Genomic DNA, 288,358 nt, shown 5'->3' on the forward strand with positions numbered 1-288,358 from the left:
TCTTAGAAAAAGAATAGACCAATCCCAAAAGTAGTAAAAGGGAAAAAATACATCTCAGAAACAAAATTAATGAATAGAGAATTAAAAAATAACAAAAATAAACACCATAAAGTTGGCTTTAAAAATATAAACCATGTTGATAAATCCATAATCAAACTAAATGAAACAGAGAGAAAACCCAAATTAATAAAATTAGAGCTGAAAAGAGGGGTATTGTAACAAACACCACATAAGCCTGGAGGACTATTAGAATAGTTTTAAAAATCTATTTTCTGATAAGTTGAAAATCTAGGGAATAAGCAAATAAAATTTTGGATACACATTGTCTGCTGAAGATGAAACATAAAGATAAAAAACCGAAACATAAACTAAAAGCAATATGAATGAAAAATAATAAAAAATCCCCCAACACTGATGATCCCAGGACCAGATATATTCATATGAATATTGCAAGATTTTTAAATAATAAATGACACAAATATTTCCACAAATATTCTATGAAATAAAATGGAAAGAAGTAATTCTAAACTCATTCTCTGAGTCTGCTATATAAGTGATTCCCATAATGGAAAAGGATCCATCAAAAAAAAAAATTGCAGACTAGTATCTTTGATGAACATTGATACAAACATTCTTAACAAATCTGAGCAGACAAGTCTTGTCTTGTGCACATGACATTTTGATGTTCTCTCCACAGGTCTTGTGTGGATCTCTCCCTACTGCTTTGCTAGTTGCACTCCACATGGCCTCTCACCTGGATTGGCTCTTCTTGATTTCTGTAGCTTTCCTTGACAGACTGTCTACATAACTGGCATTTCTTAATCTTGAGGTGCTTCACTGTAGTTACAGCTTTCTCCTTATATGTCTATACTTGTCCTTTCATAGACAGCCCACAGAAACTCCTCCCTGCTAAACTTTGACTGGCCTCTCAGGCCTTCCTTTGCAATCTCAGTGGAGGATTCAATGACCAACTAAATACAACATCCTGCATTCCTGAATAATCAAAATCACATGGTTTATACCATGTTTTGCCACCACCTCTAGCAGTAACCAAGACTCCAGGTACCATGGGTGCAGCAGTCTCTAAGTACTCATAGTTTGAACATGGTGAAAAATCTTCCTAGGCCTTCCTGTGCCAACAGGATGCTCCATTGGTTTCGTCGCAAAGGAATTTTTTACTTTTACACCCTTGAGATTGAGATGGGTATGGCTTGCCAATTCCTGAGATGTCCGCAAACCATCCTTATTTTGGTTTCAAGGCAAAGTCTTTGGCATTTTTTTAATGGCTGTAATGTCTTCAACAATCATGTGTTTCTTAGTCCCAGTTTTACTCAGTTATCTATTCAAACTTTAAGTTTTTCAAATATTTCTTCTTGAATTTATTCTCATGATTATCAATAAACTTGGCTAAAAGTCATCGTCAATATCCATGCCACCAACACCACCTAAATAGTATGTTGCTTAGAAATATCCTTCATCAAAATATTTAGTTTGTCACCTTTAAGTTGAGCCTTATATAAAGTTTCAGGACATGGGCAAAATGTAGAAATGAATGGCTGCTTATCACTTTTATCCTCATTTAATGTTACAGAAATTTAACTAAATTATATATATATATATATATATATTTACCTATTCCAAAAATTTACTACATTTATACCTGGATTTAAGAAACTATGGAGAATAATATCAATATTTTTTTTCATCTTTTCATATGCTTGAATAGTACAAGGCTTGACTTTGAAGTGATTTTAGTAAATAGGGTTCAGTGGCATTGCTCAAAGTGGTGCTGATGCTGGGATCAGTAGAGGTCACACATTGAGTTAAACTATCAATATCTGGATATTTTCCCAACCCAGGGCTCTTAAGGGAGAGAGGTTCACAAAGTAATTCCTTGCTTAAAAGAAGCAAAAACTATCCCAATAGATTTGTAGATTCACAATAAAAAATGAAAAATCTAGGGAACTCGGCAAACAGCCCATAATGCTTCAACGGGTTACTTAATTGACACTCTTATGGAGTAAACATCAGAGAAATAATTTAGAAAGTTCATGGTCAAATTGTTCAGTGTACCAAAAGAAGATATAAGGAGTGAATTTAGAAAGAAAATACAGAAAGTGAAATGTCACTTTAATAAAGAGTTGGATATTCTGAAAAAGAACCAAACTGAAATCCCAGAAATAAAATAATCAATAAATGTAATTAAAAATCTGATGGATTGATTCCCACCTATTTTGTTTTTTGTGGTTTTTTTTGAGGATATTGTGAATGGGGTGTTTTTCCTCATTTCCATTTCAGAAGTTTTGTCGCTGATATACAGAAATGCCTTTGATTTATGCATGTTGATTTTATATCCTGCCACTTTGCTGAATTCATTTATTAGTTCTAGTAGTTTCTTTGTAGACCCTTTTGGGTCTTCTAGATATAGAATCATGTCCTCTGCAAATAGTGATAATTTAAGTTCTTCTTTTCCTATTTTTATGCCTTTAATTTCTTTTGTCTGCCTAATTGCTCTGGCCGCTGTTTCAAGAACTATATTGAATAGAAGTGGTGATAGAGGGCATCAACATAACAAAAGAGGTGAAAGATTTATACAATGAAAACTACAGAACCCTAAAGAGAGTAATAGAAGAAGATCTTAGAAGATGAAAAAATATACCCTGTTCATGGATAGGCAGAACTAACATCATCAAAATGGCGATATTACCAAAAGTTCTCTATAGGTTTAATGCATTGCCAATTAAAATCACAATGGCATTTCTTGTAGAAATAGATAAAGAAATCATGAAATTCATATGAAAAAATAAAAGACCCAGAATATCAAAAGCAACTCTAAGCAGGAAGTGTGAATCAGGCGGTAGAGTGATACTAGATTTCAAACTATACTACAGAGCAATAGTAAGAAAAACAGCATGGTACTGGTACCAAAACAGGCAAGTGGACCAATGGTACAGAATAGAGGACACAGAGACCAATCCACAAAATTTCAACTATCTTATGTTTTATAAAGGGGTTAAAAGCATGCAATGAAGAAAGGATAGCATCTTCAACAAATGGTGCTGGGAAAACTGGAAATCCATATGCAACAAAATGAAACCGAATCCCCTTCTCTTGCCATGCACAAAAGTTAACTCAAAATGGATCAAGGAGATTGATATCAAATCAGAGACTCTGTGCCTGGTAGAAGAAAAAGTTGGCTCCCATCTACGTTATTGTGGGGTCGGGCTCCAAATTCCTTAATACGTCACCCATAGCACAAGAGTTAATAACTAGAATCAACAAATGGGACTTACTTAAACTAAAAAGTTTTTTCTCAGCAAGAGAAACAATAAGAGAGGTAAATAGGGAGCCTACATCCTGGGAACAAATTTTTACTCCCCACACTTTATATAGAGCCCTAATATCCAGAGTATACAAAGAACTCAAAAAATTAGACAATAAGATAACAAATAACCCAATCAACAAATGGGCCAAGGACCTGAACAGACACTTCTCAGAGGAGGACATACAATCAATCAATAAGTACATGAAAAAATGCTCACCATCTCTAGCAGTCAGAGAAATGCAAATGAAAACCACCCTAAGATACCACCACACTCCAGTAAGATTGGCAGCCATTATGAAGTCAAACAACAACAAGTGCTGGTGAGGATGTGGGGAAAAGGGTACTCTTGTTCATTGCTAGTGAAACTGCAAATTGGTGTGGCCAATTTGGAAAGCAGTATGGAGATTCCTTGGAAAGCTGGGAATGGAACCACCATTTGACCCATGTATTCCCCTTTTTGGACTATTCCCTAAAGACCTTAAAAGAGCATACTATAGGGATACTGCTACAACGATGTTCATAGCAGCAGAATTCACAATAGCTAGACTGTGGAACCAACCTAGATGTCCTTCAATAGATGAATGGATAAAAAAATGTGGCATTTGTACACAATGGAGTATTACTGTGCACTAAAAAATGACAAAATCATGGAATTTGCAGGGAAATGGATGGCACTAGAGCAGATTATGCTAAGTGAAGCTACCCAATCCCTAAAAATAAATGCCAAATATCATCTTTGATATAAGGAGAACAACTAAGAACAGAATAGGGAGGAAGAGCATGAGAAGAAGATCACCATTAAAAGGGACTAGAGGGGGGAGGGAAAGAGAGAGAGAAGGGAAATTGCATGGAAATGGAAGGCGAACCTCATTGCTATACAAAATAACATATAAGAGGAAGTGAGGGGAAAGGGGAAAAAAAACAAGAGAGAGAAATGAATTACAGTAGATGGGGTAGAGAGAGAAGATGGGAGGGGAGGGGAGGGGAGGGGTGGGGGGATAGTAGAGGATATGAAAGGCAGCAGAATACAACAGACACTGGTATGGCAGTATGTAAAAAAGTGGATGTGTAACCGATGAGAATCTGTAATATGTATATGGGGTAAAAATGGGAGTTCATAATCTGCTTGAATCAAATGTATGAAATTTGATATGTCAAGAGCTTTGTAATGTTTTGAACAACTAATAATAAAATAAATTAATAAATAAATAAACAAATAAATAAATAATCCAATGGAAAAGATCACAAGTAAATTAGATCACAATGAAGACAGATTTTTCAGGTCTTGAAGACCATGTACATAATTTTGAAAATAAAATTGGCCATAATGAAAAGATGTTAAAAGTCTACCAACAAACTACTCAAGAAATCTGTGATAACACCAAGAGACCAGATAAGAAATATAAAATAGAGGAATTTATAATGTTTTCAATAAAATTTTAGAATATCTTTCAAATCAAAGGAATGATATAGGACCTCAAATGCAAGAGGTAAAAATCAATAGAACCTAAGCACATCAATGTCAAGATAGAGTATAATAAAATTACTTAATATGGAGAACAAATATAGAATTTTAAGAGTTGCAAGAGAAAAATGGCTGTTCATATGTACAGGTTTACTAATTTAGATTTCAACTGACTTCTCAACCCAGACCCTAAATTCTAGTAGGGCCTTGAATAATATATTTCAAGCATTGAAAGAAAATTGATGTCAAACAATATTACAATTCCCAGTAAAGTTAAGCTTGAGAGTTGAATATGAAATAATAACCTTCCATGATAAAATTAAGCTAAAATAATTCATAACCAGAATGCCTGAACTGCAAAACACATTCAATGAAGTATTGCATGGAGAAGGAATGAAAAAATAACATAAAAACCCACATAGGGATGACCTACACTAAAAAAAATATTCAATTAAGGAGAATTGACTCTGATCTAAAGATTAGAATTATACCAAAATTCACAAAATAAAGAGCATTTCTTTATAATAATATTGACTACAAATGGTCTAAACTTTTTAATTGAAAGAAAAATATTGTCAGATTGTATTGAAAAACAACTCCCAACAATATTCAGGCAAAGATATCCACAGACTGAATATAAAATAATGGGAAAAAATATATCATGCAGATTGTATCTGTAAAAAATTCAGAGGTAGCCATTCTTAAACAAAAACAATCAGAAAACACAACGGTCACTTCATATTACCTAAAGTAAACATACAACAACAAAAAATAATGATTGTTAATGTTTATGCCCCAAACAATGTTGCACCATTGTACATAAAGCAAACTCTTCTCAATATTAAGACTCTAATAGATCACAATACTTTAATACTAGGTGACTTTAACACATCTGTATCACCACTACACAGATCATTCTTACATAAACTAAGTAAAGAAGAATCTTCATACCTAAAAAAATATAATTATTAATGTGGACCTTATAGGCTTCTAAAGAATATATCATACATAAATGACTGAATTTACTTTCTGTTCAGCAGCACATGGAACATTTTTTTTAAATAGACCATAGTTTAGGTCCCCAAAAGAGTTACCAAATGTAAAAAATAGAGATAATACCTTTCAATCTGTCAGATAATGTTGGAATAAATCAATGACAAAATAAATTAAAAAATACCATAACACCTGGAGAATAAATAATACACTTTTGAATGATTAATGCATAGCAGAAGAAATCAGGGGAGAATTAAGAAAATTCTTAGAAATGAGAGTAGTGAAAAAAAAACATTATCAAAATCTCTGGGACAGTATGAAGGCTACTCTAAGAGGAAAGTTTAAGGCACTGAGTTAATACATCAAAAAAAGGTATCAAGTAATTAAAGGAACCATTATCCTGCAAGGCCCTAGTGGGGAAAAAACAACAATACAAGAATCAGTAGAAAACAGAAAATAATTAAAATCAGACCTAAAATCAATTAAATAGAGAGTTAGAAAATACAAAAGATTCACCAACGTGATGGTTTTTAATAGGACAAACAAATTTGAAAAACCCTTATTCAAAATAACCAAAAAAGAGATATAGAAAACCCAAGGCAAACATTATATTAAATGGATAAAAACTGAAAATATTTTGTCTAAAAACAGAAACAAAAAAGGAACGCCCACTTTTTCCACTACTATTCAACATAGTCTCTGATGCTCTAGCCAGAGCAATCAGGAAAGAGATGAAAATTAACAGATATAAAGAAGAGCCTAAAATATCTCTTTACTGATGACAGGATTCTATATTTAGAAGACCCCAAAAAATTCCACTAGAAGACTTCTAGAGGTGAAGAATGAATTCATCAAAATTGCAGAATATAACAAAATAGGTTAAGGACCCCTACAATAAAAGCTATAGAACACTAAAAAAGTAATTGAAGAAGATGAAAAGACACATTGTTGTATAGGCAGAATTAACATAATCAAAAGTCCATACTACAAAAGGTGTTATACAGATTCAATGCAATTGACATGAAAATACCAACAATATTCTTGACAGAAGTATAAAAGGCACTTGTAAAGTTCATTTGGTAAAATGAGAGCCCCAGAATAGCCAAAGCAATTCTGAACACAAGGAATTATGCTGGATTCAGTATAATATTAATCCTCAAATTTTACCATGCATCTTTAAGAAAAAAAAAACCAGCATAATCTTGACATGAAAACAAACATGGAAACCAATGGAATAGAAGAGAAGAAAAGGTACACCCACATAAATACAGTTATCTGATATTCGACAAAGGTGTCAAGGGCATACATTGGAGATAAGATAGCATTTTGAATAAATGATACTGCGAAAACTGGAAATTCATATTTAAAGGAATAAAATTTGACATCTATCTCTCACTTTACAAAAAACACAATTAAACTAAAAATGTATGAAAGACCTAGGAATTAGACCAGAAACTAACACTACTAGCAGAAAACATTGGTCCAATGTACCAGCATGATGGTACAGGAACCAACTTCAATAATAAGACTCCTAAGTGCAAGAAATAAAAATTTAAAATCAGTAAGTGGGATGATATCAACTTAAAAGCTTCTGAAAAGTAAATGAAACAATAGGATGAATAAAGAGCCTACAAAATAGGAAAATATTGTTGATACCTTCTCCTTAGATTGGGCATTAACATCTAGAATACACAAAGATAAGTATACTAAATATCCCAAAATAACTCACCCAATCAATAAATGAGCAAAACAACTAAATAGACATGTCTGAAAGGAGGAAATACAAATGGCCAACAAATATATCAAAAATATTCAACTTTGTTAGTAATCAGGGAAATACAAATAAAAACTACATTGATGTTTTTATCTCACTGGAATCAAACTGATAATTATCAAATAGGGATAAAGGGATGTAGCTCAAGTGGTAGCATGCTCGCCTAGCATGTGTGAGCCACTGGGTTCAATTTTCAGAACCACATAAAAATAAAGACATTGTGTCCAAATGTCTTTAAAACTAAAAAATAATTATTTTTTTAAAAAAGAATACAAATAATAATAAATCTTGCAATACTAAGGAGGTGGGTAAAAATATAAGCCCATAGACTTTTGGTGGGACTGCAAATTAGTGCAATCACTCTGGAAGTCAATATGGAAATTCCTCAAAAAAACTAAGAATGGAGGCACCATATATCCCAGATGTCTCACACTTTGGTATGTATCCAAAAGAGTTAATGTCAGCATACAACAGGGATGCAATCATGTCAATGTTTACATCAACATAATTCATAATAGACAAGCTATAGAACCAACATAGGTGTCCCTCAACAATTAATGGATAAAGAAAAGTTGGTATTTACACACAATGGAGTGTTAATCATCCATAAAAAAATAACATTAGGACAATTGCTAGTAAATGGATAGAACTGAAGACTATCATGCTAAATGAAATAAGGCAATCCCAGAAAGTCAAGGGTTGAATGTTTTTTTCTCATGTATGGAAACAATTCAAAATAAGGGATGGTGATGGGGAGAATAAGGGATGGTGATGGGGAGAAAGAAGAAGAAAAAACATGGGAAGGAGATTTCATTAATATAGAAGATAAATTAATAGAGTTGAGAAAGAGGACAGAGGGGGAGGATGAGTAATACAATAAGAGAAGAACAGTGTAATGAATCTGACCAAAATTGCTTATGTGCATAAATGAATACAGCTCAGTTAATCTGAACATAAAGCATATCCACAAAAGACTTACTTAAAAATTAAAAAAAGAACAACTGCAAGTCAATTGCAGAAATATCAGTAGAATAGAGGGAGGAAAGCACAGAGAAGAATGAAGGAAGAAAAAGGGAAAATTTGGAGGACTGAATTATAGCAAATAATATTTCATGGTTTTGTGATTATGTCAAAATGTAACATAGTGCTATATGTAACTAAAATGAATCAATAAAAAGAGAAAAAGGAAATAAACAAAATCTTAAGCATAAATGTAATCAAAGTATTAGATTACCTCCAAAAAGAAAAATACAGAACACAAAAAAAGGAATTAAAGTAGACACTCCAAAGATGGATGACCTCCCATGTTTACAGCTAGACATATAACCTTGTTAAAATTTCCATGTTACCAAATAAAGTTCTACATATTCAATTACAATTCTCATCAAAAATCAATAACTTTATTCACAGAACTAGAAAAAATCACTTCAGAAATGTATAGGAATGAACAACAAAATAAAAAAGAATAAACTATCAAAATCAATTATGAATTCCAAAAAGCAAAGCTTAAGGCTTCAAAATACCTACTCAGTTTGAAATTATACACTGAACTATAATAACAAAATAGCATGGCATCTGCCAAAGAAAGCAATTCACTTAAATTAATGGAAAAAAATAGAAGACAGAGACAATGTCACTCAGAGTCACCTGAACCTTAGCAAATACACCAAAAGCAAACATTGGAGAAAAGGCAGCCTTTTATAATAAAGGGTTCTGGGGAAAATGAATATGTACATGTAGAAAACTGAAGTCATATACCTATTTCTTACCCTGCATAGAAGCCAACTTAAAATGGATCAAAGACCTAGCAATGAGACCATAAACCATGTAATTGATAAAAGAAAACAGTGTAAAATATTCAATGTATAAATACAGGCAATGTCTTCCTCAGTAGGACTCCTAATACTCAGGAAGTAATATAAAGCACCAACAGATGAGATAATATCAAATTTTAAAACTTTTTGCAGCAAAAAATAATAGTGTGAAGAAACCTACAAAATGTGAGAAAAATCTTGCCTACTACCTTTGTGAGAGAAGATTAAAATCTAGAAGATACAAAGATCTCAAAAAACCTTAATGCCCAAAACAAAACAAAATTAATAAATGTACAAATGAATTAAACACATACATCTCAAAATAAATAGTGCAAAAAGCCAACAATTATAGGATAAAAATTCCATTTTATTTAGAATGGCACACATCAAGAATACAAATAACATGGGCTGAGGATATAGCTAAGTTGGTAGAGTGCTTGCCTTGCAAGCACAAGGCCCTGAGTTTGATACCTAGCACCAAAAAAAAAAAAAAAAAAAAAAGAGAAGAATACAAATAACACTAACTTCTGTCAAGTATATGAGTAAAATGGAACATGTTATTTGTTGGAATGTATATCAATAGAGGCACAATGTAAATCATATATGGGAGTAATGCACAAGCCTAGGAATGAAATGAAACCACTATATGATTCAGTTATACCACTCTTCAGAATTTATCCTAAAATATTAAGGACAGCTATAGATATTCATTCACATTCATATATAAAACCACCTATTTCACAATAGCTAAGTATTGGACCCAGACTAGGTGTACATTTACAGATGAATGGGTAAAGAAAATGTGAGATATATATATATATATATATATATATATATATATATATATATATATATATATATTTGTATTCAGCTATAAAGAAAACAAAATTGTCATTTGGAATAAAAATGGAAAAAATAAAAAACATACACTTAAACAAAGTAAATGAGACTCAGAAAGTCAAAGATAGTATACTTTTCTGCATATGTGGAAATTAGAGAAAATGTGATTTAGGGGGAAAAAGACCCCATTAAAATAAAGGGAAAATAGTTGGATATAGTAAGTGGATGAGGGGCAGAATAATTTCAAAATAAAGGGAAAAACTGTGAAATGAAAATGATCTAGCTATTTTATATGGATATTTAAGTATTCCAAAATAAAACCTATTATTCTGTATCATTATTGTTCACCAAAAAAGACATTTGAAAAGGTCATGTTATTTACTAAGGTGCTAAGAGCCACAGCCAAGTAATATGATGCATGGCATTTTTGGTTGAAAGGTGACACCAGCTAGCCATTGAGATGATATGATTATGTTAAGATTTGCATTCATATGGATATTGGACTCCTGCTGTTCACCTTGGCCTGCTATGGGACTACTGGAGAGTTCCCATTGGTTGGGGAAGTACAGTAGGAGGGAATTCCAGGGGAAGAACTTCTTCTGGGGTTCCTGGAGAACACCAGCTGGGTCAATCTGGATTGTTGGGGGGGGGCGTACGGGGCATTGGTGGCATTTTCAAATAATAAAGTTTGTTCCTGCTTGAGTGGCTCGTGATTTTTGTGTCTAGCCAGACTGTGGCACTAAGGTACTACATGCAACTGTTGAAATGAAATATCTTTGGTCTAAATCACATTTTAATGTATGTTTGCTAGCATTTTCAATCAGTTCTTCCAAATCATGTTTTACCAACTTTGTTAATGCCTAAATAATGGTATGGTCAAATCTCTTTCTCTCTTCATGTATAGGATATAAAAGAAGTAGCATAATATCATTAACAAATAATAAAACTTAATTACTTATAATGATGGCAATTAATTCCATGTCAAGATATATTACCAAGCATGTGCAATAAGATCATTTTATAAGGATAAATATATTAATTGTTGAAAATGCCCCTAGATCTTTCATCAATATGCACTTAAAATGAAACTTCAAATAGGTGAAGCCAAAAGATGATTGAATAGCAAAATAAATGAACAAATACACTATGTTATAGATATTTTATTATTTCCTCTAACTGATAAAGAATTTCAATAAAGAATTCCATAAAATCTCTAACACTTTGAAAATGGAATAACCCATTTTTGATTGAACTACATGAAAAATATCATATCGTGAATATGAAGATAAATCACAATATTAAGAAGGTCCATTCAACAGAAATATACTGTAATTACAAGCATGTATGCATTTAACAATAGCATATGGAGATGCATAAAGCAAAGCTGAAATAATAGATGGGAGAATAAAAACCTCAATTATAACCGTTGAACTTTAATAACTTTAATACCACACTCCTAATAATGTACAGATATTTCAAAATACAATGAGAAAGAATGTAAAAATTTTTCACAACACTAAAATCCAATGAGAGTTAATTGATATGAATATCAAAGAACATCAAAGCATGTATTCTAATATGGTGTTAAGATAGTTTATGTGTTAAGCCACAAAACAAGACCAAAAATATCTAAAGATATTAATATCATGTTAAACATTTCTTTTAATGTTCAGGAGTACTAATAGTCTTTGTTTTCCAAAGAAGATACATGTATGTGCTGTATCTTTTGAAAACAATATGACAGCTCCACAAAAAGTCCAAAATGAAGATGCTTTTTCATTCAGAAATCCTACTATTTATTCAAAAGAATTAAAATACGAATCTCCAACTGATATTAGTTCTCCTGTTTTCACTCAAATGCTAGCTATAACAGATAAAATGTGTAAATAGGATAAATATTCAACTTCTAAGGAATGGATAAAAAATAAGTGACATGTAAATCCAGTGGAACATTATTCAGCCTTAAAAATATGAATATTAGGTACAATATGTAAAGCATAAAATTTGAATACATACTCTGTGAAATAAGCAAGTCACAGAAGGAGAAATACTGTAACATCCTACTAATATCTAAAGTAGTCAAAATCTAAAGTCATAAAAATCTTAAAAGCAAAGACAACAAGTTTTATTGCCAGCATCTGGGGAATGGGTTAATGGGGAGGTGGGATGCATGATTTATGAAGTTTCAGTTTTACCAGAGGAATAAGTTCTCAAAATCTAGTATATAACATTGTGACTCTAAATAACACTACTGTACAAAAAAAATTAAATCTGTTAACTGATATATGGCTTCTTAACTGATTTTACCAAGTTAAAAAATTGGAAGTCATATATATTATGATTACAATTTCATAAAATGTAAAGAATTGATAAGTTCAAATTTAAAGGTAGAAAAAAAATATTGTTTACCATAAGATGAGAGTTGTGAAGAATAGATAGTGAATTGCTAATGGTTATGTGTTCTCCTCAGTGGAGATGAAAACATTTTGAAAATTGATAAATAAATGTCTCTGCATAAGTTACATTAAAATGTTGGTTCTTGAACTGCGGTGGCAGCTCAGTGGCAGTGCATTTGGTAATCATGGGTGAGGCTTGAGTTTGAGCCACATCACCATAAAAATGTTAATTTGTGCTTATTTATTTCACACCAATAAAGTATATTAAAATTAATAAAAATGCCATCGAATGAATAACTTTTGTGTTAAAAATCGTCATTCCTTGTAGAAATTAAACAGTAATTCATAAACATAGAGAAATTATTTATCTCTTAAATGTCTTTTATTTGCCATGCATAATAATAATTCAGGATTATAATCATATAATAATTTAATTTAAAATGGCAGATATTTATCCAAAAAAATTACAATATGTTATATGAAAGAAAAATTACAACATGAAAAATATTCACTATCATAAATGCTTACCCCTTTTTATCACTGTTTTCAAAGTTTACTTCTATGACATTTATCTTATATTTGTATGTTCTATGGGTATCCTACATTGAGAAATCCACTCAGGAAGATTTATAAAATGTTCTTGATAATTAAAAATACAAGAAGAGGGCTAAGGTTGTTGCTCAGTGGTAGAGTGCTTGCCTCACATGCATGAAGCCCTGGGTTCAGTTCCTAGAACCACATAAAAAAAAACAAATAAAAATAAAGATATTGTATCCATCTACAACTCAAATATATATATATATATATTCACAGAAGAAGAATTCAGTGATGGTCAAATAGACGTTTCCAGTACAACACCTTCTTCTACTCTGAAAGAAAAAAAAAGTAGTAGATGTATAGCTGAATTTTGAGGTAAGAACCATGAGAGAATTTTGGAACTTAACCATGGAGAGTTCAGAATTTTATAAGCCTCTAAGACCTTGGGCTGAAACACAAAAAGAGAAACAAAGCATCCTAGCAATTGTTACCCTGAATTTACAGTTAGAGCAAGAGGACTTTCGTATTCAAGAGAAAAAAAAAATACTGGAAGAATCCAGGAAAACTACATTTAACACAAATAATTCTGTCCTAGCTATTAGAAAATATCAAGCCATCATGGATTTGAAGCTCTGGTAAAGGAATAAACTAGTGTCTGAACAGTAGCTTGGCTTTGGATAATGAAGTCATATAGTATTCCTGAAAACTACCAGAACTCAAACTGATGTGCCTGGGTATCATTGTGAGAGTGGAAATATTGTCCAAATGTGATAATCTGAGTCAAAAACTTTTGAATATCCCCACCTCTGGGATTCCATAAATATTCCACCACACTTACCTGGAAATAAAGCTTCATGGACCCAATTTGGGCAAACAAAGCAATAATAACTTCATTGCCCAAAGATATTCACTCCTAGAATTTTAGGAAGGTGTTTCAGCACAAAGGAGATTAGAGTGCTACCCTCAGGAAATGAAAGACAATACTGGTTGTCCACTGGGAAAAGCAGAGCCAGAGACAAGTAGATGTGTGCTGATGGCAGGACAAATGGAAGGTGCCAATATTGTCCCCATTGACCACATTACACCCATCTGTGTTTGAGCAGCACTCCAATTTTATCATTGACAGCCTGTATCTCAAGTCCTGATGTTACAGATACAGGCACTTCCTCTGAGCATGGACTCTTCTTTCATTCAGAAAAAAACATCCAGTGGTGTGACTTGTGCTGCTACTGAAACTATGCTACCTACTTCTTAACTTATTTTGCTGCTGCCAGAGCCAGTTATGAGTAACACACAAAGAGGACAAAGATTTCTACCAAAATTTTTCCCCACAGTGCATGGGTTGATGCTACAGCTTGGTCTTACTTCATTTCATCTAAAACTACTGGGATAATCAGTGCCTGAGGCCCTTGACATCAGTAGAGCTTGCCTAAGCAGGAACTGCAGAAACATACATTGCCCAACTGTTATTGTCAGAGTGGACAAATATCAGTACCTCAAACTCACTGTTGTGTATGACATAGCTTCCTGAGTCATGACCCCCACCCTTGGTGTTGCTCAGAGAGATGGTGAATCTTTGATTTACTATGCCACATAGTATGCCAATAGTTATTCATTATGTTCAAAGAAGATGCAAGGAGTATATAATATGGTTACAAGCTAAAATCAAAGTCAATATTACATAGCAAACTAACACTTAAAGACATATATTAACAGAAAAGCCATTTACAATGAAGGCACTGTATAAAGTTGGTAGATATTTCACCCATTATATGCACAAATCTTAATATGGGAACAAAGGAAATAAGAAAAAATTAAGGTAACATAACACATATCTCACTCTCTACCAAAAAAATAAATCTTTCTAGCAACAAATTTTAAACAAAATGATATTGATTAATGTCCTGATAATTTAAATGACTGACTATAAGGGAGATCAAAGAGATTGAAGAAAGTATAGACAGCTGAAGAAAATTAGAAAACATGCATAATGTGAATGAGAAATTCAGCAGACAGAAATCGTGAAAAAATATCATACAGAAATCTTAGAAATGAACTCTGAACAAGTCAAAGGTAAAATACAGTTAAAACCTCAGCAATAGACTGTATCAACTGGAAAAAAAGAGTATGTCAACTAGTGGGCTGGATATGTGGCTCAGGGGTATAACAGTTGCCTCGCATGTGTGAGGCCCTGGGTTCAATTCTCAGCACTGCATACAAATAAACAAGTTAAATAAGGATTCATAGACAACTAAAATATATTTAAAAAAGAATATGTCAACTAGAAGACAGTTCTTTTGAAGTATCCCTATAAGACAAAAAAAAAAGAAATTAAAAATAAAAGAAAAATTTTAAATATTGGATAGAATTTTTAGAAATTTCAAAGTTTACTATCCTATTAAACAAACAAATATTTGCATTTTTGTGAGTACCCAGATGAGAGAAAGGATAAAAGTCATAAGAAAATCTATGAGACAATTGCTGAAAATTCCCCTGATCTTGGAAATATACATGCAAGAACAGGAAACTCACATGATCAAAAATAGACATTACCAGAAATAATCTTTATGATAGCAGGTTAAACTATCAAGAGTACAAAACAAAAAAAATAAATTCTAAAACCTATAATAGAAAATCACCAAGTCAAATTTAAAGGAACTCCATTTAGAATAAGAGTAGAATTCTTAGTAGGAATTTTACATTCCAGGAGCAAAGTGGATGACATATTCCAATTTTTAAAGGAAGATACCTCTCAACAAGAATATTAAATCCAGCAGATATATCCTTCAGAAATGAAGAAGATATAAAGAATTTTTAAGCTCACACAAAACCCTAGAGAATGCATAATCTTTGGGCCAAAAGATAATTAAATTATACTATAACTATAAATGAAAGAAAGGTAACTACCATCAAAAACATATGTGAAAATTCAAAATTCACCGGTAAACAGAAAAAGAGAAATAGAAAAAGAATCAAAACATTAGTAAACCATCAAACCATAAAGATGAATGAGAGAAAGTATAAAAATAAGTTATATTAAGAAGGAAAAAAATTTAATATAACATGAGTAGGTTCTTATATATCTATAATCCATTTAAATGCAAATGGACAAAATTCACCAATTAAGTTGTAAGGACTGGCCCAGTAGATACAAAAATAATACTCAATGATATGACATCTATATAAACTCAATTCATCAATAAATATACACATTGACCAAAAGTGAAAGGATGGAAAAAAGATATTTCATGTGAAGGAAAATGAAAAGCAATAGAAAGCAGCTATTCTTATGGACTAAGACCATAAAAAGAAATAAAAACCAAATCACTTTGTACAATCAAGTGATCATTTCAATAAGAAGATATAACAATTATAAATATAAAAGTTCCTAATGCTGAAGAACCCAATTTTATTAAAAAAACATTATTAGATTTAAAGGGAAAAAAGATCCAATAAAAATAGTGTCAGGTTTCAACACCATGTTTTCATCAAAGTTCAGATCATTCATATAGAAAGTCAACAAAAAAGCAATAATTACATGATATATAAAATATATTAACATAAAATTTCATCCAACAATAAAACAATACACAATCATTCCTCAAAATAACATTCTTTATAATATATCACATATTAGGGCACAAAATATTTTTAACAAATTAAAAAAAATACATTTGTATCATATATCTTTTCTCTGAACACAATGCAATAAAAATTAATAACAACAGAGGAAACTTCAGATAATTTACCAACACACTATGAAAGAAGTAATGGTTCAAAATTGACAAGAATGTTTGAAACCAATGAAAACTGAACAACATAAGAAAGCATTTGGAATACAGCAAAAACAGTACTAACAGAAAGTTGATAGTAACAAATAACTAGATGTAAAAATAGAAAGAGTAAATATTAAAACCTAAAATGTACCTCAAGAACCTAAAAAAGCAAGTGTGAACCAAAACCACAATTAAAAATTGAGATGAAATCAAAGATTAAAACAGGAATGATTGAAAAAAAAAGAGATTACAAAATGCAACAAAAGATCATGAAAAATAAACTGATTCTTTGAAAAGATTAAAACCTGACAAACCTTTGGTTAAACTAAGATAAAAGGAAAAAACTCAAATAAATAATATTAGGGATTAAAAAATAAGACATTTTAAGTATTACTACAGAAGTACAAAGGATCATTACAAATTATGATGTTTACTTAACTGCCAACAAATTGTGAAAACTGAAATAAATGGATAAGTTTCTAGATATATATAAACTTCCTAGGAGAACCATGAAGATATAGAAAAATAGAGAAATAATGATTAGTGAAAAAGAATTAATAATAAAGTCTTCTGACAAGAAAAGTCCAGGACCAGATGAACTAGACTCTAGATTCTATTCAACTTTTAAATAAGTAACATCATTTATTTTTAAACCATTCCAAAGAAGTGAAAGTCAGAAAACTCTTGCAAATTTATTCCACAAATCCAGCATTACACTAATACAAAAAGCGAACTGGAAAACGTCAAAGTAAAACTATAGTCCAATATTCTTGATGAACATAAATGGAAAAATCCTCAAAAACAAAATATTAGCATATCAAATTTGATGGCACATCAAAATAATCATTCACTATAATCAATTTGGATTAATCCAGGGATGCTGGGATGGCTCAACACATGCAAATCATGAATTATAGCATTACATCAACAGAATGGGAGGAAAAAAAAAACAAATGATCATCTCGATTGATGCAAAAAGGCTTTTGATAAAAACCAATATGTTTCATTATACATTATGGAATGTCTGATCAAATTAAGGTAAATTGCACATCAATAATAATATATATATGTATATATGTATGTGTCTGTGTATACACACACATACACCCACATACAAATATATACCATCATCGTACAGATGTAAGAAAAGCAGACTACATTTCATTTAAGATATAAAATTAGGAATAATGTGCACTCACCACTCTTATTCAATGTAGTAATAAAAATTTTCCCAGAGCAATTAGGCAAAGAAGAAAGTAAATTATTTATAAATAAGAAGGTATAAATTAAAATTATTTCTGTTTGCAGATGATATGCTACTATATGTAGGAAAACAATGACTCCACCAAAAGCTTGTTAGAACTGATAAATAAACTGATAATGTTACAGAATACAAAATTGACATAAAAAAACAGTGGTTTTTCTATACAACAATAATATATTTACTGAGAGATAAAATGAAGAAAACAATTCCTTTCACAATGGCCACTAAAATAAAATACATAGAGAGAAATTTAACCAAAGAAATGAAAGACATCTACAATGAAAATTACAAAACATTCATGATAGAAATGGCATATCACAGAAAAAAAAGGAAAAAATCTCCCATGGTTTTAAAGATTTAAAAATTCTTCAAAGTTTGTGAATCCCCTCCTCTCACCATGCACAAAAGTTAACTCAAAGTGGATCAAGGAGCTAGATATCAAATCAGAGACTCTGCGTCTGATAGAAGAAAAGGTCGGCTCCAATCTACATATTGTGGGGTCGGGCTCCAAATTCCTTAATAGGACACCCATAGCACAAGAGCTAATAACAAGAATCAACAAATGGGACTTACTCAAACTGAAAAGTTTTTTCTCAGCAAGAGAAACAATAAGAGAGGTAAATAGGGAGCCTACATCAGGGGAACAAATTTTTACTCCCCACACTTCAGATAGAGCCCTAATATCCAGAGTATACAAAGAACTCAAAAAATTAGACAATAAGATAACAAATAACCCAATCAACAAATGGGCCAAGGACCTGAACAGACACTTCTCAGAGGAGGACATACAATCAATCAACAAGTACATGAAAAAATGCTCACCATCTCTAGCAGTCAGAGAAATGCAAATCAAAACCACTCTAAGACACCATCTCACTCCAGTAAGATTGGCAGCCATTATGAAGTCAAACAACAACAAGTGCTGACGAGGATGTGGGGAAAAGGGTACTCTTGTACATTGCTGGTGGGACTGCAAACTGGTGCGGCCAATTTGGAAAGCAGTATGGAGATTCCTTGGAAAGCTGGAAATGGAACCACCATTTGACCCAGTTATTGCCCTTCTTAGACTATTCCCTGAAGACCTTAAAAGAGCGTACTACAGGGATACTGCCACATCGATGTTCATAGAAGCACAATTCACAATAGCTAGACTGTGGAACCAACCCAGATGCCCTTCAATAGATGAATGGATAAAAAAAAATGTGGCATTTATACACCATGGAGTATTACTGTGCACTAAAAAATGACAAAATCATGGAATTTGCAGGGAAATGGATGGCACTAGAGCAGATTATGCTTAGGGAAGCTAGCCAATCCCTAAAAAACAAATACCAAATGTCTTCTTTGATATAATGAGAGCAACTAAGAACAGAGCAGGGAGGAAGAGCAGGAAGAAAAGATTAACATTAAATAGAGTCATGAGGTGGGAGGGAAAGGGAGAGAAAAGGGAAATTTCATGGAAATGAAGGGAGACCCTCATTGCTATACAAAATTACATATAAGAGGTTGTGAGGGGAATGGGAAAATGAACAAGGAGAGAAATGAATTACAGTAGATGGGGTAGAGAGAGAAGATGGGAGGGGAGGGGAGGGGGGATAGTACCTCTACTAGGAAAGGTAGCAGAATACAACAGTCACTAATAGGGAAGTACGTAAAAATGTGGATGTGTAACCAATGTGATTCTGCAATCTGTATTTGGGGTAAAATTGGGAGTTCATAACCCACTTGAATCTAATGTATGAAATATGATATGTCAAGAGCTTTGTAATGTTTTGAACAACCAATAAAAAAAAGAAAAAAAATCTTCAAAGTTTGAATAATCATATATGTAAAATGTTCCTGCTTACATATCAATTTAGAGCCAATGCAATCCCCATCTAAATAGCAACACTATTCTTCACAGAACTAGAAAAATGTACACCTAATATTTATGTGAATTCAAAGGAGACCTCGAAAAACCAAATAATCACAACAGAAAGAACAAAGTTGAATGCATCAGAATATCTGATTTCAATAAATACTGAAGATGCATAGTGACCAACACAGCATGCTAATGACATTGATGAATATACAAAAGTGAATGAAACAGAATGGAAATCACAGAAATAAGTTAAATCATCTAAAGTCAGATAATTTTTTATAAAAGTGTCAAAAAACTCTGGAGAAAAGAAATCCTTTTCAGTAAATTGTGCTATGAAAACTGGATATCCATCTGTGGAAGACTGAAAGTTGACCGCTTTCACTCATATTGTATAAACATATAAATTCAAGAAGTATCAAAAACCTAAATATAATACCAAAAATATAAAACTCCTAGAAAAAAGTTTTCTAATTTAGTGGTAAATGTTAAAATATATTTTTATAGCCAATGAATTTTTGAATATCACTACAAATCACAGGGAACAAGTAAATCTGACAAATAGGATAGTATCAAACTAATATTCTTCAACACAGCAAAGGAAATTTAAAAAATGAAGGCACAGCCTGCAGAGTACAAGAAAATATTTACCAAATATTTACCAAAGAATCACTATCCATATTATATGAAAATATTACAAATTCTAACAACAAAAAACAAGTTTTTCAAGTAAAAATGAGTGAATGGCCTGACCTTTCTCAGAAGAAGATATATAACTTGCCAACAAATATATTTTTGAAATGCTCAGTATAATTAGCCATCATGAAAATGCAAATCAAAACTACAATGAGTTATATCACACTGTATGTAGAATGGCTAATATTAAAAATAATATTAATGAGAAATGTTGGTAAAAGGTGAAAAATTTGTACTATAAACTGTTGGTGGCAATTTGAATCAGTACAGTCACTATGGAGAATGATATGGAAGTTCCTGTAAAAATAAATTAAAATAAAAATAGATATTTTATATGATCTGGTTTTACTACTTCTTGGTATATATCCAAAGGAACTGACAGGATTTCTTTCTTCCTTGTGGCTGAATTATGTTGTATCATGTACATATACTCTCTATCCATTCATCCCATGATGAGCACCTAGTGATCTCCATAGCTTTGATATACTGACCCTGTCATTTACAGCAAAGTGAATGGGATTAGAGGACATTATGTTAAGTGTACTAAATGTTAACCATAAACATATGCTCCAAGTGTTCTTTATCTTTTGTGGAAGCTAAAACTAAAAATGTAGAATAATAACTTTAAAATTAGAAAAGATGAATTTGATTAGTACAAAGTATATGCATGTATTGAAATACCACATTGAATCACATTAATGCTTAAAATTAATATATGTTAACAAAAAGAATATAAATCCAGAAAGACCATTTTCCTGTGTGCCACACTTAATATTCAAAAGTGAATTCAATTTCAATACAAATTTTAAGCATGATTAACAAATGTGATTCACTGCTGATCATTCAAATTATTGATTGATAAGGAACCTATTATGAAAAAAAATACATGTATAGAACATGGAAAAAGTTTATTTTCTAATCATTTTTATTTATTTTCTAATCCTCAAAAAGTAAAATAATATTTTTTTTTCAATATAAGACTGCCAACTGGGATTGGGGTTGTGGCTCAGTGGTAGCCTGCTTGACTTGCATGCTTGGGGCACTGGGTTGGATCCTCAGCACCACATAAATAAATAAAATGATAAAATAAGGTGTTGGTCCATCTACAACTAAAAAAAATTTTAAAAAAGATTGCCAACTATGAAATTACTGCAAATGAACTTAGAAAAAAAAATGCTTCATGCCAAATAAAAGTGGATCAAAACCCTAGGAATTAGATTGGAAACTGCACTTTCTCAAAGAAATTATTGGTCCAGCGTTCCAACATATTGCGATAGACACAGACTTCCTCAATGAAATACTGAAAACTCGAGAAATAATACCACTTATCAATAATTAGAATGACATTAAATTAGAAAGCATCCACATTTTAAATGAAAAAATATATATAATCTGAATAGAGAAAATACAGAATGGGAGATCTTAGTTACTTGCTTCTCAAGTGGGTGGATATGCAGAATATAGAAAGAATTAAAAAAACTTAGTGACAAAAAGTGACTCAATTAATAAATGGCAAAAGAACTAAAGGAATACTGCTCAAAATAAGAAAGACAAATGGCCAATGAATTAATGAAAAAATGTGTTCAACACTTTTAGCAATCAGGAAATGCTAAACAAAACTACACTGAGTTTTTATATTACTCCAGTCAGAATGACAATGAACAAGAGTAAAAACAATAATAAATGCCAGTGAGGATGTGGAAAAATATACACTAATACACTGTTAGTGAAACTGCAAATTAGTTCAATCATGCTGGAAAGCAGTGTGGAGATTCCTCAGAAATATAGGAATAGAACCACCATTTGGTCCAGCTATCTACTCTTCAATATATATCCTAAAGATCTAAAATCAGCATACTAGAGGGATACAGCCACATCTAAGTTTATAGCAGCACAGTTCATAATAGCCAAGTTATAGAATTGGTCAAAATGCCCAAAAGCAGATGAATGGATTAAGAATGTACACAACGGAGTTTACAAAGAAGAATGAGATTTTAGCATTTGCTTATAAATGGACAAAATAGGAAAACATCATGCTAAGTGAGACAAGCCAAGCTCAGAAGGACAATTATCAAATGTTTTCTCTCCTATGTGGAAGCTAGATCAAAATAAGGGGGAAAGAAAGGATCCCATGAAAATAGAAGAGATATCAGTGGAGTAAATGGACAGAATTTTCTATTAGGGATGGGAATATGGAAGAATTATGGAATGAAACTGAATGAAAAATAAGATAATTTTTTTTAAAACAAACCTTCATGATGTCACTTATATTTGGAATCTAAGATAGTTAATCTCATAGAAAAAGAGCATTTACAGACAGGTCCATGGGCACTTGCTTGTAATCTCAGTAACTCAGAAGTCAGGATAGCAATTTTGAGGTCAGTCTCAGCATCTCTGCAAGACCTTCAGCAATTCAATGAAACCCTGTTTGAAAATAAAATAAACAAATAAATAAAAAGGCTTGAAATGGGGCTCAGAGGTAAAGCACTCATGGGTTCGATTCTCAGTACCAAAGGAAAAGAAAAAAAAGAAAGAAGGAAAGAAAGAAACAAAGAAATAACATTTAATAGGGGTTACCAGACACTGAGAAGAGAAAGGTAGAAAGGGGAGCAGAAGAGATTGGTCAAAGAATGCAATAGTACTATTAGAAGGCATATGTTCTGGTACACAGTCCACTATTCAGTACCTATCACTAATAGTAAGGTAGTATGTCTTTCAAAATAGGCAGAACAGTAGAATTTGAATGTTTCACTAGAAAGAGATTTTAAAAAAAAATTTTGAAATGATGGATATGAAATTAGCTTGGTTTGATTATTACATATTTTATTTATGTATTGAATCATTACTTTTTATATCATAAATTTGCACAATTGTGCCAATTAAAGGAAAGTAATATAAAATAAAAATAAAACCTAAAATTTTCAAACTACCAATCATCTCTCTAGATCATGGTTTTTCAATGTTATAAAATTTTCAGAAACTGAATATATAATTTTCAGAATGTGATATACTCAAGCAACTCATCTCTTTTTCTCTAAATTTAAATTTTACTATGTATGTATGGGTTAAAATATCAAACAGTACTCAATTAATATTCAAAATAATTACATTTTATTAAAAAATACAACAAATTGATTACCAGTTTTTCACATTATTATTAATAAAAATCAGTAGCATAGTCACTCTCAAAGTGAATAAATTTTAGAATAAATTAGTACAGAATAAGAACAGCAGAGGAGGTAGAGAGGGATGTTGGGAGGGGAGGGGAGGGGAGGGGGGATAGTAGGGGATAGGAAAGGTAGCAGAATACAACAGTCACTAATATGCCATTATGTAAAAATGTGAGTATGTAACAGAAGTGAGTCTGTATTATGTATTTGGGGAGTTCAAAACCCAATTGAGTCGAATGTATGAAAGATGATATGTCTTGAGCTCTGTAATGTTTTGAACAACCAATAAAAAAAAAAAAGAAGCAATCATTAAAAAAAAAAGAATAAAATCTAGAATTATTTAAATCATTTAAATTATCTTTAATATTTTTTAGTTTTCCTTCTATACATAAGTATTTTGTCTTCCATAAAAGTAATTCAAATATTGCTAAATAAATCAGAATGACAAATCAATCATGTTAAAAGCTATACATGGGGGCTGGGGTTGTGGCTCAGTGGTAGAGTGCTTGCCCAGCACATAGGCACTGGGTTTGATCCTCAGCACCACATATAAATAAATAAAATAAAAGTCTATTGACAACTAAAAAAAATATTTCATTATTTTAGCTACACATGCAGCTTAAATTTAAGAACATATTTTTCATCTCAGTAAATTATCATACCAAACATTTTGATCAAAACCAGGTTATTGGACATAAAGTTTTGAAACTAAAATTTGATTCAGTGCATACTGATTTCTTATTTTCAGTTTGAATTGATTATTTACTCCAAATTTATTTTACATTATAAATTTGATATTTTTTGTTCATTCTTAACCATCAATTTTTATGCCAGGCATGATAATGCATGCCTGTAATCTCTCTTACTCAGAGACTGGTGCAAGAGGAGTACAAGTTGGAGTCTAGCCTCAGTCACTTATCAAGAACCTGGCACAAAATAAAAGGTAACACAAGAACTTCAGTTATGTCTTAGTGATAAAACACCCTGGGTTTAATCCCTATGAGCAAAAAAAAAATTGATAATGTTCTGTTTGTAATAATGAGTCATTTACAACTAACTATAAGGTCTAGGTATGTAAAATGTTTTGATATATTTAACTATCTCAGTTAAACAAACTTTGAGATTATATGTTTTATTCTAATTTAATTTATTAAAAGTGTGTTATCTTTCTATGGCCATAATACCACAGATATTATTAAAATTAAATTATTATGCATATATTAAAATAGAAACAGAAAGAATAAGAGAGAGATAGAAATTTTGCAATTAAATTGTGTAGAACAGAATATTCTTAGAGAGGACAATAGCACTAAAATTGCAAGACAAATATAAAGAATTTGTCCTAAAGATTCTTCCCAATATGATAAAATTAATCACAAGATATTATTTTACTTCCCTAAAGAAAAGTCAAATAAGACAGAATGAAGACTATGTGTTTAGAGTTTATTCAATACAACTATACTGGAATTAACTGTGAAACGGTTAAAAATATCACCAATGCTTCAGTTTAGACATCTAAATTTTCTATTTGAACCTATTGGGATACTATCATCCTTATGACTTTTTGGGTAATAGTAAGTGAAAGGTGAGTCAGTGGATTTTAGAAGACAAGGAGTTTTGACAAACTCATTATATTCTCAAATGTTAAGTACTTTTAATTGTCTTCTTTTGTTAGAGGAACAAATTGGTAAAATATGTTGAAATGTCCAGTAGATACAAAGAGTAGACCAAAGTATGAAAAACAGTAGCTTATTATTTAACAGATGTCAAACAGTTAATATGTACAGAGATTTTAAGAACAAGTAATTCATGAAAAGTATAATCTTAGGTGCAGTGTTTTCTGGCAGAACAAGTGAACTTAAATTACCGGACTTTTGCAGGGATTTCAGCAATACTTTTTGTATGAAAAATTCATTAACTTTGCAGATTAATTTAACGAACTTTTGCTTGTTTCATGTATTTCTATGCATGTGAAATGTGGTATTATAATGAAAGAAAGAAGCTTTCACTCTATGTGGAAATAAATCTTTAACAATAAAACTATCATCTTATTAACATTTGGTAATGTTATTAACCATTTTACAGATATGTTAGAAGGTCTGTTTGTTTTCCTGTGATTTTTGTTTTTTGTTTGTTATTATTCTTTTTTTGTTTTGTTTTGTTTAGGATTTCATCTTGCATTACTGTGACTGGAAGAATAAGATGATGTCTTCTGCAAAGTGAATGAAATATTTATCCTGCTTCTTCATACCACGTTTTATTTTAGCTTTTGTATCAAAGATATTTCAGGTATGGGCCTCAAAATTAGAAAAGAATATCTGGGTTTTTTTTAGTTGTAGATAGACACAATATCTTTATTTATTTTTATATGGTGCTGAGGATTAACCCCAGTTCCTCACTGGGGCAACGCAAGCACTCTACTACTGAGATACAGTGCCAGCCCACAAAGAATATCTTAAGAATATCCTTTCCTCATTTGCAGAAAACTGATAATCTATCTAAGAGAAATCATACTAAGAAAGTCCTTTCTATTATGCCTCTTCTCTATACCAGGTATAATAAAAAGGACTGTCATGTTGATATATATTTATTCTCTCTCTCTCTCTCTCTCTCTCTTTATATATATATATATATATATATATATATACACAAATATATATATATTCAAATATATATATATTTCTTAAACTATTACATAATTTTTACTAATCTCTTAATTAGGTTACCAATTATTAGTATACATGTTGATTTACAGATTACACAAATATTTGTGAATAACAAATATTAGAAGGGTCTGTTTTGTGAGTTGACATGCCAAGAAAAGTATGCAGAATTTTTAAATTGAAATTATATATATAATTCAATTTAGAAATATATATACATATATATAACAACATGTTTCTATTGGGGAAAATGGAATTCTTAAACTTTCAGACATCCATTCTATAATTTAAGCATATTTGCTTTTTGTTTTGTTAATTTTTTCAATTACTGATTTTCTTTGAAAATAATTTTCTGTCATCCTAGATCACAATCATTACTGACTCTCAACAATAGTACTCAAACCAAACTACTATAAAATATATCTTTCTAAGTGGGCAACCAAGAGTAAAAGGAAAATGGTGAATTCCAAAGTCCTTATTACAAACACTTTTTATTCTCAAAATATATATATTCTCAAATATATATATATATATATATATATATATATATATATATTTCTCAAAATATTACATAATTTTTACTAATTATGTGTATGTAGTATGTAGTCCAAATAGCAGCCTATGTGGAAGTCTAATATATTAAAGAGGGTCTCTGTTTATCTCAGGAAAAACAGGAAGATTTTCTGAAAATGAAGAGAAGTATATTAGTAAGATTTTGTAGCTGTGACCAAAATATCTGATAAGAACAACTTAACAGAGGAAATATTATTTTGATTACACAGATTCAGAGATTCAGTTCATGGTTGGAAGACTACATTGATCTGGGTCTGAAGGGCATGGCAGAGGAAATTTGCTCAGCTCATGGCAGCTAGGAAAGAGAAAAAGAGAAGAAGAGATAGAGAGGAGCCATGGACAAGACATAGTTCAAGGCTCCATCCTGGGTTAATTAGTTCCTCTAGTCAATTCCCATCTGCCTGTCTACAGTTATCATTAAGTAGTCCATTATAAATCAATCGAATATACTAATCTACTCATGTGGTTTCAACTCTTATAATATAATTTCTCCTTCTCTGAACATTCCTAATGTGGATAGTATATTTGCAACACATGAGATGTTTGGGAAACACTTGCTGTTTAAACTGTACAAGAAATTACATTTTTTACAAAATTAATTTAAAAATGGCACCAAAGTTTGTATTACTTTTAGATAAGGAAAGTAAGTTTCAAAATCCCATGTTTATGGTCTACATATTTAGCATTAATAGTAAAAGTGTGGCAAAAATACAGCTATCAAAATTATGCATTTGAAAGTTATGGTTAGTATAAATTAAATATCTGTTGCTTCATTCTTTTCCATTGAATGGAATAGTTTGTGTTCAATTATATTTCATTTGGGAGTAAAAAGAAATATTTTAAAGTAGAGTAGAAATAAATATCATACATTTTCAATTTGGAAATTAATTTTCTTTAAATTTGAAGCACTCTAAGGCCACATATACTGGACTGAGATTTTCACAGTATTGAAAAAAATGCATGGAAAAATGTGATTAATTCAATTAGGTAGAGCCACAACTCCATCTCAGTGAGCATGTTATATGATTTGTCTAACACTTTGGAGATTCCAAATAATAGAACAGATTTCTAGATATCCACTGTATATAAAGCATTCCTTAATGATTTGAGTAGCACTATGAGCTTTATAAGGTTTTGTGGAATTATAGTCTTCTGGGAATGATGTAAACAAATTATAGACAAATTTAAGCAAACTATTTCATGAAAATGATGTGGAAAAGGGAAAAAAATCTTCTTTGGGAACATTTGAGAAGAGATGAATTCATTGTAGGCCAAGGAGAAAATCTTCTGAGAAGCTTTATGAAACATGTACATTTAGTTATTTCTTTTTCACTAGTATTATGCATTTCATGTATAATTTTTTATTTATTTCTTACATTTGAATACAAAAGAGAAATATACCTTTAAAATTTATTACATAAAGAAAGTGAAGTTGAAACATTGGATATGGAAGGAAAAGTGGCCTATAAAATGTGAACAAATTCTCCATTCTCACCCAATTAAAGTATATCTAATTCCTAGATAACTAATTCTCAGTTTGTTTTTGAAAAGATATTTGAAACTGATATGATTAACAACCTATAGATTATTTTTTTAAAGAGAGAGAGAGAGAGAATTTTTTAATATTTATTTTTTAGTTTTCGGTGGACACAACATCTTTATGTGGTGCTGAGGATTGAACCCCGGCCGCATGCATGCCAGGCGAGCGCTACCATTTTAGCCACATCCACAGCCCCCTATAGACTAAATTTAACTACAACTTCTCTACATTTCTTGAATCCTGTTTCCTATTACACTTTCCCCATAAATGAACCACTTCATCATCAAAGCCTGTTTGCTTAGTCCTTAGGAGAAAAATGCCCCAAAGTTTAAACACACTCAGAAAGAAAGGTCAGAAAACGAAGCTTTAATAGATTCAACATAAAAGAAGAAATAGTTTCCTCTTCCTCCCCCATAAAAATGCTGATAACTATAATATTATGGAGAACATAGCATAGTTTTAAGATCTGAATGACTTTGAAAAAATTATTCTAATTAGTTATACATGACAGTAAATGCATTTTGACACATCATACATAATTGGAATATAACTTCTCATTCTGGTTGGACATGATGTAGAATAACACCAATCATATAAACAATATACACATAGGGTAATAATGTCCCAACAATTCTACTATTCTTTCTATCTTTATACCACCTCCCCTCACTCCCCTCTGCCTAAACTGAAGAACTTAAAAAAACTTCTATTTTTCCTTAGCTTCCCCCTTATTGTGAATTAGCATACACATATCACAGAAAAGGTTTGGCCTTTGGTTTGGGGAATTGGCTTATTTCACTTAGAATGTTATTCTCCAGCTCCATTCATTTAGCAGAGAATGCCATAATTTCATACTTTTTTTAAAAAATATTTATTTTTTAATTTATTTTTTTAAGAGAGAGAGAGAGAGAGAGAGAGAGAGAGAGAATTTTTAATATTTATTTTTCAGTTCTCGGCGGACACAACATCTTTGTTGGTATGTGGTGCTGAGGATCGAACCCGGGTCGCACGCATGCCAGGCGAGCGCGCTACCGCTTGAGCCACATTCCCAGCCCAATTTCATACTTTTAAAAATTTTTTATCTGGGGGCTGGGGATGTGGCTCAAGCGGTAGCGCGCTCGCCTGGCATGCGTGCTGCCCAGGTTCGATCCTCAGCACCACATACAAACAAAGATCTTGTGTCCGCCGAAAACTAAAAAATAAATATTAAAATTCTCTCTCTCACTCTCTCTTTTAAAAAAAATTATCTGTGTTAATTAGTTATACAGGATAGTAGAATGCATTTATGCACTTTGATATATCATACATAGATGGGATACAATTTCTCATTTTTCTGAGTGTACATGTTCAGAATCATATTGGTCATGTAGTCACATACAGTAATAATGATAATAAGTAATACTATCTTTCCTGTCCCCATATCCTCTCCTTCCCCTCCATCACCTCCTTCTACCTAACCTAAGGTAATACTATTCTTCCCTAGTGCCCCATGCTTTATTATAAATAAACATCTGCATATTAAAGAAAACATTTGGCCATTGGTTTTGTGAGATTGGCTTATTTTTCTTAGCATGATATTCTCCAACTCCAATCATTTATTGGCAAATGTCATAATTTCACTCTTCTTTAAAAAAGGAGTAATATTCCATTGAGTATATATACCATATTTTCTTTATCCATTCATCAGTTGAGGGATACCTAGGTTGGTTCCATAGTCTAGCTATTGTGAATTGAGCTGCTTTAAACATTGATGTGGCTGTGTCACTGTAGTCTGCTGATTTTAGTTTCTTTGGGTATAAACCAAGGACTGGGATACCTAGGTCAAATGGTGGTTCCATTCCAAGTTTTCTGAGGGATCTGCATACTGCTTTCCATAGTGGTTGCACCAATTTGCAGTCCCACCAGCAATATACATGTGTAACTTTTTCATCACATCCTCACCAACATTTATTGTTGCCTATATTCCTGATGATTCCCATTCTAAAAGGAGATAAAATCTTAGAGTAGCTTTGATTTGCATTTCTCTAATTGCTAGAGATGTTGAACACTTTTTCATATATTTGTTGATCAATTGTATTTCTTCTGCTGTGAAGTGTCTGTTCATTCCTTAGCCCATTTATTGTTTTTATTTTTTTATTTTTTTTGTGTTGATTTTTTTGAATTATCTATATATCCTACAGATTAATGCTTATCAGATGGGCATGTGATAAAGATTTTCTCCCAATCAGTAGCTTCTCCCCCCATGTTATTCATTGTTTCCTTTACTGAGAGGAAGCTTTTTAATTTGAATCCATCACATTTATTGATACTTGATTTTACTTCTTGTGCTTTAGGAGTCTTGTTAAGGAAGTCAGATCCTAGGCCGATGTGGTGCAGATGTTGGCCTATTTTGTTCTTCTATTAGGCACAGGGTCTCTGTTACAGTGCCTAAGTCTTTGATCCACTGTGAGTTTATTTTTGTGCAGGATGAGAGAACTTTAATTTAATTTTGCTACATATGGATTTCCAGTTTTGCCAGCACCATTTGTTGAATAGGGTATCTTTTCTCCAGTGAGTATTTGTGGCACCCTTGTCTAGTATGGAATAACCATGTTTATGTGGGTTTTTATCTGTGTCCTCTATTCTGTACTATTGGTCTACAACTCTCTTTTGGCGCCAATACCATGCCATTTTGTTACTATAGCTCTGTAGTGTAGTTTAAGGTCTGGTATTGTGATGTCTCCTGCTTCACTTTTCTTGCTAAGGATTACTTTAGCTATTCTAGGTCTCTTATTATTCCAAATAAATTTCATGATTTCTTTTTCTATTTCTATAAAGAATGTCATTGGGATTTATTAGGAATTTTGTTAAATCTGTATAATACTTTTTGTAGTATGGCTACTTTGACAATATTAATTCTGTCTATCCTGGAGCATGGGAGATCTTTCCATCTTCTGAGGTTTTTTTTTTTCAATTTCTTTCTTTAGTGTTCTGTAGTTTTCATTGTAGAGGCCTTTCACCCCTTTGTTAGATTGATTCCCAGGTAATTTATTTTTTAAGGCTATTGTTAATGGAGTAGTTTTTTTCTATTTTTTTTTCTTTCAGTGGATTCATCACTGATGTATAAGAATGCATTTGATTTATGGGTGTTGATTATGTATCCTGCTACATTGCTGAATTCATTTATTAGTTCTAGAAGTTTTCTGGTGGAAATTTTTGGATCTTCTAGATATAGAATCCTGTCATCAGCAAATAGTGATAATTTGAGTAATTATTTACCTATTTGTATCCTTTTAATTTCTTTCTTTTATCTAATTGTGGCTAGAATGAAGTTCAATAGAAGTGATGAAAGAGGACATGCTTGTCTTGTTCCAATTTTTACCTGGAATTATTTCACTTTTTCTCCATTTAGAATATTGCTGGCCTTGTGTTTAGTATATATAGCTTTTACAATGTTGAGGTATCTTCCTACTATCCCTAGTTTTTCTAGAGTTTTGAACATGAAGGTGTGCTGTATTTTGTCAAATGTTTTTTCTGCATCTATTGAGATAATCATATGATTCTTGTTTTTAAGTCTACTAATATGATTTACTATGTTTATTGATTTCTGTATATTGAACCAACCCTACATCCCTGGAATGAATTGCACTTGATTGTGGTGCACTATCTTTTTAATATGTATTTGTACACGAGAATCTTTGCATTTATATTCATCAGGGATATTTGTCTGAAATTTTCTTTACTTGATGTGTCTTTGTCTGGTTTTGTTATCAGGTTGATATTAGCCTGATAGAATTAGTTTGGAAGGTTTCCCTTCTTTTTTATCTCATGAAATATTTTGAGGAGTATTGTGTTCATTCTTATTTGCAAGTCTTGTAGAACTTGACTGAGAATCTATCTGGTCCTAGGCTTTTTCTAGTTTGTAGGCTTAAGATGGCATTTTCTATTTTATTACTTGAAATTGATCTATTTAAATCATGTATGACCTCCTCATTCAGTTTTCATAGATCATGTCTCTAGAAATTTGTCAATATCTTTCATAATTTATATTTTATTAGAGTACAAATTTTCAAAAGAGTTTTTCATTATCTTCTGTGTTTCAGACGTGCCTGTTGTTATATTTCCTTCTTCATCTTGTATTTTAATAATTTGTTTTTTCTCTCCTTTTTTCTTTCCTACAATGACCAGTGGTTTATCTATTTTATTTGTTTTTTCAAATAACCAACTTTTTGTTTTGTCAATTTGCTCAATTGTTTCTTTTGTTTTGATTTCATTGATTTCAGCTCTAATTTTAATGATTTTAAGGCTAAATAATATTCCACTCTCTCTATATATCACATTTTCTTTATCAGTTCACCTGTTGAAGGGCACATAGTTAGTTCCATAATTTAGCTATAGTGAATTGAGCTGCTGATTTTAAGTTTGGGGGTATAAAACATTGGGATATCTGAGTCAAATGGTGGTTCCATTCCAAGTTTTCTGAGGGATCTCCATACTGCTTTCCAGAGTGGTTGCACCAATTTGCAGTCTCACCAGCAATGTATTAGTGTACCTTTTCCCCCACATCCTCTCCAAAATTTATTTTTACTTGTATTCTTGATAATTGCTGTTCACACTGGAGTGAGATGAAATTTTAGAGTAGTTTTGATTTGTATTTGTCTACTTGCTAGAGACGATGAATGCTTTTTCATATATTTGTTGATTGATTGTATTTCTTTTATATTTCTTCTGTGAAGTGTCTGCTCAGTTCCTTAGTCTATTTATGTATTTTTTTTTGGTCTTAAGTTTTATGAGTTATTTTTATATCCTGGAAACTAATGCTCTATTTGAGATGCACGCAATAAAGACTTTCTCCTTCTGTCGGTTCCTCTCTTCACTTTATTGATTGCTTTCTTTGCTTAAAAGAAGCTTTTTAGTTTGAATCCATCCTATTTATTAATGCTTGATTTTATTTTGTGCTTTAGGAGTGTTTTAAAGAAGTCACTTCCTAATCCAACATGGTGAGGATTTGGGCCTACTTTTTCTTCTGTTAGGCTCAAGGTCTAGTGCCTAAGTGCATGATCCATTTTGAGTTGAGTTTTGTGAAGAGTGAGAAATAGGAGTTTAACTTCGTTTTATTACATATGGATTTCCAGTTTTCCCAGAAGCATTGTTGAATAGGCTATCTTTTCTCCAATATGTTTTTTTACACCTTTGTCTAGTATAAGATAACTATTTATGTGGGTGTGTCTCTGTGTCTTCTATTCTGTCCCATTGGCCTACATGTCTGTTTTTGTGCCAATACCATGCCATTTCATTTTATTAATAGACTATAATATCTTTCAATCAGTACAAAGTATATCTTAAAATTTTACCATAATTTAAATGGAAGTAAGAAATGTTACATTCTAGTCAATTACATTATAACCTTTCTACTTTTGATAATGACTATTCAACAGAAAAAAAATTATCAACATAGATTTTTAAAAGTAAGAGAACCAAAGAGACATATTTCTATATTTTATATACATTATCAAATACCCTAAAAGAGTATCCCTATAATAAAGTGGACTCACATTCTTGCATTTAATAAAATATTTTAAGGAGGCATCTTTTTTATTCATTCTATGCACACCATTCTTTTGATCAAAGTTGTTCTTTCATGTAATTTGCACATAAAAATATGCATATATTACCAATACTAGTTGTATCACCAATTTATGTCATCTAGAGTAAATAAATCAGCATTCTGGTTTTCCAGGCAATGTCATGTGAATTTCAGATACATTATTTTTCAGTAAAAATAGAAAAGCTGAAAATTAAACCTCAGACTCTTAGGAGGCAATATATTCCAATGGTTGAGAGAACTTAACTTATTTCATATGGGCAAGATATTTTAATGTTTTACTATTGAATCCTAAGAGCCTACAAATTTTAGGTTTCAGGAAATACACTTTAAGTGATGAATCAATCACTTAATAAGTGAAAACCATGGGAATAAATTTCCTCTTAATATATTATAGTCTTGTGAGACCTTGGGAAAATTAATTGCCTTGCTTAGACTCCATTTCTTCAACTGAAAAAAATTCTGCACAGTCTTTAATGAGATGCTTTGTGTAACTTATAAAATTGTGAGAGCATATAGTAATTACATTTAAAATTCTAGTTAATGCCTTTACTGGTAAAAGTAGCAGTAGTTGTGGTAATGTTAGTAGTGGCATTATAAGCAACGAACTATAGAGCTGCTGCCATTCCCAAAGGCCCAATTTAGTAACTAATCATAGTGTTAACAAAACTCTTTTAATCCAGTAGTTTTACCATGACCCACATCCACATAATTACTATTTAGCCTGTATAAATGATACTACTAATGGCATTGGGAACTATATCACCTTTGTGAGCAAAAGTTACAATCATTTAATTATTCTTGAATCCAATTGAGAAGTGTGTTCTGACTATTTTCTCAGTTCCTAGGTAGGAATTCTCTCAAACTTACTGTAGAATAAATCTAACATTTTTCATTCTCTAATTTCATCAATGTTCAATGTAGAATACTTATCCATTAGAAATGTGAAGTACTTGTGAAATCATACAGGAAATATGCTTGACAGCATTGCTGTGACTTAGGAAACTTGCCACAAATATCAATTGCTAGTTGTTTTGAGGTATGATAGAATATGAAATAGGTTTAATGAGATACAAAGGAAGCATAAGGAAATAAAATTTTAATTTACAATTTCTGCATACTTTTCTTGGCATGTCAACGCATCAAAACAGTCTCTTCTAAGGTCTGTTATTCTCAAATATTTGTGTAATCTGTAAATATACATGTGTACTATTAATTGGTAATATAATTAAGAGATTAGTAAAAATTATATAATATCGAGAAACCTATATTTTAGGTAACTCCCAAACACTATATATTTATCATACAATCAAGATCAAATTATCCTAAGGATCCTGAGATTGACCAGACCACCATAAACCATCTTGAGATCAGTCTTGTGATCTCATTCCTATGTATCTTCCCATAACTATCCCTCAGCATTTTTTTTTTGGGGGGGAAGAGCAGTGAACCCTCAGAATATTTCTCATTCCTTTGAGCGTGTCCACATTCTCCCCTTGAATATTTAACTTTTTTTCCTAAAACAAAAAAATAAATAAATAAAAGAAAAAGTAAAAGAAATAAAGATAAAAAAAGAAGCTTTGGCTGGAGTTATAACTCAGTGGTAGAGGGCTTGAATGGCATGTGTGAGGCACTGGGTTTGATTCTCAGAACCACATATATATAAATAAAATAAAAGTCCATTGACAACTAAAACATATTTTTAAAACTTCTATGCCTATGAATAACATATTGAAATTGTTTTCTTTTATGTAAGGCAAGAATGCTGCTAGTCCTAAGTTGTGTTCCCTCTTCTCTCTGGCCAAACTTTGGACCTTCCTAAACTATTAAATAGTTTTCCCACTTTACAAACTAAGAGCTACAGTAAGTCATTAATTTGCTCAACATCTTAGAGTAAATAAGTGGAATAATCCAGATGAAAATACATGCATATCTAACATCGTTTCACAATTTTTTTTTTCCTTTTATACTAACTTCACCTACAAAGAGCACAGATACTACTTACTTCAAATTGAGGTGTTAGTTGCTTGGTGAATTTCCTCAGTAAAAAAAAAAAAAAAAACTGCAAAAATACTTCCAAAGCAATATTAGTAATTTACCCTACTGTAAAAATACATAATGATGTAGTTTCTCCACATGCTTTGAAATATTATATATTTTCAATTTTTTCAATGTTTTTTTTTGTTTCAATTTTGTTTATTTCCACTCTGACTTTAATTATTTCTTGTCTTCTGTTATATTTGCTGTTGTTTTGCTCTTCCTTTTCTATGGTTTTGAGATGTACTGTGAGTTCATTTATTTGTTGTTTTTTCTTTTCTTTTTTTGAGGAAGGAATTCCAGGAAATGAATTTCCCTCTTAAAACTGCTTTCATTGTGTCCCATAGATTCTGGTATGTTGTGTCTGTATTGTCGTTTATCTCTAAGAATTTTTTGATTTCCTCCTTTATGTCTTCTGTAACCCATTGATCATTCAGTAACATATTGTTTATTTTCCATGTGATACAGGATTTTTCCTTCCTTCTTTTATCATTGATTTCCATTTTCATTCCATTATGATAAGATATGGTGCATGGTATTATCTCCACACCTTTATATTTACTAAGAGTTGCCCTTTGGCATAATATATGACCTATCTTTGAGTAAGATCCATGTGCTGCTGAGAAGAACGTGTATCCACTTGATGATGGTTGATATATTCTATATATGTTGGTTAGGTCTAGGTTATTGATTGTGTTATTGAGTTGTCTAGTTTCTTTATTCAGTTTTTGCCTGGAGGATCTGTCTAATGGCGAGAGCAGTGTGTTGAAGTCACCCATAATTATTGTGTTGTGGTCTATTTGACTCTTGAACTTGAGGAGAGTTTGTTTTATGAACGTTGCCACACCATTGTTTGGTGCATACAAATTGATAATTGTTATGTCTTCTTGGTGGATGGTTCCTTCTAACAGTATATGGTGTCCTTCTTTATCTCTTTTGATTAACTTAGGTTTGAAGTTCATTTTATTCAACATGAGTATAGCCACTCCTGCTTGCTTCCCAGGGCCATGTGAGTGATAAGATTTTTCCCAACCTTTCACCTTCAGCCTGTGTATGTCTTTTCCTATTATATGAGTCTCCTAAGGCAGCATATTATTAGATTCATTTTTTGATCCAGGTTACTAGCTTATGTCTCTTGATTGGTGAGTTTAGGCCATTAACATTTAATGTTACAATTGAAATATGATTTGTACTTCCAGTCATGTTTATTTATTTATTTATTTTAGTTTGGCTAGTTTTTACTTTTTGGTTATTTTCCTCCCCCTTTACTGAGATACTGCCCGTTGTTAGTTTTGGGCACTATTTTTCAATTTCTCTTCTTGTAGTATTTTGCTCAAAATGCTTTGTAGTGCTGTTTTTCTGGCTGCAAATTCTTTTAGCTTTTGTTTATCATGAAAGATTTTAATTTCATTGTCAAATCTGAAGCTTAATTTTGCTGGATACAGTATTCTTGGTTGGTTTTCCTCATTTCCATTTCAGAAGATTTGTCGCTGATATACAGGAATGCCTTTGATTTATGCGTGTTGATTTTATACCCTGCCACTTTGCTGAATTCATTTATTAGCTCTAGTAGTTTCTTTGTAGACCCTTTTGGGTCTTCTAGGTATAGGATCATATCATCAGCAAATAGTGATAATTTAAGTTCTTCTTTTCCTATCTTAATGCCTTTAATTTCTTTTGTTTGTCTAATTGCTCTTGCCAGTAATTTCGAGAACTATATTGAATACAAGTGGTGAGAGAGGGCATCCCTGTCTTGTTCCAGATTTTAGAGGGAATGCCTTCAGTTTTTCTAGATTTAGAATGATGCTAGCCTGAGGCTTAGCATAGATAGCTTTTACAATGTTGAGGTAAGTTCCTGTTATCCCTAGTTTTTCTAGTGTTTTGAACATAAAGGGATGATGTACTTTGTCGAATGCTTTCTCTGCATCTATCCAGATGATCATATGGTTCTTACCTTTAAGTCTATTGATGTGGTGAATAACGTTTATTGATTTCCGTATATTGAACCAGTCTTGCATCCCAGGGATGAATCCTACTTGTTCATGGTGCACGGTCTTTTTGATACATTTTTGTATCTGATTTGCTAGAATTTTATTGAGGATTTTTACATCTAAATTCATTAGAGATATTGGTCTGTAGTTTTCTTTCTTTGAGGTGTCTTTATCTGGTTTGAGAATCAGGGTGATATTGGCCTCATAGAATGAATTTGGAAGTTCGCCCTCTCTTTCTATCCCCTGAAATAGATTGTAGAATATTGACATTAGTTCTTCTTTAAAGTTCTTGTAAAACTCTGCTGTATATCCATCCAGTCCTGGGCTTTTCTCAGTTGGTAATCTTTTGATGGCTTCTTCTATTTCCTCACTTGATATTGGTCTGTTTAGGTTGTTTATATCATCCTGACTCAATCTGGGTAGCTCATATGTCTTAAGAAATTTATCAATGTCTTCACTGTCTTCGTTTTTATTAGAGTATAGGGTTTAAAAATAATTTCTAATTATCTTCTGTATTTCTGAATTGTCTGTTGTGATGTTGCCTGTTTCATTCTGTAAGCTAGTAATTTGGGTTCTCTCTGTTCTTCTCTTTGTTAGCGTGGCTAAGGGTCTGTTGATCTTATTTATTTTTTCAAAGAACCAGCTTTTAGTTTTGTCAATTTTTTCAATTGTTTCTATTGTTTCAATTTCATTGATTTCAGTTCTAATTTTAATTATTTCTTGCCTTCTACTGTATTCTCTGCTGATTTGTTTTTCTTTTTCTAAGGCTTCAAGGTGTAGTGTGAGGTCATTTATTTGTTGGCTTTTCCTTCTTTTAAGGAATGAACTCCAGGAAATGAATTTTCCTCTTAATACTGCTTTCATAGTGTCCCAGAGATTTTGATATGTTGTGTCTGAGTTTTCATTTACCTCTGAGAATCTTTTAATTTCCTCTTTGATGTCTTCTGTAACCCTTTGTTCATTCAGTAGCATATTGTTTAATCTCCATGTGATGTAGAATTTTTTCTTTCTCATTTTATTATTGATTTCCAATTTCATTCCATTATGATCAGATAAAATGCATGGTAGTATCTCTACTCCTTTGTAATTGCTAAGATTTGCCTTGTGACATAATATATGGTCTATTTTTGAGAAGAATCCATGTGCTGCTGAGAAGAAAGTGTATCCACTTGATGTTGGGTGGTATATTCTGTATATATCAATTAAGTCTATGTTATTACTTGTATTATTGAGCTATATGGTTTCTTTATTCAACTTTTGTTTGGAAGATCTGTCCAGTGGTGAGAGAGGTATGTTAAAATCTCCCATGATTATTGTGTTGTGGTCTATTTGACTCTTGAACTTGATAAAAGTTTGTATGATGAACATAGCTGCACCATTTTGGGGGGCATATATATTAATGATCATCAAGTTTTATTGGTGTATGGTTCCCTTGAGCAGTATATAATTTCCTTGTTTATCCCTTTTGATTAACTTTGGCTTGAAGACTACTTTATTTGATAGAAGGATGCACACCCCTGCTTGCGTCCAGGGTCCATATGAGTGGTATGATTTTTTCCCAACCTTTCACCTTCAGTCTGTGTATGTCTTTTCCTATCAGATGAGTCTCCTGTAGGCAGCATATTGTTGGATCTTTTTTTTTAATCCATTCTACTAGCCTATGTCTTTTGATTGGTGCATTTAATCCATTAACATTTAGGGTTACTATTGAGATATGGTTTGTATTTCCAGGCATTTTTGATTATTTATGTTACTTAACATGATTTTTTTCCTCTATGATTAGTTTTTCCTTTACTGTACTACCTTCTCACTGTTGGTTTTCATTGTTATTTTTCATTTTCTCTTCCTGTAATGTTTTGCCAAGGATGTTTTAAAGAGCTGGTTTTCTAGCTGCAAATTCTTTTGACTTTTGTTTATTATGGAAGATTTTTATTTCATCTTCAATCTGAAGCTTAATTTCACTGAATACATGATTCTTGGTTGGAACCCTTTTTCTTTCAGCATTTGAAATATGCTGTTCCAGGATCTTCTAGCTTTCGGATTCTGTATTGAAAGATCAGCAGTTATCCTGATTGGTTTACCCCTAAATGTAATCTTATTCCTCTCTCTTGTGGCTTTTAAGATTCTCTCCTTATTCTGTATGTTGGGCATCTTCATTATTATGTGTCTTGGTGTGGGTCTCTTATGATTTTGTACATTCAATGTCCTGTAGGCTTCTAGTATTTGGATTTCTTTTTCATTCTTTAAGTCTGGGAAGTTTTCTAGCATTATTTCATTGAATAGATTGTGCATTCCCTTGGTTTGGACTTCTATACCCTCTTTTATCCCAATAACTCTTAAGTTTGGTTTCTTTATTTTATCCCATAATTCTTGGATGTTCTGCTCATGATTTCTTAACATTCTCGCTGAGCTGTCTATGTTCTTTTCAAGTTGAAAAACTTTGTCTTCATTGTCTGAAGTTCTATTTTCTAAGTGTTCTACTCTGCTGGTAATACTCTCATTTGAGTTTTTAATTTGGTTTAATGTTTCCTGCATTTCCAGGATTTCTGTTTGTTTGTTTTTTATATACTCTATCTCCCTATAGAGTTGATCTTTTATTCATTGGATTTCTTTATGTAATTCATTGTCAAAGTGATCTTTCATTGTCTGAATTTGCTATATAATGTCTTCCTTGAGACTCCAGATCATCTGAAGCATGTATATCCTGAACTCTTTGTCTATATATCCTGAACTCTAATATCTGCAGATATTACCTCATCTAAAGTTGAATTGACTTATATTGTTTGTGGTCCTTCCTTTCCTTGTCTTTTAATACTGCTCATGATTTTTTCTAGTTTTGTGAAATGGTTGTGTTAATGGTTTTCCCCTTATATATTTGTATTGTTATTGTATAGCTCCAAAATTCCTCTTTTGCAGAGAAAGACAATGTTAATAGTTCCCAGTATCAACAGTATATCATCTAAGCACAAGTTTTCACTATTAATACATTTATAGTTAGATTCTAAGTCTATAGATATTGGTTTTAATTATTATTTAAGAATATAGTCATTAGTTTCATAAAAGGCATACCATATCTGGTGGCATATAGAAAACAATTTCAGATGAAGGATGTTATACTTAGAGGGAAAGGAGTGAGGGTATGAGGTTAAACTAACTTAGCACCTTTGGAGAACTCTAACCAATAGACTGGTAATTTATGGAAGAATGTATAGACTCAACCTCCTATCTGTATTTAGATAGTTACCCTATGTATAGATAGCAAAAGTTAGGAGATTGAAAGTGGGATAGAGGGAATATGAATGAAGAAAAGAAAAAAATAACAAGGAAGAAAATAGAAATAAGAGATAAGGAAAAGGAAAGTAAGATAGAAATAAAGAAAAAAATGGGGGGAAGTTGGGGTATATGCAATTCCTCTATATTATATTACTTTGGTAATTCAGTTGTTCATGCAAGTTCTTGGTTTCACATATGTTGAAGTTGTGGAAGAGAGAGAAGAAAAGAGAGAAAGAGAAAAAAAAAAGTCTCTCAGAGCACTGTTTTCCTTGCTTCCAGTAGGTGGCGTTGTCTATTCCTAGCTTGAGCCTCTGTGTTCAGGGTGGTGGGTATAGCCAGTGTGAAAGGACATGAGCTTCCACCTGTATCTTCCCTACTCTAGTCTCTGAGGTAGAAAATAGGTGCCTGTACAGTTGTTGTTTTGCGTTGATAGCTACAACCTTCAAAAGCTTGTGGGAAATATTTTGAGTTATCACAGCTAAGGATTGGGGAGTTGGAAACGGGGTACCTGGATCAGCTGCAGAACCGTGCTGGTAGCCACACCCCTTTTGATGGGTTTTAAGGGTTGATGGGCTTCCTCTGGACTAGCAGGCAGGGCAGGGCAGGGCTTCCTCCTCCGGTGTGGGCATGGCGCCAGGCTTCCTCCTCCCGTCTGACATGCAATCTTTTGTATCAAATTTTTTAAATATGATGATTTTCTAGTTCATTCATGTTGTTTTTTGTGTCAGTATTTTATCCTAATTCAATGCTGAGTAATATTTTTGTATTTACACCATAACTTCTTTATTCATTCACCTATTGATAAATAAATTTTGTACACTTGTAGTCATGTGCTAATATGAATAAATCTTCTATAAGCATTTTTCTACACATCTGTGTCAGCATATGTGTTCTGTGTAGTAAATATCTGGGAGTAGAACTGCTAGGCACTATACATGGATACTTAACTTTATAACAAATAAACAAATTTTGGAAATATTTGAGTTGTTGTTGTATTTTATCTATTATGTATTCCCAAATACTCACATGTGAGACAATGCAAGAAGATTTAGGATTGAGTTGATTGGGTTATGAGAGCCTTATCCCAATAATTGAATTAATCCTTTTATAGGTATTAACTGAGTGCTAACTGAAGGCATGTAGGCTGTAGCTGGAGAAGGTGGGTCACTGGTTATGTGCCTTTGGGGTCTATAGTTTGTCTTTTTTTTTCTACTAGAGCTCTATCTCCCACTCTACTTCCTGGCATGATGTTTCCAGCTGCTTTACTCCACCACACTCTTCTGCCCTGAGGCCTGAGAAATGGAGTCCACTTTCATTATTAACTGAGTCCTTGGAAACTGTGAGCTCCCAAATAAACTTTTCTTTCTCTAAAATTGTTCACTTCAGGTCTTTTGGTCACACCAGAAAAAAAAATGACTAAAACAGTCATATTTAAGATTCTCACTATCAAGGTATAAAGATTCCAGTTTTCTAATTAGTCCATTCACATCTTTAATGGCATTTTGGTATTGGGTATTATGAGTTTTTTTTAATTTGTAGATTTGTATTCACTTCCCTGATAACAAATGGCAATGAAGAAATATTCAAGTTTATCAGCAATCTTACTTCTTGGAAGCATACATTGAAATTATTTACCTAGTTTTACTTCATTATATATGAACTATTTCTTCACCTCATCATGCCTTTCAAAAAACATATTATGCATATACAAGCTATGGAACTAACCTAGATGGCTCTCAAGAAAAGAACAAATAAAGAAAATGTGGTGTGTATATGTATATATGTGTGTGTATATATGTGCATATATATATGTGTATGCATACATGTATATATGTGTGTATACACATATACATACATATGTATACACACATATATACATGTATGCATACACATGTATATACATACATATATAAGTGTATATATACATATATATGTATGTGTATAGGTAGATAGATAGATAGATAGATAGATAGATAGATAGATACACATACAAAGAAACACACACGCATACACAATGGAACAATAGAGTATTAGTCATTAGTCAGTGACTTTACAGCATTTGCCAGAAAATGAATGGAATTAGAGACTGTTATTCTAAGTGAAATAAATCAGTTTCCTAAAATCAAAGGTTGAATGTTTTCTTTGATACATAAGCTAATCCAAATCAAGTGTGGGGGTACGTGAAAGAGAGAGAAAGGGGGGAAAAAAAGAGAGGGAATGATATAAAAATACAGAAAATATTAGCAGAATAGATGAAGGAGATTGGGGGTAGGAAGGAGGGATGAGAGAAGGGAAGAACAATAGAATGAATCTGACTGAAATTTTATATGTACATTTATGAATGTAACACGGTAAATACCAATATCATATATATCCACAAAACAAAAATGAAAGAAAAAACTATAAATAAATTGCAGAAAGACAAGTAAAGCAGAAGAAGCAGCAAGGGTAAGGAGGAAGGAGGAAGGGGAATTGCTGTGGACTGAATTAGAACAAATTATAATTCATGCTTTTGTGATTATGTCAAAATGTATTCTAATTTTATATATAACTGAAAATAATCGATTAAAGAATTGTGACTCATCAGACATGTTATTTAAAAATATTTATCCCATTGAGTGGCTTATGTTTTTATTCTCTTGAGAGTGTCTCCTGAAAAGTAGAAATTTCTAATTTTATTGACGTCTAAATTTTATTCGCTTCTAATACATTTTAGTCCTCATAAGAACTCTTGGCCTAGCAAAAGATCACATAGACTTTTACTATATTTTCTTCGGAATTATTTTAAATGTTATTTTATATGTAAAATAAATTTTATTGTGTTTATTTGAGACTTAAAACACAATGTTATGGGGTACATGAAGGGGTAGTTTTTAATACAATGAATCGTGTTAATATATGCATCAGTTTCCACACTTCTTTGTTTATACAAGATCAAATAAAATCTATTTATGTAACAAAATTTTTTCAGTAATACAATTTTATTAACTATAGTCCTTAGGTTGCACATTCTGAACTTGTTCACCCTTCACCCTTCTATTTTGTATTGTTTCAAATAAACCTCATTTCCCTCCCCTTTCTTGCCACCCCTAAAAACCAATATTTTATTCTGTAACTCTGTACCTACATTTCTCTCTTTTTGTTCTCTTAGATTTTGATTATAAGTAAATAAAATATTTTTCTTTAGTGACTGTCTTATTTTACTTAGCATAATGTTATCCAGGTCCATCTGTAAAGTAGCAAATGTCAGAATCTCATTATTCTTAAGGTTCTGCACTGGAATGAAAATAATCAATAAAATGTAAAAACAACTTATGAATTAAGAAAATATTTGCAAAATATATATATAGGAAAAGCCTGGTTCGTGATGGCACACACCTGTAATCCCAGTGGAAGATGAAGCAGGAGAATTGTAGATTCAAAGTCAGCCTCAGCAAAAGTGAGACCTTGTCTCTAAATAAAATACAAAATAGGACTGGATATGTTGCTCAGTGGTCAAGTGCCCCTTATTTCAATCCCCAATATTAAAAAAAATTATATATATATGTATATATACAAACATACATACATACATATATATGATAATGAGTTGATTATAGAAAATTTATTTTAAAATTTATATTAGTAGCAGAAAAATAAACAAATTAAATAATAGATACAACTGTTTATCATTGTCTGAGCAGACATTACTCCAAATAAGACATAAATACAGGTGACAATCTATGAAAAAGTGTCCAACATGTTTAATCATCAAGGAAATGGAAAAAAAAATAAGCCACTCTGAGATTTTAGTTCTGACGCTTATCATTTATATTCTGCTACTGAAATTGCAAATAGCTTGCTATTGTTTTCTTAAGACCATGAGATGTATCATTAGGCATTTATTAGTAAATTTTTTATGTGTGCATTTATAACTATACACTTTCCTATTAAAATTGCCCTTACCCTGTCCCAGATATTTTGGTATACTGTATTTCTATTCTGTTTTGATTATAACAAAATTTCTAATGTTTATATTAGTGCATCATATTTATCCATAATAGTGAGGTTAATTTTTACATAATCCTATGTGCATGGAATATAATTTGGTCCACTTCATTTCCCAGTACTTCCTCTTTTAATTTCCATATCTCTACCAGTTCCCCTTCCTCTATAACATGGCTCTTCCTTTTATTCATTTATCATTTATTTAATTAGTTTTATAAAATTTGCATACAGATGAAATTCACTGCACTTTATTAATGTATATACACAGCATAATCTGTAGAATTTTAGATTCTTCATTTTCTATCCTTCATTTCTTTGCCATTGTACAATACTCTACTCCACTGTTTTTCCTCTGTTATCATGGAATACCTCCACAATTGTTTTCCTTGTTTTACTCCAACTTCTTTATATGAGAGAAAACATTTGACCCTTGAATTTCAGAGACTGACATTCTTTACTTAGTGTGATATTCTCCAATTCCATCTATTGTTCAGCAAAACCATGATTTCATTTCTCTTGATGACTTGGTGAAACTCATTATGAAACTCATACAACATTTTATTTATTCATTCATCTGCTGATGGAATCCTAGGATGGTTCCCTAACTTGACTACTGGGAATTACACTGCTCTTATAATTAATATGCATTTTTCTTATAGTATACTGATTTTGTTCTTTGGGATAAATACCTAGGAGTGGAAGAGTTGTATCATATCATATTTCCAAACCTAGTCTTTTGTGAAATCTCTGTACTGCTTTGCAAAGAGATTGCTATTTGTAGTCTGACCAACAAATTATGACTGTACATTTTAATCCACATTCTTGCCATTATTTGTGTTCTTGATGATTTCTATTTTAACTTAACATTGCAATGAGATGAAATGGAGATAAAATATTAATGCAGTTTTGATTTTCATTTCCCTGATTTCTTGGGATGTTGAATAATGTTTCATATATTTGTTGGCCATTCATAAATTTTTGAGAAATATATGTTTAAATTTTGTGCACATTTATTGAATGGATTTGATATTTTTGGAGGGGTTGATTTTTTTATATTTCTTCATATATGGTGGATATTAATTATCATCTGTAAGAGTCCTTGGAAAATATTTTCTCCCATTTTCTAAGCTTCCTCTTCACAATCAATTGTTTACTTTGCTGTTCAGAATGTCTTTTAAAATTTTATATTATCTAATACATTGATTTACACTATTATTTCTCAAGCTTTTTCCTTAAAAAAGCCAATGCCTATACCAGTATGATGGAGTATTGACCTTATGTTTTATTCTAGCAGTTACAAAGTTTTTGGTTAAATTTCCTCGTTTTTCATTCACAATGATTTGTATTTTGTGCAGGGTAAAGTATTAAAAATAGAAATATAGTCCTATTATTCTATATATGGGTATCCCATTTTCACAGCACCATTTATTAAAAAGATTATCTTTTCTGCAAAATATAATTATGACAACTTTGTCAACTGTCAGATGACTGTTATCTATGTGAGTTTGTTTCTGTGTATTCTATTCTATTCCTTTGATTTTGTGTCTATTCAATGCCAACACCATGCTGTTTTATTACTGTATATCTGTAGTGTAATTTAAGATTAAGCATTGTGATGCTTCCAGCATTGATCTTCTTGATCAATCTTTTAAATTATATATTGGGACATTCATATTTCAAAATGAATTTTAAGACTTTTTATACTTTTGTGAAGATTGCCATTGGGGTTTTGTTGTGGGTTGCATGGAATGTGTATAACAATTTTTTTAGTAAAGCCAGTTTGAAAATATTGATTTTGCCTATTCAAGAACATTGGAGTTCCTTCCATCTTCTAAAGTATTCTTTGATTCTTTTTTTCAATGATGAATAGTTTTCTTAGCAGAAATTCTTTATTTCTTTGGTTAGATTTATTTCTCTTTTTTTATTAAGAATTTGTGAATTGGGGAGTGGGGTTATGGCTCAGAGGTAGAGTGCTTGCCTAGCACATGTGAGGCACTGGGTTCGATCCTCAGCACCACATAAAAATGAAATAAAGATTTTTTTAAAAAAATTTGTGAATTGGATAGTTTTTCTGATTTCATTCTCAGAAGATTTATTTTTGAAATATAGGAATACTATTGATTTTGGTATATTAATCTTCTATCCTCATACTTTGATAAAATTGTTTATCAGCTCTATAAATCTTCTTGTGGAGCTTTTTATGTTCTCTATTTCTAGTATCATGTTACCCGCTAGCAGATCATTTGACTATACTTTTCCGATTTTTAATCTCTTTAATTTCCTTTTTTTTGCCTAATATTAAATATTAGTGGGTATAGTAGACATCCTTGTCTTTTTCTGATTCTGTAAGAAGTATTTTAAATTTTGCTCCATTCAGTATATTTTTGTAATTTTATTTGTGTATAGCCTTTATAATGTTGAAGTAAGTTCTTTCCTTCCTTAGTTTCTCCATTATTATTAACATAAATGGGTACTTGATTTTTCAAAAGCTTTTTCTATATCAATTTAGATGATCAACTGATTCTTATCTTTCATTTTATTTATGTGGTGAACTGTATTTATTAATTTGTGTATGTTAAACCAACTTTTTCATCCCTCGAAAAAATCCACACAGTAATGATGTACTGTCTTTCTAATGTGTTGATAAGTGTAGCTTGCTAATATTTTATTAAAGATTTAGCTTCTATGATAATCAAGGTTAATGTTCTCTACTTTCTTTGAAGTTCCTTTTTCTGGTTTTAGGGTTAGGATGATATTTGCTTCATAGAATCAATTTGGAAGTAATCCCTCATTATTCAACGGGACAATTTGAGGAGGATATTTTTTTTTACATGTCTGCAGGTACCCAGCTCAGAATCCAAAAGGTCATGAAGCTTTCTTTATTAGAAAGTTCTTAATTGTGGTGTTAACCCCATTGCTTGATATTAGTCTTGTTATATTATAGATGTAAGGTGTCCCCCCAAACTCATGTGTGAGACATCAGAAGAAAGTTTGAGGTGAAGTGATCAGATTATCAGAAAATGAATCTATTCAGTGCATTAACAGTGGTAACTGTGAGTAGATAGGGTGGGGCTGGAGGAGGTGGGACTATGCGGGGGTATGAAGTTGAGGTTTACATTTTTTCTGTGGTGAGAGGAGATACCTATTCCTCCCCTCTCCTCTGCTTCCTGGTGCCATGTTTCCCCTGCCACACCCTTCAGCCAGGATGTTCTGCCTCCCCTCCAGCCCAGAGCAATGAAGTCAGTCATAAATTGACTCAAACTTCTGAAGCTGTGAGCCCCTAAAAAAACTTTCTTCCTCTAAAATAGTTCTGCTCCAGTATTTTAGTCACAGCAATGGGAAAAGCTGACCAAAACAATTCTGTTTATTTATGTATTTTCATGGTCTAATTTGAATAGTTGATAGGAGGATTGAAATTTTTCATCTTCTAATTTTCCAAGACTTGAGATATAAATTTTCAGGGTAGTTTTTAATTATCTTGTGGTTTTCATAGTGTTTGTACTAAAATGTTTTTTTTCCTCTCTAGCTTTATTAATCTGGTCTATTCTCTCTTATTTTAGTTAGGAGTTTATCAATCTTGTTTATCTTTTAAAAGAATCTCTTTGTTGCATTGATTTTATTGCTTTTCTATTCTCAACTTCATTAATTTGGGCTCTGATCTTAATTATTTCCTGTCTTCTACTGATTTTGTAATTATTTTGGTATAAATTTTCTAAGGCTATACTATGTAACATTAGATTATTTATTTAAAAGCTTTATTTTTTATAAAGGTGATCAATGCTAAACTTAACTCTTAGAATTGCCTTTCTACTCTCCAAAAGATTTTGGTATGCTGTTTTTCTGTTCTTATTTGTATAATTTTCAAAAATTTTTTCAATTAACCTCACAGATTGTTTCTTTTGCTGAGAAGGAACATTTTAGTTTGAGACCTTCCCATTTATTGATTCTTGATTTTAATTCTTGTGCTATAGGATTTTTATTAAAAAGTTGGGAACTAGTTTCACATAAAGAAGATTAAAGACTACTTTTTCTTCTAATAGATGCAGAGTCTTTGGTTTAATTCCTAGGTCCTTGATCCACTTTGAGTTGAGTTTTGTGCATAGTGAGAGATAGGGGTTTAATTTTATTTTATTCCATATGAATTTTCAGTTTTCTTGGCAACCCTCACACATCAGATAGAGCACTAATCTCTAGGGTATATAAAGAACTCAAAAAGCTAAGCACCAAAAAAAAAATGAGTAACCCAATCAATAAATGGGCCAAGGCATGAACAGACACAATCAATCAACAAATATATGAAAAAAATATGTTCATCATCTCTAGCAATTAGAGAAATTCAAATCAAAACTACTCTAAGATATCATCTCACTCCAGTCAGAATGGCACCTATTATGAAGAGAAACAACAATAAGTCTTGGCAAGGATGTGGGGAAAAAGGCATACTCATACATTGGTGGTGGGACTGCAAATTGGTATAGCTATTATGAAAAGCAGTATTGAGATTCCTTGGAAAACTGGGAATGGAATCACCATTTGACCCAGCTATCCCTCTCCTTGGTCTATACCCAAAGGACTTTAAAACAGCATACTAGAAGGCCACAGCCACATCAATGTTTATAGCAGCACAATTCACAATAGCTAAACTGTGGAACCAAACTAGATGCCCTTAAGTAGATAAATGGATTTTTAAAATGTGGCATTTATACACAATGGAATATTACTCAGCAATAAAAGAGAATAAAATCATGACATTTTCAGGTAAATGGATAGAGTTATAGAAGATAATGTAAGTGAAGTTAGGCAATACCAAAAAACAAATGCTGAATGTTTTCTCTGATATAAGGTGACTGACTTATAGTGGGGTAGGGAGGTGGAGCATGAGAGGAATAGAGGAACTCTACATAGGGCAGAGCATGGAAGGGAAAGGGTGGGGGCAAGGGGTTAGCAATGATAGTGGAATGTAATGGACATCATTATCCAAAGTACATGTATGAAGACATGAATTGGTGTGAGCATACTTTATTTTCAACCAGAGATATGAAAAGTTGTGCCCTATATGTGTAATAAGAACTGTAATTCATTCCACTGTCATGTATTTAAAAAATAAAATTAATTAAAAATAATATTTAAAAATTCTCCCCTTATTTCTTCTATGATCCTTTCATCATTCAATAGTGTGCTATTTAATCAACAGTTGTTAAAATGATTCGCTTTTATCTTGTTATTGATTTCTAATTTCATTTCAGTATTATATGATAAAATGCCAACAATTATCTCTAGTTTTTATACTTTATAAAACTTGCATTCTATAATATTGTCTGCTTTATTTTTTTTTAATATTTATTTTTTTAGTTCTAGTTTGACACAATACCTTTATTTTATTTATTTATATTATGTGGTGCTGAAGATCGAAACCAGGGCCTCATAAGTTCTAGGTGAGTGCTCTGCTGCTGAGCCACAACTTCAGCCCCTAATATGGCTTACTTTAAAGTGTGCTTCCATGTGCTTCTGAGAAAAAAAGTGAATTCAATTGTTTATAGATAAAATTTTCTACAGAGTTCTCTTGGTTCCATAATTGTGTTTTTTTGTTCTGAAGAGTTTTAGTTCATGTCTGTTTGACCTATCTATTAGTGAGAGTGATGTTTGAAATCATTTAGTTTTATCATGTTGGAGGCTTTCTGATTCTTTATATTAAAGAAGAATTTATTTTATATACATTCTGCACCATTGATTACGGCATAAATATCACAATGTTTATATACTTTGTTGAATGATTCCCTTAACACTAATAAGTGGTCTTCTTTATATTTAATGATCCTCTCTTGACATCTGCTTTGTCAGATATGAGTAGCTATTCCTGTTTGTTTTGATCTCTATTTACATAGTATAATGTGTTCCATCTTTTTATCATCAGCCTCTGGTTACCTTTGCCAGTCAGCAGTCAGAAGGATTTCTTATAAACAGCATATGGTTGGGTCCAGTTTTTTTTAATTATTATTCTGCTAATCTATATATTTTGATTAAATAGTTTTGAATATTTAATTTCATTTATATTTAGTGCTATTATATAAAAATGATTTTTATTCTTTTTTCATTTTGATTTTTTTATAATGATTAATTCATAATTCATTCTCCTTTAATTGACTATTTAGTGAGATTCATGTATACATTAGCTCTGAAATTTTTTTGTATTGACTTTGTGTGAAAAAAATTCATTATATTTTATGCTGCTGGCTTAGTGGTTACATATTTCTTTAATTTATGCTTATTATAAAAAAAAGATTTATTTCATTTTAAAACTCCAAGTATAATTTTGCTGAACATAGTAATTTTGTTTAACACTCATTTTCTTTTAGAGTTTGAGCTAAATTATTCCAAGTCCTCCAGGTTTTCTAGGGTCTGAGTTAATAAATCAGTAGAAAGTGTATTTGACTCACCTCTAAATGTCCCCAGCCATTTTTCTCTTGTTATTGAAATTCTATTTTTTTTCTGTACATTAATTATTTCAATTATAATGAGTCTTGAAGATGATCTCTTTTGTTTTTCTTTTTAAAATTCATTTTGACATAAATAAAAATTATTGGATTATAATTTGCTCCAATTCAATCCCCAGTATTTTCTTTCTCTCCTCCCTCCCCCTCTATTCTATTAATTAACTGTGAAAAACCAGCCTCTACCTCAGAGCAAAGCCTGTCCAAGGACGGGACATGACATTTGTTCTTGGAAAGACCCACAGAGCACTCCTAGGCACATTCCCACCCTGCTAAGTTGTTTATCTACAAATAACAGGAGAGATCTGCTGCGCCTGGTGTTCCTGACTCAGTCAGGCTAGGTGGGGATCCATAGCAAACCCTAGCAGCTACCAATCAGCATAAGACAGGGAAATACCTGGGATGCCAGATGACCCTCCCAGTAGTTTATGGTGGTTGATAACATGTTGGGAAACCATGTAGTTCAGCATGTACACCCCTCATGGCTTAAAGCAATCAGTTCAAACGAATCCCCCTCTTGTAGTAACCAAACACCCCTCCCCAACTTGTTCCCGCTAGTGAATGTGCTAATCATGTTTTAGAGTTGTTTTATGATTTTCCCTGCAGTGTGTGATGATTTGCTATGATGTATGTGAAGTCTCTGCCTTCCCCCAAAGAGTGTATAAAACTGCTGCAAACACTGGGCTCGGGGCCTCTCAGCATCACCAGTTGCTGTGTGTGCACATGGAGGACCGAGGTAGCTCGCAGTAAACACTTCTTTGCTGCTTACATCGATCTTGATCTCTGGTGGTCTTTTTTTGAGGGGGGGGGTCCCGAATTCGAGCATAACAACTGCTATTCACTTTTAGATTTATTGTTTTTCTTTTTGGTTAATGTCTTGTGAATATAAATAATGGTAAGATTCACTGTAGTATGTATGCATGTACGTAAAAAATTTAGGTTTAATTCACTCCTCTGTTCTTCTCTTATCCTGCTTCTTCTCCCTATCCCCAATCCCCTTAATCTAGTACACCAGTATTTCTTTCTTTCTTTCTTTCTTTCTTTCTTTCTTTCTTTCTTTCTTTTTTTCTAGAAACACACGCTTCACTTTCATCCTTTTCTCTACCTTATTTTGTACTAGCTTTCATATGTCAGAAAATATTTGACTTTTGGCTTTCAGAGTCTGGCATATTTTACTTAGAATAATAATATCCAGTTCTATCCATTTATAATCAATTTGCATAATTTATCTTATTTATGGCTGAGTAATAACTTATTGTGTAACACATTTTTTATCCATTCATCTAGATTGGTTTCATATCTTGAATTTGGTAGATTGTGCAGCTATAAATATTGATGTGGTGCTATTCATATAGTATGCTCATTTTAGAACTTTTGGATATATAATGAGGAGTGGGATAGCTGGATAATATGGTGGTTCCATTTCTAGTTTTGGGGAAAATCTTCATAATGCTTTCCAGAGAGGATGCACTAATTTGCACTCCCACCAACAATGTATGAGGACACCTTTTTCCCCACATCTTCAGCAAATCTTAGTTATCTGTTTTCTTGATGTTTGCCATTCCGTCTAGAGTAAGATAAAATCTCAATGTAGTTTTTTGTTTGCATTTCCTTCAGTAATAGAGATATTGAACTATTTTTTCATGAATTTGTTGGCAATTTGTTTTTTTTTTCTGAGAAACGCATGTATAGTCCTCTTGACCATTTAGTAATTGAGATATTTGTTTTTATGGTGTTATTTTTTTTAGTTCCTTGAATATTCTGAAGATTAATGTCATATTTTAAGATCAGGTGGCAAAAATCTTTTCACATTCTATAGGCTCTCTCTTCATGATCTTGTTTCCCTTGATGTGTAGAGCTTTTTACTTCAACACTCTCTACTTTATTGATTTTTGGTTTTATGTCTTGTGGTTTGGAATCTTGTTAAGAAAGTTGTGTCACAGGTTGAAATATTGGACCTGTATTTTCCTTTACTAGTTGCGGAGTTTCTGGCCTAATTCCTAGATCTTTGATTCACTTTGAGTTGACTCTTTTTCATAATGACTGGTAGAGGCTAAGATTCATTTTTCTACATATAGGTTTTTAGTTTTCTCATCACTAACACAAATTGGTGTCAACATACTTTATATACAACCAGAGATATGAAAAATTGTGCTGTATTGTGTAATAAGAATTGTAATGCATTCTGCTCTTATTTTTTTAAATAAATAAGAATAATTAAATTTAATTATTTAATTAGGTTCTAATAGAGATAAAAGGGAAAATAACTTTATTGAATTGTGAAAAAATGCTACTTTTCTCTAACAAATATTCTTGGCACCTTTTTCTTATACTAAATAAGAGCATTAATGGGGGTTTATCTCTGTGTTTTCTATTCTATTCCTTTGTTCTTAATGTCAGTTTTGGTGCCAATACCATGGTATTTTGTTAGTAAACCCTATATTATATTTTGAGGTCTGGTATTGAGGTGTCTCCAGGATCACTCTTTTTGCTCATAATTGCTATGACCATTCTAGATCTCTTATATTACCAAATGGATTTTATAATTGCTTTCTCTAGTTCTTATTGGAAAAAGTATAACGGCAGCTGCACCCCAGAGAAAAACCCCAACATGGCACCTAATGACCTTCTCTTCCTACTTTCCCCCTCCTTTTTCTTTTCACTGGTGCGAAAAGTTCCCACTGGTTGAACTCTCCTGCCGGCGCCAATTTCAAATCTCGCTGGCCGGGAAGCTTAGCCCCAATAAGAAGTAATTCCTGGGCTCCAGAACTGATATTTGGAAGAACTTTCCAATAAACAGGTGGCCTGCCATTCATCTAAGCCCTGCCATCTCTCCTTAGACCTATATAAGCACATAGCCTTTTGCAATAAAATTGGAATTCTCCATGGCAAGTTGTCTTGTGTGGAGGATTCTTTCAGTTCTGTGATGAATGTCACTGGCAATTTGATGGGAATTGCATTGAATCTGTATAGTGATTTTATGATATGGCAATTTTAGTAATATTATTCTTGGTTAGCCAAGAACATTGAATGTCATTTCATCTTCTAAGATCCTCTTAACATTTTCTCTTCAGTGTTCTATAGTTTTTTATTGTAGAGGTACTTGACATCCATCATTAGATTAATTTCAAAGTATTATATTTTATTTTGAGGTTATTGTGAATGGAATAGTTTTCCTATTTTTTTCAGCAGCTTTGTTATTGGAGGATAGAAAGCCAATTGATTATTAACATTGATCTTGTATCCTGCTACTTTATTAGATTTATTTATCAGGTTTAGAATTCTTCTGGTTGAAATTTTTTGGTCTTCTAAATATTGGATCATGTGATGGCAAACAGAGCTAATTTGAGACCTTCTTTTCCTATTTGTACTTTTAAAATTTCCTTCTCTTGCCTTATTTCTCTGGCTAGACTTACAAGGAATATATTGAGTAGCAATGGTGTTGCTTGAGTTTTTAGAGGAAATTTTTTTTCACTCCCATTATTTTAAATTTTTTTTACATACATGCAATAGTGGAATGCATTACATTCATAATTATCCATTTACAGCACAATTTTTCATAACTCTGTATATAATTTTATGTGTTCAGTATGATGTGGACTTTGGGTTTGACATACATAGTCTACAATGCTGAGGCACATTCTTTATATCCCTAGTTTCTCCAGTGTTTTCAAAATGATTCTGTCTTACACTTTTTTATATGCTTTTTCTACATAAAAAATAAATAGGAGTAGCCTTTTTTCTCTTGCACAGGACTCCAGGAAGGAAAGGAGCAATCCAGGCACTCCAGTACTTCCTTTGGGAGTCTGCACAGAGAGTGGTGATCTGCATGTTTGTAGAGAGGGAAAACAAGAGCTCTGACCCAAACAGGAGGGCAGTTTGTGCCCCAAGCAGAGGAAAGAAAAAAACTCAAAGGACTGTTGCTTCTGATAATTACTAAATTTAAGTTAAGGCAGCACAAAGTTTCCTTAGTCTTATGAAGTCTAGAGATCTGTCCCCAAACTGCAGCCAAAATTTGCTGGTGGGACCCATTCAGGAGGAAAGCTGTCTAGATATTCAGCAGCATAGCAGTGTTAGCGCTGTTGACTGGTGACGAGTTCTTGCTTCCCCGATGTTGAAGAATAACACCAAAGAAGCACGCTGAGGCAAGGTCAGAGTAGAAATTAGAAGTTTATTAAAGGACACCAGAAAAGACTTCTCCCGGAGGAAGAAGGGGACCCAAGAGGTGGAATCCATGGAAGTGCGGTTGTTTCCCCTTTTTATAGTTTTGGTGATGGAATATAGGTTGGAAGGCCCAGGGGTGGGACACAGGTGGGCCTAATTATCACCTTTTGGGATGGGATTATCACTTCTCTGGGATGGGCTATTTCCAAATCTGTTGGGGCTGTTGGTTAACACTTCTTTGAGGTGGACTTTGGCCTAGGGCCTTTTCAGGACTTCATAAACATTCCATGAGTTGCCCTTTTTTCCTGAGTCATTCTCAGTATGGCCTCCATTTTAGATTTCACTCGGTATTAGACCCGATTTACCTAACTACACTGACTACCTAACTTTAAATCTGGCTTCAGCAGGAATGTACACAGAACATGGGATGAGCCAGTAGAAGGCTGTATCTAGAAAATACATGAGTCCCAGAAAGCTTAATGGGAAAGTGAGATCACAACTAATGGAAGGTAAGTCAAATAAGAAAGTTGGCTGGATCCAAAGCAGCAGATAGCCACAGCATGCAACATGACCAGAGACCACAATGGGCCAGTCTCTAGATACTGTTTGTTCAATGTCTCATCCATAATCAGCAGAGGGAAACAGCACCCACTGTATCCAACCTGGGCAGCTGAAGATAGAACCCAGGAAAAACAGCTGAGTCACTGTATTCTGTAGTATGGACAATACTGCAGTGAGCTGTGTCAGCCAGTGAATGATTCTGCATCACAGATCACACACAGAGAACTTATAATCACAGGCTTGATGCTTGCAGACAGCCATCAGAATTTACAATACCTTGAAAAGTATCCTGTATAGGAGGTGGGTACAAGATGACCCACAGTAATAATAACAATAGCCTAGAACACTATATCCTGATCCTCAGCACAAAATAGAAAAAAAAAAAAAAAAAAAACACCCTACACCTGGGAAATAATAAGCCCCAGGCCTGGAGTTGACAAATCAGTACTGGCAGGTGGGAAGTCCATAGCAACTAGGAAAATAGCTGCTGTGTCCCAAGACCTCTAGAGGGATCTAAAACCAAGGATTAAAGAACATCATCAATCTCTATACGGGGTAAAAATGGGAGTTCATAACCTACTTGAATCAAACTGTGAAATATGATATATTAAGAACTGTGTAATGTTTTGAACTACCAACAATAAAAAAAAAGAACATCATCAAAACACACCAAACACAAATGAAATTTAAACTGAGATTCAACAAGAACATTCTTCTCGGTACTTTTTATTATTCAAACCTGTAACCTCAACTTTGACCATATATCTTGATCAACAGCTTTTATAGTAACAGCCAACCTTGTATCTTTGAAGCCAGAATTAGACTGGCAGATAGGCAAGGGTAGACCCAGATTAAGAAGAAAAGTTAATTTCTTCAGAGCCCTTCCCCCACTCTTATCAAGATAATCTTCCCCTACTCAATCCTGCTGCTAAGGTAATAAGTCCTAGGAATTTCCTCTCCCTAAAGGGAACTTTTCAGTTGTTAATTAATGTGTCCCAGGCTTCTCCATCCAGCTCTTCCCCCCACCCTCCATCTGTTTGTCACCTTTTGGCCATCCCACAGCACATCTTCTGGGCCTAGTCACATAGTACTCAGGAAGGAGAAGGGGAAGAGAGCAGGAAAACAAAGGAAGCCTAGGACATATAAATAAAGAACACCTTGCTTTTTGGGATACCAGAATACCAGCTATGGACCCCTTCTCCCTCTTGTGAGAAGTCTATGTTACCCCTTTTTAAATAAACCCTGCTTTATATGCTTGTCTCAGCATGCTTCTCTAATGTTCAAACTCCAAAATGTGTGAGAGCAGAAATTATCACTGATAACTAATGGTATCACCGTCAACCCATTTGAATGTATTTTGTCTACTGGTTTAAAAGAATTAATTGGAAAAATATTCTGTCTTTGCTTTCTTAACTCTGGTTCATACATTCACCTCTTACTCCCTACTCTCCCTTACACTATATGCTACTACCTGAAATCCCCATCATTTTGCCTCCATTAACCTTAGCTGTGTATCATTTTTTCTAAATTTTCTTTCCTTTTTTCTCATTCTTTTATCTAACATTTCTCTTTTCTCCTCTACCACTTTCATAGAATGTTGTACCAATTTTTCCTCTATGTAATAATTAATTTTGACCTAATCCAGAACTTCACTGAAAGTTTGTGTACGGATCAGAAGAACTGCTGAGAACAATATTAACATTTTTCAATTTTCATATGATTGAACATCACATCTTGACTGTGAAGTAATTGGAGTAAATAGAGCTCAATGGCTTCTCTCAAAGCAGTACTAATACTTCTATTACCCAATGCCACACATTGAGTTAAACTATCAATACTTGGTCGGTTGTTCCAACTCAGGGTTTCTGAGAGAAAGAAGTACAGAAAATCATACCTTGCATAAAAGAAGAGGCAATAGCCCTTTAAATAGATGGGTAGACATACAAACAATATGAAAAAGGAAGGAAACAAACCACTTCAAACAGCCCATAACACTTCAATAACTGACTCCATTGACATCACAATGAAGGAAATTTCTGAGAAAGAATTTAGAAAATTCATAGTTATAATGTTTAGTGAGCTAAAAGAAGATGATAAAAATTAAAGAAAAATACAAGAAGCAAAAAAATACTTTATTAAAGATGTAGGGATCCTAAAAGGGAACAAAACAAAAATATGGAAAATGAAAGACTCAAAAAAACAAATTAAAATTTCAATGGCACAGTTGTGCACAACTATAATCCTTGCAGCTTGGGAGGCTGAGGCTGGAGGAACATGAATTTAAAGCCAGCCTAAGCAACTAAGCAAGGCCCTAAGCAACTCAGTGAGAACCTGTCTCTAAATAAAATACAAAAAAAGGCTGGGGATGTGGCTCAATGGTTAAGTACCCCTAAGTTCAATTATTTTTCTAAAATAAAAAAAAATTAATAGAAAATTTCACCAAAAGGTTTGAAGACAAAATATATAATCATGACATTTGCAGACTAAATGTGGAAGGATAGGAAAAGATACACAATGAAAATGGGAGCCAAAATAAGTAGAAGTAACTACTTTTATATCAGAAAAATATTGATTTTAAGCTAAAATTAATTTGAAGAAATGAAGAAGGTCACTTCATATTGCTCAAGGGACTCATGCAACAATAAGAAACAAATATATATTCAAAATTAAGAATCAAATAGACAACAATACAATAATATTTTCTATATATATTTTTTCTTTATAAAAAAACAACATATGTAAAGAAAATATGTTAAGGGACCATGACCAAACTCTTGAAGAAATTTGAGACAACACAAAGAAACTAAATTTACAAATCACTGGAGTAGGTTAAGATTCTGCAGTACAAACTAAGGGATTCAAAACCTTTTCATTGAAATAATATTAGAACATTTGTAAATATTAGGAATGAAATATAAATTCAAATAAAATATTCATAAATAACTTTAAATAGAATCAGAATACATATTCTCTGAGAAAAATAATAATGAAAATGCCTAATATACAGAATAAGATTTAAAATTTAAATGCTACAAGAAAAACACAGCATATCACATTTAGAGGTAAACCAATGTGAATTTCAACCAGTTCATCAGTCCAGACCCTAAAATTCTAGAGAACTTGAAATAATGTATACTAAACTCTGAAACAAAATGGATGCCAAACAAAATTACTCTACATAGCAAAATTGTTCTTCAGAATTTAGTATGAAATAAAACGTTTCATGCTAATCAGAAACTGAAAAAAATTAATAACAACAAAACCTACACTACAAAACATACTCAGTGAACATTTGATGAAGAAATGAAGAGAAAAACTGAAAACCAGCATAAGAATAAAGTGAGAATCAATCTGAATTCAACTTTATAAATAAATCAAAATGGTAGGAAATTTTAAAAAAGCTCTCTATAATAACATTGAGTATAAATGATCTAAACTTATAAATCAAAAGACACAGGTTGTCTGATTAAATTGCAAAACAGGACAAAACAATATGCTGTTTACAAGAGACTAGCTTTACAGACAAAGGCATTCACAGACTAAAGGTGGAAGGATAGAAAAATATATACCATGATAATGGTAGCCAAAATAAGTAGAAATAACTACTTTTATATCAGAAAAATATTGACTTCAAGCTAAAATTGATGTGAAGAGATGAAGAAGGTCACTTTATATTGCTTAAGGGAATTATCCAACAATAAGAAACAAAAAGTGTTTATATTAATAAACAACAATAAGAAACAAAAAGTGTGTATATTAATGCTCCAGGGGTTGGAGTTGTGGCTCAGTGGTAGTGTTCACCCAGAACTCATGAGGCACTGGGTTTGATGCTCAGCACCACATAAAAATAAATAAAACATTTTGTCCACCCACTTCAAAAAAAAAAAATGCTCCAAACCATGTAGCATCTACATGCATAGTACAAATCCTTTTCAAAATCAAGAATCAAATAGACAACAACACAATATTATTCGATGATTTTAACACATCTCTCTCACCACTAGGTAGATAAACCAGACAAAAACTAAGTAAAGATACTTCTGAACTACAAAAATATTATTAAACATATATTAAATATTATTAAATAATATATTAAACATCTATAGAATAATTTATCCATCAGTGTTTTAATTTACTTTCTTCTCAGCAGCACATGTAATATTTTTTAAACTAGACCATATGTTAAGTTAGAAACCAAACATTAACAAATGCAAAAAACTGCAGTTGATACCTTGAATTCTATCAGATCAAAATGGAAATAAACTAGAAATTAATGACAAGATTTTTAAAAAATCTGCATATTAAATAATACACTTAAGTGACTAATTGATTAAAAAAATAAATCAGGGGAGATATTTTAAAGAATCTTATCATAAAATGAGAACAGTGATATGATATATCAAGCCTGGGACAGTGTAAATATAGTTCAAAGAGAAAGTTTATAACAATGAGTTCACACATTTAAAAAAAAATGGAAAGATATCAAAGAATAATCTAAAATTATACCTCAATGTTCTAGGAAAAAGAGAGCAAACTAACACCAAAATCAGCAGAAGAGAGGGAGTAATTAAAATCATAACTGAAATCAATGAAGCTGATAATAAATAAAAAAGAATCAATGAAGTAAAGAGTGGGTATTTGATACAAAAAAAAACCCCACCAAAATTGATAAAATCTTAGCCAAGTTAACCAAAAGAAAGATGTGCTGAGGATCAAAACCAGGGTCTTACACATGCTAGGTGAGTGCTATACCACTGAGCTACAACCCCAGCCCAAGTACTCTTTTTAATGAAGAATTTTATTCATTTATTGTAATTAGTCATACATGACTATAGACTGCATTTTGACACATCATACATAAATGGAATACAATTTCTCATTCTTCTGGTTGTACATGATGTAGTGCTACACAGTCATGTAATCATATACACACATAGGGTAATAATTTCTGATTCATTCTACTATCTTTCCTATCCCCAAATCCCCTACCCTCCCTTCACTCCCCTCTGTCTAATCCAAAGTACTTCTATTCTTCCCTAGTAGCCCTCTCTAATTGTGAATTAGCATTCACACAAAAGAGAAAACATTCAGCCTTTGATTTTTTTGAATTGGCTTATTTAGCATAGCATAGCTTCATCCACTTACCTGCAAATGTCATAATTTCTTTCTTCTTTATGGCTGGGTAATACTTCAATGTGTATATATATACCACATTTTCTTTATCCATTTTTCTGTTCAAGGGCACCTAGTTTGGATCCATAGTTTAGCTAATGTGAATTGAGCTGCTATAAACATTGATGTGGCTGCATCACTGTAGTGTGCTGATTTTAAATATTTTGGCTGTAAACTGAGGAGTGGGATAGACTGGTCAAATGGTGGTTATATTCCAAGTTTACTGAGAAATCTCCATACTGCTTTCAAGAGTGGTTGCATCAATTTTCAGTGCCCCCAGTAATATATAAGTGAACGCTTTCCCCCACATCCTCACCAACATTTATTATTGCTTGTATTCTTGAAAATTACCATTCTGATTGAAGTGAGATAAAATCTTAGAATAGTTTTAATATTTGTTTCTCTAATTTCTAGATATGTTGAACATTTTTTTAAACATCAGAAATGTATCAGTTGCTCAAAACATTACATTGATCTTGACATATCATATATCATATATATGATTAAAATGGGGTATGAATTCTTATTATTCCCATGTGTACATATTGCAGGATCACATTGGTTATACAGCCACGTTTATACATACTGCCATACTAGTATCTATTGTATTCTGCTGCCTTTCCTATCCCCTTCCTATCCCCCCTCCCCTCCCCTCCCCTCCTCTCACCTCTCTCTACCCCATCAACCATAACTCATTTCTCTCTCTCTCTCTCTTTTCCCCCCTTCCCCTCACATCCTCTTATACATATTTTTGTATAACAATTATTTTTGTATAACAATTTGTTGATCAATCGTATTTCTTCTTCTGTGAAGTGCTTGTTCATTTCCTTAGCCCATTAATTGATTGCATTATTTGGGTTTCTTGGTGTTGAGTTGTTTGAGTTCTTTACATATCCTGGAGATTAATGCTTTATCTGAGGTGTATGTGGTAAAGTTTTTCTTCCATTTTGTAGGCTCTCTCTTCACATTATTGATTGTCTTGCTGAGAAAAAGCTTTTTAGTTTGATTCCTTCCCATTTATTGATTCTTGATTTTATTTCCTGCATTTTTAGGAGTCTTCTTAAGAAAGTCAGTTCCTAAGCTGACATAGTAAATATTTGGGCCTACTTTTTCTTCTATAAGGCACAGGTTCTCTGTGCTAGTGTCCACATCATTGATCAACTTTGAGTTGAGTTTTTTGCAGGGTGAGAGATAGAGGTTTAATTTCATTTTGCTGCATATGGATTTCCATTTTCCCAGCAACATTTGTTAAATTGTGTTTTGATTAAAACAATTTTTGTAAAATTAGTCTTTCATCTTATTGGAATAAAAGAGTACTTTATCTAAATTCAAGAATTTTAAAAACAATGTCAGAAATAGATATAAAAATGTTAGGGGTATGACATATTTTTTTTTTTACAGAAAGTTAAAAAATGGGATAGTATATAAGAAAAAAATTAAGTTTTTTCCTAAAATCCAAGATAAAATTAAAACAGAAGACATGAAAAAACTAAGGAAATAAACATGTCATAGCAGGTCTGAAAAAGTCAGAAAGGTTTTATAAAATAAAAATATTCATAAATTTTATAAGTGATTAAATAGGTTATAATTAACACATTAAATCCAAGTTTTTAAGAGGGATTTACTTTGGTGACAATTTAATATATTTGTATAATATGAAAATCTAATTCTATGTGTTTAAAATGACATGGGGTTCTTAAAACTCTAGTCTTATTTATTAAGATAATTTCTTGTGTATGTTTTTAATACATAAAAATAATTCTTCAAAATATAGAGGTTTTTAATACATGTCTAATTTAAAGTCTTTTAAATGACTGTCTCATAATTCTCTTTAAGTAAAGAAATTTATATTATTATGTTATATTTGACATAATAAATATGTGTAGCAAGAGATTGGTATACATATGATGATTAAATATGTTTATCCAAGCTTTGTATGAATGTGTATTTGTAAAACTGAAGCTGTATAGGTTTAATATAGGAAACTCAACAATCAGTACAAATCTAATATGTAAAGCTTAGGAGAATAATTTATCAAGCTGGTGACCTCCAAACTAAAATTATTGACACTGGTGATCTTTTCAGGCTTACATACACTGAGATATCATCTATCTCCAGTCAGAATGGCAACAATCAAGAATACTAATGACAATAACTATTGGCAAAGATGTGGGCAAAATGGTACACTCATATATTGCTGGTAGAGCTGTAATTCGTGAAAACAACATAGAGTTTTGTCAGAAAACTTGGAATAGAACCACCATTTGACATACTTATTCCACTCCTCAGTACATACCCAAAGGATATTAAAAAGTATAATACACCAACAAAACCAAATCAATGTTCATAACAGCACAATTCAAAATAGCTTAGCTATGGATCCAACCTACATGCCCTACAACAGATGAATGGAGAAAGAAAATGTGCCCTATATCCACAATGGAATACTATGCACTCATAAAAATGAATGAATTTATGACATTCTCCAGAAACTGGATGGATCCCAAAACTACTATGCTAAGTGAAATAAGCCAATCCCCCCCCACCAAAAAAAACACAAAGATTGAATGTTTCTGATATGTGCACACAACAAGGGGAGGGAGGGAAAATAGAAGTTCAGTAGATTAGATAAAGGGGAATGAAGAGAATGGTGGGGGACAGTAATAGAAAAAACAGTGAAATGATTCTGTTATGAATTTTCTATGTTCATATATGAAAACACCACAGTGAATTCCTACTTCATGTAGAAACCCAAGACTCAGCTCCTAATTAGAAAAAAGATGTGCCCAATATTTGCATAAATAAGTCAAATTATACTCTATTAAGTAAAAAGAAAAAAATAAATACAAATAAGAATAAAAATAAATAAAATAAACAGAAAAAATAAATGATTTAGGGGAGAATTTATTTATGTCAATTAATGTTTACTTACTAGTTAAAAATAAACTGCTATCATTAGTAAAACTTATGAAAAATTATATTATTCTTTACTCAAAGATAACATTAAATGTATATTTGAAAATATAATAAGAGCCTGATTTGTTTCAAGAATAATGAAAAGAACACTAAAAACAAAACAAAATAAACAAAAAAAAAAGACTTTTGTTATTTTTTTCACAAGAAGAGAAAAAATAAAAAACCAAAACAAAACACAGGAAAAAAAAACAAATAAACAAAATCATACCTTAGCCTAATGTTTGATTCTTGTTTGATATATGATTATATTTTGTTTACTGACACTTAAATAAGCTCAGAAAACAATATTTCAGAACTTTGTTTTCCTATTCTTCCATGAGAAAATACTATTTTAGAAGGGGCAGAGCTTAGTATTTAGCAATGGATGTGTGAGACTGGTTTCCACTGTGGACAGGTGGATCTCATCTCATCAGCAGGGGACTGAAGCTCTTTGAGTGAGCATCACCAAATGAAACTAGGCTATACCCCCTGAAACCCAATCCCTTGCCTCTTGTAGGTGGAACTTTCTCTAGTATCCTTCTCTTCAATAAAAAGGGTCTCAGGCATGCTCTCTCTTTCTTTCCAATGGACTTTAAGATAAAGAACCCTCTATGATTCCTGCAAGCAAAAGGTATTTCTGTTTGTTGCATGCTTCTTTTGCCATTTTCTTAAGTTATTGGTGTAACAGGCTCTTGTGAACTCAGCTCAGGTCACCACCCTGGCAATAGCCTTGTGCCCAACTCCATGTAAGGAAGGTTAAATATAGGCTAAAATTAAGCTAATTTAAAGTTTTGTTCTCTAGAAAAGTTTTTTTGGTATATAGATTACTGTGATCATAAAATAAATATATATGTATATATTATATTTATATTCATTATATATACATATATATAAAGTTATAATAAAAGACATTTAGATATTTTTTGGGTTTTAAAAACTAAAAATTTTAAAATATTTCTACATATCATTGAGTTAAATTTAATACTGTACTATTCTTATAAAACTTTATAACTGTTTCCTCTTAGTGTTTTTCAAAATTCCAGTTTCTAGCAAAATTACCAAAGTTAATTTAAGGCTATAATTCTTCACTTACAAGACATAAAATATATGATACTTATCCCAATTAAATATAAGGGCAACCATAAAATTGTAGATGTTAAAATTGAAACCTATTACTCCCACTTTGATACTTCTGGAACTGACCTTCCTGGTGTTGTCTCTAAGACAACTAAGTCTTAGAGGTCAAAACCAAGGGAAATACAAGGGCTAAGAAATAAATAGCTAATATTTTCTTCTCTGTTCTCCAAGGTCAGCCAGAAACACCCATCAATTCCAGTGAGTCACTCAAATCCTGCTCAGGGGTACCATGAGTTTACAACCAGTGTACATTCTGCTAAAAGAAGGACCATTAAGAGGAAAAGCCTCTAACACTTTCAAGGGAAACTGCCAGTAATTAGCAAAACTGACCCTTCCAAGAAAATGGCAGAGTGGGTAGAGGAGAAGACTGAAGGAGCCATGTGGCTTCTAACAATTTCCCAAAAGAAATCCCCAAGGAATCTTTGTTGAGGTTAAAAATAAAAATAAAAGAGATAAGTATTTGAGCAAACTAGAAATAAGTATTTGAGCAAACTAGAGGTCACTATCTTGGTTTTAATCACCCAGCAGAAAAGTATAACCTAACACCGCTAAAGATCTCTTAATACAGAAGCAACACTAATGAGTAAAGATATTTTATGAAATTGGATGGCAGTACATATTAACTCAAGGAAACACTTCTGAAATTACAGAACTGGATGTTATGTATATATTCCTGACAAATCTGCTAATGTTTCTAAATACTATATAACTTTCACTCACAAATCAATGACATATAGGACCCCATACTAAGCTTTAATAAGTCATCATCTCCATGTTTTTCAGAAACTGACTGATGAAAAAACATGATAATTGCGAAAAAATAATGCTTTTCTGTCTGTATTGTAGTTATCTTAGAAGAATTCCTGTCCTATTCCTGCCTTTATACACCCCTAGATTTAGATCCCTTGTTTATCCTAACATTTACCATGGACCTCTGGATTACCCCAATGCTAAAAACTCTTAACTTCTCATCTCTCACCTGACAGAAAAAAAAAGAAATTTACCTTCCCTCATCACCCTCTCTCAACAGGAAGCAGTCATAATGAATTCGTATCAAATTAACCTAAAACTATTAGGGCCCCAACTTCTTGAGGGGAAAAAATATTAGTTAGATAGTTAGACACAAACGGTTGGGTAGGTAAAGTACAATAAAGGGCTGTAAATTATAGGAAGGACATCAGACATATACATCAAAAAGAATCCACAAGTCACAGGAATGGAGATAATAGGAATTCTTATCAATATAGATAAATATAGGAAAATTGGGGGCTAATATGCCAGACCTTCTCCCAGCATGACTGATTGCCAGACCCCTGGGGAAACTTTTGCTTCAAGATATTATCTCTTGCCAATAATTCATCATGACCCACCCCTTGTGACTAAATGATCCCAAACCTCATGAGAACTCCATAGGGGACATGCCAAAACCATCCACTCCACCAACCAAAACCATGACCTAACAAGGATGAGTCTACAGATAAACATGCCTGCTCATTTGTTTCACAAACACACGTACATTGATTGCATGTACCCCCTCAACCAATCGCCACAGGACACATCGTCCACTAGCTGTTCCTGAGTCACCCTGCCAATCAACACCTGCCACATCCCCTAAGCAACCCTTCTTAAGCCGAAACTTGTATGCACACACACTCTTTCTTCTCTTTTCTCTCTCTGCTCTCTTCTTCTCTATTCTCTGCCCTCTTCCTCTTCTTTCTCTCCTCTCTCCACCCTTTCTCTCTCTCTTTCTGCCCTCCTCCTCTTCTCTCTCTGCTCTCTGCCTCTCCTTCAGGCAACCACCGAATAAATCTCTTGGTTGAATGTCCATCTCAGGTGAGTCACTTGCCTTTTATTGGTGCCCTGACTCAGATGGGGCTCCCCTGCTTTTAAACAGGACCCCCATCCCATTGGACATCACTACCTGAACGGAGACCAACCTGTGCCCATCTCGATCACCTACTTCACATCCACCATTGGCCTACAAATTGGTGAGTCCCCTTCTCCAGACTCCTAAACCCACCGAGGCACGGTAACTGGGAACTGGCCCTTGATCATCCGGCAGCCCCTGTGGTGTCTCGTGGGGAGGAATACACCCCACCCAGACCTTCACCATCGCAGTGGTCCTCTTGGAGTCTTCCCCTTCCAATAGACCTCTGCCAGCTTGAGAACTGACAAACACCCTCCCCTACTCCAGCGTGGGTCTTCTCTTTCCCCCTTTTGGTTGGAAACCCTGGCACCAGGTGACCCATAACTCCCAGGGCCCTCCAGGAGGGCACCTCACCAGAAGATTTTCAGTGGCAACCATATGCTTGCCTTGAGGTCTCATTCTGGTATTTGGCTCGAGTGGGACACCTCTCCAGTCAATGCATCATATCCTTCCTAGCCCCATGGGGGGTGCCTCCTCTCTACCCGCAGACTCCCCTCTCAAATGCCTCCTCAAAAATTTGGACACCCTTGAACCCCGGAGATCAATCCCAAGAAACTGAAAAAATTCTCTACTCAGGATTGGCCCAATTATCCCTTAGAGAACCAAAACCACTGGATCCCTTATGAGTCCTTAGATGCTGCCATTTTGCCTGATCTCTACAATTATTGTGTGGCATCAAAAAATGTTTAGAGATTTTATATACTCAGGCTTTCTTCTTCCTTTTCTCGAATGTGACTCTTTCTGTACCTATTGCAACCCAAAGCATGTCCTCTTGGCCTCCTCTCTTTCTGCCTCCTCAGCCACGGGTCTCACAAAACCCTCCCCCCACTCTCCTCTCTGTGCCAGTCCCCACCCCTCTGACTCCTCCTTTTTCAGGCCCTGCCCCCACATCTTCTTTCAGTCCTCCAGTCACCCTTTCCTGCACAGTCTTTCCAGCCACAACCTATTTCAATTATGGCTCCTTTGAGAGAGGTTGCTGTGGCAGTAGGAATCTTTAGGGTCCATGTGCCCTTCTCCATAGTGGACCTTTCACAGATTGAAAAATGCTTGGGTTCCTACACCACCAACTCTGCCATAATGGAGTTTCAGTACTTACTTCAAGCCTATAGTCTCACTTTTCATGACATTTACATGATCCTGGCCAATACCCTTCTCCCAAAGGAATGCAGGTGGGTCTGGGAACCAGCCCATAATTGTGCTGATGAGGTCCATCAAACCACCCTGACCCACCCTCTAGGCCCCAGGCAGTTTCTACTCAGGACCCTAATTGGGACTACAATACCACCACAGGATTATCTCTGAGGGACCAATTTTCCACCTGCTGTGCTTCATAGCAGAACAGACTGAGGAATCCTATAAATGCTGGCCTGACACTTATGGCAAGTGCCCTTATAATTCATGCAAGAAAGCTTCCTAGATGAGCCTTGCTATGAGAATCAAGCATACACCAAATTAACTATTTGAGACCCAAGGGACCCAAAATGGGCTTCTGGTGTTGATGCTTCTCCTCAGGGATTTCCAGCTACTTGCTCCCTTGGAGGACACCTATCCCTTACGTGAAGGCCTCACCAACAGCTGACAGAACTTCACCATCATGGATATGGAGCTACAAAATGGAAACATGACTGCGGGAACTTCACTAGCCTGTCACCCAGGGTTTCTAGGCCCATTCGCTTTCGTGCCTCCTCCTGACCGCTGGTCTTTCTCAGCCAGTCCCTCTCACTGGGCCTCCAGCCAGAAGCTAATGTGGTGTCTCCTCTTCCCTCTTCTTCTCCTTGCCTTCAGTATCTTTGGTGTTCTTAGGCTCATCATGTGGTGCACCTGGATTGTGGAGTTTGCCGAGGCCCTGCGACAGGACAGCTGGCTGACTCCCCCCATTTGCAGGGACAAGGATTGGATGGAGACTATCCAAGACCTATGGCTTCGAGGAACTTTCATCGATTTTGGCCCCAGGGAAATTCACATCTTCAGTGCCCTGGCCTTTACAGCTATGTTTCTCTTGTCCCTGCACCCTGACCATCCCTCCCTTCCTTCACATTCCTCATTTTGCTCTCCAGCAGGAAGTCGGCAGAGGATCTCATTGCCCTGCTCCCAACACAAAAACAAGAAGGGAGGAATGTTGGGTGTGTGGGAGACTCCCCATTCTCAGGAGAACATCATGGAATCCCTTACCCCTCCCCCTCCTCTCCAAAGGGCACCATGTCAAGAGCACTAAATTCATAGGTTTCCTCAACCAATCCCTACAAGACACAGTGTCCACTTGCTATTCCTGAGACACCCTGCCAATCAGCACCCACCACATTCCCTATGCAACCCTTCTTAAGCCGAAGCTTGTAAGCACAATCTTTCTTCTCTCTCTCTGCCCTCCTCCTCTCCTCTCTCTGCTCTCTGCCTGTGATCTCCAGAATTCCTGCAGCAGCATGTTCATGAAGGAGCACCACAAGTTGTCTCCCTACCTTAGTTATCTGTTCACAAGTTGAGAAACATAGGGCACTTTTCATATAGTAGCTTGTGTGTAAATTTAGATTGCCTTTCTGTTTTACAGGTGCGTCCATGAAATATCTGTCTTCAGTGTTTTTCTCTCTTTTCTTTTTTGTTACTCCCCTCTTCTGTGACCTGGTATTGCCACCCCAACTGACTTGGTGACTATATTCCCCAAAGCAAAAGGAGTATTAGCACCTGCTGGAATGGTTACTCAGTTACTCCCTTTACTCACAGAAATAGCTTCTCTGATGCCACCCAAGGCAAATTCACTGCTCCCCTAACTCTCCTGCAGTTGGCTCTCAACAAGTTCACCAGCACCATGAATCCTCAGCATAGAAGTGGGAGGTGGGGCTCCGTGGAAAGCCAGGCCAGCCCAAGAAAACTGGAGTGGGGGCCACGCTTGGTCCTATCTGAGATGCCAAATTTGTCTCCAAAAGCTCAGTCCTTGTCCCTAATGCCAATCTAATAACAAGGATATGGTTTTGAGAAAAGGAAAAATGAAGGTTTATTGCTTTTCTAGCAAAGGAGAAAAAAGGGAGATTACTATCCTAAAGGCTGAGATACTGTCCATCAGTAGGAATAAGAGCTTTCAAAGAGTGACTCAAAGGCTACATTCCATGTGTTCTCTGTCTGGAGTTGTAATTCACTTGTTAATTTGGGAGATATTTGGTTCTGAGATCTTCCGGTACTATCAATTCTATAGTGGGTGTGTACTCAGGGACAGATAACTGTCTAGGATAAGGAAAAAAGATAATCCTATTTCCCCTAAGATTAGAGAGGGGGAGAGTTTAGGAAGAAGCAGGGAGAGAGTAAGAGAAAGAAATTTGTCCATTTTTAAAAAATAAATTGCAGTGGTAGAGCAGCAAGTGTTATAGTCAAAGCATAAAGTGGACCACTGTTACACATGCCCAATTTATTTTTTTGGATCAACATCTTATACTTTATAATACATTTATATACAAATTCATGTTTATGTGTACAAAAGGCAATGAACCCACAAAGAATCTAAGAAACTGCATTATCAGCTACATTCAACAAAGTTACTACTGTTGTCGCTTCTCACAATTTTCTACATCCGGAAGGAAATGGTAAGCACCATCCTATGCGGACTTTATATTTAGAGTTGGAGATTGTGTGCGGGTAGGGACACATCTGAATTTCTGCAGAGCTGAACAGGGACTTCATCATGTTCCAGGAGAAGTTGGCCAGAAGAAAGTCATCCATTGCTGTCTGAGTTTTATTGATGGTGAAGAACCAGCTATCCAGGGTTTCAAAACTTGAACACTTGTTCTGTGTTTCTGTACTATTTAATGAACCTCCAGAGCAGATAGGTTTGGAGCAGAGGAGAGTCCTTCAATCTGGGTCTCTGTGTCAGATGAATTATTGCCCATGGAAAAGCTGGAGTGTTTCAGGATGCTGCCAAGGGGCAGATGAGCACTACTGTCTAAAAAGTTTAAGTCTGTCTGCATTTGTGTGTCAAATATCTCAAGGCCTAGGAAGTGAGAATTTGCCCTGCAACCATAGGGCTGGGCAGATGAGTCTGAAATTAAGAAGTGAGTATGAATCTCTATGTCCAGTGATTCCAAGACTGGCTCAGTGTTCCCAGTGCTAAATTCACTATGTTCAGTTTCAGTCTGGATATTTGAAGCTGGGAAGAATTCTTCAATATCAAAACCTATTTCAGGATTCTGGATTTGGCCAGATGGCATCTGAGTGTCAGGCCCACCATTTGCATCAGACAAAAACCACAATTATCCGATGTCTGATGAGGCAGATTACTTCAGAAGATGTTTTCTAAATCACTTAATAATTCTATGGCTTGGGTCTGATTATCTGTCATGTTCTGTGAAGGAAGCATACTATTCTGTGCATTGAAGCCCCAAATTGGAGCAGATTTCTCAATATGTTGATTTAAAGTCTTAGGATCATTCTGAGTTAACAAACTATGAGTAACTGTCTCTGCTACTAAGCTGCTGCTTATAAAATTGTCTGCAGGAACACTGTGAGATGAAAGTACACTCTCAAAAATGTCTCTGTACATTCTAGCTTTTCCCCTCTGTACTTGGCCTTCTGCAGGAGTTTGCATCCAACTGGTCTGGGTTTCTCTGGAGATACCACCAGGCTGATAACAAGGGTCCATAAACACATCACTCTGAGAAGCTATAGATAAAGTTACCACAGAAATGTTCAGAAGCATCTGGGTATAAATACTAATGAAAAGGGATTCTTGAGAACCAAGTGACAGATAAGTCTGAGAACAAAATGACATGGAGGAGTCAAGGCCAAACCACTGTGCAAGAAGGTATAAGGTTTTATGAGGCATAGGACAGATCCATCTGTATATTGATTGAAGAAATACCATTCTTTTGATATGTATTCACTTATAAAACATTATACAGATTTTAACAAAGTTCATTTCAATGCTGGTACTTACTGGCTCAACAACAGGATTTATAATTTTTAAAGAGGTATGCTCTCTTTAAGACAGCAAGCCTCTGACTCTTGGCAAAGGCTTAGGGTTCCTACTGTTAAGGGCTCCAAGTACCAAGGACCTGCGGTAGAGTCCTAATTCTAACCGAACTGCCACAGGCTCAGGCAAAGAGTCAGAGGTAGGCAAAAGAAAGGCACAGGAAGTTTAACCAGAGCCACTTTGGTCTTTGGTAGAACCATTTCTTAGGATATCTCAGAGGTGTTGTGACACTCTGCTATATGGCATTAAAGCTGCATGAACCTACAAAAGAGGTTATTAATTTTATATCTGAAGTTTATAGTTCTTGAGCATTTGATTGAGGGGTTAATTGGGTGCTCACTGGTTCAATGGTCTTAATAGATAACTTCTGGTTTTGTTGGTAGTTTCCATTTGCTTTTAATAAGTGGATCTCTATGTTCTGCAGGGATCTCATACCAAATGTGAGACTGTAATGTTGTTCTGCTGGGTAGGGACAGTGGCATGTGCACTGGAATGTCTTGCAACATTCTTCTGTTTGCCTTATCAAGTTTAACTTTGTACAATAGGCACTGCTGCACTCATTGCATTTATGCTGCTTCTCAGCATGCATTTTCAAAAAGTGCTCTTTTACGAGAGAAAACTGAGAAAATGATCTTCCGAGACCTCTAGGGTACCCTTCAATTGGACAACAATAGAATTTGGGTATGATTTTCCAATCTTGACCATGTACATATTGAGCACCATTTGTTGGGTAGGATCTTGCTGCAGCTATACAGGGATCACCAGAAAGCGGAATCAGCTCTCGCTTGCAGGCAGCACCTGGGCCTAGGGCTGATGAAATGCTGCTGTGAGGGTGCCCATAACAGGATCAGGGGTGGGGCAGTGGTTGTGGAGGCTCCCTGCAGAGCCTCCAGGACAACAGGAGTGCTCTGTGACAGAGCCATGGGTTCAGCTGCCGTGGCCTCCAAGGCTGCTGTGACTCCCTGCCTATGGATAATCTTTTATCCTTGGTTTAAAACACCAGAATTTCTGGATCTTTCTTGGCCTTCAACCCATTATTGAATTTCAGTAAATTTCCTCAGTCATTCTCACTGAGAAGTAGTATTCCTGCTGCTTCAACTCTGAATTGCAGAAAACTTGAAAATTCAGTCTTCCTCAATTCCATCTTTGCTCCCCCTCCACCATGCTGTATAGTTTTCATATTTATTGTGACCTTTATTAGTTTTGATGAGGGTAATGCTGCCCTTAAAGAATATGTTTGCAAGACCTCATTCCCGAAGACAGAATTGTTAACTCTTATTTAAATATTTGATATCAATCAACAATGAAGCCATGTGGTCCTGTGCTTTTCTTCAATAAGAGACATTTTATTCTTGATTCAATCAAGTTACTTCATATGAATCTACTTATGTTTTCTATTTCTTCATTATTCAGTCTTGACTAATGTGTATGTGTCTGGGAATTTTGTAATTTTGTCAAGGTTATCAAGTCTGTTGGCCTTATTTTGCATAATAATCTCATGATATTTATGTTTCTGTGATGTTAGTTATAATACCTTCCTTTTTATCTATGAATTCACTCAAGTCTTCTCTCCTTTCTTTTTTTTTTTTTCTGATAGATGTAACTATGGGTTTTTCCATTTTTAAATATATTTTTAAATAGGTATTTATTTTTCAGCTTGTATTGACCATTTTATTTATTTCTACTCTGATCATTAGTATTTATTTACTTCTAATAAAGTAGGGTTTATTTGTTCTTCTTCAATTCCATGAGATGCAGCAGAATTTAATAATTTGAGATCTTTCTGTTTTTTGATGTGGGCCTATATTGCTATAAATGACCCTCTTAATGTTGTTCTTGCCATATTTCATATAATTTTATATGTTGTTTCCAGAAACATTAAAAATTTCTTTCTTGATTTCTTCCTAGATCAATTTCTTGTTCATTGGTAAGTTGTTTAACTTCCATGTTTTCCAACTTTCTTTTCTTATTGATTTGTAGTTTTTAATGTGTGGTTATAAAATATACTCAATGTTATTTAAGTATTTAATTTTTTGAGAGTATTTATATGTCAGGCACAGGGGGACACTCTTGGATTCCCAGTAATTTGGGAACATGAGACAGAATGATTTCAAGTTCCAGTACAGGCCCAGAAACTTAGGTAGACTCTTCCTTAAAATAAAAATAAATAAATAGAAAGAACTGGGAATTTAGCTCAGTGATAAAGCATTTCTGCTTTTAATATCCACTAAAACAAGCAAATAAAAATCACAAACAAAAAATAATATAACAATGCTGTGATAAGACTTGTTTTGTTACCTGTTGTATGGTCTATTGTGGAGAATATACTATGTATGATTGGGAATAATGGGTATTCTGCATCTGTTGGATTGGACATTTCATATAAACTTCTATTAGGTCCATTTGATTCAGAACATATTTTAACTGTTATTTTTTTGTTGATGTTTTATTTCCTGGATGATCTCCATGGCTGAGAATGTGGACATAAAGACTCCCACTGCTGAGGGCCATTACCAAGTAGGAATGACGCATCGAAATTTCCTTGCCAAGCATACCCCATGCTGCTTAGAGGACATTCGATGGGACATTGCATGCATGCTTTAATAAGGTGACCTTGCTCAAGGACCAAGGCGGATCCGGGTTTAGAGCTGATCAGGTTTGAGGAAGTAACTGGCTCCTTGAGTTTAAGGCGTTGCCAGTTTAAGATAATGGGTTTTAGGGAAGTTGGAAATTGAAGATTATTGCTGGGATTAGGGTGTTCCTGCTGCTTGTTCCCATTGAGTTCTCATGAGATTAAAATGGGATTTGGAGATAGCCTCGTGGAGTAGGTGAATTGTGCGGAAGACAGCAGAACGGGATTGCCCCTGGACCTGTGTGGAGGCGGTGTGAGAGCGGGAATAAAGAATTGCTGTTTGAACCTACAAAGCTGTGGTGCCTCCTGATTCTGGTGCCAAGCCGAGACCTTGGCACCCACTAATATTTTATTGGAGTGTATCTCTCCTTTGTATTTTATAATATGATATATATATATATATATATATATATATATATACACTCTGATAATTGGTGAATGTATATTTGGAATTGTTCATTTCTGAATTGAATACCTTGCTGTTATGTAATGACTTAAGTTTTCTTCTTCTGCTTTGGTTTAATATTTATTTTATCTAACATAAATATGGCTTTTTTGGCTTATATTTTCATGGGATATCTCATTTATTACTGCATTGAAAGTCTATGTGTGCCATTAGAGTTAAAATGAGTTTCTTTTTTAATATTTAATCAGTACATTATAATTATGCAAAATAATAGGGTTTATTGTGACATGTTTACATACACACATAACATAATTTGCTCCAATTAATTCCTCAGTACTTCCCATATCACTTCTATCTTCCATGCCACCATTTACTTACCTCTATTCTTCTGGTCTTCCTTCTATTTATTTACATGTATAATTTTTTCATTGGTGTATTAAAATTAAACATGAAAAGTGGAATTCATTGTGGTACATTCATGCATGCATATAGTATAATTTGGTCAATTTATTTCCCCAGTTCTCCTTTCTTTTCATGCCTCCTAACTCTTTGATCTACTTGTCCCTTAATGATCTTCTTATATGTTTTTCAGTCCTCTTTTTATTTTCATTTTTTCCTCCAGTATCTGTATATGAGAGAAAACTTTCAGATCTTGAGTACGGCTGAGTAGAACTCCATTTCACTAGGCATGATATTCTCTAATTCCAACCATTGGCCTGAGAATGACATAATTTGATTCTTCTTTATGGCTGAGTAGAACTCAGTTTGTATATGTAACACATTTTCTTTCTCTGTTCACCAATTGATAGACAAAGTAGGCTAGTACCATATTTTGGTTATTGTAAATTGTGCTATTGTAAACATTGGAAGGCTAGAAGTTGAGCAGTAAAGAGACATTTTTTCAAAAGAATAAATGGAAATGGCCAAAAATATAGGAAAAAATGTTCAATGCTATCAATCAAGGAAACTCAAATAAAAACTACACAGAGATTTTTATCTTACCCAAGTTAAAATAGTGATTATTTAGAATATAAATAATAATGAATACTGGAGAGTATGCAAGAAGAAAGGGACACTTATACAAAGTTAGTGGGATTTCAAATTATTAAATCTTCACTTTGAATTCAATATGGAGAGTCTTCAAAAGACTTGAAAAGAAATTACTGTTTTATCCAGCTATTCCACTCCTGTGCATTTGTACTGAAGTTTGTATCTTGTAAGCAATAGTGTTAAACATTTTGATTTTAATCTATTCAAGGCAAATATCAATGAGGAAGGTTTTAGGACACATATGTTGAATTTTTTTTTCTAATTTGGTTGTACTTTCTTTCTTTCTCCAAATATAGTCTTCAATTATGGTTAAATTGTTTATTCAAGTAATATATTTGGATTACTTGTTTATTGCTTTTCATTGTTTATTATATATTTTTATTTTTGATCACTATGATTATAAACAAGCTCGTTAAGTATGATAGCAACTAATTTACAGTTCTACCATCAATGTATAAGTGAACCTTTTTCTCAACATCTCACTAAAGTTATTTGCAGTAGTTATTTGCATTCCATATTTTGTGAAATAACTATTTAGTTATTTTGCCTATTTATTGATTGTGTTATTATATTGGATTAAGTTGATTGAGTTCTATATACATATATATTATAGCTATTAATCTCCTGTCAGAGGAGTACCTGGCAAAGATTTTCTCCCATTCTATATGCTCTATCTTTACACACTTAATTGTTTTCTGTGGCATGTGAATATTTTAAATTTAAGATCATCACAGCTTTGGTTCATTTTTGTAATCCATGTATTTTCCTTTATTATTTCCATTATCATATAAAATTTTCCTAATGCATTTTTTGTTTTTTTTCATCACATTTATAATGGCTTCTTTTAATTTTTTTTTTCTTAATCTGACATCAGACTGCTCTCAGCATTTCGGTCTCTTGCTCTTCCTCCAATATATTGGGCAGACTTTCCTTTGTCTTGTGTGTTTTATAATTTTGGTTCTTATTAGGTATTCACAGAAATATATTGCAGAATATCTGGATACAATGGTCTTCCACTGAGATTTAATTTCTGTTGATTGTTTCAGTTTTATGTAATTTTTGCTTGTTCACTGTCTGGATTATTTTAATAAAATCTATTGTTCTCATCACTACATTAGCTTTGCAATACTATTCATCACAGGGTATGGTCTTGATTTGTGTATTCTTTGCAAAATGGGAAAGCTGGACTATAAGTCTAGGTGCCCATCAAAAGATTAATGGAAAAAGAAAATGTGGTAAATCTATGAAATGGATTATTCATTCATAAAGAAAAATAATATCCTGCCATTTTCAGCAAAATGTTTGCAGCTGAAAATTTGGGTAATTCTCAGCTTTTCCATTCTGAAAGGAATGAGAAAACCTGTTCAGAAGAGAATAAATGTTGTGACCAAATGGCAGTTTTATAATAAGGCTAGTTATTTTGACAGACTATATGAATTATTGTTCAAGGAAATTGAAGAATATAGAGGATTTCTTGCTACTTGATGTATGTTGCTCAGGACAGCTTCTTTTGTAGGTTCCTTTTACCATACATACCATTGCACTTTCAAGATGCTTCAGATGCAGATCTTTATGGCTCTGATGAGGTTTAGGCCAAATTGGCCTCCCATCCCTGGAGCACTGCCCCCACACAGCAAAGCCATGGGGTAAGAACCATTTCCAAACTGTAATTGGAGGATATTATTATGTCTCAATTTTCATGATAGGTGCCTATAGAAAAGATATTTAATATGACTACAGATATTTATTTTTTTAGTTGTAGATGGACACAATATCTTTGTTTTATTATCTTTTAATATGTCATGCTGAGGATTGAACCCAGTACTTTATACATGTGAGGCAAGAACTCTGCCAATGATCTACAATCCCAGGCCAACTACAAACATTTTTATACCTGATGGTCCCAATTATTTTAAATGGTGACGTAACACAATTCATCATTTAAGCATTATGATTTTAACTGATTTATTTATATCTATTATTAGGGTACCAAATCTACCCAGGCCTGCTAAAAGATGAAGTGCCTTATATGCCCTCTCTTTAGAGGGACCTGCCAAACTTTTATATTCCATTCACATGGTTTTCATGAGATCTCACTTTTTTGATGGTCTTATAAATCAGAATTTTGTATACTTTGTTCTTTTCATTGTTATTTGAATGGTAGAAATAATACTTGAATTAATTGATTAAAAACTTCCAGTGTTAATACCGTTACAACTTCTTCAATAGCACTTTAGATCAATTTCCCCAACTCACTTCACCTAACTTAAGTATTTATTTTATTTATTTTTAAAAGGTACTGAGGATCAAACCCAGTCCCTCACATGTGCTAGGCCACCACTCTACCACTATGCTATAACCCCAGACCAGGTTGCTGTCATTTGAAGGTACCATGTTATATGCACTGGGGCTGTGGCTTAGTGGAAGAGCACTTGCCCAGAATGTATGAGGCACTGGTTCAGTTCTCAGCAATGCATGTGAATAAAAAGTAAATAAATAAAGGTTCATAACCAACTAAATTTTTTTAAATACCATGTTATAAATAAATTTTCATGAGCTTCAATGCATCCTCAAAGCAAAAATTTAAAATAGGCAAATTGAAAATAATAAGCAAGTAATCAAACTCACTACTATTTACAAAGTGATTTACAAATCACTTATTTACAAAGGAAGACTGTAATAGAACAAAATAAAGAAATTAATTATAACAAAAATTAGAAAATGTGTTACATAATGATTTCGTAAAACCTTATATAAGGAGAGATTCAAAATGGCACAATGGTGCTATACAGCATTTCTCTTAGCTTGGCTACCCATAACTCAAAGAGTGAGAATACCATGTCACCCTGAGTCCTAGAATGAAAAGTCCTGAGACTCAAGGGCAGTCTGCCTTAGCTAAGCAACAAAATTTTTGACTATTTAGTCAGAAATTTTAAAAAAGGAGGAACCTCACCACCAGAATTTATTTATCTTTCACCATTCAGGAGCCATCTTGGTATTGCAGCATGCAAGAGCCCACAGAAACTGAAACCCTGATCTGTGAGTTTGCACCTAGGTCTGTGTGGGACTGTCAGAGCCTAGGAATCCAGTGAAAAGGCAAAAACTGGGAGCATTTCATCAAGTGGATCATAGGTTAAAGAGGCTGGATAAAGGTGAGCTTTCCCCAACTCCACAAGTCCTCAAGCACATGGAGATGTACTGGGTCCCCAACTCCCTCACCAGTTCAGCATACACCAATCCCCAGGTTCCATCAGGTCCAGTATCAACCAGACACCCAATGGGACTTTCAGCTCCCCAATACCCAGTCTACCAACCCTTTCCTAGCCCCCCAAATGGCCCATTACTCACAGGTATGCAACTGAGCTATAGTTCTCAGTTCCTGGTCTTGATCCACCCAATACCAAACAATTCATCTTGAAAGTTGTGCTCAACCCTCAGAACTGCCTGGGAGAGAAGTGCCTGACCAGAAATTTGAAAATACAGGGTAGGGGGATCAAATTTGAAGACTAAATCTGAGACCAGAAATTGTGGAGTCTGTAGGCAACATAAGGGACTAAGATCAGATTCATACATCTCAAGAGTAAAACACAAAAGAGAGTCCTGTGGTGCAGTCTTCCAAATTAGGCCAACAATTGCTATACCCACCTCCAGGAGTTCTACCTACAGTACTAAACCTCCCACACTAGAAACCCTCTCCATTCTGAGGGTGGAGCTACCATCAAACTCCAGGCAACTCCACCTACTAGCTGAGAAGGGAAGCTGCAATTGTTCAATTTTCCATCAAAATCCTGATATTTTCTCTCTCTCTGTCTCTCTCCCCTTCTCTCTCTCTCTCTCTCTCTCTCTCTCTCTCTCTCTCTCTCTCTCTCTCTCCTCTACCACTTTTGAAACCAAGTATATTTTATGCATGAGTTTATTGAGGACTGGAATGTCTGAATATTATATTACAGTTTTGTTATGTATTCTTTTATTTTTACTTTTTAAATTTTTATTTTTCCTTTTTTTTCTTATTTGATATATATTTTTCCTCTCACCTATCTGTTTCCCTGGTTACTCATTATCTCTTTACTCCTACTAACAGTCAGCCTCTCTTAATTCCTTTTTCACTCTTCTTATAACGATTTTCTTTTACTACTATCTTCTTTCCTATTCCTCATAAACATCACATCCTACACTACTTCTGTTCTCACTTTTTCAGTTCGAGTAAAATATAAATAAAATTGTAGTGAACATTTTATATGATATATATAAATATATATAATACATGATATATATATATATACACACACACACACGTAGATTTACCTCTGAACCATTCATAAGTATGCAACTAGAACTGTTAAAGCATAAATTCAGAATATTTAATCAAATGTACATACTCTTAAAATTCATTAATACAAAGACAAAAAATCCAGTAAAAATTTATATGAGATTTAAATAATTTAAAAGAAGAATTTTAGGAGTAATCACAAAGCTCATTAAAAGGTGCTCAACTTCACTAATCACTAGAAAAATGCAAATTAAAATCACAATGTGATATTATCATACACGCTTTACAATGGCAGAAATCAAAAGTTCTGACAATACTTAATTTTGGTTAGGATTTGGAGTTCATATATCTCTCACACTTTGCAGTTGGGAATATAAAATTACACAACCAATTTTGAAAAGAGTATTACAATTTCTTAAAAACTTAAACATATCCTCCTTTATGCATTTGCACTTGTAGTTGAACACTTATAAACACTCATAGATGAATTCGTTATCATTTTCGTTTCATGTAAAATGACTTGCTCTTTAGTCATATAGAGCCCAAGAATAAATAAATAAGTAAATAAATAAATAATAGAAATCAGAATCAATGCATATGGTAGCATATTTTTAGAAACTCATCAAAATATATACTTCAGATCTGTTTATTTCAGTATACATAAGTATATGTTAACATTACTTGCATTTAAGAAAATTTTTTAAAAAGTTTCCAAATAGGAAATATCAGAAATAGAGAAAAAAAGGTGAGGCTGGATAATTGTATCATTTTAAGACCATAGATAACCATAGACATTTTTTAAGTAGGAGAGAATCAGTCATATTTATGTCCTAGAAAATCACTTCATTAGCCATGTACAGGGTAAGCTAAAAAGATAAAAACTTCACACACATGAGTATACACATACACATACTTTTACACAAATTACAATATTAATAATAATAAATAAATTCACTAAAGTGGCAGAATACAAGAGTGAATATAGAAAAAACAATTGTTTTATTAACACTAATAGTTATCTAACCCCCCCCCCACCAAAAAAAAAAAAAAAGATTTTGGGCTTGGGCTGGGGATAAGTGGTAGAGTGCTCTCCTGGCATGCATGAGGCACTGGGTTTGATCCTCAGTACCACATAAAAATAAAATACTGGTATTGTGTTCAGGTACAACTAAAACAAAACTTTAAAAAAAGAATTAAAGAGGCAATACTTTTTAAAATAGAATAATCTTAAAATCCTATGTAATAAATTTAATTAAAGAAGTGAGAGATCTTTACCCTGAAAACTATAAAATAATGAATAAACAAACTGATGCAAATAAATGTAGTGATTTTCCATGCTTTTGTATAGAAATAATTAATATTGTTTAGAAGTATATTACCCATAGTCATACAGGTACACAAATGCAGATTCAGTGCAATCTCTGTCAAAAATTCCAATAGCATTTTTCACAGAAAAAGAAAAAAACTCTAAGATTTATAGTGAATTATAAAAAATCTAAATAGCCAAAAGAATTTAAAGTAAAACGAAATTGGGGGTTTTATTTTATTTGGTTTCAAACTACATTACACAGTTATAGAATTTGAAATAGTATATAATGGGCATAAAAACAGACACATAGAACAATGGAACAGAATGAGTCCAGAAATAAAGATAAATATACATAGTCAATTAGTTTTTGACAAGACATTCAAGAGGATACAGTGGAGCAAAGATAAGCTTTTAAATAAATTTGGTAAAATTGAATGTCCATATGCAAAGAATGAAATGATATTATTCATAGCAATCAAATCAACATGAATTAATGACCTAAAAGTGTGACCTGCAATGAAAAATACCCAAGAAAAAAATTTAAGGGGAAAACTCCTTCATATTATTCTTCAGAATAATTTGTTTTGATAACTCATCAAGAGCTCAGATGATAAAAAACTAAAATTGAAGTGTAAGATTAATTTTTTTTAATTCTTTTTATTTATTTTTTATGTGGTGCTGAGGATTGAACACTGTGCCTCACACATTCAAGGCAAGCACTCTACCACTGAACCATAACCCCAGCCCTAATCTTTTTTTGTAAGATTAAATTTAACTAAAAATTTTTCTTCATAGCAAAGGAGACAATCAACAGAATATAAAGTCATCATATGAATTGATATAAAGTATTTGTAAACCATATATGTATTAAGGGACTGCAATCTACTATATCATGGATATCAATATCAAAAATAATTACAATAATTTGATTAAAATGGTAAAATGATCTAAATAAATTTTCTCAATGAAAAAAGAAAATGCATAAGAAATGATGCTGAACATTATTAATCTTTAGGAAAATGTAAGTCAAAATCACAATGTGATATCACCATATACTTGTTATGATGACTGTTATCAAAAATACAATAGATAACAAATGCAATAAAGGAGCAGAAAAATATGAACTCTTTTACCTTTTTAGGGATTCAAGCTGCTACAACCATTGAAGAAAACACTATGGATGTCACCAAAAATTTAAGAATAAAAATACAAATGTATATCAAACATATAGAAAAATGTTCAACATTCTTAGCATTCAGGGTATTGCAAATTAAAACTAATCTGAGGGTTTTTGCCTTACCCCAGTTAGAATGACTAATAATAATAATAATAATAATATACATATTGGTAAGCAGGCGGGGACAAAGGAACAAATATTGCTGGGGCAACTACAAATTAACACACCACCGTGGAAATCATTATGGACACTCCTACAAAACAGTAGGAATATAATCATTATATAACTCAGCTATTCTACTCCCCAGTATCTATCCAAAAGAACTGCCATCAGAATAGCATATTGATTCATTCATTCAATGTATATAGTAATGCAATTTACAATAATCAAGATATTGAGCCAAACTAGTTATCTCTCAACATACAAATAGATAAAGATAATTCTGTATACATACACAATGGATCTTTACCCAGCCACATAGAAGAGAAATAAAATAATTTGCAGAAAAATGGAAGGGACTGGAGAACATCAGTCAAAGTGAAATAAGCCAGACTCAAAAAATCATGAGTCAAGTGGCTGGGGTTATAGCTCAGTGGTAGAGCACTTGCCTCACACATGTGAGGCACTGGGTTCAATCTTCAGCACCACTTAAAACAAATAAATAAAGATACTGTGTGCATCTTAAAAAGTCTTTTAAAAAAATCAAGAGTCAAATATTTTCCTCATATGTGAAAGTCATATGGAAAAAATGAATAAAAAATAAGATCTCCAGCTGAGGTTGTAGATCAGCAGTAGAAAGCTTGCCTACCAGGTGTGATGCACTGAGTTTAATTCTCAGCACCACATAAATAAATAGGTAGATAGATAAAATAAAGGTATTTTGTCCATCTACAATTTTTTTTAAAATAAGAACTCATGAAAATAAAAGGATATTAGTAGAGGAGAGGTAGGGGACCAAAGGGAACAGAGGAAGGGAGGAATATGGGGAGAATTGAATTATGATACATGCTTATATAAATATCCACAATGAATTCCCCAAAGATGGAATCAGAAATTCATAAAGATATCTGTGCTTACATAGCTAATAAAAATTTTCCTTAAATAATGATGAGGTTACACTTAATAAAGCATCACATGTTGAAAATAACCTAAGTTAAAAATGAATTTCATCTAGCTAATTATAATAGCTTAGTGACAGTGTACTAAAGAGTATTGGTGGTTTACCCCTATAAACACATGACCAACTGAGAGCTGGGGCTTAGTGCTACTAGGCAACATTGGGGATATTATCATACCACATATTGCTAATCCAGGAAAAAAAACATTCAAAGCTTAGCATCTATTGAGTATGCACCCATTTTGCACCATGCTAAATTCAATTAAATTACTAGAATTATTATAAGTTGCTGACCATCTATAAATTATTATTTACAATAACTAAGATTATTAGATGTAGTATGTATATATGTGTATGTGCATACATATATAAACACATATATAGATATATCTATAGCTATGTAAGTATATATATATCAGCATGTATCTATAGCTATGTAACTCTAGATATATAGATAGAGGTACATATTGATGCATATATGTGTGTTTATATATACTGTATCACATGTATGTGCAAAGAAATGTTTTCCAAATTTTTAAAAATAGAGTCTGCCATTTTCAACATGAACCTAGAGGATTTAATGGGTTCAGTGAAATATTTCATGAAAAGTAAGAAAAATACTGCACGACTTTATTTTTAAGTAAAATCTAAAATCAGGTTGAATTTAAAAAAATGTGTTGAACATTGGTTATCAAAAGTGTAGAGGAGGAGAGAAATTAGAGATGTAAACTAAAAGGTACAAATAGGCAGTTATATAGGATGAATAATTCTAGAATATTAATGTATAGCAGTACTAAAATTTATAATATTGGGTTGTATACTAAGCATTTGCTATATGGTTATATATTTATGTGCTCTTGACGTACCACCCCAAACAGTAACTCCAGAAGGTAATGAATATATTATTTACTTACTTGGAGTAATTTTTACACTATGTGTGTGTGTGTGTGTGTGATGTGTGTACATATAACTAAAACATGATGCTGTGTATGTATAGTGTGTTATGTTATTTATCCATATTTATATACTTTATAATTACATGGATTGATGTATTTAAATAAAAGGTATTTTTAAACAATAACAGTTATGAAAATAAATCAAAGTGCCAAAAGGGAGCCAGTGCAATAGATCATTAACAGGAGAGAGTAAGCAATTTATATTAGGATGAAGTAATGGACTGGATTTCCAAGTTATGTAGGAGGTAGAAATTCTTTAGAATTGTGTAATACTTTTAATGAGAGAAATGAGAGAAAATATCAAGAATTACTTCTATGCATCTTACTTGGTAGATTAGGAAAGTCTCAAATTATAACTGGTGAGAAAGGTTTTAGGTTTGTTTCATTTAGAGGGGTGTGCAATGAAGCATGACAGATAATGAGATACTTTATAATAGGATGATTTTGAGATATAGTCAATTATAGTAGATTTGCTTTGTTGGTTGTTTTGGAATATGAGTCCATTGTATCATCTGTTTGACAGATGATAAATCATTTGATATTTTGAACCACATCAATGACATTTTGAGTCATGGATATCATAAAGGCCAACAAATATAGTGAAAGAATAATCAACAGTGGAAACTTTGGGGACGACTTTTAGTAATGAGGAAATAGGATATGACATTGAAAATGGGGAACCATGGACAAGTACAACTAGCAAAAGGAATGAGAAAATGATCATGTCATAGAAGTCAAAGAAGAATATGGATGGGTTTCTAGATGGTATCTAAGAGAAATTCATAGTGGTTGTAGCAGCTTTCCAAGAAGAAATTAAATCAGCACTTCTACAGTGGAAAATTAAGTTAGAGAAATGGGGGGAAAGCAAGGAAGCAATTTACCAAGCTAGTAAAGAAAGGTAAAACAAAAAAAAATGGTTTTCAGAAAAGAAAATGAATTAATAAGAGCAACAACCAGCTTCTATATCTGATAGTGAGGGAGAGAAACTTCTTCATGAAGAGTAAAGGCACTTTCCCAACAAACATGAGAAAAACAGACACTGATCAACAAACTTGAGGAGATAATGAATTTAGAAAGGCTAAGCTGTTTGTAATGGAGGAATCTTGTAAATATCTGGCTTGAGAAAGAACTGGTAATCCCCACAATGGTTGTTTAAATCACCCTACCAAATGTGTTTGGAGCTAGGGGGCCACTGACAGCTTGATGTGAGTCATTGAGCAGATTTGGAGTACCTGGGGCTTACTGTTGTTTTTCAGACATCACTTTTTTTTTTTTTTTTTAGATTTATGTTGTCTCCTCCTCCTTCCTTTATTTCCAGTACTAAGTATACTTACATTTTAAATGTCAGAGTCCAAACAGCCACCTAGGCTATAGTTGTTACTCTTTCAATAGGTAATCAAACTTAGCCCCACCTTAAACACAGAAAAGAGATTAAGTCCCTTAGAAGACTCTGAAGAGTAGATAAGAACAAAGAGAGCTTTAGTTTGAACTTCACAGACTGATCTATGGGATGAAGATTGTGGCTAACGGGCAGGAATCTGGATCTAAGGAAGATCAGATAAAAAAGTCCTTCCCCACAAGCATAGCACATAGACAAGCTCCCTGTGAAGAAGAATAAAGAAAAAATGCAATTTAAGCCAGCTAATTCTACAGACAAAGCAGGTGAATAAGCAGCCAGTGTGCCCTGACAGACTGATAGTCTCATTCTCAGACACAATATCAAAGCCATTTTGAAACAATAGAGCAGTTCATACTCACCCATTTCAGAATGATAAGGGACAAACAGATAAGACTAGAGGGGGAAATAAGGTAAAGGGAATGATTCTACAAAATGGGTTCACTGTTCTGATCTTCATGTGCTTTCTTTGCCAAGAAGCAATTTACCTTGCAGTCCTAAGTGAACAGGATATGTCACCATTCTCAGTACAATACCTGTAACCTGCAGGACAGATGCAGCCCCAACATAGTGATGATTAGAGGAACCCAATTTACCCTGAAGGGGGATACTTTTTGTGATCCTTTTCATAGACAAGTTCAGCAAACTTGGGAAGAATAACTTCTTCTAATGATAAAATCTCTTAAGAGTTTATTGGTAAGAATCCAATTAGAACTGGCCAGCAAGGACCAACTTGACCTAGATTTGCCAGAGCAGTGGGTACTTGAAAGTCTGATGTCATCTTACTGTCAGTCAAAATCCAAGAGTTGAACCTGGGTGAGACTTTCTGAAATTTTCTCTGGGATCCCCAATAAAATGAATGCAGGAGAGGCACATTGTTCCTCTTCTCTCTGAGAGGACCCACTATCTCCCTTGATAGTGTTCCCTTTCCCTTTCTCTATCCCTACAATAAAATTTATTCCTGTTACTCTGAGCAACATGTCTAAAATCTTTATGACTTCATCACAAGAATTGGGGTTTGAAGGCAGATCTTCACACTGCCTTAGTTTCTCAGAAGGCCCCAACCCTGTAACAAAAAGAAGTGTTTCAACAGAGGGGATGGAATTCTGCATACAGACTCACCTAACATGTTTGGTGATAGCTAAAATCTAAGAAGATTTACATATTATTATCCTCTTCACAATTGACCAGATGCAAAAGACCAACAATTATTTTGAATATCTAAATTATAATTAACACACTAACTGATATTAACTAATCATAATTTCTCTTATATTCAACTATTAAATATCAACTTTGTCTTTTATATCCACTTTACACTTCCCAATTTAACTCCCATTTCTCTTTCTTTCCTCTCTTGCTTTCTTGAGTCTTTCCTATTTCTCTTTCCTTTTCTGGATTTTATTTATTTTTATTCCATTTTCATATTCAATTTAGTATGCAATTCTTATTGTGCAACCCTGTCAGCTTGAATAATACTAATCCTCATCCACATAACTCCTGGGTTAATAGAAAAGTAGAGATCATTACTTTTATAACAAGTTGTTATATGGTTTATTTTTAAGCTCCTGTTGATACTTGTGACACTCTTTTCTTTAAAAGAGTTATTGAATATTTACATGAATGTTTTGTTTATGCTAAGCCTGTGTATTAAAGGTGATATACTGATAGCACAGGACTTATTGAAAAGAACTACTTACCAAAGGACACTCTGATAAAAGAGAAAAAAGACTCTATATAAACAGATACTTTAGCCTAAGACCTCTGAAAACACAGGGAAACAGGCCAACAATTCTACCCCCAAAATTTGCAATCATGCAATAAAGGAAACCAAAGACACTGAAGGTGATAAAATTGCAGACAAAGATTACAAAAAAATATATCACTGCAATGATAATATTGTGAAAAATATTTTAAAAAATGAATTGAAATGAAGCAGAATGTTAAAGATCATTTCAATAAAAAAAGCAGAGATAATGACAAGAAATCAATGAGATCTCCTGAAACTGAACAACAGAAAAAATGAAAGCAATTTACTGTGATCTAAAAAATCAGAAAAGATTTAATTTCAACATTAGTTTAAACACCTGAGATAATTAAGAACAAAGCCAAAACTAATGAAATAGAGAATTAATGATACAAGGGATCAATGTAACAAAGAGTTGATTCTTCAAAAAGATTAACAAGACTATTAAGCCTTTATTTAAATTAACCAAAGAGAGAGAAAGAAGGAGGGAGGGAGGGAGGGAGGGAAGGGGAGAGAGAGAGAGAGAGAGAGAGAGAGAGAGAGAGAGAGAGAGAGAGAGAGAGAAAGGCATAAATCAGAAAAAGAATTAGAGCTGATAAATATCACCAGAACCATTTCTGAAATCCAGAGGATCATTAGACACCATTTTTGAAAGCATACTCCTATAGCTTGAAAATTATAGAAAATATTAAACAATTTTGTTCACAGTTGACCTGCTCAAATTAAACCAAGAGGATATAGAAAACCTAAATAGATAAATAACATTTAATGAGGTTGAAGCAGTAATAAAAAGTTTTCCAGTAAAGAAAAGTCTGAGTATTACCAGACCTTTAAAGAGAAACTATTGTCAATACTCCTCAAGTTATTCCATGAAATAATAAATGAGGGATCAGTCTGAAACTCCTTCCACAAAGCCAGCATAGCATTAATATCTAAATAAGAAATGGCATATAAAGGAAAGAAAACTAGAGATCAATATTCCTAATGAACATAGATTTACGAATTCTTAATAAAATATTAACAATCTGCTTTCAAAAACACATTACCCAATGTACACCATGGTAAATTTGCTTGCATTCAGGTAAGAAATGTTGGTTCAACATGTGTAAATGTGTAAATTAAATAATAAAATTAACCAAATAAATGAAATTTAAGACAAAAATCACATGATCTTCTCATTGCATTCAGAAAACTATTCAAATATATCCAGCATCAAATCTTGGGAAAAAAAGAAAAGAAACTAGGAATAAAAGTAAGTTACCTTAACATTATAAAGGCTATATATAGTAATCTCAGTATCATCATCATACTGAATGGAGGGAAACTGAAAGTTTTTTCTCTAAAATCAGAAATAAGACAGAGATGTCTATTGTAATGAATTTTATTAAGTTTAGTTATTGCAATTCTAGTCAGAGAACTCAGGCAAGAGAGAAGAAAATAAATTTGGACAAATAAAATAGTAAAATTAAGACTACTGCAGGAATGAGATCGAGCCCAGAATGCACACACCAGCCTGTATGAGGTCCCACGCACACAGCAGGCTTGGTCCACCCCCTCTCTCTGCAGGGCAGACACCCACCAGAGCCTAGTCTCTGGTGCAGGACCAACCTTTTAGACCATCAGACTACCGTGGGAGCCAAAATCAAGCCCAGAACACCCACACCAGCCCTCACGACCCATGCTCTCAGTAGGCCCGGTTTACCCCTCTCCCAGTGGGGTAGGGCAGACACCAACCAGAGCCTAGTCTCTGGCATAAGACCACCACTTCCAACCAGTAGACTACCCCTGGAGGTCAAGCCCTGTGGTCCAGATCCACCTTACAGCAACAGGAACACATCCCAATATCATAAAGGCTATCTGTGCTAAGCACAAGGCCAATATCATTCTAAATTAAAAAAAGAAAATTGAAGGCATTCCCTCTAAAAACTCGAGAAAGACAGGGATGCCCTCTTTCACCACTTCTAGTTAACATAGTTTTTGAAACACTGGACAGAGCCATTAGACAGATGATAGAAATTAAAGGGATACACATAGGAAAAGAAGAGCTCAAACTGGCACTATTTACTGATGCTATGATTCAATAAATGGGCCAATAAACTGAACAGACACTTCTCAGAAGAGGATATACTATCAATCAACAAATATATAAAAAATGTTCAATATCTTTTGCAATTAGAGAAATGCAAATCAAAACCACTCTAAGATTTCATCTCACTCCAGTCAGAATGGCAGCTATTATGAAGACAAACAACAATACATGTTGGAGAGGATGTGGGGAAAAAGGCACACTCATAAATTGCTGGTGGGACTGCAAATTGGTGCAGCCAATATGGAAAGCAGTATAGAGATTGCTTGGAAAATTGGGAATTGAACCACCATTTGACCCAGCTATCCTTTTTTCTCAGTCTACACCCAAAGGACTTAAAAACAGCATACTACAGAGACATAGTCATATCAGTGTTTATAGCAGCACAATTCACAATAGCTAAACTGTGGAACCAATCTAGATGCCCCTCAGTATATAAATAGATTAAAAAATGTGGCATATATATACAATATAATATTACTCAGCAATAAAAGAGAATAAAGTCATGGCAATTGCAGGTAAATGGATGGAGTTAGAGAAGATAATGCCAAGTGAAGTTGGCGAATCCCATAAAATCAAATGCCAGATGTTTTCTTTGATATAAGGAGGCTGATTCATAGTGGGATAGGGAGAGGGAGCATGGGAAAAAATAGACAAACTCCAGATAGGGCAGAGAGGTTGGAAGGGAAGGGAGGGGGCATGGGGTTAGAAATAATGGTGGAATGTGAGGATTATTATTATGCAAAGTATAAGTATAAAGACATGAATTGTTGCAAATATACTTTGTATACATCCAGAGATAAGAAAAAATATGCTCTATATGTGTAATAAAAATTGTAATTCTGTCATATATAAATAAAAAATAAAAAAGTTAAATAAATTCTGTTTGTTGAGGGCATGATACTATAAATAGAAGACAAAAAAATCATCAGATGACTTGTAGAGCTGAAAACAATTTCAACAATGTAGCAAGATTCAATATTAACATACAAAGAGCAATATCACTCATATACTGCAATAATGAACCCACTGAGAAGCCATCTGGAAAACAACTTCATTCATTATAGCCTAAAACTGCATGGGTAAAATCTAAAAATGGAGGTGAAAATGAACATTTAAAATAAAAAAATTCTAGGATTTGGTATATATCTCAGTGTTAGAGTGCATGCCTGGCATGAGTGAAGTCCTGAGTTTAATAACCAGTACCACAAAAACAAATAAATACATAAGTAAATTAATAAATAAATAAGATTGTGGAACATTGCAAAAAGAAATAGGAGATCTTAAAGGATTTCAACACAGCCCATGATTTTAATATTATCAAAATGGCCATATTACTGAAACTGATTACATTCAATGTGATCCCTCAAAATACCAATGATTTTATCCAAATAAGTATAAAAAAGTGTCATAAAATTCAAATGGAATGGGACTGCAGTTTTAGCTCAGTTGTAGAGTGCTTGCCTAGCATGAGTGAGGCATTGGCTTTAATCCTCAACACTACATATGAATAAATAAGTAAAATAAAGGTATAAAAGTATTGTGTCCATTTACAAATAAAAACTATTTTAGAAATTCAAATAAAAGAATGAAATAACCATAAAAACCACAGTAGTCCTTAGCATTAATATGCTGGAAGCTTCATGATACCTGATTTTAAATTGTATTGGAGTGCTATAGGAACAAAGGCAGACCCAGAGTAAATACACAGATACATAGTAATCTCATACTTAAAAATAATGCAAAAATACACTTTGGAAAAAAGATACTTTTTTGTAATTGGGATTGAACCCAGGAGCACTTAACCACTGAGTCACATCCCCAGGCATTATTTTTAACATATTTTATTGAGAGACAGGGTCTTGGTGATTTGCTCAGAGCCTCACTAAGTTGTGGAGGCTGGCGTTGAACTCACTATCCTCATGCATTAGGCTTCAAAGCCACTGGGATTACAGGTGTGTGCTACCATGCCTAACTAAGATACTCTTATTATTATGTGGTGCTGGGAAACCTGGAATTTAACTATATCCCTGTCTTTCACCTACAAAAAAATCAAGTTTAAGTGGATCATATACCTAAGAATTAGTCCAGAAGCAGTGCAACTGCTAGAGGAAAATGCATCAAAATATATGTGCATGCACAGACTTACTCTGTAATGCCCCTAAAATTCAAGTTCTAGAAATATGATTTAATATGTGGAATGATGTTGATTTGAAAAGCTTCTGCACAGCAAATGAAAGAATTGAGTGTGAAGAGAGAGTTTTCAGAATGCAAGAAAATTTTTGCCAGGTATAGGAATATAATAAATATTACATTTAATAGCTGTAACCTAGGATGCATTAAAACATAAATTTAAGGTGAGTTCTTAAAAATTAATTTGTTCTGATGATTTCCCTTCCTCTTGGCTCTAATATTTGCCCATCTGGAATGTTTGATAGTGAGAAGTTTCACTTTACACCTCTACACTTCCTCCCATTTCCTTCCTCATTCAGCAAAAAAATGCAAAGTATACTGTTTCTAAATAAGGCCCTTACCATTTGCAACAAAATATAGTTTATTAAGACAACCTCTGTTTCTACTAAATTCCAGAAAAAAACATAAAAAATCTTAAAAATTGAGGTGAAAATGAACATTTAAAATAAAAATTGTAATTATAAGATTAATTCTTAGAAAAAACCCCACAATTGTATGCAAGCATTCCATGTGATGTTTTCTACTCTAGACTTTGATAACTATTGCTAAATAGGTGGTAGTGCTTCAAGTTATTTTAGTTGTGAGACATGTCTTAAAAACAAAATTGAGTCATTTATTTTGATTGCATGTTATTTAATCTCATTTTCCAAGGATAGAGTAATATTTCACAAAATATGAGATGAATACAAATAGCATCATAATCACCTGGGTATCTATTAAAAATAAATTCCTACATCTCACTTTATACTTATACAAATTGGGGCCAAAAATAATTTATTACCTGGTGACCAAATAATCTGATATTTCAAAGGATACTAGGAAGGTGACATAACCAGCTACTTTCTTAGTAAGGCATGGTTGATTAAAAAAAAAAAAAGAAAACTCAGTATGCTCATAGCTGTTTTAAAATATCTAACTCATATAATTCTATTCCGAACAACTTAAACAAAAAAAAAAAATTAAGAATGGCAGAATAGGGCTGGGGATGTGGCTCAAGCGGTAGTGCGCTCGCCTGGCAGGCGTGCGGCCCGGGTTCGATCCTCAGCACCACATACCAACAAAGATGTTGTGTCCGCCAAGAACTAAAAAATATTAAAAATTCTCTCTCTCTCTCTCTCTCCCTCTCTCCTCTCTCACTCTCTCTTAAAAAAAAAAGAATGGCAGAATAGTTCAAGGTAGCATTTCTCTTAGATTCAATCAGATTCTTTGGCATTAACTTATAGAAATCTTGATGTTTTACAAAGAACCATAGTAATTTCCCAAAGTCTAATGCTTTATAAAAACTTTCATAAACTTTTATTTACTTATTTAGTTTAGTTGTTGGTAGACCTTTATTTTATTGAAATATTATAATCTAAAATAATTCATTTCACTCAGGCCTGATATTTCATTATATTTACTCATCACTGAAATCCTGACCATGCAGGAAATTCTAGAAAAAACTTAAAATGTAGTGATAAGCAAACTTAGTGATAAAACTTCAATCATGCAACACAATAGTTTCATTCTATTTTTATTTTTTTATATTTTGTACATGTAATCTCAGAAATTGCAGGAAAAATCAAATTAATATTGTTTTTTTCATTATTTTTCTTAAAATATATTTAAAAAGTGATACTATGCAATATCATATGACAATGCATAAAAAAGCCATGTTGAGCAATCTAAGCTGCATTTTAAATTCTTACTGTGAAGCATATGGCATGAAAACTATAAAATAACAATTTATCCATCTTTCTTTAACTCACCATCTAGCTCTATAATGGTTTTTCCATAGGAAACTTACACATAGTTCAATTTAACAGACTGCTGTGGAAAAAACAATAACCCAAACCTGCCATGGCTTCTAGTAGAATATGATATTTATAAAGATAATTATTTATAATTTTATTTTAAATTTTTTTGCTGATTTCAAAGACAAAAATTGTACCTATGTGTTTCATCATGAATTTTCTAGTGATCTACACTAAATTGGCAGTTCAATCTAGATATGGTCAATCTGATGCCAGTGATTATTTTGTTTCACTTAAAACCAATTGCGGCCAAAAATAATTTACTATCTGGTTATCAGATAATCAGATGTTTCAAAGGACACTAGAAATTTGATATAACCAGCTCTTTTCTTTGTAAGGTATGATTGATTAAAAAACAAAACAAAACAGTATGCTCATAGTTGTTTTAAAGTATCTAATTACTATAATTATATTTCAAACAACTCAGATAGAAAAAAAATAAGGATTACAGAATAGAGTGAGGCAGCATTTCTCCTTGCTTGGTTACCCAGAACTCAAATAATGGGAATACCCTATGTCTTAGAGTGAAAAATCCTGAGACTGGAGGAACAGTCTTCCTTAGCTGAACCACAGAATGCTTGACTCATTAATTGTGTATGTATAAGTGTGTGTATGTGTGTGTGTGTGTGTGTGTGTGTGTGTGTGTGTGTATATATATATATACTCTCCACCAGACATTATAAATTGACACTGATGATGCAGGAGCCATCTTGGGACTGTAGTCTGGTGGAGCCTATGGAAATTGAAACCCAGATCAATGAGTTTACAGCTAGGTCTGCATGGGCCTTTCTTAGCCTAGAAATCCAGAGGAAAGTCAGAAACAGAGCATATTGCCCAGTGGAACACAGGTTAGAGAGGCTGGAGAGAGCATAGGACTTATGGGACTGGCTATAGGGGGGCAGAAGTTTGAAGAATGGATGCGATGAGGGCATTTTACTCTCAGCTCACCCAGCCAGCCTATCCAGTACCAACCAGGTTCTTAAAGCACACTTGTGCTAGCACTTGCTGGGTTCAAGAAGTAGCGTGGTACCCAACTCCCTCATCTGTCAGCACCAGTCCAGCACTATTATAGTTTAGATATGTTTCCCCAAAAGCTCACCCATGACATAATGCAAAAAGTTTGTAGAGAAAAACAATTGAGTTATAGCCTTAAACTTATCAGTGAATTGATCCCTGATGGTATTTAACTGAGTGGTAACTGAAGTAAGGTGGCATATGGCTGGAGAAAATGGTTAATTGGTATCATAGCTATGGGGTATATATTTTGTATCTGGAGAGTGGAGTCTCTCTCTCTCTCTCTCTCTCTCTCTCTCTCTCTCTCTCTCTCTCTCTCTCTGATTTCTGATCACTATGTGAGCTGTTTCCTTCTGCTACACTCTCCTGCCATAATTTTCTGCCTCCCCTTATGCATTGAGGAATTGAACCAGCCTTCTATGGACTAAGACCTCTGAAATCATGAACCCACCAACAAACTTTTTCTTCTTAAAATTTGTTCTGCACAGATCCTTAGTCACAGTATCAAAAAGATTAATTAAATCAGGCACCCAACAGAGCCATCCAGCTCCTCAATCCCCAGTCTCCCAACCCCTACCTAGGCCCCTGCCTGGCCTATTGCTTGGAGCTATGTGGCTGGCCTGCAGGACTCAGCACCTAATCTTGATCTGCTCAATACAGAACTGCAACTGGCACACAGGTCCTGGTGCTCAACCCTCAGGACTATCTGGGAGAGATGTGCCTGACCAGAAATTTGAAAGTACAGGTGTGGAAGAGATTGAGTTTGGAGACTAAATTAGAGACCAGGAATTGTGGGGTTTTCAGAGGACATAAGGGGCTAAAAACAGGTTCTTACACCACATGAGTAAAACCCAAAAGAGATTCCTGGGGTGCAGTCTTCCAACATGGACTGAACATTGCAGTGTCCAAGAGGTGTGCTGACATAAAATCTCCAAACTAATTGGCACACAGAAAAGATACCAGAGCCTAAATCCCACCTCCAGGAGTACCACCTCCAGAATTAATCTTCCCACTATCCTGAAGGTGGAGTTACCATCAAACTCCAGGCAACCCTATCTACCTTATCAGCTGATAAGGGAAGCTCAGAAACTTTTGAATTCCAGTGGAAACAATTATTCAATTTTCCATCAAGATCCTTTCTTTTTGAACTTAAATTATCACTATTTGCTGATGACATGATTATATACCTAACAGACCCAAAAGAGTCTACAAAGAAACTATTAGAGCTAATAAATGAATTCAGCAAAGTGTCAGGGTATAAAATCAACACGCATAAATCAAACGCATTCCTGTATATCAGCGACAAATCCTCTGATACGGAAATGAGGACAACTACTCCATTCACAATATCCCCCCAAAAAATAAAATACTTGGGAATCAACCTAACAAAAGAGGTGAAAGATTTATACAATGAAAACTACAGAACCCTAAAGAAAGATATAGAAGAAGACCTTAGAAGATGGAAAAATATACCCTGTTCATGGATAGGCAGAACCAACATCATCAAAATGGCGATACTACCAAAAGTTCTCTATATGTTCAATGCAATGCCAATCAAAATCCCAACTGCATTTCTTGTAGAAATAGATAAAAGAATCATGAAATTCATATGGAATAATAAAAGACCCAGAATAGCAAAAACAATGCTAAGCAGGAAGTGTGAATCAGGTGGTATAGCGATACCAGACCTCAAATTATACTACAGAGCAATAGTAATAAAATCAGCGTGGTACTGGTACCAGAACAGACGGGTGGACCAATGGTACAGAATAGAGGACACAGTAACCAATCCACAAAACTACAACTATCTTATATTTGATAAAGGGGCTAAAAGCATGCAATGGAGGAAGGATAGCATCTTCAACAAATGGTGCTGGGAAAATTGGAAATCCATTTGCATCAAAATGAAACTGAATCCCTTTCTATCACCATGCACAAAAGTTAACTCAAAATGGATCAAGGAGCTTGATATTAAATCAGAGACACGGCATCTGATAGAAGAAAAAGTTGGCTATGATCTACATACTGTGGGTTCGGGCTCCAAATTCCTCAATAGGACACCCATAGCACAAGAGTTAACAGCTAGAATCAACAAATGGGACTTACTCAAACTAAAAAGTTTTTTCTCAGCAAAAGAAACAATAAGAGAGGTAAACAGGGAGCCTACATCCTGGGAACAAATCTTTACTCCAAACACTTCAGATAGAGCCCTAATATCCAGAGTATACAAAGAACTCAAAAAATTAGACAATAAGACAACAAATAACCCAATCAACAAATGGGCCAAGGACCTGAAGAGACACTTCTCAGAGGAGGACATACAATCAATCAACAAGTACATGAAAAAATGCTCACCATCGCTAGCGGTCAGAGAAATGCAAATCAAAACTACCCTAAGATACCATCTCACTCCAGTAAGATTGGCAGCCATCATGAAGTCCAACAACAACAAGTGCTGGAGAGGATGTGGGGAAAAGGGTACACTTGTTCATTGTTGGTGGGACTGCAAAATGGTGCAGCCAATTTGGAAAGCAGTATGGAGATTTCTTGGAAAGTTGGGAATGGAACCACCATTTGACCCAGCTATTCCCCTTCTCGGTCTATTCCCTAAAGACTTAAAAAGAGCATGCTACAGGGACACTGCTGCATCGATGTTCATAGCAGCACAATTCACGATAGCAAGATTGTGGAACCAACCTAGATGCCCTTCAATAGATGAATGGATAAAAAAAATGTGGCATTTATACACAATGGAGTATTACTCTGCATTAAGAAACGACAAAATCATAGAATTTGGAGGGAAATGGATGGCATTAGAGCAGATTATGCTAAGTGAAGCTAGCCAATCCTTAAAAAATAAATGCCTAATGACTTCTTTGATATAAGGGGAGTAACTAAGGACAGAGTAGGGACGAAGAGCAGGAGAAGAAGATTAACATTAAATAGGGAAGAGAGGGGGGAGGGAAATGGAGAGAGAAGGGAATCTGCAGGGAAAGGGAAGGTGATCCTCAGGGTTTTATAAAATTACATACAAGAGGAAGTAAGGGGTAAGGAAGAAGTACACAAGTGGAATAAATGTTTTACAGTAGAGGTGGTCGAGAGAGAAGAGGGGAGGGGAGGGGAGGGGTGGGGGGATAGTAGATGATAGGTTAGAGAGCAGAACTCATCAGACACTAGAATGGCAATGTGTAAATCAATGGAAATGTAACGGATGTAACCAATGTGATTCAGCAATCTGTATACGGGGTAATCATGGAAGTTCATAACCATTCTGAATCAAATTGTGAAACATGATATATTAAGAAAGATGTAATGTTTTGAAAGACCAACAATAAAAAAATTAAGAAAAAAAAAAAAAAAAAAAAAAAAAAAAAAAAAAAAGAATTAATGTCATCATATTATAGCAATGCATACATATCTATATTTATAGCAGCAAAATTCACAATAGCCAAACTGTGGAACCAGCTTAGTTATCTGTCAATGTATTACTGGATAAAGAAAATGTGATATATATATATATATATATATATATATATATATATATATATATACACACACACACACACACACACACACACACAATGGAATTTTATAAGCCATAAAGAAAGAATGAAATTACATTATTTGCAGGGAATGGATAGAATTTGAGAATATTATGTTAAGCAAAATAAACCAAATTCACAAAGTCAAGAATTGTATATTTTCTCTTATATGAAAGCTAGAGAGGAAAAGGGAAAAGAAAAGTGGGAAGGGTGGAAATTTCATGAAAATCTAAGTGAGATCAGTAGAGTGGAGTAAAGGGGAAATACTGGGGCTTGATTTTGGACAAATTATATTGTTATATCATGAGCATGTATGAATATATAACAATGAACCCTACCATTATGTATAATTATAATGTGCCAATAAAAATATAATAATTTAAAAATAATAATTCAAATTATTTTGAAATGTTAGGCACCCTTAAAATAACAAAGAGGAGGAGTGATAAAAAATGAGTAAAGTTTAAAAAATGTTGTGGAGAAGAGGCCTCAAATTATTGGTAGTAATATTCCAGGAAATGATAGGGGACTTTCTGTTTAATAATCTCCTGTAACCACTCAATTAGATTGACTACTATTACAATAAGAAAAAAAATCAAAGACATATTCTGCTGTAAATTATGTTATAAATTGATAAAATATGGTTTTATATGCATGTCCCAAACAGTGTTGACTATTTTGCTGGAGATCAGAGGCTAATCCATGTTTTCTTGATAATTCTGACACTGAGTAGGTTTTATCTGAATTTGATGAGTCAGATTTGTGGAGCACTTTACCCCTGAATAAATAGTTGGCTTGTTTTTAAAGAAAAAAAAAAAAAAAAAAAAAAAAAAAAAAAAAGATCCTTTCTTTTTTTCCCCTTTATATCTCTAACATTTTTGAAACCAAGTATTTTTCATGTATTGGTTTACTGAGGACTGGGATGTCTGAATAATATATTACAGTTTTGTTGAGTATTTTTTTTCACTTTTTTAAAAACTTCATATATATTTTTTTTCTCTCACTTATTTCCCTGGATTCTCTCAATTTGCTAACACTCAACCTCTATTAATTCCTACTTCACTCTCCCTGTAATTTTTAAAATAAACTTAGTTTTTTAAAATTTTTCAGTGTTTGATAGACTTTCATTTTATTTACTTATACATGGTGCTGAGAATGGAACCCAGTGCCTCACATATGCCAGGCAAGTGTGCTACTGCTGAGCCACAGCCTCAGAACCTCTTCCTATATACTTTTTTACTTTTATCTTCTATTCTCCTTCCTCATAAATATCACATCAAACAACAATTTTGTTCTCTCAGTCCACCAATTAAAACTGTAAACCCTTTTTGCAAACTTATTATTTATGTCAGAGACAATAACTGAACATGTCATTTCTGTGTATTCTGATAAAATTGTACATATATTAATAGGAGCTATTTGGTTTAAAGCTGTATGATTTTTTGATTGGGTAGTATTAATATTGATTTCCCCCTTAAAGGTGAGGTACAGAAAACCTTCAGGGACACTATAAGTCTACAGGTTAGAAATTGCACTGCCTTAGATACACACAGCTAAATAGGAAGACACAAAAATAATATTAAAAACAAGGGAACAAAGGACCCAAACAAAACAACATGCTCCAATAATAGAATATAACAAATTAGAAGAAATGTTGAAGAAGGAGAGTAGAATGCACATAACTTAAATGATTCATGTCATACAGTATGATATAAGGAATGAAATCAGAGATAAATTTCAGGTGAAAGATCACTTCAGGAGATCCAAGATGGCGGCTAGAGAGAGGCGGAATTCTGTGTCACTCCAGGACCTGGAATTCAAGTATTGGTAATATTGTTTGTATCTGAGTAAACAGAGGATCCCTGACAGCTGCTCCCATGCAGGAAACATGGCCACTATGTTATGTAGTTCTCCAGGCCTCAGTGGCAGTAAAGGACTCCTGGTCACTCACCCACACAGGTCATCCAGGTGCCCAAGTAAGACCACCAGCATTGACTCCCACATAGGACTCCTGGTCACCCACCAATGCAGGAATCCCAAACACCACTCCCACACAGAACATCCAGCTGCTGTCCACATGCAGAAACTCTGGCCTCCACTCCTTTGTGGACCTCCATCTACCAATGTGGGGCTCCTTCAGTCACCTCCATCTTGAGGTACTACAACCATTGCCAGAGTCTGCTACACATGGTATCCTGAACCTGGAGACACTGCATGGGTTTAAAGATAGCCACTAGCCACAATACTGTAAGGATTGTATGTATAAGGCAGAGTTCCTTTTGTGAAAAAATTCCTGAAGGGTAATAGACACCCTGTTATCCACATTTGGAATATTCTATAGTTTCTCTCTGGAACTTGTAAGATGACTCAATGCCTAGCTGCTATGGTAATGTCCTTTGAGAGGAGGCTCTGTGCTATCAGCCTTGACCTTAATCTCAGACACTCAGCTCCCTGGGAATAAAGGAACTCTCTTAGACAACACCAGTGTGTCACTGGGCCTACACCTGCCCACATAACAGTAACTTTATACAATGAGAAATATGTACTAATGATGTTAATGACCTAATATAACCTATGGATATAAATAAAGCTGAAAGTTCAGATGAGGAGCCACTTTTACTTTGCCCCTACACCTTGCTTGCTTCTCTATCTCCTTTTGATTTTTTTTTTGTTGTTGTTGTTCTTGTTCATAATATTGCACACCACAGAGCTGCATCTTGGAACATGCATCTCCCTGCCACTGCCAGGCACCACCAGCCCCACCCAACCCACCTACACCCCATCGCTGAAAACAGAGGGCTCCATCTTGGGACACCTTCCTTGCCATCTTTAGTTGGGGCAACACCCAGCTTGGAACACATGCTGGAACTTAGAAGCATTATCAAAGTACTGGAAGTCCAACCCCCCGCCTCACCCTAGCAGTTGCTAACCTGTCAAAGTGCATGCAAATATGTGGCCAGTCTCTAACTCACAAAACTGGGTCATAAAACCACGTCCTGACCTGACCAGTACAAAACAGCTTTCTGTAACAATTGTGCAGCTCCCAGAGTGCAGCCCACAAGACCTCTAGAGATAAAGGTTCCTGATTTGGAATTAGAAAGGGAAGGGGTGAGTGAGATACAATTTAGAGACTAAATCAAAGACCAGAAATTGTGAGGTTTGCAGGAGATATAAGGAGATAAGACCAGGTGCCCATATCACATGAGTGGGACCCAAAGAAGATCCTTGGACCAACCTCCAGCCCTAATAACCTTCACCATCCTTAGGGTGGAGATACCAGCATACAACAGACAACCTCATCTACTGGACAAAAAGGGAAGCTGGAAAGATACTGATCTGCAACAAAAACAATCCTTGTATTTTTCTTCAAGATTTTTTTTCTCTCTCTTCTCCCATCACACATCACAAACATTTGTGAAACCAAGTACTTTTCATGAATTAGGTTACTGATGGCTGGGATGTCTCAATAATATATTACAGTGGTGTTGTATATTTTTATCTCCTATTTTTACATTATTTACTTTTCTTAATATATATGTTTGTTTTCTGTACTCTACTGTCATCCTACTTACTTGTCTCACCAAAATCATTTCTCTCTCTTCTCCTGCTACTAACCAAGTTCTTTAGATTACATTTTCATGCTTTCTAAAATCTAATAATTCTATATCCTCAACTCTTACCCTACCAACATATCATCCTACACGTCACCTCTGGTTTTTTTCCCAACTCTAGACCCTTTTGAAAACCTATTGTTTATAACATAGATAATAATTGAGCTTACAATTTATGTATATTGTGACAAAACCATAAGCATCTTAATAGCAGATATTTGGTTTAAGATTGTATGTTGTTTGTATTGGGATCAGTTCACATTCTTCTCTTTCTTAAAAAAGAGGTGGTGGAAGACTCTAGGAACACTATAAGCCTATAGGGTAAAAACTGTAACACAATAAATACATAGTGCTAGAATAAAAGACACATAAACAGCATGAAAAAGTTCCCTCAACAAATTAACATATCATTTTATTAGAATCTATGGCCAGAAAAACAGAAGAAATGACAGAGAAGGAGTCCAGGATGTATGTAATTAAAATGTTCTATTAATTAAAGGATGATATAAGAGAGAAAATACAGGCAACAAAAGATAATTTTGATAAAAAGCTATATAAGTAAATACAGGAAGCAAGAGATTACTTCAATTAAGAGACAGGTTCTGGGAAAAAAACAAAGAGAAATCCTTGAAATTAAAGAAACAATAACCAAATTAAAAGTTTAATTCAAAACATTACAACAGACTATATCACTTGGAAGACAGGACCTCAGAAAATGAAGACATACTATATAACCTTGAAAAGAATGTCTACTACAAAGTAAAGATGGTAAGAAACCATGAGCAGCACATTCAAGAATTATGGGATAACATAAAAAGATAAAAGTTAAGAATTATTGTGAGAGAAAGGAATAGAGTTCCAAAGCAAATGAATGAAAAGTCTATTAAATGAAATAATATCAGAAAATTTTCCAAACATGAAGAATAAATTGGAAAATCAAATGCAAGAAGCCTACAGACACCAAATGTACAAAATTGCAACAGATTCACACCAAGGCACATTATAATGAAAATGGCTAGCATACAGAATAAGGAGATAATTTTAGAAGCCACAATAGAAAGGATCAGATTACATATAGGGGGAAACCAAATAGGATCTCTGAAGATTTTTAACTCAGAACCTGAAAGCTAGAAGATCCTGGAGAAACATGAACCAACCTCTGAAAGAATATGAATGCCAACCAAGAATCATATCCAGCAAAATTAAGCTTTAGATTTTATGATGAAATAAAAACCTTCCTTGATAAACAATAGTTAAAAGAATTTATAACTAAAAGCCTGCACTAAAGAGCATCATCAGCAAAATATTCCATGGGTAGGAAACTAAAAGCAACAATGAAAATCAGCAAAGAGGTGGGTATTACACTAAGGGAAATACTAATCAAAGAAGAAACTAAGTCAAGTTAAATACCCAAAATAAACAAATATGACTGGAAATTCAAATACTGTCTCAATAATAACCCTAAATATATATATATATATATATATATATATATATATATATATATATTATTCAAAACATTACATAGATTGCAGAATCACATCGGTTACACATCCACATTTTTACATAATGCCATAATAGTAACTGTTGTATTCTGCTACCTTTCCTATCCTCTACTATCCCCCCTCCCCTCCCCTCCCATCGTCTCTCTCTACCCCATCTACTGTAATTCATTTCTCTCCTTACTTTTTTTTCCCATTTCCCCTCGCAACCTCTTATATATAATTTTGTATAACAAGGAAGGTCTCCTTCCATTTCCATGCAATTTCCCTTTTCTCTTTCTTTCCCTCCCACCTCATGACTCTATTTAATGTTAATCTTTTCCTCCTGCTCTGTTCTTGGTTGCTTTCATTATATCAAAGAAGACATTTGGTATTTGTTTTTTAGGGATTGGCTAGCTTCACTTAGCATAATCTTTTCTAATGCCATGCATTTCCTTGCAAATTCCATGATTTTGTCATTTTTTAGTGCTGCGTATTACTCCATTGTGTATAAATGCCACTTTTTTTATCCATTCATCTATTGAAGGGCATCTAGGTTGGTTCCACAGTCTAGCTATTGTGAATTGTGCTGCTATGAACATCTATGTGGCAGTATCCCTGTAGTACACTCTTTTAAGGTCTTCAGGGAATAGTCCGAGAAGGGCAATAGCTGGGTCAAATGGTGGTTCCATTCCCACCTTTCCCAGGAATCTCCATACTGCTTTCCATATTGGCCACACCAATTGGTAGTCCCACCAGCAATGTACAAGAGTACCCTTTTACCCACATCCTCGCCAGCACTTGTTGTCATTTGACTTCATAATGGCTGCCAATCTTACTGGAGTGAGATGGTATCTTAGGGTGGTTTTGATTTGCATTTCTCTGACTGCTAGAGATGGTGAGCATTTTTTCATGTACTTGTTGATTGATTGTATGTCCTCCTCTGAGAAGTGTCTGTTCAGGTCCTTGGCCCATTTGTTGATTGGGTTATTTGTTTTCTTATTGTTTAATTTTTTGAGTTCTTTGTATACTCTGGATATTAGGGCTCTATCTGAAGTGTGAGGAGTAAAGATTTCTTCCCAGGATGTAGGCTCCCTATTTACCTCTCTTATTGTTTCTCTTGCTGAGAAAAAAACTTTTTAGTTTGAGTAAGTCCCATTTGTTGATTCTTGTTATTAACTCTTATGCCATAGGTGTCCTATTAATGAATTTGGGGCCCAACCCCACACTATGTAGATCGGAGCCAACTTTTTCTTCTATCAGACGCATAGTCTCTGATTTGATATCAAGCTCCTTGATCCATTTTGAGTTAACTTTTTGTGCATGGCGAGAGAAAGTGATTCAGTTTCATTTTGATGCAAATGGATTTCCAGTTTTCCCAGCACCATTTGTTGAAGATGCTATCCTTCCTCCATTGCATGCTTTTAGCCCCTTTATCAAATATAAGATAGTTGTAGTTTTGTGGGTTGGTTTCTGTGTCCTCTATTCTGTACCATTGGTCCACCCCCTGTTTTGGTACCAGTACCATGCTGTTTTTGTTACTATTGCTCTGTAGTACAGTTTGAAATCTGGTATCGCTACACCTCCTGATTCACACTTCCTGCTTAGCATTGTTTTGCTATTCTGGGTCTTTTATTTTTCCATATGAATTTCATGATTGCTTTATCTATTTCTACAAGAAATGCCGTTGGGATTTTGATTGGCATTGCATTGAACCTATAGAGGACTTTTGGTAATATCGCCATTTTGATGATGTTAGTTCTGCCTATCCATGAACAGGGTATATTTTTCCATCTTCTAAGATCTTCTTTTATTTCTCTTTTTAGGGTTCTGTAGTTTTCATTGTATAAATCTTTCACCTCTTTTGTTATGTTGATTCCCAAGTATTTTTTTTTTGAGGATATTGTGAATGGGGTGGTTTTCCTCATTTCCATTTCAGAAGATTTGTCACTGATATACAGGAATGCCTTTGATTTATGCGTAATAATAACCCTAAATATTAATGTCTTAAACTCACCAAAGAAAAGACATAGACTGACAAATTGGATTAAAAAAGACCCCAAAATATTCTGCCTCCAAGAGACTAATCTCAAAGGAAAAGACATTCACAGACTGAAATTTAAAGTTTAGGAAAGTACAACCAGAGACATGAAAAATTGTGCTCTATAAGTGTACTATGAATTGAAATGCATTCTGCTGTCATATATAACAAATTATAATAAATAAATACATTTTTAAAAGATCACTTCAGTAAAGAGATAGAAATTCAGAAAAGCAATCAAGCACAATTCACAATATGATTGAATCATTAAAACAAATTTAATATTCAAGGGAAAGTTTCACAAATAGACTAGACCACTTGTAATACAGAACCTCAGGCAATGAAGACAATGTATATAATCTTGAAAAAAAAGTTGAGCACCCAGAGAAGGTGGTAAAGAACCATGAAAAGAACTTCCAAGTATTATGAAATAACATGAAAATACTAAATTTAAGATTTATCAGGATAGAAGATGTGGAGATACAAATCAAAGGAATACACAATCTTTTCAATAAAATAATATCAGCAAACTTCCCAAACCTAATGAATTAAATAAAAAATCAAATGTAAGAGGTTTACAGGACCCAAAATTTACAAAATTACTACAGATATACATCAAGGCACATTGTAATGAAAATGCCTAACATTCAGAATAAGGATAGAATTTTAAAGGCTATGAAAGAAAACTATAAGATTACATATAGTGTGAAACCTATTCAAATCTAAGCTGATTTTTTAACTCAGACCTTCAAAACTAGCAGGTCCTGGAATAATATATATCAAGATCTGAAAGAAAATGAATGCCAACTAAGAATGTTACATTCAGCAAAATTAAGCTTCAGATTTTAAGATGAAATAAAAACCATTTATGATAAATAAAAGTTATAAGAATTCATAACTACAAAGCCTACACTACAAAATATTCTCAACAAAATATTCCATGTGGAAGAAATAAGAAAATAAAATGAAAACAAGGGAAAGAAGGGACTTCACTAAAGGAACAGTCAATTAAAGGAGAAACCAAGTCAAATTAAAAACCAGAAGTAAAACAAAATGATTGGAAATAGAAATCATATCTCAATAATAACCTCAAATATTGATGGCCTAAACTCATCAATCTAAAGACATAGAATAGCAAATTGGATTAAAAAGCAAGACACAACAATAAGCTGTCCCCATGAGACTCTCCTCATAGGCAAAGACATCCACCTACTGAAGGTGAATGGATGGGAATAAACATTTCACTCACATTCATTGTGTAAACAAGAGAGGGGTTTCCATCCTCATATTAGAAAAAATAGACTTCAGGCCAAAGTAATTAAAAAGGGATAAAAATGATATTTCTATTGCTTAAGGGAATTAAATAGCAGCAAGATATAATAGTTATAAATTTTTATACCCCAGAGTGTGGAGCATCTGTGTTCATCAAACGAACTCTTCTCAATTTTAGAAATCAAAGAGATCACAACACAATAATACTGGGTGACTTCACCATACTTCTCTCACTACCAGACATATTTACCAGAAAAAAACTAAACAAAGAAAGTATAGAACTAAATAATACAATCAATAGTTTAGATTTAATGGACATATATAGATTATTTCATACATCAACATGTGAATACACTTTCTTATTAACAGCACATGGAGTCTTCTCTAAATTAGATCATATGCTATACTACAAAGCAACTCTCAGCAAATAAAAAAGGATAGTACCTTAAATTATATCAGATCATAATGAAATAAAATTAGAAATCAATGATAAAATAATAAATAAAAGCTAATCTAACAACTTGAGAATAAATTATACACTATTGAATGACAAATGTATAGCAGAAAAATCAGTTAAAAAATAAAAAATACATAGTGGTAAATGAGGACACCAATACAACATATCAAAATATCTGGGACACTATGAAGATAGTGCTTAGAGGAAGAAAATCACTGCATTGAGCTCATTCATTAAAAGAATAAAAAATCAGTATCTACATGACCTAACATTACCTCTCAAAGCCCTGGGCAGGGGGAGAACACATCAACACCAAAATATGTGCAACATAGGAAATAATTAAAATCAGAGCTGAAATAAATGAAATTGAAACAAGCAATTAAAAAATGACAAAACAAAAGTTGGCTCTTTGAAAAATTAAATAAAATTGATAAACCCTTAGCCATGCTAACAAAGAGAAGGAGAGAGAAAACTCAAATTACTAACATCCATGATGAAGAAAGAAATACCACATTGGACACTTCTGAAATAGAGAAGATAATTAGGAACTATTTTGAAAATTTATACTCCAATAAAATAGAAAATATCAAAGACATGAACAAATTTCTAAATCCATATGATCTACCCCAACTGAATCAGAAGGATATACAGAATTTAAAAAGATCATTTTCTAGCAATGAAATAGAAGACAACACGAAAATTCTACCAATAATAGGAAGCCCAGGACCAGATGGATTTGAACTCTAGTTTAGAAGACATTCAAAGAAGAATTAACACCAATACTTTTCAAATTATTCCATGATATAGAAAAGGAGGAAACCCTTCCAGATACATTCTATGAGGCTAGCATGACCCTTAAAGACACATCAAGGAAAGAAAATATCAGACCAACATTTCTGAACATAGATGCAAAATTCTCAATAAAATTCTGGCAAATCACATATAAAAACTTATTAAAGCAAGAGTGCACCATGATCAAGTGGGGTTCATCACAAGGATGCAAGTTTGGTTTAATATACAGAAATCAATAAACATAATTAATTACATCAATAGACCTAAAGAAAAGAATCATATGGTCATTCTATAGATGTAGAGAAAAGCATTTGTCAAAAGAGGGATCTCCTTCATGTTCAAAACATTAGAAAAACTAGGGATAGTAGAACAAATCTCAACATTTTAAAAGGTATCTATGCCAAAGACTGAAATAATTCTAACTTGAGAAAAATAGAAACCATTCCCTATTTAAACTGGAACAAGACAAAACAAGACAAATATGCCCTCTTGCACCATTTCTATTCAACCTTGTGCTTGAAACTTTAGCCAGAGCAATTAGACAGAAGGAAAACAAACAAACAAAACCAAAAACAACAACAACACTAGAGGTATATGAATAGGAAAAGAAAACTCAAGCTAACACTATTTATGGACAACTTGATTCTAAATTTGGAAAATTCAAAAAATTTGATCATAAAACTCCCAGAACTAATAAATTTATGCCACAAAGTAGCAAAATATAAAATCAACACCCATAAATCAAACATGTTCTTATACATCAGTGATGAATCCATTGAAAGAGAAATTAGGAAATCTACCTCATTCACAATAGTCTCAAAAACAAAAATAAAAACAAAAACAACTTTGGAATCAAGCTACCAAAAGAGGTGAAAGGCCTTTACAATGGAAACTACTAAACACTGAAGAAAGAAATTGAAGAAGACTTTAGTAGATGCAAAAATCTCCCATGATTTTGGATAGGCAGAATTAATATTGTCAAAATGGCCATACTACCAAAAGTTCTACACAGATTTAAGCAATTCATATTAAAATTTCAATGACATTCTTCAGAGAATTATAAAAGCAATAATGAAATTCATTTGGAAAAATAAAATACCCAAAATAACCAACGCAATTCTCAAAAAGAAAATTGAAGCAAAAGGTATCACAATACGAGACCTTGAATTATACTACAGAGAAATAGTAAAAAAAAAAAAAAAAACATTGTATTAGCACAAAACCAGACATATAGACCAATGGTACAGAATAGAAGACAAAGAGACAAACCCACAAAAAATACAGATATCTCATAATAGACAAAGGCAAGGAAAACATGTGTTGGAGAAAAGGTAGCCTCTTCCACAAATGGTGCTGGGACAACTGGAAAATCATGTGTACCAAAATAAATTTAAAACCCATCTCTCACCCTGAATGAAATTCAACTCAAATGGATCAAAGACATAGGTACTAGAACAGAGACCCTGAGACTACTAGAAGAAAAAATAGGTCCAATTCTTTACCATGTCAGCTTAGTGGCTGACTTCCTTAACAAGAATCCTAAGCACAGGAAGTCAAATCAAGAATCGATAAATGGTATTCACTGAAACTAAAAAGCTTCTTCTTAGCAAAGGAAACCATCAATAAAGTGAAGAGAGGAGCCTACAGAATGGGAGAAAATCTTTACCACATGCACCTCAGATAGAGCATTAATCTCCAGGATATATATAAAACTTTAAAAAAAACATTAAAAAATCACAAATAACTAAATCAATAATTGGGTTAATGAACTGAACAAATTCTTCAGAGAAGAAGAAATACAATCAATCAACAAATATATGAAAAAATGTTCAACAACTATAGCAATTTGGGAAATGCAAATCAAAACTACAGTACAATTTCATCTTACTCCATTCAGTGTGGCAATTATCAAGAATACAAGTAACAATAAATGTTGGAGATGATGTGGGGAAAAATATATACTCATACATTGCTGGTGGGACGGCAAACTGGGGCAACCACAATGAAAAGCAGTATGTAGATTCCTCAGAAAACTTGGAATGGAACCACCATTTTACCCAGATGTCTCACTCCTCCATTTATACCCAAAAGATTTAAAATCAGCCTACTACAATGACACAGCCACATTAATGTTTATAGCAGCTCAACCCACAACATCAAAAACATGGATCTAATCTAGGTGCCCTTCTACAGATGAATGGATAAAGAAAAGGTGATATACGTACACAATGGAATTTTACTCAGCCCTAAATATTAATGCAATTATGGCATTTGAAGGTAAATAGATGGGGTTGGAGAATATTATGCTAAGTAAAATAAGTCAATACCAAGAAATCAAAGGCTGAATATTTTCTCTGATATATGGATGCTAATTCACAATGGAGGTGGGCACCTAAGAAAGAACACAGAAAATTGGGATTAGACAGAAGGGAAGGTAGTAGTGGGTAGGGGGGTAGAAAGACTAGTAGAATGTGTCAGACATTGGCACCCTATGTGCATATATGATTACATAACCAATGTGATTGTATATCATGTACAACTAGAAGAAGGAGAAGTTACACTCTATTTATGTATGATGTGTCAAAATACATTTTACTATCTTGTACAACTAATTACAACAATGAAAACTATTTAATTTGAAGAAAAACATTAAAAATATAACTGGTTAAAAAAAACCCTAAGTCTAAAGTCAAGTTCAACAGCAAATATTGGAGTAGGCTAAGAAATAAACAGATGTAGATAACAATTTTATTTCTTATTTTTTTTTTAATTTTTAATATTTTTATTTTTTTTTTTAGTTCTCGGTGGACACAACATCTTTGTTGGTATGTGGTGCTGAGGATCGAACCTGGGCCGCACGCATACCAGGCGAGCATGCTACCTCTTGAGCCACATCCCCAGCCCCAACAATTTTATTTCTTAATAGTACACACACACACAAACAAACACACACACAGTCCTAAAGACAATGACTATTGTTAATGATGATCTGAAACTTTAGTTATAAAGAAATATTAAATAACGAAAAGAATTTGTGGGTTATTTAGCAATATTACTAGAAATAATTTATAGGGAAATTATATAGGTACCATAGTGCACGAGAAAGGATCTTTTTTAAAATATTTTTTTAGTTGTAGTTGGACACAATACCTTTATTTACTTATTTATATGTGGTGCTGAGAATCAAACTCAGGGCCTCTCACGCACTAGGTGAGCGCTCTATTGCTGAGCCACAACCCCAGCCCCAAAAGAGTTTGTTTTTCCTTGTATGTTTTGCTTTACGTTCCTTAATGGTATGAATTCTCATGAAAATATTAGTGTTTGAGATCTATTAATATAATGTGAAAAATTTAGGAAGGAATTCCAGTCTATGGAACAGAAATAGAACAGAACCAGAGATCTTGCTTGTTAAACTAGCTTCCTTAAATTTTGAAGATGAGGAATTTTGGGGGAAAATATATATATATATATATCACCAATAAATGTGGCCTTAACTTATTTCTCATTCAGAAAACGTATATTCATCATCACTGGATATGAACAGACATGGTTAAATGATCAAGACAGGAGTATGAACCTGGGAAGTGCTGATATATATATATATATATACATACACACAGAGAGAGAGAGACAGCAGATAAACCGACAAAAAGGCAATAGGACACACATAGACGTACAGCAATAGAACAGGCAAGGAGTCAGCAACAAATGACAAATAGGTAGTAGAAGTTTGAACAATATATTAATTTAGCAGACAGCCATGAGAATTAAAAGTCAAAGAGTCATAAAATGACAGAATTGTCAGTACTGGCAGTGACCTAAAAAAACCTTTTATTGATGTTATCTGCTACCTTCACTATAAAGCTGAAGAAGAAAGAATAACTGAAGCCAAGAGATAAAATATCTCATCTGTGGTTGCACAGCAATTGAAAACTTAAAGGTTACTATAATCCATATATTTTGTCAGGACAGTATTTTGTGAACATACAACATTACCTGATTATAATTGGTTAAATCATAATTTTGATCAATAACTACTAGCTACAAAGTGCTAGATTATAGTAGAGAGATAAAAAGCCAAGTCTGTAAAGCAAACACAGGTAATATTAGCTAACAACTCACATGTATTGAACACTATTTGCTAAACATTAGACTAAATGTTTTATGCACTGAATATCACTTATTTTTACAACTACCCAATGAAATATGTAACCATGGAATTCCCCAGATGAGGAATAACTGATGCAAAGGAAAAAAGACTAATTTTATCTGGACAACATGGATAATCAGTGCTGCATCAGGAAATCAAGTTTCTAACTTTGAATCCCTAATATTTAACTCAAGTAAATTCCCAATCCTGCATCTAGGCTATTCTGTAACTCTTCTGCAAGAAGATTAAATTCAGAGCCTTCCAGAAAGGTAATAGTTGAATGTTTTCTCTTATATGCATAAGCTAGTGAATGAGAAAAATGGAATAAAAAATGGGATATCACGAAAATAGAAAGCAGATCAACAGAATAGAGGAAGGGGATTGAGAGAGAGGAGAGTAGGGCATGGGGAAACAGGGGAAAACAAAATCCATGAAATTAGAAAGTGTTCATGCATGAATATACCACAATAATATATATATATATATATATATATATACACATATATATACATCTATAGAGAGAGTAATAATTTATTAATTGAAATAATATAATAATAATAATAATAATAATAATAATAGAACAGTAAAGTAGAGCAGATATGTAAGGGATTGGGAGGAAGGGAGGAAAAGTAAAGGTGGTGGGGAATGAGGTTGATGAAATTATGAACATAAGTGATTGATGAAATATATGAAAACACCATAATGAATCCCATTTTTATGTATAATTATATTGCATCAATAAAAAATTTAAAAAGCATTTAGAGCTTGCAATCCAAATTTTCAAATAGTAGTATTTAGAAACAGGTAGAAAACAGTAGAAGCTCCTTGTGAGCAAACTGTTATACTATATGCAGTGGATTTTATAAGTTGTACATATGATTTAAAGTTGATTTTTTATTACTAAGGAAATGTATACTTAGAGTAGAAAATATCAAGTATGGGTAAATGTGAATAAAAAATACCCCTGGATTCCTTTTGAAACCCAGCCCATAGTTTGTATATGAATGTGTATATGTACACATATGTATGTACATATTATATTCACTATTATAGTTATTATGATATATAGTAATATTTATTTCCTGTGTGTATATTTTAAAATAATTAAAGATCCATGTGGCTTGTTTTGTGTTTCTAAAACCAAGATCACATTATATATTCTGTAATATATTTTTCATATGATAATATATATTTTATATATCTAAATATTAAATTCCATAATTTTAATAACCAGTTTTTATTATAGTATTATTTCTTATTTTAATTAACTCTTATATTCCTAAACACTTACATTGTTTACATAGGGTTTTTTCTATGTTAAAAACACTTTGTTTTGTGCTTATTTTTGATAATTTTCTTAGATACAGTCCTAGAAAAGTACCTAGAAACTTATTGGCTCATTGATTAAAAGCACTGATTTGTATTGTCAAACTGCTTTCTAAAAATGCTGTAACAATTTAATTCTGACAACCAGGATTTGATGGTACCCATTTCTCTGTTCTTCAATCTATATCTTACCTCTTGAATAATTGAAGGGTGACTGGAGAGGGGATATTTTCCAGAAAACTTGAAATATTAATAAATTTTATTCCATAGCCATTTTAAATCACTCAAAGTCTTATTCATGGTTGCATATCCATACTGCGATATACACTAATGATCAGTGAGTTTGATCCTGAGTTTGGCTTAATCTGAGTGTGTTTGAGTCTCTAAGAGCACCATATTTTCTAATATAAAAAAATATTGATGAAGGTGAGGTAGATCATGATGATAATTGAGGCAAATACTATTCGTTATACCGATAAGAATAAGACAAAAACAACAGATTTGATTAAAGTTATAGTGATAATTTCTGATGAAGCTATACATGAAACCATCACCAGTTTGACACCAAGTCTATGAACTAAGGTACTAAGATATCACTTCTTCCGTGATGTGCACTTCAAAAGCCTTACAATGTCTTTCTCCTCTTTCTGTGAATGCAAAATAGGAAAAAAAGTAAAACAGGCTTATTCCTCTAGAATATCAGATGGAAAATTTGGTAATATTAAATTCTTTTTCTGAAATCCTCAAATCATACATATATCAGAGTGTTCTGTCCTCAGTAATACGATCAAATATTTCACAAGAATTCATTCTGTTAAAGTGATCCAGTCATCAATAACTGACCTAGTATGGTAAAACATACTTAATATTATCATGTATGTAGTGTTTCAATATTTTCATTCATTATATCTTTGAAAGTAACACATCAGACACTGTGGTATATGGAATATAATAATTTTTTCTTCATATATAAATTACTTGGTACAAGTAAGCCTACTAATATTTTAGTAAACTATAACAATCTGAAAAATAGACACTTGTAAGACACATACATCTTATTGGGCTTAGATAAGTGTCACTTTGAATGATGACTGAACCCCAAATTTTCATAATAAAAGGATCTTTTCCTATGTAAAGAATATAGATTATTTTTTGATTAAACATATTGCCAACTTTTGAATTTATTATTAGTGATTCTTTATGCATTATTCACAAAATTTGATGTAATATTATCAATATTATGTTGTTAATAGTCAGAAAGTATTACCTTCTGACTAGTTGCTATTTCTTAATAATATTATTCTGAATTGAGGCAAAAAGGCATCTAAATGAATGAAGGTTCTTGAAACTTAATGAAAATTACCAAAGTCCAAAATTTGTTTTTTGGGACGTTGGTACATTCCTTAGACATTCTGCCTATTAGGCCTCAGTGGTAATGTTTTGCATAATGGACCTAAATCTCTTACATTAGCTACCTGAAAGGCAAGAAAAATGATCTATATTAATTAACTACACACAGAAATGCATCAAACAGACTTTAGTAGAGGAAAGGAGAGCATTTTAACATTAGATCCAATGATATATGAATAACATTCTCATTTTGTACCATTCTATATCATCTTATTCTGCTTTTAAAATAAAAAAATCCCATGGAAGACTGTTATAACTTTGAAGCCTTTAGAAGTGAATAAGATTATTTTTCTTGTAATTTTTTAGTTGTCCTTCCAGAGGAAAATTTAGAGTGCTTTTCTTCTGCAGACAGTCAGCACTGAAATGGTTATTCATTGGGGAATTCACAGCACTACTGTAACATCCAATTAGCAAAACATACATTAAAAGCTGCTATAAATGACTCTAGGAAACCAACTGATGGCTGTGATTAATGGCTGTGCATCTACAGCTTTTGCACATAGGTCTTAACAGAGCTATTTGTAAATTGTCAACACAAACTTATGCAAACTCAGGTTATCAATCAGGAAGGTATGCATTGGAATTGGTTAATTAGAGCTTCTTTTCTCTGGTATCAGGATCTGTATAATATTTTCCAATGACTGAAAACTGCCAAAGACTAGTGATGATGATAATTTGAAAGCAAAATATTATAATATAAATATACTTGTTTCTTTCTGCTGGCTAGGCCTCACAAAGAAAAACATGAGTCTTATTTAAGTATGTAATGCTCCTTCTCTTCCAATTTCCGTGGTCTTTTCTTTGTTATACATGTCCTCAAAAATTATTTTGTTGCTATAGCAATACTTTCCGATATTGTTGAACAAAATATTGAAAGAATGGTATTCGCAGAATGAACAGGTATCCCATGCTAAATTCTTACTAACTAATCTCAAGGGTGTCTATCCTAAAATTGTGGATCCCAAGATAAATGTGTTGCATGTTTTTTTTTTCCACAAGGATAAAAGAAAACTTTTGTAACCTTTGCCATATGGACACATCGTTTTAGGCCTTTAAAAATGTCTTTTTATGGTACAATCCTTTTAACTTGCCAGTGCATTAATATCCATTCTTCTTGTGACCTTATCATATCCCAATGAGGTAGGTGGTTTTGCATTTCACAACAAATGGTGACATTACAATTAATGATATATCAAGACATAATGCTTTGATTAGTAAACTCATTCACTATCTACATAATATTGCTTTATGGGATTTATTTGTAGTTCAATAATATTTAAAAACCTTGTTAAAATTAGAATTGACCAGTTGAAGTATCATTTCCTCAGAAATGCACCATAATTGTAATCAGTGCCAAGCAACTAATCTGTATCATATCTAAAGTTTGGAGATGAATAGGAGAGAAAAAAAAGTTCTGAAAAAAATATATATATAGTACTGTGGATTGAACTCAGTGGCATTCAACCACTGAGCCATGTCCCAGCCCTATTTTGTATTTTTTATGCAGATACAGGGTCTTACTGAGCTGCTTAGCACCTCAATATTGCTAAGGCTTACTTTGAAATCACAGTCCTCCTGCCTCAGCCTCCTGAGTCACTAGGATTTCAGGTATGCACCATTGTAACTGGCCTTAATAATTTTTAAAGTGTCTCCATAAAAATGTGTAAGAAAGATGCTTTTCCTAAAAGGCTGGTCATAATCTTAAATTTTTAATGCCAAAATAAATCATTTATGTTTGTGTTAAATGACCTCAAGCCTATTTAAAAATAAATAACTGTATTTATTGAAAAAAAGTTAGAATAAGCAGAATAAATGAAAACAAATAGCTTACTTTTCACATCACAAAAATACCAAATGGTAAGTTATATGTACATGATATTTCAGACAAACGCAACTTAGTCAAAAAACTTCTAAAGTACAGGTTAAAGTGTTAAAATATAACTGCAACTGTAATTTTATATTATAATGAAAATAAAGTGAATGTGACTTATGTAACATTGCATAGCATAGTTCCCAAGAGATGGGATACAGAGGTGGTCATTGCTGGTTAAACATGGAAAACTATGAAGTAGCAAAGCTTTCCCTGAACTTGCTTCTAACAACTACCTCAGAGCTGTTACTAGACATTAAGAGTGTTTCTGTTAGAGGAGGCTACCGTGAGTCCACTCAGTGTCTAAGGCCATATGTCTTTATGTGGCATTTGGTGCTCCAAACTCATACTCTTCTACTTTGCCCTCATAGGAACTTAACTATATTACAGATCACTCATTCTGGATCTTGCACTTCATGTGGTTAAATATACTGTTAATATATTTCTCTTGAATCAAATAGTTGCATTTTAACAGGACAATTTCAGAAAGAATTATCCAAATGTGTGATTCTAATAATGGGAAAAATTGGGGTTTAAGAATCTTTTCTCTTGCCCCATAAATCATAGCATCTACCCATTTACCTATGAAACCTAAACCCTGGGTTAACCCTAATGATTCTGTATTGACTGAGATGGAAGAGATTTTACACTAGGTTAATAGCAGCAGTCAAATAAAGCACATTATAATTTTGGCACCCATTTAGAAGCATGATGCTGAGCAATAAATGGAACATCTGAAACACAGAATGGTTGCTTTATTTAAACAAATCCCCGACTTCCTCAACCAATAAGTTGTCCTGTTGAGTCTAAGAAGTAGTTATTTGAACTCAGACCAATAACTCAAAATGATCATGGATTTTAAAAAATCACCATAGTTAAATATTCAGACCCTGTATTATACTTAAGTAACTTATAATTTATTTTCTTTCCAAAGTATTGTGATACTTCTTGCCACTGAAGAAAGCTGAGGCAAGATTTCCTAGTCATTTTTCTCAGTCCCTCTAAAACAAGACACAACCTCAGGGAGTCCCAGAGATCTAACCTGATTTCCACTTTAGCAAATGCATAGATGACTGAGCTCTTAATGACTCAAGCAAAAAGTCTTCCTTTGACACACAGAAGTATATGTTAATGGATTCCTAGTTCCTGCCAAGTTCTCTTGTTAAGCTATTCATATGTGTAACAAATGTAAGTTTCACACACACAAAAAAAAGTAGCTTTAGTATTATAAATGAAAAAAAAAAAAAAAGCCTCTCTAAAATTTCCTTAGTACTCCACCCAGGAGCTCCCAACTCAAGAACCACTAGTGCCCTCTTCTGGTCAATAGAAAGACAAACATCATCCTAAATAGCTAAAGGGCAACAATAAACAAAAAGATCAAACGTTCAAACGTTTTGATAACTCCTCAAAAAAAAAAAAAAACCTCATGTACAGTAATAATAATAGGAAACAGAATTTCAGGAATTGTACTGCTTTTATATGAAAAGAAATACTCAATCACTGAAAGTCTTGTACACTTAAGAGTTACATATTTCACTACAAAGCATCCATAAATAAGTTCCAGCATTGCAAAACTGTCCAAATATGATCTTGAATAATTACATCCATGTCACTTTCTGTGTGTTTCTGTTGAGAAAAGCTGATGAGAAACAATTTAAAATGTGGAAAACTATGAACAAAGTATTCTTATAACAGTGTTCATTCTTTCTATGCATAGTGTCTTTTCTTGTGTGTAGATTTGCAATGCATCACTGCAAGGGTGAGCCAAAACAACTGTGGATGTGTCATAAAGGGGGTTATAACATTCACACACACATGCAAAAAGTCACTTGAGTGCTGTTATCTTCAAAATTGTTGTTTGGGATTTGGGAGAAAATAGAGAACTAATGGCATCCAGCACACACTGGCTGCTTCCCAAAATTTAATCCCAATGTTGTACAGTGAACAGCTACACATTAGCTAGGGAAGCAGTGAACAGCATTGTAATTCAACTTAGAGAATCAAAAATTAGGTAAAACCCATAAATAGTGCTACTTTTTAAGAATTATATGACAGGAAAAACAAAAAGAAGAAATAGGCTGCATGAATACCTGGTGTATGAATATCAGGAGTACTTACCCATGGAAGGTAAGACCTCCACCAGAGAGCTGAAAGAAGGCATCATAAAGATTACAAGAAATGAAGACTCCACTACCAGGCAAATATGAAGCCTGATCAAAATGGAAACTTAGATATTGCATAGTGAGAAGGCATGGGAGAAGAGCTTACATACATTTCTCTGCACTTCCCTGAGAATTTGGTGGGATCTGGGAAGGGGAATTATCTTAAAAATGCCTAAGGTAAATAAAATGAGCCTATCCCCAAAAAACAAAAGTAAAATGTTCTCTCAAATATGTGGATGTCAACACACAATAAGGTTGGGCAGAGGAAAAAAAAGAAGTTCAGTGGATTAGATAAAGGGGAATAAATTGAAGGGAAGGGAGATAGAAATAGGAAAGACAATGGAATTAATCTAACCTAACTTTCCTATGTGAATACACCACAGCGAATCTCAACATGATATATATCCACAAGACTGGGATCCTAATTAGAATAAGACATGTTCCTTGTTGTATTAATATATCAAAATAGATTTTACTGCCATGTATAACGATAAAGAACTAATAAAAATTAACTTCATTGTCTGCTATGTCTAAGCAGTAGATTAGAAATCCATGCATTCTTTTATTTTTATTTCCTTTTTTGTATCCAAACATATGGACATTTTTTCATCTATTTTCATATTGTTGTCAGAAACTTGCACCAAAAATAATCCCAGGTTCAGGAGTGACACTGTCGTACAAACCTGTTGGGAGCTCTGAATTGAGGTGGGCTAATGACAAGTCCTTTGAAATCAGTGGTCTAAAACAACATAGGCATTTATAAACTGGTCACAGTCCAGCATATTTTAATCTGTATGAATACCAAGTGCCAGGGTTCATCCCAGAAATGCCAGAGCCAATTTGGTCATGACAGATAAGGATGGGGAAAGGTCTGTGCTGATCACCCTGGGGACACTTTTCCCATAGGATTCACAAAGCCATTATCCATACCAGGAAAATATTTGATCATAGTGCTCCAAATAATTATGGCTGATCCAACAGTCCCTTCTGACAGCTTTCAGGCATCCCAAAATGCCACAGAAACACCAGAACCACCCAAGTTCAAACCACAGTTAAACAAAATGAGTGTAGATATGTGCAAGAACCTGAGTTCTAGGCAGGTTGTGAAGCAGAAGTCTGAGCTAGACATGTGAAAAACTAAATACAGAGCTCTGAAAAATCAGCACAAAGAGAGCTGATGCAGTCACTGCCTCAAGGCTTAGAGATACTCAGAGGTTACACATTTAAGGCTTGGACATTTATTCTGCCTCCAAATACCTGGTAGAACCCAAAGCTGGAAGTCCCCAGAAGAAACCTCTCCTTCTTAATACCTTGTCAAGGAATAATTTTAGAATTTTAAATGTTATTCTTTCTTTCATTTTCACTAGTATTTTCTTGTGTTTGACAGGATACCCCCACTACTTGACATATCTTATATCTTAATCCAATTTTATATATTTTAATGTTATAATGTGTTAATTAGTTATTCACTATATCATTCTTCTGTCTCATATTTACAGTCTTTCCTTCTGTTTTTGCTGTCTTCACTTTTATTCATCTGTCTTCCATCCTCCCCCTGAAAATATTGTGATGTGCTATTTGAATTTTCATTCTATCGTTTTTCTTTTTTTCCATATTCTCTCCTTTTCTGTTCGATTCTTTATTTCCCTTCTTTCTTCACTGCCTTTTCCATTATTTCTTCTTTTTAAAATTTTTATTTCCTACATATTTGAATATTAATTTTAATTTTAATATCTATTTTTTCAGTCTATTATAAGTTATCACTTCCCATTTCCACTTTGGAACTGATGAAGTAATACAGAATATTTTTAATTTGTTTGTATGATTTTTATCCTCAAGTGGTCAAAATTACTAATCTTTATCTTCTATTAAGGCAGTGCGAGGTATTTCATCATAGCATTGTGAGCACACTGAGTATATGCTTTGATACTGACCATACACATCTGTCCCAGTCACATCATTAAGACAAAACAACTCACTAAAAGACACTCAAATATCAGAAGAAAAAGTATCCATCCCTGCACATGTGAAAATCTTAATATAGAAACACAGAAAACATGAGGAAATAAAGGTCCTAACAGAGCTCCAAAATCCATAATCCTTCAATAACTAAACACAGAGATACATAAGTGGTTGAAATGCAATTAAATTAAGAAGATGATTGTTAAAATGATCAACAAATTAAAGAATTTTTAACTTAAAAGAATTTTTAAGTCATGAGTAAAAGGAGAAAATGTAGGATATAAAATAAAGTTGCAATAAAAAGAAAGAGATTCTGAAAAAGAAGCAAATAGAAATAATACAAATGAAAAACACAGTTAATGAAATGCAAAATTGTAGTTGAAAGTCTTAACAGACTAGATCAAGCAGAAGACAGAATTTTAAGGCTTTAAGACAAGATATAAATATGTGAACATTTTTAACGCATTAAAGGAAAATTAAAAAAAAACATGATCACAATATACAAGAACCCTGGGACAGCATTAGGTGACCTAGTTTAAGACTTATAAGAATCGAGGCTATGCAAGACGGAGTATGCCTATAATCTCAGCAATTAAATAGGAGAAGGCCAGAGTATTTAAAGGTAAAGATCTGGCTTAGAAACTTGGCAAAACCCTGCATGAAAATAAACAGGGGCTACAGATGCAGTTAAGTTGTAAATTGACCATGGGTTCAATAATGAGTAATACAAGGAAAAAATTAGAAGAGAGGAATTGAGGAAATACCAGACATACAGTCTAACAGCAAAATAATATTTTCAGTAATATAACAGCAGAAAGTTTCCCAAACCTTTGGAATAAAATTGACATTTTAATAATGGATGCATTTAGATTCCCAACTAGAAAACACAGAAAAATACTTCTCCACAAAACAGTATAGTTAAAATGCCAAGCCCCTCACAAAAAAAACCCTAAATCTGTAAGAGAGAAATGGTAAGTCACTAATAAAGGAAAACAAATCAGAATAACAACATATTTTTCAGCAAAATATTGAAAGTTCAGGTAGGCTTAGAATAGTGTATTTTGAGCCCTGAAAAAAGATAACTGCCAACCTGCAATGCTATATCCAACAAGCTACATCTGAAAAACAAAGAAGAAATAACTATTTTCCAAGATAAACATAACCTAAAAGAGTTCATTAGATTAAGCCTATATATATATATATATATATATATATATATATATATATATATATATATGGGAATCTTATGCACACAGGAAGATAAAAACAACAAAAAGAACATGGTTAGGAATAAATCACGTTGAAAGTGACAGCAAATAATATATCTTATTCTAGATTTTTTTCACTGTGACCAAACTATTTAACAGGAATTCATGGGAACAAATATAATTTGAGAATGACAGTTTCACAGGTCTCAGTCCATGGTCAGCTAACTCCATCACTTTGGCCAGAAGGTGAGGGGAACTTCATGGTGAAATTGAATGTTTGAAGGAATGCTAATTGGCTCATGGCAGCTGGGAAGCAGAGTGAGAAAGGAGGGGCAGGGATAAAATATAAGTCCCAAAGGCATGCCTATATTCTTTTTCCACTCATGCCTGATCTACTCAGAGTTGCCACATAGTGATCATTCAAATTAATAATCTAGCAAATGAATTGATCCATTAATTAGGTTGCAACTTTCAATAACCTAATAATGTAACCTCTTAACTTCCCTGCATTGTGTATTACATGAGGTTATTGGGAGACACCTCACATCCAAACCATAAAACCTTTCTGTAATTACACTGAATGCAAAAGTGTTAATTCTCCAGTTAAAAGACATAGACTGGCAGACTAGATGAAAAAAAATACCCATAAAAATCTAACTTTAAGTTATTTGTAAGAAATAGCTTCACTGGCAAAAACATTCTCAGACTGAAAGTGAAAGAATAGAAAATTATATTCCATGCAAATGAGATCTGAAAGTAAGCAAGAACGGTTACTTTCATATCTGACAAAGCACACTTCAGCTAAAATTAGTCAGAATAGAAAAAATATCACTGTATAATGGTAAAGAAAAAAGTTAAAGAAGAAGTTATAGCAAATGTAGATATTTAAGCTCCCAACATTGGTTCATCTAATTTCATAAAACAGACATTGCTGAACATAAAGGAAGAAATAGTTGCAATGAAATAATAGTGTTATTTCAATATGCCACTCTAATGAATAGGTACACAATAGGTCATCCAGACAGGGAATCAATGAAGATATTACAGAGTTAAAAGATATATCTCCAAAATATCTGTATACAGAATATCTATAAACTATTTCATCCAAAAGCAAATGAATACAATTGTTTTTTCAGCTGCTCCAGGAATTTTCTCACATATAGAACATATATTATTCCACAAAGTAAATAGAAAATAGATATTAGAAAATAGAATAATTAAAATAGAATAATTAAAATATTTTTGCATCTTCTAAAATAACAATTGAAACAAATTAAAAATACAAACTATTAGAAATTAAATGTATTTGTAGAGATTAAATAGTATACACTTTAAAATGGTCATCAAAAATCAGGATAGAAATAAAAAAGAATTCTTAAAACAAAGGAAACTAGGGCTGGGGATGTGGCTCAAGTGGTAGCTCACTTGCCTGGCATGCGCGGGGCACTGGGTTCAATCCTCAACACCACATAAAGATAAAATAAAGATATTGTGTCCACCTAGAACTAAAAAATAAATATTTTTTAAAACAAAGGAAACTAGAAGCACAACAATTGGAATCTCTGAGTTTTATTGTTTAAATGTGAGTTGTCCCAAAACAACTCATGTGTGAGACAATGCAAATATGTTTATAGCTGAAATGGATAGATTGTTAGAGTTTTAACCTAATGAGTGGATTAATTCACTGATGGTGGTTAACTGGTAACTGTAGAAAGGGTGTGGAGGAGAAAGTATGTCACTGGAGGAATGACTTTGAGGTATATATTTTGTCCCTGGTAAGTGCAGCTCTTTCTCTCTGCTTCCTGCCTATTATTTACTGATCCCCTTTCATCTGAAGCCATGATTCAAAACAATAATTTCTCCTCTAAGTTGTTCTCTTCTGATCTTTTTGTCTCAATAATAAAAATGTGGAATAAAACACCAAGACATAACACAGACAGTTCTAAGAGGACACTTCATATCTATGAGTGCCTATACAGAAACACAAGATGATTCTCAAATAAATAACCTAATATATCCTCTCAAGGTCTTAGAAAAATGAAAAAAGTTCAAAACTAGTAAAAGTAATAAAATAATAAATACTGGGATGAAGTTCATGAAATAGAATAGAAAAATACAAAGTGTCAATAAATTAAAAGTTAATTCTTTGAAAATATAAACATAATTGATAACCACCTTAAAACAATAATTTAAAAGAGAGAAATTAATAAAATTAGAGAAGGAAAGGAGAATATTAAAAATAGATGCCAATAAAATCTGAAGGATAATTTTGATTACCTTGAAAACATATACTCCAACAAATTGTAACAACTTGAAGTAATAGATAATTTCTGGAAAATTGTGTCCTACCAAAAATTGAATCCAGAGGGTAGAAAAACATAAACACACTAATAATTTGGAATGAGTTTGAAGATGTAATAAAAAACCCCCAACAAAGAAAAGGCCCAGATGAATTCACAGCTGAATTATATCAGAGCATTAAATAAAAACTAAAATAATGCTCCTGAAATCATTCTATGAAATAGAAAGGGAGGTTACATTTTCTAGCTCATTCTATGAAGCTAATACCACAATGACATTAAAACTGAATAACATTAAACAGAAACACGAGGTGGGAGGGAAAGGGAGAGAAAAGGGGAATTGCATGGAAATGGAAAGAGACCCTCATTGTTATACAAAACTACATATAAGAGGTTGTGAGGGGAATGGGAAAATAAACAAGGAGAGAAATGAATTACAGTAGATGGGATAGAAAGAGAAGATGGGAGGGGGAGGGGGGATAGTAGAGGATAGGAAAGGTAGCAGAATACAACAGTTACTAATAGGGCATTATATTAAAATGTGGAAGTGTAACCAATGTGATTCTGCAATCTGTATTTGGGGTAAAAATGGGAGTTCATAACTCACTTGAAACTAATGTTTGAAATATGATGTCAAGAGCATTGTAAGGTTTTGAACAACCAATTAAAAAAAAACTGAATAACAAGGGCACACCAAAAAAATAACATACCAATGTCCTTTATAAACATAAATACAAATATCCTTAAAATGCATGTAAGGAGAAATCAGCAACACATGAAAATATCATACACCAAGAATAAGTCTGTTTCATCACACAGATGCAAGAATATTCAATAGTCACAAATAAAAAACACACAACATAACCCAATCAATGAATTAATTGGGATTCACTGAGTGAGTGATAGCTGAAATGGTAGGGTGTGGGAGGTGGGAATTAAGGGCGTGGCTTTGGAATATATATTTATATCTAACAAGTGGAGACCCTGTCTCTCTGTTTTCTGATCATGATGTGAGCTGCTTTCCTCTGCCACACTCTCCCACCTTGATGTTCAGCCTCACCTGGAGCCATAAGGAATGGAGCTATCTCTCTATGAACTAAGAATTCTGAAATCATCAGCCTTAAATAAACCATTTCTCCTTTAAAATTGTTCTGGTCAGATCTTCTAGCTACAGAAGCAAAAAAAGCTGACTAAAACAAGTACTGTAGAGGGAAGGGAAGAGGGAGGAAGGGAGGAAAAGGAGAACTCCTGGGAACTGAATTAAAGCAAATTATATTCCATGCTTTTTTAAATATGTCAAAATTAATCCTAACATTATGTTTAACTAAAAAAAATAAAGAGCCAAATAACTAAAGAAACAGACATGAGAACTAAAGGGATAGTTCTCAAAAGGATAAAAACATTTAAAATTGGGCCAAGAAGTTTTGGTTGTTGAAGCGATTACCAGCAGCATAGAGAAACTAAGTATATTGCACAGACAATGGAAAAGAAGCCTTGAGGGTGCTATACTCAGGGTGTTTTGTTTGTTTGTTTGTTTGTTTGCCAGTGTGAGCAAAAGACCTAGCAAAAACAACAAAAGAGAAAAAATTCATTTATGTCTCATGGTTTCAGAGGTCTCAGTCCATAGATAGCTGACTCCATTTCTTTGGACACAGGTGAGACAGAACACCTTGGAGAAAGTATATGAAGGAGAAAAGCACCTTAGGACATGGCTATCAGGAAGTTCCCCTCACTAGGGACAAAATATATACTCATAGGAATGCCCCCAGAGATCTACCTCCTTCAGTCACACCCTAGCTGTGACAGTAACTTCTCAGTTAATTCATTGAAGTGGATTAATTCACTGATTAGGTTTAGGCTCTCAAAACCAAATCATTTCACCTTCAAACTTTCTTGAATTTTTTCACACATGAGTTTTGGGGGACAGCTCATACCTAAACCATAACAGAAGGCATCTCTGAAACACCCATAGCAGGGTCAAGGGTGAAAAGCTTAAAATTTATTTAAAAAATTATGGGGGCATCCTGCTCTCACAAGATTCTTAGGAACACATTAGTCCAGGTATATTTTTCACCATTCAGTCATTCAGAATCCACTGCAACCATTGTCTAAGAGGGCCCAGCTACTTCCCAAACTGGCAGAAGATTTTGGTATCATCCATCTGGTGCTGGTTCTCAGAAATGCAGAGTGCTAGAATTTTAAAGAGTCATGGAGGCTTTCCCTGAGATTTCAAATGAAGGCTTGAGAGGCCAAGTTTTGGCAGATCAATATCCCTGTGGACCTCTCATGAGATGACAACTTATGAAGCTGTAAAATGGAAGTTGAAGCTCTCTAACGGTGACCCCAGGGACTAAGAGATGCCAGTAACATGGAGTATCTGCACCACCATCTGAGGTCAGAGCCACACTAATAGAGACTAACTGGACTGCAGCCAAGAAGGCCAAATCAACAGGATTCCACAAGTCCTTTGCAGCTCACATTTCACTGTTATGTGCCCCAGATGCCAGACATGGAACTACAGGACCTAATTCCTGCCTAACTGGGTTTCAATATTTTTTCATCTCACCTCTTCTTTCTATGACTTTTCTGCTCCCTTTTGGAATGGGGCAGTTACTTTGCTCTTGAACATTGGGTATATGTAACTTGCTTTTTGTTTTTACAGAGGTTTATAGTGAAGAGTTTACCTTGTGTTTCAGAGAAGATTTTGGACTTGTATATTTGGGGATGGTGGAACTATTAATGGTGCTCTTGAAGATGGACTGAATACATTTCTCACTGTGAGGTGGACATAAGCTTTTGTGTCCAGAGGAAAAATATTGTGGTTTGGATATGAGATACCCCTAATGCTCATGTATCAACATAGCATTATATACACGTGAAATTATTAGATTATAAGAGTTGTAGACTAATCAGAGGTTTAATCCATTGTAAGAGTTTATAATTTGAATAGATTACTTTTTGATAACTATAGACAGGTGGGACACAGATGCAGGAAGTAGTTAATTGGGATTGTTTCCATGGGGATTATATTTTGTCTTACCTCCTTTACTTCCTGGCTGCCATAAACCTAGTGGTTTTCTTCACTCTTGTCATTATGCTCTGCCTCATCTCATGCCCAAAGTGATAGAATTCAGGTGACCATAGATGGAAACCTCTGAAACCATGAGTTCAAAACAAATTTTTCCTATTCTAAGTGATTGTTGTTTGGTGTTTTAGTCACTATGATGAATATTTGACTAACACATATGAACATATACTAGGAAACCCAAAAGGCTCCATCAAAAGATTTCTAAATATTGTAAACAAATTCAGTAACTTAACAGAAAAAAATCAATATACATTAATCAATGGCTTTTATATTCACCAATAATGAACCTCCTGAAAAAAATATAGGAAAACAATTATACTCACAAGAGCTTCAAACAAAACAAAACAAAAATAAAATATACTATAATAAATTGAACCAAAGTAGTAAAAGATGTCTACAAGAAAATTTACAGAATGCTGAAAAAGAAAACTGAAGAAGACATTTAAGTTAGAAACATTTCTCATATTCACCAATATTTAAAATTAATAGTGTTTAAGTGGCCATATTGCCAAAAGAGAACTAAATATTCAGTGAAATCCCTATCAAAATACCAATGACTGCAGCAGTCTGGCTGCAGCAAAATAACCGGAGGGTGACAAGCAACTTGTGTACATTGATACAGCAGGAGGGGGAGCCGTTTATTGTAGGACAGGAGAGGTATATATACATTCCACACAGCATATCTTAATTAACATATACTAGATAAAGCAGTCAACCAATAAGGAATCTCCACACTTAATGGCTCGCTGGCGTTACTTCACAAACCACTCCCTCTGGCAAAATGCCAGGCCCCATCTTGACTTGTTTACACACTCTAACAAATGACATTCTTTACACAACTAGAAAAAGAGTCCTAAAATTTACATGGAATAGTAAAAGACCTAAAATGGCCAAAGAAATCCTGATCAAAATGAGCAATGCTGGAAGCATCATAATACCTAATTTCAAATTATACTACATAGTTATCATAATAAAAATAGCATGGTAGTGAGATATATAGACCAATAGAATAGAATAGAAGTCACAGGGGAAATCCCAGAGAAGTAGAGTCATTTGATCCTTAGCTAAGGTACCAAAATATATATGTGGTACCTATCTAACAAATACTGTAGGTAAAAATGTATATCTATATGTAGAAGTATGAAACTAATTTGTTATCTATCACCTTGAACAGACGTCACCACAAAATATTTTCAAGACCTAGGCATAAGGTCAGAAACTTTGCAATAGCTCAAAGAAATATAAGGGAAATGCTCCAATTTATTGGAACAGGCAATGACTTCCTAAATAGGACCCAATAGCTCAAGAAGTAATACTAAGAAATAATAAATTGGATGGCATCAAATTCAAAAGTTACTGCATAGCCGAATAAGCAATTAACAGTGTAAATACAGAGCCTCCAAATGGGAGAAAAATTTCCAGTTCCTCTTTGAAATGATTAACCCTGAAAATTCAAAAAAGAAATTAAAAATCAACAATATAATAAAAGCATCCCTTTCCAAAAGTGATGAAATGATCTAAACTTGCACTGATACAAGAGAGAGGGAGAGAGAAATACAAATGACCATCAATTATATGTAAATATTTTCGAAATCTTTAGTCTTCAGGGAAATGCAAAATGAAACTACATTAAGGTTCTATTTTACTCAGGTCAGAATGTCAATCATTAAGAATACATTCAACAATGCTGCTGAGGATGTAAGGAAGAAGAAAATCTTATACACTGTGAAAATGTAAAATAGTATGATCAAGATGGAAATCTATATGATATTTCCTGAAAAAGCAACAAATGAAATTACCATATGATTCAGTCATACTGCTCCTCAATATTCATCCCCAAAATCAAAATATCAAACATTAGAGATACATACCCATGTTTATTGCAGCACAATTTACCATATCCAAGTTTTGGAATCAACCAAGTTGTCTATCAACACATGGATGAAAAATGGTCATATATACACAATTGAAGTTTTTTTTTTTTGTGTGTGTGTGTGTGTATGTGTCCATGAACAATGAAATATGCTATGTCCAGGGAAATGAATGGAGCTGGAGGGCATCTTGCTAATAAAATATGACAGTCTCAGAAAATCAGATGACTTATGTTTTATGTCATATGTGGAAACCAAATGGGGGAAAAGAATCATATAAAAGCAAACAATGACTATTAGGGCACAGAAAGTACATCAAGGGAAGTGAGAAAGGGAGAAAAAGAAGAGACATTGGCAAGTGAAATTGATCTAATTTATATCACTGCATATGTGAATATGACATAATAATACCCACTACCCTGAAAAATTAATATGCATAAATGAAAATAAATTAAAATTAAAAAATTCAAATATTAAAGTATTTTAAATTAAGAAATTCATGAGTGAAATTTCTACATATACAAAAAACTCTGGAGTCTATGTCATATGTTTCATTTTTAATATTCTGACATGAATGCCCCATTTTTTATTTCCAGGACTCATCACTTTCTTCTTCCTTCTTTCCATGGAATAAAAGTAGTGGATATTCATTTAAGGATAATAGACTATAGAGTCTGTGTGTCTATTATGAAAAAACACACACTTTCTGACATTTTCTCCAATGTTATAGGCATTGGAGCTCACTTTTAAAATGTGAGGAAAATATGCATTGAATACATAAAAGAAAAATGATGTAAAATATGATTAAATATAATAAACAATATAACCAATATTTTGTTTTTTATAAGAAAACTCATATTAGAATTATGAAATGGATGAATATTCTGTGATATGCATAAATTTTGCCATTTTCAAGTTTGTCTTACACTGATTATTTTATTGGCAGAAGCATGTTTTCTGAGTCAAAAAATATTAGCTGTTATGATAAGCATTATACCATCTAAGATATTTTCACCTTACCATTCCATAAGAAACTACTTTCATAAAACAAATAAAAGTTGCTGTGACTCTCTCATTTTTCTCAGAGCCAAGGCCATTAATTAAGAAACCAGACATACAGGAGTGATGGGTGATAAGGAAAGGACAAACAGACACACATAGGAGAAAAAGCTGTGGCCAGGTGAGTAGCCAAGTCCTGTTGAGGCTTGATTTTCTCAGAGCCATCCCACCAAGTTATTATATAGATTTTATCATCCCAAGTTTAATTGTGTAAAAGTTTCAGCAAAGCAATCTGAAGGTCAAGGGACTACTAGTGAGATATTAGGGTCATCTAATTTTGCTCAGAATTCTCTAGTCCTGGGAGTTGGTGCTGAACTCAAGGACAGGACTGATAACAGATCTGCACTTTGGCATGGAGGATTCACAAGCCATTGTCACAATAGCAACTCGGGCACCTCCTCCTGTATCTTTGCACAAACATAGCCAGAAGAGAGTCAGAGGAGGCCATTATTTGATTCAAATCACTGCTCTCCACAAAAAGCCTTATAAATTTGTGATTATTGACACAAATTACTTGCCATTTCAAGGTTCTATTTATTTTATTAAAGCCACTTTAAATCTTCACCTTATAGTCACCAAAAACCTTTGTCAGATGTTTATGGTTAGAATTCCTCTTTCCTCTGACAAGCTTTTTTTTCATATATGTTGAGTATAGCACTGGACACATTCTAGATTATTTCAGCATTATCATTTATTTTTCTGTTTTTGTTGTTAGATTGTCAGTGATTAGAGGATAGAGTTACATGAATTAATAATTTTCTCATATAGTAGGACATAGAAGTATTTTTAAAGTGTTAAGATATTCTGTGCATGTGAAATCAGCTACAATTAGCTTTACTAATAATAGAGTGTCAAGGTTTAATATGGCTTATTTTGCTTTGATATATATGTGTATGTGTGTATATATCATCCTAGATTATGTTAAAAATAATGTTGGGGCTGGGTTTGTGACTGAGTGGTAGAGCACTTGCTTCACATGTGTGAGGCACTGGGTTGGATTCTCAGCACCACATAAAAATACATAAATAAATAAATGAAGGTATTGTGTCTAAAAATGTAATGTCACACTTGGTTGTCCATTGATGTGCTTTCATTGATTTATTCCAATTGTATTATAAGGTAATAGCACAAAATAATAAAATATATTCTTAGCAAATAATTTTAATGTTTTTAGTTATAGATGGGCACAATAACTTTATTCATTCATTCATTCATTCATCTTTATGTGATGCTGAGGATAGAACATAGTGCCTCACATGTGTGAGGCAAGTGCTCCACCCCTGAGCCACAACCCATCTCTAATTTCTATTATTCATATATCTGTGTGATTTCAATGCTTAACTTCTATAAAATTACTCTATCTTGGCTTGAATATCCACGAAGTGTTCTAAAAGATCAGCATATTAAAAATAATAAGCTAAAAATGTTCAACATATGTAGTTTAAAAACACCCATGACAACCTAAGAATGCAACTAGATATGCAATTTGTATTACTAATAAAAATAGTGATTAGTGTTATTAGGCATTATAGCAATATTTATCATAACAATAATACTGGCAATAATTAAAATAAAAATTATGAATGATTACTTACTGCTGAGAAAATTACTTTGCATTTTTATGTTGATTTTCACATTTGACCTTCATAACAACAATATACTAAAGAAACAGTAATTTTAAATCTCAATTTTGCTGTAATATTTAATTAAGAAAACATGTACATAATTCACTAAGGAACGGAAAAGCCATTTAATGGGAAAAGCAATCATAGCATCACAACAAACTGCCTACCTACAAAACGCCATTTAAATATGACAGATTAAAATTCCTGTTAGTAACCTGCTCACCTAATTTTCAATGAGTAAGTTATTTCAGGAATTTCTGAAGAAGCTACATTTTTCTTTACCTTGTGACTAATTTTCTGTAATTTTGAAAACATTAGGAGACACCGACAGCAAAGATGGATATGGATAATACAAAAAATCTTTCATACTCATGATTTTATAGCTAAGGTTTCTGAATAGAATGAACTATTGCATGGTGAGACTTTAGAGGCACAATCTAAACTAAAGGTGCTGCATGACCAATATGATTTTACAACATGTACACTCAGATAAATGAGAAATTGTATCCCATCTATGTATGCTATATCAAAGTGCATAAATTTTCTCTACTGTCATGTATAACTAATTCAAACAAATAAAAAATTAAAAATAAAAGAAATACATCTTGAAAAGTGATTAATGTCATTGAGGGAAAGAATAAATAGCAGTTTCGCTTAGAAGTGGACTGTAAACACACAATGTCTGAATGATATTATGCATCTACAACTCACATGCCTGCACCTAAGACTCATTTTTTTCTTCCATTAGAAACACAGCTGTTATATATCTTCTGCAACTGCAAAATTAAAAATAAAAAAGTGTTCACCGTCTCCTTAGCTATTGATGTGTATTTTTATAAAGTCAATGTCTTTATTTTCCTTTATTTGGCAATATTCCCCAGGGACCAACAGACATGTTGGAGTGATTAAAAAGATGGAAACATTGTACTTGAAAGAAGCAGGTAAATAAAGGTAGACAATGACTAAGAGTTCCCTTTGGGGATTTAATGTTCCTGTTCCTAAATGCTGAGTTAATCCCTATTACCCCTTTTTATTTTTAAATAATTTCCCCCAATTTGATAATTATGAATACTCATAGGTTTAATGTGAAATAATTCAGGCTTAATGTGAATAATTCAGGAATTCACACGTAGACATATGTGTAGAAAGAAAATGCTTAGCATCACTAGCAATCAGAGAAATACAAATTAAAACTACTCTAAGATATCATCTCACTCCAGTAAGATTGGCAGCCATTATGAAGCCAAATAACAAGTGTTGGCGAGGATGTGGGGAAAAGGGTACTCTTATGCACTGCTGGTGGGACTGCAAATTGGTGCAGCCAATTTGGAAAGCAGAATAGAGATTCCTTGGAAAACTAGGAATGGAACCACCATTTGACCCAGGTATTCCTCTTCTTGGACTATACTCAAAAGACTACAGGGACACAGCCACATCAATGTTTATAGCAGCTCAATTCACAATAGCTGGACTGTGGAGCCAACCTAGATGCCCTTCAATGGATGAATGGATAAAAAAATGTGGCATTTATACACAGTGGAATATTACTCAGCACTAAAACATAACAAGATCATGTCATTTGCAGGGAAATGGATAGCATTAGAGCAGATTATGCTAAGTGAAGTTAGCCAATTCCTAAAATCAAATGCCAAATGTCTTCTCTGATATAAGGGAGGTGACTCAAAATGGGATAGGGAGGAAGAGCATGAGAAGAAAATTACCTCAAGATAGGGAAGAAAAGTGAGAAGGAAAGGGAGAGAGAATTGGAATTGCATGGACGAGGGAAGGAGACCCCCTTCATTATACAGAATACAAGTATGATGATGTGAGAAAAAAAAAGAAAAAGTGGGTCACATTAGATTGGGTAGAGCGAAATGATGAGAGGGGAGGGGAGGGGAAGGGGGGAATGGAAGGACAGCAGAATAAAATAGACATTATTATTGCTGTGGGTATATATGTGACTGCATGGCCAACATAATTCTGCAACCTGTGTACTCAGAAAAATGAGAAATTATATCCCATCTGATTCAAATGTATGATATCTCAAGATCATTGTACTGTCATGTGTAACTAATAAAAATTTTTTTTAAATGAAAAAAAAAAGAATCAATATCAGGAACCCTTTTTCCCATAAGGCTTTTAAATTGGTGAATTTGGACTTATACTGGTCATGTAAAAATAAATTCAGACTAACAATTTTCACTTACTTGAACATCAACCGGACTGCCCCTAAATCACTTTAATTTGCAATATTGAAATTTTTGAATTTGTTTCTCTCAAAAATAATCGTGTAAATCCCCAATAAAACAAAACAAACATACATAAATTTTTACAGAAATCAACACAAAATGATATACCTTATCATAATCAAAGATGTGGTCTAGAACCAAATTAATAGGTATTTTGGAATATGAAATATGTTTTTATTATTTTGCAGAAAAGCATCAATTTCTCACTTACTGAAGCAAAATCCAAAGTTTTCAGCATAAATGTTAGTTTCTCTTCACAATAACAAATAACTGAGATAATAAGTTCATTTAAAAAGATTTATATTGCTCAATAGTTTTAGAAATTTTGTCTAGAATCATTTGGTTTCATTGCTTTTAGGCTTGTGGAAAAGTAGTAACACTGTCTATCTCCCAGTGAAAATGAATTTAGTCCATCAACAATAAAAATTGACAACGTCTTAACTGTTTCAGAATTTCTCAAAAGTCAAAGTCTAGTCTTTTCTGAGATTCAAAGAAACTGAGCTGTGAGACTCCTTAAAAATCTAAAAGAAAGTTGCATGCTTTCAAAAGACAATGGTAGAACAAGCACAGGGTGAAAATATCTATTCAAAAGGGGAGAGATAGAAAAATAGCAAGGGACGAATGGAACAAAGAAAAAACAAAACATAGATGGGCATATGTTGATTCCTTAGTTCCATTTCTGGCATCTGGAGCACAGTGTGGTAGCATGTGGGCTCCCAAGTGTTTGTGTAGCTACCCCACCCCCCTACCCCACAGCTTTACTGGTTGCAATACATGTGGTCATGCTTTGAAGCTGGCTTTATATGCTGCCTATAGCTTCCCTAAAAAGGCCTTTCAAATTTTTGGCATCCCTGAATTTCTTGAGTCTCCAGTGTCACTTTAGCTTCATTTTCAAAACATCACATTTTCAGGAGGTACTTGCAGTGATGCTGTCATGGTTTGGATATGAGGCATACCACCCAAAATCTGTGTTAATGCAGAAGGCAAAATATTTAGATTTTTTAGATCCATAACCTAAACAGTGGGTTTATCCATTTGATGGATTAATGGTTTGAATAAATTACTGGGTGGCAACTATAGACAGCTAGAAAATAGCTAGAGGAAGATGGTCCCATGGGGCAAGTTCTTGGGTAACATATCTTGTCCCTGTGGATACTTATACTCTTTGTCTCTGCTTCCTGTATATCATGAGGTGAGCAGCTTTTTCCCATCATGTTCTTTTGCCATGATGCTTGGTTTCACCTCAGACCTAGAGCAATGAACTTAGCTGAACATGGACTAAACCTTTGAAACTGTGAGTTCAAATTAAACTCCTCCAAACTCATTCATATAAATCACTATGACCCTAATACCAAAACCAGAAAAAGACAAATCAAAGAGGAAAAAAGTTCAGACCAATATCTTAATGAATATGGATGCAAAAATCTCAATAAAATACTACTAAATCAATTATAAAAACACACTTAAAAGATAGTGCACCATGTCCAAGTGAGTTTCATCCCAGAGATGCAAGGTTGGTTTAACATACTGATATCAAAATATGTGATTCTCCATATTGATAGGCTTAAAGACAAGCATCACATGATTATCCCAATAGATGCAGAAAAAGTATTTGACAAAATACAGCATTCAGGTATGATTAAAACATTAGAAAAAAATAAGGATAAAAGGATAAAACCTCAACCTTGTAAAAGCTATATATGACAAACCCAAGGCCAATATCATTCTAAATGAAATTGAAAGCATCTTCTAAAAACAGGAACAAGACAGGGATGCCTGCTTTCACAACCTCTATTCAACATAGTCCCCTAATCTTTAGCCAGAGCAATTAGGCAAAATAATGAAATAAAAGGGATACAAATGCTAAAAGAAGAGCTAAAAGTAGCTGTTTACCAAGGACATAATCTATATTTAGAAGATATCCTCCCCCCCAAAAAAACTCTACCACAAAATTTATGGAACTCATAGGGAATTCAGCAAATTAGCAGGAAACAAAATTAACATTCATAAATAAATTGTGTTCCTATACTCCAAAACAAGTCAGCTAAAAGAGAAATTAGAAAAAACATCCCATTCATGATAGATGCAGGCACACACACACACACACACACACACACACACACACACACAAACAAACAAAATTAATTAATACCTGGGAATCAATCTAACAAAAGATGGGAAAGACCTCACAATAAAAATTACAGAACACTAAAGAAAGAAATTGATGAAGACCTTAGAAGATGGAGGACCTTCCATGTTCTTGGATAGGCAGAATTATTATTGTCAGAATGACCATACTACAAAAAGCCCTGTGCAGATTCAATGGCATTCCCATCAAAAGTCCAATGATGTCTTTCATGGAAAGAGAAAAAGCACTCATGAAATTCATCTGAAAAAACAAGAGGCACAGAAAGGCTATAGCAATCCTTAGTGAAAAAAAATAAAATAAAGCAGGAGGCATCACAGTTACCATATTTAAAATTACACTGTAGAGTTATAGCAACAAAACAGCATAATATTGGCACAAAAATAGGCAAGAAAACCAATCAATGGATCAGAATAGAAGGCATAGAGATAAATCAGCAAAATGCAGCTCCTTCAAAGTAGATAAGGGTGTGCCAAAAACATATATTGGAGAAAAGATACCCTTTTCAACTAATGGTGTTGGGAAAACTGGAAATTCATATATAAAAGAATTAAATTTAATCACTATCTCTAGGTATTAGACCAGAAACCCTGCTTATACTAGAAGATGAGGTAGACCCATCACTCAATATATTGGCACAGAAACTGGCTTTTTAAATAAGACCCATAAAGGGCTAGGAGTAAAATGAATAATTAACAAATGGGATGACATCAATATAAAAGGCTTCTTCATAACAAAGGAAACAATCAAGAACATGAAAAGTGAGCCTACAGAATAGGAGAAAATCTTTACCACCAGCACCTCAGATAGAGTATTAATCTCCAGGAAATATAAAGAACTCAAAAAACTTAATACCAAAAGGAAACTTAATAAACCAATAAATAAATGGGCAAAGAATCTAAACAGACAATTCACCTAAGAAGAAATATGAATACCCAATATATATATATATATATATATATATATAAATTGTACAACATCCCTAGCAATTAGATAAATGCAAATTTAAATACTGAGAGTCCATCACACTCCAATCAGAAAAGGAATTATCAAGAATACCAGTAACAACAAATGTTGACAAGGATGTGGGGTAAAAGGCACACTTGTATATTCCTGGCGGGACCACAAATTGGTACAACCACTCTGGAAAACGTATAGAGATACCGCAGAAAACTTGGAATGGAACCACAATTTGATTCCATTATCCCACTCCTCAATATGTACTCAAAAGAAATTAAAATCTGTATGCCATAGTGACATGGCCACATCAATGTTTATGCCAGATCAATTCACAATAGATAAGCTTTGGAATCAACCACCATGGAGTATTACTCACCATAAAGAAGAATGATTTTATTATTATTTGACAGCCAATGGATGTATCTGGAGACTATTATGCTAAGTGAAGTTATCCAGTCCCCAAAAAACAAAGGTAGAATGTTTTCTCTAATAGGTAGAATAAGGGGTGTGGCATTGAGAGAAGAATAGATGTGCAGTAGATTGGACAATGGAAAATGTGGGGAAGGAAGAGGAGAAGCAAAGGAAAGACAATAGAATTATTCTGACATTTTTCCTATGTACATTTATGCAAACAACACACTTATTCTAGTTAGAGTCCCATTCTTATGGATATATGAGCCACATATATCCATAAGAATGGGACTCTAACTAGAATAAGATATATTCTATGTTTGGAAAATTATATCAAAATGGATTCTGCTGTCATATATAACTAAAAAGAACCAATAAAAATAAATGAAATATATTTAACATAATATAAAAAACAAATTTGCATTTATACATCTCTAAGTCACTCATGGCTATGCCTCTACTATTTTTTGAGATTCCCTTGAAACATTTTTCTCATATCCTAGTGGAAAGAATGTGGCTTCTTTATAATGCATGTGGCTTCTTTATAATGCTGCTGATCTCTTTAGCACTTGTACTTTCCTTTACTGTGCATTTACAGTTGTTTATTCCTTCAATAAACTGTACATTTTCCAAATTCTTTCACTCTACTATCTTTGCTTCTGATTTTCACTATAAATTAGACTCAAAGCAACTCATAATACCCAGTGTCACTTCCTGAGTTTATGCTTACTATGCTGCTATATAATTTCCTATGTCAAGTGATGTAGTCTGTACCCTTTTTTTTTTCTTCTTTTTTTTTTTTTTTGGTGGTGGTGGGGGGTTGGTACTATAAAATGAAACCATGGGCACTTTTACCACTGAGCTACACCCCAAGCCTTTCTTCCTTATCTATTTACTTATTTATCCATTCATTCATTCATTCATTCATTCATTTTGAGACAGTTTCTCTAAGTTTCTTAGGGCCTCACCATGATGCTGATACTGAGGCTGACCTTGAACTTTCAACTCTGCTGCCTTAGCCTCTCGTCACTGAGATTACAGGCAGGTGTCAACACAGATCTCTTACACTTTCACCTTTAAATTCAGCCTGCCACAGTCTCATGTCATGAAATGATGTCCCCAATTCTATTTGAAACCTAATCAGCATTACCTTTTTCTCTCTACTTTTGATCAATATTCTTGTATCCTAAGCCCCTAAAACAATAGCTCATTAAGTTATGCTTACAGAATTCTAGACTTTCCCATGCCTTGGTCCTTTCTAAATTCATGCAAATAAATTTTAAAGACTTTCCCGTATCATCTCTTATATATAGTAACACGAAAAACTGCTCTGTTATCAGTGACAATTTTTTACTAGCTTTCCCTTGCTATAACAAATGTCTAAGATAATTAATTTATAAAGAAGAAAAGCGTTATTCTTGACTTGGTTTTAGATATTTTAATCTAGTATCAGTCACCTCTAGCAGCAGAAGAAGGTGACTGGATCCTGCCATTCACTTTAATGCAATAATGTCACAGACAAGAAGTGTTCCACTATGCCCTTAATCTTAATATTTTTAAAACTTGTCAATAGTGACATGATGAGGAGTAAGCCTTTAACACACAGGTTTTTCCATACCAAGGCTACAACATTGTAGATTTAAAAATGGATGCAAAAGTACTAAACTAAATAACCATTTTTTCAGGGATGAATGTCCATAGAATGCCATTAATGGAATGAAACAGACTAGAGTGCACAGATCAACACAATTTTTAGACACATATATCAGCATGGGAACAAATAACATATTTTTATGTTTCACTATTGATTGATATATGTATGTTTGAAAATCAAAGATGCTATAACTACTAAAGAATCACAAATATTCTAAGGCAGAAATATGGACTATGTTTGACTACATTTTCTATATGGAGTAGTTATGTGGGTAAATAATACTTTCTTTTTATTTTTAAAAATGTTTTAGCTGTCAATGGACCTTTATTTGATTTATTTATATGCAGTGCTGAAAACTGAACCTGGGGCCTCTCACATACTAGGGAAACACTTCACCACTGAGGCATGACCTCATACCCTAATTTTTAAGTTTGAAAAAAAAGAAAATTCATTTTTTTAAACCTACAAATTAATTCATAACACTGGGTGGAGCCAGGAAAAACATAAGCTTTAAAGTGTTCCAATGTTTCTTTTCACTAATACAGTACTACCTGTTATCTTAACAGACCATATACTGGGTAGCTTTAATGGCAGAAATCTATTTCTCATAGTTCTGAAGCATGAGACCAATTTATTACTGATTTATTTTCTACTAATGTTCTTTTCTTCACTTGAAAATGGCTTTCTTCTTATATCCTTAATATGATTTCACATGTCCTTTCTATAATGCATTCACATTCATATGGTGGTAAGAGAAAAAAAATATGATAGAGTACTGCATTGTCTCTTATATTAATCCTCTACAATTAGGTCTCAACCCTAATATCTCATTTAACCTTAATTATCTTTTTAGATGCTCTGTTATGTTTTCTTTTTAACTTAAGTTTATTTATTTATTTTTATTTTGTACTGAGGATCAAATCCAGGGCCTTGCACTTGCTAGGCAAGCATTCTACCGATGAGCCACAACCCCAGCGCAGATGCTCTGTTTTTAATACAGCCATATTGCAGCTTAGGACTTCAATATATAAACTTTACAGGGATAGAAAATTTCAATATAAAGTAATAATTGTCATTTAATGTCTATAGTCTCTATTAACCAATTGATACCTGACTAAATTAATGTCTGAAAGAACATACCACACAACACAGGCTAGAAAATATCATCACATTATTCAATAACTATAATAATTTAAACAATGTGATGAAAACTAAAATACTGATTTATTTTTTAATACAAAAGGAACAGTAAATTCCATACAGCAGAGGAGATGTAAATATTAAATTGGAAACTCTAGAGATTGTCTAAGTTCTAACTAAACACTCAATTAAATGAACTCATATACTGATCATGTATGTGTACATGTGCAAATAGGTAAATAATATATGTTTATACATATGTGTGTATATATATGAGTATACTCATATAAACACACACACACACATTTATCTGATTATGGAAAGCCTGATAAAATTTTAGAGCACAAAAATGTTACAGAACTATGATCATTGCATAATTCTTTTTAAAAATGGAAAAATAATTCAATCAACCAATTGGCATATAAATTAAATATGGATCATATGACTGAAAGCAGCTAATAAATAATTTTACAAAAAATTCAAACATGAAAATACATCTGTAGCAAGGAAATCTTTAATGAAAGGTACTAAACATTTTCTTATTGAATAATATTTCTACTGAGAAGTTATTACATATTATATAGAAATTAAATACAATACTATGCATTTTTCTCCTGTCAATTAACTTATAAATTGACAAAACTGTGTATATTTGCACCATAAATCATTGCAAACCTGTAAATACTGTGGAATAATACAATAAAGTTAATTAATGTATGCATTTTTCCATATACTTATGATTTATTTTAGGTGAGAATAAAATCTACTCTCTGTAATTTTCAAGCATAAAGCATATTTTTAAAACTACAGTCACCACAATGTACAATAATGTTCTTATTTAACATTTTTATCTGTTTTTGTAGTTATACATGACAGTGTAATATATTTTTATATGTTTATAAATGTGGAGTATATCTTATTCTAATTTGGATTCCAGGCTTGTGGAGATTCACTGTGGTGTATTCATATTGTACACAGGAAAGTTACATCTAATTCATTCTACTGTCTTTTCTATTCCTTTCCCATTCCTTTCCCTTCATTCCCCTTTGTCTAATCCATTGAACTTCTATTCTTATCATCCCACCATGTTGTATGTTGGCATCCATATATCTGAGATTCCTCCTACCTGAAATTTTGTAACCTTGATCAGTATTTCCCCAATAACTACATGTGTCAGACTGCAATCATAATTCTATTTTGTATTTCTTCTTTTAAATTTTATTGGTGCATATTAATTATACAGATTAGTGGGTTTCATTGCAGTTTATTCAAACATTCATATAACATAATTGTTTCAATCTTGCGACTCAGTACCCCCACTCCTCCTTCCCTCAAACCTATTTCTCTACCTTAATGGTCTTTCTTCTATTTCAAATGACAAAACGTTCCCCGTCCCCCTTTTTTTCTCTAGTTCTAATACATGTGGCACTTGTTCTTCTGAATATGGATTATTTACTTATTTTACTTAACATAGTACTTTCACTTTTTTTCTGCAAAGGACATCATTTTATTCTGATTTATGGCTTGACAGAAATTTGTTGTGTATATGGACTACATTTTCTTTATACAATTTATTTGTTGAAAGACACCTAGGCTATGCCCATAAATTGGCTATCATGAATTCTGCTGCTATAAACATGTACCTCTAAATTATGCTGCTGCTTTCTTTTGGATAAGTATGGAGAGTAATATAGCTGGATTGCTTGGGTTATCAACAGCCCAGTAGAGCAGATTACTGCTTGGAGGTTTTAGCTGCCTGGGAAAATAAAATGTATGAAAATAATCAGTAAGAAATAAAAAAGAATGTGGATGTGTAACCGATGTGATTCTGCAACTTGTATTTGGGGTAAAAATGGGAGTTCATAACCCACTTGAATCAAATGTATGAAAGATGATATGTCATGAGCTTTGTAATGTTTTGAACAACCAATAAAAAAAAGAAATAAAAAGAAAGAAGTTAAATTTAAAAAGGTAGATGCCTGATGGGTCTTTCCAGTCCTGGTAGTTACTAGAATTAAACAACAGAAAAACACTCCAATCATTTATTTAAGGGGGAATACATCAAAGGTTTTAGTGTGGCAGACCTCTTGAGGTAAACAGGTTGTTTGGTGTTTGGCAGGTAACACCCATCTGTGTTGAGAGAGGGGAGAGAGAGAGAGAGAGAGAGAGAGAGAGAGAGAGAGAGAGAGAGAGAGAGAGAGAGAGAATTTTTAATATTTATTTTTTAGTTCTCGGCGGACACAACATCTTTGTTGGTATGTGGTGCTGAGGATCGAACCCAGGCCGCACACATGGCAGGCGAGCGTGCTACCGCTTGAGCCACATCCCAAGCCCATATGTGTTTGACCCTAGGGCTGTGAGCTAAGGCAGTGTGCCAGCATGATCCAGGCTTTCTCAAACTGGGGAATTTCACCCAGGAGTTCTCAGAAAAGAAGCTTCCTTGCCTTATAGTGGTTCAAACAAACCCATAATTTAAACAATGCTTCCAACATTTCCCCCCTTCTTTATTTTTTCAATGCTAGTGGTGTGTAGTTGCTTGGAGTTCTTAGATCCTTGTTCTAAGGGGCCGACAACCTATTATAATGATACAAAAAAGAAGTAGTAGTAAACATATCATTCCAAAAATATACCAGGCAGAATGTTTCAATGTATTTCTAGGATTAAAGCCATTTAATTCATGAAGTATTTGTTCACCTAGAGATGCAGCATTCCTGAAATTGACCCTGCATTTCCGGATATCCTGGATGCGATGATATAATTCCATAAGATCCAAGCTATTATTGTTTACATGCAGAATGCCCATTAGATGATCTCTAACTGTTCCCCCAATACCATTGGAAGGCATTATATTACACTGCAGTAAATGACAGACATATTTACAGAAAACATGGAATTTAAGCCTTTGTTTAAATTTGAGAGTAGAAAACTCATTGCCAATAGTTATTACAATAGCTTCTGAGGCATTTAAGTTAGTCTCCATCTTTTTTATCAATATTCCCCTAATTGTACAGAGTTTTGAAAGTATTGAGACTAATTATTGAGAAAATGAGCCTAGTTAGATTGCATTTCTTACAATTTACATGATAATTTTCTCCTTTTCTTTGTGAATTACTGGTTTTTCTAGTGTAACATCAATCAGTCTGCTGGGCTCTGACCTGGCTTTCCACTTACTAGTAGTGCAAATTAATACCCAAACAGTAGGGAGTAGTCTGAATCACATGAAGTTTTAAAAATATCAGAATGATTGTTTATCTAAATACATTTTTGTATTCTGATAATAGTTCTAGGTAACTCAATTATTTTCCTAGCTTCTTAGACCTTCTACTATATTAAAATTTCAAATTAAACTTGATTGCCTGCAGATTCTTTTTAAGAAGAAGTAAAAGCAAAACAAATTTAGTGGCAGTGCTGTTACACTAAGCCCTCCTGGCTCTGGACCTTCCGGAGGAAGTGGCACCCTGATGTAACTTTCTATTATCAATTTTTGAAGGTATAACCAAAACATACCCACCACTTCTACAGATTTTATGTTGTACTGGCAATACATTTGCACATTTTATCCATTTAGAAAAGATGCCAAATTCTATTGCAGAATGATTAGAGCAGTAAGATATTGGTGGATGTTCCATGTGAATGACTGTCTTGTTATGGGAAAGTCCCATTTTAATAACTGCCTAGACATAGAATCTTAAGTCCCAAGTAACAGTATGATTGGCTATTCTGGGTCCTCCATATACTATATTTTCCTAGAAAGTTACTTTAAATAGCCAGCATATAGGTACATCAGGGGAACATCATATAGGTACTTTCCCACTGTAGCCAGTCCAGTGGCATAAATAGGTGTAATGTGTTTATCAATAAAGTCTCCTATTATAAGACAATCAGTAGTAAATAGTGGGATGGATTCTCCAGTTCACATGGCTGGATGTACTAATGGTGGATCTAGAAAATTGGTCCAATAAGTCCCTTCATGGACTTCGCTTATCTGACAGCTCAACAAAGCCACCATGGCCACAAACATTGTGGTTTGAGTCTTAGTACTTTCCTGCTGGTTGATCTATCTGCTAAGCCTGAAGTGACAGTTCCTTCAGTTGTCACCACAATGACAGTTTGTGTTTTCTGGAAATATACAAGCATAGCCTATACTCTATGTTATTATTAAATCTGGTTTATTCTATTGTTCCATGTGTTATTTAGAAGCAGTAAAATTTTTAATATCACAATTTAAAAAATTTAAATAATTTTATGGGGTTATGTGGGGTTCTGTTTCCCCCTACTTTATTCTTTAAAAATTGTAAAATAAACTTGACATAAGCTGGATCGTCATTACCCTTAAATTGTAGAGAATGGTTTAGCACTGTCCAAGTATTTACACAGTAAGAAGTGACAATAAATATTTTATTTGGTCAAGAAAATTAGAAAACATTATATGGTAGGCATGTGCAGATTGTAAAAGTCAATGTTGTTGAGCAGAAGAGAGCATAACAATAAAAGAAGGCCTGGATTTTACCAAATGTATGATTTAATTTAATTCTTAGCAATGAGATGGGCAACAAAATTATTAAATGGGGTCAGTATAAATATTGAAAACCAGTTTTACAATTCAGTTTTCCTACAGATAATAACCTTATTATTGTAAATTAACTTGTTATATTGGAATTGGTACTTTTGTAAGGCACCAACAAACAATTATTGTAAGATTTCTAATGAAAATACAATATAAAATTAACAAGAGTAAAAACATTTAATTTTCATAACAGCTATGAATTAAGTAATTTTTTATAATTTTAAACCTTTACTTATTTATATATTGTATTTTCTGTTTATTTTAGGAATATTGAAATCTTTATAACAAAAATCTATTTTTTACCATAACTATTTTTTTGCAGTCACACTATTTTCATTCATTTATTTTTTTCTCTCTCCTTTTTTAAAATTTGCAATGTGCATAATTGTTTACAAAATATACAAAGATTATAAAACTTAACAATGAGCAAATAATGCAATTAAAGTTAATAAAATACACAAACAAGTATTTCACTGAAGAGGATAATCAAATGGCAAATAAGCATACAAAAAAAAACTAGGTTTATTTGTGGTTAGAGAATTTTACATTAATACCATAATAAACTTACTTAAACTAAAAAATTTTTTCTCAGCAAGAGAAACAATAAGAGAGGTAAATAGGGAGCCTACATCCTGGGAACAAATTTTTACTCCTCACACCTCAGATAGAGCCCTAATATCCAGAGTATACAAAGAACTCAAAAAATTAGACAATAAGATAACAAATAACCCAATCAACAAATGGGCCTAGGACCTGAACAGACACTTCTCAGAGGAGGACATACAATCAATCAATAAGTACATGAAAAAATGCTCACCATCTCTAGAAGTCAGAGAAATGCAAATCAAAACCACCCTAAGATACCATCTCACTCCAGTAAGATTGGCAGCCACTATGAAGTCAAACAACAACAAGTGCTGGCGAGGATGTGGAGAAAAGGGTACTCTTGTACATTGCTGGTGGGACTGCAAATTGGTGCGGCCAATTTGGAAAGCAGTTTGGAGATTCCTGGGAAAGCTGGCAATGGAACCACAATTTGACCCTGCTATTGCCCTTCTGGAACTATTCCCTGAAGACCTTAAAAGAGCATGCTACAGGGATTCTGCCATATCGATGTTTATAGCAGCACAATTCACAATAGCTAGACTGTGGAACCAACCCAGATGCCCTTCAATAGATGAATAGATAAAAAAAAATGTGGCATCTATACACAATGGAGTACTATGCAGCAATAAAAAATGACAAAATCATAGAATTTGCAGGGAAATGGATGGCACTAGAGCAGATTATGCTTAGTGAAGCTAGTCAATCCCTAAAAAACAAATACCAAATGTCTTCTTTGATATAATGAGAGCAACTATGATCAGAGCAGGGAGGAAGAGCAGGAAGAAAAGACTAACATTAAACAGAGACATGAGATGGGAGGGAAATGGAGAGAAAAGGGAAATTGCATGGAAATGAAGGGAGACCCTCATTGCTATACAAAATTACATATGAGAGGTTGTGAGGGGAATGGGAAAATAAACAAGGAGAGTAATGAATTACAGTAGATGGGGTAGAGAGAGAAGATGGGAGGGGAGGGGAGGGGGATAGTAGGGGATAGGAAAGGTAGAAGAATACAACAATTACTAATTGGGCATTATGTAAAATTGTGGAAGTGTAACCGACGTGATTCTGCAATCTGCATTTGGGGTAAAATTGGGAGTTCATAACCCACTTCAATCTAATGTATGAAATATGATATGTCAAGAGCTTTGTAATGTTGTGAACAATCAATAAAAAAATTTAAAATAATACCATAATAATAGGACATTTAAGAGATTTCTTGTGGGGATATATATTTAATTTGCAAAATAAAATGTGTTGACAGACAATAAAATAAAATAACTCTGTTGCTTTGTACCATATGATAAATGAGATAATGAACAATTGTGACAAAGGCATTCCAATAAAACTTCTCTCTGAGTCTGACAGCAAGACTATTCAACCTCTTTTTCAAAATATTAAAATCAAACCTATCATTTACCCAATTTTCCACAGACCTTCATGTTAAACATTTTTTAACAATATCTATAATTAGTTTAATGAAATAGATATTGTAATTAAAGATAATTAAATAATAATTAAAATTAAATATTATAATTAAATATAAATGAATTAGTTATTATAAATAAATGTATAATATGTGTAATAAGCAAGCAATAACTAAATGTTTATACATATGTCACCCTTTAAATATTAATACACCAATAAGTTTAAAGCAAAAGGGGAAATAAGGTTAAGAAATTTGAGTTAGAGCTATTAATATAAAATAAATTTTACGAAAAAGTATTTCAGAGATAAAGGGAAACAATTAATAACCATAATAAGATAACTTAATCAAGAAAGTATAACAGGGCTGGGGTTGTGGCTCAGTGGAAGAGCACTGGGTTTGATTCTCAGCCCTGCACATAATTAAATAAAATAAATGTGCATCAACAATTTAAAAAAATTAAAGTATGACAATCCTAAATATGTATGTACTTAATAACAAAATTTCCAAATATATGAAGTAAAAATTAGAAAGAAAAATTTGCAATCATATTTGGAGATTTTAAGCTCCCTTACTTTGTTGAAAGGAGTCATGAATGATATAGAAGGCTTAACATTATCAGCCACCTTGACCTACTTATTTATAAAGAACTATACACAAAAATGAGAAGTAGAAAATTAATAAGGATTGGTTATATTCTGCCATAAAATAAGCTTTGAGAAATTTTTAAAATATGAAATCATGAAGACTGTGTTTCCTGCATAATTAATTACATTAGAAATCAATCACATTAAGGTATATAGAACCTCACCCCCATGTCTCAACTACTTTAAAATTAAAAGGCACATTTATAAATATCTCACAGATTGAAGAAGAAAGCACACCAGGTGCAGTGGTGCATGCCTGTAATCCCAATGGCTCATAAGGCTGAGACAGGAGGATTGAGAGTTCAAAGGCAGCCTCAGCGAAAGTAAAGCACTAACTAACTCAGTGAGACCCTGTCTCCAAATAAAATACAAAATAGGACTGGGATTTGGCTTAGTGGTCCAGTGTCCCTGAGTTTAATTACTAGCACCATAAAAAAGAAAACACAAGAAAAGTAAATAAAAAGTGCATTGAACTAAGTAATAATGAATGCTTAAAATATCAGAATCTCTGGAACAAAATAGTAGTGATATGAACACTTATAACAATCAAATTGTTTTCAAACTAGGTATTAGGAAGAAATAATTAGAAACAGAAATATGTGAAATAGAAAAGAAATAATACAGCTAAAATTGATAAAAATTTAACAAGTCTAATCAAGAAAAAATGTCAATATAAAGAGAGCAATTAAAACAAACCTACAGATGCTAAAAATGTATTAAAATAATATTACAATTGTATAATTACAAGTATAAACCTTACATAACTTGGTCTATTTTAGAGGATATAAATCCCTGCTTGTCTATGTGATTCATGTGAGTGATGTTTTTCCCATAACTTCACCTTCAATCTGTGGATGTCTTTGCCTAAGGTGAATCTTTTGGAGACAGCATATTGTTGGGTCTTGTTTTTTAATCCAATGTGTCAGCCTAAGTCTTTTGATTGATGAGTTTAGGCCATTAATTTTCAAGATTATTATTGAGATATGTTTTGTATTCTTGGTCTTGGGATATTTCTTGTTTTTAATTTTAATAAGTTTGTCCTTTAGTTTATTATTCCTTTAGTGTAGTTCCTACCATCACTGGTTCTTACATTTTTTTAAAAATTTCATCTTCATGGAATATTTTGTTGAGTATATTCTGAAATGCAGGCTTTCTGATTGCAAATCTTTTAACTTTTGCTTATCATGGAAGGTTTTTCATTTCATCTTCAAATCTGAAGCTTAATTTTGCTGGATACAGGATTATTGGTTGGCAACCATTTTCTTTTTTTGTTCTTTTTTATTGGTTGTTCAAAACATTACAAAGCTCTTGACATATCATATTTCATACATTAGATTCAAGTGGGTTGGGGCAACCATTTTCTTTCAGAGCTTCATATATGTTATTCTAGGCTTTGAGGTTGTGGGTTGAGAAATCAACTGAGATCTGAATTGATTTCCCCTATACGTAATCTGATATTTTTCTCTCCTAGCCCTTAAAATTTTATTCTTATCCTGTATACTAGGCATTTTCATTATATTGTGCCTTGATGTGAGTCTGTTGTAATTTTGCATATTTGGGGACCTGTAATGTAAGCTTATTGTATTTGATTTTCAATTTTATTCTTTTGCTTTGGGAATTTTGCCCATATTATTTAATTAGAAAAGAATGTGTATTCCTTTGTTTTGTATCTCCATGCCTTCATCTATACCAATAAGTCTCAAATTTGGTCTTTTCATGTCATCCCATAATTCTTGAAAGTTCTGTTCATGGTTTATTAACATCTCTCCATGGTCAAACTCCATTTTCAAGATTATATATTTTGTCTCTATTGCCTGAAGTTCTGTATTCCAAGTGGTCTACTCTGTTGGTGATGGTTTCTATTAAATTTTCAATTTGGTTCATTTCTTCCTTCATTTCAAGCATTTCTATTTAATATTTTTCAGAATCTCTCTTTATTGAAATGATCTTTTGCTACCTATATTTGCTCTCTTACATCATCTTTTACTTCACAGATCAGGTTAATTATGTACATTCTAAACTCCTTATCTGACATTTCTTCTACTGTGGTACCAATGGATTCTGTTATTTGAGAATCTTGGTTTGCTTAGGGCAATTTTTTCATGTTGTTTGTGTGTAAACCATCTAACAGTATGGATCTGATACAGTAGAGTTTCTACTCTGTGGATTTATACTGTCCCTGAACGTTTCACTGTTTGGGGGACACAAATAATAACAACAACAATGCATACAATTTACACCATTAAACCAAATATTTCCTACTATGATACGTACAGTGTTAATTATTAGGATAAACAGAAAAGATATGATCTGTTATGTCTATAATAAAAACAACAACTTTGCAAAATGTTTATATTTTCAATTTGTGGGCAGGGAAAGAACAGAAGTGATACAGGATGTGATGATAAGCAGAGAGGAGAGAAGAACACAGAAGTAAACGATTAAAGGAATAGTCAAAGAGAGAACAATAGAGATTGGCTGTTAGAAGAAGAAAAGAAAGAATCAAGAGAATCAGTAGGAAATATATATAAAGCAAAAATTTAAATAAAATTAAAAATAAATTAATGAAAAACAAAATTAAAATATACTAATCAAACATCCTAGTTCACCCTCCCCCCAAAAGACATTTATATCTCATAGTGCTAATCTTTAAAAAAGGTAGTCTCTCTTCTTATAACATAAAGTTTTATAATTTATGTTTATGTAACTATAAATTATTAAATTACATAATTAAATTTCCAACTAATTTGTTATTAAGTTTGTAAGAGAACATTGTTGTAGAAAACGTTAGTTTGGAGAGCATCATCTTAGTAAAATGTTATTTTAAACCTTCTATATTAAAGATTTGAATCCTTAGGGAATAAAAATTTATTTAGTTAATACAGAAATAAATAACAGTATTATAATTACATTGATGTTTTATATTAATCAAGTTTAGCTTTTAAAGAAAAATTCGAAATCTGGAACGTAATGTGATACTTTAAAATAGATTTTGCTGGGCCCAGTGGTGCATGACTATAATCCCTGCAACTAGGGAGGCTGAGACAGGAGGATCCTGGACTGAAAGCCAGCCTCAACAAAAGTGAGGTGCTAAGCAACTCAGTGAGACCCTGACTCTAAATACAATATAAAATAGAACTGGGGATGTGGCTTAGTAGTTGAGTGTCCCTGAGTACAATCCTCACTACCAAAACACACACACACACACACATATGTATATATCTATATAGTTTAATCAAAATTTTATATGTTTAATTTATTTAAAGCTAGTTTTCTAAATAATCAAACTTGATGACATAAGAAATTATTTTATTGGAATGAGAGAGGATTAATATTTTAAGCATTTCTTTCCTCTTTTCATCCTTAGAAAGCTCAATTAAAAGGGGTCAGTGAAAAAATTATCTATACTTTTAAATAGACCACATAGCAGAAACTTAGCATAAATTTAAGCTTTTCTTTATTTTTTTAAGTGTAAAAATGCCTTAAATAAGATTATCTGATTGTGTTAATTACATATATAACCAATATAATTACATGTAAAGTTTTTGAAATTTATTTTTTTATAAATCTTATTTTAATTTACTTAAAAATTTATAGCTTTTTACTTTACCAGGTGAAAAATTTCTTAGAGCCTTATATATAAATAACACCTGACAGAAGCATAACTCCCAGTGAGCTGGTTCTCAGTGAGAAAAAGGAATTTCAGACTTCTTTTATAGTAACCAAATTACAAACAAATCTAGTATTTAAATATATTTTATTTAAGAGTGCTTGATGTTTTCATATCCAATAGACAACATTCCAGCATTCTAACATTGTAAATCAATTAGTATATCTAACAAAGACCTACACACTCAATCTCATTTATCTTAAATTTACCTTACTTATTTTTAGCTGTAAAAGCCAAGACATCAAACAAATGTAGATAACAGTATTAATCATCTCTTTTTTTCTTGAAGAAAATTGTTAGAAGCAAATGGATATGAATTTTAAATATTATAGGAATTAGCAACTTTATTAATTATCTGACCAGCTGAAAAAAACTTGAGTTAATAATTTTAAAGACATCTTTACATTAATCTGTTTACCCCATTTATATTGAACCTTTTAAAATCCCATGAATTAAAGGTATTTGGATCCATTCTTTAAAAATTTTAATTAACAAATGCTTTTTCACCTATATGCCAGTTTTGGTGCCAAATGAATATAGACAGATGACAATAAAACACTTTAGACAAAAATCCAAAGTAGGAATAAAAGATTTATAACTTTTAAAAGTGGAGCTGTGGGGCTGGGGTTGTGATTCAGAGGTAGAGTGCTTGCCTATCATGCATGAAGCACTGGGTTCAATCCTCAGCATCACATAAAAATAAAATCAAGGTATTATGTCCACCCACAACTAAAAAATAAATGTTTTTTTAAAAAGTGGAGGGGCTGGGGATGTGGTTCAAGTGGCAGCAGGCTCACCTGACATGAGCAGGGCACTGCATTGGATCCTCAGCACCACATAAAAAAATAAAATAAAGATGTTGTGTCCACCGAAAACTAAAAATAAATATTAAAAAATTCTCTCTCTCTCTCTCTCTCTCTCTCTCTCTCTCTCTCTCTCTCTCTCTCTCTCTCTCTCAAAAAAAAAAAAAAGTGGAGCTGTACAGGTAGGGAATAAGGCTACAGATTTTTGTTTAAGCTTTTAATAGATTTGACCTGTTAGAAATTAAAATACAGCCAATCAGACTTTTACATTATGATTTAATTATAGGGCAAGCATGCTTTGATGGATTAGCCAGATTTGAAATCTAACAATTATGAGAACACTAAAAATAATTGCCAGATTTACCCCTAGAATCATGGCTAAAAAAAACAAAATATGATTCATTAAAAAACATAATTAGTACATCTTTTATTTACTTTAGAATTTTTCATTTTGTTTAGGTTATAGATAGTTTTGTTATTGAGAGAAAAAGAGAGATACAGAGCAAGTTCCTAAGTTGCAGGATTTGGATGAAGCCTGTTAATGATGCAGTGAATTAAAGTCAGGGTTAAAGGGATTCGGTTTTAAGCAGACAACTGCCATATTGTAGTGTTTACCAACTTCGTATCATATACAAAAGTTTGTTGGTTTGAAATCAGCCTGTAAAGATACCTATTTACTAGAAGGTTTTTAAATCAAGGAAGAAAAAAAAATTCAGCTGAGATTTTAATTTTGGAGGAGGGGTTGGAAAAACAGTCTCTAAACCCTTAAAGTTTTTTGTTAACACTGTGGATTTCAGAGATTATTTCATAGCTGGAAAGCAGGTGAAAAATCAAAATTTTTCTGTTATTACTAGGTGGATTTGATTTCTTATAAAAGATTACATGGAAAATAAGTTCCTATGGGAACCCTGGGGCATGCCAGGCTGCATATTCCTCTGCTAGAGCTTGGGGTAGTTCCGCCATCCATCAGTGCACCTTGTGGGCATCTGGAAACTTTGTGGTTTCTTTTATCACCCGTGCAGTTGGCATGACTGATCCATGTATTATTTTGGTCTCTCATCCTGCTGGCCTGGCCCTGTGCTGCTCTGCCTGGGAGGGGGATCACCCAGTTGGGAAGAGCCATATTCCCTTGGGATAGGTAATATTCCACGTTTTTCATCAGCAGTCTCTGCTACTGCTTCCTACTTGCCTTGCCCAAGGCCTGAAACCTTGCTGCTTTTTTTAGCATGAGGAGCTGTGGTGGAAGCATTCATCTTTAAATGGTGAAGCCTACTAGCTAATGTATCTTCTTCTAGTTTACAGTTTTCCCTAAATTCCTGTTCAGGCTCCCTTTCCCCAGTGTCCTGAGTGCCTTCATCTAACTCAGCCAGCTTTGACTCTGCTTCCAGGCCAAGCTCCACCACCAAACCTTGGGAGTCAGGCAGGATAGCGTTCCCAAAGCTAACAATCGAATTTTCTGCGGACCATACTTCACTATCTTGATTTGGATCCAAACAAGTCTGTATCAAAGTCTACATTCTTTCTGAATTTTAAATCATGCACCTGGACATATCAGATGAATTACAGCCAGCATACAAGACTCTTCTTAGTTTTCCCAAATATGCAAATTACATGATCCTTCCTCTGGAAATCATGGGCAAATTTCTGTTGCCACATCTAAGAACTGTACAAGTTGCACTCTCTTTACTGAATGAATTCCCACTCTGTTTGATCACAGGCTTAAGTACAGTTACAAAGATTTCTTTCTTTTTAGAGTTTGTCCCATTTTAACACCAGGCTCACTAAAAATTCACTTGTACTGGCTCCACTTTTGTCCCCTATCCACTCTCTCTAAATTAATAGCTTGTGCTGGCTGCCACAGTCTGGCTGGGCACAAAATCAGGAGCCACTCAAGCAGGAACAAACTTTATTTCCAAAATTCCCGAGAATGCCATGCACACAGCCTTCTCCTGGGACACACTACACCAACAGGAAATCCCTCCTCCGGAATTCCCTCCTACTTCACTTCCCCAACAAATGGGAACTCTCCGGGAGTCCCGCGAGAGCTCCAAATTAGCAGGCTGAGGCGGACAGCAGGGGTCTAATCTCCAATTGAAGGCACATCTTAACATAATCATTATCATCTCAATGGCTTGTTGGCATCATCTTTCAACCACAAATGTTATGCGTCATCCTACTTGGCTATGGCTCTTAGTAGCTGGCTTTGCAGTGTGGGGGGTGGGGGGTGTAAGCTCACCTGTACTCTTTCTGGACCAGATGCCTTGCAAGTAGTCTCTGTTCTAGGCACCAATTATTCTGCGATTATCAGCACCCTGGTACAGCAGATTTGTGCTTGGAGGTTTGAGCTGCCTAGGAAAATAAAAAGTCTATAGATGACCAATAATTGATAAGGAATAAAAGACAAAGACAGAAGTTAGATTTATAAAGGGGGATGCCTAATGGGTGTTCCAGCCCTGATAGGAACTGGAACTGAACAATAGAAAAATGCCCCAATTTTTTAGTTAAGTGGGAATACATCAAAGATTTCAGTGTGGCAGACTTTTGGGGGTTAAACAGGTTAATTGGTGCTTGGCAGGTTACACTCATCTCTTAAGTGGGGCTGTGTTTGATCCTAAGGCTGTGAGCTAAGGCAGTGTGCCAGCATGATCTAGGCTTTTGCAAACTGAAGAATTTCACCCAGGAGTTCCCAGAGAAGAAGCTTCCCTGCCTTATGTTGGCTCAGACAAACCCATAATTTATATATGGCTTCAAACACTGGTTCATATGGTAGTCCCATTTTTCGTTTTTTGGGGACCCTCCATACCATTTTTTCCTAGAGGGTATATTGATTTACATCCCCACCAATACTGGATAAGAATATTGCTCAATATCATCACAATCATTTATTGTTATTTGTATTTTTTTTATTATTGACATTCTGAATTGAGTGATCTAGGTTTCAGTGTAGTTCAGGGGTTTTTTCTTTGCTTGTTTTGTTTTGCTAGTACTTGTAATCAAAAATAGGACCTTGCAGAAGTTAGGCTCAGTGTATTTTTGTTTGTATTCCCTTGATGATTACATATACTGAAACTTTTTAAGTTTTTTTTTTCTTTTTTAGTTTTTGACAGTTGTAGTCATTATTTTGAGAAGTGCCTGTTTTGTTCATTTGTCCATTTATTGTACATATTATTCTCTTTTTCATGTTGAGTTTGATGAGCTCTTTATATATTCTAAGTATATAATTAGTCCTTTGTCAGAAGAGTAGCTGACAAATTTTTTTTTCTCCAATTCTATAGTATCTCTGTTCATGTACTTAATTTTTTCCTTGTGCAGAAACTTTACAGTTTGATGCTATTCCTTTTTTTGATTCTTGTTATTATTTCCCAAGTTATAGGAGTCTTTTTGAGAAAGTATTTGCCTCTGCTTATATGGTAAAGCATTTATCCTTTGTGTTCCCTTAGCAGTTGCAAAGTTTCTCCTCATATTTCAAAGGTCTTTGATTCATTTTTAGTTGTCTGATGTACATGATGATAGATAGAAATTTAGTTTCAATCTTTTAGAAATGAATATTCATATTTCCCATCACCAGTTTTAAAATATGCTGTGTAGTCTCCAAAGTAAATTTTTAGACATATATGTCAAGGATCAGATGACTGTAGCTGTATTTGTTTTTCTGTGTCTTTTATTATGTTATATTTAACATATTATTTTATTATAATATATAGGTATATGTGTCTATATAGTGCCAGTACCAATTTAATTTTGTTACTATTATTTTGTAGTATAGTTCAAACTAGAGCCTTGTGATGTTTCTAGATTTACACTTTACAAATAATTGATAAGCTCTTCTGTGTCTTTGGTTCTTCCACTTGAATGTTTGCACTATTTTTAGTTCTGCTGTGAATATTGTGTTAGGTTATCATCACCATGAAAAACATACTTGCAAATAATGGAGAAGAAAAGATTAATTCTGGATTATGGTTTAATAATTCAGTCTGTGCTTTGCTAGCCCCAAAGCAGAAACACCATGTTGACTCAGCATGATACGGGAAGGCTGCCAAGATCATAACAGCCAGGAATTCAAGAGAGAGTGAGCAGCCAGAGACATAATATTGTCTTCAGTGGCATACTCCCAGTGATATACTTATTCTTCGGTTATACACACATTTCTAGATTTACCATGCAATACTTAATTCACATGATTGATCCACCAAAAGGAGTATACCACTGATGAGATAACAGTACTCATTCAAATCTTTTCAGTTCAGAACAATGTTGCATTGCCTAACATAGGAGCATTTCAGGGGACATTCCTACATCAAAACCTTAGCAAATATCATTAGTATTTTGATGGGAATTGCAATCAATTTGTAGATACCTTTTGGTAATATGGCCATATTAATTTTTTTTTCTGTTCAAGAATATGGGAGATCTTTCCATCATCTAGAGTCTTCTTCAATTTCTTTCTACAGCATTGTTTCCCTTATAAAGGTTTTCATGTCTTCAGTTGCATTTATTCTTGATATATTTTCAAGAAATCATTTAAAAAGTAATTTTTTCTGGTTTCTTTCTCAGGAAATTTATTGTTAATGTTTAGAAAAGCTCTTGATTTTTTGGTTTTGATTTTGTATCCTGCAAATTTGCTGAATTATTTATCTGTGTTAGAAAGCTTTTGCTGATTTTTTATTGTTTTCTACATATAGTATCATATAATCTACTAATAGACAATATTCAATTTCTTACTTTTCTATTTGTATCTCTTTCATTTACTTCTCCTGCCTAGTTGTTCTAGAAAATATTTCAAGAGTTATTTTGAATAGAATTGTTAAGTGGAGACATTCTTGTCTTGTTCATTATTTTAGAGGAAATGTTTTCAGTTTTTCCCCATTTGGTATGATATTGGCTTTTGATTTCATATATATATATATATATATATATATATATATTGTTTTTTTTTTGATAATGAGGCAAGTTCCCTCTTATCCCAAGTTTCTTCAGGATTTTTGTCAGGAAGTGCTGTTGAATTTTGTCACATTATTTTTTTGTGTTGAGATTATTATAATTTTGGTCCTTGATTCTAGTTGTGTGGTATATACAATTTTTTTTGAATTGTAATATGTTGAACCATCCTTTTATCCCTGGAATGAAATAAACCTAATTATGATAAATATTTCAACTGCTGTATAATATGATTTGCTAATATTTTATTGATAATAAATTATTTTTCTCATATTGGTGTCAGATTTATACTGACTTCACAGGATGTGTTTGCATTTATTCATTACTTTTGTATTTCCTGGAGTAATTTGAATATGTTGACATTAGTTCTTTAAGCTTCTGGGGAAATTCATTTTGAATCCATCTCAGCCTCAGTTTTTCTTTGTTGGAAGGCTTTTATTACTTCTTCTATCTCATTGCTTGTTATTCATCTCTTTAGGATTTTTATATCTTTGTTCAGTTTGTGTCTAAAAATTAATTCATGTTTATGGTTGAGAAATTACATAAATATAGATTGTCAAAAGAGACCCAAATGAGCCTTGGAATTTCAGTTTCTTTTGTTTTCATATCTCATTTTAATATCTAATTGTATTATCTTAGGTCTTTTGTATATTTTGGTTAGTCATTCAAAGGCTATATCAATCTGTTTTAGTATTTCAAAAAGCCTAATCTTTGTTCAATTAATCTATTTTTTCTTTATTTTTTATTTTGTGTTTCAGATTATTTTATTATTTATGTCTTTTTTTCTATGATTTGAGCATTTTTATTTTTAGGTTTTGTTTTGCAAATTCTAAGATGATTGTTAAGTTATTTATTTGGGATCTTTCTGATTTTTTTATGTGTGCTTTCTTAGCTATAATCTTTGCTCTTAGAAATGTCTTCTCCATATTCCAGAGATTTTATTATTTTATATTGCCAATTCCAATTGTATTCTGAAAATAATTTTAATTTCCCTTTTGATTTGTTTGGTGATCAACTCAGCATTTAAATTGTGTATTGTATTCTTCATTCGACTGTGTAATTTTTATAGTCTTGTTTGCTGTTTCTTTCCTAACTTCACTCCAGTATGATCTGATAAGATAAAGGAATTATTTAAACTTCTTATATTTGATAATACTTTCTTTGTGATCTAAAATAAGTTTTTTCTTTGAAAAATTCCATGACAATCTGAAAAGAAATTGTATTCAGCTATTGTTGGGTGAAGCATTCTGTAGAAGTCTTTAAACTACATTTTAATTGTAGTTCATTTTAACTCTGTAGTATTTTTGTAAATTTTATGTTTGGACAACCTAATAGTAGGAAAAATATATTTAAATCATCCAATATGAATGTGTTGTGGTCTATCTGTGTGTTTATTTTACTAGTGTTTCTTGTGTGTAATTTGGTGACTTTTGCTAAGGGCATGTACATTTTCTACCATTGTATTTTCTTGTTAGATTGCTCCCTTTACCAATATGTAAGAACATTTTCGTCTCCTTATTTTGTCTTGAAGTTTGCTTTTTTGGACATGAAAGTAGCTATTCCTGCTTTCTTTTGTGTCCCATTTTCAAGGAATATAATTTTCCAGTCTTTCACCTTCAGTCTTTGGATATCTCATCCATGAAGTGTGTTGCTTTCAGGCAAGGTATAGTTAGGTCTTGTGTTCTAGTCTCCGCCCATCTCTATACTTTAATTAAAGAAAAGAGACCTTCATAATTAAGCATTCTTATAGAGATTTACATTACTTCTGAAACTTCCATGTATTTAGAATATTTTCTTACATACTAATTTGCATTTCCCTATCTACTTTTCTGAGATTTGTTGGTTGTTTTAATCACTATCATCTGTTTATAGAATTTTTCATATATTCTGAAATGTTGCTTAGTAGTTGTTAATCCCTTTAGTTTATGCTTCTCTTGGAAGACTTTTAGTTTGTTTTCATTGCCGAAGAATCACTTTCCTGAATATAGTGATTGTGGATGGTATTTACTTTAAGAACTTGTCTCCTAATTTCAGTGCTTCTACTGAGAAATCTCTTGTTAGTTTGATTGGTTTTCCTTTAAATATGACCTGACATCTCACTCTTGAGGTTTTGATTTTGCTATGCTTATTGTTGTTCTGAATTTTTGATATTTTAATTATAATTTATTTTGGAGAGTCTATTTTCTTGTCTTGACTATTTGTGTCATATCATTTCTAATATTTGGAAAAACATTTCTCTATCATTCCACTGAGAGATCTATCAGTCTCATTAGCTTGTATCTCTTCTCCTTCTTCAGTATCTATGAACCTTAAATTTTGTCTTTCCATGTTGTCAGAGAGTTCTTGGATATTATAATCATAGTTTTCTACTTTTTTCTCTAATATTGTCTGAATGTGGAAGTCTATTCACTTCATTTCCTACCTCTGTCATTATTTCATCTATTTGATATAATCTGTTGGAGATACTTTCAGCTGAGTTTTTCGTTTGACATTGTTCATTTTTTTTCAAGAATTGCATTTCTTTTTTTTCAAGATCTCTATCAGTTTATTAATGTTCTTTATGCCTCTATTTCACTGCACAATTGTGGCCACTGCATAGAATTCCCTGCATTAAAATCTTGCACAAAACACATTTTAGTAATAAATTATTTTTAAGTAACATTGTCACAACATTAAAAAAAAATTGCCTAATGACTACACCATTTTATGCCAAATAATTGACATTAATCTGTGATGATTACCTGGTGAAAATGATATTGTGTATGCTCACCTTAATTTATTATTCAGATTTTCTTCTATTTGTTATTTTAGCAGTCAACTTTTAATGCTTTGGTGTTTCATTAACTTTGATAACTTTTTATTCAAATATTGGAGTTTATAAAATTTTGTGGCATGATTTTTGGTGGGTTTCCCCATGCTTTTTCAATTTTATTTTGTTTTGATTTGTTGTCATTGTTTACTCTCTGAGGGCCTTTTAGTAATCATTTATATCTTTCAAAAATGCTCTGAGCTTGCGGAATATGTTAGCATCAAACCATGCAATCATATAACCAAAACATTAAACACCATTTTGAGAAAAGTTAATTATCACCAGTAATAGTGGCAAGTGAAGAATAAGCCATATATGAACACATATTTTAGAACTTATTAATAATAGTCTCTACAACTTAACAATAATATATAATTGGGGAAAAAGCATTAACAGTAGTATACTAAATTATATTGGAAAAGGGGTAGGGAAATGTGACCTGACAAGAACAACTTAGATCAGGAAAAGATTTTGTGGTCTAGAGTTTCAAATGTTCAATCTATGTTTAGTAGACTGCATTATGCTGGGCCTGAGGTGAGGAAGAACACCTTGAGTGAAGAGAAGAGCATGGCAGTGGAATGCTACTTAGCTCATAACAGCTGGGGGTAGGGAGAATATCCAGGGGCAAAATATAATCCCTCAAGGCATACCCCCAATAATCTACTTCCTTTACCCTTGCTTTTACTACTTACAATTACTACAGTTACCTGCCTACACTTACTACTCAGTAATTCATTCAAAAAAGTTTCAGTTTTCTCCTTGCTGAGGTATTTAAAATGCAGACAAAAGTCTTAGATTTTATAATACTAACGTGAATTTGCCAGGTGTGTTTATATTCTGATTTCTAACCCTCCCTGAATACCAGCAAGTGTTGGAGGTACTTTGTTTCAGAGAAATACCCATCCTATTTTTATATACAGGGATGGTAATGTAGCACTTGTAGTAGCTCCTGCACAGCCCTCTCACTTAGGTAGCCTGTGGACCAATCCAGATTTTTCCATAGTCCTCATTCTGTGAAACTTTGTCAATATGGGAACTGGGAGGAGGTCCATTGAAAGTGCTCAAGTTATGTCAATATATATTTCAGATACTTCTGGGTGTAGTGACAATGACTGAGACCACAGTGAGATGCTACAAGTAGAGCTTTCAACCCAATCCAGACTTGAACCAATCATACTCACTGTCATCCTTGCTCCCTAATATGTAGTTTAATTTAGGCTGCCAATTTCAAAGGGAAGAACCTTCACTTAACTCTGTTCCACATACCTATAGACAGGTAGCTATGTCTTCCACCTCCACCCACTTCCCCCAAGTCTGTGTCACAGTCACACCTGCACCCATGTTGATTTATGGATTGAACATGCACCAATCCAATGAAAAGTAAACTATTTGTGAATATTGGATTATGTGTAAAATAATGGCAGATGAAGAGCTAGAGAAGAGAAAAAATATATTTAAAAAAGGAAATAATAAAAAACAAAAGATAAATGCAAGAATTTTTGATCCCCTGCACTGAATGTTTAAGCAAAGAAGATTTTAAGCTGGTACCTTACTTTCACTAAAACTCCTTGGGAATGCCAAGATTCTCCAACACTAGTTCACTGTGCAGTGTTTGAACATATTTTCTGCTCAGATTTTGGTTTTCTTGACAGCAGAGTCTGTTTTTCTTAAACTCTCTGGAAAAATTCTTTCAAATCTTTGTAAGAGAGCTTCCTCTTCCCCACTGAGCCACTACAAGTTGGGCGCTAGTGCATTCTCTTACTTTTATAATTATCTTCCAAATATTATAAAATTATATTTCTGGATTTTGCTTACTTTCTAGGCTTCTGAGTTGCCTTATGATGTTTTCTTCCAAGCTCATTGTGCAGCTGTAGAAGTGATGATTTGATTCAATTTTAGAAGCTACAATATAGTGGCTTTCTTTAGTCCACTATTTTCCTTCTATTAAGTATATTTTTACATAATTTGTTATGAGATGTTAGACCAATCCTTCAGGACACATGAATTTTCTATGTATTAAAAGGTAATAAAAACTAATAATAAAAAAGAAAAAGATAAAAATCATATCTGGGTTTCATACAAAATTAAAAAAAATCTCTTGATAATATAAAAATATGGAAAATATTATGAGTAATGCTAACTGTAGGGGTTCTGTGTTTGGGATTGGGGTCCCTGATAACTTCATGGTTGTGGCTTGCTTGGTGCCTGGGAAAGTTTCCGTGCAAAGGCATAGGATGCCCAGTTGCTATAGTAATGCCCTCCATGCTAGAGTCTTATCAGCTTTGACCATATCTTAGTAATATAACTCCTGGGAATAAAGGAACTTGCTTGCTTGATAACTAAAATATTTCACCAAGCTCCAGTGCTCCTGGAGCTGCTCACCTAACAGTAACTTCAGACAATGGACTTTCTTTTTATTTAAGATTTTTTAAAACATTTATTTCTTTTACTTATACACAATACACTTGTTTTTATTTATTTATTTATTTTTATGTGATGCTGAGGATTGAACCCAGGGCCTTGTGCACGCTAGGCGAGCACTCTACTGCTGAGCCACAACTCCAGCCCCAGACAATGGACCTTCTTGAGAACTGCACAAAACTCCTAACATTGCATATTTTAACTAAGAAATGTAAATGCAGAATAAGCAACATCATTAATACTTTAAACAATAATGTGGCTATTGGTATTAATGACCTAATGTAGCCTATTAATATAAATAAACATGCCTCTTGGATAAAGAGCCACTCTGTCACCTTCCCTGCCTCTGCACCTTGTCTGTGTCTCCTCTTTATTATTATTCCTTATGGCTAGCAATGAAATAACTATGTTTAAAAAAATTAAAAATATCAATATATGATTAGTGCTCCCTTACTTTGCATGTAGTGGACTTAAAAACTTCTTGCAAATTAGTTTATTCAATCTTTTCAAAAAAAATGTAGTGTGGAAACTATGTTAGACAATATAAAAATTTGTTCTGGGGAGGAAATGAAGTTACATTTTAAAATGCTTTTGGAATCTTAAACAGAATGGCAGCAGATATGGGCTATTATCACAAAAGTTTTCATAGACAACAAAATAAATAAGCTTTGGCCTGTGAATTCTCACTGACAATCTATCTACCTAAAATAAAGTAAGTTCTATGATTTATTATTTTAACTAAAATTTACTGCCACTATTAAATTACCTTTTATTATTTACTCACAATCAAGTACACACACATTCAGACATGCATATACATACACTCACATAAGATTATATTTAAAAGAGTTAATGGATGTTTATTTATTACAAAGGAAAGTTTTAAATACCAGGAAAAAAGGCAATTATTTTTCCTTAATTCAGAAGTCTGGAAACCAGTAAAATTTCCATATGTTTATAAAGGACAGTAGATATAAAACAGAGCAATAAAATTTTTATTTTAGTTGAATAGAAAAATACATATATCCAACTATTGAAACAAAAGTATGTGATGCTCTCTTTGGAACTTTAAAAATTGATAATTTCTATGATAGCCAAACTTGCACTGCACTAAAAAGTCCACAATAACTTTTTCATATCAAAATAATATTAATGTCTTTATTAAACAGGATAAAGCTTAATAAACTGTCAAAAATGATTTTCTTTATAAAAATTGTGGAAAATTTTATTTGATTCACAAAAATACATATGAACACAATTATTTTCTTAGACTTTCGGTTGACACAGAGTTACACAAAATCTTGTACAAGAAAAAGAAACTGCCTACCCCTATGCAGGGCAGACCTCCCACTCTGCAAGCTCCTTATCTATGAATGCAGCTGCCCTCCTTCGCTGAGCTGCCTGTGTAAGTCTCAAAAGTCACCTCCAACTTTGAAATCTGGGGCCTCCATCATATCCTTCTTGAGTGGCAGCTTCCCAAGGCACTCCCTTGGGTGACACTGGCCAAGGCCTGAAAGGCCAACATTATGATAACTTATATATCACCACCAAAGGTGCTCAAATCACCCATGTTTGCCCATGGAATACCCAATGCTTGATGCTGCCAGGAAGGTCATTGTCAGGGTACCAGCTGGTTTGGGTTTGGTTACAAATTGCTGCTGCCATCTAGGGACACAGACCAGGGTCTAGGAATATAGAGACAAGTGGACTATAGGTTTGCTGAAGACACCCTTGCCATCCCAGAGCTGGGCTACCACAGTCTGGGGACACTAGCCAGCGCCTGTATATCTATTGTCAGGGAACCTGCAGGTCTGGAAGCACTAGAGACCTTCCTGCTGATTGTGCTAGTGGCCACCATCTGGCTGCTTCTTTGCATGGTCTATCCTTTGTGTGAGTGTGTCTTTGGTGTTCTCTCTACAAGGTGAAACAACATGGAGATCTTGTGACTGCAGCAAGGCAGAGCCTGGAGAATCTAAAACCTAAATTTGTCATATTGCAGCTGGGTCTATGTGGAACAATCCAGGCCTGGCAATCCTGTGGAAAGCCAGAGATTGGGGGCATTTATGTGGGACGAGCACATGTTGGAGAAATTGGAGAGAACCAGATTCTCTCCAGCTCTGTGAGTTCTGAATTGTGAAGAGATGGAAGGGGCCACCACAATGGGTGGGAAGAGGAGGTAAGGACATCTTGCTATGGGATCACCAGCCAATCAGTCTGGCACCCTCTGTACTGGAGCTATCATTAAACATCAGACAAATCCACCCATCAGTAGAGAAGTGAAGCTGCAAAAAATTTTTGAAAGCCAAAGGAAAGAATTTTCCATTGAGATTTTCTTTTTTCCCCTCTCTCATATCGTTACCACATTGAATCCAAATATTATCCGTGCATCAATTTATTGAGAAATGGAATGCCTGAATAGTATACTATAGTTTTGTAGTGTATCCTTATATTTTTACTTTTTAAAAAAATCTACATATATATTTTTTTCTCTCACTTATCTGTCTCCCTGGATTCTCTTTCTCACTCATCTCATGGTAATGGCCAACGTCTATAATTTCTCTTTTGCTCTTACTATAAATTTTTACCTTTATCTTCCCTTCTTCTTTCTCATAAACATTATATCCTACACTATTTATTTTCTCTATTTGTCCATTATTTGAAAACTCACTGTTTATAATGTAGACAATAATTGAACACAAAGTTTCTGTGTATTGCAACAGAACTATAGATGTCTTAATAGAAGTTATGTGTTTGCATTGAGTGCAGTTAATATTTGTCTCCCCCTTAAAGGTGAGATACTGGAAGCCTTCAGGGACACTATAAGACTTCAGGGTAGAAACTTTACAGCGTCAGATCCACACCACTAGATGGGAAGACACAGAAAAAAAAACATGAAAAAACATGGGAACAAAGGACCTCAAACAAACCAAGATGTTCCAGCAATAGAATCAATAGACAACACAGTAGAAGAAATGTCAGAGAAGGAGTTTAAAAGGTTCATAGACGGATCTTCAAAACAAAGCATGCTATCCGAAAATACAAGAAGTGAAAAGTCACTTCAATAAAGAGGCAGAGATTATAAAAAAAATCAAGCTGAAATACTCAAGGTTAAGAAAAAAATAAGCTAAATTGAAAATACATTGGGTACTATCACAAGTAGACTAGATAACTTGGAAGACAGAACCTCAGGCAATAAAGACAAAATATATACTCTTGAAAATGATTTTGACCATACAGAGAAGATTATAAGAAACATTAAACAGAACTTCCAAGAATTATGGAATAGCATAAAAAGAAAAATTCTGATTTATTGGGATAGATGAAGGCATGGAGATATACACCAAATGAATGTGCAATCTTTTCAATTACAAAATATCAAAAAAAATTCCAAATCTAAAGAATGAAATGGAAAGTCAACTACAAGAGGCTTACAGGACCTGAAATGTAAAAAAATTACAGAAGACTCCCACCAAGGAACATTATAATGCGAATGAAAATCATACAGAACAAGGATAGAAAATTAAAGCCTGCAAGAGAAAAAATCAAATTACATATAGGAGGAAGCCAACTTGGATCTCATCTGATTTCTCAACCCAGACACTCAATGCAAGGGGATTCTGTAATAACATATGCCAAGCTCTGAAAGAAAATGAGTGCTAACTAAGAATTTTGTTTTAATATTTTTTTTATTTGTAGATAGAATAACTTTATTTTACTTATTTATTTTTAATATGGTGATGAGACTCTAACCAGTACCCCCACACATGCTAGGAAAGCACTCCACCACTGAGCTACAGCCCCAGCCTCTAACCAAGAATTTTATATCCAGCAAAACTAAGCTTCAGATATAAAATAAGTAAAATCCTTCCATGATTAAAAAAAAGAATTTTCAACTAGAAAGTCTGCACTAGAGAACATTCTCAACAAAATGTTCCATGAGGGGACTGAGATTGTGACTCAGTGGTAGAGTACTTGCCTGGCATGTATGAGGAACTAGGTTCAATTCTCAATACCACACATAAATAAATAAAGTAATAAAATGATCCATCAACAACTAAAAAAAAATCCATGAGGAAAGAATGGAAAAAAAACAGAAAAAAGAGAAACTACACTAAAGAAAGTTAACTAGAGGAGAAACTAAGTCAAGTTAAAAACTAAAAATAAACCAAAATGGCTAGGAATATACATCATATCTCAATAATAAACCTGAATGCTAATGGCTGAAACTCATCAATCAAAAGAAAGACTGGAAGATTGAATTTTTTTCAAAAAAAAAAAAAGATCCAACAATATGCTGCCTTCAAGAGACTCACCTCATAGGAAAAGACATCCATAGGCTGAAAGTAAAAGACTCAGAAAACATATCACTCACATGAACTGGATAAACAAGCAGGGATTTACATCTTAATATAAGATAAAGTGGACTTCAAGCCAAAATTAGAGGTACAAAGAAGGACATTTCATAGTGCTTAAGGGAATTATACATCAACATAAATATTTATGCCCCAAACAATGGAGCACCTATGTACATCAAGGAAACCCTTTTCAATTTCAATAATCAAATAGTCATGACACAATAATATTGGGTGACTTTAACAAAACTTTTTCAACACTCAGTACATCTTCCAAACAAAAACAATAAACAATAGAAAAAATAATGAAGCCAATAATTTAGACTTAATAGACATAGATAGAGTATTTCATCCATCAAAGAATAAGTACCCTTTCTTCTCAGCAGCACATGGATCCTTCTCTAAAATAGACCATATGATGTGCCACAAAGCAACACTTGGCAGATACAAAAAAAATAGAAATACTACCCTGACATCTGTCAGATCATAATGGAACAAAACTAGAAATAACTGTTAAAATAAGAAATACAAGCTACTCCAACACAAACCAGGTATTGAAGTTCTGATGGCTTTCTACATAGCCACCTGTGTTAGTTTTTATGTTAGTATGACAAAATACCTGAGATAAGCAACTTTTAAATGGGAAAAGTTCATTTTTGTGCCAGAGTTTTAGAGGTTTCAGTTCATGGTTGCTTGGCTTGCTATCTTTTGGCCTGTGGTGGCACAATATATAATCTCAGGAGCACAAGGTGGAGAAGTTGCTCATCTCAGGGTAGCCAGAAAGCAAAGGAAGTAAATAATGGGGCTTCCAATATTTCCTTCAATAGCACTCCCCTAAAGACCTAATTTTCTTCCTCTGGGCCCCATTTCTTAAACATTTTACCACTTCCCAATAGGACTACAGGTACCAAACCTTTAACCCATGAACCTATGGGAGACATTCAAGGTTCAAACTATAGTACCACCTTAAAACCAACAAACAAACAACAAAAACAAACAAATAAAAAACACTAAATGATTTGTTCCCAGGTCTATGCTTTTGGAGTTAATTTGTCTTTTGTCAGTGAAGATTTACCTGCATGAATCTCCAGCTTCTCACATTATATCATATTATTATTTTGTTTCTCTATAAGACACCTTTTCTCAATGTCACTTTCCTGTCCAAAGTTACCTACACACATAGGTGGAGTTGTATTTGTATGTTTTGTCCTTGGTTACATACTTCCTGTCAATCAGTTACAATAACACTACATATTAAACCCATATTGCCAAGAATAGTAGTGCATGCCTATAATTCCAGAAAATCAGAAGGCTTAAGAAAGGAAAATTGAAAATTTGGTGGCAGCCTGGGCAACTTAGCAAGATTCTGACTCAAAGTAAAAGATAAAAGGGGATGTGTTGTAACTCAGTGATAGAACACACCTGGGTTCAAAAGGTAAAAAGAAGAAAAGAAAAATCATGATTTCATCTTTCTCTGAATTTAGTTTAAGAAGTGAATTTTAAAATGCTATGCAATATTATTTTTCAGCCATAAAATGAGAAGTAACAATTAAGTTTTCAAACATTATATAAATAAGTGTCCTAAGTGATAGTCCCTCAAAGCCCCATTGGAAGACTTAATCTTATTTATTAATATAATATATGTCCTATAAATTTCTTTATGCATATACAAATCTGATTATGACAAAAAGACTAAGTGTGTTTAAATAAACAATAAATGCTAAGGTGAGAAAGGTTTATACATTGTATGACACAAAATATCTGACACTTTGGAAAAGGCAAAACAAGAGAAAGAGTACAAGATCAATGGTTTCCTGGGGTTTGGTGAAGGGAAGGGATATAGGGACAAATTGGTGAAGCACTGACTTTTTAGGACAGTGAAACTATTCCATATTATATTATAATGATAGGTTCATTTTATCATGCATTTGTCAAAACCTATAGAATGTACAACACAAAGACTCTACCCTAATGTAAATACTGAACTTCAGTTAATAATAATGTTATTATTATACAGGCTGGGTTGTGGCTCAGTGGTAGAGCACTTGCCTAGCAGGTGTGAGGCCCTGGGTTTAATCCTTAACACCACATAAAAACAGATAAATAAAAACTAAAAAATAATAATAATGTACAGTATCAGTATTGGCTCACAATTACAATATATATGCCACACTCATGCAAGGTATTAATAACAGTAGAACTATGTGTGGGATATAGGGTCTAAGGAAACTCTGAATTTTTTGCTAAACTTTTCTGTAGAACTAAAACTGCCAAAGTAAATAAACTCTGTTTCTTTTCTTTTAATTTTTTATAACTTATTTTATTTGTTTATATGTGGTGCTGAGGATTGAACCCAGGGCCTTGCACGTGCAAGACAAGCGCTATACCATTGAGCCATAATCCCAGCCCCTCTGTTTCTTTTTAATAATGAAAAATAATAATAATTTTGGAAGAATTCCTGAAAGTATTTAATGGAAAATAAACAGAAATTAGATACATGCTAACTCTGGCTATAGGAATAAGTAATGAATAAGAGATTACCAAAGTCACATTTAATTTCAATTTTACCTGAAACTCCATCCACTTGAGAGCACACAATAGCTAAGAAATAACCATTTCTTGTAGGGCAGACTTGTTCAATTTAGAGAAATACTAACTAGAATAAAGAGCTTAATGGAAACTAAAGAGTTTAACAAATTCATGGATACTGAGACTAATTTCATCCATATTCAAATTACATATGTTCCAAACCATAACACTTAATCTCAAGTGAAATATGTTGCAGAAACTACATAAATCATTTCAATCTGTTCTTGAAAATATAGTGACAGTTTTGGAAATGGGTAAATATTTTATTCCCATTATGTCCTTTCCTAGTTTGATCACTAAAAAAAGTTACTGTTTTTACAGAAATGTAAAAACAAATCATATGATAACATTCTGTAAATTCAGTAGTCCTTTTGTAAGAAAAGAATAATGTCTTGAATTTATATGAAATGTCAATAAATGTATGTAATAAATTCCATTGCAAGAGAACAATAGACTTAAATTTGGTGTAAAAATATATAAAATAAGAGGAGCTGAAATGGTTAGCATGTTACTTGCATTAATTTCACGACACTTAACATTTAGCAATTTCTTTCATTTAAATAATCTTAGAATATTACAATGAAGAAAGCAGGACAAATTACAATCACCATATAACAAATAAAGGGACAGATGTCCAATTTTAAGAGTTTTGTTCAAAGTCCACTAATTATAAGGTGATGGTGGCAAGATGTCAAATAGTCTTCTGATTTTAAGATAACTTTCTACCAATATCAAATCTCTACTGTAAATTCATACCTGGTGAATAAGGTTTGACAGAATAAGGACCATGATTTCTATTGCTGCCTTCTCTCTCATCCCTCCTGGTTATTCCACAAATATATGTGAACTAGATAAAATTAATGCTATAGAATCCCATATCATTATGCAGTGCCATTTTTATACTTCAGTTTAACTGTTTATTAAAGACACCTTTTATCAGGTAAAAAGGTTAAGCAGTGATAATTTTGCTTTTATGCCCTGCTATTTCCCATTCTTCTTCCACTAAAACTTGTAGGCAAAGACACTACTTAAAACAACACACCTAAACAAACAAAATGATGCTCTGGTTTCTTTGTTCTTTGGAAAATGTTTTATTGATACAAGATTTATAAATAAGAATATGAGATTGTAATATTGGGGAAAAGAATGACAAGAAAAATTCTTTCTCCAAGAATGTTTCTTGATCCAGAATCAAATAATAATAAAGGGATTAAGTGCTTTGTAAATCAATCTACTTCCATTTATTACAGGTCATGATGATTGATAAATTAGTGCTCAAGTTAGTTGAAACAAGAGATCAGATAAAATGTTGAGAAGCATAACTTTGTCTACAAAGAAAATATATTAAATCAAACATATTAATTTTGATGTTATTGTGTTCCAGACACTAAATAAGAGGGGGGGTACCTCATATAGTTTCAGAGAGGTTCACCTAGTAAAAGAGATTAAAGGTGAGTAAAAATTACAGTATTATTGGACTTTGAGTTTTGCCCAAGTGGAATAGGAAGAGACTCAAAAAATATAATGTGTTCAATCTGCCATGCCATTTTCAGATTAAGGGACAACATATCAGTAATGTCACTACTTGAAGCAACACTCAAGTTGTGTACATATCTTTTATTCAAACAAAGATGGACTGGTAATAAAATTACCTTTTTCTATCATTTGGGCCTAAGATAATTTATAATATGGAATTTCACAGTTACTTCATACTAGGAACATGCAAGTACACTATGTACATGAAGGAAAACATGGTTTACACAAGCCCCATCAACCTTTGTTCTTCCTGTGATCAGAGCAACAATATGTGTAGCTTTGTTCACCCAGGTTGTCAAAGAATACTGTCATCAACTCTTACAAAGCTATAGCCATAGAAAATTCACTTGGGCCAACCAGTGTAAAAATAATGTGTTTTATTTTGCAAGGTTATCCTTCTTTCTTGGTACTCTTGGAGTTGGAGAACATCCCAAGCAATGCTAATACTGTCAAGCTCCAAAATCATGAGATTAACCAAATATACATATTATGATCAGATGCAAAAGGGAAACACCAGCAATCCTGTTTCAATTAATATTATGTAATTGTATAAAATATTGCAATCACATTTCACTAACTCATCAAAAGCCCTTTTGATTTATTAGAACATTCTCATTCTTAAAATGTCTTTATTATAAAATATAAATGGTTAAAATTTGTTCACTTTAGCAATACTGGCATATCTCTCCCATAAAATTCACTTTTATACATTAAAAAACTAGCTCACACTTTTATTTGTACAACTATTGCTCATGATATCAACAATATTTTTTGGCTACTGTATTGTGGTTACACACACACACACACACACACACACACACACACACACACACATATGTATATGTAGTAGCCCATATGGTTTGGAGCACATCAGTTACATTCCAGGGAGCTGTGCCCTCCCATAGATATTGCTCTTTATGGAGAAATTCCTCTTATCAAGGAGATAAGTTGTGGCCACCACACATTGATTTCATGGGATGCTATTATTATCTGAGCGGGATTTTCCCAAAAAGTGTTGCCGAGCATGTTTATAGCAAGGGTTTCTTGCATTTGCTATGGAGGAGTCTATGGCTATAGGTAGCATTAACTATAACTCTAAGGTCAGTGAGAGATAGTCCAACATATGACTACTTGTATTTATCTACAATAGTTAATTGGCAAGAGCAAAACAGAGGAGACTATCTGGATTATAGGTTTCATTATTTACTATGGAGAAATAAATGAGCAGAGTAGGAATGGAAATGCTGTATTCCAGGGTACAGTCACCTTCTGGATGAATAACTCAGTATCAATAAGGTTGAAATTATTGGAAAAAAAATTAGATAAGCTCCTTCCCAATTGACCACTGCTAAAAGTGGTGGCCTAGTTTACCTGATGGGAGGCTTTACTGTTAGCAGCAAGCGCTGCACACAATAGGACCACCCATAAGCCCAGGGATGAGGTTGCCATCAGGCGAAGTGGCCAATCTGGTGGCTTGGTCAACAAAACTTTTAATATAACCCCAGACTACTTTATATGAGGTCCATTTGTGCTGTTGAGTCCTTTTTTTTTGTGAAGTATTTTTCCTCCAGAGATAGTTTGTTTATTTTCTTGATTTGTGGTTCTGGGTATCCAGGACTTGACTTTCTGGCAGGCATTCAGATAGGTTGAGGCTCCTGTTAACTCTGTAAACCTTTGACCCATGTTTAAGAGTGGCCCTGGACCATCCCATGTATTTATTATGGGATCCTTCCATGACACCATAGGTAGATGAGAGGGCCCCATGAGGGGGGCCCAATGCTTATGGGATGCTGTTTCTTTAGAAAATGTTAAATTTGAAAGAGAATTTAAAGAGAATAAGATGTTGTTCAAGGCATTGTGAGGGGACTTGGTATAGTTCTCCCCCTTTCTTTTGTAGCATGGTCTTTAATTACTTGTGTGTTCTTTCTATGATGCCTTGAGCCTGAGGGTTATAGGGGTTCCCAGTTAACTGCTGTATATGCCAACCATTGCAAACCGCCAGAAATGTCTTGCTAGTATAGGCTGGTCTATTGTCAGTTTAATAGACATGGGAATATCTATGACTCTAAAACATTTAAGTAGATGAAAGATGACCTTTTTGGTTTCTTCTGTGGAGGCTGTGGCCATTACGCAGCCTGAATAGATATCAGTGGATACATTTTAAATTTCCAAATTGTGCATAATGAGTGACATCCATTTGTCATAAAGCATTAGATTTTAACTCTCAGGGATTCACTCCAGCCTATTGTAAAGGGCCAATGGCAAGAAAGGGTGCACATTTTTTTGCAGTCTCTGACTGACTGTTTGCAAACCTCCTTAGTTCTGCTTTTATGCAACTGTCATGGCTGAGGCCAGCAGAGAGGCTTGAACTGCTTGTGTCCCTATATCCTGGGTGGCCAAAATTCAGTCATCAAGGGTGCCATTGTGTATCAGCACAAATGCTGTTCTATGTTCCTTATTTAATCCATCTCAGATCAATTCTTTGGATAGGACCACTCTAGCTCTTTTGTGAGTTACCTTCCCTTCTACAACCTTGTTTACTCTGTCAATAAACTGTGGCAAGTATTCAGTGGCTTTCTGCCTTAGGCCCTGTATAGAAACTGTACCTCCCCCACCTGGTAATTTCCTCCAGGCTCTTAAAGCACAGAGCTGTACCTGATTGAAATAATTTGGCAGGCCTGTAGCTTTTATCACATGGGAACTGTAGATTCCCTCTCCCTGTAAGCATTCAGCTGGTAGGTTAACATTTCTGGTGTATGGTCCCCCTACCGTTCACATTCATCATAGAAGAATGCCTTCCACTTCAAAAATGTTGAGGGCTCAAGAGTTGCTCTTGCTGTCTTTCTAGTTTTGAGGGCAATTAAGTTCAAGACTGAATGATTTCAGCATTTGCTCTGTGAGCAGCCCCCAGGGCCCATTTTTACTGCCTTCTTCAACTCTTTCAGGGTACCCAATGTGTGTGGATACCAAGTGGCAGGGTGCTGTGGTGTGGGAGTCATGTTGACTGGGAAGGCTTGTATTGCCTTACCCCATTTTTCATCTATTGTCTTACATACATCTTCAAGAAGATATCTGGCTAGAGGAATGGGTTTCTGGAAGACCATGGCTTGGTCCTCTCTGTCAGCTTGGTAATTTCTAAGCTGCCATAGTCCCTTGCTGGCATTAGCATTGCCTCATAAGGAGGCATGTGCCATTGACTCAGGGAAGGATGTAATCTTTGCCTGTCAGTAGAAGGTGCACTTGAGCCATTTGTGGTCATCTCTTTCTGCACCATGAAGGCTAGTGGTACTGCTTCCTGTCTGTGTCCCTTCCTATAACTGTTGTGGTTGCTTGCTTTGCAGTAGATTTTCACCCCTGCTTTCCTGTGCCTGTTGCAGTTGCTTCCTTTGAAGTAGATTTTTGCCCCCAATTTTTCCTCTTGTCTGTCTCTCATAGGCTCGTCTTCCTTCAGGGCCATCATTATATGACAAGTGTCTGTTGTAGGGCTCCCTAAACTTTGTTGAATGGCTGTCATAATAGGAAAAAAATGTAGTGATAAAGTATACCCCTGTCTCACTTCAGCTTGCCGCACATTTGCCATTAACTTGTCCCATATCCTAGGATCAAAAACCTCAACGGCACAAATCTAGAGGCTAGTATCTATTACTAAGCCCCAAAACTTCTGGCATTCTTTCTTATTCAGGGTTAAAGCTCTAGTGTCTAAGACAGTGCACACCACTTCCAGCTGTGTGTCTTTGGTGGAACTTGGTAGGTATCCCCCATTTCCACTGTGGCTCTGTGAGGGGCCACACCCTTTTTTGTATGCTTACCTCAATTCCTTTTTGGGTGCCAGCTGTGTGGGCCATGTCTTGTCCAGAGAGGAGGTTTATGAAACAGGGTAGAGGAGAGTGTTGCTGTGGAGTCATGAATTAAGACCTCCAGAGACCAAGCTGGAAGCAGGTCTGATTTTATTGCATAAGTACCATGTATATATATTCAGGCTGTGCTATGCAGATTACAGGCAGCCATCAATACAATTCCTGGTCAACTGTCCTTGAAGGAAACCAGTCAAGTAAGTGGGCCATGGAGTGAGTGCTGTTACTGCAACACACAGTCTTATGCCCTGGGCTGTGCCTACTGGGTAATCGGTTTGCTGCTCATGCACCTAGCATGTGGGGAGTGGTTTGACACTCAGGCGTCCTTAACTCCATGAACTTGTCCCCACATCTCTCTCTCTCTCTATATATATATATATATATATATATTTTTTTTGAATAAATTACTAACATCTCAGAGTATTTGGAGCAATTGACCAATTATCATACTTCACTACTTCCTGGAAAAAGATGAGACATTAATAATTATAATAAGTCTTAGTAGAGATAAAATTGCCTTAAAGATCACTTTTTTCTTCATATTTTTATTAATGTGTTATACATGTACATAATGGTGGGATTTTTTTGTTACAGATTAGTACATGCACACAATATAACAATGTATATCCGCCAATATCCTTTCCCAGACCTTCCACTTCCCTCCCATGTTTCCATTCCTCTATTCTACTTATATCCTTTCTCTATTCACAAAATCATCCCCAAATTTTCTTTTCCTTTTACCTCTCTAGCTTTCACATATGAGAGAAAACATTTGACCCATGATCTTACAAGTTTGGCTTACTTCACTTAATGAAATGCTACCATGTTTCATCCATTTATCTGCAGATGGGATAATTTAATTCTTCTTTATGGCTGAGTAAAACTCCATTGTTTATATAAACCATATTATCTTAATTGATTAATCTATTGATAGGCATCTAATATGTTCCATACTGTAAATATTATACTGTGATGTAATATACATGGATATGTGTCTATCACTAGAGTAGTCTTATTCTTTTAAGTTTTTATGATAAATAATGAGGAATGCCATAACTGGTCCATATAGTTGTTCCATGTGTAGTTTTTTGAGAAATTTCCATACTGATTTACATAGTGGTTGTACTAATTTACAATCCCACTAATAATGCAAAAGTGGTCATTTTTATCCACATTCTCTCCAGAATTTAGTATTTATTTTATTTTTGATAATTCCCATTTTGAATGGTGTGAGATGAAATCACATTGAAATTTTGATTTACATTTCTCTAATTGCTAATGATTTTGAACATTTTTCATATATATGCTAGTCATTTGAATTTCTTCTTTTGATAAGAGTCTGATTAATTCATTTGCCATTTATTAACAGGGTGTTTTTGTTGTTGTTGTTGAAGTTTTTATATATGCTAGATATTAATCCTCTGCCAGAAGAAAAGCTACGTGGGACTGGGGATGTGGCTCCAGTGGTAGCGCACTTACTTGGCATGTGTGAGGCACTGGGTTCAATTCTCAGCACCACATAAAAATAAAAATAAAGATATTTTTAAAAATGGTCAAGATGGTAAACTTAAAAAAAGAAGAGAAGCTACCAAATATTTTCTCCCATTCTGTAGTTTCTGTCTTCACATTCTTAATTGCTTACATTTCTGTAAATATTTATAATTTTATGGCATCCCATTTATGAATTCATTGATCTTAGATCTGATCTTAATTATTTTTTTGGAATTGTATTTTTCTTCTTTTCAAGGGCCTTGAGAAATATTATTGGGTTATTTATTTAAGATCTTTCTGATTTTCTTATGTAGGCAGTCAATGTTATAAACTTTCCTATTAGAACCGCCTTTACAATATCCCAGGCATTCTGGAATATTTTATATCTATTACCATTTGGAACAAAGATTATTTTTAAATTTCTCTTGATTTCAATTATCACCTATTCATTATTCCATAGTGTAATATTTGATCTCTATTGTTTATTTATTTTTGTAACATTTTTTGTTGTTGATTTCTAATTTTATTCCATCATGATCTGAGAAGGTGCAAGAAATTTTAGCAATTTCTTCTTATTTCTGAGAGTTGCCTTGTGGCCTAAAATATACAATATTTTGGAGATGGTTCAATGAGCCACTGAGAAGAAAGTATATTCAATAATTGTTACATAAAATATTCTAGAGATGATTGTTAGATTCATTTGGTTTATAATGTTTTTCAGATACAAAGAGTCTTTTTTTAGTTTTTTTTGAGTCAACTAAAATAATTAAAAATAATTAAAAATTAAAAAAAATAGTGACAGAAATGTATTGAGATCCACCAGTATTTTTGTACTGAGTAATATCTACGGATTTAAAAAGAGTAATATCTCTTTTATGTAAATAGTTACAACCAAGTTTGAGGCATAAATATTTATTACTGTTATAATTCCTTATTGGATTTTTACCTCTAACAGTATGAGGAGACCTTCTTTGTCTCTTCTAGTTAATTTGGTTTCAAGTCTGCTTTATGAGATATGAGAGTAGCTGAATACCTACTCCTTTTGGTTTTCAGGCTCCATTTATATGATACGTAGATCTTCATATTTTCACATTCAGCTCTGTCTGTCTTTGTCTCTAAGGTGAATCTTTTGAAAACACAATATAGGTAGGTCTTAATCTGTTCTCCCACTATATGTTTTTTAATTGTAGATTTAAGACAATTTACCCTCAATATTGTTAGAGAAATATTTATTATGTCCTGTCATTTTGACTTACTTCTCATGTTTAATTTGGTCCTGTTTGTCATTTGCTCCATTACTCTTCAAATTGCATTTGTTCATTTGTGAGCTCATTTGTAAAAATATCTTCTTTGTGAAGTATTTCTTTAAGTAAGTTCTGAGTGCCTGCTTATTAGTCATAATTTCTTTTGGTTTATATTTGGAACTTTTTTCTTTCCTTTATTATTTTGAAGGATAGCTTGGTCAGAATATCAGTTGCTTGATAGTGAATTTCTTTCCGAATCTGGAACACATCATTCCAATACTTATGGCTTTTAGAATTTGTGCAATTGGAAATAATTTTGTCTTGCTTCTAAACGTGAAGTGACATTTTTTCTACTGTGCCTTTTAAAATTTTATTCTTTTTCTTTATGTTAGACATTTTAATTATGTCATGGAGAGGCATATATATATATATATATATATATATATATATATTGTTTATTTGGGGTTGTGAATGCCTGTTGTATATGGATGACAATCTCATTTTTGTTTTTATTTTTTTAGTTGTAGATGGACACAAAACCCTTAATTTTTTTTTCTTTTTTTTTTTATTGATTGTTCAAAACATTACAGAGCTCAAGACATATCATCTTTCATACATTCGACTCAATTGGGTTTTGAACTCCCCAAATACATAATACAGACTCACTTCTGTTACATACTCACATTTTTACATAATGGCATATTAGTGACTGTTGTATTCTGCTACCTTTCCTATCCCCTACTATCCCCCCTCCCCTCCCCTCCCCTCCCATCTTCCCTCTCTACCTCCTCTGCTGTTGTTCAATTCTCTCCCCTTTTTTTCCCCCACCCCCTTGCCCCTCATAACCTCTTATAATTTTGTGTATCACTGAAGGTCTCCTACCATTTCCATATGTTTTCCCTTCTCTCTTCCTTTCTCTCCCCCCATTCATCTTAGTTTACTGTTAGTCTTTTCCTCATGCTCTTCCTTCCTGTTCTATTCTTAGTGGCTCTCTTTATATCAAAGAAGACATTTGACATTTGTTTTTTAGGGCTTGGCTAGCTTCACTTAGCATAATCTGCTCTAATGCCATCCATTTCCCTGCAAATTCTATGATTTTGTCGTTTCTTAGTGCTGCATAATACTCCATTGTGTATAGCTGCCACAATTTTTTTATCCACTCATCTATTGAAGGGCATCTAGGTTGGTTCCACAGTCTAGCTATTGTGAATTGTGCTGCTATAATCATTGATGTGGCCGTATCCGTATAGTGTGCTCTTTTAAGGTCCTCAGGGAATAGTCCAAGAAGGGCAATAGCTGGGTCAAATGGTGGATCCATTCCCAGCTTTCCCAGGAATCTCCATACTGCTTTCCAAATTGGCCTCACCATTTTGCAGTCCCACCAGCAGTGAACAAGTGTGCCCTTTTCCCCACATCCTCGCCAACACTTATTGTTGTTTGACTTCATAATGGCTGCCAATCTTACAGGAGTGAAATGGTATCTTAGGGTGGTTTTGATTTGCATTTCTCTGATTGCTAGAGATGGTGAGCATTTTCTCATGTGCTTGTGGATTGATTGTATGTCCTCCTCTGAGAAGTGTCTGTTCAGGTCCTTGGCCCATTTGTTGATTGGATTATTTGTTATCTTATTGTTTAATCTTTTGAGTTCTTTGTACATTCTGGATATTAGGGCTCTATCTGAGGTGTGAGGGGTAAAAATTTGTTCCCAGGATGTAGGATCTCTATTAACCTCTTTTACTATTTCTCTTGCTGAGAAAAAACTTTTTAGTTTAAGTAGGTCCCATTTGTTTATTCTTGTCATTAACTCTTGGGCTACGGGCGTTCTATTAAGGAATTTGGAGCCCGACCCCACAATATGTAGATCGTAGCCAACTTTTCCTTCTATCAGACGCAGTGTCTCTGTTTTTATATCTAGCTCCTTGATCCATTTTGAGTTAACTTTTGTGGCTGGCGAGAGAAAGGGATTCAATTTCATTTTGTTGCATATGGATTTCCAATTTTCCCAGCACCATTTGTTGAAGATGCTATCCTTCCTCCATTGCATGTTTTTAGCCCCTTTATCAAATATAAGATAGTTGTAACTTTGTGGATTAGTCTCTGTGTCCTCTATTCTGTACCATTGGTCCACCTGCCTGTTTTGGTACCAGTACCATGCTGTTTTTGTTACTATTGCTTTGTAGTACAGTTTGAGCTCTGGTATCGCTATACCTCCAGATTCACACTTCCTGCTTAGAATTGCTTTTGCTATTCTGGGTCTTTTGTTTTTCCATATGAATTTCATGATTGCTTTATCTATTTCTACAAGAAATGTCTTTGGGATTCTGATTGGCATCGCATTAAACCTGTAGAGAACTTTGGGTAATATCGCCATTTTGATGATGTTAGTTCTGCCTATCCATGAACAGGGTACATTTTTCCATCTTCTGAGATCTTCTTCTATCTCTCTCTTTAAGGTTCTGTAGTTTTCATTGTATAAATCTTTCACCTCTTTTGTTAGGTTGATTCCCAAGTATCTTATTTTCTTTGAGGATATTGTGAATGGAGTGGTTTTCCTTATTTCCATTTCAGAGGTTTTGTTGCTGATATACAGGAATGCCTTTGATTTGTGCGTGTTGATTTTATATCCTGCCACTTTGCTGAATTCATTTATTAACTCTAGCAGCTTCTTTGTAGATCCTTTTGGGTCTGTTAAGTAAATTATCATGTCATCTGCAAATAGCGATAATTTAATTTCTTCTTTTCCTATTTTTATGCCTTTAATTTCTTTTGTCTGTCTAATTGCTCTGGCTAGTACTTCGAGAACTAAATTGAATAGAAGTGGTGATAGAGGACATCCCTGTCTTGTTCCAGATTTTAGAGGGAATGCCTTCAGTTTTTCTCCGTTTAGGATGATGCTAGCCTGAGGTTTAGCATATATAGCTTTTACAATGTTGAGGTAAGTTCCTGATATCCCTAGTTTTTCTAATGTTTTGAACATAAAGGGATGTTGTATTTTGTCAAATGCTTTTTCTGCATCTATCGAGATGATCATATGGTTCTTGTCTTTAAGCCTATTGATGTGGTGAATAGCATGTATTGATTTCCGTATATTGAACCAGCCTTGCATCCCAGGGATGAATCCTACTTGATCATGGTGCACAAGTTTTCTGATATAAAACCCTTAATTTTTATTTATTTTTTACATGGTGCTGAGGATCAAATCCAGTGCTTTTCACATGCCAGGCTGGCACTCTACCACTGATCTACAACTCCAACACTTTCATTTTTAATATTTAGAAAATTTTTCTGTTATTATTTCCCTGAAACTGTTATCCATTACACTAGTCTGCATCTTATAATCCTCCTAAATTCCAATGATTTTTAAATTTTATCTCAATGTTTTCCCAGAATTCTTGTAAATTCTGATCATGATTACTTATTTTCTTTAATGTTGTTTGTTCAAGGCTAGGCACTGATATTTTGATTTGAGCATGCTTAACTTTATTAAAGAGACTTTCAATTTAACATTTAATTTGATTTATTGTGTTTTTTATTGCACACTGTCAATTTTAATTAATTTTAGAAGCCCATAAACCACCTCTACAGCTCACTCAGATCCCAGAAGCTAAAGTGGACTTTATACAGTATTAATTCACCCCAACGTGGATAGTGAGATTATAGTGTTGAGATACTATTTTATGTGTCTTTCATTACTTATTTACTTGTTAGTTTTCGGAAACAAATCTGATGTTATATTTGACTCTAGTAAGCATTTTATTCAAAACTTTCAAAATGCCTTCAGTTCATTTTTTTTTCTTTTGATTAACTAGAAAAGAACAAATCTTGTTCTTTAAAATTATAATGATTATTAAAAAATATTCTCAAGGAAATAACTAACTATTTGGTAAAAGTTATTTTAGTTACATACAGTCTTTTAGACTGACATTTTTATTGAGAATTTTGATGGAGTTGAAAGATAACTAGAAGAATATTGGGGTTTGGATGGGCAATAGGAAGGAAGAAGATCTTCTGTAAAGGGAAGGAAATCACTGAAGGTAAGAGTAAGCCACACTCATGGCTGCTGATGTGGACATGGATAGTTGTCCACAAAAATGTGTGTTTTATTGTGTCTTTGATTTCCATGATTGTTGCTTGGTTCTTTTTCAATATCTCTATCTCCTTATTGAATTTCACATTTGTTTCCTTTATTGACTTCCTTAATTCATTTTGTTACTTTGTTATCTTGGAACTTATTGATTATTCTTTAAACATTTCAATGAATTCCATATCTGGTAATTTGTCCACTTCAATATATTTTGGATCAGTTGTTGGTAAGTTTGAACTTTAGGGGGTGCCATGTCACCATATTTTTTTTCCCCATATTTCTTATATTCCTGTGTTGGGTTTTTTGTATCTCTTGGGATTACTATCTTTCCATTTTATATGTGGACTTTTTTAGAAAGCAGTCTTCTCTTCCCAAAGTCTCTCAGCATGTAGATTGAGACCTTCTTATAAGTGTGGTTTCCACAGTCTTTGTGCCAATTCTCTGTTTTTGCTATAGCCGTGGATATCTGTGAGTGGGACATGAGGGCCAAGCCATAGCAATTGAACTTGATGCTTGGTCACTGGTTTGGGGTTTTGCCACCTCTATTCTTTGTATATTAAACTATGGATGAAGTTTTAATGTCATTAAATTAATGTCATTAATTTGTGTTTGAAGAAATGTGTGCTATCTTTTGGCTGAGTTTAATTAAGCATCAGAGTCTTTATACTGTGAACTTTTACTATTCTTGTAGGTACCTAGCACCTCAAAGGATAGGGGGAAACAAATAATAGTAATTACTGATGTAAACAATATACAGTATTAAAATAAATACCCAATTTCTACTATGTTATCTACAATTTAATCACCATAAAATAAAATAAAAATAGTGAATTCAGCAATAGTCAGCAGCAAAAACAATAAAAACAATGAACTTGATCTGCCTTTTAAGCACAAAGCAGGTGTCAACTATTTTATCCACAGGAGTAATAATTGCAAAAATGTAAATGGTGGCACCAGAAGTTATATAAACCAATTAGTTCTAAAAGATGCTAAAATACAGTTAAGAGAAAGGAAAATGTGTTAGAAAGTTAGATGTTTACAATGTTCAAAAAACAAACAGAAAGAATGCAGGGGAGATGTAGCAAGTGATAGTTATAAGGAAGGAGAAAAATAGGGGGAAAAAGTAAAAGGAGAGAGAAAGAAAGAGCAATAGAATTTTGTTGTTAGTGAGAGAAGAATGAACAAAAGAGGAAACAAGAGGGGAAAAAAAAAAACAAAATAAAACTAGACAAACCCAAGTACCCTAACCTCCAAATGAAAATGAAAGAAAAGATAACTATATCACAAATGTTAAAATGAGAAAAATAAACAAATATGTATATGTATATATGTCTATGAAACAATCAGCAAAGCAAGAAAACACACACACACACACACACACACACACACACACACACACACACACCGAAGGAAAAAATACCCTGGAAAAATATTCTTAATGAAATTGAAAATGAAATGGTCAAAAGAGTTGAAAAGAATTGAAGTTCACTGCCTATGTCCAACTGTCCCCTTTCTGTTTCTTCAAGGACTATGTACTGAGATAATAAATATGCAGAGAGAGAAAGAGAGAGAGAGAGAGAGAGAGAGAGAGACACACCAAGGGTTTTATTTATCTTTTCCTCTTTTTACATTTCTCACTAAACTGCCAATTGGAGTGAGTGGTTTTATACTGAAGCTGATTGAAATAGTTCTCAGCTTCCCTTCTCACAGTATAAAGTGGGATAAAGTGTGCAGTACGTTCACTTGGAGTTTTTTCTGAACAAACCATATTAATGCACTCCCCAATTGGGACCAGTGAAGAGTTCTATGAAGGGAATTCCTATGGATGGGGCTCACATCTAGTCAGACATTAGTGGCTTTGTTGGGTGAAATGTGTTTTGTAAAGATTCAATCAACACAGCCCTAGGGTAGGGCATTTGCCAATCTCTGCTGGATCGCAGGGACCTCCCATGAATTCTACTGAAGGGACAGGGAAGTTACTCTACCATGAGCCAACAGACACATAGAAAAAGCTCAGTTGACCTCCCTATTGTTGTTCTGATTTGAATCTCCTTGGGTACAATATTCTCTATGCCCCTTTCATTCATGTTCTGCTAGGTATACTCCAGGTTATGTGGTAAGTAATTTCCAGGGCAGTATGGCAATATTTGCTATGATTTCTTGCATTTCATCAGCACCAGGCTGCAGTGTGGTGTGGCCTCTTCAAGATGACAACTGTCTGAACTCTGCACTTGCTAAGTGAGAAACACAGAACACTTTGCAAACACCACTTCATGGTTTAATCTCTGGCTCACCTAAATTTAATTTGCTTTACTGGTCTTAGATTCTTTCATCCTGAATTTGTTCATTTTGTTTTCTCTCCAGGTTATCCCTCCCTTCTGTAGTGAACCAGTGCTGCTGCACTGTTGATGCCCCAACCACCCTGCCTCCAATATATTTTCTCATTTTTACAAAGTTTGGAGTACCTAAGACACTGTACAATATTAAAATTTGGTGAAATATCACTTTTACCTCACTTTACTGTGAAACAGGACACTTGCTGCCTGTATCCAGAGCCATGGAACAACTAGGAATGTATTGTTTCTCCAGTCAGCCATCTTTAATCTCCCTGAAGATGATTTTTTCAATGTTTAGCTACAATTGTCACCCAGGGATGACTTCCCTAATGTATTTTAAATTACTTAAAAATACTTTTTTTTCTCTCTATGAGTATTTTGCTTGAATTCCAAAACAATTCACTGATGAGAAGCAGCCAAATTAAGTAGCTGATATTATGAGTTGAGTTGTATATCTCAAAGTAACATATCAAAGTTCTAACCCTTAGTATCTCAGAATTGATCAATTATTATACTTCTTCCAAACATTAATTTTATATATCTTGTTCATTCTCTAAATGTTTCTTATTTGGAGATAGTTTGTTTACAGAGATAATCAAATTAAAGAGAGGACATAAGGATGAGTGCTAATCAAATATCTCAATGTATTTTTAAGTCAATTTAGACACAAATATAGTTACACCAGAGAAGGATGATGACATGAAATTATGCTGGAAGAGCATAACTATGTGACTAAAGTTATGGATGTGAAAGCCAAGTAACATCAAGGATTGTAGGGAAGAAAACAGAAGCTAGAAAAAGCAAGAAAGGATTTTCCCCTAGAACTGTCAGAGGAAGTACAATCTTGCCAATCAGTGATTTCAGAATTTTAGTGTCTCAAAGTGTTAGACAGAATATTTCTTTGTACCTTGTTTTTAGTGTTTTGTTACAGAAGACCCAGGAGCTTAATATTTTCAATGCAGTGTATACTTTCATACATGTTTTAAGAGTGAGTAACAAATAACAAGATTGTCAGAGTTCCAACTGTAAACTATACTGTGGTTTACTCAGGAAACTTTATTGCCAACAGCAACATTTCTACTCTCCATTCTCAGAACTTCAAAAACACTGAAAAGTCTGAAGTACGTAATCTGATGCTGGTTATGTACAGTTCTATTCTATTTACATATTTTATGCTATTAGCTCATGAAGAAGTTCCATGTAGGAAAAAGTCTTTTATTGTAGCCATCCTGACATTTTTCAGATACTTTTGCTTTTCTGCGTGACACATTTTTGTTTTTAGAAGTTTTGTTCTAAAAGTCTTTGTATTAATTTATCTTATTATATTCTTGGGAGCTATTTGTTACCTTAGTTATCATGACCACAATGAGGAAAATCCTATTTTTATTAAGTTTGAAAAAGACAACTTTGTTTTTGTCAATAGATGAGGAGAATTTTTTAAATATTATATAGGAATTAACTAGACCTCTTACAAATCCTCATATGACTATAAAAATGAAAAAATCTTATAGATGATGTTTATTAGGTCAGATATTATTATAATAATTTATTATACATAATTCATTTTAATTTTAAAAATAATTTAATGTGACTAAGTTAAAATTTAAGATTAAAAAATTTACTCAAGGTCAGACTGGTAGGATTCAAATCCACACAGGAATGAAAAAAAAATATTTGTACTGAATCAATACTATTTTCACTACATATCAGAAAACATAATCCTTAGTTTCTCTGGTGGGTTTTATTTTTCCATAAGCCAGTCCCAGAAAATTATAATGCATTACTTAGTAAATAATACTGCTACTTATTATGTCACTATATGAAAGTACATGTGAAAAAGAAGACTACATTTTCCTCTTAAGACTCCATCATGTTGTCAAAAGATTTTATAAGCTATGTTTATGTCTTAAATAAACAAATAGTAGTTCTAGTCAATTATGCAAATGTATTAGATTTTAAAAACTTACCTTAGATTTGCTCACTAGAGCACGCCTTTCTCATTTTATCACTATCATCAAAAACAAAACAAATTTTAAACATTATCTGATTGAACCCTAAGGCAGTTGAGCTAAAAACAAAAGTGTCCAAGAGAGGGAATCATTCTCATCCTCCAAACAAAAATGGAATCTCCCAGGGAAAAGTGGAGAAAAATTTGAAGGAGTTTATGTACAACAAGGAGTACTGAGAATAGTGGTTATTCAAATAAAAGGGCTTTTAAAAAGATACAGATAGAGATATATAAAGAAATACTGATAGAGCTGGGGTTGTGGCTCAGTGGCAGAGCAATTGCCTGGCATGTGTGAGGCACTGAGTTGGATCCTCAGCACCACATATAAATAAATAATAAAGGAACATCGGCAACTTAAAATAAATAAATAAATAAACACTAAGAAGGGCAAGGCATACAGAAACAGGGAGAGAAGAGATACTGGAAGGGAGTTAAATATATCATGGAAAATGCTTTATTTTGTGGGGTTAAGTCTGCAAGGTCTGTGCCTCCTATAGCAGACATAGTAAATCTGTATCTTTATCTCCTGCAGAAAGCTTTTACTTCTACTTTATTATATTGTAATTGTATAGCTACTTTATTTTTTATATATTTTCCATTGTAGATGGACACAATTTCTTTCTTTCTCTCTCTCTCTCTCTCTCTCTCTCTCTCTCTCTCTCTCTCTCTCTCTCTCTTTCTTTCTTTCTTTCTTTCTTTCTTTCTTTCGTGTGGTGCTTAGAATCAAATCCAGTGCCTTCCACATGCTAGGCAAGCACTCTACCACTGAACCACAACTTCAGTCCCTCATTACTTTATTTTTTAACATTCAAAATATTATCTTATAGTTTTTTGAAATAGTTGATACAGACTTGGATGAATCAATCTGATAGCTAAGCACTTTGTTTCTCCTTAAGGTTTCTGAGGTCCTAGATGTTCTATCTACTATCTTTCCTGAAGGATATTTATTGATCCACTGTTAAAAATATTTTTCTGCTAATCTTGTTTCCTGTTCTCATTCTTCCACATTTATGTGTAATTCTATTTCTAATATAAATCATACTATTTTAGTCAGCTTTCTGTCACCGTGACAAAATATCTGAGAAAAAAATCAATTCAAGGGAGGAAAAGTTTACTTTGGGACATAGTTTCTGAAGTTTCACTTTATGGTAACTAGACCCAGTCACATTTTGCCTGTAACGAGTCAAAAGATAAAGGTTGTGAGCACACAGTGAAACAAAGTTGCACACATCATTGTGGAAATGGAGCAAGGAAAGAGAAGAGGCTGGGGCTCCAATATTTTCTGCAGGGATACAACCTGTGACTAGTTTTGGATTTTCCACTTTATGGAATATAATTTTTCAAATAGTTCTTAATGATCACCTGAACTTCAGAAATGTCCAAAGTAATATCTACTTTTTTATCTCTTATTTTGTTAATTTGTATCTTCTCTTTTTTTGGGTTAGTTTGGCTACAGTTTTATCAATCACTTTTATCTTTTAAAAGAAATAATTTTTGTTATATTGATTTTTTCAATAATTTGCCATGGTACTGATTTTAGTCTTTATCTTAATTATTTCCTATCTTCTGATGATTTCTATTTTGTTCAGCTTTATCAAGACTATGACCAAATGACATGACAAGAACAATTTTGGAGGAGGAAAAGTTTATTTGGGACTTAGAGATTCAGAGGTCTCAGTCCATAGATAGCTGAGTCTATTTCTGTGTGCCTGAGGTGTAGCAGAATATCATGACAGAAGACTGTGGCTGAAGAATGTGACTTGGGATATGGCTGTAAAGAAGAAAAAAAAACCTTCCCCTCTCACCAATGATAAAATATGTACCCCAAGGCATACCCACACAACCGAATTCCTCTAACCATACCCTACCTGCCAACAATTATTACCCAATTAATCGTTATCAGGAGATTAATGCACTTATTATGTTAAAACTCCTTTAACCCAATCATTTCACCTTGAAGCTTTCTTACATTATTTCCCAAATGAGCTTTTGGGGGACACTTAATATCTAAACTAAAATAATTTTTGTATTACTTTGCTCCTGAATTTCTAGAGCCTCAGGATGTGACATTAGATTTTTTTATTTGGTATCTTTATGTTTTTTAAATATAGGTATACATTGTAATAAAATTTCTTCTTAGATATGTCATCACACTGTCCAAGAGATTTTCATATTCTCCTCTCCCTTCTCATTTGTTTCTGAGGAAAGTTTCATTTCTCTCCTGATTTCTTTTATAATTCATTCTTTATTCAAAAATATATTATCAATTCTCCATATGTTGTAATGATTTTTTTGTCTTTTTTTGCTACTTTTTTTGCTATTGTTATTTGATTTCATTCCATTATTATATGATAAGCTATAATGAGATATGTCAACTTTTGTAAATTTTAATACTTTTGTAAATATTTTGGTTTGAAAATATAATTTACGTTGGATAAGTTTCCAAGTGGATCTGAGAAAAAAAAAATGAATTAGTTGGTTGATGGATGAAATATTCTCTAGATATCTATTAGGTCCATTTGATAGTATTTTTAGGTCTGCAGAGTTAGTTTATATCTGAATGGCCTATCTATTTATGAAAAAGGTGTATTGAAATTATCTATTGTCATTATTTTTAGAACTATCTGAATCTTTTTGTTTAACATAATTAGATGTCTCAATGTTTTGAGCAAAATATTTACCATTATTATGTCTTCCTTTTGAATTTTTTCCTTTGCTATTTTAATATGACCTTCTGACACTCTTCAGATTGATTTTGCCTTGAAGTCTACTTTGTGGTATGTAAAAGTAGCTACTAATATTTGTATTTTGTATGCTTTTGCATGACTTACCTTTTCCCAGACTTTCACCTTCAGCCTGTGGTCATCATAACTTGAAATGTCTTGTTTTTTAATCTATCTTTCCAGTGTACATCTTTTAATTGAATGTTGATATCATTTACAATATAATTACAGAGACATTATTATTACTATAGACTTATTGATTTTTATTTATAAAATTTAATTCAGTCCTTATTCTTAATTATTGGCTACATTTCTGATGTATTCATCCATTCAATTATTTTGAGATTTATTTTTAATTTCTTCTGATTACAATATATACTGCAGTATAGGCTTCTTAGTCATGACTTTTAGTTTTCACCTATCTTGGAAATTTTTTATTTTATCTTAAATTCTGTAGAATAGCTTTGCTGTGTATAGAATTCTTTGATTTAAATTATTTTCTCTCAGGAATAATTTATTGCAAGATTTTATGACTTTTAGAATCTGTGTTCAGAATTCAATCATACTTCTGATTGGCTTATCTCTAAATGAGACCTGTCTAATATTCTCTTTGGGCTTTTAAAATTTATTGTTTTTTCCTCTCTATTAGATAGTTTAATCATAATGTATCCTGGAGATAACTTATTTTGATCTTTTATTTTTGCAATCTGAAATAGCATCTCATTCCCATGTTTGGCCATTTTTTTCTGAAATTATTTTACTTAAAATGTTGTTCATTCTCTTAGTTTGTTTTTTAGTGCCTTCTTCAATATTAATGATACTCACTTACTTACATTTGGTATCTTCATATTCCATATTTCTTGAATATTCTGGTCATGATCTCTTATTGTCTTCTCCTTATTCCTGTGCTTGCCATATTATATATCATGTCTTCAAGGACTGAAAATATACATCCAATATCTGAGCAGTCAAATATAATGTGGGTACAGTGGCACATGCCTGTAATAAGAGTGACCATAGGAGGGAGGCCCAGGCAGGAATATGGCAAGTTCAAGTCCAGTCTCAACAACTAAGCAAAGTCCTATGCATCTTCGGAAAACCCTGTCTCAAATTAAAAAAAAAAAAATGTTTAAGAAGGGAAGGGGATTAAACTCAGTGTTTAAGCACCTCTAGGTTAAATCCTGCTACAAAAAATAAATTCACTCTAATATATATCTAATATGTAAGACACATATTAATAGAATAAATAGAACCAAGCAGAACAATATATTTTAATGCAGTAAAAATAGGATATTTTAACAACCCACTCTCAACAATGGACAGAACATCTTGAGAGAAAATCAACAAAGAAATAGCTGAATTAAATTACAACTTAGAGTACATGGAAATTGCTTAAGTCTACAGAACATTTCATTCAAAAGTTGCTGAATACTCATTTTTCTATCAGAACATGAAACATTCTTAAAAACAGATGGTGAACTAGGACATAAAACAAATCTCAACAAATATTTTCAAAATTCTAATCACTATATTTTCTGACCACATCCAATAAAATAGGAATAAAAAGAAAGAAAATATTTAGAAACCATACAAATATATTGAAATCAAATGACTCTCTGGAACAAGTAATAGATCAAGAGAAAATTGTGAAGGAAATTTAATATTTTTAGATAAATGAAAATTTAATCTCAACATAAAAATACCTATGGAATACAGGAAAAATAATAATGTGAAGAAAGTTGGTTGCACACTATAACTAACTCAAAAACATTCTAAATATTGAGTAAATTAAGATTATTCAAAAAATCAATGAAACAAATTTTTTTTGGAGAAAATAAATTAAATTGATAACCCCTTAGCCAAGCTAATAAAAAAAAGCAGAAAGGCAACAAATTATTAAAATTTGTGATGAAAATAGAAATATCACCACAGACACTATTCAAATAAAGACAAAACCCAAAAATTACTTTGCAAATCTATACTCATTTCCTCACTTCCTCAGAAATAGCTGGAAAGAATCAGAGGTCAGATTAAAACACAATAAGAGCAGAGGTGTCACTGAAGAAGGTAAGCATTTGAGCCAAAATTGTGGACAGAGAGCCATGTAATGAATGGAAGTAATTTTGTGGAGCCCATAACTTGTCAGCCACCCTAGAAGTAATTAAATCAACACAATATCTCCCCACCTTTGAATAGCAATAAATACAACTAAATTAAGTAACTTGCAGTGAGATGTCTCAATAATCTGTCTAGAAGGAACTTATAGATGTTCTTTCATCAACTAGAAAAAAGTTGCTGAAATCTCCTCCCCTTCACTGCAAGCAAGGGTAGTGTGGTGGAGCAGACCCAAAAGCAGGACACATTCTAGAAGTACTAGCCTAAACCAGCATGCTTCACAGAGTCTTCAGGAGCCCGGGCAGACTCAGATTGGTTGTCTGCAACTCAAATTAGTGAAAAATGAGAACTCTGAAACAGATGGGTAGGAAATCTCTGTTATGGGCAGTAATGGTTGATGATACCCACGTTTTACAGCTGTAAGTGGCTATAGTTTATACATGGTCAGGATACTTTCTCTGTTCCAGTCAATGGAGGAGAGCTGCACCTGCAATATATAATCTTGGGCAGTGGAAAGTAGAACTCCATAAATGAGCTGAGTCTCCTTCCTCATAGTAGAGACAGTGTGCAGGTGGTCTGTGTTGGTCAGGTGGTATGCTTCTGCACCACAGACCATCCACAGAGAACATACAAATAGTGATTCTATACTTGTAGACAGCCACTAGCCTCTATTCCACTTTGAAGAGGTCACTATGGAGAGGAGAAGGTGCATGGTGTACCATGAAATCAGAGCAATTGCCCAGAACCCTGCATCCTGAATTTCTATACCCATAAAAAACACCTAACAGATACAGGACCTCACTCTCTGAGTATCTGTAGTCCTGGGCTATAAATGAATATATATTGATAAAAGGTCCATTGCAACTAGCAGAGTGGCTCCTGTGCCCCAGCACAAGAATCATTCTTTTTTGTTGTTTTCCTAACTTAAGTGTATACTTCATTCTCTTACCACTTATTTTTACCCTTTAGGTTACCTGCTACTTCCTTAAATTTCCCAACATCCATCTTCTACTTTCCATTCACCTTGGTGTGTAACATTCTTTTTCATATTTTCTATTCTTTCTTTTTTCTTCTGTTCTTCCTTTCTCCAAGTATTCTCTCCTCCCTTTCTCAGCCTCTATACAAAGTTATCACAAGTTCACTCTATTTAACAACCAATTTTTTAATTGATTCCAGAACATTACTACAAGTTTATATATGATTTACAGGACTGTGGACAATACAATAAACAAGAATTTGACTATTCCTAAGGTTGAAATGTTGTCTCTGAAATGATTGTAGTTAATAAGATTCAGTGTCTTAACTCAAAGTGGTGCTCAGAGTGGGAACAGCAGTGTATACACACTGAGTGAATATATATATATATATACGTAAAATGGATATAGTATATAGTGTATGCATATACATATGCATTATATACTATATGTATGTATATATATAAATGTATAAGTACATATAAATATACATGTATATATGTATGTATTTATACTAAGTGATCTCTTGAAAACAAATAATCATCAAAAAGAAGATGATGCAAAGATTATATCCATATATGAGTACATATACAAGCAGTATAAATAAACAAGGTAATAAATGACACCAAAGAGTTCACAATAATTCAACAATGACACCATGGTGAAGGAAATGTTGGAGAAACAATTTGCAAAGTTCATAGTCAAAAAGTTAAAATGTTCAATTACCTAAAAGACATAAGGAAATGAGCATAGAGAGAAATTGCAGGAAGTGAAAGATCATTTAAATAAAAAGATACAGTTTCTAAAAAAAAATCCTAGAAATGAAAGATTCAATAAATCCAAAGTTCAATGAAAACATTACCAATATGTTAGATCATTTTGAAGATAGCTTCTCAAGTCTTGAAGACAAAATATATAACCTTGAAAATAATATTAATAGTAAAGTAAATGTTACATTATCATGGCCAAAATATTTAAGAAATCTGGGATAACAGCAATATATCAAATTTAAGAATCATTGGGGTAGAAAAATACTCTGAAATAAAATCTAAAGGAATGTATGATAAATCCAATGAAATATCATTAGAAATTTTTCCAAGTTTAGTTGTAAGATAGAAATACAAATACAAGAAGTATATAGAATTCCAAGTAAGAAACATAAAAACGAAATCCTCTCTAAGACACATTATAATAAAAATGCCTAAAATACAGAACAAGAATCGATTTTTAAAGCCACAGAGTAAATTGACAGGTCATACTCAGAGAAAAAAAAATTTTGGGAGGGGGTGCTGGGATTGTGGCTCAGTGGTAGAGTACTAGCCTAGTATGTGTGAGGCACTGGGTTTGATCCTCAGCATCACATAAAAATAAACAAACAAACAAATAAATAAATAAAGGCATTTTGTCCATCTACAAAAATTTCTTTAAGGAAAAATTTGGATTTTTAAATGATTTCTGAACACAAATTTAAAAGCTATTAGGATTTGGAATAAAGAGAAGACCCAATTTTATAAAATTAGAGATGAAAAAGGAGATACCATCACAAACACTCTTAAAATCCAGAGGATCATTAGATACTATTTTGAAAACTCAACTCTAGTAAGTTAGAAAATCTTCATATATGAACACATTTCTAGATTCTCATGACCTACCCAAGTTGAATCATTACCAACATTATAATATCAAGTAATAAAATTGAAGCAACTATCAAAAGTCTTCCAATAAAAACAAAGTCAAATTGTATCTCAGTAAAGTTCTACCAGACATCTAAAGAAGAACTAATGCCAATCATCCTCAAATCAACCAATAAGACAAAAGGAGAGAATACTGTGAAATTCATAATATAAATCTAGTACCACCATGATAACTAGAGTTATCATGCTGAAAAACATAGTAAGACACATCAAGAAAAGAATATCCCTGATATCCCTGATGAACATAGATACAATTTGTTTTTACTAAAATATGGCAAACTAAAATAAAAAAGACATTAGGAAATTAGTACACCATCATCAAGTGGGTTTCATCCCTTGGTGCAAGGTTGGTCTAATATGTGCAAACAATAAATGTAATTCACCATATAAATAGAAGTTAGGACAAGAATCACATGATTATTTCAATAGATGTTGAAAAAAAAATCTCATAAAGTCCAGCATCCATTAATGGTTAAAACTACAGAAATTAGAGACAAACTGAAAGACAACATCATAGTAAACAGAGAAAACTGAAGGAATTTCCTTTAAATACAGGAACATTAGAACAATGTACACTCTCACCACTCTTATTCAACATTGTCCTTGAAACTCTAGCTAAGACAATTAGGCAAGAGAAAGAAATTGAGGAAATACAAACAAGAAGATAAGAAGTCAAATTCTCCCTTCTGTTGCCATAATCCTATATTTAGAAGACTTGAAAAACTTCACTAAAAGACTTCTAGATCTGATAAACAAATTTATAAAACTAGCAGGATACAAGATCAACCTACATATATCAATCACTTTCCTCTACTGTAATAATGAATTCACTGAAAAAAAAAACTAGGCAAACTATCCCATTCACAATAGCCACAAAAATACTTAAGTTATAAACTTCTACCTTCAAAACTGTAGAACACTGAAAAAAAAAGCCAGGCATGGTGGCACATATCTGTAATACCTGTGACTGGTGAAGCTGAGGCAGGAAGATCACAAATTCAGGCAGGAGGATCACAAGTTCAAAGTCAGCCTCACCAACTTAGTGAGGCCCTAAGCAACTTAGTGAGACCCTGTTTATAACAAAATATAAAATGGGCTGAGGATGTTGCTCAGTGGTTAAGCATCCCTGGGTTCAATCCCTGGGTGATAAAAAAAAAAAACTGAAGAAAAATTTTAAGAAGTCCTTAGGAGACAAAATAACTCCTTGGTCTGTTCTTGGATAGGCAGAATTAATATTGTCAAATTGGCCATATTATACAAAATGCTATACAAATTCCATGAAATCCCTACCAAATACCAGTGAATGTCACTGGGAAAAATAAGAGACCCTAAATAACCAAAGCAATCCTGAACAAGAAGAGTGATACCGTAGACATCAAAATACCTGATCTCAAATTACACTGCAGAAGTATATAAGTGAAACAACATGGTACTAGCATCAAAACAGACAAAAATATGACTATAATAGAATAGAAAACAAAGACAGAAATCATCAAAGATTCATTTGACAATCAACATATTTGCTATAAATTTACCTTGGAGAAAAGATCTACTTTTAAACAAACTGTGCTGGGAAAACTGTATATCTATATGTTGAGGAATCAAACTTGATTCCTAACTCTCGTCTTACTCAAAAGTCAACTCAAAGTGGATCAAAGACCTAGGAAACACAGCAGAAACACTGTAACTGCTAAAATTAATATGAGATGACCACTACAACATATTGGCACAGGCATCAGCTTCCTTATCAAGACTCATAAATGCACAAAAAATAAAAGCAAGAATCAAGAAATAGAATAACATCAAATTAAAAATCTTCTGTATGGCAAAGGAAACAAGAACATGAAAAGAAAGCCTATAATATGGGAGAAAAGTCTTTGCTACTTGCTCTACAGATAGGGGCTTAGTATAAAATATACTAAGAACTCAAAAAACTTAACACATAAAAATCTAATTAATAAATGGGCAAAAGATCTAAAGGAACACTTCTCAAAAGATGAGATAAAAATTCCCAATAAATATATGAAAAAAAATTAACATCTCTAGTAATCAGGGAAATAAAAATCAAAACTACATTAAGATTTCATGACAATTATTGAAAACACAATGTAAATAAATGTTGGAGAGGATGTAGGCAAAAAGGTATACTAATACACTATGTGATTGCAAATCATTACAATCTCTGTGCAAATCATTACAATCTCAATGAAAACTGCTAAGCAATAAGTGGAGAAAAAATTATGAGTGGAATCCCCATATGACCCAGTTATCCCATACCCTCCTTAGTATATATCCAAAATTATAAACTCAGCATTCTATTAGGATGCATCCACATCAATGTTTATAGATGCACAATTCTCAATAATCAAGCTAAGAAACCCATCTAGATGACCTTCCACAGAAAAATGGATAAAGAAAATGTGGTATATATACACAATGGAGTATTACTGAGACTTAAAGAAAAATGACAGTATGGCATTTGCAGGTAAATAGATTAAAATGGAGATAATGCTAAGTGATAAAAGCCTTACCCAGAAAGGTCTAGTCAAATGCTTTCTCTCATATGTGGAAGCTAGACCAAAATAATGATGAAAATGTTGGGGGAATCTCATGAAAATAGAAGAGAGATCAGTCAAGGAGATAAATGGTATGGGGGGGGAGTTGGGATGGAAAAGGTAGAAACAGTTGAATGAATCTAACCATTCTTAGATACATATATGAATATACCACAGTGAATTTCAATTTCATGTATATCCACAATGCACTAATATTTTTAAAATTATAAATAAATAGAAGCAAGGTTCCTAGAGTAGAAGAATGGCAAAGGAGGAGGGCACAGGGAAGGGAAAGGGGAAGTTCTAGAGACTCAATTGGAGCAATTTATATTTCATGTTTGTAAAGTTGTATCAGAATGCATCCCAATATTATGTATAGTGAACTGACAAAAACTTCATGGTGAAAAAAAATCAGAAGATATAAAAGTGATTTATGAGATCTGTGATCCAACAGAAGAAATTTTCAGAACAAGAATTTTAGAGGAATGATTTAGGAAATTTGGGCTTCTTGGACTGGTTTCCATGATCATGATGATATTTTCTGATTGTTTCTGGTTACAATTAATTGACAAAGATTGAGGCTATTTACATGAATTTAATAAGTTCATTTGGGTATAGAGTTTCCAACATGATAACACAACTAACCCGACTATAAATGTGTTCACCTTCACAGATATGGAGACTAATAAAATCAATGTTATAACACTCTTTCTTTCAAATAAATGTCATTTTCATCATATGGCCTTATTCTTATGGCTTATGTCTATAAAGCCAACTTAGTTGGGAAACATTAAATCCTAGAAAGTATGTTTTTTTAAAATGTTTATTTCCTATTCTATTACTGTATGGAAGAAATCAGCTTAAATAAAATTAAGCTTGATATCTGTTTTGATGTATCTTAATATCCTATTAGCTTAGTCAAAAATTATCAATGGCTTCAAATTTTATCATGGGACAAAACATACATCAATGCAAACTACTAAGCAATAAGTGTGAAACAAAGTGTTCACTTGTTATGTTGGTTCTTTAGTAGGACAAGGAAAATATTTTATTCACCAGCATAAGCACTATTTTGAAAAATGAGTGAAAATATCTGCTTTAAATGTTGGCTACATATCTACCCTTAACTGTACAAAAAATAATCTGTTATTTAAAAATTTTCTTGGGCTGGGGATGTAGCTCAAGTGGTAGCACGCTCACCTGGCATGCATGCGGCCCAGGTTTGATCCTCAGCACCACATACAAACAAAGATGTTGTGTCCTCCGAAAAACTAAAAAATAAATATTAAAAACCTCTCTCTCTCTCTCTCTCTCTCTCTCTCTCTCTCTCTCTCTCTCTCTCTATCTCTCTCTATCTCTCTCTCTTTAAAAAATCTAGATATTTGTAAGCAAATAAAAATAAATTACAATTTTCAAGATTTTGTGTATGACTCTCTAAAGATTCTAACTCTCCTCAAGAACTGACTTATTATAATGCAATAAAAATAAAACTAAGATAGGCTTCTACTTTGCTGAAATATTTTACATGGAACTCAGGAAGAAATAAATTCTGAATCCATGTTAAAACTATTCTTAATTTTTTGTTTAACATTTACTTACCAAATCCAAAATTCTTCAAATGAGTTTTTAAGTGCTTATATTTCATCCTTAGCTACAAAACAATGCAGAGTTTTCTAGAGGAGGTAATTAATATTTACATATGCTTACTGTTCACCATTTAAAAAGGTATGCTTACCAGTTACTGAATTTCCTGTCATCACATTCAAAAACAACTCATATTTAATTAGTATGTTTTAATTTACTTGATATTTCATTGTGCTCTAAATTTTGCATAGTGCATTTTTCTTGTAAGACAAACAGTATGGTCAACCAAAACTCCAAAAAAGCTCTTACACTGAATAAGCTTAGGTTCCTTCCTTCTAATCCATTCTCTGTAAATGTTAAAAACACTGTTAGGTGCCAGAATGTCTGCAGCTCTGAATCGAGTTACACTCAAGCATTGTAATCATTTGGTGGACGAGGGCATGGATAACAGAGACATAAACATTTTCAGCCATTACAGCCCACAATTATAGCCCTGGAATACATTAGCATTAATTTGAATTCCTCCTAATTTATTCATGAATCTCTCCCCAGTTATATGTATGTACTCTTTCAACTATTCCCATTTGGATAAGAGCTTCTAGCTCTTTGCAACTGTCTTCCTGACTGACAGAGGCAGGTGTCATAACTTCTGCTGTACTGTATTAAACTCTGTATGTGTTTTTAGCTTTTGCATAACCCTGGATAAAAAATGAGAATTTTTCATGGTGCTTTCCTTTTGGAAAGCTGTAACTGACAACATGATAGGCAGGTGGGAGTTTGAAAAATGGCACAAACTGATTGAAACAAAGGCAACTCTGGTTGAGCTTGCATGTACTTTGTAATTTGAAGCAACACTAACATAAAAATTCTAACAAATAGAGAAAGTCCAGGCAAAAAATAAGCCCTGCCTGTGATTTGCCCCAGCTCTGAAAATTTTGTGAAAGAAGCAAAACTTACCTTTATTGTGACCTGAATCTTCACTATTTTTCTCCTCACACAGAGTTCTATTTCCATTTTCTACTATCACAAATTGTTACAACTCAGTGTTCAGTGTTCACTTACTGATGTGTCCCAGAGGAAATCTATCTTATAAATTAATTCACCTAAAAGTGATGTGAACAATTTCTTCTCCTTATGTGCTTTCACTTCTTAAAAATAAGAAGCTAATGCACTTCTCTGTGGAATAATTGACTAATAGTAGGACATCAATTTTTCTCAAATCACATCAACCTTGAAGATAGGCAACCTTCAAATTTACTTTCATATATGTGCACATTTGAATGCATCACTGTACAATTGCTACAATGAATAGGTATTTTTTCTAAGAAATGCAAACAGCATAGATATACTGTTCAGAGGAATGGACTTGACCATCCTTGACCTCCTCTTTCTTTTTACATTACAGATGTTTCAAAAACAACCCTTATTTTGACCTCAGAGAAGAAGAGGGACAAGGAGTTTCCATAAGTATATATTCACTTAATATCACACAGAATGAAAGTATCTTTCTATTGTCGTTTCTTTGTTTCATTTACTTTTTAGTTTTGTTGGTAGTAGTGTTTGAGGGGTTATTTTGTTTGTTGTGGTTTTATTTATTTATTTTTTAAATTTTACTTGGGAAGCACTAAAATATCTAGAGGATAAATGACGAACATTAATTAAATGGTCCTTTATGCCATGGGGATAGCACTTAGTAGCTATTTTGCAGATTTTCATGACCAAAGCCAAGTAGAAAACTGAGGCAATTATCCTGGTCCTTCAGCCTCTAAACTCAATTACTGCTAAATGAATTATCCATGTAATGACTTCAATTCTCCCTAGTGCTATGGGTTATCATTGGGACACCTAGTCATCATTGGTAGGGCAAATCCTACCTTTTATTGAGTACTTATTAAACCGACTATGGAGGTAATTATTACTCTTTAGTCACTCATCCTGAAGTTTTCTTGCAATGGAATGATTTTGCTAATGGAGTACATAGTTTTTTTGAGATAGTATATTGTAAAGGTGGTTGAATTTTTCTAAACTAAATGATATTGTGATTTCCAGCAAAGTCCCTTACTTTTAGGTCATTGTCAGAATTCTAGAACCTTACTCTCTTACTTCAACTAAAGTTTTTATTTCTTCATGATCAGTTATCTTTAAAAAAATATTGCCTTATCATTATAGGAAGGAGAAGAATCAAGGCAACCTGCGACCTGGGCCTGTTGTACCAGACTCCTGGTTTTAATTTTTGCTTTACTAATATGGAAAATTGAATAAATTACTTGCCTTTACTACTTTAGTTTTCTCATCTGAGAAATGGGGGAAATAATAAAATCTACTTTATAGTATTGTGAATATTAAACTTCAGAATGTAAAGTATTGAGGATAAATTCTGGCATGTATAGAAATTGCTACATAGATTATTGCTATTAATTTAAGATGAAAAAGCATATAGAAGTTTTCTTCTAAACACCACCTGGTCAAGTGATTTTATTGGTTCCACTCCACATCAAAAACATTAATTTAGAACTATCCTGTACCATCAACATTGAGAGATATGTGTTACCAATTAGAAATTCCCTTAGTGCCACATGAAAAGCAATAACCATGAAGAATAGAAGAATCTTCTCCCTTTAACTCCTTGATATCACTTCATAGGCTTGAATACTCATACCTAGGTTCAGGAGAAAGTTTCATAGTCCCATAAAAATAGATAGAGTAAAGAAATATCTAGGCATAGATTTAGAGGTTCTATACTGTCTATCCATAGAAATACTGAGTACAGAGTGACATACACTTAACATCAAACCAGTTGTACTTGTAAGTAAAGTATATGGTAATATATATAGTATGAGAGATACTAAAAGCCTACAATGCTACACTACCACACATATTCCTCAACTATCCTTAAAAATAACTTTATTTTTCTCTTTTTTGAAGATTGTAGTAAAAGTTAAAAGTAAATATCTTGCAATTCTTATTGTATAAATATGAAAGACAAGCCTCAGTGTTGTAAAGGATATAGCCCAAGTCATACACAACAATTAAATGAGACAGTTAACACTACAACCTAGAGATTTGACTTCTAGTCCTGGCTCTTCTTTGCATGCCACAATTGTATCCTTGTTACTACCCATGCTTGAATTTCAAATGTCAATGAAATTCCCCAGAATTTTTTTCTTATTCAGGTGATATTCAAATACTTCCTTAAATTTTTTTTCTAAATCTCTATGTCACAGGAAACTTTCTCTTCTCTATCCTACGAAAATTGATATACCTCTTAAATTTAGCCCATATAAACAAAAACTCACACACAAAAAAACCTACACACACCTGCACATGCCTAATATATGCCATATGCACATCCATCTGTGGACAATATACAATTTTATGTCATCACATGAATTTTTAAGCCAGTTTTACTTTTTCTCTTCACTTTGCATGGCAATACAATACCATCTCCACAAGACCTTAGAAAGAAAGAAATGACAAATCATTTTAAAGTAGAGAAATGTGGTGGTTATGAACATATTTACTGGAAAGAGACTGCTTTGATTAGAATTCCAACTTCATATCTTTAGTTATGTGCCCTGTATGTCAGTATGTTTTCTAAAAGGGGAACCTAAAAGTGTCTACCATAGAATTATTGGTGAGAATAACATAATATTTTTTCATTACTCACATCAGTACCTGGAATCTGTGTGCTTATGTGTGCATCTGTGTGTGCGTATAGAGATAGATACATGTGAATTGCTTTATTACACATACTTGTATGAGTAATGAATAATAATTTTATCACACATGTACATATATAATTTTACTGGGTATCTATATGTAGAAGAATGAAGGTTATATTCTTATATCTTAACCTGTACAAAAAAATCAATTCAAAGTGAATCAAAGACAAAGGAATTAGATGAGAAACACTGAGACAGCTAGAAGAAAATATAGATGAAAACAAATAGCACAGATACCGACTTCATTAATAAGACTCTTAAAGCTCAAGTAATAAAAGCAAGAATCAGTAAATGAAATGATTTCAAATTAAAAAGCTTCAGCACAGCAAAGGGAGCAAATAATAGTGTAAAGAGCATACAATATGGAAAAAAAAAACTTTTCCAGGTACTCCTCTGGCAGGAAATTAACATCCATAATATTCAAAGAACTCCACTTAAAATTAGGAAAAAAAATGATCAATAGATGGGCAAATGCAGTAATTTCTCAAAAGAAGGAGCGCAAAAGGAAACCAAATATATAAAACAATGTACAAAATCCCTTACAATCAAGAAAATGCCAATCAAAACTATGCTGAGATTTCAGCACACTCCGGTTACAATGGAAATCCTCAAGAACATAAATTACAATTAATAATGGTAAGAATGTGGGGTGAAACTACACTCATATATTACTAGTGGGACTGAAAATTAGTGCAACCACTTTTGAAAACAGTGTGGAGATTCCTCAAAAACTAGGAATGGACCAATCATTTGACCCAGCTATCCTACTTCCTGGTACTTGTGGAATCAGCTAGGTGTCCCTCAATAGACAAATGGATAAAATAAATGTGTTGTATATACACAATAGGGTTTTACTCAGACATAAAGAAGAAAAAAATTATGTTAATTGCTGGTAAATGGATGGAATTACAGAACATAATATTAAGTGAAATAAGCCAGACTCAAGAAGACAAGGGTTAAAATTTTTCTTTTGTATAGGAAAGGTAGAGATTAAAAGGAATTAAAAAAAATACGTGGGGGAAAATCTCATGGAAATAAAAGAACAGTGGGGTAGAGAAATGAGATCAAGGAGGAGAAATTAGGGGTGGGATAGGGAAGGAACTGCAAAATGAAGTTGACCAAATTATTCTATATGTATATATACATATATCACAATGAATTCCATTTTGTGCATAACTATAATGCACTAGTTAAAAAATAAATTAATAGAATGAAAAACACTGGAGTAGAAGTATAGGGTCAGTAAGGAGGGAAGGGGATAGTATTTGCATTGAAATGGAGCAGATTATGTTATACACATTCATGTATCATATGAATACATCAAAATGAAACCCAGAATTTTGTAAATCTATAAATCACTAATAAAAATAAAATAAAATAAATTATTTAAATAAATTTGGCTCCCAGTATGAAGCTGGGAATGTCATTTGGTTATAAACAGACCAATTTTGTGTGGCATCCATGGAAACTATTACTGATCACATTAGTTATGTGGAGGAATATAACAGCTAAAGCAAGGGAATAACATTAGTTTGAGGGGAGGGGAGAATGATCTTAAGCCAAATTTCAAAACTAAGGAAACAAATATGAACAGTTATTAGCTTGGGTGAGAATGGTTCACAAAGCAAAGTTTTCAGGATCTGGTAGATACATAAATGAATAAAGAGTGCCCATTATTATTAACTTGGCCTTAGTAAGGTGAAAGAGAAAATTCACTGCCTTGCCATTTCAGAATTTGTTCTCTTTCTTTCAAATCAATTCATTTCACCTATTCCCTAAGGTCCAATGTATTTCCTAATTTGTTAGTTTTCCTTGTTTATCTATTTGAAAGATCAATGAATCAACTGATGAATCTTTCAATCTATTGATCTAGGGCTGAGGATGTAGCTCAGGAGTAGAGTGTTTGCCTACCATGTGTGAGGCCCTGACTTTGATCCCCAGTACTGCAAATACACATACATACACAAACACACACACACACACACACACACACACACACACACAATATGTTACAGAACATAAAATAAATTTGAAAAATAAGAAAAACACAAGTCATATTTCACTTATTATTTTTTTAATATTTATTTTTAGTTGTAGTTAGACACAACACCTTTATTTCACTCATTTATTTTTTTTATGTGGTGCTGAGGATCGAACCCAGAGTCTCATGCGTGCAAGATGAACGCTCTACCGCTGAGCCACAACACAAGCCCCTCATTTATTCTTTAAAAGTTACATTGTGAAAGTAGAAAAATATCTCCATCACACAGAAATATAATGAATGTCATACTGTGAAGACACCTACTCTAGTAGTACCTTTCTCCTTGTCAATACTTGCTAAGCCATTGCAAAATTAGAGTAAGAAAAACTCTTGAGAAGAGGATATATTTTGTGTAAAGCATAATTAGATCATACATTTTCATAGTATTCAATACATAAATTTCACAATATTTTATTTGAAGTTTATGGATTCCAATATGTGGAAGGATGGGTGTATGTATATGTATGTGTGTGTGTGTGTGTGTGTGTGTAATTTATATATATGATCTTTATTAATCAAGAAATCAATTAAGCCCAAAACCCCAAATCTACATCATTTCAACTAAAATCTTGCTTTTTAAACTAAATAAATTATACAATGAAATATTTTTTTCTATTGCCTCTTGTTTCTACCTCAGTATTTTAAAATTATGTTTATTTATAATAGAAAATTTATCATTTTATTCATTTTAAAGCTGTGCTAGAGCCTAATTAATTTTAGGGAAGCCTTATAACATTTATAACATTTCTTTGGCCTACAACTCCAGTCCAAAACTATTTTTAAATGTACAGATAAAAACAGTAAAATCATTTTATACTGTTACATAAACCTCACCACTGACTCCAGATGTTTTTCATCTTGTCAAACTGAAACATTACACCCATTACCTAGCCCATGGAAATCGCCATTCTACTCTATGTCTCAAAAATGTGATTGCTCACAGTCCCTCATATAAGCGAAACAGTACAATATATAGTCTATTGTAACTGGCTTATTTCACTTAGCATAATGCTCACACAGTTTTTTCATGTACAATATACAAGCATGATCTCATGACCAAACAATCTGACACTACCAGGTGTTATGATTTCCTCCATTCTAAGTCTGAAAAATATTGTGTGTATACAGTACATTTCCTTTAACCATTCACCCATTTATGAACATTTGGGATGCTTCCACTTCTGGCTATTATGAACAATTCCCCTCTGAACAAGAATGTACAAATCTCTGTTTGAGACCCTGCTTTTATTTATTTCGGGTATATCCCCTAAAGTACAATTGTTGGATCATAAGGTAATTTTGTGTTTAAAGTATGAGAAATTGCTATATTATTCTTCTCCATGACTGTATCATTTTATAATTCCAAGTAGTATTATACAATATTTCAAATTCTTCAACATCCTCACCAATACTAATTACTTTCTGTTATTGTTTTTATTATAGTAGACATTCTAACGTATGTGAAGCATCCTCTTCTTTTCTTTGGTAGTAAGAACACTGAATTTAAAAGTTGAGATTTGTGATTTTATTTAATCTAGTAGTGCATAAGGGTTAAGGATACACTATCTTTCACATGAAATATCCTAGCAACAGGAATTGCTGCTACCCAATGAGAGGTCTGACTGCCCATCTAATAAAATATTTGCTATCTAGGAATTATTTCTTTACTAGTTACAGGAAGACAACTATTTGGGTTGCAGCATACAAAGTTTGAACAAATTATTGTATTCTATGAAGATCATAAAATATATCAAAATCTTCTTGACATTTAATTTCTGTTCTATGTAATAGTGAATCAATGTATTTTTAATAAGCCAATAAAACATAGCATTACTGAGTGTTGAATATGCATAGGGTACAGATCAGTAGTTTTCCAGATCTCCCACCCCAATTCTGAGAACTGATAAGACTGAGTTGCTGTTCCACTCTGTTGTCTTTTATTCATTTTATTGTATTTTGAAATACCTATATTTTTCTGTTTTTCTGTTTGTACTGTAGATAGCGTATGAAAGAAACCATTACCAAATCCAATGCCAAGAAAAAAAATGCTTTATGATTTATTTTAAGAGTTTTATAGCATTAGCTCTTCTACTTGGGTTTTTATGTATTTTAAATTAACTTTCATGTATGGTATAAGATCAGGATTCAGATTCCCTGTTCTGCATATAGATATCCAGCTTTCCCAAACCCATTTGTTCAAAAACTGCCATATGTTGCCACATTTCTAAAAACTCATTTGTCCTTACACAGAAGAGTTCATTTTGGGGTTGTATATTTCTATTCCATTGTTCTCTGTATCTTCCCTTATGCCAATTTATTCCCTTTTGATTGTAATATATTTGCAATAAGTATTGAAATTTGGAAGTGTGAGTCTTTCAACATTCTCCTTTACCAAGAGGGATTTGACTGTTTGGGATGCCTTACTATTCCATATGAATTTTAGAATGAATGTTTCTACTTATTCAATGAAGAATATTGTATTTCTACTAGTGATTGCATTCACTCTGCTAATAACTTTGGATTGATTTGCATCTTAAATATATTGATTTCAAATCAACTAACATAGAATGTTTATATTCATGTATTCATTTAAAAAATTTTCATCAAAATGTGCAATTTTCTGTTTAAACTTATTTCAATTCCTTGTCTAATCTTATTCTTAATTGTTATCTTTATTTTGATGCTATGTTAAATACAACTGATTTCTTACCCTTTTTATTGTGGCTCAATATTAGTGTACAAAAATGCATCTTATTTTTGACATCCTGATTTTGTTTCCTTCAACTCCGATAAATTCATTTATCTGTTGTAATATTTTTGTGGAATCTTTAGGGTTAAATCAGTGAATGGGTTATGATTTTTATCCTTTTCAATTTTTTGTGAGAATTTTAACAAAATTGATGATAATTTCTTTTTATATTTTGGCTAGAATTCACCAGTTAAGCCATTTGGTCCAGAGATTTACTTTGTTAAGAAGTTTTAATTACTCAATAATTTGATCCTTATATTACCTAAGTATCAATCAAGATTTTCAATTTCTTCATATTTCAAATGTGATTTCTTGCATATTTCTAAGAAATTGCTTCAGCTTGATTACCTAATTTCTTAGTGTATAATTTTTCTCAGTACCCTCTTAAACTCCATTTTATTTTCTTTAAAATAGACCATAATGTCTCTATTTTAATTTTTGATATTAGTTATCTAGCTAAACATTTGTTAATTGTCCCTAAAAACAAAATTTTTAAATTGATTTTATTTTTTAAAACACACGACAGTTGACTACATTACAATTCTTATTACACATATAGAGCACAATTTTTCATATCTTTGTATATAAAGTATGTTCATGCTAATTCATGTCTTCATACATGTACTTTGTTTTTTTTGCAATACAATTCTTATTACACATATATACTACAATTTTTCAATCTCTGTTTGTATATAAAGTATGTTGACAATCAATTTGTGTTTTTATGCATGTGTTTTGAACAATGATGTCCATCACATTCCACCATCCTTGCTAACTCCCTGCCCCCCTCCCTTTTCCTCCCATCTTTCTGCTCTATCTAGAATTCATCTATTCCTCCTATGCTACCCCTCCCTACGCCACTATGGGTCAGTCTCCTTATATCAGAGGAAATATTTTTGTGTCATTGTTTTTTATTGACATTGATATTTTTATTTATATATAACATCAGAATGCATTACAATTCTTATTACATATATAGAGCATACTTTTTCATATCTCTGGTTGTATACATAGTATATTCACACCAATTCATGTCTTCATACATGTACTTTGGACAATAATGTTCATCACATTCCAACATCATTAATTACCCCATGCCTCCTCCATCTCCCTCCCACACCTCTGCCCTATCTAGACTTCATCTAATCTTCACATGCTCCCTCTCCATATATGAATCAGCCTCCTTATATATATAAAAAATTCAGCATTTGCATTTTTGGGGATTGACTAACTTCACTTAGAATTATCTTCTCTAACTCAATCCATTTACCTGCAAATGTCATGATTTTATTGACTTTAATGCTGAATAATATTCAATTCTGTATATATGCCACATTTTTTAATCCATTCATCTATCGAAGGGCATATCCACAGTTTAGATATTTTGAATTGTGCTGCTATAAACATTGATGTAACTGTGTCCCTATAGTATGCTGTTTTTAAGCCCTTTGGGTATAGACCAAGAAGAAGGATAGCTTGGTCAAATGGTGGTTTCATTCCCAATTTTCCAAGAAATCTCCATAAAGTTTTCCATATTGGCTGAACCAATTTGCAGTCCCACCAGCAGTGTATGAGTGTACCTTTTTCCTACATCCTCACCAACACTTATTGTTGTTTGTCTTCATAATAGCTGCCATTTTGACTGGTGTGAGATGAAATCTTAGAGTGGTTTTGATTTGCATTTCTCTAATTGCTATTGATGGTGAACATTTTTTATATATTTGTTGATTGATTATACATCATCTTCTGAGAAGTGCCTCTTCAGGTCCTTGGCCCATTTATTGATTTGGTTATTTGGTGTTTTGGTGTCTAGCTTTTTTAGTTCTTTATATACCCTAGTGATTAAAGCTCTATTTGATGTGTGAGGGGTAAAGATTTGCTCCCAAAATGTAGGCTCTCTATTCACCTCACAGATTGTTTCTTTTGCTGAGAAGAAACTTTTTAGTTTGAGTTCATCCCATTTATTGATTCTTGATTTTAAGTCTTGTGCCACAGGAGTCTTATTAAGAAAGTTGGGTCCTGACACCACATGATGGAGATTACGGCCTACTTTTTCTCCTATTAGATGCAGGGTCTCTGGTTTTACTCTTAGGTCCTTCATCCATTTTGAGTTGAGTTTTGTGCATGGTGAGAGATAGGGGTTTAATTTCATTTTGTTGCATATGAATTTCCAGTTTTCCTAACACCATTTGTTGAACAGGCTATCTTTTCTCCAATGCATGCTTTTGGCACCTTTATTTAATATGACATAATTATAGTTTTGTGGGTTAGTCTCTGTGTCCTCTATTCTGCACCATTGGTCTACCAGTCTGTTTTGGTGCCAATACTTGCTGATTTTGTTACTATTGCTCTGTAGTATAGTTTAAGGTCTGGTATAGTGATGCAAACTGCTTCACTCTTCCTGCTAAGGATTGCTTTAGCTATTCTGGGTCTATAACAGGAACATATCTCAACATCATAAAGGTTATCTATGCTAAGCCCCAGGCCAATATCATTCTAAATGGAGAAAAATTGAAGGCATTCCCTCTAAAAATTGGAATAAGATAGGGATGCCCTCTTTCACCATTTCTATTAATATAGTTCTTGAAACACTGGCTAGAGCAATTAGACAAAAGAAATTAAAGGGATTACACATAGGAAAAGAAGAACTCAAACTGGCACTATGTACTGATGATATGATTCCATACCTGAAAGACCATAAAAGCTCCACCAGAAAACTTCTAGAACTAGTGAATAAATTCAGCAAAGTAGCAGGATCAACAATCAACAACCCTAAATCAAAGGCATTTCTGTATATCATTGACAAATCCTCAGAAAGAGAAATGAGGAAAAATACCCCATTCTCAATAGTCTCAAAAAAATACTTGTGAATCAACTTAATGAAAGAGGTGAAAGATATATACAATGAAAATTACAGAACCCTAAAGAAAGAAATCAAAGAAGACCTTAAAAGATGGAAAGATCTACCTTGCTCATGGATATGCAGAATTAATATTATCAAAATGACCATACTTCCAAAAGCACTATACAGATTTAATGCAATTTCAATAAAAATTCCAATGACATTCCTCATAGAAATAGAAAGAGCAATCATGAAATTCATCTGTGTCATTGTTTTTACCAATATTTTTCTTTCTTTATTTTATTAATTTCTACTCCAATATTTATAATTTATTTCTTTGATTTCAGTTTATTCATTTATTTTTTAAGTTATAGATGGACATAATACCTTTATTTTTGTTTATTTATTTTTATGTGATGCTGAGGATTGAACCCAGAGCCTCACACATCTGTGGCTTAGTGTTCTATCGCTAAGCCACGACCCCAGCCCTTTGGTTTAGTTTTTATTCTTTAAAATATTTTTAGCATATGAATGTAGGTTTTTCAATTGAGATATTTTTTCTATTCTATGTAAGTGTTGAATGCTAAAAATTTCCTTCTAACAATGCTCTGCATACTTTGTTTTGATATGTTTTGATTTTAAAATTTTCAATTCAATGTTCATTTATCTTTTGTTTTCTTATTTTATTTATTGATGATTTGAATGTGTAATTTAATAAGCATATTTTAATTTATCTGTTTGCCTTTTTTACTCCATTATAATTAGAAAAAAATTGTTTGATTTCAATCTCATTTTTTTTTTGGTACCAGGTAACCCAGGGGCACTTAATCATTGAGCCACATATCCCAGACAATTTTTATATTTTTATTTAGAGACAGGTCCTTACTGAGTTTCCTAACGTCTTGCTAAGTTGCTGAGGCTGGATTAGAACTCAGCATTCTCCTGCCTCTGCCTCCCAAACCACTGGCATTACAGGCGTGTGCTACCATGTCCAGGTTTTAAGATTTCTTATGTGGCTACACATGTTGAGTATACTGGACAATATTACATTTTTACTTGAAAGAAATTTGTTTTAATCTTTCTAATATTTCTCTTTGTTGATATATTCAATTTGTACATTTTTGACTATGTAGTTTAGTTTTTTTTATTTTATTCTTTACTTCAATTATTTAAGAATTGTTTCAAATTATTTGTCTTATAAGTCCAAACCATGAGTTGATTTTTTTCGTATATATTTAAAGTGACTTTTTCTTTCTACATTTTTATTGGTACATTATACTTGTAGATAAGGATGAGATTTATTGTTACATAGTAGTTCGTACACACAATTTAACTATATAATTTTTAAGACTGGTTTCTGGATTTACTTTGTTTTTTTTTATTCTTTTTAGTCATAAACAACAAGAGGATACTCCTTGACATAATCACAAAAGAATAAAACAACCCCTTCCAATTCAGTCTGAAGCACTCTGCTTCTTCCTTTCCACTGATTCCTCTTCAATTTATTTAGTTTACTTTTTTTTTCTCTAAAATAAATTTCCTTTATTGGGACATATTTTCCCGTTTCTCTGTATGAATTTTGATATTCAGTTTAAGCCTGGAACCATGCTAAAGAAACTCTTTACTAATTTGTTATATATGTTCTGTGCTTTGTCATTATCCCAAGGTGAGAACAGTCTCCTAGTTACTTTCTAAACTTGTGTCTTGACTGGTCTTATAAGAGACATTTTTTTGGTTTTTTGTTTTGTTTTGTTTTTCAAATACCTGGTATAGGTAGATGATTTTTTAAAATTGTTGATGGACCTTTCATTTATTTCTATATGGTGCTAAGAATTTAAATCAGTGCCTTATGGCCTTATGTATGCTAGGCAAATGCTTCACTACTGAGCCACAACTCCAGCCCTAGGTAGATGATTTTGAATGTCTTCATTTTTCCAAAGATTTTCACTACATTGCTTCCATTATTTTATGTCTCCAAAATTTGTTCTCACCTGGAGCATTTTAGGTCTTTAGTTTTCCTGCTTTCTTCATACACAATACCTATTATCCTTCCACTTTAGTTCTGAGGGTTATATCTATCTACAATAACAATCACATATTATTCTGCAAACTCAAATCCACCATTAAATTTGCCCTTCTAGTTTTGAGTTAGTCTATGTAATTTTAACTCCAGTTGCTTCTTCTGGGTTAGCATACTAGGGATTGAACTCAGGAGCACTCAACCACTGGGCCACAGGACCACATCCCCAGCCCTATTTTGTATTTTATTTAGAGACAGGGTCTTTGAACTTGCCATCCTCCTACCTCAGTCTCCCCAGCCACTGGGATTACAGGGATGTGCCACTGCGCCTAGCTCCAGTTTGGTTTTAAAACTAATTTATAATTAATCTGTATTCTTCATTTAAGGAGACCTTTCTATCATACTTTTTTACTATTTTAAGCATGACTTTTAGATAATCTTTGACAGAGCTTGAAGTGTTTTTCTGCTAAATCAAGTAATTGAGCCACTTCAAAATCAATTTCTTTTTCTTGAGGATTTTACCCTACTGTTTGGCTAGCATTATCTTTTTATTTATAAGTTTTCTTTTAATGTTTGACTGGATATTTTTATATATATTTATAAATCACATATCCAAAAAAGGTTATTTTTTTTAAATCAGGGAGTATAGAATTCAATGGTTAAAAAGTGAGAAAAATAATAGTTTGATTAAAATATGGATAAAGGGATATAAGAAGTGAAAATAAATCTGCAAAGAATATATTCAAATAGCCAACAAGTGTATATCACTTATCTTCAGGTAAATGCAAATCAAAACCACATGAGGTATCACCCATATGTGTTAGGTTACTTACTATCAAATGTTAAAATATAACAGGAATATGAAGACAACAAAACACTTATACAGGGTTATTTGGAATGTAATTTTGTGCAGTTGTTACATAAAACATATTGGAGGTTTCTTATAAAATTAAAAATAAAATAGCACTATGATCCTGCATTCCCACTTCCAAGTATTTATCAAAAAGGACTAATGTCACTATCTCAAAGACATATCCAAAGTAATGATGGAAAAACAGATATAAGATTACTAAAACAGTATAAATATGTGTCCACAGATGAATTGATGAAGAAAATATGGTATATATGTTTAGTGGAATAATATCACTTAATTTAATGAAGAAGGAAATCCTGCCACTTATGACAGCGTTGATAAAACTGGAGAACACTGTACCAAGTTAAATAAGCCAGGCAAATGATTTATTTGTGGAACCTAAAAAAATTAACAGATGGAAATAGAGAAGATGGGTGGTTGTTGGAGATTGAGTGATAGGATGATGTTGTTTAAAGTGTACAAAGTTGCAGCTGTAAGATGAGTGAGTTCTAGAGACATAATATGCCACATGGTGACTATAGTTAATAATAATGTATTTGAAACATAAACATTTTAAAGATAGTAGAATAATATTGCCACAAAAAGGAAATATTTAAAATGATGGACATATTAATTAGCTTGATTTTAGAAATAATTTCAAAAGAGGTAAATTAAATCAATGTTTATTAAGTTATCATTAGAAATAAGTTCTGCTGTGCTATTGCATTGCACTGTGACTACATACAACAATAATATACTGTGTATTTCAAAAAAGCTAAAGGAAATTTGAATGGTTTCATTAAAACTAAACATTTACTCCCATCTGTCTGAGGACATAGACATGATTACAGTGATTTGAATATTTTACAAAGTGTATGTGTATCAAAACACACCTTGTTACCCTAAAATATGTACATTTTTATGTCCACTAAAATTTTGTAATTGTTGAATAAAATATTTTACAATTAATACCAATGCTCTTATGAAAAAAATTAGAATTTTAACTTCAGTTATCACAAATAATTCTCTCCCACTTTAGCCCTTCTCAATGACCTCCTCTAGCTACCAAATAAACAGAAGTAGGGATTCTTTTAGTTTAAGGTCATGGCTGTGAATTCTGAGTGACTAAGTGTAAGTCTCCAATAGGAAAGGAAATGACACTGATAGTAAAAACTGTGATTGAGGGAAATATTAAAAATATGAACTTGGAACTTGAGCCAAGTACAAACTATGCACTTGGCACTCCTATCTATGAGCCTCATAGATGGGGGCAGAAGATTTTACATAGAGGCAGAGGGTCAAGATTATAGGTGAGGACTACAGGGTAAGAGCAAGCACAGGTGGGAATATATTCTCCTTTTGATCATTTCTAATATTTATAACTATAACTAATGTATAAAACTGGTATATTTATATAAGTGTTTAAATAAATAAATAATAAGCACATACCATTATTTGTATTTTTTGGTTTTACTCTTTATAATAATTTATAATTTTATAAATTACATGTTCACCTTACAACTAACTCTGAAAAGGAAGCAAAATTGGGATTATTGTCCTCATTTTCCAAGTATCACCTCGATTTTTTTTCCTTTTATATTTGATTCACAACAGGGGTACCCCAAGTAAGCAGATACTACAAGATGAACACCTTAATCATATGTTAAATGTCCGGGAAAAAATATCTAGCAGTTACGGGTTGAAATTGTAAATCTATGACTAAGTTATAATTAATGTTACATTAGTTAAAATATGTTAATTTTATATTGCAGAGTCTTAATATTTTTTCTCATGCCTATTCTTAAAATCTGTGGGTCTCTTATAAGATCTTTGAATTTTTGAGCTGCCTCTTTGATTACAATAGCTGCTATGAATTTGACAAGTTATCAAGTCCCCCTGCAGCACACTGCCTGTCAAAGATCTGATGGTCAATTGTTTCACATATTGCAATCAGAATATGTGTTCATAGTTTGAAGAATTCCAAAAGAAATCTTTCAGTGAAGAAATGAAGGAAGAGTAGCCTGAAGCTCTTGGAGCATGTTGATTTAATTACAATGACATGCTCACATCTTTCAGACTTTCATATTTTTTTCTTTAAATCAATTTTACTTCAACTCTGGGGACATTTATAGGATAAATCTCTACAGGTATGCAGATTTCTTGTCTAAGAAATGTTATTTTGGTTTTGTTGTTTGCTAAACATTGAATGTTACATTTCAAATTTTCTGAATGCTACATTAGGTCACAGATTCCATGATAACTATAAGTATATAACTGGCAAAATTTATAAGAACAATAATTATATATATTAGCAATATTCAATTAAGGAGCCCTGAAAGCCTCTGAGTGTCTTTTTGGCCACAAGGTATTTGAGAGTATCTGAAAGATATGCCTGGCCTCAGTGGTTTACTTAAAGTTACAAATACACTTTTACCTCCCATTGATTAAGATTAAAAAGTGTTAGCTTCATGTAAATAGCAGTGGAGAAAACTAAATATAATGTTGTAGATATTTGTCAAGTATAAGCAAAACTCCAGTCTAGACTTTGATAATGTAAGATAATGCTTCTCAATATTTAATGTGCATACAAATTACCTCAAGACCTTTTTAAAATTCAGATTCTAATTTTGTAGGCCTGTAGAGAGTCTAAGTTCAGCATTTTTAACAAGTTTCCAAGTGCTGCTAAAGCTTCTGGTCAAAATTTTGTGTAACACATTTCAAGGAAACAGATCTGAATAACAAATAGCTCAGTGCATAATAGCAAATAAAAACAAGGATGCTTGTTTATTCCTTATGTTTCTTCGCCATATCTCTATGACTTACAGTTCTGAGTTCAGAAATTTGTCTCCAATAAAAGCCCCTTCTGTCAAAACTAAGTCTCATCATAGAGAATATGAAAATATGTTAAAAATGAGCAAGTGTCATTTATTTAGTGCCATTTATATGCTGCTCAGCACTGTATTAGCTTCTTTAATACTTAATCATATGCCATATGTACTATCATCATTTTGAATTGGGGAAGCCAAATTTCGTGTTAATTCATCAATATTTTCAGATGACAGAGCTATTAATTACTGTAAGGCAGATGTAAATGTAATTCCAAAGCCTTTTGCTTTTAATCTCTTAGTCAATGACCTATTGTTTAGATAGTCATTTGAAAGAATATTGTAAAAGTTGGCAATGCTTTTTAATGTGACACCTACCTCCATGATATTTCAGGATTTTTCAATATTGACATGAATTTCAATTCATGTGATATGTGATATGCTTAACATCTCCATAATTTTTGTGATATGCTTAACATCTCCATAATTTATGCCATCATGGCACTCCACTTATGGCATTATTTTGTGTTATTGTTCTGAAGAGTAACTATGTCTTATAAAGAAATTATTTTATATAATTATGTGCCAATATCATATAATTGTTAAAATAAAAAAAAACAAACAATATTACAGGCCACATAGAAAAGAACTATAAAATCAAATAAATTATTATTTCTAGGTTAATTATTGTGCTGCCTAAGATAATTTTACATAACACTATGATATACTTGCCACAAGTTTAATATTTTGACCTAGAGGAGTAAATTCTGAGGAACATCTTATGCCAACACCTCAATACCCTGGGCAAGAGGTCAAGAAGCCTCTTTTTCTGGGCCTCTCCTCTCTCACTCTCTCTCTCTCTCTCTCTCTCTCTCTCTCTCTCTCTCTCACACACACACACACACACACACAAAGACACACACAAACATTCAAAAATAAATAAAGAAATAAATAGGTTAATTAATTAATTAACACAAGTTTTGTTAGACACAAAATGTATTTGTCACTCATGATCTTGGTCTCAGGCTTAACAGCAACATCTGTAAATACACACATTTGATTTTTTCTCTAAATTTCTTGCCCTTTATTCTCAAAACAAAGACCTTTATCTCCAAATGCAGAGAAGATTTGTGGGTTGTGCATCTGCTAAATTTACATATTGCCAGGGAGCATTGGAAGACTAAAGCAGAGAAAGCATTAAATAGAAAAAATATTTCATCTTACCAAGCCCTCTTGTTACATAACACAAATGCAAGAGATCCTCATATAAACAATGTTTACTCATATTACTAACTACAAATGTACATGGTATTTGGGGATCATTTTTTTAACATTATACTACTCATAAATTTTCATATGCATGTACATACTGTAGATATAACATATAAAGTGTGCTACCAATTATTTTATTGGCAAATACATGGACATTGGTTAAATTGTGTATATTTTATTTTTATATAATATTTAATAAGGATAAAACAAGTTTCTAAATAAATAAATTAGTGTATTGTCTTAAGATTATATTTTATTTTGGTAAGAACATTTGACATATCTATGTCTAGATCTTATTCAACTTGCTTGACTAAAACTTTAACTGTGTTGATTAATACTTCATTTACCTTTTCATCCAGTCACTAGAAATTACCACTTCACTTTTTGATTCAATGAAATTGACTATTTTAGTTAACTCATATAAGTCATGAACTATCCTTTTATGAATGACTTATTTCTCTTAGCACAATGTCCTTGAAGTTCATCCATGTTTTCACATGGTACATGGTTTTCTCTTTTTGAGACTGAATAGCATTCCATTGTACTTATATTGTATATTTGTTAAATCTACTCATCTGATGATGGACATTTGATTTTGTCCATATCTTGTCTATGGATACCACTTGGGCATGCTAATTTCATATATATAAATATACTTTGGAAGTGGGATTCCTGGAACATATTTGATTTTAACACATTTGATTTTTTTCTCTAAATTTTATTATTATTTCTTTTTAAAATCTTCATAAGGTTTTCCATAATATTGTATCAGTTTAATTCTCACCCACATTGAATAGTGGCAATGGGTCATAGTTATCAGTCAGCCAAACAATCACAGGGATATATAATCAATAATTTACAGTATACAGCATTGTTAAGCTATAATGTTCAGTAAGTGCATTGAATGCAATTTATAGTATTTGCAATTTATGGTATGTTTATTAGAATCATAAGATGAGGTGCATCTTTATTACTGGAAGAATGTAAAATCATTTTTAAAATTTTTGTATTTGTTTTAATTAGTTATACATGCCAGTAGAATGCATTTATTCACTTAGATATATTATACAAAGATGGGAAATAATTTTTCATTTTTCTGAGTGTACATGTTAGAATCACATTGCTCATGCAGTCATATATATACATAAAGTAATGATGTATGCTTCATTCTACAATCCTTCATCTACCCACAACTGCTCCCCTCTCCTCCCTTCACTTTCCTCTACCTAATCTAAGGTTAAAATTCTTCTGTAGTGCCCTGTCCCCCTTATTGTGAATTAGTATCTGCATATTAGAAAAAAACATTCGGTCTTTGGTTTTGGGGGGGTGGGCTTATTTCACTTAGCATGATATTCTCCAACTCCATTCATTTATTGGAAAAATGTCATAATTTCATTCTTCTTTAAAGCTGAGTAATATTTCATTGAATATATATGCCATGTTTTCATTATCCATTCATCTATTGAAGGACACCTAGGTTGATTCCATAATTTAGCTATTGTGAATTGAGCTGCTATAAACATTAACATGGCTGCATTACTGTACTATGCTGATTTTAAGTCCTTTGGGTATAAAACTGAGGAGTGGGATAACTGGGTCAAATAGTGGTTCCACTGCAAGTTTTCTGAGGAATCTCCATACTGCTTTCCATACAGTTTGTACTAATTTGCGGTCCCATCAGCAATGTATGAGTGTACCTTTTTCCTCACATACTCACCAACATTTATTGATGCCTGAATTCTTGATGATTGCCATTCTAACTGGAGTGAGATGAAATCTTAATGCAGTTTTGATTTACATTTCTCTAATTGCCAGAGATGTTGAACATTTTTCCATATATTTGTTGATCAATTGCTTTTCTTCTTCTTCTGTGAAATGTCTGTTCATTTCCTTAGCCCATTTATTGATTGGGTTATTTGTTTTTTCAGTGTTAAATTCTTTGAGTTCTATAGCCTAGAAATTAATGCTTCATTTAGGTGCATGTGGTAAAGATCTTTTCCAATATGTAGTCTCTCTCCTCACATTATTGATCATTTACTTTGCTGAGAATATGTTTTTTAATTTGAGTCCAACCCATTTATTGGTTCTTGATTTTATTTCCTACATATTAAAGATCTTGTTAAGGAAGTCAGATCCTAGGCTGACATAAGGAAAATTTGGGCCTACTTTTTCTTCTGTTAGGCACAGAGTCTCTGTTTTAGGGCCTAAGTCTTGGACCCATTTTGAGTTGATTTTTGTGAAGGGTGAGAGATAGAGGTTTAATTTCATTTTGTTTAATATGAATTTCCAGTTTTGCCAGAACCATTTCTTGAATAGGCTATCTTTTCTTCAGTGAATGTTTTTGGTATCTTTATCTAGTATGTATGTGGGTTTGTCTGTGTGTCCTCTATTCTGTACCATAGGTCTAAAAGTCTATTTTGGTGCCAGTACCATGATGTTTTTGTTACTATAAGTCTGTTTAAGATCTGGTATTGTAATGCCTCCTGATTCACTTTTCTTGCTAAGGATAACCTTACCTATTCTGGGTCTCTTATTTTTCCAAATAAATTTCATGATTTCTTTTTTCTATTTCTATTAAGAATGTCATTGGGGTTTTAATAGGAATTGCATAAATCTCTATAACACTTTTGGTAGTAGGGCCACTTTGACAATATTAATTTGGCCTATACAAAAGACAATATTAATTTGGCCTATACAGAAGCATGGGTGATCTTTCTATCTTCTGAGATTTTTTTCAATTTCTTTCTCTAGTGTTCTGCATTTTTCATTGTAGAGGTCTTTCACCTCTTTTGAGAGATTGATTCCTAGGTATTTTTTTTTTAATTTTAGGCTATTGTGAATGGGATAGTTTTTCTAATTTCTCTTTCAGTAGATTCATCGCTGATGTATAGAAATGCATTTGATTTATGAGTGTTGATTATATATCCTGCTATTTTGCTAAATTCATTTATTAGTTCTAGAAGTTTTCTGATGGAATTTTTTGGATCTTCTAGATATAGAATCATGTCATAAGCAAATAGTGATAGTTTGAGATCTTCTTTATTTATTTGTATTCATTTAATTTCTTTTTTCTGTCTAATTGCTCTGGCCAGAGTTTGAAAAGTGATGGTGAATATAAGTGGTGGAAAAGGACATCCTTGCCTTATTACACTTTTTACAGGTAATGCTTTCAATTTTCTCCATTTAGAATGATGCTGGCCTTGGATTTAGCAGATATAGCTTTTACAATGTTGAAATGCAGTCCTATTATCCCTAGGTAGTCTAGTGATTTGAATATGATGGTGTGCTGTATTTTATCAAATGATTTTTCTACATCTATTTAGATGATCATATGATTCTTATTTTTAAGTCTATTAATATGATGAATTATGTTTATTGATTCGCGTATGTTGAATCAACACAGCATCCCTGGGATAAACCCATTTGATTGTAGTGCACTATCTTTTTAATACATTTTTGTATGCAATTTGCCAGAATTTTATAACAATTTTTGCATGTATGTTCATTAGGGATATTGGTCTGAAGTTTTCTTTCCTTGATGTGTCCTTGTCCGCTTTTGGTATCAGGGTGATATTAGCCTCATAGAATGAGTTTGGAAGGGTATCCTTCTTTTCTATTTTATGGAATAGTTTGAGAAGTATTGATGTTAATTCTTATTTGAAAGTTGTAGAACTCAGCTGAGAATTCGTCTGGTCCTGGTCATTTCTTCATTGGTAGGCTTTTTATGGAGTGTTATATTTCATTTCTTGAAAGTGATCTGTTTAAATTGTGTATGACCTCCTCATTTAGTTTGGGTATTTCATATGTCTCTAGAAATTTATTGATGACTTCAATGTTTTATGATTCATTGGAGTATATATTTTCAAAATAGTTTCTAATTATCTTCTGTATTTTAGACATATCTATTGTGATATTTCCTTCTTCTTGTTGTGTTTTAGTAATTTGAGTTTTCTCTCTTTTCCTCTTTGTTAGCATGGCTTAGGGGTTGTATATTTTATTTATTTTTTTCAAAGAACCAACTTTTTGTTTTGTCAATTATTTCAATTGTTTATTTTGTTTCAATTTCATTGATTTCAGCTCTGATATTAATTATTTCCTCTCTTCTACTGCTTTTGGTGTTGACTTGTTCTTCTCTTTCTAGGGCTTTGAGATGTCATGTTAGGTCATTTATTTGTTGACCTTTTATTCTTTTAATAAATGTGCTCAGTGCAATAAATTTTCCTCTTAGTACTGCCTTCATAGTGTCTCATAGATTTTGATATGTTGTATCAGTGTTCTCACTTACCTCTAAGAATTTTTTTATTTCATCCTTGATTTTTTCTACTATCCATTCATTATTCAAGCATGTATTATTTAGACTCCATTCATTAAAGTAGCTTTTTTTAACTTTATTGTTGATTTCTAATTTTTTTCCATTGTGATCGGTTAGAATAAAGGGTTTTATCTCTTGGGTTTCTTTCTTTATTTTTTGTTTTTGTATTTGTATTTATGAAGAGTTGCTTTGTGGCATAATATATGATCTATTTTAGAGAAGAAGCCTTGTGCTGGTGAGGAGAATGTATATTTGGTTGGTGGTGGACAAAATATTCTATATATTTCTGTTAAGTCTAAATTATTGATTTCATTATTTAGTTCTATAGTTTCTTTATTTAGGTTTTTTTTTTTTGAAATATCTGTCCAGTAGTGAGTGAGGTGTGTCAAAGTCACCCTTTATTACTGTGTTGTGGTCTATTTCATTCTTGAAATTGAGAAGGGTTTGTGAGTATATAGATGCTCCATTATTTGAGGCATACATGTTTATATTTGTTATGTCCTGTTGATATATACTTCCCTTAAGAAGTATAAAATGTCCTTCTTTGTCTCTTCTGATTAACTTTGGCTTGAAGTCTACTTTATCTGAGATAAGGATAGAAACTCCTGCTTGTTTATGCAATCCATCTAAGTGATATGTTTTATTCTTATCCTTTCACCTTCAGCCTGTGTATGTCTTTGCCCATGAGGTAAGTCTGCTGAAGACAGTATATTGCTGGGTCTTGCTTTTTAATCCAATATGCCACTCTATGTCCTTTGATTGAAGTGTTTAGGCCATTAACATTCAAGGTTATTATTGAGATATGATTTATATTGCCTGTTATTTTGACTTATTTGTGGTTTTTAATTGACTTAGTTTCTCCTTTGATAGAATATTCCTTTAGTGTAGATCCTCCTTTTGATGATTTTTACTTTTTTTTTTTACTTCATCCTCATGGAATATTTTATTGAGAATATTCTGTAGTGTAGGCTTTCTAGTTGTGAATTCTTTTAATTTTTGTTTATCGTGGAAGGTTTTAATTTCATTTTCAATTCTGAAACTTAATTTTGCTAGATATAAAATTCTTGGTTGACATTCATTTTCTTGCAGAGGTTGAAATATATTATTCTAGGACCTCCTAGCTTTGAGGGACTGGGTTAAGAAATCCACTGAGATCTGAATTGGTTTCCCTCTATACATAATTTGATTTTTTTCTCTCATGATATTTAGGATTTTATCTTTATTCTGCATGTTAGTCATTCTCATTATAATGTGTCTTGGTTTGGGTCTTCTCTAATTGTGTTCATTCAGCATCCTGTAAGCCTCTTATATTTGATTTTCCATTCCATTCTTTAGGTTTGGAAAATTTTCTACTATTATATTATTGAAAAGATTGTGCATTCACTTGGTTTGTATCTCTACTCCTTCATCTATTCTGATAACTCTTAAATTTGGTCTTTTCCTGTTATCCCACAATTCTTGGATGTTCTATTTATGGATTTTTATCATCTTTTCTGCATGGTCAATACTACCTTCAAGATGATATATTTAGTCTTCATTGTCTGAGGTTCTGTCTTCCAAGTAGTCTAGTCTTTTGGTGATTATTTCTATTGAATTTATAACTTTGTTTATTGATTTCTTAATTTTGAGGATTTCTGCTTGTTTTTATTTTTTCACAATCTCTAACTCTTTATTGAAGTGATCTTTCACTTCCTGTAAATTTTATTTGATTTCACTCCTTATACTATCCTTTTATTCCCAGATCAATTAAGCTATGTACATTCTGAACTCCTTTTTAGACATTTCTTTTATCATGCCATCAGTGGCTTCTAGTGCCCCTGAAGGTTTACAGCACCTCACCTTTAATGCTGTGACCAATATCAACAGCACACAGTATAAACAATATATAGCCTTAAACCTAACAGCTTCCTCTAAGGTGTCCACTGCTTTCTTGCATTAAACCAAAATGTTGATTTCAATAGTTATCTGTAATATAAACAGAAAATTTGCTAAAACAATTTACAATTTCAAATGGTGGATGAGAGAACAGAAGTAGCATAGTATGCCATGTTCGAGGGAGGAAGAGAGAAGGTAGAAACAAAGATTCACCAGAAGAGTGGAAAAGGAGCCAGCAGAGATTCATGGTTGGTTGGAGAAAAGCTGTAAAAAGAATCTAAGAAAACAGACAAGTGATAGGAAGAATACAAACAAAGAGAAAAAATTAAAGATATAAAAATAAAACAAAAATGCAAAACACCATCCATATATCATTGTCCCCCATACACTGATGCATAAAAAACACCCTGATCCAAATATGAGAGAGATGTTGATGAAGAGAAAAATAAAATAAAATAAATATCAATGGAAAGTCAACTGTCTCCATCAGTGCTCAAAACTTTCTCAGCCCTGTCTCTGACATCTCATAGAATCACCAGTCCCAGATCTATGTTCATAGACCCAGGCCCTATCCCACCAATCTTGGCTTCAGATACCTAAGGCTCAGCCATGCTGCAGTCCCAAGTTCTCCATGCTGCTCCACTTGCAGAGAGACCACCATGGATACAATCATGCAAAGGAACAACGCTGAGATGCAGCAGCAAGACAGTGGCCAAGAGCACTCCTAGCAGGAAGACCCAGATGCCTCCAAACCCGCAGGCACCCCCAAACTGTGCCTACAGGTAATGGTTGGAGTCCCCAGACAGATGCTGTTATATTGTAAACCTGCTGGCACCCTGGTCCCAGGCGTTAGTCAGCACTCCGAGATGGGTGCAGCCACATGCAACCAAACCTGGAGTGTCCCCTGCAGTAGTACTCTGGGCAGTGGTAGCAGCAGTAGTCGCAGTGGTTGGTGGCAGCAGGCAGCAGATCAGCAGCAGCAATACTGAAATAGAGTCTGAAGTGGCAGCTGTGGGGACAGTGTCACCAAGGCAATCTCTGGGGAGCAGCAGCAATATGCATCTGGGGTAGCAATGTCTGTGGTGACAGCAGCAGGTGGCTGCAGCTGCATGGGCAGCAGTACTCAGAAAGAAGACCTCTAGGTGAATTCGGGGTGGCAGCAGCAGTATCACAGGCAGGGTGATGGTAGTACCGGTGCAGGCAGCAGCTGATTGGAAAAGAGATCTCTGGGTATCATCAGCAGTGACCTCAGAGGTAGCATTGGAGGTGGCAGTGCCCAGAGAAAAGACCGCTGGGCACAGAGCAGTATGTGCAGCAACTGCGTATTCAGAGGCAGCCACTGTGGCAGTGGTGCCTGCGGAGGCCAAAATCAAAATGTTATACAAAAATACTTTATGAATTATGCTTTACTTTATTTTTGTTATTCACCAGAACATGGCCAGTCTATCAATGAAACACACAGAAACGAGCAGTAATAATTGAATCTAATTATATTTGATTTTATGTTAACTCTCAGTCATATAAAAATATGATATTATACATAGCTGTAGTTGGAATCTGGAGTATCTCCTCAAAACCCATGTGTTAAAATCTGGGTCTCAACTCCATAGAACTATTGGAAGTTGGTGAAAATTTTAAGAAATATACCATAGTGGGAGAATACAGGTCATTGGTAGGGCATCCTCTCAATGGGAATTATAGGATCCTGGTCTGTTCCTCTTTGCTTTTTTTCCACTGATGGGTTGAGCAGTATGTACCAACATGTACTTCCCAAAATGATGTGCTAACCTGGAAGAGCCCTGAAGCAATGAGAAAATCAGTTCTGGGCTAAATCTTCCAAAAGTATGATCCAAAATATATCTTTCATTCTAATAATTTGATTTTTCAGGTGTTTTTGAGTATTTTATTGATTCCTTTCATTATATGTAACATTAGGATACATTTTGTCATAATCACAAAAATCATTGAATATAATTTGCTCTAATTAAGTCCTTAGAACTTCCCTTTCCCTCCTCCCCCTGCTCCCTTCCATCTAGTGTACTGATCTTTCTTAAAGTTATTTATACATTATTTAAATTAGTATTGAATGGATATACTTGTTGTTGGAATTGAATGTGATATATTCATTTATGTACATATGAGAGTCTGGTCAGATTCAATCCACTGTTCATCCCCAATCCCATCCCTCTTTCTTCCCACTCAATCACCTTTATCTGCTCTATTGATTCTTTCTCTATTTTCATAAAATTTCCTCTCCTTTTTTCTCTTTCTCTCTCTTTTTTTTCTCTCCCAACTCTGCATTTTTATTAGCTTCTGAAAATCAGAGAAAAAACAAAATCAACCTTTTTCTTTTTTAAGGTTGCCTTATTTCACTTAGCATGATAGGCTAGAAATCTATCCATTTACAGGCAAATGTCATAAAACTATTCATTTTATTGCTGAGTAATATTATATATATAATATATATATAAAACATTATATATAATATATAACATTATATATATATAATATTATATATATATATATATATAACAATTTCTTTATCCATTCATCTGTCAATGGGCATCTAGGTTGGTTCCCTAGCTTAGATATTGTGCATTGTGCTACTATAAACATGGATGTGGTTGCACCAATGTAGTATCTCAGGTATTTTGTTAGTCATGGAAAACTAACACACATATTTATTTGTTGAGACAGAAAAATTTAACATATTTTATTTAATAATTTATTGTTTGATATATACCCAAATACTGAAGAATAGTTTTGGAAACTGGTCCAGTATCCCTATTCCTATAACAAATTTGCTTTATTACTACTGATCACTCAAATTTGGTACAGTTCTGACTCTTATCATCCTGCCTAGTTGTTTAGGACTGGTTTTTGAGATCAAGCCTTGATACTGATTTATTATTTGAATTTCCTTATATTGCATCAGCCACATCTATATCTATCTCTATCTCTCTTTCTCTCTCTCTCTCTATCTATATATCTATATCTATCTATATCGATATCTATATCTATCTATCTATCTATATATATATATATATATATATATATATATATATATATATATATATATCTCATGACATTTCACATCAATAAAACCACTCTTTTTTGTAGTTTGCCATATTTTGCTTATCAATTGCTGGATAATAAGCTACGCCAAACTAAAGCAATCATCATATTCTTACTGAGTATTTAGATTAAATGTTTAACTATTTCATAGTTAAGCTCATAATTTCTGCTACATTTGGTGCTGGCTGAGTCTAATCACACACATTATTTGATGAGTGGCCTGAATGTCTTCATTTACATATCAGGGACCTCCTCGGCTGTGACAACTATTTCTCTGTGTGGTTGTTCTCATTATGGAGTCTTTCATATTAACAAAGCTACCCCAGACTTGTTTACAATTAGTATTGTTATAGGTGAGTGAGAGTAGAAACTGTCAGGCCTTTGGAGACTTAGAATCAGTATTTTTACATTGCTGTTTCTGTTTAAATCTGTTGGTTAAAGAAGTCATATGATTGCAAGTTAAAAAATAAACTTCATCACTGGTAACTTATCAAAATAATTAATGATAATTTTTTATCTACAATGCAATGTATGTATAATCATTATAGATATTCAAGTTCTAGACATTTTTCCAGAGTGAGTTTCTTACCATTACCTTCCCTATTTTGTAGGAACACCTAACTAAAAGATGGATAATTAACTCTAAGGTCCCTGTAAAAACATTAAAAGTGATTTCCCCATCAGTATTTCAAGAGAGAAAGTAGAGCTTCATATCATTTACGTCAAGAAATAAACATACCCTTGGGGAAATTTAAAAGCTTCAATTTGGGGATGGCTGTGTAACTTAGTCTCTAGTTCCTCATTAAACATGAGCATGGTCATCAGTTCAATTTCAAGCAACCAAAAAATAAAAAGCAAATAAAAGCCTTAAATTTTACAAGTTTAAAATCATGCAGGAAAAAAATATATTGTCAGAGTGTTGAAATTAGAAGGGCTGAAGGGAGAATAACTAGACCAGGATAAGAAAGAGATTTGAAGAAGATCCTGTGCCATTCAATGCTAGAGAAGAGAATTTTAGAGTTTTTACTGCTGCAGTCATAACATTTTTATTTTTAGTTGTTTTCTTTCAGTTCACTCTTTTTAAAAGCCTTTTATTTTCAGAGTAGTCCTGGATCCATCCCTCCACCAGCAGAGACCTGCTGGAGCTCAGTCTCTGGCACAGGACCTCCTCCTCCAACCAGCAGAGCTCAGTCCCAGCCCAGATCCACTTATACAGACCTGCACAGATCCCAGGCCCAGGGTAGGCCAAGGTCCATCCTACTACCAGCAGACACCTGCAAGAGCTCAGGCTTCAGTACAAAACTGCCTCCGCTGACCTGTGCAGGACTCAGGCCCAGGGTAGGTGTGAGTCTTCCATACCCCCACACCTGGGAGCCCAGGACTAACCCACCTCCATTTGGGCCACTGCAGACATTGCCATGGCCTTCCCCAGGCAGTCGCCTCTACTTATCAACAATGGTCAGGGCCTACAAGAAGCTTCATCTCTGAGCCTTCATTCCAAAAACAATGTAAGGCCCACCCTTTCAGCCCCATCTTTGAAAGACATTGCACCCATCTTGGAGCACCTCCACTACTATCTTGAGATACCTCCACTATTGATGCCACCTCCTTTTGTTGCAGTAGCATAAATCAAGGGACACCTGCACTGTTTGGAAGCCCAACATCAAGGTGAGGTACAAATAATCTGTGCAGGTACTACAAGATTATAGGCTAGAAACTGTAATATCTTAGATCCACACTACCAAAAAGGAAGACACATAGACAACATAAAAAAGGGAGGAAAGTGCCCAAACAAAGCAGGATACTACAATAACAGAACCCATGGGCAGTGAAATTGATGAAATGTGAGAGAAGGAGTTCAGAAGGTTCACAATTAAAATGATTTGTGAATTAAATAATGACCTTAATGAGCAAAGACAAGCAAAAATTGTTCACACCAATGAAGTGATAAGAGAGCAAATACAGGTAGCAAAAGATTGCTTTAAGAAACAGAGGCTGTGAAAAAAACAATCAGAAATCCTTGAAATGAAGGAAACAATAAACAAACAAACAAACAAAATCCTCAATAGAAAGCATCACCAACAGCCTAGATAACAGGGAAGACAGAATGTCAAATAATGAAGACAAAGTACACAATCTGGAAAATAAAGTTCACCACACAGTGAAGATAGTAAGAAACAATGTACAGAACATCCAAGAATTATGGGATAGCATGAAAGGACCAAATCAAAAAGTTATTAGGAGAGAGGAAGGCACAGAGTTTCAAACCAAAGGAATGCACAATATTTTTAATAATATAATAATAGAAAATTTCCCAAGCAGAAAGAGTGATTTGGAAACTCAAATACAAGAGGCCTAAAGGACATGAAATGTACAAAATTATAAAATATGTACACCCAGGCACATTATAAGGAAAATTCCTAGCATACATAATAAGGATAGAATCTTAAAGGCTGCAAGAGAGAGGAATCAGATCAAATATAGGGGGAGATCAATTCATATCTAGCAGAATTTTCAACCCAGACCCTCAAAGCCAGGAGATAATGGAAGAATGCATATACCAAGCTCTGAAAGAAAATGGATGTCAACCAAGAATCTTATATCCAGCAAAATAAAGCTTTATATTTGATGATAAAATAAAACCCTTTGATGATAAACAAAAGTTAAAAGAATTTACAAGTAGAAAGCTGTCACTATATAACATCCTCAGCAAAATATTTCATGAAGAAGAAGTGAAAAACAATGATTAAAATCATCAAAGGGAGGCAATATACTGAGAGAAAAACTAACAAAAGGAGAAACCAAGTCAAATTAAATACCAAAAATAAACAAAAATATTTGGGAATAAAAATCATGAATTAATAATAACCCTGAATGTAAATGCCCTAAACTCACCAATTAAAAGACATAGACTAGCAGATTGGATAAAATAAAAACAGGAACCAACAATATGCTGCCTTCAAGAGACTCATCTCAAAGTAAAAGCCATCCACAGACTGAAGGTGAAAGGTTTGAAAAAAAACATACCACTCACATGGACTGCAGAAACAAGCAGGGGTTTCCACCCTCATATCAAATAAAGTAGACCTAAAGCTAAAGTTAATCAAAATGGATAAATGACACTACATACTGTAAATTGAACCGTACATCAACAAAATATAACAATTATAAACATATATACCCCAAACAATGGAGCATCTACGTTCATCAAATTCTTCTCAAGTTCAAGAGTCAAAAATAATACAACACAATAATTCTAGGTGATTTTAACACACATTTTCACCACTAGATAAATATTCCAAACAAAAGATGAAATAAAAGAAATTATAGAACTCAATAATACAATCAATAACAGAGTTAACTGACATATATAGACTATTTTGTCCTTCAATGAGAGAATACACATTTTTCTCAGATACAAATGGATTTTTCTCTAAAATAGACCATATAATATGCCACAAAACAACTCTTAGCTAATACAAAAATTATACTACCCTGAATTCTATCAGATTATAATGGAATGAAATTAGAAAAAATGATAAAATAAAAAATAAAAGTTACTCTAACACCTGGAAACTAAATAACATGCTACTGAATGAGCAATGGGTTGCAAAAGACATCATCAATGAGGAGATTAAAAAAATTCTTAGAGGTAAATGAGAATACTGATACAACATATTGAAATCTCTGAAACACTATGAAGGCAATACTAAGAGGAAAGTTCATTGCACTGAGTTAATTCCTTAAAAGAAGAAAGAGTAAACATATAAATAACCTAACATTATATCACAAAGCCCTAGAAAAAAAGAACAAAACAAAACCAAAATGAGAAAACAGAAAATAATTAAAAGAAGAGTTCAGATCAAGGAAACTGAAACAAAAGAAACAATTGAAAAACTTGACAAAACAAAAAGTTGGTTCTTTGAAAATATAAATAAAATTTACAAACCCTTTGCCATGCTAACAAAGAGAAGGAGAGAGAAAACTCAGATTGCTAATATAAGTGATCAAAAAGGAAATATCACAACAGACACTACAGAAATACAGAAGATAATTAGAAATTATATTGAAAACTTGTACTCCAATAAAATAGAAAATATTGAAGGCAAAAAAATTTTAGAGCCATATGACTTGCCCAAATTGAATCAGGATGATGTACACAATTTAAATAGTGTACATCAATTTAGATCAATTTCAAGCGATGGAATAAAAGATATCAGAAGTCTACCAACAAAGAAAAGCACGGTTCCTGATGGATTCACATCTGAGTTCTACAAGAAGTCCTTTAACATAGAACTAATACTAATATTCATCTAATTATTTTGTGAAATAGAAAAACAGGGAGCACTTCCAAACTTATTCTATGAGGTCAGTATCTCCCAGGTAAAGATACATCAAAGAAAGAAAACTTCAGATCAATATCTCTAATGAACATAGATGCAAAAATTCCCAATAAAATTCTGGCAAATTGAATACAACAACATATCAAAAAGATAGTGCACGACCATCAAGTGGGGTACATTCCAGGGATTCAAGGTTGGTTCAATATAAGGAAATCAATAAATGTAATTCATCACATTAATAGACTTAAAGATAAGAAATATATAATCATCTCAATAGATGCAGAAAAAGCATTTGACCAAATACAACAACCCTTCAATATGATATGTCAAGAGCTTTGTAATGTTTGAACAACCAATAAAAAAAAAATACAGCAACACTTCATGTTCAAAACATTAGATAAACTAGGGATAACAGGAACATATCTCAACACTGGAAAAGCCATCTATGCTAAACCCCAGGGCAACATTATTCTAAGTGGAGAAAAATTTAAATCATTCCTTCTAAAAACTTGAATTATACAGGGATTTCCGCTTTCACCAATTCTATTTAACACAGTTTTTGAAACACTGGCTAGAGCAATTAGACAAATGAATGAAATTAAAGGCGTATGGATAGGAACAAGAGAACTCAAATTAACACTACTTGCAGATGATATGATTTTATACCTAGAAGACCCCCCAAAATTCCACCAAAAATCTTCTAGAACTAATAATTGAATTCAGCAAAGTGGCAAGATATAAAACCAACACATGTAAATCAAAGACATTTCTGTAAGTCAGAGATAAATCCTCTGAAAGGGAATCTAGGAAAACTACCCCATGTCTTTATAGCCTCAAAAAAAAATATAAAATACTTGGGAATCAACTTAAAAAAAAGAGATGAAAGTCCTCTTCAGTGAAAACTACAGAATACTAAAGAAAGAAATTAAATAAGACCTTAGCAAATGGAAAGATCTACCTTGTTCTGGACAGGCAGAATTAATATCGTCAAGGGGCTGGAGTTCTGGCTCAATGGGAGAGTGCTTGCCTCACATGTGTGAGGCACTGGGTTCAATTCTCAGCACCTCATATACATGAAGGAATAAAATAAAGGTCCGTCAACACTAAATATATATATATTGTCGAAATGACCGTACTACCAAAAGAAATATAAAGATTCAATGCAATTCCAGTCAAAATCCCAATGACATTTCTCATAGAAATAGAAAAGGCAGTCATGAAATTCCTCTGGAAAAATAGAGACTCAGAATAGCTAAAGCAATCCTTAGCAAGAAGAGTGAAGCAGGTGGCATCAGTATACCAGACCTTAAACTATACTACAGAGTAGTCTTAACAAAAACTGCCATGCTATTGGCACCAAAACAGAATTGAGGACACAGATAAATCTCACCTAACTACAGTTATATTAGACAAAGGCATCAAAAACATACATTGGAAAAAAGGTAGCCTCTTCAAGAAATGGCGCTGGGAAAACTGGATATCTACATGCAAAAAATAAAATTAAACCACTCTGTCACCATGCACAAAACTCAAAGTGAATCAAGGACCTAGGAATTAAACCAGAGACCCTGAGCCTATTAGAAGAAAAAGTAGTCCCAAATCTTCATTATGTCAGAATAGGCCCCAACTTCTTTAATAAGATTTCTATAGGACAAGAATTAAAATCAGGAATCAATAAATAGGATGGATTCAAACTAAAAAGCTTCTTCTCAGCAAAAGAAACAATGAGTGAGGTGAAAAGAGAGCCTTCAGCTTGGGTGAAATTTTTACCACATGCACACCAGATAGAGCAGTAATCTCTAGGATATATAAAGAACTAAAAAATTTTAACACCAAAAAATAAAAATAACCCGATCAATAAATGAGACAAAGAACTGAATGTATACTTCTCAGACAATGATATAAAATGAATCAACAAATATATAAAAATATGATTAGCATCTATAGTAATTAGAGAAATGCAAATCAAAACTACTCTAAGATTTCATCTCACTCCAGTCAGAATAGAAGCTATCAAGAATTAAACAACAATAAGTGTTGATGAGGATGTGGGGAAAAAAGGCCCACTCATACATTGCTGATGGGACTTCAAATTGATGCAGCCAATAAGGAAAGCAGTATGGAGAATCCTTGGAAAACTGGAAATAGAAACACCACTTGACCTAGCTATTCCACTCCTTGGTCTATACCCAAAGGACTTAAAAGCAGCATACTACAGGGACACAGCCACATCAATGTTTATGGAAGCACAATTCACAATAGCTAAACTGTGGAACCAACCTAGATACCCTTCAATAGATGAATGGATAAAAAAAATGTAGCACATATACACAATGGAATATTATTCAGCATCAAAAGAGAATAAAATCATGGCACTGGAAGGTAAATGGATGGAGTTGGAGAATATAATGCTAAGTGAAGTTAGCGAATACCAAAAAACCAAATGCCAAATGTTTTCTCTCATGTAATGATGCTGACTCATAATGGGGTTGGTGGGGGGAGCATGGGTGGATTAGATAAACTCTAGATATAGCAAAGGGGAGGAAAGGGAATGGAGGGGGCAAGGGAGTACGAAAGACTGTGGAATTAGATTGACATCATTATTCTAGTTACATGTATGAAGACAAAAATGTTGTGACTCTACTTTTGTGTACAGAGATATGAAAAATTGTGCTCTATATGTGTAATATGAATTGTAATGCATTCTGCTGTGTACATAACAAATTAGAATAAAAAAACCTTTTTATTTTGAGATAATTTTTATTTGCTTGAAATCATAGGAATATTCCCCATCCACTTTTTATCAGTTGTAAAAATTGTGTAATTATACTACAATGAAGAAATCAGCATTTGCTTATCAACTTCATTTAGATTTAACCAGTTTTACAAGTAGACATTTTTGTGCATATGTTTGTGAGTGCTCAGGCATATGAATGCTTAATTCTATGTGATTTTATTGTATGTTTACTTTGTATGACATTGGCATTGTGAAGATCAATAAAGATCCATATAGTAAAATATTCAGCCATTGAAGAATTAAATGTTAACCCATATTATATTATGTACGACCAAGGAAAACATTGTACTAAGTAAAGAAAGCTGGACAAAAAAGGCCATATGTTATGCAACACTATTTATAGAACATATCCAAAGTAAGTACATAAAAAAGATGCAAATTTTAACAGGAAGTTGTATGTATATGAATTATAAGAAATGACTTCTAATATGTATGTAGTTATTTTGTGTAGATATGAAAATATTCTAAAACTGATTGAGGTTAAGGATAGAGAATTCTGCTAATGTACCACTAAGTTATGTTCTTTAAATTGATGAAATTTATGTTATACAATTTATATTAAAAATTAAAGATACATATTTCATCACAAGAATCCCTTATATAAAACTTTTGATAGCCACAGATATCACCGTCCTGTACCTCCACCCATTAAGTAGCAAACATTAGTCTTTTTTCCATTTCTATAATTTTTTATTATTTCAAAACTGACATATTCACAGAATTATACAATATAAATTTTTTTTAAAATTGGAAATCATTTGACATCCATAAAAGTGTCATTATTTTATTCCTTTTTGATGGTGAGCAATAATCCATGGTATAGTTATGCCACAATGTTCATTATAACTGCTAAAAAATAGTTAAGTTTCTTATAGATTTTGAACATCACAAATAATGGTAATGTAAAAATTCATAAGCAAGTTATTATTTAAATGAATTTTAATTTTTCTTGGTTAATTTTCCCCAAATGAATGAAACTTCTGTGACTTATGCTTAGCGTATCTCCAATTTTGGAAGATAACATCAGGTTGTGTTTCAGAAGAGTTGTGATATTTTTTTTTCAGTAATATGTATCCTACAATTTCTTACCAACCTCACCAGCATTTAATCACTATTTCTTATTTTGACCATTCTGATCTCATTATGTATTGATCTTACTGTGGCTTTAATTATTATTTTCCATTCTGTTAATTATGTGACACATAATTTTATCTGGTTCTATGCCATTTATATATCCTTTCAATAAAACTTCTATCCATTCCTATCACCCATTTTTTTAAAAAAATTGTTATTTGTTTTTCTTATTGATGAATTTGGAATATTTTGCATATTCCAGTTAATGTTATTAGTGTCTCTCTCTCTCTCTCTCTCTCTCTCTCTCTCTCTCTCTCTCTCTCTCTCTCTCTCTCTCTCTCTCACACACACACACACACACACACATATATATATAGATGAAGTTTTATTGAACTATAGATATGAATGAAATAATGACATTTTATGAAAATGGATGGAACTTGAGTATTAGTATAAACCAAACAATTCAGACTCAGAAAACAAAAATTGTTTTATGCCAAATATGGAAATTAAGGAGAAAAGACTAAAAGGAAAACATCATGAAAGTAGAAGGATGACTAAAAGAGTAGAATGGGGGATGAGGGGAAAGGGGGAGAGGAAGTTAAGGGAAGGTGTTATGAATTAAATATTTTAAAAATATGTTATATTAATATAAAAATATGTTATAACAAAACAAAATATTTATATAATTGCATAGTCAGCATCAAAATACTCCTCTACTTGCCTCAGGCACAGATAACTACCTCCTAACTGAACTTTGTTAAATCATATTATATGGAATAAAATGAATAAATATTTTGTGAGTACCTTCCAGGCACTGTTGGGAAATCTTTTTTTAATTAATTAATTTATTTATTCTAGTTAGGTATATATTAGAACAGAATACATTTTGATTCATTGTACACAGTTGCAACTGAACTTTTTATTTCTTTGGTGGTACAGGATGTAATGTTGCATGATATGTGCAGTCATACATGTATCTAGGCTAATGATGGCCATCTCATTCTACCATTTTTTCTGCCCCCATATCCCCTCCCTTTCCCACCCTCCCATTTGCCAAATCAAAGTTTCTCCATTCTTCCCATGCTCCACCCCATTATGGATCAGCATCCTCTCATCAGAGAAAACATTTGTGCTTTGTTTCTGGGGGGATTAGCTTACTTAACATAGCATGATATTTTCCAACTCCATTCATTTACTGACAAATGTAATGATTTTATTCTCTCTTAATATTGAGTAATATATATATATATATATATATATATATATATATATATATATATATATCACAGTTTCTTTATCCATTCATCCATTGAATGGCATCTAGGTTTGTTCCACAATTTAGCTATTGTAAATAGAGCCACTATAAACATTGATGTAGCTAGTTACATATGCTGATTTTAAGTCCTTTGGATATAGACTGAGGAGTGAGATTGATGGGTCAAATGGAGTTTCCATTTCACGTTTTCTAAAGAATCTCCATACTGCTTTCCAGAGTGGTTGCAACAATTTGCAGTCCCACCAGCAATGTAAGAGTGTGCCTTTTCCCGACATCCTCACCAACACTAATTGTTGCTTGTATTTTTAATAGCTGCCATTCTGACTGGCATGAGAAGAAATCATAGAGTAGTTTTGATTTCTATTTTTCTAATTACTACAGATGTTGAACATTTTTTCATATATTTGTTAATCCATTGTATGTCTTCTTCTGAGAAGCATATGTTCAGCTCCTTAGCCCATTTATTGGTTGGGTTGTTTGTTTGTTTATTTGTTTGGGTGTTACTTTTTTTAGTTCTTTAATATTCTGGAGAGTAGTAGTCTGATGTGTATGTGGCAAAAATTTTCTCCCAAAATGTAGGCTCTCTGTTCACCTCATTATTTCTTTTTCTGAGAAGAAGCTTTTTAGCTTGAATCCATCCCATTTATTTATTAGTGATTTTATTTTTTGCACTTTAGGAATCTTTTTAAGTAGAGGCCTAATCCAACATGATGAATATTTGGGCCTATTTTTTCCTCTATTAGGTGCTGGGTCTCTGGTAAATTCCTAGGTCCTTGATCCACTTGAGTTGAGTTTTGTGCGTGGTGTAAGATAGGGTTTTAGTTTCATTTTGCTGCATATGGATTTCTAGTTTGCCCAGCACCATTTGTTGAAAAGGCCATCTTTTCTCCCATATATGTTTTTAGTGTCTTTGTCTAGTATGAGATAACGGTATTTATGTGAGTTTGTCTCTGTGTCCTATGTTCTATACCATTGGTCTACAACTCTATTTTGGTGCCAGTACCATGCCATTTTTTAAAAAATATTGCTCTGTAGTATAGTTTAAGGTCTGGTATTGTCATCTCTCTTGCTTTATTCTTCTTGCTAAGGATTGTTTTGACTATTCTGGGTCTCTTATTTTCCCAAATGAATTCCTTGATTGCTTTTACTGTCTTTATAAAAAATGACATTGGAATTTTAGTTGGAATCACATTGAATCTGTATAGGGCTTTGGGTTGTATGGCCATTTTGATAACATTAATTTTGCCTACCCAAGAGCATAGGAGATCTTTCCATCTTCTAAGGTCTTCTTCAATTTCTTTCTTTGTGTTCTGTAGATTTAATTGTAGGGGTCTTTCACTTCTTTTGTTAAATTGATTCCCAATATTTTTTTAGGATATTGTGAATGGAATAGTTTTCCAAATTTCTCTTTAAGAAGATTCATCACTGATGTATAGAAATGTATTTGATTTATGGGTATTGATTTTATATCCTGCTACTTTGCTGAAACCATTGAGATATCTTAAGGAGTCATTACATTCTGTGCTATTAACAGCAATAAGATTGGTAAGGTAAGTATGATAACTACAGTTTTATTTATTTATAACTGAGGCCCAAGGACCAACATATAGGCCAAAACTTACATAAACACACACAGCTAATTTCTGAGTTTGATTTCAAAGTGTGTTTCTGTGTGTATGTGTGTGTGTAATTTTTTTATCATTATTATTCTCCATAGTTGACTAGAGGTAAATCCCATGCTGATTTTTCTTCCTACCTTGATACTTTTAGTTTGGAAATGTCATGTGTATGGACTGTGCTCCTTTCATTTATTTGGGGCTTCATATTCCCCTTCAGTGGTTGTAAATTATGAAGGAGTAAAAGAGAAAGTTGTATATTTTATGGCTGTGTAAGATTCAGTACTCACCATCGCATATATCTTTTGTTTGATATCCATCTGCTTGTCAATCACTCTTGGAAAATATTAAGACAATAGATTGTGACACACATTAACAAATGTTAGTTTTAAAAATGATTGAAATGAAGTATGCAAAAGAACTCACTAGAGACATTTAATGAATTCTGTTTAAAATCATGTGTGGAAAACCTCCTGAACTCTTGTTGGTATAAGAGGAGGGCTCAATACCCAACACTCTTTTTACCTGTCCTGGGTTCAGAACAACAGAACAGATATATATAGTTGTCAGATAAATATATTATCTGTACAATTCTTACAGGGTATAGACTTGATCTGACCAAAGTGATTTTTATTGGTGCATAGTAAATTTTCAGAATGATATATTTCATTGTGGCATATTGTTGCACATTTATAACACAATCTAATCAGTTTACTTGCCCTATACCAACATTTACCCTCCTCTCTTCCCTAATGAATATCCCTTTCCTCTACTCTGTCGGTCTCCATTATGCTTTCATGATATCTTTTTTTCTTTTTATATTGCTAGCTTTTGCATATGATAGAAAACATGTATTTCCCTTCCTGAATCTTTTTCACCTAACTTAATATGATATTCTCTGGTTCTATCAATTTTTCCAAAAAATTAAATTACTTCATTCTTCTTTATGGCTGAATTTAAATCCATTGGCATATATAACAAATACTCTTTTTGATTTGCATAGCCTGATTCCATAATTTGGCTACTGAGAATTGTGCTGCTATAATCATAGGAATCCATGTATGTCTAAAGTATGCTGACTTTAATTATTTTAAACAAATACAAAAGAGTGATATTCTGGATGTTATGGTAGTTTCATTTTTTGTTTTTTGAGAAAACTTCTTAGTGATTTTTATAAAGGCTGTAATAATTTTATATTCATACCAATATAGTATAAATTTTCTTTTTTCCCTCACTTGCAGTTACTTGTACTTTTGATGATTGTCATTATGATTGAAGTGAAAAGAAACCTTGGTGTAGTGTTGAATTTGCTTTCCCTGATGTCTAAAGATATTAAACATATTTTTCATATAATTTTTGGACATTAGTAATTTTTATTTATAGAAGTGTCTATTCAGTTCATTTTCCCATTTATCAGATGGGCTATTTTTTTGCTGTTGAGGGTTTTCTTAGTTCATTGTATATTCAGGATGCTACTCAACCAGAAGTAAGGTACAAAAGATTTTCTTCCATTCTCAGTCTCTCTCTTCACATTATTAACTGTTTGTTTTAAAGAAGATTTTAAATGTGATGTAATACTGTTAGTAGAGTCTTTCTATTTTATCCTAAGCTACAGTACTGCTTTACTATTCAAGAAGTTGTTGCTTGTGCCAATGGAATAAAGTGTTTTCCTTATATGTTTTCTTGTAAAACATTGTAACATTTCTGGTCTGATGTCTATATTTCTCAAATATTTTAAGTTAACTTTTTTATAGGCTAAGCAATAGGTATCTAATTTGTTTCTTCTATCTGTGAATGTTCAGTTTTCCAAACATAATTTGTAAAAGAATGTCTCTTCTCCACTGTATATTTAGGCAACTTTGTCCAGAATCACATGACTATACTTGTGTGTGTTTATTTATGTGTCTTCTATTCTGTTATATCTGTTGACCTGTCTTTATATCAGTACCGAGATCTTTTTGAAACTAGAATTCTAGAAAAGTGTTTGAAGTTCAGTATTATGATGTGTCTAGTTTTGCTCATTTTGCTAATGATTGCATTGGCTTTCCTGTGCTTTTTGTTCCTCCATATGCATTTTTGTACTGTTTTCTGAGGAATGTTATGGGTATTTTGATGTGAAACATGGAATCTGTGGCTCTCTTTTGGTTATATGGCCATTTTATATAATATTAAATCAGCCTATGCATAAATACAGGAATATTTTGCATTTTATAGTGCCTTCCTCTATTTTATTTTTCATATCTTTAGTTAGATTTATTCCTCCATATTTTATTTATTTACTTGGAATTTGTGAAGATTTTTTTCCAGTTTCTTTCTCAGCAGAATCATTACTAGTGTATTGAAAAAATATTTATGTACATTAATTTCATGTCCTGCTACTTTGTTTAATTGTCTTTATCAGGTTTAGAAGTCCGCTGTGGATCATTTAGGATCTTTTAAGTATAGTATAATTTCACATATAAACAGGGATAGTTAAACTCCTTCCTCTTTTATCATTTTTATTTATTAATCTTGCCTAATTGGTCTGGGTAAAATTTCAAGTGCTGTATTGAATAAGAGTGGTAAGAGTAGACATCCTCTTCTTGTTCCTGATTTTCTATTTTTTTTTTCATTTTTACCTATATAATGTGTAGACAAGCTCTTTCTAGTCCTAGTTTATTCAGGGTTTCTTCTATTAAGGAGTGTTGAATGTTGTCAAAGTTTTTTCTGCATATAATGAAACTAAAATGTGATTTTTGTCCTTGATTCTATTTATGTGGTATATTATGTTTAAAGATTTTCAAAGGTTGAACCTTCCTTGTATTATTGGAATTAAACCAGATTCATCATGTTGTATAGGATTTATAATGTATCATTGAATTCAATTCTACTTGTATTTAATTAAGAACTTTTGCATCTATGCTTATCAGAATATTTGTCTCTAGTTCTCCACTCCCCCTTTGAAGTGTCCTTATCTTGTTTTTGGAAACAGGGTGATACCAGTTTCATAGAATGAGCTTGGGAATATCTCTTCCCTTTTTCGTTCATATAATAATTTGAGGATTTTGTTGATAGCTCTTCAAACATTCAACAGAAATCAGCTATGTTTCTGATCCTGGTTTTTCTTTGCTGGGAGACTTTACTTACTGCATAAATCTCATTACATGTTATTGGTCTGTTTAGATTTACTGTATGTGTTGCTTCCATTTTGACAGATTTCATGTGTCTAGGAATTTACCCATGTATTCTAGGCTTTCAAATTTGTTAGAGTATATGTTTTTCAAATAATTATTTATGGCCCTCTGGATTTCAGTGCTATTTGCAGTAATTTTCTTTTCATTTCTAATTTTATTAATTTTATTGTTATATACTTTAGCTTTATTTAGCTAAGAGTTTACCATATGTTAGGTTTTTTAAAGAGTCAACTATTTGTTTTTTTATTCCTTTGTATTTTTCTTTTAGTTTCTATTTCATTAATTTCAGTCATATTTTCAGCCCATTTTCATATTTTTTATGTTTTTAAAATTTCCTGTGTACTTGTTGATGGACAGCATGCCTTTATTTCATACTTATGTTTTTTTTTATGCAACATTAAGAATTGAACGCAGTGCCTTACACATGCTAGGCAAGTGCTTGCCACTGAGCTCCAGCCTAACCTTAAACTCGGTTTTTGAGATAGTGTCTTCCTTAGGGACTCATTAAGTTGCTGAGGCTTACTTTGAATTTGCAATCCCCCTGCCTCAGCCTTCTGAGCCACTAGGATTATAGGCATGTACCACCAAGCCCAACCTCCTACCTAATTTTTTAATGATCCACTCATCATTCAAATGTGTCTTTTTCAATCTTTATATATGTGTATATTTCATGTCATTTTTCTTGCTGTTGATTTCTAATTTAACTCCATTATGATTAAAAAAGATATAAATGGGTTGCTTTACCTTTTTTGTATATTTGATGACACTTGTTTCATGCCCTAATAAATCATCAATTTTGGAGAAAGATCCATGACAGCCAATATGAAAATCTGTTGAGCTGTTGTTTTATAAAATATTCTGTAGGTATTTGTTAAACCAATTTAGTCTATAGTCTAACTTAAATCATGTGTCTTGGTTAATGTTCTGTGTGGATGAAATATAAAGGAGAGAAGTATAATAGTCCTGCACTATTATTGTTTTATGACTTACTAGCCCTTTTATGGACCTTTAATATTGAGTAATATTTGATTCATGAAGTTGAGTGCACCCACACTCATGGGACAAATATTTACAATCATTATATCATCATGTTGGATTGCCCCCTTTAGCAGTCAATATGCAATGGTGTTCTTTATCACCTCTGATTATATTTGGCTACAAATATGCTTTGAGTGATTTGAGCATAGCTAATCTTTAGCTTTCACATTACATTTGCATAAAATATAATTTTCTATTTTTTTTAATTGCAGTTGCAAAATATCTTTGTGAAACACTCCTGTGAGGAGTGTTTCTTGGTGACAACATAAAGTTAAATATCTTTATTTAATATTCCAATTCACGTATTTTAATCAGAGAATTAAGATAATTTACATTCAGTATTAGAGTTACATTCTATCATTTAGAAGATGGAAAAATATACCCTGTTCATGGATAGGCAGAACTAACATCATCAAAATGGCGATATTACCAAAAGTTCTTTATAGGTTCAATGCAATGTCAATCAAAATCCCAACAGCATTTCTTATAGAAATAGATAAAGCAATCATGAAATTCATATGGAAAAATAAAAGACTCAGAATAGCAAAAGCAATTCTAAGCAGGAAGTGTGAATCAGGAGGTGTAGTGATACCAGATTTCAAACTATATTACAGAGCAATAGTAACAAAAACAGCATGGTACTGGTACCAAAACAGGTGGGTGGACCAATCGTACAGAACAGAGGACACAGAGACCAATCCACAAAATTACAACTATCTTATATTCGATAAAGGAGCTAAAAGCATGCAATGGAGGAAGGATAGCATCTTCAACAAATGGTGCTGTGAAAACTGGAAATCCATATGCAACAAAATGAAACTGAATCCCCTCCTCTCGCCATGCACAAAAGTTAACTCAAAGTGGATCAAGGAGCTAGATATCAAATCAGAGACTATGAGTCTGATAGAAGAAAAGGTTGGCTCCGATCTACATATTGTGGGGTCGGGCTCCAAATTCCTTAATAGGACACCCATAGCACAAGAGTTAATAACTAGAATCAACAAATGGGACTTACTTAAACTAAAAAGTTTTTTCTCAGCAAGAGAAAAAATAAGAGAGGTAAACAGGGAGCCTACATCCTGGGAACAAATGTTTACTCCTCACACTTCAGATAGAGCTCTAATACCCAGAGTATATAAAGAACTCAAAAAATTAAACAATAAGAAAACAAATAACCCAATCAACAAATGGGCCAAAGACCTGAACAGACAATTCTAAGAGGAAGACATACAATCAATCAACAAGTACATGAAAAAATGCTCACCATCTCTAGCAGTCAGAGAAATGCAAATCAAAACCACCCTAAGATACCATCTCACTCCAGTAAGATTGGCAGCCATTATGAAGTCAAACAACAACAAGTGCTGGCGAGGATGTGGGGAAAAGGTTACTCTTGTACATTGCTGGTGGGACTGCAAATTGGTGCGGCCAATATGGAAAGCAGTATGGAGATTCCTGGGAAAGCTGGGAATGGAACCACCATTTGACCCAGCTATTGCCCTTCTAGGACTATTCCCTGAAGACCTTAAAAGAGAGTACTACAGGGATACTGCCACATCGATGTTCATAGCAGCACAATTCACAATAGCTAGACTGTGGAACCAACCCCGATGCCCCTCAATAGATGAATGGATAAAAAAATGTGGCATTTATACACAACGGAGTACTATGCAGCACTAAAAAATGACAAAATCGTGGAATTTGCAGGGAAATGGATGGCATTAGAGCAGATTATGCTAAATGAATCTAGCCAATCCCTAAAAAACAAATGCCAAATGTCTTCTTTGATATAATGAGAGCAACCATGAACGGAACAGGGAGGAAGAGCAGGAGGAAAAGATTAACATTAAACAGAGTCATGAGGTGGGAGGGAAAGGGAGAGAGAAGGGAAATTGCATGGAAATGGAAGGAGACCCTCATCGTTATACAAAATTACATATAAGAGGTTGTGAGGGGAATGGGGAAAAAAATAAGGAGAGAAATGAATTACAGTAGATGGGGTAGAGAGAGAAGAGGGGAGGGGAGGGGAGGGGGGATAGTAGAGGATAGGAAAGGTAGCAGAATACAACAATTACTATTATGGCATTATGTAAAAATGTGGATGTGTAACCGATGTGATTCTGCAATCTTTGTAATGTTTTGAATAACCAATAAAAAAATTATATATAAAAAATAAAAAATATTAAAATAAATAAATAAATATAATGTATGAGTTGTTCCCAATTGTCATTCACTTATTCATTTTAATGTGATTTGTTCTTTTCCAAGCTTTCTTCATTATTTTTATCTTCCCTTTTTGTTTGTAGGAGTCTTTTAATTAACTTTTGCAATGCTGGCTTAGGATTCATTAATTTTTTAGCTTATGCTAATTTTTGCAGGATTCTATTTCTTTTCTTTTCTTTTTTTTTTTTTTGATTCTGAAGGTTTGCTTTGCTGGTACAGTGAAATATGTTGGCTCTTGTTTTCTTTCAGGGCTTGAAATACAACAACACCCCATGTTCTCCTGGCTTTTAGTCTCTGCCAAGAAATCTGTTGTTTTGCTGATCAATTTTTCTCTAAGAGTGACTAAGCAACTCACACTTATACATTTCAAAATTATATTTTTACTGAATTTTTCACATTTTAAACTTATGTCTTGGAGAGGTTGTTTTCTGGCCTTAGTTATTTGCAATTATGAATGTATAAAGTACTTGCATGTCCTTCTCATTTCAAATATTAGGAAAGTTTTCTTCTACTATTTCACTGAATAAGATTTCTATGACATCTGTCTGTATCTCCTCTCTGTCCTCAATACATATGATCCTCAAGTTTGTCTCTTAATGTTGTCACAAAGCTCTGTTATATTCTTTACATAATTACTTTTATTTTTATTGAATATTTTAATTTCCCCCACTTTTTTTTCAGGCTGATATTCTCTTTGTTTAGTATAACCTGTTGACAAGATTATCCACAGAGTCTTTTAAAGTTTGATTTAGTTTGCCTTTTCTAAGTTTTCTACCTATTTCTACTTCAGAATTTCTATAAATTTACTGGAATTTTTTTCACGTGTTATATTCTCTCAATTAGTTCATTTATCACATCTCCTTTAAATTCATTGATCGTTTTAATGATTGCATTTTTTAATTATTTGTCAAACATTTCTTCCACTTCAATGTCTATTGGTTTTATGATTGGAGTTTCATAGATTTGAGGACATGTTTTGTTAACTTGTTTTGTCATGTTTCCTGTATTTCTATGTTGAGACTTTCATACCTGCTGGGACGGGTATATCTTGTACTGTTTTATGAGGAGATTTTCTGAGTTTATTTCTTCTGTTACCTAGCCTTGGTGTAATTTTTATGTGAAAGTATCCATTTACTCTGATCACCATGCTATGATCAACCCCTATCATCATTTTGATGGGAAATAACAATAACCAGTAACTTTGGCTACTTTAGAGTGTATTATATACTGATACAGCATAAAATATATTGAAAATATTATCCACAAATCCAGATGTGTAAAATCAAAAGAACAATGATATAGAATAGGCTAAAAACTTAGGTTTTAAAGAGTGAAATATTATTATTAAACTATAAAAGGCATGAAAAGAAACAGGAAAAAAGAGAGTCATAAAGAGAATCAGAGAATATGAGAAGAGAGAAAAAATAAAATAAAATATAAGAATCAAGATAGGATCAGTTAATCAAAAAACATATTTAATATCTATAAAAATTAAAATGTGTAATAACAGATAATGAAGGAAACTACCAAAACAAAAGAGAAGACAGTATCAATGAAATTTTAAAAAATAACATAATAGTGTTTAGAATTATTCCTTGCTGAGGCAATTGAGATGGACAAATTTCTTACAAGGCATCCCAAGTTCAGATTCTTTCAGGTTTGTGGAAGCATAACAAATGCCCATGACTTCTCATGTTGATTTATGAACTTCTCTAGACATGAATATGTTGACCACACCAGCCATTTCCATGCTGAGTTGGGAAGCTATTTATTTAATTCCTGTCTAGCTCAGCTTTCTGTTTCAAAAATGGCACAGAACTCTACCCCTGGTCCTCATTCAGACAGAGTTGTTTAAACATACTTTTGGTATAAATCTAATGAGGCTCCTTCTGTTTCTTGACATATCTGGGCACCTAATAGCTCTCTGGAGTGTCAGAAGAAATGGCACCTGATTATGACCCTGTGGCTAGCTTTCTCCCTGGTTCGGGCTGCAACCTTTTGTAAGTGTTATGTATACCCAAGGCTACCAAGGAGATCCCACCCCTAACTTTCTGATGAGGCTGATGTGGCTCTGAATGTTCTGTGATAAATCTAGGTGTTTGACATTGCTCAGAAATATTAAAACTTATTGGGCTGTAGTGGGTGTGTGCTTGTCTGTGAGATATTTCAGTGTGTGGTACCTTGGAATAGAGGTGGCATTGTTTACAACAGACGTGGCTCAGCCCACAAGAGAGGCACATGTCACACCTCTAGGAAATGTCATACATTTTTCCCTATTCTTCTCTGCTCCCATTACCAGTGGTGAGGGTGTTTGCTTGCCAACTGCTAGCTTGTAATGAATTCACTGCACAAGTGACTCAAATGGCCCTTTTCAAAGGCATTTCCTATGATAATATATGCTATTATTTCTAGGTGTTAACAAAATTTAGGGATTTAATCTTTTCTGTTGCAGCACTTTTAGGCATGGTCTTTAAAAATAAATGACTGACACAGTTCCCCACCAATAAATTTTAAAAAGGGAGCATTTCTAAAAAACTAAGTTGCTTTATAACTCTTTTCCCAGGCAAACTCATTCTGATTTTCTTTCCTGTCACTTAATTGTTTCTGAAGTAAGCTTGTCAGCTTTGCATTCCTTATATTGTCCCTTTGTTAATTCTCCCTCCCCCCAGCTCCCCAGACCTGTCCTAATGCTGCATGTGCAGTAAGAGTTCTAAGAAATTTTTTCTGCTTTCTGTTCTATTAACCAGAATTTCCTACTGTCTCTAAGTTCTAACACTGTTTCTAAGTGCATTGCCTCTTTTACCTCATCAATAAGCTGTTCTCTTGCTGATTTGGTTCCAAATTGCAGAGGATCTGAGATCTGCAGCCTACCTGTAAAATACCATTTCATTCTTGTCAGGGGTAGCCATACTTAAATCAACTGGAGTAGTAGATTTTAACTGAATTTAACTGAGATATAGTAATTTTCTTTGCTCTCAGGAGCACATAGAAGACTCTGACATTATAATATTCCCTGGTGTGGAGGGTGTTGGCATCCTCCCTATTGATCTCTCAGCACCTGCAGGCCTTAGGATAAAAGAGTACCAATCCACTTTTAACACTGGAATGAATTCTACTTGAATTTACTTGAACTACATTGTATAGAATCTTTCTCTGAATTTAATTATAGATCATATCCCCCAGAGAAAGTGTACACATCAATAAACTAGCCCACTAACAGTGAAAAGATAAGCATGTGTTCTTTCTATGGGCATTTGGTACATCCAAGAGAGATATTATAAGAAAAATCTCAATTATGCTTACTTATTTACTTGACCAAATAAGTCTGTTATATAAATACATCAGTGAGAGGTGAAGAGTAGAGGAAGTTGAGAAACAATTGATGTATTAAAACAGTCTTTTCTTGTGCAAACAGGAAAAATTGGGAAACATGCTTCCACAAAATAACTCTATTTGCCAAGTGATATTGTTATGAGGAATAGTGAATTCTATATTTATTTATTTTTTCAGTGGTGAGGGTAAAGCCCCATAAAAAGAGCCATTTTTTTCAATTGTGTGTGATTGTGCATATGCATTCTGTGTTTGTCTATATAATAACTGAGAAGAGAAAAAACATAGAATAGAACCCTTTTGTACCATTATTTTTCTACTTATGCTATTATGTCCCTTCCTTAAGTTTTATAAAATTATTAAGAATGTTGCTGATTCAAAATGTAGGGCTCCATTTGATTCAACTCCAGAGAATGTCTTCTGAGAATTTCCTCTGTATAGGTCAGATATCTTAGTTTGCAATAGTATCAAAATACTGAAAGAACCCCCCAAATTGTGGTAAGTTGTTATTTTTTAAGACCAGCTCATTTCATCTAGGTGTTCTCTGCCTATCTTTCAATAAAAGTGGTTCTCACTTTTCCAAGAGCATTTCAAAATCAGTCTTGAGCTTCCCTGAAAACACACACACACACACACACACACACACACACACACTCATTCCACTACTGTAAAAATGTCTGTGTTCCATTCTTTATGCATAGCAATTAATTTCCTATCTTAAATGAAAATTTGATTGTTGTATCTCTCTTTACCATATTTTCTGAATATAATGTAATATGAGTCCATTTTTTCCTTTGTAATATGGATCCAGGAGGAAATTGATTCTTTCTTCTGGCCTGAGGAATACTTAGAAATCAGGAGTCTATTACTGCACTATTTTAAAGGCTTTTCATTTTCTGAGACATACTGATTGACTATACAAACTTCATTTGTTTTATCATTTGTTATTGTTGCTCCTGCGTTAAAGGTTTTGTCTTCAGCACATCAGTGTCCAGACATGGAGCCTTTGTAAGGATATTAGATCATGAGTGGATTAATCCACTGATGGATTCATAATTTCATTACATTATTGAGATTTAATAATGGTGCAGTCTAGATGGAAGAAGTACATCATTGGATGTGAGTACTTGAAAAGTATATCTTGTCCATGCTTCTTCCTCTCTCTGCTTCCTGGCCACCCAGGGTGAAGAGCTTTCTTCTGTCACATACTTCTGCTATGATGTTTTTGCCTTGCCAAAGACCCAACACAATGGATCAATTAATCATAAACTTAAACCTCTGAAATTATGAGCCAAAACAAATTTTCTTCCTTTGTTTTACTCAGGTATTTTGTCACAGTGATGAAGGGCTAACAAATCATCTCTTACTCTTCATGTCCACCTCCATTGATGCACTAATGTTTACAAGGTCTAATTAATAAGTTTTATCTCTAGTCAAATAATGCTGTATTCCAAAACAATAACATGCTTGACATGCAATACTGAAATCTCAGTTCAATGCATTCTCTAATGTGTGGGAAACTTCCTTCCCATCCACTTCATAATGTACTCTCAATTTTTGCATGCTTGCTATACTTCACAAATCATAATTTGTAATATACAATATTATAGGAGAGATTGTGGTGCTTTGCTCAGATCTTTTCTCAATAAGATGGTATTAATTCCATCTTCTTCTGTGTCTGTTTCCTATTGACAAATTACAGCTGCATTACTCTCCAGAAATTGTCCTTGGGCCAAAGGAACCAGCACTATCAAAGTGCATGATTTATCTTTTGCTACATAACAAGTTAACTTTGAAGTTTATTCATATAAAACAATGCACATTTATCTTTTCTATGATCCATGAAACTAGTCAAGGCTTAGTTGATTCATTTGCTTCAGGATTTTTCATAAGGGATCTATCAAAATTTTTTTCAGGACTATGATCTTATCAGATGTCCCAACCAGGGAAAGATTTGCTTTTCAAAATCACTTATGTGAGTTTTTCTATTTTTCATTTAACACTCAAGATAAATCCACCTAACACTGGTCCTTCTCCTTCTCAGTATATGTCAGTATATGTCTCCAATTTCACTAAAAACACATGTCACCAGATATGATCATCCTCAGCCTCTTCATTGAAAATTGCTAAATCTCCATGGATCAATGTCCAGTTTTAGCCCTCATTTTTTAACATCTCAGAAGATGACTTTAATATCCTCTTTCTAAAGTTCATCCTTTCATCTATATCTTTGGCCATAATTATCCCATATACTTAGACCTCATTCAAACAAATAAATTTTTCTCACATATTAAACTTATTCCCCCTAGTACTGTTTCAGTTATGAATTTATTTAACTGTATACCATCTCATAATCCCTGAATATTAGTTTTCCATTACTATATGAATACCTGTCAAAATAAACTCATAAAATAAAAATTGGGGGGATTCATACTTTTGGGAATTTTAGTTCTTCATCAATTGACTGCTTTACATTTGGGCCTGTGGCATGCCAGCACATTTTGGCAAGGAGCACATGATGTAGCAAAGCCACTAGCCTCTTGGCAGGGAACCAAAAAAGAGAAGGAAGAGACAACATTCCCAAATTTCCTTTGAGGTTATGTCATCAGTAATTTAAAACCTCTCACAAGGCTCCATCTCTTAAAGTTTCTTTACATTCTTATAGTGGCACAGGCTTGGTACCTAGCTTTTAATACCTCGGTTTTGGGGAACATTCCATATCCAAAATATAACATTGCAATATTGAACCACAAAAGCTCATGTCTATCTTACAGTGAAAAATGCATTCAGCACGTCTCCAATAGTCCCCAGTTTCTTAAATGGTTCAGCTCCTCTGAGAACCTAAAGCATATTCTTGACTCTGAGTCCCTATAAGAATAAAAATAAAAAGTTGCATATTTCTTAGCTTTAATAACACAGGTGTATCATTCCCATTCCCAAAGAGACAAATCTAGGAATAAAAAGGAGAGATTGGGGCAAAATAAGACTAAAAACCAACAAGAAAAACATTAAATCCTATACCTCCATATCCAGTGCACAGGACAAGTTATGGTAAGATGTGAGTTCCAGCGAATTTAGACAACTTCAATACACTATGGCTTTGCTGACTTCATCAAACCACATGTTCACTCACTGTGGTTGGTTTCGTATATTTTTTGAAGCTTCTCACAATATGCACTCTTCCTTCCTGTAACCTCTTTCTTTTTTCTTGAGGTCTCCATTGCAGTTTTATCTTACAGCTTCATACATCAAATCTAAGAGGTATTTGCATGGATTCTGATCTTGACACAGGATGCCCATAACTCTTGCTTGCTGCATACTTACAAAATTATAAAAATAATTTGAGGTCTGCTTACAATACTGGGTGCTCTGGAACCATGGCTGCAGCAGTGTCAAGCTGGCTTGACACAGGGAAAAAAGCTAGGCACTTTCTGGTATTCGGGGAGCCCAGTGCTCTCTTCTCAAAATACTGTGTCCTGGAAAGACTTTGAAACAAATTTGCACTTCTCTTGTTTGTTTCTCTGATGGCTGTATTCTTACTAGTTCCTGAGATTCTCTACAGGTTTTTTTTCATTGTCTTGGTGCAAAATACTTGGATTTTTTTTAAACTGTGATAATAACCAAATGTACCTTGGTAGCAGTTCCAAATATATTTCTTCTCTCACCAGATTTATCTGTTCCAAATATTTACTCCTGATTCTCACTGTAAATTCAGCTAAAAAAAAAAAAAAAAAAAACAGTAACAACCATGTTACTGCCTGAATGTTAAGCTGCCTTGAAATTTTCTCCATCAATTAAAGGACTTATCTTCTTTAAACAGCTTTACTCAAAATCTGAAGAAATAAAAAAAATACATTCAGATTATTCTCTATAGTATAACTAAAGTGCCCCTTAGTCTAATTTTTAATAAATTCCTCATTCCAGGAGAATAATCTCAGGAGCATAATAATTACTGTCCACTTTCCTACCAACATTCTGTTCTTCTGAACCCCACCAGAAATGCCTATTTAGCTTCAGTTACAGTATTCCAGGTTTTCTGTACCTCACTCTTACAAAATTTTATAAACTTCTCTTGAAAACCAATTTCAAAGACTTCCAAATGATATTGTTATGTATATTCACAGCAATTATTTCAAATTTATATGTTAGTCAATTTTGTATTACTTTTACAAAATAACTGAAATTATCTGCATGGGATCTCTCCAGCAAGGAGGTCCACAGAATAGGGTAGAGGAGAGTGTGTATGCAGAGTCACTAATGAAGACTGCTGAGACCAAGCAGGAAGCAGGTCTGATTTTATTGTGCAGTTACCATGTATATATACTCAGGCAGTAGCTAAGCAGATTACAGGCAGCCACCAATGCAATTTCTGCTAACTTTCCTTGCAGTGACCAATCAAGGAGTGGACCACAGAACAAGCTCAGATGCCTTTAATGTATGCCATGTATGCAGTACTCCAAGCACTTATCCCGACAATTATCAACAAGTTGTGGTTTACACTCTTGGAAATTTCAGTCCATGTTCAATTGGCACCATTGTTTTGGGACTCTAGTAGGGCAACATATTTTTGTGAGAGGGATGTGTGGTGGATCAAAATCAGTCAATTAATGGTTGTAAATCTGGAAATCAAGAGGAAATTGAGACACACACACAGACACACACACACACACACACACAGAGAGAGAGAGAGAGAGAGAGAGAGAGAGAGAGAGAGAGAGAGGATTTTTGCCTCAAAATCCTCATCAAATATTTACCTCAGTGACCTAAAATCTCTCACAAGCTGGGTACTATGATAATGCATGCCTGTAATCCCAGTGATTAGGGAGGCTGAGACAAGAGGATTGCAAATTCAAGATTAGATTTAGCAACTTAATGAGGCCCTAAGCAAAGGAAAAAAAGGACTCAGAATGGTGCATGTTTAGAGCAACATTCCAGATCCAAACTGTCACACCATCTCTATTAACCCTATGTCTCTTTCTTTAAGTACTTCTAAAGACCATGTTTAGTTGCATCTTTCTCCTCATCTTAACATATTTTATTTTTGTTGTTTCTACACTATTAACATCATAACAAATCCAAATTGTTTCCATGTTCATTAGTTTATTCACAAAAGTCACCACTGGGTCCTGATTTAGTCATATTACATAATATTGTACAGGACATATTCCTTTACTTGACTCTGTAAGTCAATCACTGATTAATGAAACATTTTTACCTTTATTTCTATGACATGAGTCTCCCTTGGGTACTCTCATTTCTTTCTTATTTACTTACCACAGGCAGTTTTTCCTTAGATAACATCCCTTAAATGGTATGTTTTCTCAAAAAGTCACAGGACTAAAATTGAAATAGCACCTAGTGAGCAGAGATGGAACAATTTGATCTAAAGAAATAACAGTAACATTGGGTGCATATCCAAAAATTAAAATAAGTATCTTTGGGTCCATAATGTAAGTAGGTGATTAACTAAATTAATCAAGCAAATATTCCATACAGAAAATTTCAAAATAATAAATGTAAAATGATCAGCAAAAGCAAAGTACTAAGAAACTCATTGAGACCCCATCTCTAAATAAAATACAAAAATAAAATACAAAATAAGGCTGGGAATGTGGCTCAGAGGTTGAGTGCCTCTGAGTTAATTCCCTGGTCTCATTAAGCAAAAAAAATCATAAATAAATAAATAAATGTAAAATGAATGAGGGAATTAGAAAACACCTTTAAAACACTACAACAATATTTGTTACTGTCAAGATCCATTAAAGAATGTTAAATCTATGTTTGACATTTAATGAGAACAGGTATTTGTATAACCTCAAATATCTCCCTCAAAATACTTGGTAATTACTATCATTGTATATGTCCACAAATAATTTCATTGTCTTTTTGTTGTGATTCTCCTCTCTATTGTATATGAGCATTATTCCTCTCATTTGAGTGTGAGATTACTTATTTACTTGAGTTCAAAAAATAATGTATTGGAAGGAATATTGATAATTTTACAGTGGAGAAATTTGGAGTATATTACCTTCATCAAATTATCAATGAATGTTATATGATAAGTGGTTACTCATGTTAATATCATGCAATCACTGATATTACACAATACAATGGCACTTTACCTTTGTTGCATTTTCCCAATAACCCATAACCACAACACAATCATGAATAAACATTAGCTAAATGTGAGCTGGGAAACAATACACAAAAAACTTTTTAAAAGTTTCAATGTCATGATAAACAAGGAAAGATAGAAAAACTGTAAAAAAAAAAAAAAAGAAAGAAAGAAATTAAAAGCCTCACAAAAGTGCCATGCTGGATATTCCTGGATTGCTTCCTGAGACAGAGAAAGAACAATAACAACAAACAAATAATAATCAAACTGCAATCAAAATCAACTCTGTTGTTCTCTTATTGGTGTTATATAAATGTTAATTCCGTGGTATTGACAATTATATCATAATTATGTAATATTTTTAAATGTATCTATTTCTTAGTGGTTAATATTTTACATAAACTTATACTCCATTTATGTGTCAAATGCATTCTACTATCATGTATAACTAATTAGAACAAACAAAATATATACTAAAATATTCTGCATAAAAACTGTTTGTTGTTTTGGGGCAAGGTAATTCAATAGGATGATTTCAAATACTGTTTATATATAAATGAATCTCAAATCTTAATTTCTTAATTTTCAGTCCAGAACTTTTATCTACGCTTCAAATTTAGTAAATTTTTTGGAGTAAAATAAATCAATAAAACACAAAGTACAATTTTAAAAGGCTCACCTGAGATATTCTTAAGAAAAACTAACAGCAGCAACTTTTTTTTTTTTTTTTTTGGTAAAATGAAGCCAAGATTTGAAGCCGATGGTTAGGGAGGAGACTAGGTCTTTCATATACACTTCTATCCATGTCAGTTGAATAAAGTGTATAAAATCAATAAAACAAATTGAATCAAAGTAGTGATGATAAAACAGCCCACCTCACAAATTAGTTATAAAAATCCTATAAGTCAATTTGTTTAAAATCACTCTGTAAAGTGATAAGTTCTATGTAAATGTTGCCTATTATTCTTGTCAATCTGTGGTTTGCTTCAATTTAGTCATAAAGAACCCCATTTCACTAAAATTTTGGCAAACAGAATTTTTTTAAGCTTGTCCTGTTTATGACTGCAATTATTGGTGTATAGGACTAATTGCACCCACAAGTGGTTATCAGCATCTGCCAGGAGGTTTGAGGGCAAAATTACCCACTTGTACCTTGTTTTGAGAGTTTAATTAGATGCTTACAAAACTAATTGAGGGCATAAAAAGAGAGAAAAATGGGCTCAGTTTAGGTCTCAGAGGCTTCACTCTATTCTTTTTTTTTTTTTTTTTGCATTGGAGAATGGAGTTTTCAAATGAGCCCTCTTCATAATTCTGTGCTTTGCTTAGAAAGATGGTGTGATTGACTCACCAAATGCAGTTCTCCAAAGGCAAAAAATGTACTTAAGAAAATTTTAAGGATTTTCAATATACAGAAACTATAAGCCAAATTGTCTTAAAAACATGTTGTATCAATAGTGCCTGGCCTCAGAAAGTCTTCCTTTGTTCCCTAAGACATCACATCAGTATAACCAAAGCCAAAATACACCTAAAAGTAAAATTGTCTTCAAAAATGAAGCTTCAATCTTAGTATAACTGCACCTTAACATGATAACATTGGGCAGGTTTTGCTACCTCATTGCCATTAATTTTGTCCTGTGTAAAAATTCATGAGCCTAAGCTTGTTGAACAGGTGTCAAAAAAAGATAATATATATGAAAAAATGTAAACAACAAGCACCATTATGTAAATAATCTGAATAAATTAGACCTTTCCTTTTCTAAAGATTTTATTTTTTTACATATGCCTTCTAAATAGGCCTTATTTTTTTATAGTTTGTTCTAATTAGTTATACATGACAGTAGAATTCATTTTGACACATTGTGCACAAATGGAGCACAATTTCTCATTCTTCTGGTTGTACTTAGTGCAGAGTCACACCAGTAGTGTAGTCATACATGTATGACGACATCCATCTCATTCCATCATCCTTCTAATCCCCACACCCCAACCCCACCCCACGCTCACTTCTGCCCTATCCAAAATTTCTCCATGCTATGGATTAGCATTTGATTATCAGAGAAAACTTTGGTTTGGGGGTTTGGCTTATTTCACTTAGCATATTATTATCCATTTTCATCCATTTACCTGCAAATGCCAAAATATAATTCTTCTTTAAGACTGAGTAATATTCCTTTGTGTATATATACCACAGTGGTTTTTTATCTATTCATCTGTTGACGGGCATCTAGTTTGCTTTTATAGCTCAGATATTGTGAATTGAACTGCTGTATATATTGATGTGACTGTGTCACCAGAGTATTCTCATTTTAAGTCCTTTGGGTATAAATCAAGGTGTTGGAAATCCATATATAGCAAAATAAAATTAACCTCTATCTTTCACCCTGCACAAAACTCAACACAAAGTTAATCAAAGACTTAAGCACTAGAACAAAGACTCTGTGACTAATAGAACAAAAAGTAGGCTCAAATGTTCATCATGTCAACTTAGGATAGAACTTCCTTAACAGGACTCCCAAAGCACAAAAAGTAAAATCAAGAATCTATGAATGGAGGGCTGGGGCTATAGTTCAGTTGGTAGAGTGCTTGCCTTGCATACACAAGGTCCTGGGTTCAAACCCCAGCACCACACACACAAAAAAGAATCAATAAATTAAGAAGCTTCTTCTCAGCAAAGGAAACAATAACATGAAGAGAGAATCTACACAATGGGGAAAAAATCTTTACCACATGTACCTCAGATAGAGCACTAATGTCCAGGATATGTAAAGAACTAAAAAAAAAAACTTAACAGCCAATAAATAAACAAATAAAAATAAATAAATAACCCAATCAAAAATTAGGTTAAAGAACTAAACAGACACTTCACAGAAGAAGAAATATAACTGATGAACAAATATATGAAAAAATGTTCAACATCTCTAGCAATTAGAGAAATGCAAATCAAAACTAAAATTACATCTCACTCCAGTCCGAATTACAATTATCAAAAATACAAGCAATAATGATTGTTGGTGAGAATGTAGAAGAAAAGGTACACTTATGCATTTCTGGTAGGTCACTGATCTTATTGACATTCAGAAACCAGCTGTGGGAATGACTCATTTCCTTCCAAGAATTTCAACCATGAAAAAACATTAGCTCATGCCTAATTGACATAAGAAGATAGGGGCTGGAGCTGTGACTCTGAGCAGAAAGCTTGCCTCCTATGGGTTAGGCACTGGGTTCTATCCTCAGCACCACATAATAAATAAATAAATAAATAAATAAATAAATAAATAAATAAATAAATAAATAAATAAATAAATAAATAAATAAATGAATAAATAGTGCCCATCTACAACTAAAAATTATTTAAAAAAGAAAGAAATGAGAAGATGGCATCAAATTCAATAACATCTACCAACTCACAGAATTAAAAATTCTTTTCATACTCCAGATACATAGATCATGTTGTTAAATACATTTCAGTGCTGGAAGAGACACATATACCAATACAATAATATGCCACCCATTGACAGGAATTCTTTTTAGGCAATTCCAACATTCTATAAAAACTATAGTGTGTGCTACACAAATCTCTGTGGAATGCTTGACTGAACACCTAAGCTATATTATAGACACTATTTATCCTGGACTACAAATCTGTACAGCATGTTACTGTACTGAATACTGTAGGCAATAGTAATATAACGATAAATATTTGGGTATGTAAGCATAACTAACATTGTAAAGATACAGTAAAAATATCATAATATAGTATAAAAATAAAGAAGTGGTACACCTATTTAGAATACTTGCCATATAAATGAAGTTTGCAAAATTAGATGTTGTTGTTAGTGAACAGTAAGTATGAAAAAACCTATCACATTACTATATACTACTGTACACTCTAAAAACACTATACACTTAGAATATAATAAATTAAAATATATTTTTAATAATAAATTAACATTAGCTTGCCATAACTTTTTACTTAATAATTTTTTAAACTTTTTGCCTGTTTTGTAACATCAATATTAATGCCATCTACCTGTGTATCTTGTCTAACTGGAAGGTGTTAAAAGGCAATAGGTCATAAAAATCTATCATACATTATGATAATATTGCGTTCTTCTAGATATCTCATAAAAGATCTTTCTAAGGCTGTTTTAGAGTAAGTTGAAAATTACTCTAAATTAGTGATATAAGTATGGTATAGTAAGTACTCACACCAGTAATATGATTTTTGTTCTAATCATAAAATATTATGGGCTGACATAATTTTAAGTGCTGTATCTTTATATGACAAACAGTATAGTAGTTTTATTTATAGCAGCGTCACCACAAACATATGCATAACATGTTGTGCTATGATGTTACTAATGTTACAGTGTCACCAGGTAATAGGAAATTTTCAGCTCCATATTATCTTAAAGAAGTACCAAAGTATATGCAATCAAATGTTGATCTAAATTATATAGCACATGACTATATTTAACACTTATTTTTAAATAAAAAAACCTAAGACTTAGGAAGGCTGAATAGTTTTCTGAAAGTCAAATGTTTTTCTTAAACCTAGAACCAAAATGCATGATTCTGGACTTCCTGGCAGCAGCTCTTTCAATACAATAGAATTTCTACAATATGTTAAAATTACTTTAATTTAGGATTTTCACCTATGAAAAGTGAAAAATTTTGGGTATCATTTTATTCTCAGGTTATAAATATTCTCTGCCAATTATTATAAATATATTTTGTAGCAAACAATTTTCCTGGATAAATCAAGACAAGGAAATGTACATGGAAAATATTTTGCTATTTTAAAATTCTATGGAAATAATAATAATAAACCATTTATTGAGCATTCTTAAACTCCAGTGACTATGTAATTTATTTTATATAAATGACTTTGAAATTTCAATGAAACTGATACATTTATTCCAACATAATAGAGAAACAACCTAGGATTTATAGATAAGAAAATCTACTCATGATCCTATAAAAAAGTAGAATATTCAAATACCTATTACCAACATAGTAATCTTAGATGGATAAATAAGTGTGTGATGAGCTGAAAGGATACATAATTTGAAAGTGTGTCTGAAGTTTCTATAGTTAATAAATATTAATAAATTTTAGATGATTGCTTATGGGATAGATTTTAGTGAAATTTATCCCTGCTCTGAACAGGGACTACAAGCAGGTGAAGTAATATTTATATATACTGTACTTTGGGGCTCTGTATATTTAATTACTAAGTAATCTCTCCTTCATTCTGTCTCATTCCTAATGTCTATACTCAAATTTTATATTAAAAATGTGTTGAACAACATATAAGGTGGAGAAACCTAACAAAAAGAAAAGATCTAGAACTAGATCCTGGAGCAACCCCTGCCACATTTTCCTTTTGTCACAGTGGGAAGCCACCTGTAAATTACTTGAGGGTCTTCTCTAAGTATGGCCGCCAGGGAAATTATAGGTTTAACCTTGAGAACTATCCACAGCTCTCCCACACAATAGATTGCTCAAGGCACAAATTATCTCCCCTCTACTAGGAAGATCCCTCATAGTAGTTCTAGAGATGGGAGTAACCCTTTGGTAACTGGACAGCCCACCTATAACATTGTTTGGTGAAGAACATGCTATGGAAGGCCTTTGATGTTCCCCAATATAGATAAAACAAGCACAGGTTCCATTTCACTCTTTTTTTAACCTTTATTTTATTTATTTATTTTTATGTGGTGCTGGAGCTGGAACCCAGCGCCTCGCACACTACCACTGATCCACAATCCCAGCCCCATCCATTTAGCCTTTTTAGTATTGAAGCTCGATCTGTATGATTGGCTAGCCCATCCTGTCCCTGCTTTCTCAAAATATTTTCTGTGTCCTGTGGTTTTTTTTTCCTTTATCATTCTATTTTTTTTTTTAGCTTTTTCTCATAGCCAACCCATTGCACCAAGGGAACCCCATTCACTACCTGCATGGGTCAGGACTGGATATCACTATACCCTGCGGAGTTTCTTTGGCCTAGAAAAGCCTAGATGGTCTGGAGAGCAGAAAAGCGCTCAGGGAAATAGGTATTTTCCAATTAGTAGAGAAATATTTTAAATTATTTTAGCAAATTTTATAACTATACCCATGAGTGCTGCCTGAATACCATCTCTGTCTATTGTGAAAGTCAATGCCTTTTATTCCATGATGAGAATTCAGGCTTATCATGTAAAATAGTCTAGCTTAGAAGTTGAGGGGAAAAATAGACTCAGCTTTTACTAGCAATGGTTTTGGATAAGAATGATACATCAGGAAAAAAATACAAAAGATGAGATGTGATAAAATAGTCCCAGAAAGGGAAGATGTAAAGAGCAGAGACAAATATTACATATCAGTTACAATATTACCATAAGCATGTCTTTCTCACCTTTTCCTTCTTTTCAGAAGAAGCTCAATAAAACCTAAAATTTAATAGAACCTAAAGTCTAAAAATTAAGAAAGGCAAAGGGAAATATATAGTGGTTTAAGCATAACATTTCTTGAAAACACATTCTTTATCAATCATTAGGCCCATCTTGGTTTTATAGGAAAGCAATTTCTTCTCTGATAATCTTCATAAGCTTTGCTGAATATCATATGGCATTGTTATTAGCAGCTCTTTTCAGAAAGTGATCGAATATTTTAAAATGCTTTTTTCATGTTTAACTGAAAAATAATTCAGAAGTTATTTAGTTGAATACCCACTTATTATAGATGAGTAAGCTGCTGGAGAGAAAGGAAGTATCCAAGTCATACAACTAATAATTGACAGAACCTAGGCTAGAACCAAGATGTTTTTAATCCTAATCTATCACCCTTACCTCATCATGCTTTTTCTTAATGGGAGATATTTTAAGCTTTCAGTTGTCATTTGCTAAATTATTCCCAAACTCAAGGTTCTCTGTGACACTGAATCAGGATGCAGCCCTGGTTCTAAGACAATGTATAAGATGACTTCCAATATAGTAAACCAATTCCATGGTTCCCCTGGCAAGCTCTTGAATGACTGGTCCTCATTCTCAATTATTAAGGCAACATGTAATTCTAGTCTGGCAAATGGGCATTTTAAGTTTCAATGTGATTGATAGTTTTCATTGCTTATGTAAATACAGCTTTATCTCAGGTAGTGAAGTGTGAAGTAAAAGGCTATAAAGAAATAGAAGCTTGTCAGGTAAGGAAAAAAACAAGTGCCACAATTTATAGTACTGCTAATGGATGCCCATTAATACTTCTATATCCAGAAAATCTGTAGCATAGAGATACATAATATTTTCTGTGTTACTTGTCCGAATTTTACTAACCTTAGATTTATGATTTCTATGAAAATTTACTGCACTACTGTTTAGAACCTTACACAGAACATTGTAAGTCCTTCATTTTCCTGTTCATTATTTAATAGTATGACATTAGGATGATGGTTACAACAATTACCTACATTAAGCCCTCATCCAAAAACTAAGCAGGCTAACATGCTTACACTCAAGTTAACCACTTCCTCTTTCGTATATAGCTATAACAGCAAAGATTTGCATATTTGTAGTGTGTTAAAATTATATAAATTGTGTCTCATGTGTATATACCCAACATTGTATATTTTAAAATAATATTATATTGTACTTGAATTCACATGTCTCACAATTCATCCTTATAAATATATAGCATGGTTTCAAAATAAATATACGGATGAATTCAGTGGATGTTATTATATTCAGTCCAATTCAGTGGATGTTAGTATATTCAAACAATTGTGCAACCATCACCCCTATTTAATTTCTGAACATTTTAACCACCCAAAAGAAATTCATCACTATTCATACCCAATCAATTCCTCCAACCAACCCAAGAAATCAGTAATCTATTCTTCAATAAGAAGAATTACCCATTCCAGATATTTCATATAAATGGAGTCATACCATATGTGGTGTTCAGTTTATGGCTTCTTTTGCTGAGCATGGGTTCAAAGTTAATTCATGTTGTAGTATGCATCATTTTATTTCTTTTAATACCAATTAATATTATAGCTCATGTATATAATCACATTTGTTTATAAATTTATTTGTTCATACACATTGTGATTGGGTCCACTTTGATCTATTATGAATAAGAGCTCTGCTATGAACACTCAAATGTAAGATTTTTGTGGATATGTTTTCATTTCGAGCAGACACTGTATTTAAGCATACATCTAAGAGGAGAATTGCTTGGTCATATGATAACTCTGTGTTAAACAATTTCAAGAAATTCTAGATTATTTTCCAATGGTGCTGCAATGTTTTATATTCGCACAGAGTGGAAGAATCAAATTTCTCCATACAATTTCTATTACTTTATATTATAGAAATTCTAAGACCGATAGATAGATAATATCTATCCCAGCAATTATATGCACACACATGCAATACAATATAATACATATAGATTATACTCAAGCTTGAATAATATCACATTGTCAATTTCATTTGCTTATCTTTAAAGTGATAGTGAATGTCTTTTTATCCATCAATTTTGTGTGTGTGTGTGCTGGGGATTGAACCCAGGAGTGTCTTATCACTGAGCTAAGTCCCCAGCCCTATTTATTTGTTTATTTATTTATTTATTTATTTATTAGTTTGAGACAGAGTCTTCCTAAGTTTCTTATGGTCTTGCTAAATTTCTGAGGCTATCCTCAAATTTGTGACCCTCCTGCCTCAGCCTCCTGAGTCACTGGGATTACAAGCATGGACAAAGGCATCTAGCTTATTTATAAATTTTTAATTGTGCTGTATGAAATTTGCTGTAGAGTTGTTATTTATATGTTCGAAATAACAAATACTTATGTGACAATTTGATAAATTATGGGCAAGTATGTTATCCCATATCATTTTTTTTTGCCTTTTGACCTTGTCTTTGGAAGAATAAGAGTTTTGAATAATGATGTAATGATGAAATATTATTTATTCATCTATTCTTACTTTGATATTTGTACATTTAGAGTCATATTAAGATCCAAAGTTTAAATATTTTTATTAAAATCTTTAGCTATTGATGAACCTTTAATTTATTCATTTATTTATTTATATGCAGTGCTGAGAATCAAACCCAGTGCATCACATATGCTAGGCAAGTGCTTTACCACTGAGTCACAACCCCAGCCTTAAATATTTTTCTAAATATACAGTTTTAGTTGGAGATGAACACAATACCTTTATTTTTATGTGGTGCTTAGAATCAAACCCAGTGCTTCACACATGCTAAGTAAGCATTATACCACAGAGCTACAACTCCAGCACTCAAAGTTTAAATATTAACAGTATGTGTTTCTTCTAAAACTTGTGAAGTTGTGTGTTTAATATTTAAGTCTATTATCTATCTTCAGTTTACTTTTATGTATGACATGAGAAAAGAATTCAGTTTCATTCTTACGCATATAAAAATGCAGTATTCCAGAAGCATTTTCAGGGGGAAGTATTATTTTGTCCGCATTGAATTATCTTGGTACTGTTGTTGAAAATCAATTGAAAATGCATGTGAGGGTTTATTTCTAGACATTAAATTCTAGCCAATTGAAATACATGTCTACCATTATGCTGTATCTCAATATCTTGATTTCTATAGTTTTGCATTATGTTTGAGATTAGTGTGAATATCCCAATGTTGTTCTTTTCAATATTGTATTGTCTATCTTTGTACCTTGTATTTTCATATAAATTTTATGAACTGCACTTTTCAATTAGTTAAACATTAACATCTGTAACAAAGGAAAACATTAGTTGAATTTCTATGAAGAGAGGTGAGATATTACTTTGTGGTAGTCAATTCAGAGAATATTAGTATCTTCACAATATTAAATATTCCATGAACAGAGAGTACTTTTCCATTCATTTGATTCCTCAATGTAAAAAGAAAATTAATTAATCATAGGGTCATACTGAATGTTATGAATTTTTTTAAATTTCCATTTCCATTGTTCCATTCTAGTAAAAAGGATTACAATTGAATTTGTATTGACCTCATGTAATACAATCTTACTACACTGACTTACTAGTCTAGCTGTTTTGTAGTGTAATTATTTATGTATATACATTCAGATGTATGTGCATATTTGATAACTGTACATATTCCTATTATTATCTAGAAACATAATTCTAATGATTTTCCAACTTTTAAGATTCATTTTTCTTCATATTTTGTCCGTGGTTTGGATCTGCAGCACAGCACACTATGAAATGGTAAGAAGAAACATCCTTACCTTGTTGCTAATCTTAAAGAAAATGCATTCTGTCTTTCACAATTATGTATGATGTTAGCAGTATACTTTAACTAGCTTACCATCATCTTGTTGATGAAAATTCCCTCTATTCTTAATATTTTCAGATATACTTTACCATGTTTAGATGTTCAATTTATAAAATGATTTACCTACAGCTTTTGGAATGATATATATATATTTTTTTTCTTCATCCTAATAATGTAATGAAATACTATATATGAATATATGTGAATTTTAGTTTTCTATACTAAATCAATATGGCATACCAAAATACTATTTTATAGCTTATTTTTCATTGTACATTATTCTAAGTCAGTTTGTTTTTATAAAGAAGTTATATAAAATTTCTATAAGGTGTATGAATCTATTAATAGGAAACATAATTTTCTGACAAGATATTTTTATTTTTTAAATGATGTTTCACATTTTTAAAATTTGTGCTTTTCTAACATTAACATAAGTAGACTTTTTCTTTTTTTAGACTAAACTTTTCACTTAGTTCCTCTAAATTATTTTCTGAAGGCAAAGATTATAATGATGTAGACTTCATTATACCTCCTACATTATACATGAGTGATATCTAAGTCAGTGCTTTTTTAAGCCAGCCTACAAAATATTTTATAGATGAAATTCATACTGCTATTGACATTTCTTGTTGACATGTGCACTATTGTTACTAGTAAAACTGTTAATCACAACAGATATAATTATTAATAATTGTCACATAAACAAAGATCATACACATAAGAAAACAGGTTTTTTAAAATTTATTTTTACTTTTTATTTGATTTTTTAGATATACTTTACAGTAAAGTGTATTTCATCATATAATACATTCACAGAGTATAACTTATTCTAAATAAGGTTTCCTTCTTGACTTTTTCTTATTTTTAATTATGTATTTTTCATTGCTATGCAGAAATAAAATTGATTTCTGTATATCAATTTTGTTCTCTGTAAACTTCCTAAACTTAGTCTAATTGTTCATGTGTATAGATGTGTTTGTGTGTGTGCACATATAAGTTCATGATCTACAATAGAAACATCTTTACTCTTTTCTCTACCTGATTTTTAAAGTTTATTTGCTTACTTCCAGGAAAATGCTAAATGAAAACTGAGATAAGATATCTTAATCTTGTTACTAGTCCTAAGGGGATATTTCCCAAATTTTCACCATTGATTATGATGTTAATTGCCATTTATTTATAGATATCCTTTACCTGAGGAATGTCCCTGATAGCAATAGTTTGTTGAAAGCTTGTAGTATGCAAAGTTGTTATCTAAAATATCTTTTTTGAATGTAGATTTTTATGATTATCATTTAGTTTTTTAATTTAGTTTTTTGATATGGTGTGATACATGAGTTAATTTTCAGATGTTAAGGCAGGTTGCATTTTAAACTTGCTTTAGGTGCATGTTTCTTTTTAATATCTTGTTGGGTTTATTTTCTAATATTTTGATAAAGATTTCTCTGTCTATATTTATGAGGTTTATTAGCATATGGTTTGTTTTTTTATATTCTTTTTTTGTTTTCAAAAACTATTTCCTTCTCTTTGATTTCAGGATTTTTTTTTTGTGTGTGTGTGTGTGTGTGTGTGTGTGTGTGAGAGAGAGAGAGAGAGAGAGAGAGAGAGAGAGAGAGAGAGAGAGAGAGAGAGATGCTTATCTTTCTTTAATTATTTGGTAGAATATATTAATGAAACCCAGTACACCTGGACATTTTTGTGAGAAGCTTTCTTTTATTTACCAATTCAGCCTGTTCCTTTTTAAAAGTCTGTTTATATTTTCTATCATTTCTTAAATTCATTTTGGTAATTTATATCTTTGAAGGAAATTGTCTACTAAATCCAAACTATCTAATTTTCTCTATTGTTTTTTGTTGTTGTTGTTTGTTTTTGTTTTTTAGAATTTAGCCTTTATTTTCTTGATTTGTTTTTATGTAGAGCTGAGGATCAAACTTAGGGCCTCACTCATGCTAGGCAAGCACTCAACAATTGAGCTACAATCCAAGCCCTCTAATTTGTCATTTAATTAATCTATTATAGTTATACATAATATTGGGGTTCATTTTGACATAATTATACAAGAATGCAACATAATTGGCTATAATTCATTGCTCATTTTTTCTCCTTTCCACTCCCTCCTGCTTACCCTGGTTCCCTTTCCTCTACTATGCTACTCTTCTACTTATTTACCCTTTTCATGACTGGTGTATTATGGATACACATAATGGTGAAATTCATTGTGGTATATTCATATATGTACCTAAGAAATTTGGTCATGTGTTTCTCCCTTTTTCTGTCCTTTCTCCCTCACCCTCATTCTCATTCCTCCAATCCACTGATCTCTCTTTTATTTTCAGGTGACTCTCACCTCTTTTTCACCATTTATTTTGATCTAGCTTTTCATATGAGAAAAGACTAATGAGTTTCTGCATATAGCATATTTCATCAGCATGATGTACTTCAGTTTCATTTACTTAACAACAAATGACACAATTTCATTCATTTTTATGCCTGGGTAAAAATCCATTGTGTATATATAATTCTTTACCCATTAGTCTGTTGATGGGCACCTAGGCTGTTAGCATTGCTTGGCTACTATGAAATGTGCTGTTATAAATTTTGGTGTGGCTGTATTCATACAGTACAATGATTTTAGAAATTTATGATGTATACCAAGGAGTGAGATAGCTAGGTCATATGATGGTTTCATTCCTAGTTGTTGAGGAAACTCCACAGTGTTTACCAAAGTGGTTGTATTAATCTGAGGTCCAACCAACAATATATGAGTGTATCATTTTTCCCATATACTGCCCGACATTTATTGCTATTTGTATTTTTAATAATTCACATTGTGACTTGAGTTTGATTAAGTTTTAATATATTTTTTATTTTCATTTTCCTGATTGATGGAGATCTTAAACATTTTTCATATATTTATTGACCATTGTATTTCATCACTTCAGATGTGTCCCTTCAGTGCTTTTGGATATGAATGAGTTGGGCTATTTGAGCTTTTTTCCCATGTTAAATTTTGAAACTCTTTATATATTCTGTATATTAATTTACTATTTGAGAAGCAGGTGATGAAGATCTTCTCTCATTCTTTAGGCTCTCTCTGTTGGGTACAGAGCAGGCTGAACTGTGTTGTCTGCAGGGCAGGCTGAACAGATGTTGGCTGCAAGATAGCCCACGCACTCAAACCCCCCTCTATCTGGTCCTTTATCACCTGTTTGTGTCAAGTCCCGCTCAAGGCTGAGCACTCAACCCCCCTTGGGCCAACAAGGCAGCTTGCAGACCCAGAGGCCCCATTAGATTTGGGCTATAAAAACTCCCTCCTGCCAGGCCCCCTCTCTCTTGCTCTCTCTCTCTTGCTCTCTTTCTCTTGCTCTTTCTCTCTCTCTCTCTCTCTCTCTCTCTCTCTCTCTCTCTCTCTCTCTCTCTCTCTTGCTCTTTATCTTTCTTGCGTGCGCTCTCTGTCTCTCTCTTGCTCTTGCTCTTGCTCTCTCCCTGTTCATCTCTTCTCTTCTTTCTCTCTCTCTCTCTCTCTCCTTCCTTCCTTCTTTTCTCTTTGTTGCACTGCTGCAATAAAGATCTTTTGGTCACCCCGAGTGTTGTGGTCACTGTCCTTTCACTCTCTTTGTGTTCTTGTTTTGTTTGATGTAAAGAAACATTAATTTGATGTAGAACCACTTACTGATTTGTGGCTTTATTGTTTGCCATATAGTAACCTTGCAAAGGAAGATGATGTCTGTGTCAATATGTTGGAGTGATAAGCCTACACGATCTTCTAGCAGTTGCAGATTTTCTGGTGTAATTCAGAAGTCTTTGATACATTTTGAGTTGACTTTTATGGAGGGTGAAATGGATCAAGTTTCATTTTTGTACACATAGATATCCAGTTTTCTTAGATTAACTGGTTAAAAGGCTATCTTTTCTTTAAGTTTTGGGGACCTTTGTTGAGTGTCAAATGACTGTAACTATGCTGTTTTTTCTCTATGCCTTCTACTTGATTTCATTAGTCTTCACATCTGCTTTTGTGTCAATGCCATGCTATTTTTCTTATATAGCTCTGTAATGTAATTTTTAAGCCAAATATTTTGATGCTTCCAGAATTGTGTTTCTTGCTCAGGATTGCTTTGGCTGTTCTGGGTCTCTTATATTTTGAAATTAATTTTAGAACTCTTCTTTTTTTGGAAAAATTTAGAACAATGAACAATTTAATGGGTATTTTTATAGGGCCTTTCCTGAATCTCTACAACACTTTTAGTAGTATAGCCATTTAAATAATATTAATTTTGCCCATCCAGTAACATGGGAGGTCAATCCATCTCTAAAGGTCTTCAATTTCTTTCTCAGTGTACTATAGTTTTTATTGTATATAACTTTCACCTCCATGTTATATTTATTCATAATTATTTTTTAAGGTTATTATGAATGACATAGTTCTCCTAATTTCGTTTTAGGAGATTCACTATTGGATATTAGAAAAGTGATTGATTTGTGTATTTTGATCTTGTATCCTGCTACTTTTATAAAAATTTTGACCAGTTTAAGAAGTATTCTAGTGAAGTTTCTGGGGTTTTTAAAATAAAGGATCATATCAGAAAAATAAAGATAGATAATTTTATTGTTATTTTCCTATTTGTATCCATTTTATTTCCTTCTTTTGCCTGATTTCTCTGTCTAGAGTTCAAAGGATGATGTTGATGTGCAATAAGAATTCTGCTGTCATTTATTTTTTTAAAAAATCAATTAAAAAAGAATTTGCAAGTGAACACTCTTGCCTTGATTCTGTTTTCAGAGAAAATGCTTTCAATTATTCTTTGTTTAGCAAGATGTTGGCCTAGGGTTTGTCGTACACAGTCTTTACAGTGTTGAGGAAAGTTGTTTTTATTTCTAGTTTCTCTAGTATTTTAAACATGACTACATGGTTAGACTTTGTCAAATGTTTTTTGTCCTGCATCTATTGAGATAATTATGATTCTTATCCTAAACTTTATTTATGTGATGAAATATGTTTATTGATTTAAGTATATTGAATCAACCTTGCATTCCTAGGATAAAAATCCACTTATCATGATGCACTAACTTCTTAATGTGTTTTTGAATGTGGTTTCCCAGTATTATTTTTAAGAATTTTTGCATGTATATTCATAAATGATATTGGTCTGAAGTTTTCTTTCCTTGATGTGTCTTTCTCTGATTTTGTTGTTAGGGTGATACTGACTTTATAGAATGAATTTAGCAGTGCTCCTTCCTTTTGCCCATGAAGGGAATGGGGTTTCAGCAAATTTTGACTATTAGCAATCCTGTATATGTACCTTCTGGATGAGTTATTGAGACATTTCACTGCATGGGTGCTCCCTCTGGTTTTATTTGCTGTTCACTGTAGTTGTGGAGGTGCTTTGTTGACTTGATTTCATCTAGGGTAGCTGGCCAGTTGTGGGCTCCAAAAAAAAAAAAATGACAATCATGCCTGACATTGTTTTCTGTTCACTATTTGGGTTAACTTGATCTCCTTCAATAAACCCACTACTCCTGTCACATTTTAGTTTGGCTTGCTTTTCTTTCAGGCTGTTTTAAAAAGAGTGGGATTTTCTGGTTTTCTTTTCCCTCTTTCTGTTTCCCCTTTTCCTTCATCACACCCTGGTCCAGGTTCAAGATCAAGGAACGCTGTCCTTATTTTCTGCTCTGATAACTGAATTTCAATTCTTTTCAAGCCTCAGAATGTAGGTCATAGAACATTTATTCTGCATATTAATTCTAATACAGGGTCTTAGGCATTTATTCTGTCACTTGCCTCTCTGGTAAGCTGTTCCTTCATACTGCCTCCTTTCTGTGCTGTAGAGGGGTCAGGGATGACTACCTTTCTATGCTCCTAAATCTTTTGTATAGTAGATTATCTAATTCACTGAAATGATTTTTATCATAATATTCTTAAGAGTTGGAAGAGGGGGGAATCATGGTGGGTAAAAGGAGTTTGAATACTGGATACCAAAACACATTTCGGTCAAAGACACAAGTTATGGTACTCCATGATATAGTTGCATAGCTCAAATTCACAATGTACTATTATGTATTTTATGGGACTCTAAATAAAAAGGATTAATGGCACCACCATAAATATAATAAGGAATGCTAGGTACTTTGATTTGATCAATGCAGGATATATACATGTTGAAATATCACACCCCAATGGTATTTGCAATTTATACGTGTTAATTAATATAAAAATAATAATAAAATTTGTTTCTATGAAGTGAGTGTATTTAGTTTAAAATTTTTACATTTTGTAAGATGAAAGCCTATGTTACTGACTTGACATATTCTTTTTAAAATATATAAACATTCATAGCTACAGATTTTCTCAAAACACTGCTTTGGTTTCCATTGTAAAATATTGCTGTGTTGAGGTGCATTATGCTTTTACTCAAACTGTTTTATATTTTTTCTTGAAATTTAATCCTTGATCCACTAGTTACTTAGGAGTATGTTATTTTAATTCCACACTTTTATTATTATCCTTGATTTTCTTCTGTTATTGATGTTTAATTGCAGTACATTGTGGTTGGAGGGACACACAGTGCATGATTTCAACCATTTTTTGTTTTGTGGTAATTGGTTACTGCAAACTTAATTTTCATAACTTGATGAATATAGGTACATTAAACTCGAATTGAAAGCTTATTTTGTGAGTCTCAGTTTCCTCATTATAAATAATATTGATAATATGTCAGCTTCACACTTTTGTAAGTGTTGAATTATGTAACAATATATTTAAATGTCTTTCTAAACCAAAAAAATGGTACAAATTATTATTCATTGACAATCATTTCAGTTGATATTTTCAAGTGGTAAAGAATCTATTACATAGGCTATTAATATTATACAAGAACTAATTATATACGTAGAAAATTTTTGTTTTGAAATAAAGTTTTTTATAACAAAATTAAAGTTGTGTGTCTCCATATAAGAGGTTGTGAGGGGAAAGGGGGGGGGAAACAAGGGAGAGAACTGAACAACAACAGATGAGGTAGAGAGGGAAGATGGGAGGGGAGGGGAGGGGGGATAGTAGGGGATAGGAAAGGCAGCAGAATACAACAGTCACTAATATGGCATTATGTAAAAATTGTGAATGTGTAACTGATGTGATTCTGCAATTTGTATTTGGGGTAAAAATGGGAGTTCATAACTCACCTGAATCAAATGGATGAAAGATGATATGTCATGAGCTTTGTAATGTTTTGAACAACCAATAAAAAAAAGAAGTGGGTTCCCCCACCCCCATTTAAAGCCACACATCTCAACATTCTGGATGTGGCCAAGATGCAGGCTAAGAGAAGTGTCTGGAATTGGCATAAGTTGGTTACAAGAGAAATCAACATGTTTCTACTTTCTCACATTATCTACAGATAGGAACAGGCTGTTGCCCTTTCCTTGGTCAGCTGGTGAAAATGTTACAAGTTGTACAACTGAATAAATAAATCAATGCAAATTGTTAACAAAAAAAAAGTTGTGTGTCTCAAGAGTTTAATTATGCAGTAAAGCAGAATAAAGGAAAATTTTCTTGGCTTTGTTTTTTCAAAATTATCAATGGAAAAACTGAAAGAATTTAGATTATAAACAAATTAGCAGGGAGAGGAAAGATGGCAGATTAGGGAGAAGTGGTGGTTCTCCTACCTTAGGCAGGAAACTACTTCTCTGGTAGGTGAGTCAAAGGACAATAGTGGACATAAAGCCTTGAACACTGGAAAAGTTGGCTTTACATTAGATAAGGCTAAGCAACTGAATTGAAGTTGAGCTCCAGGCAGAAGCTGGAGGTGGGGAAAAAAAGACTTTTCATGGGGAACCCCAGGGGGTCAGCAGGGCAGAATATCCTGGGCAGATCCAGAGGCTACTCAGCTCAATAAGCTGGTATGCAAAAGACACCATCTGCCAAACAGGCACAGGGAACCTAGAATTAAAGACCTCTATGAAAATGTGGTACAAACTCAGACTGGGTGATAAATCCATGAATTCCAGTTAAAACCAGCACATGAATCCCAAAAGATCTAAAGTGATCCCAGCAAATCAGAAGAATCTTTGGTATGGAGATTTTCTGGCTCACAGATCATTTTGCCTGGGGGAATTACAGTCAAGGGAGGCCATAAAAAGCCCATGCCCCCTCCCCCACCCCACTTAATCAGCTGGGAGCCAGACCAGCAGCTGGGAAAAGGCAGAGAGAGAAAGAGAGCTCAGTGGCTCAGTGCTCTGAAACAGCTTGCTGGAAGGAGCGGTGTAATACAGATCAGAGAAGCCAGAGAAAGCCTACAAACCCCTACCTCCTCCATTAAACTACCCAACAGTAATACAAAGAACCAGCACTAGGGAGAAACTAAATGAGGTGGAGTGACTGAGTGCAGTGCTCAAAAAAAAAAAAAAAAAAAAAAAAAAACCCTTGAGAAGCAAAAAATACAAAAACAAACAAACAAACACCCTCATTATCCCTGAAAAACAAAACCTGTGAAGAACCAACTTTCTCTTCTCATAGGTGGTGATTTGTGGAGAGCAGAGGAACACAGTCCTAGAATTCTGTTGATGTATTAATGCCTGAAACCTCCCTCATAAAAAACACCTGGAGAAATAACAAACTAAATCCCCACCCCAGGGAGATTCACTTGTAGCAACTCATTGCAATGATCCCATGTAATGCCAGATTCGTGGGACCTCAAAAGACCTCCAAGAGCCGAATCCCATGCAATCACACAAGAGTCTTCATTGCAAGTTCAAGCCCGGACTCAGCGGTCAGAGGAGGAGAAGTGAGTCCTGGTTCTTTGTTCAGTGAGATTTTATAGGTTTTGGGGGATACTCTATGTGTCAAAACATCACACAGCTAATCATTCCACACCATGGGAAAATCAAACAACAACTCTTAGCATTGATTAGCACGTTCACTGGTGGAAACAAAGTTGAGTAGGAGTGATTGATTAGTACAAGAGGGGATTGTTTGAACCAACCAAATCCAGTGGGACAGGGGACTCTAAATACACCTTTTCCTGTCCCAAACTCTTCCCTTCCTGACTAAGCCCCATAAAATCTCCCACACGGTTTCTCCTCAGACCCTTCTTCTGTCCACTCTGTTAGTCTAATTGAGATCCACCCGAGTGATATCTCAAATAAAGCCTCCTTTGGCGGTCTTTTAAAATCTGCATCCTTTGGTCGATGCCTGCTTCACCTGAGCTTACAGTATTTGAAGGCAGTTATTTTTGTGGATTAATATTTTGAAGACTAAGATATTTAACTAGTATATGTCAATTCTGTACTTGTAAATGTTTATTTCTTTTCTGTATATTTTATTTTTCTTCTTTGCTTTAATTCTTTTTATTTTATTCTTTTTTTGTCTCATTTATAAATTTCCTTTGATCATCTTTCTCTCCTTTGCTTCCACTAATAGCCACCTTTAATGTTCTCTCTTCCATTCTTTCTTTAATTTTTTACCTCTTGTTTTGTTCCTTCTGCCTCATAATTTTCACATCACATATTACTTCTCTTATGTCTCTGGTTATCATGTGAAATTGTAAATGCTTATGTCAATTTACTGTTTTCACCATGGGCAATAACTAATCACATAATTTCTGTGTATTGTAATAATCAACATTGTTTATTGTATTACAATAGATATTTGGTTTAATGCAATAAATAATTTGCATTGATTATTGTACTGTCTGTCTCCCCCTAACCTGTGAGATACCATAAACCTTCAGGGACACTATAATTTTACAAAATAGAAACCCTATTGCCTCAAAATTAAATATTAGATGAATAAACATACAACCAACATGAAAAAGCAAGAGAACAAATCACCTTAAACAAAAATACATCAAAAACAGAATCCCTCAACACCACAGTGGAAGAAATGTCAGAGAAAGAATTCAGAATGTACATAGTTAAACTAATCAGTGAGGTAAAGAATGATGTAAGGGGGCAAATGCAGGTCAAAAATATCACTTCAATAAAGAGATAGAGATTCTGAAAAAACAGATTCATAAAATGAAGAAAATAATAAATCAAATAAAAAATTCAATGGAAAGGATCACCAGCAGACAAGACCACCTGGAAAACAGTCTCAGGCAAAGAAAACAAAATATATAATTTTGAAAATAAAGTTGACCATGGAGAAAAAAAATGTTGAGACCATGAACAGAACTTTTAAGAAATATGGGTTACATAAAAAGATCAAACATAAGATTTATTAGGATAGACAAAGCAAAGGATGGCATAATATTTTCAATGAAATAATGTCTGAAAATTTCCCAAACCTTAAGAAGGAAATGGAAAAATCAAATACAGGAAGCATACAGGAGCGCAAATATACACAATTACAACAGACCCATACCAAAGCAAATTATTGTTAAGATGCCTAACATACAGAATAAGGATAGAATTTAACAGCTTCCAGAGGGAGGGAAAAATATTCCAAGTAACATTTAGAGGAAAACAGATCAGATCTCAGTTGATTTTTTAACCTAGACCCCCTAAAGCTAGAATGTCTTGGAACAACATATACCAGGCTCTGAAAGAATATGGTTACCAGCCAAGAATACTATATCCTGCAAAACTAAGCTTCAGTTTCAATGATGAAATAAAAACTTTCCATGATAAAGAAAAGCAAATTGGTGCGGCCAATTTGGAAAGCAGTTTGGAGATTCCTGGGAAATCTGGGAATGGAACCACCATTTGACCCTGCTATTGCCCTTCTCGGACTATTCCCTGAAGACCTTAAAAGAGCATGCTACAGGGATGCTGCCATATAGATGTTCATAGCAGCACAATTCACAATAGCTGGACTGTGGAACCAACCCAGATGCCCTTCAATAGATGAATGGATAAAAAAAAATGTGGCATCTATACACAATGGAGTACTATGCAGCAATAAAAAATGACAAAATCATAGAATTTGCAGGGAAATGGATGGCACTAGAGCAGATTATACTTAGTGAAGCTAGTCAATCCCTAAAAAACAAATACCAAATGTCTTCTTTGATATAATGAGAGCAACTATGAACAGAGCATGGAGGAAGAGCAGGAAGAAAAGACTAACATTAAACAGAGACATGAGATGGGAGGGAAAGGGAGAGAAAAGAGAAATTGCATGGAAATGGAGGGAGACCCTCATTGCTATACAAAATTACATATAAGAGGTCGTGAGGGGAATGGGAAAATAAACAAGGAGAATAATGAATTACAGTAGATGGGGTAGTGAGAGAAGATGGGAGGGGAGGGGAGGGGGGATAATAGGGGATAGGAAAGGTAGCAGAATACAACAATTACTAATTGGGCATTATGTAAAATTGTGGATGTATAACCAACGTGATTCTGCAGTCTGCATTTGGGGTAAAATTGGGAGTTCATAACCCACTTCAATCTAATGTATGAAATATGATATGTCAAAGAGCTTTGTAATGTTGTGAACAACCAATAAAAAAAATTAAAAATTAAAAAAAAATCATGTCTCAATAATAACCCTGAATGTTAATGGCCTAAACTCATCAATCAAAAGACATAGACTCGCAGATTGGATTTTAAAAATAGATCCAACAAGGTTGCCTTCAAGAGTCTCATCTCATAGGAAAAGACATCCATAGACTAAAGGTGAAAGTTTGGGGAAAAACATCACGCACATGGACTACAAAAACAAGCAGAGGTTTCCATCCTCATATCAAATAAAGTAGACTTCAAGCCAAAGTTAATCAAAAGGGATAAAGAAGGATATTACATACTGCTTAAGGGAACCATACATCAACAAGACTTAACAATTATAATTATGTTTTCCCCAAACAATGGAGCATCTACGTTCATCAAACAAACTTTTCTCAAGTTCAAGAATCAAACTGACCACAACACAATAATTCTGAGTGACTTTAACACACCTCTTTCACCACTGGATAGATCTTCCAAACAAAAGCTGAACAAAGAAACAATAGAACTCAAAAAAATTAATAACTCAAGAAATCAATTATAAAATAAAAATAGAAGCGACTCTAACACCTGGAGACTAAATAATATGGTATTAAATGAACAATGGATTACAGAAGACATTAAAGAGGAGATTAAAAAATTCTTAGATGTAAATGAGAACACTGACAAAACATTAAAATCTCTGGTTCACTATGAAGGCAGTATTAAGAGGAAAGGTCATTGCATGGAGTTCATTCTTTAAAAGAAGAAAAAGTTAACAAATAAATGACTTAACATTACATCTCAAAGCCCTAGAAAAAGAAGAACAAATCAACACCAAAAACAATAGAAGACAGAAAATAATTAAAATCAGAGATGAAACCAATGAAATTGAAACAAAAGAAACAACTGGAAAAATTGACAAAACAAAAAGTTGTTTCTTTGAAAAAAAATGGGCTCTATTTGTGTACTATGAATTGAAATGCATTCTGCTGTCATGTATAACAAATTAGAGTAAATAAATAAATTTAAAAACAAAGAAAAAAAAAGAAAAGTTAAAAGAATTTACTATCAAAAAGCCTGAACTAGAGCACTTTCTCAATAAAATAATTCATGAAGAAGAAATAAAAAATAAAAATTAAATCCAGCAAAGGGAGAAGCTACACTAGAAGTATAGTCAATAAAAAAGAAGCTATTTTCAAATTAAAATCCAGAAATAATTCAAAATGTTAGAGAATAAGAATAATTGTTCAATAATAACATTTAATATAGATGGCCTAAATTCATCAATCAAAAGAAATAGACTGCCAGACTGGATTAAAAAACAAGACCAAACAATATGCTATCTTCAAAAGACTCACCTCATAGCCAAAGACAGAGTGAAGGTAAAAGGATGCGGGAAGAAACATTGCCATGAATCGTGCAACAGCAAGAGTTTCTATTCTTATATCTGATGAAGTGACTTCAAGTAGAAACTATTCAAAAAGGACAAAGAAGGCTACTGAATACTGCTTAAGGAAACTGCATGTATAGAAGACAGAAAAATCTTAAATATTTATGCCCCAAATAATGGAGCAAATTTATACATAAAACAAATACTTCACAATCTCAAGAGTCAAATAGGTCATAACACAATAATGCTGGGTGACTTCAATATACCTCTTTCATTAACTTATAGATCTTCAAATATAAAACTAAATTATATATGATGTATCAAAGTTCATTATAATATTATGTATAACTAATTAAAACAAATAAAAATAAAATCTAAATAAAAACCACAGAAATAAAAAATACAATTAATATTGTATTTGGAAAACAGTCTCTGGCAAAGAAAAAAATATATATAATCTTTAAAATAAAGTTGACCATGGAGAAAAAAACTTTGAGACCATGAAAGAATTTCCAAGAAATATGGGTTACATGAAAAGATCAAACATAAGATTTATTAGGATAGAGAATGGTTCAGAGATACAAAGCAAAGGACAACATAATCATTTCAGATGTATATAGAATATTTCCTCCATCAGTGAATGAATACACTGTATTTTCAGCAGCACATGAAACATTCTCTAAAATAGACCACATTTTAGTCCACAAAACAATTCTTAGCAACTACAAACAAAAGAGATAATAACTTGCATTCTTTCTGACCATAATGGAGTGAAATTGGAAATCAACTAAAAGAAAAAAATAGAAGCTACTCTAACACATAGAGACTAAATAATGCTATCAAATAACAAATAGTAATGATAGCTGAATAAATCAGGGATAAAAAGGACCTAGAAAAAGAACAAACCAGCACCAAATTCGGAAGGCAGAAAAAAATAAAAAATCAGAGCTAGAATTAATGAAATTGAAACCAAAAAATCAAATTGATGAAACAAAAAGTTGGTTCTTTGAAAAAATAAACAAAATTGATAAACCCTTAGTCACACTAACATAGAGAGAGAAAAAAAAACTTACTAAAATCTGTGATGAAAAAAAATTATCAACATGGATGCCACTGAAATGCAGATAATAATCAGAAAGTTATTTTGAAAATCTGTACTTTAATAAAATAAACATTCTTAAAAGCATCAATAAATTTCTAGAGATCTATGACGTACCCCAGTTGAAAATATAGGACATAGAAATGTTGAACAGATTAATTTCAAGTAATGGAATTGAAGACTCTGTCTTAAGCCTACCAACAAAAAAGCTCAGGACCAAATTCTATAAGACCTTCAAAGAAGAACTAACACCAATACAATAGAAAATTATCCTTCCAAACTCATTCAATGAATCTAGTATTTCCCTGATACCAAAACCAAAGACACATCAAAGAAAGAAAACTTTGGACCAATATCCCTGATGAATCCTGACACAAAAATTCTCAGTAAAATACTGGCAAATTACATACAAAATAATATTTAAAAAGATATAGTGCACCATGATCAAGCAGGGTTAATTCCAGGGATGCAAAATTGGATCAACATGTGGAAATCAAGAAACATAATTTATGACATCAATAAACTTAAAGACAAAAATCACATGATATTCTCAATAGATGCAGAAAAAGCATTTGGCAAAATTAACTAATCATTCATGCTCAAAACACGAGAAAAACTAGGGATAGTAGGACTGTACCTGAACATTGTAAAAGCTATGTATTCTAAACCTAAGTCCAACATCATTCTGAATGAGAAAAAATAAAAGTATTCCCTCTAAAAATGGGAACAAGACAGGGATGTCCTCTTTACCACTCCCATTCAACATAGTCTTCGAATCCCTAATTAGAGAAATTAGAAAAAAGAAAAGAAATTAAAGTATACACATAGGGAAAGAAGAACTCAAACAATCCCTACTTATTGACAACATGATTCTCTCTATATAGAAAACCCAAGAAACTATTAGAAAATAGGAGACCCAGAATAGCCAAAACTTAGCATGAAAAGTGATGCAGGAGGCATAAAAATACTAGACCTGAAATTATACTACATAGCTATAACAACAAAAAACGCATGGTATTAGCATCAAAACAGACATGAAGATCAATGTAACAGAACAGGAGACACAGAGACACACCAATATAAAAACAGTTATCTCATACTAGACAAAGGTACCACAAACATATATTGGAGAAAAGATAGCCTTTTCAAAAAATGGTGCTGAGAAAACAGGAAATCCATATGTAAAAGAATGAAATTAAACCCCTATCTTTCACACTACACAATACTCAACTCTAATTGTGTTGAGAGCCACAGCCGAAGGGGCCCCAGCAAACTTCCAGCTGCCAGCAAACTTTCAGACTGCCAGCTGATGATTGGCTCACAGCGCCCCAGCACATTTAGCTGATTGGCTCCTCTCTGGTGATGCTCATTGGGGGACTTCTTTGGCTCCGCCCATGCGACCCAGCCAATCGGCTTCAAGAGCAGGAGGATTGTGGGAGGGGGAGAGGCTGGTGGTTGAGAGAGAGGCTTGTGGGAAGCCGGTGGTGGCAGTTGGGCTCTGAGGGTTTTTTCCTCAGGATATGTTTGGCGTGTGTGGTTCTAAAAATAAAGTTAGTTTCTTTTGACAAGTGGCTCCTGAATTGAGCCCAGCCAGACTGCTGCAATTGAATCAAGTACCGAGGCATTAGACCAGAAACACTGAACTTACCAGAAGAAAATGTAGGCACAACTCTACAACATGTCAGCTGAGAAAAAGACTTCTTCAATAAGGAACAAGAAGTAAAATCAAGAATCAATAAATGGGATGGTATCAAACTGAAAAGCTTCTTCACAGCAAAGGGAACAATCAAGAACGTAATAGTACCTCAGGTAGAGCATTAATTTCCATGAGATACAAAGAACTCATAAAACTTAACACCAGAAAAATAAATAATCTCATCAATAAATGGTCAAAAGAACTGAACAAATGCTTCGAAGAAGAAGAAATATGAATGGTATATATATATATATATATATGAAATTCTGGGAAGATGGTGGGATAGAGGGGTCACTTCCTTGGTGGATCTGAGCACTGAACCAAGAAAATCAGGCAGGCAGCTTTTTGACAAGGTGGGTGAGTAATCAAAATTTAGGGGGAAATTAAGGGGGACTTTACTGGAATTTAATACTGGATACCCAAAACAGATCAAAGTCTCAGGAGATCTTATATAATAAAATAAGGGGAAAAGATCAACAGCTCTACAGTTGTAGTAGCAGATGGAGGCACAAACCATAATAACACCTTGTGAATGCAACAAAGCAATAAAGGAATCAATGGAATCACTATTCTTGAGAAGACTGATGCACGTTAGGGTACAGAAAGCATAGAGATCAGAGACACTGCTCAAAAAAAAAAACAATAAACTTTGCTGCACAGTATCTGTGTTCAGGAGGAAGCCACCATCTCTCTTACTTCATGCATGGAGGACAGTGGAAGAAACCATTTTGCAGCTGCACCCTGAGTGTTGGTAGCTGTCAAAGCCATTTACTGGCAGAGCCAAGTCTCACCCAAAAAACAAGCCAGCAAAGCCATTCTGCAGGACAGAAAGTGTGCCTAAGAGGAGGAAAAAAAGCATGGAAAGAGGTTTACACACTGGAATTCTGGTCGTGGAAACCCACCTGGCATCCCCATTCTCCTCCAACTCTGCTGCTTGTAGCACCAACTAGGAGACAAGTGCCTGACCAGGAGTTTGAAAGGACAGTGGCAGGAGAGAACAAGTTCAGAGACTGAATCAGATGCAAGAATTCTGGGGTCCAAGGCAAAAAAGTGGGCTAAGAATAAGCTCATACATCACACAGTGGATCCCAAAATAAATTCCTGGGGTGCAGTCTTTCCAAGTAGACTGGAAACTGCAGGTCTTTGGAAATGCACTGACTTAAAATTTCCAGACTCCCAACCAAGAGCATTTCTAAGCCTACATCCTGTCTCCAGAAGTTCTATCTCAAGGACTAATCTCCTCACCATAGCAACCACAATCATCCTGAGCTAGCATCAAATCCAAGACAACCCCAACTATTGACTGAGGAGGGAAGTTGAGAAACTTTTGAATACCAATGGAAACAATTATTGAACTTTCCATTGATATTCTTTTATTTATTTATTCTTTTCTCTCTCACATCTCTACCATTTTTTGAAGCCAAGTATTCATGCACCAGTTTATTGAAGACTGGGATGTCCAAACAGTATATTATAGTTATGTTCTGTATTCTTTAATATTTGCTTTTTTCTTTTTATTTCTTTCACTTTATATATACTTTTCCTCTCACTAATCTGTTTTCCTGGATTTGCATTCTCTCTTTTCACCTGCTAACAGCCAAACTCTATTAATTCCTCTTTCACTCTTGCAGATTTTTGTACTTATATCTTCTCTCTTTCTGCCTCATAAATATCACATCCTACACCACTTTCATTCTCTTTGTCCACCGTTTTAAATTGTAAACTTTTGCAAATTTACTGGTAGACAATAATTAAACACACCATTTCTGTTCATTGAGACAAAACTGTAGACATCTTAATAAGAGATATTTTGTATAAAGTTGCATATTTTCTGCATTGGGTGCTGTTAATATTGGTCTCCCCTGGGAAGATAAGGTACTAGAAACATTCAGAGACACTATAAGTTTACAGGGTAGAAAGTGTACTGCATTAGATCCATTCTGCTAGATGGGAAGACACACAAACAAAATGAAAAAAAAAAAAACAAGGGAACAAAGCATCCCAAACATACCAATATGTTCCCATAATCAAATCCATTGACAACACAATAAAAGAAATGTCAGAGAAAGAGTTTAAACTGTACATAGTTTAAACTGATCCATGACATAAAGATGATGTAAGGAGTGAAATCATTGATAAATATCAGGAGATGAAAGATCACTTCAATATATAGAGATTATGAAAAGAACTCAAAAAGAAATCCTCAAAATGAAGGAATCAATAAGCCAGATTAAAAATTCAATAGAAAGCATCACCAACAGACTAGACCACTTAGAATACAGAGCTTCAGGCAATGAAGACAAAATACAATCTTGAAAATAAAGTTGATCACACAGAGAAGATGGTAAGAAAACATGAATACAACTTCCAAGAATCATAGAATAACATGAAAAGACCAAATTAAAGATTTATTGTGGGAGAGGAAGGTGCAGAGATACAAACCAAAGGAATGCACAATCTTTTTAATGATATAATATCAGAAAATTTCCCAAACCTGAAGGATGAAATGGAAAATAAAACATAAGAGGCTTACAGGACCCCAAATGTACAAAATTACAACAGAACCACACCAAGGCACTTTATAATAAAAAAAAGTGTAACATACAGAATGAGGATAGACTTTAAAGGCCACAAGAGAAAAGTACCAGATTATGTATAGGGAGAAACAGTCATATCGTACTAGACAAAGGCACTAAAAACATTCATTGGAGAAAAGGTAGCCTCTTCAACAAATAATGTTGGGAAAACTGGAAATCCATGTGTAGCAAAATTAACTTAAACACTTATCTCTCACTTTGCATGACACTCAACTCAAAGTGGATCAAAGACTTAGGCACTAGAACAGAGAACGTATGCCTAATTTTAAAAAAAGAAAGAAAGAAAGAAAGAAAAATAAAAGGAGGCCCAAATCTTCACCATGTTGGCTTAGGAACTGACTTCTTTAACAAGACTCTTAAAGTGCAAGAAGTAAAAATCAAGACTCAATAAATGAGATAGAGTCAAACTAAAAGACTTCTCTCAGCAAAGGAAACAGTTACTAATTTGAAGAGAGAGTTTATGGAATGGGAGAAAATCTTTAGCTCATGTACCTCAGATAGAGCACTAATCTCCAGAATATATAACTAATTCAAAAAACTCAACAAAAAAATATATAATCCAATCAATGAACAGGCACTTCAAAGAAGAAGAAATACAATCAATTAAAACGTATATAGAAATATTTAACATTTTTAGCAATTAGAGAAATGCAAACCAAACTACTCTAGGATTTCATCTTGCTTCAGTTAGAATGCCAATTATCAAGAATACAAGCATCAGTAAATATTGGTAAGGAAGTGGGGGAAAAGGCACACTCATACACTTGTGGTGGGACTTCAAATTGGCTTAATCACTATGGTAAGCAGTATGGAGATTCCTCAGAAAACTTGGAATAGAACCACAATTTGACAGAGCTATCTCACTCCAGAATTTATACCCAAAGGACTTAAAATCAGCATACTACAGTGACACAGCCACATCAGTGTTTATTTTTACTTTTTAATTATTTTTAGTTTTATTGATTTTATATATTTTTAAATACATGCCAGCAGAATGCAGAATGCATTACAGTTCTTATTACGCATATACAGTTTTTCCTATCTTTGTATATAGAGTATGTTCACACCAATTCATGCTTTTATAAATGTACTTTGTTTTTTGCATTACAATTCTTATTACACATATATATATACCAATTTTTTTCATATTTGTTTATATATAAAGTATGTTGACACCCAATTTGAATCTTCATACATGTACTTTGGATAATGATGTCCATCACATTCTACCACCCTTGCTAATCCTCTGACCCCTCCTTTTCCCTCCCACCCCTCTTCCCTATCTAGAATTCATCTATTCCTCCCATGCTTCCCCTCCCAACCATACTATAATTCAGCCTCCTTATATCAGAGAAAACATTTGGCCTTTGTTTTGTGAGATTGGCTAACTTCGCTTAGCATTATCTTCTCCAATGCCACCCATTTACCTGTAAATGCCATGATTTTATTCTCTTTTAATGCTAAGTAAAATCCCATTGTGTATACATGCCACATTATTTTTTATCCATTCATCTACTTAAGGGTCTAGGTTGGCTCCACAGTTTAGCTATTGTGAATTGTGCTGCTATAAACTTTGATGTGGCTGTGTCCCTGTAGTATGCTGTTTTTAATTCCTTTGGGTATAGTCTGAGGAGAGGGATAGCTGGGTCAAATGGTGGTTTCATTCCCAATTTTCCAAGAAATCTCCATAAAGTTTTCCATATTGGCTGTACCAATTTGCAGTCCCACCAGCAGTGTACGAGTGTACCTTTTTCCACACATCCTCACCAAAATTTTTATTGTTGTTTGTCTTCATAATAGCTGACATTCTGACGGGAGTGAGATGATATCTTAGAGTAGTTTTAATTTGCATTTCTCTGATTGCTAGAGATGATGACCATTTTTTCATATATTTGTTGATTGATTGTATATCCTCTGCTAAGAAGTGTCTATTCAGGTCCTTTGTTGATTGGGGTTTTTTGTTTGTTTGTTTGTTTTGGTGCTTAGCTTTTTGAGTTCTTTATATGTCCTAGAGATTAGTGCTCCATCTGATGTGTGAGGGATAAAAATTTGCTCCCAGGATGTGGGCTCTCTCTGTTCACCTCACAGATTGTTTCTTTTGCTGAGTAGAAACTTTTTTAGTTTGATTCCATCCCATTTTTGATTCTTGGTTTTAATACTTGCACTATAGGAATCTTAATTAGGAAGTTGGTGACTAATCCCACATGATAAAGATTAGGGCCTACTTTTTCTTCTATTAGACACAGATTCTCTGGTCTTATTCTTAGGTCCTTAATACATTTTGAGTTAAATTCTGTGCATAGTGAGAGATAGGGGCTTAATTTCATTTTGTTGCATATGGATTTCCAGTTTTTCCAGCACAATTTGTTGAAGGTACTATCTTTTCTCCAGTGCATGTTTTTGGCATCTTTGTCTAATGTTTATAGCAACTCAATTCACAGTATCTAAATAGTGGAACCAATCTAGGTGCCCTTACATGTTTGAATGGATTAAAAATGTAGCATATACACACAATAGAATATTACTCAGCCTTAAAGAATAATTAAATTATGGCATTTGCCATTAAATGGATAGAACTAAAGAACATGATGCTAATGAAAATTAGACAAACCCAAAGAACCACAAGCTGAATGTTTTCTCTAATATGCAGATGCTAATTTATAATACGGGGATAAGGACTAGGAAAGAGTAGAGGAACTTTGGATTTGACAGAAGGGAGTGAAGGGAAGAGAGGCATTATGAGTTTAGAAAATATAATACACTGAATTGGATATTATAACCCTATGTGTATATATAATTTACAACTATGACATAATCATACATCTTGTACAACCACAAAAATGAGAAGTTATACTCCATTTATGTACAATGTGCCAAAATTCATTCCATTTTCATGTATAACTAATTAAAACAAATAAAAAATATTTTTAAAATATGAAAAATTTCAACAACTCTAGCAATTATAGAAATGCAATGTAAAACAATGCTGAGATTCCATCTTACTCCAGTCAGAATGGCAATTATCAAGAATACAAATAACAATAAATTTTTGCCAGGATATAGGCAGAAATTACTCTCATACACTGTTGGTGGGACTGCAAATTGGAACACCACTATGGAAAGCAATATTGAGATTCTTTATAAAACTTGGAATGAAACTACCACTTACCCAGTTATCTCACTCCTTGGTCTATACCCAAAGTTCTTAAAAACAGCATACTGCAATGATGCCGCCATATTAATTTTATAGTAGTTTAACTCACAATAGCCTAGTTTGGCTATCTGGAAATAAACTAGATGCCCTTCATTGAATGAATCAATAATCAAAATGTGGTGTAAATACACAATGGAATATTACCCAGCTATAAAGAAGAATGAAACATTGAAATTTTCTGGTAAATTTATGAAACTGGAGAATATTATGCAAAGTGAAATAAGCCAGTTCCAAAAAAAAAAAAAAAAAACCAATGCCTGAATGGTCTGTCTGATTTGTGGATGCTAATCCAAATCAATGGAGTTTAGGGAGGGGAATAATAGAAACCCCTTGGATTAGACAAAGGAAAATGAAGGGAAGGAATGGGGAAGGGGAATAGTAAAAGCAGTAGAATTAATTGGACATAACTCTCCTAGCCTTGTAATTGAATGTATGGCCAGGGTAACAATGCATCATTTATAAGCACAAGAGTTGGATACTAAACAGAATAAGTTATAAATTATGTTTATCTATTGTACCCAAATACATCCTACTGTCATGTGTAACTAAAAAGAACAAATTATAAAAGACAAACTAGCATTGAATCATTCAGGTGGGGTATCTATTATAATATGTCAGCTTCTTAAACATGAGCTATTTAAATTTTCTTACTGCATGAGAAATACAGTCAAAGGAAAGGAAAATAAAATCAATGGATAGTGAAAGTCTTCAGGAAAGGGTTTATATGCCATGTGATGTAATATTTCCTAGATAAACTGCTGGGGATGGTGGTGGTGATGTAGATGAATTCCTTGATTAAGTTTAAGGAAATAAGAACAGAGAAGAATAGCTCTTCCATTTCTGTGCAAAGTCTCAGGAAAATGTCAAATCCTAAAGTAAGAAATATTTTTATATACTATCTAGGCAGACTATATAATAGAAAAGTTTCAGAAAATTTGTATATTTCCAACACTGCGAATAAGTGTAGAATGGTACTCACATTATACCTGTAGTTTGTAATAGATGCTAAAAGAGAATCATACATAATGATGTATTGCTCTTATATAATCCCTCTTCACTTCTAATCCCAGAAATGAGGTACAAATCTGGGGGAAAAGAAGATACCCCAAACAAAGGTGACATTTCCACTTTTTTAAAAGACATTTTTTAGTTGAAAATGGAATTTTTACTTTATTTGTTTATTTATATGTGGTGCTGAGGATAGAACCCAGGGCCTCACACACGCCAGGCAAGTGCTCTTTCACTGAGCAACAATCCCAGTCCAACATTTCCACTTTTAAGAAAAGCTATTCCAAAGTTGTAAATCAATCAAAAAATAGTGTGTTCTCTTTTAATTTCAAACTTAATGAGTGCCATTGGAAATTCAGATCTGTCATAAAACTTAGAACTTTAATCAGAATAAAATTGTGAATGATTTTACTTCATTAAGAAAGTCTTACTAGGGGCTGGGGATGTGGCTCAGCGGTAGCGCACTTGCCTGGCATGCGTGTGGCCCGGGTTCGATCCTCAGCACCACATACCAACAAAGATGTTGTGTCCGCCGAGAACTAAAAAATAAATATTAAAAATTCTCTCTCTCTCTCTCTCTCTCTCTCTCTCTCTTCTCACTCTCTCTTTAAAAAAAAGAAAGTCTTACTAGAAAATAAAACAAGAAACTACATCAGCCACTTAACAACACTTTTGACTTAAAAGGTGGCAACAGCTTTTTATTATGTTGTAGACAGTTAAAAATAGTTAATAGACTAGAAGCTAATTAAATTAACCCAATTCATGCTACACTTTATTAGAACATCATCTCATATGTAAGCCTAAAAATCACTGGATTATCTAAAATTTGTTAATTTCATTTGACTTGATATTTCCCACAGAATAGAACCAGATTATAAAATTTCATGTTAATTTTTAAAAACTTGATAATACTGAAATTATTTTTATCTGGCCAGAATGAAAATTATTTGTCTTATATTCTAAAAAAATACTTAAATAATCCCTTGTAGGTATTAATCAATTTTGTATCTATTCTTATGACATATATTACGTATATACTTATGCTGAGAGAGACAGATGTATAGATATGTCTATATCTTTATCTATCTATATCTACATTTTTATATATCACTATCAGCATAAATGTATGAAACTTCCATGAAGCATGTGCCTGAAATTCAGCTATGCACACCAAGTAACATTAAACACAGTATCACTGAGCAAAATGTTAAAATTCAGCTACACTTGCTTTTGGATTCCATAGTTCTGGTAGTCTATAATAACCTAGAGCTTCTGTCTCTCCAGGAAAATTTGGATGATGAATGTTGGTATTTTAAGATGAAACTGAGGGAGTGGTAGTTATTATTATTGGTCTATCTAATACATTTATCTTAGATTATTATATTCTTTTTTTTTAAAGAGAGAGTGAGAGAGGAGAGAGAGAGAGAGAGAGAGTATTTTTAATATTTATTTTTCAGTTCTCGGCGGACACAACATCTTTGTTGGTATGTGGTGCTGAGGATCGAACCAGGGTCACACGCATACCAGGCAAGCGCGCTACCGCTTGAGCCACATCCCCAGCCCGATTATTATATTCTTTATTGAATCCAACCTTTATTATGTAAAATTGGATCAAGATATCAAAATGATTATGAATTGGTATGGTGGGGAAAAAACTTCATTAATGAATGAAAAATCATTAATTAAATTCATCCATCCTATGTCTGTTATTTATAACTGGAAATATAGAGTAAAAATCAATTATTTAAAAATAGCAGGAAATTGAAGAGTATATTCCAAAAAAAATGTTTATTATGTGTCTAAAAAACATCAATAGAAATCTATGATGTAATGGCCATATGATATTCTGGTCCCTGAAACTGATATGACTCTTGAAAAACACTCCTTATCTGGAATTCTATCTATATTAATATTCCTAATTTTTTCTTTTTAAATGATTTTTCAATGATGCCTTATTGTTATTTATTAAATTTAAATGAATTGTGGTATATTCATACATTCATGTACTATAATTTGGTCAATTTAATCCCCTGTTCTTTACCTTTGCCTCTTCTCTTCATGTTTACTGAGTTCCCCATTTCTACTCTTCTGATCTCTGTTGTTTTCATGAGATTACCTATTAACATTTCTTTCTTTTCTCTGGCTTCTGCATGTGAAAGAAAACATTCATGCAACACTTTACTTTATCAGTCTGGTTTATTT

The 288,358-nt window shown here is 33.2% G+C and overlaps 1 protein-coding gene across 1 annotated transcript; it reads right to left on the reverse strand.

Annotated features, from left to right (window-relative positions):
• Positions 1 to 71,506: 71,506 nt before the first annotated feature.
• On the reverse strand, positions 71,507 to 227,882 carry LOC101957539 (ATM interactor). Its single transcript, XM_078033932.1, is given in 11 exon segments — positions 71,507 to 71,763; positions 71,766 to 72,197; positions 72,200 to 72,743; positions 72,745 to 72,827; positions 72,830 to 72,910; positions 72,913 to 73,116; positions 73,119 to 73,306; positions 73,308 to 73,383; positions 73,386 to 73,721; positions 224,280 to 224,741; positions 227,849 to 227,882. Coding segments are annotated over 11 exon segments (2,697 nt in total).
• Between the last annotated feature and the right edge of the window lie 60,476 nt (positions 227,883 to 288,358).

The sequence above is a fragment of the Ictidomys tridecemlineatus genome, chromosome X, assembly GCF_052094955.1.
Source record: "Ictidomys tridecemlineatus isolate mIctTri1 chromosome X, mIctTri1.hap1, whole genome shotgun sequence".
Lineage (NCBI taxonomy): Eukaryota > Metazoa > Chordata > Mammalia > Rodentia > Sciuridae > Ictidomys > Ictidomys tridecemlineatus.